Genomic DNA, 254,780 nt, shown 5'->3' on the forward strand with positions numbered 1-254,780 from the left:
TGGAAATTCCAGCTTGCCACTCACTCGTCTGGACCTTCATCTTGGACACCCAACATCAATATCTCAGGTACACTCCATGGGTAGCTACCACAATGTACCCCACATCCACAGACATTGGCATCTGACACATACCAGCCTCACTGCACCCTCATGCCATATCTTTGATCTACTTACATTTTGGTTCTGCACTTCAATGATACACTTTGGAGGACACTGACCAATATCATTGCAATATGGGCTGCAGGAATATTTTGGATGTGGGGATTGACACCCAACTCATGGATTGAACAGGCTGTATCTCAGGACTATTTGCTCACAGTCTTAGTGCTCACTCACTTTCTATCTACATCAATGGCCACAGCATCCATACTTTAACTTGCCTTTTTGTGTTCTGCCCCACCCCGAACTGAAAAGCTCAGAAAACTTCTCCCTGGCCTTGTCTTTTATTGCTGACATGAAGCCAGACAGCTTATCATGTCATCAGCAGTCATCAGTCAATGGGGTGAACATATTATTGTCCAGCAGTGTGATATATCAGTCCCAAGCAAGCACCACATACCAACAGCGTATGCAGCAAACACACTACACAAGCTCCAACCAAATGGCCATGTCTCCGAGACTGTGGTGAATATTTAAAAATCAAGTCAAGGAGGGCTGTCATCAGTCAGAGGTCCTCAATCAATTGCCAAGGGTGGTGACCGCAATCAGTCCAAGACACGTTCCATCTAATTTTTTTTCTAGCTCCGTGGGCCTCTGAGATTCATGCACAGCAGTGATCCATGCGCCAATGCCAAAAGCCATACACAGAGCATTGGAACTGGCTGTGTGTGTACAGCTCAGAAGGAGCTTTGGTCTGGCTCTTGAGCATGTCCAGTTGAGAAGCTCAGAGTTATTATAGTCAGAGCTGTATGTGAAAGTGAGAGCGGTAGCAGGTGAGCCTTGTTGGGAAGTGGCCATGGTAGCAGAGTTAGAGCGAGCGTGAGAGTGCAGAGAGAGGATGTTTGCATTTACCCTGGCAGTGCAGAGACCTTGTGCTGAAGGTCCTTGCTGAAGGCCTTCTTGCAGCATTGCTGGCCATTCCCCAGGATGGTTGGGACTGTACTGACTCAAGTGGCCACCTTGGATCAAGCTGGCAGAGTATCATGTACGGGAGTCCTCCACTGATCCTGGGGGAGAGGTACAGTCTTCTTGTGCACCACCCCACCCTCCAGAACCTTGCTGATTTGAGAGCAGAGCATGGGATTCAGCGCTTAGTACCACTGTGGCATCTGCAATACAACTCCCCATCCCTCACCACCCCCTCCACCTCCCCATCCCCCTCCCCCTATCACCACCACCTTTCAGTGTTGGGTTCCTCACCCATTGTGTTTGTATCCCCTTTGCTGCTCTCTGCTGATCCGTCTTCAAATCATGACGCTGGTCCTGCAATCATCCTGCGCCTTGCTGACAGCAGACTTCACTGTGTTCTGGGGTTCTGGGGCACAGTATTTGGGGACTGCTGCTTGTAGACTGCACCTAGTGATGCTATAGTGAGTACTGGACATTTGGTCAGTCAGGTTGGCCAGCAGCTTTGAAGTGGCACTTCTAAAGGCGACTGTAAGAATGAGTGAAGTGGGACGTGTTGATATTTTCTCTGAACAAATTATGGAATGAACAAAGGCATTGTTTTCAGTATCCACTCCAAACTGCATTCCTTAGTCATCAACACTATCACTGTGAATCCAATAGCCTGTTAGCAATCTTGGTGTCGTGTTGGACCCAAGCTGAGATTCCAACGATATATTTATACCATCAGTCAGAATGTCAATTTCCACCTCTGCAACATGGCCAAACCAGTTCTGTCTCAGCATGTCTGCTGCTGATACCCCCTTCATACTTTCATTACCACTAGACATTTTAATTAGTTCATGGGATGTGGGTGTCAGAGCCTCGGCCAGTGTTTATTACCCATTTCTAATTGCTTTTGAGAAGATAATGGCGAGATACTTTCTTGGACTAGTAAAGTCCATGGGGGATAGGTATAACCGTATTACTGTTAAGAAGTGAGTTCCAAGATTTTAACACAGAGACAGTGAACGAACAGCAAAACGGTTCCACGATAGGACAGTGAATGATTTTGAGTGGAATGTGTAGGTGCTGTCTCTACCCTTCAAAGTAGTAGATATTGTGGGTTCGGAAGCTGCTGTCGAAGATACCTTGGTAAGTTTCAGCAGTGCATTATTTAGTTGGCATACACTGGCACCAGTCTGCATTGATGATAAAAGCTATGAATGTTGAAAATGTTGGAAGAGGTGTTGAGAGCAAGCAGCAGCTTCCCAAGCAGATAATCTTGACAGTAATTCGATAGATTCAATGGTGCTCTAAAATGGTCAGTACATTGTTCAAAATCAAACAGTATAATTTGGAATGAGGCTTGATTGCAGCAATAATGCTCAGCAACATCCTGATAACATTCAAACTCCATCACAGCCTATTCAATTTATGAGAGGGATCACTAGCATTGAAACATGGTCACAGCTTCTTTAACATATGGGACAACATCTAGTCATCAAACAGCCTCCGAAACACTATGACATAAACAAAAGTAAACAAATCTTACTGCGTATTTTCAAAGTTTCTCTTAAGAGCTTCCTCTATTCCTTCCATTTCAGCTGGTATGGTACCCTTCCTTCACATCACTGTAGTGCCACCGTGCCAACTTTGCCAGGATGATCAACTTGGGAGAAAACAAGGGACGCATTGTGAAAGAAGACAGTGTAGATGAGGGGAAGGGGTGATGAAGCCGTAGGTAACAATGAAAATACAACAGCATTTGAAGAAATAAGTGCAATGGAATTAAATTTAGAAGTGAATCAAGAAATGCAAATGCTAGCAACTCACCCTGGAATTCCCTCCATAATGGCACCACGGGTCAACCTACAGCACACGCACTGCAGTGGTTCAAGAAGGCAGCTCACCATCTCCTTCTCAAGGGCAACTAGGAAGGGGCAACAAATACTAGCCAGCCAGTTATGCCCACATCCCACAAATGAATAAAAAAGATCCCCACTCACTGAGACCTCTTTCAATAGCTCCTTCCAAACTGGTGACCTACACATCCACAAGGCCTTAGGGCAGCAGATACATGGCAACACTATCAATTTCCACCTAGTACCCCTCCAATCTAGACACCATCCTCAATTGAACCTATATCACTTCAAAACATGTTATTGTCTTTTTAATAAATCTTATAACCAATATTAATAACGCAGTAATAATCACTGTGGTTACTTGTCTCATAAAAATGTCGTGGGACTTTGGAAAATTCTCTGAGACTTTGTGCTCCCTAACTTAAAGAGTTTCTTCCTTGAAATCTTCCAGACTGAGGAATGGTTTATAGCTCTTTGGAGCATTTGATTCAGTTCATTCCTTGTCAAGAGATTTCCACCAACCACTTTAAAGGCAAGTAAATGTTTGCTTTCAATGTGGTTTGACTGTTGAGTAACTTCATTTCAGGGTCATTGATTTCAATAGATCATTACTAGATTGACAAACAATGACAGAATGAATACTTTGAAATGTGATTCATCACAACCAAGTGCAAACAAACACTTGACTACAGAATTAAGTCAACATTTTCTGATTTCTCCTGTATGGAGTTAAATTGGTGACTGTTAGTGAAGCTGCACTGATCCAGTACAGTGAAGAATATTCTATCCCAATCCTAATTTGCATCTTGTCGATGGTGGACAAACCTGGGGGAGTCAGGAGGTGATTTACTCACTGCAGAACTCCTACTCTCTGACCTGCTCTTGTATTTCAATGGATGGTCTCACTCACCTATCATATCTGTGCATGCTGACTTACATCAGCTTCCACTCAAGCAAAGGCTTGATTTTCAAAATCCTTGTTTTCCAAACCTCTCCATGGTCTTACACCTCCCTATATCTGCAATCTCCTCCTGCCCTACCATCCTCCAAGATCTCTATGTTTCTATAATTTTAGCCTGTTGAACATCACAGATTTTAATTCCTCCAGGTTTGATGGGTGCATTTAAGTTGCCTAAAGGGTAAGCTGTGGAATTCTCTCCCTGTGCCACTCTACGTCCCTATGCTCCTCTTCCTCCTTACCTCACTTTTCTTCTTTAAGACAGTTCTATTATTCTAATGTTTTGACTAAGCATTTGGTCACCTGATTTAATATCTCCATATGGAGCTTAGTGTCGATTTCTTTGTGTCATATGTGTCGCAATGTTCCTGTGAAGCACCTAGGCACATTTTATCCTCTTAAAGGTGCGATGTAAATACAGGCACCCCAGTCAAAGTGGTATAGTGGTTCAGTGGTTAGCATTACAGCCTCACAGTACCAGTGACCTGGGTTCGATTCCCACCTCGGGAGACTGTCTGTGTGAGTTTGCACATTTGTCCTGTGTCTGTGTGAGTTTCCTCTGAGTGCTCTGGTTTCTCCCCACAGTCCAAAGATGTTCAGGTTAGGTGAATTGGCCATGCACAATTGCCCATCGTGTTAGGGGAATGGAGCTGGGATGGTCGGTGTGGACTTGTTGGGCCAAAGGGCCTGTTTCCACACTGTAAGGAATCTAAGTTATAGTTTGAAAAGTCTGTAAATGTTATTGTTGGGGATTTCAAGAGTAAATGGAAAAGGGATTTAAGTCAGAATGCAACAGATGAGGGAATAAGTGACTGAAGGCTGTGGTGAAGAAGGAGTATCCCGAGTCAACCAGAGTTAGCAGAATAGAGACTGTCTGCCAGCTGTAATGTTGAGGAAGATTGCAGAGCACACTGTGATAACACACAGAACAAAACCATTGGTGCATGCGCAGGACACTGTGGGTAATAATATCTGGACCAGAGTTCTAAAGGATTTGAAGTTTACCTTCATGAAACTGGTCATTAGAGTGTAGGAAGAATTGAATCTTTAGGTGACAAATGAACGAATGAGGTTACGTCGATTTACGTGTTATACAAACAGAGGAATGGGAAGAAAGTTCCTCTTCTGTTCACCAGATTTCTTACTTTACATTCTTATAGCACCAGCAAACCAAAAAGTATTTCCAATGAAAATATGCCAAGAAGGAACCTAAACCATACAAATTTATGAACACTTTGGGGATTATATGCTGTTATATGGAAATTTTACTCCAAAATAAAGAAATTAACCCACCATTAACATTTCTTGTGAATTGCGGAGGAAGAGAAAATAAATCATGAGCTGACATCACACATAGTTCTGTGCTTGCAAATTTCATATGTGCATCATATTGTTTCTGCTAGGCTATCTCATCCTAAACCTTATATACATAGTCGAAGTCATTCATCATTACAAACATTTCAAATAAATCTCCCTGACAAGCTTTTCAAGAGGAAAATATTGAGTTTAGAACATAGAACATAGGAAAGTACAACACAGAACAGGCCCTTTGGACTACAATGTTGTGCCGAGGTTTAATCCTAATGTAAAATATAGTAACTTAACCTACACAGCCCTCAACCCACTGCTATCCATGTGCATGTCCAGCAGTTGCTTAAATGTCCCCAATAACTCTGCTTCCACCACTACTACTGGCAACGCATTCCATGTATTCACAACTCTCTGTGTAAAGAACCCACCTCTGACGTCTCCTTTATACCTTCCTCCTAATATCTTCAAACTATGACTCCTCGTACCAGTCAATCTTGCCCTGAGGAAAAGTCTCTGACTATTGACTCTATCTATTCCACTCATTATTTTGTACACCTCGATCAGGTCTCCCCCGTTCCTCCCTGTCTCCAGAGAGAAAAGTCCAAGCTTATTCAACATTTCTTCATAAGGCAAGCCCTCCAGTCCAGGCAGCATCCTTGTAAACCTTCTTTGCACCATTTCCAAAGCCTCTGTGTCTTTCCAATAGTAGGGTGACCAGAGCTGGACACAATATTCCAAGTGTGGTCTCACCAGGGACTTGTAGAGCTGCAGCAAAACCTCGAGACTCTTAAACTCGATCCCCCTGTTAATGAAAGCCAAAACACCATATGCTTTCTTAACAACCCTATCCACTTGGGTGGCAACTTTGAGGGATCTATGTACTTGCACTCCTAGATCCCTTTGTTCCTCCACACTGCCAAGAATCCTGTCTTTAATCCTATATTCAGCATTCGAGTTCGACCTTCCAAAATGCATGGCTTCACATTTATCCAGGTTGAACTCCATCTGCCATTTCTCAGCCCAGCTCTGCATCCTGTCTATGTCGCGATGCAGCCTACAGTAGCCCTCTATACTATCGACGACACCTCTAACCTTGGTGTCATCTGCAAATTCACTAACCCACCCCTCAACCTCCTCATCCGAGTCATTTATAAGAACTACAAAGAGCAGAGGACCAAGAACAGAGCCCTGCGGGACCCCACTCATCACTGACCTCCAGGCAGAATACTTCCCATCTACAACTGCTCTCTGCCTTCTGTCAGCCAGCCAATTCTGAATCCAGATAGCCAAATCTCCCTGTATTCCATACTTCCTGACTTTATGAATGAGCCTACCATGGGGAACCTTATCAAATGCCTTGCTGAAGCCCAAATACACGACATCCACTGCTCAACCTTTGTCGACCTGTTTCGTCACCTTCTCAAAGAACTCAATAAGATTTGTGAGGCATGACCTGCCCCTCACAAAGCCATGCTGAGTGCCTTTAATCACACTATGTTTTGCCAAATAGTCATAAATCCTATCCCTCAGAATTCTTTACAAAACTTTGCTGACCACAGACATGAGACTGACTGGTCTGTAATTGCCAGGATTTCCCTATTGCCCTTCTTGAAAAGAGGAACAACATTTGCCTCCTTCCAATCCTCCGGTACGATTCCTGTGGAGAGGGAGGAGGCAAAGGTCCTCGCCAGTGGCTTAGCAATCTCCTTTCTCAGTTCCCGGAGCAGCCTCGGATAAATCTGATCTGGCCCTAGAGACTTGTCAATCTTAATGGTTTCCAAAATGTCTAGCACATCAACATCATCAATCTCAATCCGGTCAAGACTGTATCCCAGCTCCTCTAAGTTTTCATTTACAACAAGTTCCCTTTCATTGGTGAAAATTAAGCAAAACACTCACTTAGGGCTTCCCCTATCTGCTCAGATGCCATGCACAAGTTCCCTACGCTATTCCTGATTGGCCCAATTTTCTCCCTGATCATTCTCTTATTCCTCACCTATAGTAAATGTCTTTGGTTTGCGAAGACTATCGTGATAATTAAGGGTTTCTGTGCTTGGTGTCACTCCAGCATCCCATCTTGGGACAAATCCAGGACCCCTACATTATTCATAACAAGGCCTTAAGGCACAATGGGTCACATTCTCAACGGGAGCCAGAGCTTCAGGCTCAAGTCCCATACCAGGATGCGTCTTCATGATGTGGCCAAGAATATTGATTATCAAACTGCAAATGCTTCCAATGTGATAACTGGTGATAACTGCAGGAAAATCTCCGTAGTAGCTAGAACCATCTGGTAACTGAAGTGTTACACCCTCCTGAAGTTAAGAGGCTCCATGCATAGCTTCTTGTGTTACGCTGTACTCCAAGGTAAAAAATTGTCCTCACTTCAAGTGTCTTCCAAAAGAATATGTCGCCCACATTCAGAATTTGTGGAAATGCTGTGAAGGGGTTCTGAGATATTATGCTGAGCTACTGCACTTGCCTGAGAGTGTAAAAGCAACATCACAGGAAGGGTAGAGGATTTGGTCTTCTATCTGCACAAAGGCAGAGAGGAAGCTTTTCGCATGCCTTTGTTTAGGGCACTTATTCCATGATTGCCTACTCTGACTCCAGTTACTATTGCTTCACTAAAACCACCTTTCCCATTCATCTGCAATATACCATCACAGGGATATCTTTGTCCACAATCCTGCAATAAAAGTCACCAGCAAAAACCTTCCCAAGATGCATTTATCAAATACAACACTCAGTTCTACAAACAAAAATGAACTGATCACCTTTGTGCATTCTTTTATTGCATGTCTTGCAATAATCTTTGCCTGTCCTTCTGCTCCAATGCAGTGATGCCATGTAGTTAACTAATGGAAAGCTACTGAACTTCACAAAGATATAGCCTTGCAGCTCTCAGCCTATACATCCCATCTTCAGTCTGCATCCTCTCAACACGGGCAGCGGTAGTCTAGCCTGTGTAGTTGAGAGACAACAGTCAGGGAGTGGTGGATTAGTAGTGACGGGAACATAAATGCTTTCCATATGCTCCATAGTATCATTATGAGCTACCAGTGTGGGGGACCAGACCAGGCGTTCTCAAAATATTTTAAGAAGGTAGTTTACAACTTCTTTGTATTTTAAAGACAGATGTGAAGTGTGTGTTCTAGATGTGATGCAACTGGTCAAACTACTTGATATTAAGCAAAACACAAAATATTTAATCACTAAAGTTAAAATACAAACAAAAGAAATAGAAATTTAGAATAACTTTACTGGAAAACTTAAGGAAATAATAGATACAGTACCAATTACTAATTAGCTGTTCCAAAATAGTAATATCCCACAAACATGCCCCTTGGCAAAAAGATAAATTCAGACATGGATTCTGATATGCAATTCTACGATCCAGGATAAAACAACATCAAGAGAGATTTCAGAGAAAGTAGCAGTTAGGAATGATTTACTGATGATTCCAACCTGCTGAGACCCCAAACAGCTTCTGACTGCTACAGCTACAAAAAAACTAGAAAGCTTGGTTCGTGAGAACTGGCCACTCCCCTTCCATCGTTAAAAAAAACTCAAAGCCTCCTAATTTGTTTCCCTAGGCTGTCTCTAGTAGCCAGCCCAGCACCTCTGCCTTTACAACCTCTCTTCAAAAAAAGACCCAGGACAAAATAACCTTTTAAAGTAACAACACCATCACATGTAGATCTGGTAGTATCTGTGAAAAGCAAGCAGAGTTAATGGTTCATGTCCAGTGACCATTGCTCAGAACAGCAACTGCAGTTCTTTGGTCTTTGTCCTATAATGTCAGTAGCTATGTTGTGCTGTGTTTGTATAAAGTGTCTATCATAACTAAGTAGCTTCTGGCTTGTGCTGAGTATATAGGTTACTTCATGTTCAAAAGTATGGTTGAGTCTAGCCACTTTTCTGAGTTGACTAAACAATATTTAAATATGAATATGACTTATATTTTTACAAAGGGTGTTAGGAGGACCTCTTCCCTATATTCTGACCAAAACCCAATGACACATTTATAGTCAAACTAGAAGAACGCAGTAAGCCAGGCAGCATCAGAAAGTGGAGAAGTCAATGTTTTGGGTATAACCCTTCTTCAGGACTGGGGGTGGGGGGTTAAAGTGGGGGGTGTGATGAAGTGGGATAGTTGAACACAGGTAGAGGGTATGACCTGGTTGGTCAATGGGAGGAATAAATCCGGTTGATCAGAGGAATGGGAGGGAGGGTCAGGGGCTAGAATGGGAGTCAGGGCTCGGGAAGAGTGGTTACTTGAAATTGGAGAACTCAATGTTGAGTCCTCTGGGCTGTAGGCTGACCCAGGCAGAAGATGAGGAGTTGTTCCTCCAATTTGCAGCCTGAATCACTGTGGCATTGTGGGAGGCCAAGGATGGTCATGTCAGAGACAGAATGAGAAAGGGAATTAAAATGGGCAGTGACTAGGAGGTCAGGTTGCATTTTAGAACAAATCAGTTTGTTGGCAATGTTTGCTGCTGCTGTAAATTGAAATACTGTGCAATTTTCTAAACATAATTCCATTTGCAAACACTAGTCCTTATCAGAAACAGTTGGCAGCAGCAAATGGAAGAAACAAATCAATGGTTCCATCATAAAATGGAAGACAAATCTCCACTGGAATTTTCCACTGTGTTACATACAGGTTCTCTTCTTAATCAAGTTTTATTCACAGTAATTCCTTTTGAAATCTGCTTATGTGTTTGTTCTTGTAAGACTGCCAATGCCTCTAGTAACTGCATGAACCATAAGAATTAAGAAAATCTAAGGCAAGGCAGAGTGTGGATTGATTTTTTTAACTTCTCATCAACATAATCAAATCCGTCAAACTAAGACAAAGAAGCAAAAATAGAAAATACTCAGCAAGTCTGGCAGTTCCTGTGGAGAAAGAAACAGTTAACATTTTGTATCAATGACCTTCCATAAAATTAGAAAAATTTAGAGATTTAACAGGATATAACCATGTACAGAGATCAGGAGGAAAGCACAAGAGGGAATGTCTGTAATAGGGTCAGAAGCAGAGAAGATTATTTCCAGCATTTGCCATTTTTTTCCAGATTTCCAGCATGTGTGGATTTGTTTGCTTTTGAAGTACATCAAAAGTTTGTTTGTCAACAGGATGCTTCTGGGAACATCGAAGAGGTGTTTAAAAGATTCCAAAGGCTTCACGTTTGCATCGGAGTTAACATTATTGTGTTACATTTGCAGGATTTATTTTGGTTTTGTAGAGTTACCTCAAAATTTTCTGTTTCAACTGAAACTGACCTATTTATAAAAAGAACAGCAGAGCCATCTGTTCCTATGGATGACCTCTTTATATCCAGAATTATTGCAACACATATACAAATTCACAGTAATGGGACCGTGCATTGCATTTGCACCAGGCGAGAAATAAAATCTGTTTAAGTCCACATTCCAGCTTTAGTTCTGCATCCTTATAGTTTATGATGCTTCAATTGCATAACCAAGTCTTGCTATAGTTTTGAAGCCTTTCTGCCTCCACCACTCTTTTAGACAATGAGTTCCAAATCCTCACCACTATCTCAGTGAAACAAATCCACTTAAACTCCATTTAACCTCCCACATCCTACCTAACATCCATGCGTACTGGTTATGGACCTCTCAATGAAGGGAAATAGAGGCTTCCATCGACTCTGTCTGGACTCCATAATCTTATATATTTCAATTAATTCTCTTTTCACTCTCTGCTGTTCCAAAGAAAACAACTTCTTTATCTTTCCATATGGCTATAATTCTCCAACCCAGACAACATCCTTGTTAAACCTGTCTTCTCCCTCCCCCAACTTTTACTACAATCATGTCTTTCCATCTTTATTGCATACCCTCTTTACCTTCACTACTTGGTTCTTCCCTCTTGCACTCTCATCACCCAACCACTTCATCATTGTTGGAAAGAAGCAGAAACTAGTACAAGTGCTACAAGACCAAATCATACACTCAGGATCCTACAGCAAGTAATTTACTTCCTGACTCCCCAAAGTCTGTCCACTATTTACAAGGCACAAGTCAGGAATGTGATGGAATATTTCCCACTTGTCTTCAAAAGAAGCTCTTCAACAACAGTTAAGACGTTTGACACCATGCAGGGCAAAGCAGCTTACATAAGTGTCATCAAATCAACAAACATCAATTCTCTTCACACTGCAATCTGCAAGAGCAGCAGATACATGGGAACACCTCTACCTTCAGGTTTCCCTCCAAGCCACTCACCATCCTAACTTGGAAATATGTCACTGTTCTTTCAGTGTCGCTGAGTCAAAATCTTGGATCTCCATCCCTAATGGCATTGTGGGTGTACTCATGCCAAATGGTTCACACTGGTTTAAGAAGGCACCTCACCACCAGCTTCTCAAGGGGAACCATGGATGGGCAATAAATACTGGCTCAGCCAATGATGCCCTTTCCCCATGAATTAATATAAAAATGAAGACATTTTTATGAAACTGAACCAGGGCAAAGCTTACAAGTTTGAGATTTTCACATGAACACATCGTAGAGTGTCCAACTGAAGTCATATGGCATCCTAATCAGAAATAATCAAGTCCTGAGAAGTAAAATATGACATATCCGAACCACATGTCATTAACCACCCGTAAAGTGGGATGACAACTCGGATACTGAAGATACATCAGGCAACAAATTTGTGATAAATAATACATATCTATCCATGCTGTCAGATGGAACACTGCAGGGTGAAGCTATACAGCCAAGTTGTGATAATTATGTAAGAACAAGGTCTGATCAAGTCATGCACTTACCGAAACATTATATTGGGACAATGTATATATGTATACACCTTTGCACATGATTTTGGAAAATGCTTCCCATTCTTTAATGGGAAAAGGGATAATGCTGTGTTTCAGTATAGATTCCAGACCAAATAGACATTGTAACTTTAAAATAATTACATGGACTTGTGATGTGTTCTGATATAAAAGTACACATCTCACCTCAGTCTCTGTCAGTCTAGTTAATCAGCTATATATATGTAATACATAGTGACATCAGTAAACATAGAACCCAGACAACACTTGTGGGTCTGCGTTATTGTAGCAATGCAATTAGTTAGAGTTGTGAATGACCTTTAAAATAACTGACCCAACAAGAATGTGTGCTAAATGTTACATGGGCTAACATGCATTAAATGAAACAACACTCAGATTGGACCAGCAGCTACTAGGGCTGGGCTGCCAGTTCAATTACCCGCATCCTGGGTAAGTACCAGCATTATGTCACCTCTTAGACTCTGCTTACACATGGCCTCTTTGGATTGTGGGAGGAAACTGGAGCACCCGGAGGAAACCCACACAGACAAAGGGAGAATGTGCAAACTCCACACAGATAGGCAGGAATCGAACCCAGGACCCTCGCAGTGTGAGGCAGCAGTGCTAACCACTGAGCCACCGTGCCCACCCTTCCTATGCCCTATCCATGTCAACCTATGCCCTCCAGTCCCAGCATACTTTCCATATAAATCTGTCCTCCTCCACCCACTCACATGAGTCCTTTAAGCTTCACTGCTAATGTAGTTTCAACCTATAACCACCCACTCATTCTTTGCCGTCTCTGTCACTATCCACCAGAGATCCCCAGACTTACACTGAGCTGAAATAAAGTGAATTTCTATGGATGGAATTATCACCTGTTTGTTGAAAGCAATGGTAAGAAATGTGGGACTGCATGGCAGAGTAAAAGAGTGACAGAGTCCAATTCTTAATGTCAAAGGGTGGCACAGGGGCTCAGCGGTTAGCACTACTGCCTCACAGCAACAGGAACCCAGGTTTGATTCCAGCCTCGGGTGACTGTGTGGGTTTCCTCCCACAATCCAGAAATGTACAGGTCAGGTTAACTAGTCATACTAAATTACCCATAGTGTTTGGTTCATTAGTCAGAGGGAAATATGGGGTACGGGTCTGTGTTGGATCCTTATCAGAGGGACGGTATGAACTTGTTGGGCCAAAAAGCCTGTGCCATACTGTAGGGAATCTAATCTAATCAATGAAGCCTGTTCCCATTAAGTTGTAAAGTGTGCCTTCAGAATCTCAGTGTTGAGCAGTGGCTGCCTTCCTCCCATCTATTTGCATTTTGTAAAACCCCTTTATCTTATTTATCAGCCACTTCCCATTCTCCTCTCCTCCAAGGAGAAACACAACTGTGCAAAGTCCTGAGGTTTAAACAGAGCAGGTACCTGTTGGCTGGAGCTCACTGAATGCTTGTCCAGGCCATCATGCAATGTCCCTGCATGGCACCATCCTTCTCAACCTTTCATCCAGGCCAGTCGGCATCGCAAACCGTCAGCCCCAGTATTTCATCATGCCTGTTCTTGGATCAATGCACATACCACCTCAACCTTTTACCATTTTAGATCGGAGTTTAGGAACACATTTACATTCATACGCATCGAGCAGGTCACTTTTCAGGAATACACACTAAAACATCTCATGCATTTAGAGAGGATGTTAGATGGCTTTCAATTTGCTTTCTTAGCACTCACTCATTTCACTGCTTACTTGGAGGATGCCATCATCTATCTGCTTCACATTTCTTTTATGCACACACATTGTACCAACACTGTCTTCCAAGTTGCCAGCCTCTGTGGGCTCTCCCGAGTTCCATAACGTACGGAACATTTGGTGCTCAGTTACAAACTGCCACCTTAGTGTACAAAGCCTTTAGTGTTCAGTTACAGACTGCCATCCGTGGCCTGCATTGCTTTTTAGTGCAGAAGGAGGGGCAGGCAGCTTGTGACAAGGTGCACCACAGAATAGTCAAGGTGGTAGTGGTGGGGAGAGGGGGTAGGTCATCGAATCGCACCATGCTACATCAACATAAGGCCTGTTGCATGAGTCGGTTTAATGTGATAAACACATAACATGTGCATGAAGCAAATGACAATGTGTGAAAGTCAAAGGGGCGCAGTCCTTTGTGGCATGAAATGGGACTACAAGGAGTGCAGTCCAGTTAATCAAGGAGTTCATTTGATTCCACTACAAGAGGTTAATCAGGCAACTGATCCTACCAGAATCTGGGATCTGTATCCTTGCAGTCTGGAGATTGGACCTGATCACTCCTAAGTGATAATTGCAGCTAGTCTGGGGTTTACAGCAATGGGAAAGGGCCTTGCTTGGTCACGGCTGTGCTGCAGATGCATCTGAGGGGTGGCCTGGTCAATAATGATCAGGGGTCATGACCAGTATCCTGAAATTGCTGTCTGTTTCGGTCAAGTACTGTTGGCAAATGCTGCATGTTTGCCTTAATACCTGTAGCATGCCATTGATTTCTACCAAGCAAGTAGGGATAAAGTCACTTGGTTACCTGCCTCTACTGTTTAAAGGTGCACTCACTGTCTTTGGGTAGTTGTTCCTGCCACGTGCCAGAGAACATGTTAAAGTCATGGATGGATGCATACTTGCAGCTTTATGGTGAATATGAGTTTAGCTTTTGCTCAGAGTTATGGAATTGATATGAGACACATCTGACTGTGTATAAAGCAGTAAAGTAGGTCTTGTGGGTCATTCTCCTGGTTCCCTTGGGTGAAAGCTTCAGGTTTGTGAGTTGCTCCAGGACTTAATGGTTTTGGAAGCTGCTTTCATAACATGACCAGACAGGTTAATTATCAACCTGCAAATCTTTCAGATATGCAGGCAGTGAAAATCATCTGGTCAGCCATGATTGATTGATGTGAAGTGGTGCCCCTTGAGTTACAGCCTCTGCTGACAGGCTAGCACCTTATTCCAGGGGGAAAAAAACCTAGCCATGGAAACAGACATAACTACATGCATTGTCTGCTTCAGTCATCAGTAAACATGAAAAAACTTCTACATCTAAAGCAGAAAACTCCTCATCTAAAATCAAGGAAAGAAACCTGAGTGCATGAAATTACGTACTTTTAAGACAAAAGTTACACAGAACATAAAGTTCCACAATTATCCGACTGGATTTTAAAATTCTTCAAGAAACATCCGTCTTTTATTTTGTTTTTAGGACTTTCTGACCTGAAACATTATCAACAATGACTTAACGTTCACTAAGACTGTTCTGTGGGCCATTGTCTATGTGTTTGGAGTTTTGCTCATCTATTGAGGTACCCTACTAAACCCAATTTTTGATGTTCTTCATTGTAATCATGCCTTGTCTTATCAAGGACAATTTTTCTGAGTTATTCAGTGGCTCATTAAGTATTTAGAGTTTAGGTATTTAAATTATTTAATTTGAACCATTCACTTTGATAATTCAGTGTTGCCTATTGTCACATCAACTCAGCCTTTCTCAGTTATTAATTCAGATAAAACAAGTCCTTAGTCATAATCAGACACAACTATTTCTTTTCCTCTTGCTGCTCAAAAAAATCCTCAGAACAGCAGGTTTAATTGATCAGAATCGAATGTTGAGATAAGACGAGATTCCAAACGTTTTTTGACAAATTAGTTCAACAGTATGAGGGATTAATCTTTGCATCTAATCAGAATTTATTTTTGGAATCAATTTGCTGAAACTACTTCTGAAGATTGCATTATTTTAAAATGCTTGCTGTTTGAGTAATGTAATATTATAGAGTACAGGTAGAGATTTGATTTTGTTTTAATGTACTCAAGTTTCTTATTTCTGACTTTCTGGAATGCTTGGTCTTCTGGAATAGTTAGGCAAAAACAAGGACTGCAGATGCTGGAAACAAGATTGTGGTTTAGAGTGGTGCTGGAAAAGCACAGCAGGTCAGGCAGCATCCAAGGAGCAGGAAAATCAACGTTTCGGGCAAAAGTCCTTCATCAGGAATAGAGGCAGAGAGCTTGCAGTGTAGAGAGATAAATGAGAGGAGGGTGGAGGTGGGGAGAAAGTAGCATAGAGTACAATAGGTGAATGGGGTTGGGGATGGAGGTGATAGGTCAGGGAGGAGGATGGAGTGGATAGGTGGGAAGGAAGATAGGCAGTAGGACAAGTTATGGAGACTGTGCTGAGCTGGAAGTTTGGAACTAGAGTGAGGTGGGGGAAGGGGAAATGAGGAAACTGGTGAAGTCCACCTTGATGCCCTGGGGTTGAAGTGTTCTGAGGTGGAAGGTGAGGCGTTCTTCCTCCAGGCGTCTGGTGGTGAGGGACCGTCCTCGGCAGAGTGGGAGGGTGAGTTGAAACGTTGGGCCACAGGGCGGTGTGGTTGATTGGTGCGGGTGTCCCAGAGATGTTCCCTAAAGTGCTCTGCTAGGAGGCATCCAGTCTCCCCAATGTAGGGGAGACCGCATCGGGAGCAACGGTTACAATAAATGATATTGGTGGATGTGCAGGTAAAACTTTAATGGATGTGGAAGGCTCCTTTAGGGTCTTGGATGGAGGTGAGGGAGGAGGTGTGGGCGCAGGTTTTGCAAGTCCTGCGGTGGCAGGGGAAGGTGACAGGATGGGAGGGTGGGTTGTTGGGGGGCGTGGACCTGACCAGGTATTCATGGAAGAAATGGTCTTTGCGGAAGGCGGAACGGGGTGGGGAAGGAAATATATCCCTGGTGGTGGGGTCTGTTTGGAGGTGGCAGAAATATCGTCAGATGATTTGGTTTTTGCGAAGGTTGGTAGGATGGAAGGTGAGCACCAGGGGCGTTCTGTCCTTGTTATGGTTAGAGGGGTGGGATCTGAGGGTAGAGGTGCGGGACGTGGACAAGATGTGTTGAAGGGCATCTTTAACCACGTGGGAAGGGAAATTGCAGTCTCTAAAGAAGGAGGCCATCTGGTGTGTTCTGTGGTGGAACTGGTCCTCCTGGGAATGGATACGGCAGAGGTGGAGGAATTGGGAATATGGGATGGCATTTTTGCAGGAGGTAGGGTGGGAAGAGGTGTCATCCAGGTAGCTGTGGGAGTCAGTGGGTTTGTAAAAAATGTCGATGTCAAGCCAGTCATCATTAATGGAGATGGAGAGGTCCAGGAAGGGGAGGGAGGTGTCAGAGATGGTCCAGGAAAATTTAAGGTCAGGGTGGAATGTGTTGGTGAAGTTAATGAATTGCTCAACCTCCTCGCGGGAGCACGAGGTGGGGCCAATGCAGTCATCAATGTAACGGAGGAAGAGGTGGGGAGTGGTGCCAGTGTAACTACTGAAGATGGACTGTTCTACGTAGCCATTGTTAGTATAGCCCCAAATGTGCATCCACATAACTGTTTGAATAGAATAAGTCAGACAATCAAATAAAAACGAGAGGTAGAGTTTTTCCCAGCCCCTGAACAACTTGGGCAATCGTGAGAACAGTTGGGAAAATATGAGGAGAATGGAAAAATGTTACTTTTGAATGTTAAGAAAACATATGAGGTTGGGAAATATTAGAGTATGATAAGGACATGGAGTATTGTGGGAGGAGATATCACTGACAGTCACCAGCATCCCCATCCTATGGGGAAGGGGAGCAGTGCATTGCAATGGTTGACATAACTAAGCTGCAGGACTCAGGCTGAGAGGGTAAAGTGGGAGATAACTACTTTGAATGAGTGAGTTGTTTGGGAATGTGTGGAAGATCAATCCCAATATAATTGACAACGTATATAAGGAAGGGAAGAACAGGACTTGGATTGACAGGCTGAACCTGAGACTCACTCAGTGAAGACTGACCTGTGTTGCTTCTACCCTCATTTGAATCACAAACAGATGCATAGCATTATACAGCAAGGAAAAAGACCCATCAGTTCAACTAGTCCATACTGAACATGCTCCCAAACTAAACTAGTCCCATTTGCCTGAGATTGGCCCATATCCCTCCAAATCTTTCCAAATTATCCATTATCCAAATGCCTTTCCAATATTGTTAATGAACCTGAATTCACCACTTCCTCTGATCTTCATTCCACGCACAAACCAATCTCTGCATAAAAACTACTTGCCCCTCATGTCCTTTTCAAAAAGAAATATAAAAGGACAAAGCTCGAAAACAGGGAAAATTAAAAAAATGGCTGCCAGCACACCAGAGTGGATGGACAAAGTGTGTCTTTTTTGACTAACGGAGTGGTTCTATTTTATTTTATTCATTCATGGGATGTGGACATCACAGGCCAGTCCATGATTTATTGCCCATTCTGCATTGCCCAAGGGCAGTTAAGAATCAATCACATTGCTGTGGGTTTGGAGTCATATATAGGCCAGACGAGGTAAAGATAACAGATTTCCTTCCCTAAAGGATATTAGTGAACTAGCTGTGTTTTTCCAAAAAAATGGGCAATGGGATCATTAGACTCTTAATCCAAACTGTTTTTAAAACAGAATTCAAATTCTATCCTCTGTCATGGCAGGATTTGAACTCGGATCCCCAGGACATTACCTGGATCTCTGAATTAGTCATGTAGTGATGATATACTGACTGTCACCTTCCCAGCGAATGTGGAGCAGCCTCTGAAAGCAGAAGTTTCAGCAAAAAGTGGCCTCAAAATGCAGGCAACTTACAGCTATAACTATTCAACTTCGATGGTATGTCCTCCAGATAACAGAGGTGCGCTGAATGAGAATGTCCCTGGAGACCATGATAAAACCATGTTAACTGCTTGTGCCTTCCAGCTGCAGGATGTACAGCACTTGTACACAGGCAGTGGTTTGCGTGCCATATCATAAGGACAAATGCAGAGGCAATACAACATCATCTTGCACTGGGACCATTGAGGACCTTATAATGTCTTCTCAACATGAGTTTCCCATGTTTGCACAGGTCTGAGGTCTGTTGAAATACAATACAGAACACAGGGTGCAACATAATCCTTGCAATGCTGTGCTCCAGAAAACTGGAGGATACCATAATGATGGACCTTGAGGATCTGACAGAGTCACAGCATTATTCCAAATAGGAAACTAAGAACAATCATCAAAAAGAATATCACCTTTGCCACGCTACAGTAGGACTGATAAAGCAAACCATACTGGACCGCCTTGGCATCTGCCTTCACTGGAACAGAGTTAAGTGACTCATCGTCATTTATTGTTTATTACTGTATTGATGCTAGGCAGGCCAGTTAACCTGTTTAATCTCAGCTGCAAATGCAGCTTGCCAATTTGCTCTGTGTTCACTTTTCCTGGTGATTTACAGTGGTTAATGTTACAAATGGATGGAAACTTTCACAATATCTCCTGTTCAAATGACAAGGTTCCATGCTAGTATGGGTGTTATGGCTATCCCGCAGACAGACATGGTGCAGTGCGAAGGATGGCGACTCTCTATCTATAGCCTTAAAGGTGCAGCTAAAGTGACAATTAACTACAAGGTGATGATGTAAAGTGAACATATATTTACAAATATGATATTCTCTTTACAATGAAGTTTCACCATATCAGCCTAGAGAAATTTTCATCTCATTGTACTCATCCTTTAGAACTTGATGTGCCCTCATGATACATGTAAATAGAAATTCACACATTTTCCACTGGATTACTTTGCCCTGATTCAATCTAAGGGGAAATAAATCTCAGTATTCATCATTTAGGAATGAATATTTGACAGTAGAGAAATACCAAGTGTCATTCAGAAGTAGAATCAAAGAATTAGAAAATGATTAAGGCCCAAGCAGTGACTTTTATTGGCAGACTGAGAGAAAAATGCATGAGAAAGAATTCCTGGAGAACAATCTCAGGTATTGGAGGGTTTTTTTTGTGCAGTGAAGAACGAAGGCAGTTAAGGACAAAGTTAAGCAGATTAGACTGAGCAGTCCCAATAAAATCTGACAGTTCAGTCTTGTCTGCACTTTGGGAAGTCAGGCAATCTGCAATCAGTTTCCACAGCTACATTCGAATGGCTCCAGGTGCACAAGAAATGGCTGTTTTAGATAATAAAGCAAAACCAGTGCTTGACACTGAAAAGAAAGGAGCTGTTTGGCCAGTTGTATTTGTGTAAGTGATTGGCAACTTCTCTGTGAAACATCGGTCGATAGAGAAACATATTTGTAATCGAGCTTCCAAATCACTTGCTTGAAATTGTTGTTAATTCAATCTTTCAAAAGATCCAAGTACTTCAGAGAAATCTGTGTCATAATGACTAGCAGATGCACAAGAAATGTGTGGAATATTTTAAGAAACTGTGCATGATGTTCATTGACTAGGACAAGGTCAATAGATCAGGATTATTGAAACAGATGCTTTCTCAGAATATAAAGACAACCCTCTCTGGAAAGTTGGAAATAACATTTGGAAAAAGCTGGAGAATCAAGCTGACAACAAAATTGGATGCTTGTACAGAGCCGTAGTCATCACCATGTTCTTCTTCAGGTGACAATCTGGACATATTATTGCATTAAATTGGAAATACATCAGGTTCCACCACTCACTGCTTGGTTCCATCATAAGGTATCAAGTGGTAGTGCCAAGCAGCCAAATATGAGCTCTTTAAAGGCATCCAAAGCATCTGGTCTTAGGCTCTGCTTATAAGAGAATAAATGCAGAGGCCAGAATCTACCATAACCATTTCAGCACAGAAAGAGGACATGGAAGCCACTATGTCAGCTTTTTAATAAAATGATTCCAAAAGAATACCACTACCTTGTCTCTCTCAATAATAGCACAGGAATACATCTAATTGTCTCGAATGCTGAAATAATTCCTGTAGAGCAATTGAAAATGGTCAAGTGGAAACTGGACAGGAAGTTTAAAAAAAAGACTCAAAAAAGTTTCAAACTATACTAATACTTTCGATGATAACAGTGAAAATGTTAGCAGCTGAGTGCATTAGCTGGTAGGCAGTGATGCCCAGGAGTGTCAACCAGTCTAAGTATCAGCACAGACATCTGCTAAAGGGTAAACAATAATAGCAGAACCAAAGACAACACCACCTTATTGATTCCACATAGGTTGCTTGAATATGTGAAGTATGCATGTGAGTTTTTCTCTGTCATTTAATTCAATGTAAAGCAGGTCCATGACCAGACTGATTCAAGTTCCAAAGAAAATGATCTTTAAGAATGCAGATTAACTAATCCCTGCGTATTGCAAAAATGCCTTGTTGGTGCAGTTACTTCCCAAAGTTTGTATTGAATTCACACCTGAAGCATAAATTCAGGACCAACCTTGCTATTTTCACAGCTGCTTCTGTAACATTACATTGTGTTTAATCAGAGCTATTCTCTTTTCCCCCAGTGCTGAGTCATATTATCATGAACTCATTTGCCAATAGAAACTGATATTTAAAAAGTGGGCTTGGTATGGTCAATGCTAATCAGACCAGAAATCAAACAACTAAGTAACAGAAAATATTTGCAACTAAAAAATACTTTTCGCAGGTAGATAGGACAGTGAAGAAGGCATTTGGTATGCTTTCCTTTATTGGTCAGAGTATTGAGTACAGGAATTGGGAGGTCATGTTGCGGCTGTACAGGACATTGGTTAGGCCACTGTTGGAATATTGTGTGCAATTCTGGTCTCCTTCCTATCATAAAGATGTTGTGAAACATGAAAGGGTTCAGAAAAGATTTACAAGAATGTTGCCAGTATTGGAGGGTTTGAGCTACAGGGAGAGGCTGAACAGGCTGGGACTGTTTTTCCTGAAGTGTCGGAGGCTGAGGGGTGACCTTATAGAGGTTTACAAAATTATGAGGGGCATGGATAGGATAAATAGGCAAAGTCTTTTCCCTGGGGTGGGGGAGTTCAGGTTTAGGGTGAGACGGGAAAGATATAAAAGAGACCTAAGGGGCAACTTTTCACGCAGAGGGTGGTACGTGTATGGAATGAGCTGCCAGAGGATGTGGTGGAGGCTGGTACAATAGCAACATTTAAGAGGCATTTGGATGGGTATATGAATAGGAAGGGTTTAGAGGGATATGGGCCATGTGCTGGCAGGTGGGACTAGATTGGGTTGGAATATCTGGTCGGCATGGACGGGTTGGACCGAAGGGTCTGTTTCCATCCTGTACATCTCTATAAATCTCTGACTTCAGAGGATTCATTTCCTCATTTTGATATTTAAATGCTGCAGAGCGTAATCAAAGGACATCACTAAGGTAATTGTTGAAAGAATGAGAGAGGAGCTGAAGGGACTTGCTTTTACACAATGAGATGCTATAACCTCAAATGTGATGACAGAAAGGGTAGTATTTACAGATTCTATAGTAGCCTTCAAAGCAAAGCTGAATAAATAATGAATGTCCAGTAAATTACAGGCCTATAAGGAAATAGCAAGAGGATGGGACTAAGTGAAAAGCTTTTCAAAGAACTAACACGGACACCAAGAGTGGAGTGGCCTCTCTATGTTGTACAATACTATGATACAAATGAGCTAATTTCAGATTGTCAAATTGATCTTCTCCCGTATTCTCCCTCCAACTTGATCTCTCCCTCTGGTCGTCTAACCTCTTTTCACTGAGAATTGCTGATGTGACATCAGTTGTTTTAAATCTGCGGCACGGTGGCACAGTGGTTAGCACTGCTGCCTCACAGCGCCTGAGACCCAGGTTCAATTCCCGACTCAGGCGACAGACTGTGTGGAGTTTGCACGTTCTCCCCGTGTCTGCGTGGGTTTCCTCCGGGTGCTCCGGTTTCCTCCCACAGTCCAGATGTGCGGGTCAGGTGAATTGGCCGTGCTAAATTGCCCGTAGTGTTAGGTAAGGGGTAAATGTAGGGGTATGGGTGGGTTGCGCTTCGGCGGGTCAGTGTGGACTTGTTGGGCCGAAGGGCCTGTTTCCACACTGTAAGTAATCTAAAAAATCTCACTCTAACCCATTTCCATCTGTATTTGCTGCATTCTGCTCCATCAGGTCCAAGTACTGGTAAGACCAGTGCTGTTGTTCTCCACCAAGTTGGTCTTATAGACAATAACTATCCATTCTCTACAATGCCACCACCCATCACCAAGCTGTCCTTGTCAGCACTGACAATGACCACACATCCTCTGGAGATATTCTGACCATTGTCTTTAACCTCATGGTCTCCTAATCCTGAGCAGACAACTTCTCCCTCCTTCTGAAGATGCATGGAATACACTCTCTTGTTAAGCCTATTCTTTCAGCCTGTTCCTCCCTTCCTGAACAATTTCTTCCTTTGTTGATTTTATATTTTCTTCCATCTCAAATCTTTTATCACCAACATTTCCCAACTCCCTGATCTTAATACTCTCTGCTTTGCCATGGACAGCCAAGCCCTCTACACCTCCATTGACTGCCACAGCAATTTGAGAGTTTTTCGCATCTTCCTTGAACAAAGACACAATCAGGTTCCACCTCCTCAATAAACTTGACCTCATATTGAACAGTCTCCCTTTTTAATCCAGTCACTTCATTCAAATAAAATCTGTTGCTACACATAACCACATGGGTGTTAGCCATATCTGCCTTTATGTGGGATGTGTAGAACATTCTTTATTTCAGTCACACTGCAACCATCTCCCTTACTTGATGACTTTATTGGTGCCATCTCCTGCTTTTGATCTGAAAAGGAAAGCATTACTAACATGGTTATTAATTGCTACCCTTGTTGCACCTTCACATAATCCATCTCAAGCTTCCCTTCCCGAATTCAATTACACTGTCTCCTTTTCTGAGGACAGACTGTCTACTAATATTCACTATAAAACCACTGATTCTTTCAACTAACCTGACTACACTTTTTCACAGGCAGAAGGGGTACTGCAGATGCTGGAGATTAGAGTCAAGATTAGACTGGTGTTGGAAAAGCACAGCAGGTCAGGCAGCATTTTCCTGCTCCTCGGATGCTGCCTGACCGACTGTGCTTTTCCAGCACCACTCTCATCTTGACTGTACACTTTTTCACAGTCTGCTTCATCTAAATATTCCGTGTCACTTTCCCAGTTTCTGCACCTCCCTTTTGTTTAATTGCTTCTGCTAGGCCTTCCTTTTTACTTTGAAGAGGATATTGTCTCCCATTCTGGTTAATAGACCTTTGTTGATGTCCATCATGGTCAGACCCATATCTACCAATTTCGCTCACCTTTGCTCCCATTCCTTCCCCACCTTCTCAGAATCATAATAGGGTTCTTCTTCCTTTCACTTTCCAGGTCATCAGCCTTTGCATTCAACAGATCATCTAGCACTATTTCATTCATGTTCAGGCCAGCCCCACCATTAAAAATATCTCTTCCTCTACTTCCTTTCCAGCAATCTGAAAGCAACATTTCCTCTGTAACAACTTGGATCAGTTTTCTACTATCCCCTCCCCTTCTAATAGCATCTTTCTGTGCCAGCATGCAAAATGCAATACTTGCCCTTTTACCTCTTTTCTCCTCATCATTCTAGACCCTAAATACTTCATCCTAATGAAACATGATACATGTCTACCTGTTTTAGCCTAATATTCTACATTCATGCTTACTTTGTGGTCTGTCCTGCACTGGAGAGACCAAAGGTAGCTTGGGCCATTGTTTTGTGGAACACCGTCATTCGGTCTGCAAATGAAGCCTGAGCTTCCAGTGACTTGTTATTTGAAATTCCCACCTTGCTTTAAGGTTAGTCCTTGTCCTTCAGCAGTATTCCAATAAAACCCAACCTAAGTTTCAGGTGAAATGCTTTATTACTTTATTTAGGGACTCTACAGCCTTCTGGTCAGTTTCAGACTGTGAACTCTGACACTTTTACATTCCTTCAATTTGGAAATTGATGTTTTCCTTTCACTTTTTCCTTGTTTTGAAGAACAGCCGTTTATACCTGCTCCAATCACATTCTTCTGCCATTGTCACTCTTGTTTGATTCTGCACTCCCAACTCTTTTGACATTTTAGCTCTCCTGTCTTCCATCAAATCACAGACTCTCCCTTTTGCTCTCTTCCCAGATTTATGCCTTTTATTTGCCTAAACCTGTCATATTTCTGAAAGTTCTCATTTCTAATGAGAGGTAATCAACCTGAAATGTTATCTATTTCTTTCTTCAAAGATGCAGTGTGACTTTTGTTTTAGGAACATAGGAACCAGAGCAGGCAACTTAGCCTGTCAAACCCGCATTGCATTCAATCTGATCACAGCTAACCCTTTTCCCACACTGTCCCTGCATCCCTTTACACCAGTGGTATTTAAAAATCTGTCAATCTCTTTTAAACATACTGAATGGCTGAGCTTCCATTGCTCTCTAGAACAGATAAATCCAAAGGTTTACATCTTCTGATTAAAATGAATTCTCCTCAGCTCAGATCTGCTCATTTTGAAATTGCAACCCTAGTTCTAAATCTTATCTAATGCTTGTTTCGTTATATTGCAAGAGATAACATATGAATATTTGAAATTCTCTACTTTAATGAAATGGGATTTTAAACATAGAAGCAAAATCAAATATGCATGTCTTCTAGCAACTAACAGTCCACTTTTAGGAAGGATACCATTGGCAGCTGAATATGGTTTATTCTTGTCCAGTTGTGGTTTTGCTCATGACCTGGATTAAAAACACTCATAGAAATTTCTTCAGAGTTCAACTAAAATGAATATTCCAGAGCAGAATTATTAATGCTTATGTTCATTGGTTTTAGTTTTGCACTAATCTTTCCCTTCTTATTCTATCATTGCAAGGAAAGATGAATAAATGGGAGGTGGAGTGGTCAGATGCATGATGGTTGTGGAGCCCTGGTGGAGTGGTTGGGAAATGGCTTGGATGGAATAAATTATTAAATTAATAGTTCTAAAGCAAAATCTGATTTACAAGGACTGCAAAATCCCTGTACTTTCTATCATATGGCGTTCTTTTAAATCCAAAATAGGTTTGTCAGTATTCTGAAAGATGGTTAATTGATTACAACACCATCAGGTTCCAAGAAATACCCATGTGACCTGAGGAAGCATAGAATAAATACAAAAGTTAGTTGTAGTGGGGTTAGATCAACCTAAGCTTCCTGTTTGACAATTCAAAATACTCCAAAAACTTATGTGAGAGAAAGACGTGCAAGATTCCCTTTAAATGGAACAATTTTTTACTTGGAGGTGCTTGGAACCAGGTTTCTGAGAAGACAGCCAATACTATGTTACTGTGCATTATATGTTTGGAAAGGATAGAGAGCTGAAGACAGGAAACCGAAGGCATTGTGGGTTGGAAGTGACCCAGTGCTGCTACTTCAATGTCATTGGAGCCCACCAGAATATTTGCAGAGATCGATGAAGGGAGTCTTTGGGGATTCTGGTACTAGACACAGAAAGAAGTAGCTGGAGGAGGAGTCTCCACAAATATCCCCCTTTCTTAATGATGGAGGATCCAGCACATCAGTGCAACAGGCAAGGCTAAGTGCTGATCAGATGATAAATCTCAGCCTCCTGCTGAGGTTCCCAGCATCAAAAGTGACAATATTCAACTATTTAATTCCACTCCACAGGATATCAAGAAATGGTTGAAGACATCTGATATTGGAACAGCTATGGGCCTTGACAGCATTATGGAAGTAGTACTGAAGACAGATACTCCAAAATTAACGCATCCCTCGTCAAGCTGTTCCAATACAGTGACAACACTTGCATTGAGATAGAAAATTTCCTAGGTACACAAATAGCATGATAAATCCATCCCTGCCAATTACTGTTGCATCAGCCTACTCTTGACTGTGAGCAAAATGATGAAAGAGATCATTGACAGCGATATTAAGAACCAGGAGCAGGAGTAGGCAATTCAGCCCCCAATCTACTCTACATTCAGTACAGTCATGACTGAATTTATCTTGACCTGAACTCCACATTCCTGTCTGCTCTCCATAACCCTTTAATACATTACTAAATAAAAATCCGCCTATCTCCTCCTTAGATTTACTCAATGTCCCAGTATCCACTTCACTCTGGAGTAGTGAATTCCACAGATTCATTATTAAATGGCATTTGCTCAGATACAACCTGCTCACTAACATTTTGCATTCACCCAGGGTCAATCAGCACTTGGCCTCATTGCACTGAATTTCAGAGGTGAAGTGAGAGTGAGTGACATTGTTATCAAAATAGCACTGTGTTTGGTTTCAAGAAATGCCAACAAAACTGGAGTCAATGGAAATCAAGAGGAAAATACTCCACTGGTTGCAGTCTTTCTTAATACAAATGAAGATGGTTGTGATTGTTGGAGTGTAAAGACCACATACTAGCAATGCAACCTTTTTTTAAAAAAATGGGACCAAGGAAACTGTGGAAGAAAAAGGTTGCAGTTTTTAAAAATGGTATGAGTGCATGTGTCTTTGTGTATGTGTTATGTGTATGTGTCTGTGTATGTATCTGTGTGTCTTTCTGTATGTGTATTATATGTATGTATCTGTGTGTCTTTGTTTATGTGTGTTATGTGTATATGTCTGTGTATATATATCTTTGCGTATGCATGTTATGTGTATGTGACTATGTATCTGTGTGTCTTTGTGTATGTGTTATGTTGTTGTGGTTCTGTTCGCCGAGCTGGGAGTTTTTGTTGCAAACGTTTCGTCCCCTTTCTAGGTGACATCTTCAGTGCTTGGGAGCCTCCTGTGAGGCGCTTTTGTGCTGATTCCTCCGGCATTTATAGTGGTTTGAATCTGCCGCTTCCGGTTGTCAGTTGCTTTCCGCTGCAGTGGCCGGAATATAGGGTCTAGTTTGATGTGTCTGTTGATAGAATTTGTGGATGAGTGCCATGCCTCTAGGAATTCCCTGGCTGTTCTCTGTTTGGCTTGCCCTATAATAGTAGTGTTGTCCCAGTCGAATTCATGTTGTTTGTCAGCTGAGTGTATGGCTACTAGGGATAGCTGGTCGTGTCGTTTCGTGGCTAGTTGGTGTTCATGGATGCGGATCATTAGCTGTCTTCCTGTTTGTCCTATGTAGTGTTTTGTGCAGTCCTTGCATGGGATATTGTACACTACATTGGTTTTGCTCCTGCTGGGTATCGGGTCCTTTGTCCTGGTGAGTTGTTGTCTGAGAGTGGCTGTTGGTTTGTGTGCTGTTATGAGTCCTAGTGGTCGCAGCAGTCTGGCCGTCAGTTCAGAAATGCTCCTGATGTATGGTAGTGTGGCTAGTCCTTTGGGTTGTGGCATGTCCTCATTTCATTGTCTTCCCCAACGCATCTGTTGATGAAATTGCGCGGGTATCCGTTTTTGGTGAATACCTTGTATAGGTGTTCTTCTTCCTCTTTTTATAGTTCAGGTGTGCTGCAGTGTGTTGTGGCCCTTTTGAATAATGTCCTGATGCAACTTCGTTTGTGTGTGTTGGGGTGGTTGCTTTCATAGTTCAGGACTTGGTCTGTGTGTGTGGCTTTTCTGTATACCTTCCTGGTGAATTCTCCTTTCGGTGTTCTTTGTACCATCACTCCAGGAATGGGAGCTGGTTGTCCTTTTCTTCCTCTCTTGTGAATCGGATTCCTGTGAGTGTGGCGTTGATGATCCGGTGTGTGTTCTCTATTTCTGTGTTTTTAATGATTACAAAGGTGTCGTCCACGTATCTGACCCAGAGTTTGGGTTGTAATTGCATTAAAACTGTTTTTTCTAACCTTTGCATTACTGCTTCTGCTATGAGTCCGGATATCGGTGAGCCCATGGGTGTTCCGTTGATTTGTTCATATATCTGGTTGTTGAATGTGAAGTGTGTTGTGAGGCACAGGTCCAGTAATTTAAGTGTGCCGTCTTTGTTAATAGGTTCAGCGTCCTGTTGTCTGTTGTGTATGTCCAGCAGGTTGGATATTGTTTCTCTGGCTAGGGTTTTGTCAATAGAAGTGAACAGTGCCGTTACATCAAATGAGACCATGGTTTCTTCCTTGTCTATGTGTATATTTCTGATGGTGTCCAAGAATTCTTGTGTTGACTGTATAGAGTGTCTGGATCCGCTTATCAGGTGTTTCAGTTTCTGTTGTAGCTCTTTAGCCAGTTTGTGTGATGGTGTTCCTGGTAGTGATACTATGGGTCTGAGTGGGATGTCTGGTTTGTGCACTTTAGGTAGTCCATAGAATCTGGGGGTGTTGTTGCTTTCCGGTTTCATTCTTTGTAGGTCAGACCTGGTTATCTGTCCATTTTTTTGTGCATGTTTCTGTGTAAGTGTATTATGTGTGTGTGTGTCTGTGTCTTTGTGTATGTTATGTGAGTGTCTGTATGTCTTTGTGTGTTGTGTATTGTGTGTATGTGTCTGTGTATCTTTCTGTGTTATATCTATGTATCTGTGTGTCTTTGTGTGTATGTGTGTTGTGTGTGTGTCTGTGTCTTTGTGGATGTTATGTGAATGTCTGTATGTCTTAGTGTGAGTTGTGTATGTGTATGTTAATGTGTCTGTGTGTCTTTGTGTATGTGCTATGTGTATGTCTTTGTATGTTGTATGTACGTGTCTGTGTATGTGATTCTGTGTGTGTGAATAAGTATGTGTGTGTTCAGAAATTATAATTCCACTGCTTTTTCAGTTGGCCAGTTCTGTGTCAGCAAAACAGTAAGTTGTGACAAATCTCATTAAGCTTAAGGATAAAACAAGAACAAAAAACAGTACACCTCAGGAACAGGCACTTCACCCCACCATAAAACATAGAACAATACAGCGCAGAACAGGCCCTTTGGCCCTCGATGTTGCACCGATCTGTGAACTATCCCCTACTCTATCCCAAAATCATCCATGTGCTTATCTAAGGATGGGTTAAAACTCCCTAATGTGGCTGATTTAACTACATTGGCAGGCAGGGCATTCCACACCCTTACCACTCTCTGTGTAAAGAACCTGCCTCTGACATCTGTCTTAAATCTATCACCCCTCAATTTGTAGTTATGCCCTCTCGTACAAGCTGACGTCATTATCCTAGGAAAAAGTATTTCACTGCCTACCCTATCTAATCCTCTGATCATCTTGTATGTCTCTATCAAATCCCCCCTTAGCCTTCTTCTTTCCAATGAGAACAGATACAAGTCTCTCAGCCTTTCCTCATAAGACCTTCCCTCCAGACCAGGAAACATCCTGGTAAATCTCCTCTGCACCTTTTCCAATGCATCCACATCCTTCCTGTAATGGGGCGACCAGAACTGCACACAATATTCCAAGTGTGGCCGCACCAGCGTTTTGTATAGTTGCACCAAGAATTGCATCGATATATGATGCCTTTCTAAACTAAAACCATTTTACCTCTACATGGTCTTTATCCATCTATTCTCTATCTATTCATATATCTGGCAAGATGCCTCTTAAACATTGTTACTGTATCCACCTCCATCCCCTCTTTTAGCAGTGTATTCCAGGCATTTACCACCTTTGTATATCACAGAATCCCTACGGTGGGGAAACAGGTCTTTGGGCCCAAGTCCACATTGACTCTCCAAAGAGTAACCCACCCAGACCATTCCCCTCCTCTACATTTAATCCAGAATAATGCACCTAATCTATGCATCCCTGAACACTGTGGCCAATTTACCTAACCTGCACATCTTTGGATTGTGGAAGGAAATTGGAGCACCCGGAGGAAACTCTCACAGACACGGGGAGAATGTGCAATCGTTACACAGAGAGTCACCGAGGCTGGAATCGAACCTGGGTCTCTGGTGCTGTAAGGAAACAGTGCTAACCACTGAGCCACCGTACCATCCCAAAGTATATGCTTCAAGCGAGAACATGCAGCATTGAATTCATAGCTGCAAACCTGGAGACATCCCATCTTGATCCCCAGTTTTCTTCATACTTCATGCACTAGCCTTGTATTAAGCTTATAAGTTACATCCGAAGTCATCTTTTCTGCGCATATCTACTTATGTGATAGTATTATTTCATACCTGGCACTCCCACAAACATCACAAATTCTGTCCAGCTTTGAAATTCTTGCTGCTTATTAATTTGTCTTCTTGTTTGTTCATGGTTACTAAGACTTTCTGACCATACGGACTCTGCTCCTGCTAGTATTCCTGGTTTATCTCATATTTCTTAAGTTACATTCTCTATCTTGCTTTCTATGTCTTCCATGACTGCTACCACTTGACCTCCCCCTCCTATTAATAGGATTCCTTTGAGTGATTCATGATCTCTTTAGAGGAACAGGTTTACTCCCAGACCAATTCTTGAGCTTACATGGCATTTTCTTGTCTTCCATCTTTGCACTTCGTTTCCTATCTATGGCATCCTGCTGCTCATCCCATCCATACATACAGCTTTTATATTTTCCTGTGGTCTTCACTGCTTGACTTTTAATTGCCTAATTTCTCCATTGACCAGCCGCTTTTGTTAAAACAAATTGATTTTAGTACCACTTTTGGTTGCTGCTCTTTGGGGCCAATGGCTTTGTACAAACCATCAGAACTGACATGTTCATCATCACAAACTGTTAACTGCAGTGATTTGATCCACATTGCTGTGAAACATTTGGATAGGAGGGGTACCTGGCTCCTTCACAATCGGCACATTTGTAATCCATTTCAAATCACCTAGAAGAGTGGACATGTACAGTCTGATTCCCATTCTGCATAATAATTATTTTTTCACCTTTATCAATAACTTTCCCCTTACCTCTCGATTCTTTAAGTTCCCTTCTTTAATAATAAGCCAAACCTCCCTGCATGGGTTCTGGTAGCCTTACCTTGTATCTTAAGGCTCATCAAATCCTTTCTGGGCCTTTGGTCTTTTTTTTAAAAAAAGAGCCTTTCTACATGTATGCTGTGTATTGAAATGCTGCAGAAAAGTGGAACTAATTGCTGCTCCTTTCAAGCTGTGGGCTGATTACTTATTACCATTGGAACTTTAGGATTCCTTCCACAAACTACTCGAAACAGACTATATTCTCCATCTGCTACACATTCTTAGCACGCTAGTGCTAAATGCAATGCAGACTGCTAGTGCAGTTGTGCTGGTGCAGATTGGAATCTGCAGTGTGGCTGATCTGCCAAACTTTTATGAATTTTTTATTATTACATCGTTCCATTCACAGCTCCCATTGCTAGAAGAGCTTTCTATACTGCCCTGTTTTTAAGTGTTGCCTTCTTATTCAGATACACATCTCTAAATTCATCATTAGAGAATTCACATCCAACCCCCTCTCCTATCCCTCATTATCAGGTTGAATATTTATCAATTGTCTTGTTAAATGCTGTGACGTGTCTTTTTATGTTTCTTAAAAATCTCATCTATTATTATACTTTCTGATAGCTTAATGTATGCCCCATTCCATACCCTGCATCCTTTATTGAATATTTTAACCCTCAGAAGGATGGATGAGCAAACTGCCTGTGTAATTTTAGCATAATAGACAGATACTTTATATTTCTCACATTTAATCATAGAATCTTGATGTCAATAACAATTCTTTAATTTTTTTTAGTGGAGAGCTTGTTAGCAAGGTTTTGAGAGGATTTGTAGCTCAGGTTGAGGTTCTGGATGCAGGTTTGCTCGCTTAGCTGAAAGGTTCATTTGAAAATGAATCTTCTATCTCAGTGAGCAAACCTACATCCAGGGGAGCTTTTGTTCCATTAATGGAATACAACAGTGTCCTGACTGTGTAAATTATAAATTCACACATTTTCGAGTACGATAGTTATATCAGTTTCCATATTCAGTTTCAGCAGTGAAACGACGACTTGATAACAAGGATATTTCACTGGACACTACATATGTGCCAGTAAAATGATTGAGTCAAGCTATTTTACAAGGAATAAGTACTGTCTCCAAATGTTATTGTGCTTTATCCTCACCAAATCTGAACCTGTCAGAATTGAAATTCTTGAACTGGGTTCTGATCCTTATTACTCAGACAGTGAAGACAGCATTTTAGTCAATCGATTCCACATACTGTAGATAAGCATCTACCTTCTAATATAGCACAACCTAAAGACTACCATCTCACATTCACCACTGCGCTGAAACCTCTTGTGACATAAAAATGACTTCACTTTGATCTGAATTGCCATGTTCTTTTCCTTCTGAACCTCCTATTTGGTATTTAGTTTGAGTATTTGATTGTACTGTTTGGGACAGGTTATGGTATAAAGGTATTCTGAATCACTCCCAAAACATTGAATGACTACACTGAGTATTTCTGGGATTAATTTTCTTCTTGCTCAAAGGTATCTGTAGAGTTTCAGTCCTTAATTCTTTTAGGTACAGTTTTCCTTTCATATTACAAACTATACCTAAATGGTGTCTCCAAATTGTAAACATTGTGTCCTCCATTTTTTGTTCTATTAGCCACATTGTCCTATGAACATTGCTGGGAAGGAATGCTTTCCTCAGAACCTCTTTCAGTGCTTCTGACATTTGTTCTGGCAGTGTGTCTTTAATTGCAAATTTAGCTCCTGTCAGAACTAGAGGTCTATCCGTATTTGATATTTTGATACAATCTCGTATGTGAAATGCCAGCACAGATTGGGGAATTTCCAAATAAGACTTCTGCAGTCGAGTATAATCTACAAAATTCCATTATGTACACTTACATAATAGTTTCCTCAGTTTTACTAAATTTGTTAAAACCTAGTGATGCCTCTAAAGCAGTCAATAAATTATTGTTCAATTTTGTCCATGAACATTAATAATCTGCTCATCAATTTTTAATACGTCAGGATCCAATTCTGAGAAACAAACTTGCTGCTTATGCTGCGCCTGTACAGTAAGAGAGCCAATGCCATACTTTGAGACTTCTTTGGTAAAGATGTAACCCAAGTCCACAGTGTGATATCATTCTTCCACTGATTATACAATTATGCAACCTAAAACTTTCCATTTTGACTCAGTCATCGTCTGTTACCAATGTTACACACACTAGAACATAACTATTTTTAAACTGATTCCAAGTCAACATGTAGTGAGTTTTATTTGTTAACCACACCTATTAAGAACCATACATTATTGGTCCCTAGTTCCTTATTTTTAAGATACCTTCTAATCAACCTATTCAAGGATATTACTACACATCTCTGGAGCAGTTGGAATTTCAACTTAGGTCTTCTGGCTTAGGGATAGGGACACTACCACTGTCACAAGCACCTAATTGCCATTTTATATAACCAATTCAGACCCATTAACCTTTAATGTACAATGTTCATCACCAATTCCCTTATTCCCTTAGGCATCCCTTCAGACCACATTAAATGATAAAATCTACACCAGGTCTTGCGGCAAAAGGACACAGACTGTTTCCGTATCTGGGAAGTGAAAAATGGAATTAAACACTGTAATCATCAGGGATCTTGCCTACTTCTAGTCTTGTGGACGAAAAGTTATTGATGCAGCATCTAAAAGTGTTTGGTTAAGACACTACCCTTAGAAAATCCTATTGTAACATTCAGAGTGTGAAATGTTTGATCTTCAATTACCACAGTTATCTTTCTTTGTTCTTGATATTACTTCAGTCAATAGGAAGGTTTCTCCTTATTCCCAATGACTTCAATTTTGCAAAGACTTCTTGGTGCCACATTTGGGCAAATCCTGCCTTGATGTCAAGGAAAGTTACTCGCAAATCACCAATAGAGCTCAGCTCTTTTGTCCGTGTTTAGACCAAAGATATTGTTCTGCTTCATTGGGGTGCCACATTGGAAATCAACACCCACTATTCTGAGTTATCACAGACATTAAAGTCTTTAAAAATAATGTGCACAATCCACAAACGACCTGATTTTCACACCTAAGTTGATAGAAACACAGACCAAGTTTCTGTACTTAACAAAAATCATTATTTATTGCAGGTACTAGATTCTGGCTACAGATAAACAATTAAATTAAATAAGGCAACCCCTACAAATTATTACTCTAAATTACTTATAAACTACTTCTTTCCACTGACAGAAAACCATAAACGGGGAAAAAAAACACAAGAGTGCAGGGCAAGTGATGAACAAGTCCCTAGTCCTTATTCACAAGATCTGATGTAATGGAATGTGCAAGTAATGTTGTTCTGACATAGTGGAGCAGGGCAAAATAAGTGAGACCCCCTAACATGTAATAGAGAAGGCCTTTGACACAATGCTAGCAAGCTGCATTCAGTAATATGTAAATATATAAGACTTGAGGAGTGAGAGATTCATACCAGAGGATAAAAATAAGTTAGGGGTGCTAAAGGGTGATATTCTGGTAAAAAGAAAGCATCCTCAAAGAGTATGTGAGCATCCAATACCCAGAGATACATAGAAACATGTATCAAACCATAGCAGCATTATATCAAACTATGATGAATAGGTATTATAGCATATGGGTTGATTAAAAATAAGGACTGCAAATATAAAATTGATACAGAGAGCAACAACCAGAAAACATTAGCAGATGAGATGGGCCAATGTGCCAAGGAGTGGCAGAGGTTGTTTGATTCAGATAAATGTGAAGCATTGCAATTTGGTAACGCAACCCAGGGCAGGGCTTATACAGCTGATGGTAGACCAAAGGAGTGTTGCTGAATAGAGACCTGGGGGTGCAGGTGTATGTTCTGCAAAAGTGGAGTTGCGGTTAAACAGGGTGGTGAAGATGGCATTTGGCACGCTTGCCTTCATTGGTCAGAGCATTGAGTAAAGGAGTTGGGATGTCACTTTGCAGCTGTACAGGACATTAGTTTGTTCAATTCTGGTCTTCCTACAATGGGAAAGATCCTATTAAACTTGAAAGGATGCAGAAAAGATTCACAAGAATGCTGCTGGGATTACAGGATTTGAGGTACAGTGAGAATACTTCCCTTGAAGTCTCTAACTCCCCACCCCACCCCAATGCATGTTTAAGTAATAAATAAGGGGCATTCCACTTAAGACACACATGGAAAAGAATTCCTTCTCTCAGAGGTCCATGAGTTTTTGGAAGGAGCTATCACAGAGAGCAGCAGAGACTTACAGACTTTTCATCTACAAACAAGTCAACAGTTAGTGGTTAGCCAGGAAAGTGCAGTTCAGGTCACAATTAGATACGTCAGGACATTAATGAATGCTGCAGCAGGCTCAATGAGCTGAATAGCCAACTCCTGCTTCTATTTCTTAAGATAATTAAAACTTAACCCCAAAGTCAGACTTTCAAATAGATGCTTCTCATTAGCACAGCACTCATGGAGACTCATTTTTACCCTCTGCCCATTATGAAACCAGTCTCAGTTGTAGAACTATATATATCTGAAAACACTACAAAAAGTACTGAAAAATTGAAAAAAATACATAAGGAATATATACCTTAATAGTCATGGAAAAAAGTGAAATTCTTAAAAAGGTGGGTGCATCAAATAATGTGCAGCAACAAGGTGGTGAATTAATTTTACTGTCACACAGCAAACCTAGTGATAACACAGAGGAAGTCTCTGAATGATGACTTATTTTACAGTGATTTTATTATTTTAAAGCAGCTGGTAATATCCATTTCATGAAAATTGTCATGAAAAATCAAATTTTGCTGTCCACACAAAATCTCCAGGTAACATTATGACTGATTCAACACAAGTCGTTGCAGGGTATAAAAAATCTCCCAGTTTGAGCTTTTTTTTATTGTTGAGATACCCATCCATGATACACTTTTAACAAGGAACAACTTAGTTTTCAAATTCTAATATCAGAACAAATTAAATGAGGATGTACAGAATTTAACTTGTGTTTCTTTACTTACAGTAGTTCTGTATGAAGCATAAGCTGCCCTCATTTATTAATATTTACTCTTTTACATATTGAAAAAGATTGTAAAATCAATTTAGTTAACATTTGCTTCAATACATAGAGTACTTCACACTTAGTAACACTACTAAGATACAGTTTCCTTCTGTTACAATATATAATCCTTACAACCCATATTTCAACAGATAAAAAAATTATAGCCTGCTCCCACCAAGAATAAGCAGAACATTGTGAATAGTTTTCATATAGATTCTAAAAACAGGATTACTAGGAGGATTGGGCATATCAAACAAGAAAGGAATGAAGCTAAATGTGAACACACATTAGACATTAAAGCAGCAGTTCCCAGCTCATTATGTAACATTGCTTTTTTGATCAGAAAACAAGTAACATGCATCATAAATGCGTGTAACACAAAAAGCCATTATTTATTTATTTAGAGTGGATTTATTTATCCCTGTGCCAGCTTGAACAACAGTGAGCACAACAATTGGTAAGGGCTATCTTTTAGGCCTGTCAGTTTCATCAATAGCTGCCATCAGTTTCTGCCGTGCTTTTTTATTTATATGCGAGCCCAAACAAACATTCACTAGGTTAGTTAGCTGCTTGGTTGAATATTCCTGCACAAAGAAAACAGGTCAGATTTTAGATCAAAACAGTCAGTCAACTTTGCAAAACAAATTTGTGTAAATAGGAAATAAAGTACGCTTACATAAAAGTTGTCGGTCGATATTTAAAATTTTAACAGAAGCATAACGGTTTTATAGGCTGTGAAATTATTCATGTTTAACATCTAAAACTCTGCAGCTGCAAAAATATTTTTGCAGTTGTTCAAAAAAAACTTCAGCCTTTTTCCCTTCTTACCCTGTGTTCTTTAATCCATCTTTCCATGTCATTTTCAGTCAAATAATAGGCTTTAATGTAGGTTTCCACAAATTCTTTATCCGGAATTGGCCTGATGTCTGTCAGCTTCTCCAACTTCATTAAAAACTGTTGAAAGTCCAGCTGCATCAAAGCACGCCCCTCATTACTACATTTTTTTGCATTTGCGTAACTATAGTGGAAAGGGAAGGAAGAAAATGACAACTCTGTAAATGTAACTCTCAGAAATTATGAAAATGATGAATTGTTCAACTATGACTTGCAGCAAAGTCTAAATTTTGCTTTCACCTCAGCCTTCATTAGAAAGGATTATTTGAAAATATTCTCTAGTGCCAAGTTGATGTAATCTTCTATTCCAATATTAAAATTTAATTGGCACACCAAAAGAGAATTCTTCAAAACAAATTGCAACTGGGTGGACATGCACTGCAAAATATTAATGAATTGTTGGGTATTATTAGTCATACTCATTATTGGAATGCAAGTGCGAATTACCTTCAAGGAATTTTCTTGTTTTAAAATATTTTCCCTGGCAAGTGACAGTTTGATCTTAAGCAAAGAAAGTGATCATAGAGGACTTATTTCTCAGGAATAACTATTCTTGAATATTCAAAATTGCTTGTTTCCACAATGTTAAAAATCTCACAACACCAGGCTTTAGTTCAGCAGGTTGGACTATAATCTGGTGTTGCGTGATTTTTACTTTGCCCACCCCAGTCCAACACCGGCTCCTCCACATCATGTTTCCACAATGACAGACAGATATGGCAACATTCTTAGTTATGTATATAAATACATTGTGATTTAGTAACTCATGGTTGTAAATACATTAAATAGGAATAATCCATTTCTCTATGTGAACTGGTCAATGAGATAATGCAACATTTTCAATAAAATTGATGAATCTCTTCAGATTTAACTATACAATGTTACCAAATTGCTTCACATTGATATACAAAAATATTGGTGCAAAGGCTAAGATGACTGCGGGTGAAAGGAACAAAGTTGACAACTACGTTGAAGGCATTTGAGGTGGTATAGAAGCAGATAGAGGGATGGAATTTCACCCAATAAATGAAAGAATTTACCAAAGACTTCCCACGAGCCTGTTCTGTTCACTGGACATCACCACCTTGAACATCATATTGTAGCTACTGAGACCACAATGCTACCTAACCAATGAATGTTAGTTGTTTCTGTGATAATAATGAACATAATTCAATTCTCTCAAAGCAACTGCAAATTACTAATAGTTTTAATGAACTTCCTATGAATATGTTACATTTATAAACTCCTTGTGTAGCAGACTTTGATAGCTTCATATGAAGTAATCAAGAAGTAATTACATTACAAAAAGCATTTCAGAAATACTCATTAGTTATCTGGGATCTCCATGCTATATAAAATTCAAATCCATTTTTTTTCTGAAGTTTAAGGGCATATCTATTCTGTTATTTCATATTTTTTTTATCAATGAGTCAAACACTATTCAAACGATTTACTTAGAGGTCTCTCTCATCCAGTAAATTCAGTTTGAATTCAAACCAGTATCCTGAAGTTGACTAAACTGTGTTAAAGCATTGAATAACGTATAAATTTGAATTTGAATTGGGGTTTGTTAGTGAGATTTGAATTTGGCTTACTACCACAGATATATAGAGCAATATATTTACATATACTATCAGCCAACTCCACTGAATGTGTCATTCGGATTATCCAAGCTTACACTGATAGCAGGGTTCACCTACCATCAGCACTAGTTGGACATTCAAACAAAACAAATATTCTGATTCTTTTTATTGGTTGAGAAATAGCAGTATGTGTATAACAATTTCTATTTTGTGCTGGTTTTGATAGTATGGACTCAAAATCATCCTTTAAGATAATGAGCTGCAACTGATCCCAATATCCATTATTCTGATGAATGATTACTGATTACCGACTTGTAGTCCACAAAAAATACCTCTTGTAAGTACTATAAAGTTCAAGTAAACGTGCATTAACAAAATATGAAATAAATAGACTTAAACTCATTAGCTCTGAATTCCGCAAAGATTTCCGTCACCTTTGTCTAGACATTGTTGATTCTGGATTAGTGGTGCTGGAAGAGCACAGCAGTTCAGGCAGCATCCAAGGAGCAGTAAAATCGACGTTTCGGGCAAATGCCCTTCATCAGGAATAAAGGCAGAGAGCCTACAGGGTGGAGAGATAAGCTAGAGGAGGGTGGTGGTGGGAAGAAAGTAGCATAGAGTATAATAGGTGAGTGGGGGAGGGGATGAAGGTAATAGGTCAGGGAGGAGGGTGGAGTGGATAGGTGGAAAAGAAGATAGGCAGGTCGGACAAGTCATGGTGACAGTGCTGAGCTGGAAGGTTGGAACGAGGGTGAGGTGGGGGAAGGGGAAATGAGGAAACTGTTGAAGTCCACATTGATGCCCTGGCGTTGAAGTGTTCCGAGGCAGAAGATGAGGCGTTTTTCCTCCAGGCGTCTGGTGGTGAGGGAGCGGCGGTGACGGAGGCCCAGGACCTCCATGTCTTCAGCAGAGTGAGAGGGGGAGTTGAAATGTTGGGCCACAGGGCGGTGTGGTTGATTGGTGCGGGTATCCTGGAGATGTTCCCTAAAGCACTCTGCTAGGAGGCGTCCAGTCTCCCCAATGTAAGGAGACTGCATCGGGAGCAACGGATACAACGAATGATATTGGTGGATGTGCAGGTAAAACTTTGATGGATGTGGAAGGCTCCTTTAGGGCCTTGGATGGAGGTGAGGGAGAAGGTATGGGCGCAGGTTTTACAGTTCCTGTGGTGGCAGGGAAAGATGCCAGGATGGGAGAGTGGGTTGTAGGGGGGGCGTGGACCTGACCATGTACTCACAAAGGGAATGGTCTTTGCGGAAGACGGAAAGGGATGGGGAGGGAAATGTATCCCTAGTGGTGGGGTCTTTTTGGAGGCGACGGAAATGTCGGCGGATGATTTGGATTATGCGAAAGTTGGTAGAGTGGAAGGTGAGCACCAGGGGCGTTCTGTCCTTGTTACAGTTGGAGGGGTGGGGTCTGAAGGCGGAGATGCGGGATGTGAATGAGATGCGTTGAAGGGCACCTTTAACCATGTGGGAAGGGAAATTGCTGTCTCTAAAGGAGGCGGCCATCTGGTGTGTTCTGTGGTGGAACTGGTCCTCCGGGGATACGGTAGAGGCGGAGGATGGGAAGAGGTGTAATCCAGGTAGCTGTTGGAGTGGTGGGTTTATAAAAAACGTCAGTGTCAAATCAGTCATCATTAATGGAGATGGAGAGGTCCAGGAAGGGGAGGGAGGTGTCAGAGATCGTCCAGGGTGGAATGCGTTGGTGAGGTTGATGAATTGCTCAACCTCCTCGCAGGAGCACGAGGTGGCACCAATGCAGTCATCACTGTAGTGGAGGAAGAGGTGGGGAGTGCTGCTGGTGTAATTACGGAAGATCGACTGTTCTATGTAGCCAACAAAGTGGCAGGCATAGCTGGGGCCCATACGTGTGCCCATGGCTACCCCTTTGGTCTGGAGGAAATGGGAGGATTCGAAGGAGAAATTGTTAAGGGTGAGGACCAGTTTGGCCAAACGAATGAGTGTGTCAGTGGAAGGGTACTTGTGGGAACGTTTGGAGAGGAAGAAACGGAGGGCTTGGAGGCCCTGGTCATGGCGGGTGGAGGTTTTTACCTAGACATTGTTGATGTCAGTCATGCATGCCATTTTGCAACTTTGAATTTCAGAAATGTGTTTAATAAAGGACAACTTACCCTTCGACAATGGTTCTGTTCGCCAGCCGAATACAATGCTCCCAGAGCACATTAGAGACCTGCAGTGGTATACGCACTCGTTTGGAAACCTCAGATAGCTTCTTATTGAACTGTTCAAACTCCTGCAGTGACAGATAACAATCACAATCGTAAACATATCCTAGATTAAAATTATACACACCTTATTAACTTGTATATTATCGCACTTTCAGTGCAGTAAAATATCACAAAGCACTTGAATGTGGTCCAAAGGGAAGCTGGGGTGGGGGGAGCCGCAGTATGCAGGGGTGCAAAGCTATAAGCAGAGATATGAGGGAAAGCTTGGTGATTAAACAGATTTTAAGCAGGGTCTTTCAGAAGGACAGGAGAGTGGACAGGTGGAGAATTGCCCTCTTTGAGTGGTAATTGAATGTATGACGACCATTGGTGAGGCAAAGTGCACAAGAGTCAGGTTCAATGAAACAGACAGCTTGGAAAGTGGGTTGGAGGGAGGAGTGAAACAGCCACAGATAAGGACCACCTTGAAGGACACAGGTTTAAGAGTTTTAATTTATGGTGTCAAGAGATTAGGAAATAATGTAGTGATAAAGATTTCAGTTACAGGTAGATACAGCAACAGTTGGTGATCTTATCAATATAAAGGAAATGGATTTGCAAGCTCATTCTTGGGATTGAGAAGGAAATTACAATTATGATCAACCTAGTAACGAAATATAGAGTTGTGACAGGAGTTTTCAAATGTTCATCTGGTAGTAATACTGGCTGATTCAAGAATGGATAGAAATAGTGGAAAGTATCAAAATAGAAAGTATTGGGAATGTAGACTTTGGTGTCTGGTGTCATATGTGGAACAAATGTAAATTGAACCCATGTCAGTGGATTATTTCATGAAACAAGTGACAAGAATGAAATTGTGCAAGGTATTTCATAGAAAGAGCAAGAATGCAAAAGTTGGTAGAGATGCTACACGTGGAAGGTAAAAGCAGAACATTGTGCAAACAATGTAACTGAGTGAGACAACAGAGGATAGGTATTGGATGATTTGGTAATTCTCAACGTTTGCAGAAAGATCAAGGGTCAATAATGTGCCTTGCCTTACATTTAAAACAAATATTTGTAATCTTCGTTTGGACAGTTTTAGGACTTCTGGGTTTTGGGGATTTGATTAAGGTATTTCAAATAAGTAGTTTGGGAAGAAATAGTTACAGATCTGGGAAGAAGTACATGTAAAGAGACTACAAGTCGTAACACAGGTGTATCAGTTATCCTCTTGGCAAAACAGACAAAGCTATTTTCCTGAATTAAATATTTGCCTTTGAATGGAGGTTGTATCACTGAATATTTTCAATGTTGAGTTAGACAGATCTTTGATTAATGTAGAAGTGAACGATTATGGGAGCAGCCAAAGAAGTGGAGTTAAGTGAAGTTCTGAGGTACTTGGCGAGCAGGTTCACAAGGTCAAATTGTCTGCTCTTACTCCCATTTCTCAGGTTATGATTTCAAAGATCCAATTGGGTCCCCAATGTGGTCTCTTGACCTTTGAAGAATGTTCCTGCCCTCTGAAACTGGACCGATAGCATTAAACAGAAGTTCCACCATTTTCTAACATTGGAACTTCAAAACTAGACAGACCTGGTGTATACAGGTATCAGTCTAATTTCCAGACCAACTCCCACTGGAGCTACAGTGCCAGATTTCTGTACATTGTTTATTATAATTAATTTACAAAGATTAGTTTTGCAATAACTTATGCTGAAGGTTGCCTATTAGCCAATTGAAAAGTTCTGAATTTGTTACATTGGCGACCGTGAAATTTATCTGTAAGTTTAAACTTATGGATAACTTTCTGTCAGCCTGAATTCTGTAATAAAGTCTCCAGTCAGAGTTGAGTTACAGTTGGAGACTTTCATGAGCTCTAACTCATTCACCTGAATAGTTACTCAGCAAAGATCCGAGAGATTGAAACCTGCTCTATCTCCCAACTATAAAACTGGCAACTGTGTGGTCCTCACCACGACTGACTACTTACCCACCCTGACCTGCCCTAATCTAATACCCTTGACTTGACCTGACCTTCCCACTCCCACCAATACAATCCATCCCCTCATCCACTTACAAGCTCCAGACCCCTCAACACTTGGTTGTCAGTTTTATTACCATAAGGCACTCCCATCTCTCTGTAGCTTTTCAATGAAGCTTTGGAACATTTAAATGTTTCACTTACAGGAATAAGGTAGTTAGTGCTGCAAAAAGGAGGCATGGTTTGACTTCTCCCAATGCTCTTACACCATGAGGATTCAGTGGGATTGAAGTTAAACCTACACCATTAACAAATTGGGCCCAAAAACACACAGTGCTGACCCTGGGTGAGAAAGTAGCAGCAAACTGATAGTGATTATGGCAGTCAGAAGACTCAGGCTATAGTTGGTTTGATGCAATCACATCACTACATTACAGTAAAATATTCTACTTTGGAATGATTGCAAACCAGCATATGCAAAAAAAATTGCATTCAACTTAAAACACATATGAAAAGGTATTCTACAGGAATGCACGGGGGGGTGGGGTTACAGGATTAAAGAGATTAGTAAAAAATTAATTCTCAAATGAGTAGTTGGGAAAAGGAATAAATGTAAATGTTTTAAAAATTACATTATTTAATTAACAGCCTAAATAAATTGAAAAGATTATGGAAATGGAGATGAATAATGATGAAATGTAATGTTTCAATCCACAGTCAGTAGTAAATTAGACTACCTGGCTACCTTGCATAAAGGAAAGCAAGAGGATACTGAGCTAGTTAACCAATTTTTTTTAAAAAAAACCTCATGATGCTTGATTTAAAACTCATTTTCAGTGTTATTTATTTAACATACAGTTGAAATTAATTCACAAGGTATATCTAGCCATTAATTAATAAATACATTCTAGTATAAATTGCACAGATTTTATTATTTAAGATCAAAGCAAGCAAATACTATGTCTCTCATTAATAAGCAACTCAAAACTATTCAACTGTACTGCATTGACTGAAAAGGCAAAGCAGGAGTTCCAGAAACATTCCTGTAATACTGCATAGTAATTTAAATATCTGTCTGATTATATATTGTAATGCTTTGCCATTACGATAATTTTCATGTTTTCACTTACCTTAAGAAGAGTATCAATATATACGTTGTGCTGTGACATAATTTCTTTGATATCCCATTTAACATTAGCCATAAGATGCAGCATCTGTTCATAATCAATGGCTTTGGCAGCCACAATCCAGTAAATTGGTTTGCGCAGCTCACTTGCAGTTGACACAGTCTATTTGATGTCAGAGCAGAAGGGAAGAAAAATGGCCAAATATAACAAACCAACCAACAACTGGATGAGATCTTATTTCAGCAGAAATAGGCATTTTAAGATTAGCAAAATTCTTCTCTACATCACAACTGTAGTGCTCTTATTAAGTTCGAAAACTTGAATCCTGACCTGTGAATAAAACTGCTGCAAAAAAGGCTTCTTGGCTGAAGGCATCATGGCATCAAGATGCGGCTGCAAACATTCAAATTGATCAGCTAGAAATACCCTGAGAAAAGATATAAGGCCAGTTATTCATTAAGCAATTGTTGAAAGTTTTGAGACAAGTTGATAAAACTGTGGAGATAGAAACAGCACAGCCCGTCCAGCAGCATCAGAGGAGCAGGGGAGCAGCAGCATCTGCAGTCCAAGCCATCTCTGAACACTCTGAGAAGGTATCATGTCAGCTGTCATCTGGAACATTACAAGAAACTATGGAAGGGGCATTTCTATCTGAGAACTCTGAAGAGGTGTATCTATAAAATACAACTTCAAACTGTGAATTCACCGTCACATTTATTCTCAAAGCAAATCATTAATTCTACCCAATCCAAGAAAGGAACAGATTTCATAAGGATGGTCAGGAGATTTGATAAGAATGGATTAAAAGGGGCAAATAATCTGGTCGTGCTGGTTTGGTTACAGTCTTCCATCTTTACACTAAATCACTGATTTTAAATCCAAGTTTTGCAATAAATATCTTTAGATGACTGCTTTCATCAATTCTTAATCAGATATATCTGACAATGTTATACAATTTTTTTACATAGTTAAAGTCCAAGAGATTCATACCTCGTCAAAGATACTTCTGAATGGAACAGATAAGGACTGGGAAGAATCTGTTTGATGACTGAATGAAAATGGCTGGCTAATGTCTCAGCTAAATTATTTACACAGCCTTTATATTTCATCCATTAGACTACCAGCAAATTTTGTAAACTCCCAAAAAATGTTCATGTAGAATTAGAATTAACTGTCACATGTACTCCGGTACAGAAGTACAGGAAGACAGTGAAAAGCATACAAAGTCGCCATTCCCAGCACCAACCTAGGCACAAAGGTACCTAGGAATGCAATCGTAGGTACACAATCTTAGGGACAAAGTAGAAAAATAAAAAAACAAAGATAAAAGTTAAACATGACAGTCTTTTTTAATATTAAGCAGAAAACAAAACCAAGATAAAAATTCAAGTCTTTCTAAATGCTAAGCCATGCTGAGCTCGCACTCCCTACAAGGGCATGATCTCCTCTACTTTGGCCCATTCTCCAGGAAACCACCACCTGCCTGCTCTCACCATCACTGCAGATGCTGGGGGAATGGGGGGCTCTTCCCTAACCACCGCACTGGGCTCACTCTTCCAGCGTTGGGCTTGGTCTCCAACTGTCAAAGTTCTGATCTAGGGCCCCAGTTGCTGCCACATTCTGGACCTCTAGAAGTTGTGATGCTGTCGCTGACACCATGATCAAGTTTTCTCTCCAGAAAGTAAGTAGAAAAAAAACTAAAAAAAAGAAAAGCAAAAAGACAAAGAAAAGTAGATGGAGTGGATGAGCCTACTCCACTGTTGCCATCTAAATCTTAATCTCTGTAGGTACCTGCACAGAAAATGGATTTCAAACCATAAAAGGAGAAATTCAGTGATGATCAAAAACTAGATAAACTAATTAGATAGAAAGGATTAAGCAGGAAATTCCCAAAAGTAGGATTCGTTTAAGGTGGCACAGTGTGGGCAGCACAGTGGTTAGCACTGTCGCCTCACAGCGCAAGAGACCCGGGTTCAATTTCTGCCTCAGGTAACTGTCTGTGTGGAGTTTGCACATTCTCCCCGTGTCTGCATGGGTTTCCTCCAGGTGCTCCGGTTTCCTCCCACAATCCAAAAATGTTCAGGTTAGGCGAATTGGCCATGCTAAATTGTCCGTAGTGTTAGGTGAAGGGATAAATGTAGGGGAATGGGTCTGGGTTGCACTTCGGCGGGTCGGTGTGGACTTGTTGGGCCAAAGGGCCCGTTCCACACTAAGTAATCTAATGTAATCTAAAATGCTTAACCATTAGATGTTCATCACTGCTGTAATATCAAATCACCAGCTCAGATTTATATTTCATTTGATGGTTATTTACAAAATGTTAGAATACGTAATTGATATTTTTCATGACTCATTAAAAAATTAAACCAAAGGATGATTAGAAATAATCTTGAATGCACCTTTCTTAATACATGTATTTCTGCCACAAAGCCTTGCTGAATCAAAGTGTTTTTTTACCTGAACTATTTGTAAAAGAGGCACAGTGAAGTACATTAGCAATGAGCAAGAAAGGAATTAAATTATATGGTTCATGAGGGGAAAATAACAGGCAGACTAGATAATGGGCCAATTGACCTGTCTGTGGTAAGTGCTCTATGATTCCGTAAGAACCCCTTTTGATGGTAAATAGCTTCTATATTGTTGGACTTTCAAAGCCTCTCTTACAAAGAAAATAAAAATGGTGCTTTTAACCCTCCATCAAAATTTGCCCAGGAACTTACAAAGATTCTGTAGCAACGACCCTTTCTGCAAGACCATATAGTGTTTCAGCAGAATTTAAAACAACGAGATGGCTGAGGTGTGGGCTTGGAACCTTTTCTTTCCTCTCTTCTGTTGCTGTTAAGGGACCAGCGGTTTCAGGTGGTGCCTCCTACAAAAAGGTCAAATGGCATGCGATAAATACAACATATTCATCTACTAGTTTATCGCATGAAAAAATAACGGTCAGAGCTCTGGGCAAGTAAACAAATTGTCAATGACAAAAATCAGAGAAAGATTTAGGATGAGTATCAGCACAAGGGCAGGTGGACCAGGACAATACTGAGAACAACTTTTGCATGTTTTCGAAACAATGTTAACAAGATACAGTTCTTTTGAGATTTTGATAATCCTAGAACGCAAAATATAGTACGTCAGTAGTAGAACAAGAACAAGCTGTACTTTCTTGATGGTGCATTAGCAGGAAAAGCCAGAGACCTATCATTATCCACTTGATGCAATGAAGCATCATTATGGAAGATTTTGAAGGTGAGGGTGAGAATGATTTACATTAGACAACAGCCAACAGTAACCTAGCTATAGGGCAGGTTGTGAGAAAATTCTAGACTGACTGAAGTTTGATAGAGGTAGAGGATATGAGAATAACCTTGAATTCATTGTGAAATTAAGACAGTGAGTGTTATGCACTGTTGGTGTACCTCATTTATTAAGGTTTTTTTGATGCATTTTGCAAGTTTCCCACATTACCTAAAGGTATCCAGGGTAACTATTGTTCAAACAAGCATCCGAGAATTGTGTGGTCATGGACGACTGCACAATAATGCAAGATATCTTACAATTGTAGAAATGCTGACAATAGTAAAGTATGTGAACATATGCAAGAGAGGAATTACAAACAACAGTTCGAGTACTCTGTGTACATTTCAATGAGGTTACCTAAACTATTCACCCATTTCATATAATTTGTATAATTTAATTCCATTTGCTTTTTCGTTTACAGCAAGATATGCCATCGACCATTGAGCCTGCTCCACCCTTCAATGAGATCATGGCTGATCTGATAAACCTCAAAAGTAGTTTACTGCCTTTTCCCTGCGATATACAATTCCCTAATGAAAAATCTCTTTGCCTTGAATCTTATTAATAACACAGCCTCTGCAGCTCTGTGTAGTAAAGAATCCCACAGATTCACTTCATTTTGAGAGTAGAAATTTCCCCTCACCTCTGTCTTAAATGGATGACCACTTATTCTGAGATTATGCTTCATGATACTAGACTTACTTGCAAGGGGAAATAACCTCTCAGCATGGGCGGAGATTTCAGAGGATTGTGGGAGTGCTCGAGGTTACAGAGGTAGGGACAGGTGAGGCCAGAGAGGCATTCGCATCCTCGCAGAGAATTTTAGCTTGATGCACTGCTCACCTATAATATACACAAACGTGATGGGTCAGCAGAACTTGGGGAGAATTATGGCACAAAGAAATTCAGATTATGTAAAGGGTAAAGATAATAAAGAAATGGAGGAAAGTATCAGGTGAACCAAGGCAAAACCAGGCAAAACTACAGGGAGGATATATACAGACAATTTAACTGATGCATGAATGTGTTTTTGGATATTCATTTCACACTCAAATATGATAAAGTTAAAAATCACACAACACCAGGTTATAGTCCAACAGGTTTAATTGGAAGCACACTAGCTTTCGGAACGCTGCTCCTTCATCAGGTTATCGTCAGGTGAAGGAGCGTCACTCTGAAAGCCAGGGTGCTTCCAATTAAACCTGTTGGACTATGACCTGGTATTGTGCGATTTTTAACTTTGTACACCCCAGTCCAACACCGGCATCTCCAAATCATGTCAAATATGATAAGAATGTTATGAACAATCTTATTTAGTGTGTTAGTTGCCATAATAAAGGATGAAGTGGGTATCTGGGAAATGGAATTTGTGCCGTCAACCAAAAAGAATAGCTTCTGCCTTCCCAATGTATGTTGAAGGATCCCAATTTGGATGGCACACAATGGGCCTAAGAACAGGTGGGTATTTCAGTTGCTCAGTGGATCTATTGAGGATAATGTTGGCTAGGATTCTGAAGTTAACAGGGTGGCAGTTAATTTTTGGGCAGTCTCTGTTCTGTTACATTAGACAGCCCAGTGAAAATGCATTCAAAGTTTATTAGCACTCACTGTAGACATCTAAAAGAATGCTGTAAGGGAAAAACAATCACCACTGAAGTGACTGCCCACAGTCAAGCTAACAAGAAATTTTGGCAGGCCATTTAAATATGAAGTTATTATGGAGCATATTTCTGCAATGCCATTAATACACCTTAAGAATATTCAGAGGAGGCGCTATGAAGTTAATTTGCTTCTCATATTTACCAGTTTTTCTTCTTCCATGAGAATAATAGCTGATATTGTAATTATGCTCATCATTTAAAGGCCTCTTGCTGATCTCAGTTTAAAATAATATGGAGGGTAGTATTTCCTGTCTTCCTATATTTATTGTCGAGTTATGGGGCCATAACATTGACAAATTAATTCACTAAGGTGACCACAGTGAAGAATTTAAGATCAAAGAATTTGATTAAAAATAGAAAAATAATCAAATGTTATTATTTCCTATTGCATGCTTGCAATGCGCCACAAAAACGTGAAGATATTTTTGAAAGTCTCCATTCCAAAATAAGCAGATGTACATAATTTTCAATTATAAACTGTGCTGTAAAGCTGCATTGCCAAAAGTAGGAAATCTGAAACACTGAATGCAAGATGAAATAGTGCTAACTTGAACAGGAATTTGAATACATAAACCAGTTCCTGAAACCATGATCAAAAAAACAAATCTGATCCCACTGGAAAATACGTCTCCAGAAAAAAAGAGCAGCAAGAATATAGTAAGTGAAAACAGAGTTGATTAAGCACAATTCCAGAATAATGTGCTAATGTGCACAGCCTTCTTTTGTTAACACCTATGCTTAGAGCACATTTTTCTCTACTTATGGCTTATCAATAATACTGGGAATTAATAATGATGAATACTAAGTTAATGTGGACTGTACACCATGAATTATCGTGCATTTGGTGGTGGGCCAGCAAGAGAGTAAATATCTTCTTTTAAAAGAAAGAACAAAGTCAAATGTTATTATTTCCTATTAAGTGCTAGAGAAATCTTGCCAATGGTACGGACATATCTCCGAATCTCAGCATTTCAGCCAACCAGAAGAATGTGTTTGTATTTTTTAAATACAAGTCATGCTGTACAACTGTACAATCATAAAATGTCCAATTGTTTCATTTCTGTGGTTGTTCAAATAGTGACAGTGATTTAATGGTGAACAAATACCACCTGTCAGCTACATCTATAGTTAGTCTAAAGAAAAGGGAAAACACTTCAACAGTAGCCCTCTTCTTTGACAGCAATGTTCATTTACTGGTACAAAACTGTCAAACACAATTTCTGAACAATTTAAGAAGGGCATTCTCTAGGCATATCCAAGCATATTAAAAAGTGAATAGGAAATAAACTTGCAGGGCTACAGAATGGGAATGACATTGAATTGATTGCACTACAGTCAGTGGGTTGAAAGGTCTCCTTTGTACTATAACAACTATATTATTTTAAATAAAATTGTGCTAAATGGTGTATATACAGACATGGTACTTATAATGCACATACACATACACATAAATATAGGCACACACATATATATGGACTTTACAAGCGTTATTAAATGAAATTGGACACAATCACATAAGGGGCGGAATTCCGCCCAGGTGGGGGCCTCACCTACTGGCTGCAGATCCAACAAGAGCCCATATTGTCTCTCTTACAAGCAGCCCATCAAATCAAGTGCCTTTCAGTATTAACTTTGAGACTGTGTGGAATGAAGCCTTCATAGGTAATTCATTGGGTGCAATTGGACAGATAACGTTTTCTTGTGAATGACATTTAACCCAGACGTACAGCAGTTAGAGCCGAAGCAGAATTTGTCAAAGTTTGCAGGTCCCAAGTTGAAGGAAGGGAAAACATAAAATGCTGGAAATACTCCGCAGGTCTGGTAGTATCTGTGGTGGTTTTGGGAGGAGGGGGGAGGTTGGAGAAATATAGAAAGAGAGGTGGAGGGAGGGAGAGCCAGACAGACACACACACACAATCAGAATGTTTAGCTCTTTTGCCACAGGTTCTTCCAGAACTGCAAAATATGCCTCACAATTTCTGCTATTACTTCAAATTTCCATCATCTCCAGTATCTTGGTTTATCAGAAACGTAATGAACGGAAACAACATATTCTACTGCATGCCCAGGAAACGTATTAACCTGCTGTGAAAAAATTGCAGTGCTATTTTATTAACAATTTGAAATGGAAGCAATGTAGGGAGACAAAAGCAGGACCTTGTTTCATTAACTACCAACATTGCATACATTGAATGAGCAAATTACTGGAGATGCTGGAATCCGTACTGAAAACAAATGCTGCAGAACAAAGTGGACCAGGCAGCATCCATGGAGAGAAAGCAAGCTAATGTTTAGAGTCTACACGACTCTTTATCAAAGCCCTGCAAAGTTAACCTAAGCATTGTGCATGGAGGGGGCATTGAAATGTTATAGTAATTAGCAATTCCTACTAAAGCTTTCCTTGCCCCCCCATCCCCATATTATTCTCTACATAGTTAGAGATTTTTGCTACAAAGATGCCATATTTTCTGACTCAATGCCACAACTACCTCAAGGTGATCTGTTCGTGCATTCTATTTTTAAAGCAGCAGAATGAAGTAACTATGCAGATGCTCGAGATAATTCATGAAGATCAGCAGTTTTCGAAGATATCAAATCCATTATTTAGATGATCTGGTTTTTACTGGTGTATAGTAGGCCATCTGATCCAGATTCCAGGAATAGCATCAACAGAAGCTATAAATATCAAATAAGAAGGATTGGGCACCAACAGAAAGCAATTTTCTATAACCTAACGCTTTTTATGCACTGGCCTGGATATTCAATGCCCCAAAGCTGACATATTTTTCTTGACTAACGTGAACAATCAATGTCACTCTGAAATTAGAAACGTTGCACTTTTCATGTTTACAGGGCATCCCCAACAGCTATACAACAAGTGATTTACTTTTGTTGAATAATAACTGTTATTATGTCAGTTCATATAACTTTGATGGAAATTTCAACAGCAATGTCCAACATGGAGCAGCTAATCAGTCTGAATGATGCCATGACTGTTACCAAGCATATTATGTAAACTGCCTGCTCATCTTTGAATGTCACAGGATCTTTCACATCCATCCAACCAAGCAGACAGGTGGATTGTTGGTTAGTACCTGTTAAAGTTCCAAACTGGTGTGTTCAATTTCTGGTCAAATAAGCAACCTTACCACTAAACCAGGTTGACAACCAAATTTTTGGACGTAATGTTAAAAACACATAATATATTCATAATATTTCTCTCCCCATAATTTAAAATTAAGCATGGACCATTTTACAATAAACTAGTGAATGCCAATAGCTCAATGTCATACCAGTGACATTTATAGAACATAGAACAACATAGCACAGAACAGACCCTTCGGCCCTCGATGTTGCGCTGACCTGTGAACTATTCTCAGCTCGTCCCCCTACACTATCCCATCATCATCCATGTGTTCATCCAAGGATTGTTTAAATCTCCCTAATGTGGCTGAGCTAACTACATTAGCAGGCAGGGCATTCCACACCCTTACCACTCTCTGAGTAAAGAACCTGCCTCTGACATCTGTCTTAAATCTATCACCCCTCAATTTGTAGCTATGCCCCCTCATACAAGCTGACGTCATCATCCTAGGAAAAAGACTTTCATTGTCTATGGCAGTTAAAAGTTTTCTACATGGAGAATTTTATGTTGAAGATTTGTTTTAAATATTTTAAAATTCAAACTAAAGCAATAGATCTCAACTAAATACTTGATCTTTGACCAACGCTAATTTCAAGTATGCAAGTAAGGTGTTAAATGGTTTATCTGGCTGATATAAGTCTGCAGAACAAACATATTTAGTGCTGTTTAATACAGCAGAGCAGCAATCAGAGTCCCAATTATATAGCAAACAATAATTTGACTGTCTATTTGAGCTCAATTACATATGGCTCCAGTTATTTGCTGGTTAGTCAAATAACAGGTTCCTTGTTTTTAAATTCCTGCTGTGTCAACATGGGACCCTATTAAACAAACTGTTGCAAACATTAATTTGCTGAATGAGTTCAGCTCCTTTAATTAAATTATTTCTTCCATAATAAAGCACTTATGTAGATAAAAAGATCAAGCTTTATTTGTTCTCAATAGTTTTAAAAGCAGGATGTCTCTATATAAGAGAAATGCACAGATTGTGCTAAGTTGAGTGTCAGAGTTTTGAGCCCACTCTGACCTTACCTTCACTTAGCTCCTCCTCTGTTTGCAAAGAACCAAGTTTGATAGTTTCAGCAGAGAACTCTGCAGGAGACAAACTAATGCCTTCCTGCACTGCCCAAGCATGTCTCTTAATGAGGTGACCTTAGAGCTTGATCATCCCAACCTAGCAACTAAGTTTTACATGCTTGGGATGTGTAGATGCTAAATTCAAGCTTTTTTAGAATGCTAGGTAATTTAGATGAAAGTAAGTTTCTTAATTTTGATCGTGAATACTTGCATCTTGACAATTAGTGTAACATTCTGAGAACGAAACACATTTTCTCTCCCTTTATATATAAAATAGTTGACCGTTGCAAGATGATTCCAGGAAAAGCAGTTAATGTTTTCGATCCACAGCCTTTAAACAGCTGTATAAATACTGGCTTGAAGTGGATATAAATTATGAGATTAATCTAGACTAGATGATTGAGCATTTTGTGGCACACAATGATGCCTAAGTTTTTTGTCTGTGAAAATGGCATGCCAATGAATCCACCAGTGAAGGATGGATAATGCAGGAAACAGAATCCAAGATGAACAATTTTGAATAATGCGATGCAGTAATGGCACCAAGTGTGAAGGAGATGAATGAGAAAAGATTTCAAAAGCTTAAACTATTTTTTTTTAAAATAAGAGAATACACTCAAGAAATTGCACACTGTACATAGTCAGATCAATTCTGTAATCTGCCAAATATTGACCCAATTTAGGATATAGTTAGCTCATGGTTAACAAGGTAGCTTCAATATGCAGAAAGGAGGGAGAACATTGGAATACTGTAAAAGTGTAATGTGAAGAATTACAAAGACGTTGATTGGAACTGTGGGGTGGGAGTACAAGGGAGCTGCTGGAGATTCCTGCCAGGCTTAGTATGAAATGCTTAATGTGAAATCAAGAGACAAAGATAGTTCTTTTGCTCTCTGAATTGTTAACTCATGGAACATAGGAATTGCCTGATGAAAAAAAATTCAGATCAATCTTGTTGACCTTCTACTATTCTGATGGTCACATGTGATCTCCCACCCACTGTCATCTTACCACCACGATCATTATGGGGTTGAGACGGTGAGTATCCCAATTAACATAGCCATCTTTCTTTGTGCTATGTATGACCACATAGTGAAATTTTCTCACTGCTTCCCAAGGGTCCTTGAAGCCACATTCAGCCAAATGCTATCTTAAAATTAAAGGCTGTCACTATCAGTTCACGTCTGAAATGCAGCTATTTGTTCAGGTTTGGTTCAAGCCTGTAATATGGTCTGGAGTTCAGTGGCACTGGGAAACTCAAACTGAACATTAGTGCCGAATAACTCTTGCTCAACAAAACTGCCATTGGCATCTTCCATCATTTGCTAATGATTATAAGCGAACAGTTCGGACAATAATTGACCAGATTGCTCAATGCTTTTATTGGACAGGACGTACAGGGATTTTTCCAATGTGTTGAATGTTACTCTTCATCATATTGAGTATAGGAGTTGTGAGGTCATGTTGCAGCTGTATAGGACATTGGTTAGGCCACTATTGGAATACTGCATGCAAGTCTGGTCTCCCCCCTATAGGAAGGATGTTGTGAAACTTGAAAGGGTTCAGAAAAGATTCTGAAGGATGTTGCCAGGGTTGAAGGGTTTGAGCTACAGGGAGAAGCTGGATAGGCGGGGAATGTTTTCCGGAGGGTCGAAGGCTGAGATGTGACTATAGAGTTTATAAAATCATGAGGGGCATGGATAGAATAAATAGACAAGGTCTTTTCCCCAGGGTGGGGGATTCCAAAACCAGAGGGCATAGGTTTAAGGTGAGAGGGGCAAGGTTTAAAAGAGACTTTTTCATTCCGAGGGTGGTGCGTGTATGGAATGAGCTGCCAGAGGAAGTGGTGGAGGCTGGTACAATTACAACATTAAAAAGACATCTGGTTGGTATATGAAAAGGAAGGCTTTAGAGGGATATGGACCAAATGCTGGCAAATGGGACTAATTTATTTAGGATATTTGGTCAGCATGGGCGAGTTGGACCGAAGTATCTGTTTCTGTGCTGCATCTCTCTATGACTCTATATTTACTTTCATGGGGTTGCATAATCATCATTGATATTGCTTCCTACTTACATTTGCAGCAGTTAACAGAGGTAGAGTGCAGGATGAACTTCCAACTCTGATTACACTCAGTCTTAACTATCCCTTGGTTGCTCTATTCAGATATGTTTTGTGTTTTTCTATAGTGAAGACAAACAAAATACTTTTTATACCTCTGCCTTTTTTTTTATTTCAAATTGCCTCTAATCGATCAACATTTACTTCAGCTACATTCTAGTTTTTACATGTGAGAAAGCACTCATAACTTTTTTTAAACTACTTTACATCTATTCTATGCTGCTTTCTCATCATATTTTTGTTGTCATTTGCTGATTTCTAAAATTCTATTAATCCTTTGTCTTATTATCGTTTATAATATTAAATACCTGTTCTTAATGTAATGCTATTCATACTTCGACGTATCTTTCCTACTATGCTTTTGATTTTTAATGGAACAATAATCGTCAAACAGTTTTTCAATGTTTTCTGTTGTTTATTTACTGCCATTTCTTTTAACCGATTTACTCACTCAGCTGGTCCTGTTCTTCTCTCCATTACTACTTAATTGACTTTAAGGTTCTTGTTTGGAAGCTTGTCACACTATTCTCAAATTTAATATGGAGCTCAATTGTTTTTTGATCACTTTTGTCCCCAAGTATTTTTTCATATGTGATCACTAAGCAAACCTTCATCGATGTACAAAAATGTGTCAAAAATAAGTTGATCCCGACATATTGACAGCTCATATTTTACCAGGAAACTGCCACAAAAACAAACAAACAATCTACAAACTCATCTTGCAGATCACTTTTGCCAATTTGATTTGTCCATGCTAAAAGGTTAAAGTCTTCATCATTATGACACCATTCTGTATATATTAATTTTTTGTTACAATACTAACAGAATTACTGTGGCTATGGTTGTAAAAAAGTCAGGATAAAACAAATTTCCCTCAAAGTATCTGAGTCATGACACGGTTGGTTTAGTCATGAGGTTCCTCTCATTTTTGGAGCTGAAAATGCTCCATCTAATGGTAAATATATGGAATCTGCATGTGCTTCACAGAACTGCCTGACATACAAAGAACAAAAGAGTCACAATGCTGAACATTCAAGACTTTTGTGGACATTTAAGCTTTGGCTTTACTGTAATCGCAACAAACCAAATTTGTGTGATACAATGGAGGAAAAATAGTTTGAAAGTTATAAACATGTGTGATACTTAAGCAGTAATGATCTAGATATGAATAAAATTGAAATATTACAAAAAATGTTAACACAATGCCCCGAAATATCATGCCTCATTGTTAGATATCAAATACTCTCAACACTTAAACATTTATTAATATCCATAAAACTGAATCATTAAAATGAAATGATATTTCGAATCTCTTCACTACATCAAAATCTCATTTTGCACACTATCTACAATTTTAATTCAAATTATCTGGATTATTGAAACTTTCTTAATACAAAGTTGGACTTCAGGTTACGAGGAATAGATTGATGTTGGGAAAAAATGGTGTTCCAAAGAGTTATCTGAAGACAGCATAATAATGTTAGAGATGATGTTGCACATCATCCACTGCTATTTCCACAAGTTACATCGTTGCTTAAGATTGTTCTAATCTGAGGGTGACGGATCATATACAGACAGTCCCTGGGTTCTGAATGGCTTCTATTCTCAAGTCTGTTTGAAAGCTGGTTTGTACGCAGGTTGGAACACAATGCAGGACAATATAGCCATTCATAATTAGAGAAAAAGTTCATATGTTGGGACTTTAAAAATTATACTCCTATATCAGATCACGTTCATTAAGAATCAGCGTTCATAAAACAGATGTTTGTATAAAAGGACCCCTTGAAAATTTTCTCTCCCCTCGTTTAGCTACAGAACTTATAATGGTGGATTGGAGGAAAAGTTAATTTTGTTGTTCTGAATAAGTAGTGATGGATAAATTGATGAAGTTAAAAATCACACAACACCAGGTTATAGTCCAACAGGTTTAATTGGAAACACACTAGCTTTCGGAGTGACGCTCCTTCATCAGGTGATATCACCTGATGAAGGGACGTCGCTCCGAAAGCTAGTGTGCTTCCAATTAAACCTGTTGGACTATAACCTGGTGTTGTGTGATTTTTAACTTTGTACACCCCAGTCCAACACCGGCATCTCCAAATCATGGATAAATCGATGGTCTTCCTACAAATCAGGCAATCTATTGTAGTACTCTTTTAGTCAAATATAATATCTAGTAGACTGAACAACTGGAACATAAATTACTATACAAGAAGTTTAAGCCATTATATGTAATAAAACGTGAATGACAGCTATATTTGCACATGAACTAAATTCAGATGTTTAGACTTATTGACAACTGAATGAACATAACTTATACACCGTAAGACCATAAGCCATTCGATCTCTCGGATTTGCTCTGTCATTCACTAGGATCATGGCTAGTCCGAAACCCCTCATTTTTACTGTTCTGCTCTGTTCTCCACAACCCTTGATTGCCTACTGATCAAGAATCTATCTCAGCTGTTAACAATACATGAGGACACTGCCCTGGCAGCTCTCTGTAGGAAAAAAGAGTTCCAAAGACTCAACCTTCAGAGAAGAAATTCCTCCTCATTTTAGTTTTCAATTGGCATCCCTTAAATCTGAGACTGTGCCCTCCAGTCCTAGACTCTCCATGAGGGGAAACATCCTCTCAGCATTTACCCTTTCAATCCCCTTAAGAATCCTATATGTTTCAATGAGATCACCTCTCATTCTTCTAAATTCCAATGGTCAAAGTCCCAATCTGTTTAACTTTTGCTCAAAAAACAATCCTTCCATACCAGGGAACATCCTAGTGAATCTTCTATCTTAAAACTGGCTGCAAAGGAAAAGGACCAGAGGGTGCAGTGATCCAAGCCCAAATTTGAAAAAAAGTAAAGAAAATCTTCACAATGCTGAGGATTTGCAGAATACTTAAGCCACATACAAAACTGAGTGAAAACACAATTTACAACATTTTACCTTGTGTTATAAACTAAAATCTTAGTTTGTTTTTAGAATTACAGCTAATGGCAGAAGATCCATTTTTATCAAGTCAGTGCTCTTCAACAGACCATCCTAGTGTGTGGACACAGCATTAAACTCAAAACTAGGAAACAGGACTTATTTTAACAAACTGGGCTCTTTTATACTTATTGGTTGTCAGGATATTCAGAAATCATGGTTTTCCAGAACAATAAAAGATCAACAAGATATTTTTCCCTTTTTTTTGTTAATGTCCTTTAACACTCCCTCATTAACTATGTACGAATTAATCTGCTGTGCATTTCTAGAATTTCAGCATAGTACTTTTAAATCAAATGAGGTGAAACAAAGTAGTTATATAAACCAGAGAGCTATAACTGCCTGGCAGAATTATCCACTGACCTCTTGTTCCATTCCTGCTGTTTTCTATTTCACCTGCTCTTTTAAGCGGAACACTGAACTTCACAACACAAAAGCCAAATACTGCAAATGCTGGAAATATGAAGAATCTTGAGAATTGAACACCTGTAATTTAGATATAAGATTCTTGAAATATTTAACGGGTCAGGCAATTTCTGTGGAAAAACATTTAAGATTAATGGTTTTATACCGAAAGGTCCTGATTTTGAGTCACTGACTCCAGAAATAAACTTCATCTGTCCAAAGCTGCTGCCTGACTTAATCATTTACAGCATTTTCAGTTTTCACTACTGAAGTCCTCAAGTCTAATTTACCATTCGGCCAATTACAGCTATTCCCTTAAATCAGAATTCCATTCATCGTGTTTCTTTCAATTAATGCCCTTATTTAACAAACTATCAACTTCAGACTTGAAAATTTTATTAAACTGACCAGCTGCATTTTTGCTCATCCTTTCAGTATGTCTACGTTCCTCTGAAATGTCTTCTTCCTATTAGCAGAACTTCCTGTGTTGACCAACTCAGGCTGTGCTAAGGGTTTATTTGGCATAAAAGTCATTTCTGATTTGTATATTAAATAGATGGGTCTGAGAGTGTTTTCTTTCAAGGTGGTTGGAAAATCATTTGGAATAGTGACCTAAACGCATCATTTTCAAAAAGGCATGTGACGTCATACTGAACACAAGAACTATGAGCATAAGCAGGTATACAGTCAATTATTGATGGAATTCACTGTTTAAAACACTTTGCACCTCTTTCCCTCTCTCCTTCGTACGCTTATGTCTCATTATGCTCTTTAATTTTAACAGATTACACTCCTGTGAAGCAAATTGGGATGGCTTACTAAATTAAGGGTGTTATTTGAATTCATATTATTGTCAAAAGCAGTGGCTTGCAACCAGATTTCATATGATCAGCAAAAAATAGCCAAAGATATAACAGCATAATGCCAAATTTCTTTCTGAACAGCAATTTGTATATTCCAATTTTGGTGCCGCCGCTGGTGAAACTCATATGTATAGCTCGGAAACAAATCCTTTGGTTCAACTTGTCCAGGCCAACCAGATATCCTAAATTAATCTAGTCCCGTTTGCCAACATCATATCCCTCTAAACCCTTCCTATTAATATACCCATCCAGATGCCTTTCAAATGTTGTCATTATACCAGCCTCCACCACTTCCTCTGGCAGCTCATTCCATACATGCACCACTGTGTGAAAAAATTGATCCTTAGGTCCCTTTTAAATTTTTCCTATCTCACCCTAAACCTTTGCCCTCTACTTCTGGATTCCCCCACCCCACGGAAAAGAGCCAGTCTATTTACCCTATCCATGCCCCTCATGATTTTATTGAGCTCTCTGCTCCGACACTCCAGGGAAAACAGCCCCAGCCTAGTCAGCTGCTGGCTGGGATTGAGGATGATTTAGCAGTTTGCATTAGAAACTGACTTTCAATAAGGAGGCAGAGAATGGTAGGTGACGGAAAATATTCAGCCTGGAATCCGGTTACTAGTGGTTTGCCACAAGGATCTGTTTTGGGACCACTGCTGTTTGTCATTTTATAAAATAACTTAGACGCAGGCATAGATGGATGGGTAAGCAAGTTTGCAGATGACACTAAAGTCGGTGGAGTAGTGGACAGTTTGGAAGAACATTGCAGGTTGCAGGGGGACTTGGATAATTGCAGAATTAAGTTGAGAGGTGACAAATGGAGTTCAATGCAGCTAAATGTGAGGTGATTCACTTTGGGAAGAACAGAAAGACAGAATACTGGATCAATGGAAATATTCTTTGTAGTGTGGATGTGCAGAGGGATGTTGGGGTCCATATGCATAGATCCCTGAAAGTTGACACCTGGGTTGGTAGTGCTGTTAAGAAGGCATATGGTGTGTTAGGTTTCATTGGTGGAGGGATTGAGTTCCAGAGTTGTAATGTCATACTGCAATTATACAAACTGCCAATGTGGCCGCACTTGTAATATTGTGCACAGTTCTAGTTGCCCCATTACAGGAAAGATGTGGAAGCAGTGGAAAAGGTGCAGAGGAGATTTACCAGGATGTTGCCTGGTCTGGAGGGAAGGTCTTACGAGGAAAGGCTGAGACACTTGGGTCTGTTTTCATTGGAAAGAAGGCAGCTAAGAGGAGATTTGATAGAGACACACAAAATGATCAGAGGTTTAGATAGGGTAGACAATGAAAGTCTTTTTCCTAGGATGATGATGTCAGCTTGTATGAGGGGGCATCACAAATTGAGGGGTGATAGATTTAAGACAGATGTCAGAGGCAGCTTCTTTACTCAGAGTGGTAAGGGTGTGGAATGCTCTGCCTGCCAATGTAGTTAACTTAACCACATTAGAGAGATTTAAACAGTCCTTGGATAAGTACATGGATGATGATAGAATAGTGTAGGAGGATGGGCTTAGATTAGTTCACAGGTCGACACAACATCGGGGGCTAAAGGGCCTGTTCTGCGCTGCATTGTTCTATGTTCTACTTATAGCTCAAATCCTCCAACCCTGGCAACATCCTTGTAACTCTTTTCTGAACCCTTTCAAATTTCACAACATCCTACCTATAAGAGGCAGACCAAAACTGCACACAATATTCCACAAGTGGTCTAACCAATGTCCTGTACAGCCACAACATGACCTCCCAACTCCTATACCCAATGATCCAACCAATAAAGGAAAGCATACCAAATGCCTTCTTCACTATCCTATTTACATGTGACTCCACTTTCAAGGAACTATGAACCTGCACTCCAAGGTCTCTTTGTTCAGCAATATCGCTGAATACAGGAATACCATCCATGTGTAAGTCCTGCCCTGATTTGCCTTTCCAAAATGCAGCACCTATGTCCAAAATTATTTACTTTTTGTTTTAATGTAAAAAGAAATTTCCTCAGCCTTGTCATACAGACCCAGTGCAAATGTTTGTTTGCCATTGCAGTTTGTACACATCATGCATGTTCACAATGCTGGATGTGGACAGCAGCATTTGAAGATGTAGGGGTGGCAAATGAGACGTGTCAGCAGGACACCAGTCATAAGGTTTGGCATTATGTTTAAGTTCAGGTCAGGAGGAACCAGTGCTCATTAGTGTCTGTATCCATTCCACTGATCCGCAGGTAATTAGGCAAAAAACATTTCAGGAATGAGTTGGTGACAGGGTTATCACTGGAGGAGGTAGAATGCCAAGTTTCTTAAGGTAATGAAGTGGTATTTACAGTAATTCAAACATTTAAATCAACATAAGGTGATCCACTCCCAATGTGAGGTTTACATCATTTCAATATTTCATCTGCCTTCCACAATGCAGGTGGACTTTTGGATATTCCTCTGATTTGAAGAGGGGAGGGATGATTGAGCTTGATAATAACGTCAGATACGCAAAACCAAAAACCTGTGTGTTTTAAAAACAGTTGAATGGCCAAATGGAACAAAAGAATGAAGTAAACTCAGATTGCACCAGACTTAAGGTTTGACAAAATGGGAACAAATGAAAAGAGGAACAAGGGCACATAGAGAAGTGAAAATAATAAAGAATTGAGAAAAACAACTTAATTGAGAAAGGTGTAAACAAGACAGGCATTTTGAGACATTTTCTGAGGTGCTCAGGAAGGAGAAAGTTAAACTTAATTAACGAACTAAAACCTGTGAAAATTGTCTATTGATCACGAACGTTAAACATTCGGTTGAAGTTTATAAAGCCGAAGTAACATGGAAAGCCAGACATGAGCAAGTAGATTTTGAGGGCAAATATTAGTTGCAGACTGGCTGCGCAATGAAAAGCACCAGATATGACGAGGTCACAAAAATTAACTGATTGTAAGTGATGAAAGCAACAAATCAGATTTTAGAGGAGGTAGCCATAAAACCAGAGAATGTAACTTGGGTTTGCAATCATAGCATTCAGAAGAACCACACTGTGACATATAAATAGTTGAGGCAAGTGAGTATCTATGCTTGTTGGAAAGATAACATTTATTAGTTAATTCTTCACTTGGGGTTGAAGTAGTACATGGAAGAGGGAAGATTAGAAAGGATAGTTGAAGAGCATAACAGTGGAATGCTATAAAGGTATAAATGATTGTGTTTTTTAAAGAAGCACTTTAAAGTTCACACGTACAACATATTAGGTAAAACAGCAATGTTCTCTGCCATCACAACCATATTTGGGCAAGTAAGTGAAGCTTCCAAAAAAAATGAACATGTCAACAAGTAACTGCAGTGCTATCTTCACAAAAAATAAAAATACTAAGAGTAGTGAGCACAAGAGATAATTGCCACACGAGGATCAAACCAGAAGAAAAAAAAACTTGAATCACATTCAGGCAGCAAATGGAAATAATTTAAGTGAGATCGGTAGGGTACCTTTAAAGAAGGCAACAAAGGAATGGTTTCACAGTGAAGACTGATCGTAGAAAAGAAGATAGTCAACAAATTAATACCATCAGATATTGCGAGAAATGTATATGAAGAGGAGATCATAAATAGGCATTATGGTGCTGAAAGGAGAAATTTTGGAAATAATATACACATAATGCTACAACTATTGGAAGCTCCATTTAATGCAGATGAAGGGAAATTCAGTTCACAGCAGTAAGGTCTAACTGTATGATTTTGTCCATCCTAATGTTATCCTCCCTAAAGTTGGGTGTCATAGCAGGGTTATAACCATTCTGTCCCCAACCCTAATGACAGTGCCTGACAACTATGAAAAAATAGATGACAGATATGCTGCTCTTAGTCTGCAGTTAGAACAGCTCAATAAATGATTGTCATATCATAATATACCATCATTACCTCAATATGATAAAACAGCACAGAACAAAAAAAACAAGTTAACTACATTAGACATTTCTCCAGGAGCACAGAGGATTATAGTGGAAGAGCCTGTCATTTACACCATATGCTGCATCCGAAAGGCTAAGAGCATTGTGGAAGAGTTCTTCCCCCCCACCCTCTTCCCCCCCCCCCCACCCCCCACTCAAACTCTTCTCCCTCCTGCCATCTGGCACAAGATACCAGAGCATTTGGTCTCTCATGGCCAGACTGCGCAACAGTTCCCTCCCACAAGCCATCAGGCTCCTTAACACAGTATGCTCGGACACTTTGCCATCTGAAATTATTTGCACGACTTCAAATAGCTGCTGGAAAAATGTCTATTATTTATCATTCTTCTATTACTCTGTAACTTGCGTGTTTTGCACTCCTTATGCACTTTATGCTGTGTGTGATTGTCCATGTAGCACCCTTGGTCCTGGAGGAATGCTGTCGCGTTTTTACTGCATCAGGTGTATATGGTAGAAATGACAAATGAAAACCTACCCTACTCCAATAATTACCATAACTACATCTGTACTGGCTTTTATTTTTAGATTAGATTGCTTACAATGTGGAAACATTTTGGCCCAACAAGTCCACACCGACCCTCCAAAGAGTAACCCACCCAGACCCATTTCTGTTGTCTAACTCAGTCTTGAATCATTGTCTTCAAGGATTTATACAATTTTTACCTGAGAAGATTCAATGATTTCTGTCTAAACTGCTGTACTCTCTGTGGTAAAACAAATAAAACCACAAGGTAAATGGTGCAACTTCTAACTGTTGCCTGTTCTGAAAACTGGGAAAAGGTGAGGACTGCAGATCAGAGTTGAAAAGTGTAGCACTGGAAAAGCACAGCAGATCAGGTAGCATCCGAGGAGCAGGAGAGTCAATGTTTCAGACATAAGCCCTTCATTAGCCGTTCCTGATGAAGGGCTTATGTCCGAAATGTCGATTCTCCTGCTCCTTGGATGCTCTGAAAATTGCCCAATTCTGATCAGAGCAGCTCCATTGAATTTCAGAACAAGGTATGAAAAGCTGACAACACATCCCTCTGCTGTTAACCTCCCATACTCAAGCAACGGGGTAATGCTATCTGTGGGAGAAAAAAAAAACATTGATCCTACAGCATATAATGTCACAGTTATCAATTGCTGGGTTGTAACTTTGTTTTCTTAAATACCATTATTTGCCAGAGGTTTGGAAACAATTACTCAATGGAAAAATAATCAGGTCTGACATCACATCTAGCAAGTCTGGAACTGCCTTATAATCAGTGATTATTTATCAAACACTGAGGTCTTGGCTTTTGGTTCCCATAACAACCTACATCATTGAAGCTCAGAAATCCTCAATCACATTAAACCAAAGATTACAATGAACCTGCCTTTTCCAGCCAAAGCTAACATTACAATAGATAATTATTGTAGGAGTTCAGCCATTTGGCTTCAGGTTTTGGCTGTACTATGTTTTCCTGGTTTCAACTGTCACTAAGATTGGCAACAAGTTCTTATAGTGCACTTCATGCATCACAAATACTGTAAACAAATATGCACAAGCAGGTGGTCACCAAATCATTGGAAGGGCTTGATTCAATACAAGAAAATACTGCAGATACTGGGGACTTAACATAGAACATAATAGCTGAAATTCAAGGTTTTAATTCAAAAATAAGGGTTTTGTACAAATTCAATTATCTTCAGGCTTTTCTGCCCATATAAATCATGAAGTAGATGGAAATCATTTGTAAAAGCAAGCCTAAATAACATCTCTTTTAAAATAAAATAACACAATTTACACCAAATATTTCACGCAAAGGCAGAAATCGCTGGCAAAACTCAGCGGGTCTGGCACCACCTGTGGGAAGAAAGCAGAGTTAACGTTTTCGAGTCCAGTGACTCTTCATCAGACTAATAGCAGCAAGGAAAAACTAGTATTTATGCTGAAGAGAAGGTTGGACAAGGGAGAGCGGAGTGGATAGGTGGAGATGGAGCCCAAAGAATGATGAAAGGGATAGGCAAATGAGGGGATTGTAGATAGCAGACCAAGACAAAAGCGAAGCTGAGTTAGTGATAATGAGAGTTGAGGGTAGTAGAGAATGGGCAGTCTGTAGTGAAAGCAAACCACGTGATGTGATAATAGACCTAAAAGTGGGTGAAAATGGGTTGCCTGTGCTAAAAACAACCCATGTCATAGCATGACCGGATATGGCGCTGGGTTAAAAAAAAAGAATTGAATCAAGTTCTAAAGTTATTGAACTCAATGTTGAATCCTAGAGGCTGCAGGATCCCAGAGTGGAAAATCAAATACTGATCTTTGAGTCTGCAGTGAGGCTTGTTGGAACACTGCAGCAGGTCTGTGACACAAATATAGGGGGTGTGGGAACATGGTGGTGTGTTGAAGTGGAAGGCAACTGGAAGCAGGTTAATTTTCTGCTGACATAACGTAGGCGTTTTGCAAAGCAGTCATCCAATCTGTGTTTCACCTCCCCAGTTTAGAGGAGACCACACTATGAACAGATCGAGTGAAGTGCAGCTAAATCGCTATTTCACTTGGAAGGTGCGACTGAAGCCTTGGAAAGTGAGAAGGGAGAAAGTAAGCAGGCAGCTGTTACACCTGTTGCATTTGCATGGGAAGGTGTCATTGGTGGGGGTGTGTGGGAGGGGATGGTGGTGTTGGGAGTGGCCCAGGGTGTTCCAAATGAAATGGTCCCAATGGAATGCTGACAAAGGATGGAGGGGAATGTGTGTCTGATGGTGGCATTTTGTTGCAGGTGGAGGTGCTGGAAATGGTAACTTACAATCCTTTCGATGCAGAGACTGATGGGGTAATAAGTGAGGACCAGGGACCCCTTTCATTGTTGTGCGAGGGAAGGGAATGGGAGAGAGCAAAAAAGCAGGAGGTGGGCCAGACATGGCTAAAGGGTTTAGATCATAGTGGTGCTGGAAAAGCACAGCAGGTCAGACAGCATCCGAGGAGCAGGAAAATCGACGTTTCAGGCAAAAGCCCTTCATCAGGAAAAGAGGCAGGGAGCCTCCAGGGTGGAAAGATAAATGGAGGGAAGATAAGGGAGCAAAGAGTACAATGGGTGAATGGGGGTGGGGATGGAGGTGATAGATCAGAGGGGAGGGTGGGGCAGATAGGTGGGAAGGGAGATTGGCAGGTAGGACAGGCCATGAGGATGGTGCTGAGCTGGAAGGTTGGAACTGGGGTAAGGTGGGGGGTAGGAGAAATGAAGAAACTGGAGAAGGGTCCTATTGACCATGGTACTGGGCAATTCTTGGTTAAGAAATTGGTTGATATTCCTGAGGCCACCCTGCAGAAGGTGACATCATCAGATCAGATGCAATGGAGGCAAAGAAAATGGGAGAACTTGTTTGTTTCCCTAAATTAATATTGGGTGCAGGAGTGCAGCACTCGAATAATGCCAGCTAAGCCTCAGGTAGTTGTAAGCTTGCCAGAGTCAGAAGGTTGTGCTTTTCAGTGTCACAGAGCACGGAAGCAGGCCCTTCAGCCCAACACATCTATGCCGACCTGGTAACCTAAACTGAACTAGTCTCATTTGCCTGTGTTTCACTCATATCTCCCTAAACCTCTCCTATCCATGGATCCATCCAGATGCATTTTAAATGTTGTAATTATACCCACCTCTACCACTTCCTTGGAGAAAGTGAGGACTGCAGATGCTGGAGATCAGAGCTTAAAAATGTGTTGCTGGAAAAGTGCAGCAGGTCAGGCAGCATCAAAGGAGCAGGAGAATCGACATTTCGGGCATAAGCCCTTCTTCAGGATTCCGAAAAGTCGATTTTCCTGCTCCTTTGGTGCTGCCTGACCGGCTGCGCTTTTCCAGCAACACATTTTTAAACTCTACCACTTCCTTTGGCAGATCATTCCATCTATGCACCACCCTCTGAAAAAAATGGGCTCTCAGGTCCCTTTTAAATTTTTTTTCCTCTCACTTCAAACCTATGCCCTCTAGTTTTGGACTCCTCTACCCTGAGGAAAATATCTTGGCTAGTCACCTTATCTATATCCCTCAATTTTATCAGGTCACCCCTCAGCCTCCTACCCTCCAGGGGAAATAGTTTTGGCCTGTTAAGCCTCTGCTTATAACTCAAACCTTACGAGTCTCAGTAACATCCTTGGAATCTTTTCTGCACCCTTTCCAATTTAAGAACATCCTTCCGATAGTAGAGTGAGCAGAATTGTTTGCAGTACTCCAAATGTGGCCTTAGCCATGTCTTGTACAGCTGTAACATGACACCCTAATTCCTGTTGTCAGTACTGTGACTGGTGACAGCAAGCAGTGCTATTCCAGAGATTTGTGCACAATATGTACATTGACACCAGCACCTGACTAAAGGTGTGTTGCATTGTCCAAGTTCTAAGTCTTCAGGCATCTGATTTGTACTCATATGTGGGAAGAACAGGGTGGTTAAGGTGGTGTTTTGTATGCTTGCCTCCGTTGCACAAGCCATTGAGTATAGGAGTTGGGATGCCGCGATGAGGTTGTACAGGACATTAGTGAGGCCACTCTTGGAGTGTACAGTTTTGGTCATCTTGCAATAGTAAGGATGTTATTAAATTGGAGAGGGTTCAGAAAAGATATATAAGGATGTTACCAGGACTGGAGGGTTTCAGTTATAAGGAGAGGCTGCATAAGCTGGGATTTTTTTCATTGAAGTCGAGAGTGTGGTGCTGGAAAAGCATGGCAGGTCAGGCAGCATCCGCAGAGCAGGAGAATCAACGTTTTGGGCATTAGCCCTTCATCAGATTCCAGCTCCTCAGATGTTGCCTGACCTGGTGTGCTTTTCCAGCGCCACACTCTCAAATCTGATCTCCAGCAGCTGCAGTCCTCACTTTCTCCTTTTTTCACTGGAGTGTAGGAGGTTCAGAGGTGACCTTATAGTGCTTTATAAAATCATGAAGGGCATAGATAAGGTGAATAGCAAAGGTCTTTTCCTCGAGTAGGCGAGTTCAAAACTAGAGGACATTTTTTAAACAGGAGAAAGATTTAAATGGGACGTGGGGGCAACTTTTTCACACAGAGGATTGTTTGTATGTGGAATGAACTGCAGAGGAAATGGTAAATGCAATTATAACATATAAAAGACATGTGGATTGGTACATGAGTAGCAAAGGCTTAGAGGAATATAGACCAAACACAGGCAAGTGGGACTAGTTTAGTTTTCAGAAACTTGGTTGGCACAGATGAAGAGTCTGTTTCGGTCATGTATGACTCTATAACAGATCATCTGTTACTAATTGCCTGGGCATTGTGTGTACGCATGCTTGTGGATATTTGTGGTGTGCAAATTGACTATCATGTTTACTATATTACAACAGTGTCTACAGTTGAAAAGAATTTAATTGGCTGTAGAGTAATATATAAGGCGTCTTTTTTTTCCCCCCTTTTAAGCTGTTAGCATCTCGTTAATGTGCACAATTTGCTGTGTTTCCAACATTTCAACGGAACTCTTGCAGATAATTATTTGGTTGCATTTTGGGATGTTCTGAGGTCATAAATGAAACCCTTTCTTCTACTACTTTCATCACATCACATCACATCACATGTGACCTTCCCAATGATGGCAGGTACTGAGTGTATTCTGTTCAGCAGATAATAGAACATTTGCCAGAGGTGTGCGATTTTTATCTACTCAACAAACAAAAGCAGAAGGACACAATATTTGCTCAAATATTCCTTTTCTGTAACAGTTTTAAATGACAGGTTTAGCACTTCTGACTTATTGCAAATATGGCTCTTGTGCTACTTTTCTACTGAATTTTACTGAGTTTATTCTTGCTAAATTCTAGTTGTGAATAAACATTCTCACCTATCATTCTGTACAATTATAACTGAGGTGACAAAACCTTCCCCAAAGATAACTGACCTTCCAGCAAGGAGCTCTAAAATTCAAGTACAATTCCCTGTGAATGTTGGAGCTTTGTTTTTGCAGCTAATTCAACTAAAACAAGAATTCAGAGATTCACTTCCTTACCAGATCAATAAGGCTCTCTTGTATTCTATTCAATGTGGTTCGTAATCTGCTGCTAATGAGTCCCAGTCCTGTGGATTCATACTGAAAGAAAATAAAGCCTGAAATGTTGATTAAGTAAAATACTTCACTTGTGAACGAACTCACTTACACCATCCATAAAATCTAAGGGCTTTGCCCAAGTGAAAAATAATTCAAGTTTGCCAAACTCCACCTACTTGTTCAAAAATCTATATTGAAATAAGTCAAAATGTTACCAATGCATAAATGGTTCTTTTGTACTCTTCTACGATTTGATTTTAGAAAATATTAGTAATTGACATAAGAAATGAAAAATGCTTTCCATGATCAGGAAAATGGTAGTGTAATAAAATTAACCTGCTGAATGATAATCACTTTCTCACAAAAAAAATGTACATTCTTGATTTGTAATTTTTACATAAAATGTTATTGGGTGCCTTGAACCTCTCAAATATCTTTTCACTTTTAATAACTGAATGACTGATAATAACTTGCTGATTTGATTTAACCCAGATTGCTGCACACATCTTGATTCTTCACTTGCATCCTGCTTGCTCCTTCACTCCCTGACACTCCTACACCCAAGGCCTCTATTGTTCTCTTATTGACACTCTTGCTCACTGAGTCCACATTTTCTTTCTTGTCCTTGTCTTTGACACACTGCACCATCTTTCAACTGTCATCAAACTGGCAGCAACTCCATTTACCTCCCTGCATTCTTACCAAAACGAATCCAGAGCAGCACTTGCAATAACATCACCTCTGGTGTCCTCCAAGGATCTGTCCTCAGGCCTCCTGTTTCATAGCTACCTGCTTTACCTCAACATCATCAGAAAATAGAGCTTCAAGTTCCACAATACTTAACTCTATCTCACCACATCTCACTAAACGAAGTATTATCTCTAAATTGTCAGATTGCTTGTCTGACATCCAGTGAGGGTTCAACAGAAACTTTCTCCAGTTGAACGTATGGGAAGACTAAAGCCATGTATTATCTTCGATATCCATTTTAAACACCATTGCCTCGCCACCAACTCATCCTTCTCCTCGAGAAAAATCTAAAACCAACCTAGACAACACTAGGCAAAGTTGGTCGGGAAGGTAAGTGATTGTTATTTGAGTGCAGAAGGAACCAGAGACACTACATCCTCCCTCCTTCTCTAACCTTAAAAAAAAGGTAAGCGACTTAGTGTTCTTGCTTTGGAGACTAAGTGCAGAGTTATGGCAGTGCAGGCAGTGGAGTGTTCCTCCTGCAGGATGTTTGAGGTAGGGGTGACCACTGATGCTCCTGCCGACTTCACCTGCAGGAAGTACAGCCAGCTCCAGCTCCTCACAGACCGCGTTAGGGAACTGGAGCTGGAGTTAGATGAACTGAAGATTATTCGAGAGGCTGAGAGGGTGATAGATAGAAGCTACAGGGACATAGTTACGCCAGAGAACAGAGGTAGCTGGGTAACAGTTAGAGGTGGGATGGGGAGGAAGCAGGCAGTGCAGGGATCCCCTGTGGTCGTTCCCCTCAACAATAAGTATACCACTTAGGATACTTTTGGGGGGGGGGGGGGGGGGGGGGGGGGGGGAAACGGCCTAGCAGGGGTAAGCTGCAGTGACCCGATCTCTGGCACGAGGTCCGGCTCAGAGGCTCAGAAGGGAAAGGGGGAGAGAAGGAGAGCGCTAGTTATAGGAGACTCTATAGTTAGAGGGACAGACAAGCGGTTCTGTGGACATGAGCGAGACTCTCGGATGATTTGTTGCCTCCTGGCTGCCAGGGTCCGAGACGTCTTGGACCGTGCCTTCAGAATCCTTAAAGGGGGAGGGTGTGCAGCCAGAAGTCGTGGTGCACATTGGCACCAACGACATAGGTAGGAAGAGGGGTGGGGAGGTCATTCAGGAGCTCAGGGAGTTAGGCTGGAAGCTAAAAGCTAGGACGGACAGAGTCGTCATCTCTGGGTTGTTGCCGATGCCATGTGACAGTGAGGCAAGGAATAGGGAGAGAGTGCAGTTGAACACGTGGCTGCAAGGATGGTGTAGGAGGGAGGGTTTCAGATATTTGGACAATTGGACTGCATTCTGGGAAAGGTGGGACCTGTACAAGCAGGACGGGTTGCACCTGAACCAGAAGGGCACCAATATCCTGGGAGGTAGGTTTGCTAGCACTTTTCAGGGGGGGGTGCGCGGGGGGTGGTTTAAACTATTTTGGCAGGGGGATGAGCTCTGGACTTGTAGCCCAGTAAGTAGATTAGCTGTTTTTCAGGATGTCCAAGAATGTAGGGAGGCTGTGGAGAAGGTAGCACTGACAGGGAATACTTGTGGACACAGAGATGGTCTCAAGTGTGTATACTTCAACGCAACAAGTATCAGAAATAACGTGGGTGAACTTATGGCGTGGATTGGTACTTGGGACTATGATGTTGTGGCCATCACGGAAACGTGGATAGAAGAGGGACAGGAAAGGTTGTTGGAGGTTCCTGGTTACATATGTTTCAGTAAGATTAGAGGGGTGGTAAAAAAAGAGGGGGGGGGGGGGGGGCGTTGCAAATTAAAAATGGTATAATGGCTGCAAAAAGGCAGTTCGACGGGGATCTGCCTTTGGAGGTAGTATGGGCTGAAGTCAGAAATAGGGAAGGAGCAGTCATCTTGTTGGGTGTTTACTATAGGCATCCAATAGCAGCAAAGATGTGGAGAAACAGATTGGGAAACATATTTTGGAAAGGTGCAGAAGCCACAGGGTAGTAATCATGGGCAATTTCAACTTTCCAAATATTGACTGGGAGCTCTTTAGATCAAGTAGATTGGACGGGACGGTGTTTGTGCAGTGTGTCCAGGAAGTTTTTCTAACTCAGTATGTAGATTGTCCGACCAGAGGGGAGGCCATATTGGATTTGGTACTCAGTAACAAACTGGGACAAGTAATGGGCTTGTTAGTGGGTGAGCATTTTGGTGATGGTGACCACAATTCTGTGACTTTCACCTTGGTATGGAGAGAGATAGGTGCGTGCAACAGGGTAGGTTTTACAATTGGGGGAAGGGTAAATACGATGCTGCAAGACAGGATCTGAGGAGCATAAGTTGGGAGCATAGGCTGTCAGGGAAGGATGTCGTTGAAATGTGGAACTCTTTCAAGGAACAGATACGACCTGTCAGGCAGGAAAGAGATAGTCGTGTGAGGGAACCTTGGTTGATGAGGGAGGTTGAATGTCTTGTAAAGAGGAAGAAGGAGGCTTACATAAGGTTGAAGAAACAAGGTTCAGACAGAGTGTTGGAGGGATACAGGATAGCCAGGAGGGAGCTGAAGAAAGGGATTAGGAGAGCTAAGAGAGGGCATGAAAAATCTTTGGCGGGTAGGATCAAGGATAACCCCAAGGCCTTTTATACGTATGTGAGAAACATGCGAATGACGAGAACGAGGATAAGTCCGACCAAGCACAGTAGTGGGAGACTGTGTATTGAGTCGGAAGAGATAGGAGAGGTCTTGAATGAGTACTTTTCTTCGGTATTTACAAATGAGAGGGACCGTAATGTAGAAGACGAGAGTATGAAACGGACTGGTAAGCTAGAGGAGATACTTGTTAGGAAGGAAGATGTGTTGGGCATTTTGAAAAACTTGAGGATAGACAAGTCCCCCGGGCCTGACGGGATATATCCTAGGATTATATGGAAATCGAGAGAGGAAATTGCAGACCCGTTGGCAATGATTTTTTTGTCTTCACTGTCAACGGGGGTGGTACCAGGGGACTGGAGAGTAGCGAATGTTGTGCCCCTGTTCAAAAAAGGGAATAGGGATAACCCCGGGAATTACAGGCCAGTTAGTCTTACTTCGGTGGTAAGCAAAGTAATGAAAAGGGTACTGAGGGATAGGATTTATGAATATCTGGAAAGACACTGCTTGATTAGGGACAGCCAGCACGGATTTGTGAGGGGTAGGTCTTGCCTTATGAGTCTTATTGAATTCTTTGAGGAGGATGTGGATGAGGGTAGAGCAGTGGATGTAGTGTACATGGATTTTAGTAAGGCATTTGATAAGGTTCCCCATGGTAGGCTTATGCGGAAAGTCAGGAGGCATGGGATAGTGGGAAGTTTGGCCAATTGGATAGAGAACTGGCTAACTGATCAAAGTCAGAGAGTGGTGGTAGATGGTAAACATTCAGCCTGGAGCCCAGTTACAAGTGGAGTTCCGCAGGGATCAGTTCTGGGTCCTCTGCTGTTTGTAATTTTTATTAATGACTTGGAAGAGGGAGTCGAAGGGTGGGTCAGTAAATTTGCAGACGATACGAAGATTGGTGGAGTTGTGGATAGCGTTGTTGACTGCAAAGGGGCTTAGATATGATGCAGAGCTGGGCTGAGGAGTGGCAGATGGAGTTCAACACTGTCAAGTGTGAGGTTGTCCATTTTGGAAGGACAAATAAGAATGCGGAATACAGGGTTAACGGTAGGGTTCTTAGTAAGGTGGAGGAGCAGAGGGATCTTGGGGTGTATGTTCATAGCTCTTTGAAAGTTGCCACTCAGGTGGATAGAGCTTGTAAGAAGGCCTATGGTGTATTAGCGTTCATTAGCAGAGGGATTGAATTCAAGAATCGTGAGGTGATGTTGCAGCTTTACAGGACCTTGATAAGGCCACATTTGGAGTACTGTGTGCAGTTCTGGTCGCTTCACTTTAGGAAAGATGTGAAAGCTTTGGAGAGGGTGCAGAAGAGATTTACCAGGCTGTTGCCTGGAATGGAGAATAGGGCGTATGTGGATAAGTTGAGAGTGCTAGGCCTTTTCTCATTGGAACGGCGAAGGAGGAGGGGTGACTTGATAGAGGTTTATAAGATGATCAGGGGAATAGATAGAGTAGACAGTCAGAGACTTTTTCCCCGGGTACAACAGAGTGTTACAAGGGGACATAAATTTAAGGTGAAGGGTGGAAGGTATAGGGGGGATGTCAGGGATAGGTTCTTTACCCAGAGAGTGATGGGGGCATGGAATGCGCTGCCTGTGGGAGTGGCAGAGTCAGAATCATTGGTGACCTTTAAGCAGCAATTGGATAGGTACTTAAGCTAGGACAAATGTTCAGCACAACATCGTGTGCCGAAGGGCCTGTTCTGTGCTGTATTGTTCTATGTTCTAACACTAGCTTCATACTTGTCGGAGATGAGTTACCAACCAATTATACATTTTGTCCTTCAATCAGCCAATTTCTTACACCATAACATTACCTGATGCTGTCCTACCTAGACTCATCTAATACTTAACTCTTAATTTGTGCTTCTTTTTTCACCTTAAATCTATTTCAACATATCAAGCAGGCTGCTCATACACAAGCTTTTTAAAATTTGAGTCATAGACGTGTACAGCATGGAAACAGACCATTCAGTCCAACTCATCCATGCTGACCAGTATCCTAAACTAATCTGCCTCCCATTTGCCAGCACTTGGTCCATATCCCTCAAAACCCTCCCTATTCATATACCCATCCAGATGCCTTTTAAATGTTGTCATTGTCCCAGCCTCCACCATTTCCTTTGGCAGCTCATTCCTTTCCATGCATCACCGACTGCATAAAAAAGTTGCCCCTCAGGTCCCTTTTAAATCTTTCCCCTTTCAGCCTAAACCTATACCCTATAGCTTTGGAATCCCCTACCCCATGGAAAAGACCTACCCACATACCTATCCATGCCCCTCATGATTTTATAAACGTCCATAAGGTCACCCCTCAGCCTACGACGTTCCAGGGGAAAACAGCCTCAGCCTATTCAGCCTCTCCCTGTGGCTCAAACTCTCCAATTCTGGCAACATCCTTGTAAATCTTTTCTGAACCCTTTCAAGTTTTCCAACATCCTTCTTATAGAAGGGAGATCAGAATTGCACACAATATTCTGCCAGTCTGTTTTAACTTGTACCAAGTCTGTCTAGCCAACAGACCGAACCGTTGCTGACCTCAACTAGCTCCATTATGCAATGTTTAAATTTTAAAATTCACATCCCTGATTATATCTGCTTAAACAGGTTCTTCACCTTTGTAGTCTTGCCCAGCTATACAGTGCTCAGACTTTTCCATTCATCCAGATTCTGGCCTCTTGAACATCCCTAATTTTTAACTGCTCCATCACTTGAAGCCATATCATTAGTCGTTAAAGCCCTAAGCTCTGGAATTCCCTCCCAGAACTCTCCAAACTCGAGCGGTTTTTCCTTCTTTAAGACCCCTCTTAAAACTTCTCTCTTTAACCAATTATTGCTTACTTATTCCCTTATCTCCTTATGTAGCTCAGTGCAAGATTTGACTTTGTAATAAAAACTGCAAATGCCAGAAAAACAGAACAGGTTAGGCAGCATTTGTGGAGGAGAAACAGTGTTGATATTTCAAGTCGTGGGCTTTTCATTAGATTCATGATTGCAAATTGAAGAGTTAATACTCTCTCTCTCTCTCGATAGATACTGTCAGATCTGCTGAGTATTTCCCACAGTTTATACTTATACTTTCAGATTTCAAGCATCTAGAGTACTTTGCTTCTGCTTCGGAATGCCCCTATGAAATGCCTAGGGATCTGCTAATTACATGAATGACATCATACGAAAACACGTAGTCATTTGTTAAAATATCAGCATCTGTTGGAGAACTTAACCATTATAGACATCAGAACTTACCATGTCTTCCCGTCCAAAAAATGTATATACAGCATACAAGTAATAGTCAAATAGTTGTGACATACAGTGGATAACATCAAAAGCAATTGGCTTCAGGATATTCATCATTTGCATGTATTTTCCTAGAAATAAAATGAAAAGGAAATTATAAACAAAAATAATTGGGTATACAAAATTTAAGCCTTTTTTTCAGAATTGCTCCTTTTTTTTCAGTAACATTGATTTAATAGCAAAATAAGTTCAAAAGGAAGAAAGATTTCAGAGGATGGCTACCATGAATACTGAGGAAAAATGGACTTGCTTCCGTCCGAGCAGAGAACACCAAGTGAGATCCAATAAAGGTGTTTAAAATTACAAAAGATTTTAACAGAGTGAGAGAAGGAAGGAGAACCCACTGCATTAACTAAAAGGCCAAAATCCAGAAGGCACGGATTTAAGACAATTTGTAAGAGCAGAGATGACATGAAGGAAAAGGCTTCTGGTACACAAATGTTCATTTTTTTTCCCAGTCTTCTGTCACAGTAGACAGTGAATCCATACTGTGGTGGTCAACTTTGTTCAGCATCACTGAAGTGGCTCAGGTTTCAGGAATCTCAGTCTGGCTTGGCAGTCTCTGTCACATTTGCTTAGAAGTTCACAATGGATTGGGAAATTCCTCTGTTCTCTCAGGACCCACTTTATGATCAGGTAAGCCTTTTGTTTCTGCTCACCTCTTTGAATATCTGACCAAGCATTCAATCTTCAGGAGATTACCACTCTAAGAGACTATTTCCCAGCACTTACAGGTGTTCATGTCGCAAAGATTTGGATGTTCAAGAACTCATGACCCAGTGGTAAGTTCACTATGCAGAATGGAAAAAGGATGCAAGGAGACTTCATGGAAGTAATCAAAATTGTGTGTGTCCTGGGCAATGTAGATCGAGAGAAATTGCTCTTAGTTGTGAAAGAATCAAGGAGGAGAGAGCACGTATATGAAGCAATTGGCAAAATAAGCACAAGTGACATGAGAAGAAACTTTCAGGCAGTGAGTGGTTAAAGTTTGGTGTTCATGGCCTGAGTGTGGTGGAGGCAGGTTCATTTGAAGCATTCCAAGACTGTTATTCAGTAAGGAAGATGATCCTTAGTGAAGCAGTTAAGTAGAAATTAATAGCCCATTTAAGGATCTCAATCAGCTCATTGCGGCTAATAGAATTGTGGCGAGACCTGGTGCAGGCAATACAATCACAGAAAGTCAGACAAACTTCCCGATGGATTTAGAATTACTCTTCTTCAAATCTGCCATCAGACAAGAGTAAAGTCCACCCTGTCATTCAACCAAGAACTGCTACACATACACCTGAGGCAAAGGCAGAAGCCATTCAGCCTTTACTCCTGCTGAGTATATGTCATCCATGTATGTTCAGGGGACAGGCTTGGCAAACACTCAGTTACGTTGCTGTTGCCCCATGTATTCTTGCTTAGCTTGACATAACAACTGTATCTTGTGTGATGCAAGCATTGCTTTCAAGTGACAGATTGCTGGCAATTATGAAGATATGTGACACTATCAACAACCTCCACTGTCATCTTGTCATTGCAACATCCCGCACCATACTATCTGTCTCCCTGCTGCTGATAGTCAAACTCTCTACTGACGTAAGAGTATCTGTGCATTCACCACTGTATATGTTTTACAGCATGGTTGGTTAGTGTGGCAGCACCAGTGCAGGGGAACTCTGGTAAGGACTTGGTGCACCTTGGACTTGAATATTAGGCAAGCAAGGTTAGACAGTTTTCCATTAGTTCTGGTATGTAAAGAGGCATCCTTCGTCAATCAGCAAGGGCATATGGAAACAGCAAAGAAAAGATTATGCCAAACAGTACCAGTGCCATGACCCAGTTTAACCCTACTCAGGGTCTCCAAGTGTTCTGATGTTGCCTTGCTGTAGCTAACTTTAGCCATTATTTTGACATGGAAGAGCAGTGAGATTTGAAATTCAGTGCCTGATAGGGTGGTGAAACAAATTTCATCATAATTTCCAAAATTGGATATGTATTTGAAGATGTAGGGAAAGTACAAACAAATGATAGGAAGTACAGAGGCATGGACTATTTTCTAAATCAGGAGAAACATCAGAAGTCTGAAGTGCAAAGAGACTTGGGAGTTCTAATCCAGGACTCACTCAAGGTAAACATGCAGGTTGAGTCAGTAGTTAGGAAGGCAAATGTAATGATGGCATTTCTTTTGAGAGCACTTGAATATAAAAGCAGGGATGTACTTCTGAGGCTCTAGTCAGACCACATTTGGAGTATTATGCGCAGTTTTGAACCCCGTATTTTAGGAAGGATGTTCTATCCCTGGGCTGTGCTCAGAGAACGTTCACAAGAATGATCCCAGGAATGAAAAGTTTAACATATGAGGAACGTTTCAGGACTCTGGGTTTATATTTGATGTAGCTTAGAAGGATTTTGTTTTAGGAGGGAGGAGATCTAATGGAAACATACAGAACACTGAATGGTCTGGACAGAATAGATGTTTCCATTGGTCGGAGAGACGGGGACCCGAGGGCGTTGCCTTAGAGTAAGGGAAGACCTTTTCGATCTGAGATAAGGAGAGACTTCTTCTGCTGGAGAGTGATGAATCTATGGAATTCATTGCCACAGTAGGCTGTGGAGGCCAGGTCATTAGTATATTGAAGACTGAAATAGATAGGTTCTTGAGTATCAAGAGGATCAAGGGTTACGAGGAGAAAGTGGGAGAATGGGGTTGAGAAACTTATCAGTCATGATTGAATGACAGAGAAGACTCGATTGATTGAATGGCCTAATTTCTGATTCTATGTCTTATGAATGGCAATTACTGAGTTCATTAATGTGTCAACTGATTTCCTTCCAGTAAATACTAATACAAACACGTCACTGACCTACTGGAACAACAGTGCATTGTCTTATTTCAGCCAATGAGGTTCAGGGCATGTAGTTCAGATATTAACTCAGATGGCAGTATGCTCCTGATCTGCACAATTGCTCCGGCTCAAACCCTAACATAGGACAGGCATTTGCAGCACTGTCGCAGTAGCTTCTTTAAGACACGTAATAAGACATGTTTGGAAACATAAAGGGACACAAATAATCAATATTACTGCTCGAAAAACAAAGTTTAACCATTGCCCAGCCAGTGGCTTGTGTTCAATAATTACTAAATAGTGGACTAACTATCCATTCAATTTTTTTTTGTGAAACATTGCTGATGTAAATATGACGGTCTCATTTGCTGATAAATCATCAGACTTGTAAAAGTTATACATTTTGGAAAAAGTTTTGAAACTATTCAAGGTAATAAGGCACTAAAAAACACGTGCATTTTTAAAGTCAGAATCTGAACAATTCAATAAGTTTCTGTAATTGAAGTCTGCTTTTGCAGTAATTACACATTAAATAACAATAATGAGGAAATAGTAGTTAGTTAAAGCTCATTTCACAACCATTTCAGACAACAGAAAGCCCTGATGGTTATATCATTAATTCTGCCTATTTAAATCCCAATAAAGAAGCAATGTTCCTTCTGCTGTACAGGCAAAGAGAAGGGAGTGTGGACAATCTTCGCACAATTCTTATTGGCATAAGCAGTGTATAGTTTCACACTGAACCAAACCTCAAAAATATCCAACAGCAAAACAGAAATGTAGTGTGGGATCCTCAAAGTTGGATTAATATGAATAGAAATTAACATTTATAAAGTCAACAAGAATGATGTACACATTAGGAAAGAAAACATTCCTTAAGTACGGTTGAATGAGCAGAGAATTAAAATATAGAGCAATTATCCTGCTATAAAGAATTCAAATAACTTTGAGCAGGTCAAGACACTGGACTTCATTTCATTTAATAGAAAATTTACATTCAAACTTTCATAGGAATCGAGTTTGAAATTAAATTTTCATCAAAAGTAGGGAGCTTTGTTGCATGTGCAGTGTCTTGAATTCTTGAGCTGCTGCACAATTGATTCTCACCTGTGCAATTTCAATAACTATAAATTTGACCTGGGCTTTGTATCTGCCGTTTCTTCTTGATGCCATATCATAGAAGAGAATGGGATCGGTGCCAACACCTGTGAAGTTATAGTCTTGACATAATGTGTTGATTTGTGCAGGAGGAGCTGAACAGCCATCTTCAATGTTATGCTATTTTACAACTCTACCAAGTAGATTTGCACCAGCCGAGTTAAACTGCAGCAACAAGGGAGATTAAATGCAGAGTTTACTATTTTAGTTAACTATTAGGAGTAGGGATGGGAGATACATGAACTATGTAAATAATAAATGATCTTTTGTCCAAAACGAGGGAGAGGGTGTTTAACAAAGGATCAAACATTACTTGAGGATAGGAATCAGTTAGCTTAGATGGCTGTTTGTGCTGTAGGTGGAAGCCACTGGCAGGGGTTCAATTCCCTCATCAGTTGAGGTCACCATGAAGATCCACCTGTTGCTTGTTTCTGTAGGTACAGTGGGCTGTCACTTTAAGAGCCTAATCACATCTTGTAATGATAATGCCATCAACCATTTTGCGTAGGAAACAGCTTGATCTCACCTTGCTCCCTGTAAAGTGGAAATCTAAAGTGAAACTAATAAAGCTCCTGGTATTAAACACTTCAGCTTCCTGGTCACAGGAACATAAGAAAACAACTAGTGTTGAGGTTGGGATCCAGGAAGCATGGAAAAGGCATCTGTCAAATTGAAGATCAAGGATGAGAATTAAGCAAAATGTCGCAAGGCTAGATCAGCACCTAACAACAATCAGACCAAAGATTAAGACAGAATGGGAGAGGCTGGTCAAGGTGGGAATCCTTGAAACTGTTGATGAGTGTGATTGGGCCTTGCATATCGTATCAGTGAAGAAGAAAGATGGATCCATATGTTTCTGCAGTGATTTTAAGGTCACTTTAATCCAATGCAGTGTGCTGAGCATGTCCTTTGCCTTTAATCAATGATAAATTTGCTGGACTAACTGGAGGCTGGTTTTTCAGTTGAATTCACCTTAATCAAGCCTATCTCCAGATAAATGCTGATTCTGCGTCACAGAAATACTTAATGATCGTGACACAAAGATCTATTCAAATACAAGGGGCTTCCTTTCGGAATCATATCTACACCTGCATTATTCTAAATATGTCATGATGTGGATATGCCAGTGTCGGACTGGGGTAGACAAGGTCAGAAGTCAGATGGCAACAGGTTACAGTCCAACAGATTAATTTGAAATCACAAGTTTTTGGAGCATTGCCCCTGACGAAGGAGCAGTACTCTGAAACTCTGATTTCAAATAAACCTGTTGGACAACAACCTGGTGTTGTTTGACTTCTGACCTTGAATACGCCATGAATTAAATTTTAAGTGGATTGGAACAAGTCTAATGTTACGTAGATGTTATTTTAGTCATGAGAAGAATAAAAGCATCTCCAGAATTTACTTTGCAATGACTTGAAGATTGTAACCTAACAGTGAGGAAAGACAAATGTGATTTTTTTTAACCTTCCATCGAATATTAAGCCATGTCATATGTATTCCCTTAACATCAATAACACCTTCAAAAGTAAATGCAATAACTGAGGCACCAGTAGCTAAACATATAAACCATTTTGGGCTTGCTAAATTATCATTAAAGCTTTTACATAAGTTAGAGATTTTAATAAAGTCAGAAGTCCTAGCTCATTTGACACTAAGTTACTGCTAACTAGCATGTATCACAATATGGAGTGGGAGCAGGCATTTCTCACATATTATCCAATGGTAAAGAGAAGCCAATAACTTTTGTATCAAGATCTCGCCCTAGAATAAACCAATTTATTTACAACCTTGATGTCATAAATGACCCTGAGCTGCTCTTCTGACCTCTTCCTTGTGCCATCATTCACTCTGCCTGTTTTCACTGCTATCAACACTAGCTTTGCCCCAGTCTCAGCTCAGCTGTTGAAACTCTCCTTCATGCCTATGTTACATTGAAAATTGGTTATTCCAATGCATTCTTGGGTGATATCCCACATTCTACCCATTGCCAATGTCATAAAAACAGTTGCCTCTATCTTAATTTGAAGCAACTATCATTTCCTTCTCTGTCCCATGCTTACTAATGTACACTGGCTCCTGGTCAAACATAATCCTAATTTGATTTTTTTAAACCTAGTTTTCATATCCCTTCATTGCCTCGTCCCTCCATATCCTATAACCTCCACAGCCCCTTGACTTCTTGGTATACAAAGGAATCTCGATTGTCCAGCATTCGATCATCCGAATTTTGGATTATTTGGCAAGATCGCGATGCTTGGCTAAACTGTGTTATCCGGCATTCGATGATCTGAACAAAATACTCCCTGCCTGTGTTGTTTGGATAATCAAGGTTTCTCTGTATATGCACTTCTCTAATTTTAGGTTCCCAGTTATTCAATTTTAACCCACCAACGGTGACCTTCCTTCAGTTCCATAGCCCCAAACTCTGGAATACATTTGGGGATGATACAAAAATTGGTAGGGTGGCAAATAGTGAGGACTATAGCCTTACATTATAGGAGGATATAGAAGGCTAATTAGTGCCAAACAAAATTCAACCCAGATTAGTCTGAAGCATTCTCCTTGGGAAAGACGAACAAGGCCAGAAAATACATTTAAAAGGCATTTGGATGGGTATATGAATAGGAAGAGTTTGGAGGGATATGGGCCGGGTGCTGGCAGGTGGGACTAGATTGGGTTGGGATATCTGGTCAGCATGGATGGGTTGGACTGTAGGGTATGTTTCCATGCTGTGCATCTTATGACTCGATGGCATGATGAATCGAACTGGGAAGCACAAAGGATTAGAGCAACCATGCTGTGCATGTCCACTGGTACCTTAATGTAGAGGGACATGTAGATAAAGTGATTAAGAAGGTAATTGGCATACCTGCCTTTATTAATCAAGGCACAGAGTTAACAGCAGGAAGGTTTTGCTGGAACTGGTTAAAATTTCAATTAGGGCAATGACTAGAATATTGTGTGCAATTCTGGACTCTACATAATAGAACAAAGAAAATTTACAGCCCAGGCCCTTCAGCCCTCCAAGCCTGAGCCGATCCAAATGTACTGTTTACACCCGTCACTCAATTCCAAAGCATTTGTATCCCTCTGCTCCCCACCTACTCATGCATTTGTCCAGACACATCTTAAATGAATCTACCGGGTCTGCCTCTACCACCTCTGCTGGCAACTCGTTCCAAATGCCCACCACCCTCTGTGTGAAGTACTTGCCGTGTGTATCCCCCTTAAACTTTCCACCTCTCACCTTGAAAGCATGACCTCTCGTTATTGAATCCTACACCCTGGGGAAAAAACTTGTCTCTATCCACTCTGTCTATACCCTTCATGATTTTGTAAACCTCAATCAGGTCCACCCTCAATCTCCTTTTTTCTAATGAAAATAAACCTAACCTACTCAACCTCTCTTCATAGCTAGCACCTTCCACACCAGGCAACACCCTCGTAAACTTTCTCTGCACCCTCTCCAAAGCGTCCACATCCTTTTGGTAATGTGGCAACCAGAACTGTACACAGTATTCTAAATGTGGCCGACCCAATGTCTTGTACAATTTTAACATGATTTGCCAGCTATTATACTCAATACCCGTCCAATGAAGGCAAACATACTATATGCCTTCTTGACCACTCTATCCACCTGTGGAGCAATCTTCAGGATACAATGGACCTGCACTCCCAGATCTCTCTGCCCATCAACTTTTCCCAAGGCACTTCCATCCATTGTATAATTCGCTCTAGAATTAGACTTGCCTAAATGCATCACCTCACATTTGTCTGGATTGAAAACCACCTGCCACTTTTCCACCCAACTCTCCAGTCTATCTATATCCTCCTGTATTCTGTGACCGTCCCTCATGCTTTCTGCTACTCCACCAATCTTTGTGTCATCTGCAAACTTGCTGATCATACCAACAGTGCCCTCTTCTCAAATCATTTATGTAGTAACAAAGGAGATTGATGAGGGCAGAGCAGTAGATGTGATCTATATGGACTTCAGGAAGGCGTTCAACAAGGTTCCCCATGGGAGACTGATTAGATCTCATGGAATACAGGGTAAACTAGTCATTTCGATACAGAACTGGCTCAAAGGTAGAAGACAGAGGGTGATGATGGAGGGTTGTTTTTCAAACTGGAGGCCTGTGACCAGTGGAGTGCCACAAGGATCGGTGCTGCGCCCTCTACTTTTTGTCATTTACATAAATGATTTGGATGCGAGCATAAGAGGTACAGTTAGTAAGTTTGCAGATGACACCAAAATTGGAGGTGTAGTGGACAGCAAAGAGGGTTAGATTACAACACGATCAGGACCAGATGGGCCAATGGGCTGCGAAATGGCAGATGAAGTTTAATTCAGATAAATACGAGGTGCTGCATACTGGGAAAACAAATCTTAGCAGGACTTATACACTTAATGGTAATGTCCTAGGGAGTGTTGCTGAACAAAGAGACCTTGGAGTAAAAAGTGAGGTCTGCAGATGCTGGAGATCAGAGCTGAAAATGTGTTGCTGGTTAAAGCACAGCAGGTTAGGCAGCATCCAAGGAACAGGAAATTCGACGTTTCGGGCCAGAGCCTGATGAAGGGCTTTGGCCCGAAACGTCGAAAGAGACCTTGGAGTGCAGGTTCATAGCTCCTTGATACTGAAGGTGGCGTTTGATATGCTTTCCTTTATTGGTCAGAGTATTAAGTACAGGAGTTGGGAGGTCATGTTGCGGCTGTACAGGACATTGGTTAGGCCACTGTTGGAATATTGCATGCAATTCTGGTCTCCTTCCCAACGGAAAGATGTTGTGAAACTTGAAAGAGTTCAGAAAAGATTTACAAGGATGTTGCCAGGGTTAGAGGATCTGTGCTACAGGGAGAGGCTGAACAGGCTGGGGCTGTTTTCCCTGGAGCGTCGGAGGCTGAGGGGTGACCTTATAGAGGTTTACAAAATTATGAGGGGCATGTATAGGATAAATAGGCAAAGTCTTTTCCCTGGGGTCGTGGAGTCCAGAACTAGAGGGCATAGGTTTAGGGGTGAGAGGGGATATATAAGAGATATAAAAGATATAAAAGAGACCTAAGGGGCAACTCTTTCACACAGTGGGTGGTATGGAATGAGCTGCCAGAGGATGTGGTAGAGACTGGTACAATTGCAACATTTAAGAGGCATTTGGATGGGTATATGAATAGGAAGGGTTTGGAGGGATATGGGCTGGGCGCTGGCAGATGGGACTAGATTAGGTTGGGATATCTGGTCAGCATGGACGGTTTGGACTGAAGGGTCTGTTTCCATGCTGTACATCTCTATGACTCTATTACAAACAACAGTGGCCCCAACACTGACCCCTATGGAACACCACTGGTCACCTTTCTCCATTTCGAGAAACTCACTTCAACTACTACTGTTTCCTGTCGCTCAAACAGTTCTTTATCCACCTAGCTAGAACACCCTGCACACCATGTGACTACACTTTCTCCATTAGTCTACAATGGGGAACTTTATCAAATGCCTTATTAAAGGCCATGTATATGACATCAACAGCCCTTCCTTCATCTTCAAAGTTTGGGAGAAGATTTGTAGCTCGGGTACTCGTTGTTGTGGTTCTGTTCGCCGAGCTGGGAGTTTGTGTTGCAAAAGTTTCGTCCCCTTTCTAGGTGACATCCTCAGTGTTTGGGAGCCTCCTGTGAAGCGCTTCTGTGATATTTCCTCCGGCATTTATAGTGGTTTGTCTCTGACAGATTCAACAACCAGATATATGAACAAAACAACAGAACACCCATGGGCTCACTGATCTCTGGACTCATAGCAGAAGCAGTAATGCAAAGGTTAGAACAAACTGTCTTACCGCAAATACAACCCAAACTCTGGGTCTGATACGTGGACTACACTTTTGTAATCATTAAAAACACAGAAATAGAGAACACACACCGGATCATCGACACCACACTCACAGGAATCCGATTCACGAGAGAAGAAGAAAAGGACAACCAACTCCCATTCCTAGACGTGATGGTACAGAGAACACCAAATGGAGAATTCAGCACAAAGGTATACAGGAAAGCCACACACACAGACCAAGTCCTGAACTATGACAGCAACCACCCCAACACACACAAACGAAGTTGCATCAGGACACTATTCAAAAGGGCCACAACACACTGCAGTACACCAGAACTGCAAAAAGAGGAAGAAGAACACCTATACAAGGTATTCACCAAAAACGGATACCTGCGCAATATCATCAACAGATGCTTCAGGGAAAGACAATGGAACGAGGACATGCTGCAACCCAAAGGACTAGCCACACTACCATACATCAGGAGCATTTCCGAACTGACAGCCAGACTGCTGCGACCACTAGGAATCATAACAGCACACAAACCAACAGCCACTCTCAGACAACAACTCACCAAGACAAAGGACCCGATACACAGCATGAGCAAAACCAATGTAGTGTACAAAATCCCATGCAAGGACTGCACAAAACACTACATAGGACAAACAGGAAGACAGCTAATGATCTGCATCCACGAACACCAACCAGCCATGAAACGACACGACCAGCTATCCTTAGTAGCCACACACGCAGATGACAAACAACATGAATTTGACTGGGACAACACTACTATTATAGGGCAAGCCAAACAGAGAACAGCCAGGGAATTCCTAGAGGCACGGCACTCATCCACTGATTCTATCAACGAACACATCGACCTAGACCCAATATACCGGCCACTGCAGCAGACAGCAACTGACAACCAGAAGCGGCAGAGACAAGCCACTATAAATGCCAGAGGAAACATCACAGAAGCGCTTCACAGGAGGCTCCCAAGCACTGAGGATGTCACCAAGAAAGGGGACGAAACGTTTGCAACACAAACTCCCAGCTCGGCGAACAGAACCACAACTTCCTTCATCTATCAACTTGGTCACTTCCTCGAAGAACTCTATTAAGTTGATAAGGCACAATCTCTCCTGCACAAAACCATGTTGCCTATCACAGATAAGCTCATTCTTTTCTAAATATAAATAGATCCCAACTCTCAGTGCCCTCTCCAGCAACTTCCCCACCACCGATGTCAGGCTCACTGGTCTGTGATTACTCAGAATATTCCTACTACCCTTCTTGTACAGGGGACAACATGACCAACCTTCCACTCCTCCGGCACCTCACCTGCATTTAAGGATGCCATAAAGATATCTGTCAGGGCCCCAGATATTTCCACTCTCGCCTCCCTCAGCAATCTGGGATAGATTCCATCTGGTCCTGGGGATTTGCCCACCTGAATAACCTCTAGCCTACCCAACACATCTCCCCTACTTATGCCAACGTGATCCAGACTAATCAAACTTCTATCTCTAATCTTAAGATTCATCATGTTCCTCTCCTCAGTGAACACTGATGCTAAGTAATCATTCAGAATCTCACCCATTCTCTCAGGTTCGGCACACAGCCTTCCTTCATTATCTTTTAGTGGACCAATCCTTTCTCTAGTTACTTGCTTGCTTCTTATATAAGAATAAAATGCTTTGGGATTTTCCTTAATTCTGCTTGCTAAAACTATTTCATGACCCGTTTTAGCCCACTTGATTCCTTGTTTAAAACTTATCCTCCTCTTCCGATATTCCTCCAGGGCCCTTTCTGTTCTTAGATGCCTAGACCTTACGTACACTTCCCTTTTCTTCTTGGCTAGTCGTACAATTTCTCCTGTCATCCACGATTCGTGAATCTTGCCCTTCCTATCCTTTGCCTTCAACGGGACATGCCTATCCTGCACTACCATTAACCTATCATCTTTGAAAGCCTCCCACATCTCAAACGTGGACTTCCCTTCAAATAGCTGTGTCCAATCCACATTTACCAGCTCCTGCCTAATTTTGATACAATTAGCCTTGGCTCAGTTTAGTAGTCTTCCCTTAGGACCACTCTCTTCTTTATCTTCAAATATTCTAAAACTTCCAGAATTGTGGTCACTGTTACCAAAGAAATCCCCCCACCGCAACTTCTACCACTTGCCCTGGCTCGTTCCCTAGTACCAGGTCCAATAGGGCCCCTTCCCTCATCGGACTATTGACATAGGGGGGATGTGATTGCACTGAGGAGATGCAGAAGAGATTTAACAGGATGTTGCTTGGGCTGGAGTGTTTTAGCTATGGAGAAAGATTGTATAAACTAGGATCGCTTTTCATGGAGCAGAGGAGACTCAGGAAGAACCTGATTTGAGATGTTCAGAATTATGAGGGTAAAATTATTCAGAATTAAGTAGACAGGGTATAGCGAAATATACTTTACCCCCTGCTGGTCCAATCAATGACCTAGGAGCATAGATTTAAGCTAACAGGCAGGAGATTCAGAGGCAATGAGGGTCATTTTTTTATTGAGACAAGAGGAAGATAAGGTCTGATGACCAAAAAGCTTGGACAAAATTCAATGTTATAAGGAGTGACTGAAAAGAGCATGGGTAGATGTCAGGAATATCATAAAAGAAAAAGTCTCTTTACTCATCCAATCTGTGTTGGTCAAAAGCAAGGATTTATTATAATCTTATTTTCCAGCACTTGGCCTGTGCCTTGTGGACATGTGATGCCACGGCGCGTGGAAATCTGGAGCTCACTGTCTGAAAGGGTGGTAGTGGCAAGAGATATACTCGAGATATTTAAGTAGCATTTAGACGTATGCTTTGGCATCACATATCCATGTGACCTCCACCTATGCTCTTTTCAGACATTCCTTAAAACATAGTACTTTGTCAAAGATCTGGGTCATCTGACCTCATTTTCCTCTTGTAGTTAATAAAATATGTTATCTTACATCACTTCTGTGAAGTACCGTGGAACATCATGTCTAAGTGCCACATGAATCTAACCTGTTGCCTGATCTCTTCTGCCAATTTCCTCATGTGAATAAAATACATTTGTAAAGCACTCATCATAACCTAAAATGTTCCAATGTTGCCAATTAAGTAAGCATTTCAGAAAATGTAGTCGCTTTTGAAATATAGAGAATATGGCAACTAATTTTTGGAACAGCAAGTTTCCCAAACAGCAATGAGAAAATGACCACTTCATCTGTTTTTTTTTAAATGATGTTACTTCAGGTTTATTTTGGCCATACAACTAGGGGTAGTACCCTTGTTTTTGTGAAAATTAGCATCATGGAACTCCTTTTTTCAAAAAAAGTTCTTTCACAGGATATGAATGTTATTGGCTAAGCCAGAATTTGTTGCCCGATCCTAATTGCAATTGAGAAATTGGTAGCTAGCTGTCATCTTAACTGTTGGAGTCCACAGGGAAGTAGATACAGCAATTGTTAGGAAGGGAGTTCCAGGATTTTGACCAAACCACAGGAAAAAAAATGGCAATATAATTCCAAGTCAGAGTGGTATATGGTTTGGGCAAAACCTGCAGTGCAGGCACTCCCATGCAACTGCTACCCTCCACTTTCTGGGTGGTACATCTCACAGGTTTGGAAGATGCTGTGGAAGGGACATTGTTGAGTTGCTGCAGTGCATCTTCTACATACTGCCACTGTGTGCCAATAGTAAAGGGAGTGAAATTAAAATGTAGTGTATGAGGTGCCAATCAAGTGGGCTGCTTTGTCCTAGATGGTGTCAAACTCAGAGTATTGTTGGAATTGCACTTATCTAAGCAAGTGGACAGTATTTCATCATATTCCTGACAGGTGCCTTGCAGATATTAAACAAGCTTTGGGGAGTTAGGTGAGTTACTCAGTCCAAAAGTCCATGTTTTTGAGAGGGATGAATGGGATAAATAGACAAAGTCTTTTTCCTGGGGTGAGGGAATCCAGAACTAGAGGGCATAGGTTTCAGGTGAGAGGGGAAAGATATGAGAGAGATCTAAGGGCAACTTTTTCACGCAGAAGGTGGTACGTGTATGGAATGAGCTGCCAGAGGAAGTGGTGGAGGCTAGTACAATTGCAATTTAAGAGGCATTTGGATGGGTATATGAATAGGAAGGGTTTGGTGGGAAATGGGCCAGGTGCTGGCAGGTGGGACTAGATTGGGTTGGGATATCTGGTCAGCATGGGCGAGTTGGACCGAAGGGTCTGTTTCCGTGCTGTTCATCTCTATGACTTTGAACTGCTCTTTCAGCTATAGTATTTTGAGGCTGGTGCAATTAAGTTTTTGTTTAATGGTAACCATGCTCCTTTTTGAAAATTTATGGTTTAAGATCACATGCAATGTACAAAAACAAAAGAATTGAGTCAGCCTAGTACTTAGTTTTCTGAGCATTAACTGGATTCAGGTGTAGGGCAGTTAGCATTCTAAACACACAATTTGTACCCTTTGGCTATAGATTTGAAATGGTCAAATCAAACTATCTTTGGTGGAATCTATGTTTGCAAATTTTCTAAAGTATCAAGATCATGCTTACTCTGCCATAAATAACTTGCTACCACTCAGTCTTACTCTCCAATAGAAGATTGGTTATCTTGAAATAACAGAATGAATCTCATGCAGCATTAATCAATTGAGACAATTGCTCTGCACTGAACAAAAATCACCTTTAAAATAGCTGGTTGCGAGAAGCTTCATTGCTAATGATCTTTGGACCAGTTTTCCAGAAAGTATTTGGGGGAAAATGTACTAATTTGCTGAATGTGGTAAGCTTAGTACATTCTTACCAGTAAAATGTTGAGTGTGAGGGAATTAATACTGAAGATGCTAATGAGCTACATTTGACATTTCATCATTGATTCCAAATAAGTAATTTACTAGTTTCATTTAAGAATCATTAAATTACTCAATTATTGTGTTGGAAGTTTTAAAAATCTGAATGGGAGCAGGCAGAAAAGAGGAGACTCACTGAAAGAAACATGCTGCTGCATAGGCAGTTAGACAGTGAAAGACGGAACCAAGAAGCTTTAGCTTTAAATCGATTAAACTGGCCCCAAACATGAGTACCATAATATAATGGGCTAACTAATCTTTATATTATGACACAAAGACAACTTTTTACAAGTGGAATTAAGTGAAGTTGAGCATAACAACTGTTCTTTTGTTGCATGAAACAAAGTTCATGCCCAGACAACAGATGATGATCTTCTGTTATATCCTCATATTAATTATTTATACAAGTAGATTAAACTGCAGTGAAGTAATTTCCATCATTATGGTCAAGGCGCACTGATATGACCAACTTAATAAAGTATCAGCAGCAGAGATGAATTAACTACAAATTTTTAGACTGCTGTTGCCAATGATTATTTACTCACTTCTCGTATTTTTTACCCAAGTTAAGAGACTCAAAGTTCAAATTCCAAGTCAGAACTTGACTTTCTAACCTAAAACAGCACTTTGCATGGCATGCTATATTTTTCAGGCTGCAACTGAACTATGTTTAAGTCCCAATCTTTGAAACACAATGGATTTCCTGGTGATCCAGCCAATATTCTGTTCTCAATGAACAGAACAAACTAAATTATTGTTCACTATGCTCTACTCTCTAGGATGCCAAGCAGAACAGTCACTACACCAAGTAATCTCCTCAGAGGATAGGGAAAGCTGAGACAATACACTATAGGCTGCACACTACAGCAGTAATGAATCACAATCATGCCCAATACTATAGAATTTAGTTCTGAATTTGAGAACAAGTTGGTTAATTGGTGATGCTTATCTCTTCAAATAGGTTAGGAAATGTTGTGAAAGATTTAATTTACTTAGAGGGTTGTGAAAATTCAGAGTTCTCTCATTCACAGGAATGCAGAAGCTCAGACAATCAGTATATTCAACACCAAGATTGCTAGATTTGTAGGTACCAAGAGAATCAGAGGATTTGGGGATAGGGATGGAACACTGGAATTGATATAGAAGTCAAATCACGGACTAACCGAATAGCAGAGCAAGCTAAGGGGCTGTATGGGTCTCCTCAGTCCCTGAATTCATTAAAATGTCAAATATTATTATGTGAACCACAACAAAAAAAGTGAAACAATTTAAAATTTGCAATGTATTGATCATCCTGATATTCTTCTACGATAAGCTATCAATCATTGCTCAGTGGTTGCACTCTCATCTCAAACATCAGCTTATTGATTTAAGCCTCACTTCAGATGACCGTAAGACCACATAATGTAGGAGAAGCAAGCCATTCAGCCCACCAGTCTGCACCATCATTCAATGAGATTATGGCTAATCTCATAACCCTCAACTCCACTTTCCTGCCTTTTCCGCATAACCTCCAACTCCCTTACTGATTAAAAATCTGTCTTAGCCTTGAACATACTTAATGGCCAAGCCTGTACAGCCCTCTGCAGTAAATAATTCCACAGATTCACTATGCTTTGAGAGAAGATCTTCCTCATCTGTGTCTTAAATGGGCAACCCTTTATTCTGAGATTATGTTCACTTGTCCCAGAGTCTTCCACAAGGGAAACAACTTTTCCAGATCTACTCTGTCATGTTCTCTAAGAATCTTGTATATTCAAATAAGGTTGCCTCTCATTCTTCTAAATTTCAATGAGTTTAGGCCCAATGTATTCATTCTGTCATTATAAGACAGTCCCTCTATACCTGGGGTATCAGTCTAGTAGAACCTTCTCTGGCCTGGGTTCCAATGCCATTACATCTTTTCTTGGATAAGAGGCTCAAAGTTGTTCATAGCATTCAAACTGTGTACTAACTGGTACCTTGTGTAATTTTGGCTAAACTTCCCTACTGTTATACTCTGAATATCTCTGAAATAAAGGCCAACATTCCATTTGCCTTCCAATTGCCTGCTGAACTTGGATGCTAGCTTTTCATGCACGATGACTCCCAAAGTCCTCTGTCCTGTTGTTTTCTAAAGTACTTTGCCATTTAAATAATATTCAGCTCCACTATTCTTCCTGCCAAAGTGCAACCTCACACGTTCCCACATTATATTCCATCTGCAAAGTTTTTTTTGCCTATTAACTTAACCTGTTTGGTTCCCTCTATGTTCTCCTCACCTCTTGCCTTCCTACCTACTTTTGTAGCATTCATAAACTTGGCTGTTGTACATTAAATTTTGTCATCCAAGTTATTAACATATATCGTAAATAATTATGGCCCCAGCACCATCCGTGGCATTCCATTAGTTACAGGTTCACACCCCAGAGTCGGAAAAGTTACACTAGACTTGAAACATTTCTCTCAGGTATTGTTCCTCCAGCATTGTGCTTGTTTCAGATTTTCAATATCTGCAGTATTTTGCAGTTAAATATTTACATTCCTGATTATTAGTAGATCATTTTAATGTCTACATAGAATTCTGATGAGGCGACCATTAGATCAGAGGAGCTCACAGGATCATCAACATTTTCATCATCTGCATGTTGTTTAAAAAAGCATTTAACCATATCAGAATTCATTATAAATAAAATATAACCCTCCAAAGAAGTGCAAGAAATAAATACTGGAAGGTAATGCTAGAATACAAGGAATTAATACACTTTTCAAGTTCAGCTTCCAGTTTCACTAAGTTATTTTGCAGCTAATTAAATTAACAGCACCTACATGGTATTAATTGCTTGTCTTATCTAGAACAGCAAATCTTGAATATTAGAAATTGATAACTTTGAACCTGCAAGATGAAAACACCCACAGAGACTTCACAAAAGAAGAAAGGGCTGGACAAATTTGCAGACTGAATCAATATATTAAGAAGTTTAAAAAACAAATCAAAGATTTGACCCATCAGTTTGGTGTTGAGAAAACTTTCAGAAAGAAGAGAATGGGCTGGACAAGGATTCAGATGCCCCTGATAACTAAGGCTTTGCCATAAATGGTGAAATGGGCTAGGGGAGTATAGTAAGAAAGGCCCAAAAAAATTACATTCAGAGGACTGGAGAGCACAGGAAAGAATCCACAGCTAAGGCAAGTTGCCAAGGTAGGCTGGACTAGGCTGTACAGTGTACGTATGTGTACAAAGTGCTGTGGGGACAGGGCACCATTGTCTGTCAATTACATTAATTACCAATAAAATTAATTTCATCTCAAAGCTGTCATACTCACCAACAAGCCTTATTACATTCAGAGTAGTGTTTGTTAAAATGAGTGTATTGCCCTTGTTCAGATAGTAGTCCGACCTCTTCCTACCTTTCAGGGTTTCTTTTGAGATGCTAATTAAAAAGAGAAATCTAATTACCATAGGTCTAACGAGAAGTTTAATCGAAAATCTGATTGAATGTGCTGGTTGCAAAACCAGCTGTTAGATATGTGGCATTATCAGGCTAATAGCATACATCAGTACTTACATTGACAATTACCTCCCAAATAAGACTGAGAGTTAATACAAAAAGCTACAATAAGCTTTGATCAATAGATACATATTATAATGCCATTGCAAATGGTTATGTTAAAAAAGTCATTAGATTTTTGAAGGGTTCTGTATAAAGTTTTCTTGCATCACTTTAAACATACAAGTCTTTACAACTTAAGTTCCGAACAATATTTCGTGGTTAACATTAGAAGTGGAGACCAGAATCAAGTTGCTTCCAAATTATTGGTAAATTCTTTGCCTTGCAATTTTGCCAACATGTAGAGTTGATTTCCAGATGCAAAAGTGATTATCCTTGAAGGATCCTTTGAAAGGCTAGGGAGCATATTTGTTTCTAAACAAAACTGCACCATCCTAATCAGGCACTAAGACACAAGTTTTCATTCCTGAGGCAGGTATTGTAAATCAGGAAGTTTCGCAGCTCATCATAACAGAGCGATCTTCACTCAGGGTGGGGTGGGGGAGGGACAGAAAGGAAATCAGGGTCATCTTTCCCAGGCAAAAAATCAGAGGCGGCATTTCAGTGTTTTCTGGATGCCAAGGCAGGTTGTTTAAAAGGCTCAGCTTGGCCCTCCGGGATCTTGCCTTAGCTGTCTCATTCATTTTTAGATTTCCACCCCTCAACATGGAATAGAGTATTGAGTTTAGATTTCTCTTGTGTGACATGCCCTGTCCCATTTCTCTTCCGGACCCTGCACCTTCAGCACATCTCAATGTGGTTTCAACCAGAAAAGGAGGGGAGGAAATTCTAGGCTTTATCTACCATTTTTAAAGCTTCACAGATACTTCATGACTCAATAAATCTGGGCCCAACACTTAATTTTACCTGAAGCAAAATGGGCAGGTTTTGGTTGGGTGTGGGATTAAATCTCAGGGATCCCTTTTAGAATGGCAGGCGGTGACCAGTGGTGTGCCGCAGGGATCAGTGCTGGGACCGCAGCTTTTTACAATGTACATTAATGATATAGATGAAGGTATTAAAAGTAATATTCGCAAATTTGCTGATGACACAAAGCTGGGTGGCAGGGTGAAATGTGAGGAGGATGTTAGGAGAATACAGGGTGACCTGGACAGATGCATGGCAGATGCAGTTTAATGTGGATAAATGTGTGGTTATTCACTTTGGTGGCAAGAACAGGAAGGCAGATTACTACCTAAATGGAATCAAGTTAGGTAAAGGGGCAGTACAACGAGATCTAAGTGTTTTGTACATCAGTCAATGAAAACAAGCATGCAAGTACAGCAGGCAGTGAAGAAAGCTAACAGCATGCTGGCCTTCAGAACAAGAGGAATTGAGAATAGGAGCAAAGAGGTCCTTCTGCAGTTGTACAGGGCCCTGGTGAGACCGCACCTGGAATATTGTGCATAGCTTTGGTCTCCAAATTTGACGAAGGACATTCTGGCTATTGAGGGAGTGCAGCGTAGGTTCAGGAGGTCAATTCCCGGAATGGCGGGGCTATCTTACGCTGAAAGACTGGAGCGACTGGGCTTGTATACGTTTGAGTTTAGAAGGCTGAGAGGGGATCTGATTGAGACGTATAAGATATTAAAGGATTGGACTCTCTGGAGGCAGGAAACATGTTTCCACGGATGGGCGAGTCCAGAACCAGAGGACACAGTTTAAAAATGAGTAGGCCACTTAGAACAGAGTTGAGGAGAAACTTCTTCATCCAGAGTGGTGGGTGTATGGAATGCTCTGCCTCAGAAGGCTGTGGAGGCCAAGTCTCTGGATACTTTCAAGAAAAAGTTGGATAGAGCTCTTAAGGATAGTGGAATCAAGGGTCATGGGGATAAGGCAGGAACAGGATACTGATTGAGGATGATCAGCCATAATCATAATGAATAGTGGTGCTGGCTCGAAGGACAAAATGGCCTACTCCTGCACCTATTGTCTATTGACCAAATCCACCCAACTTCAGCTTTGAGAGAGGCTGGAAGCTGGACAGGCAACAAACTGGATTACAACGTTAAGTACAGTAGTGAGATGACAAATTTTAAGATTTTAAACCTAACAAAATCAAAAAGTGCTGGAACATTGGCAGAGAGAAAAACAGATTTAACATTTCTAGTCCTGTGACCCTTCATCACTGGACCGGAAACATTAACTGTTTTTTTTCTCCACAGATACTACCAGACCTGCTCAGTTTCTCTGGCATTTCTGTTTTGTTTGTTTCACAACTCCAGCTTCCATAATTCTTTATTTTGTTTTGGGATTTTATAACATCTTAATGCAGCAAGAAGTCCCAAGTTTTGGAATAGTAAAGTCTAGAGATAACAAAAGAATGAAGGAGGGTTTCAGTACCAGATAAGCTAAATCAGGACAAACTGTATTGTAAGGAACTATGTGTTTGCTTTCAGACTGTAAACTGAAATGGAAGCAGGGCTGCTATATGGCTAAAATACTCAAAGAGTTTTGCAACTTTGAAAAATCAAGTAGTGCACATTTTAGCTGTGGATCCTTCAAGAGTCATTGAATTAAGGACAGACCTGACTATAGCTCTCAGATTATTGCTGCTGCTGTGTGCTACACTTCTATAGATGCAGGGCAGCCAGGGATATCCAGAGCCTGCAAATCAAAAACATCCTCCATAAGAAAGTAAACTAACTGCAAAGGGAGCAGGAAATGGGTTTCGTGCACAAGATGAACTTGAAAAGGGCGTAGGAGAGAAACTTGAAGAGGGGAGCTCTGTGCAAGGAAAGGGAGAGGTTCTTAGGAATTTTAGTCTGATAGGTGAGGGGAAGGGAGGGAGGCAGCTAATCAGGTGGTCTTGAAATTTGTGACCAGATCAATGAGCAACTTGCACTTATTGTTTGAGGAGAGAGTGGACAGGAGTTTCAGAATACTGTTGGCAACTCGGCAAAGAAGCTGGGTATTGCCTTTGCATTCCAGGATGATCCTGAAATCATGAGCAGCTTTAGCAAATAGCAACAAGACCCCAATAACATTGCATATGGTCAAGTTAGATTTGGCAGTTGATTGTTTAAACCACCCGACTGTCATATTCATTCAAATCTGAGCTCCTTGATCTTTTGAAACTAGAAATTAGGGATATACTAGTGGAAAAGCAAGAGCGAAAGAGAATAACCCTTTTTATTGGGAACTGGACATAAAAGGTGTAGCTATCATAGATTATTGTATCTTTATCATAGATTATTAATTAACCCTGTTTCAATGTAGTGCTCATTCAAAAATATTCTGCCCCAGCTGATTTCTCAGTTAAATGCAGGCCTGCTTATTGGAGTTTGTAATTCAATTTCCAGTGGCAAAAAAATGACTTGTTTCAGGCCATTCCTGGTTGGTTTAAAATTCACCCCCAACCCTAACCCAGCAGAGGCCCCCAGCAGTTGACAAAGCAATCTCGTGATCCACATACAACATTGCATTATTGGAAAGTCAGTGACTGGTTCCACAAAGGTTTTATGGTGTAAATCACTGATGTTCAAATCCTTTTTGCAGACAAACCCCTTTTCATTGTCATGAATTCGAAAATTATTGTACCTCAATCATTATTAGCTGTCCCTCAATTCAAAGACTATATCTACTCAGGCTTGCAATTTTCTCCCATGAGTCTTTGTGTGACTGAGCAAGGCAATTCTTTACCCAGACACTTGGCACAGGACAGTGCTTTCTTCCTTTTCTTTCCTTCTTGGTCACCACTCTTCCGTATCATTACAGTGTTTGGTCTCGAGCATGATTCAGTTTGATCAACATTTTCACCACTGTAAATACTTGGTAACAAACTCCATACAACAGTAGCGTCAATACTGCTGCACTTCAGCGTGTTTGGAAGCACTCCCTTTTTCTTCCTGTGCAATGCTGGCCGTTTCAAAGTTGAGAGAACACAACTTGCAGGCAGCCATGCTATTCAGCCATTGAAACACACAGTCCAGTCCACTGCAGTTTATTTTGCAGGAAGTTTACCTGAATGCTTGTGGAACTGGTTTCATGATGGACACGAGCATTTGCTCGACTGCCCTCCCATCATATTCAGAGGATGTGGCAAAATACAGTGCAGGTACAAAGGGCAAATGGCCTCCTTCTGCACCATAACAATTCTGTTAATTTCAATATTGATCTTTTGTGAGACTGATACAAAGCTTGGTCTCACTGCAGTATAGCGAGTGTGCTGATAATTGGTCTTTACACTATGATTTCTACTGTTTTTCGAAAATCACCATTGCCAAACACACTAAGGCATAGGTTGCACAAGGCTGATCTGGTACATCTGATCTCTATGTCAATGGCTGTCTTTTAACAGAGAGAGATGCCCAGGTATGGCTGGTGCTCCACAAATTCCAGAGCTTTTCCTTTATAACATGTATGGGAGGTTGAACTTTAGCTTCTAAGGGTCCTTGACTATATAAACTTATGGAAATTCTGCATGCTAAGAGTGCTTTACTAATGCTTGGTACTTTTTTTTATAAACATTAGTCAGTGGGCTATGAATGCTCCTCAATACACTGTCTATTCTTGTCAAGAGCATAATTGAGAGGGCATGAGCTTGCGGAGTGAACATTAGAGATGCAGAGGGATATGAGAGACACGAGGGAAGCACAGAACCTTTCTAGTTGCTGTTCACTCATTTAATCTTGAAAATGGCACCTTGGGCTGTTGTCCATTTTTCCAATCTGTCAGCAGGCACTGTAATGAAAACCCGATGGAAGGTCTCTCCAAACGTCAGTTTGAAAGCCATTGATATAGTAAGCTGACTAAGAAACATATTGCTCAAATCTTAATTTTGATTTTATCCTTTACAATGAGGATCTGAAACCTGAATACAGGCTGAGGTAACCAGTTGTCAGGAACAATCACTTACCAGATGTTCTTTATAACTCTGGTGGCAATAAATGGCTTTCCAATGCAAAAAATATGACAAAATAGCTTCTAGCCTGCAAATTGACAATTCTGCTAAAAGCTGCATAAAATGGTTTTTAATTCTGCTATAGCTGCATAATTGACTAACTACAGTCTGCCTCAATGGAGATTAGCAGACAATGCTTCCCTTACAGCATAGAAATAACTAGACTGGATCAGACATTACTGGCCATCCTAACTGACTTTCAGAAGCAGGTGCAATGGCTCGGTTAGTGAGATAAGGGTGGCCTGAGTGCTGGAAAACAAAGTTGGTTCCCAGGATATATCACTGGACCAAAGTAACTGTCAAATAAAGCAATATCGTGTATTAATTGATAATTGTCTGAATGTACTATGGGATCATAGCCTGTACCTTTCTTTAAGAAATGTATAAAAATGTCTTTGTTTAAGTCATGTGCGCAGCTCCTCTGAGGAACACAGAGGTGTATAATCTCTGTGTTTCTGCATGCTCTGTGCCCGGCCATATGAAGAAACAAAGAGTGAAGTCTTAAAAGACCAGACCGATTGCAAGTCTTTATTGACTGATCGTGGAACCGAGATCCGCCAGGGGTCCAGTTCTTCAACAGAACACAAATGCCATCATTCCATTACGGTGTCTACTGCGATAATCTTTTCACGTTTTAGTCTGTGATGTCTTATGTGTAACTAAACCTGACTTAATCATATCCTCAACAATATGACCTGACAGTTTGGATGTACAGAACATGGTGGCAATTGTACGTGACCTTTTGTGTATTATAACATAAAGGAGGAGAATTGCAAGCCCTAAGTCTTCTTATCTGACTGACTCAAAAATCACAACACTGGATTATAGTCCAACAGGTTTATTGGGAAAGTGAAAGGTGAACCTGCATTTCAGATTTGTATTTGCAGGTACATCCTATTGTGTTCAAAAAGCACACAATCTGTAGACAGTCAGTCGATGTGGCATTTTGTAAATTCCTACTTTGGAAATAAAACCAGTCTGACTCCAGGTTGAGATACAATCAGACTTGAAACATGGCCTCACACCTAAAATGCATTGTCTGACTTGAGCTGTCCTATTTATTCTGACAAAACTTTAAGTTATCTTGGGGCTGGAACTTGAAAGAAATTCTGGGATTTACTTATTAATCAATCAAAACCTGCACCTCCATTCTATCTGATTAAAGACCGAGAAGCCAGCTAGGTTTGTTCAATACATTTGCATAAGTTGTATGACCCTTTGATCTTTCACTTATAAATTCTGCATCTAATGTGTTCTCTTGCACTAGCGGCCTGAGGAAGAAGCAGGGGCTCTGAAAGCTTGCAGTTTAAAATAATCCTGTTGGACTATAACCCGGTGTCACATGATTTTTGACTTTGCCCACCCCAGTCCAACAGCACCATATCATATCTGACTGATACATGCGTACATGCTGGCTTTTGCTTACCAAATCATTTTAATAGATTAATCTGGTTATTATGTTGCCAGTGCTAGACAAAACTATTAGATTACCTGATTTGTAACACCACCCATAAAAAAGTGGAAGTGCAGTGGTGTAAATAATACAAATATTCAACATAAAATGCTGGCAAACGATGCAAAAACATTCCATAGACTTTAATTAAGACCAATGTGTGAAATGCACAATACCTATGACCATCCAATTAAAATATTTTCAGCACATTACCTTTTCACAGGAATGTCACCAGTTTGCTCATCCACATAGTCTCTTTTAAGCTCTTCTGGAACATCACTGTCACTATCATAGTCTTGATAAACACTTTTCTCCAACTCATCAGATTCATACTGTTGTCAAAAACAATTCTCAGTTTAATTACTGTGAACTTGTAATTCAGCTAATGAAATATCAACTAGAATATGCTGGTTAAATTAATAATTATTTCATACACATGCTGTACTTGGAAATTTTGAGGTGCATGAGTTTTAACATTTTAGGACTGCCTTTTCAATTTAAGGTAAACCGAAGAGGGTCACATGACATTTCCTGAAGATTTCTTGGCAGCAGGATTGGGAGATTGTTCAGAGATTAAAGTTGGCCCAGATATCCCTGGGAAGAAGCTGTAATGGGCTTATACTTCGAGATGGTAGCAGCAGCTTGAGTGCTAAATGGATAGATTATGAAGACTGAAAAATATTACATACGTAGAATTGTAAGCAGTTCTGCTTTAAACTGTCGTCTATTCAAAAGACAATTGGGGTCTTAAGGATAGCTATTTGACATTTTTGTCTCAGTACAAGGCCTATCTGATTTACATTTCCATAGAGATGAACTTGGAGCAAGCAGAATCTAGTTCTTCCTGAAAATACTCAGTCAAGATTATTCTCCCAGAATCTGGTTGGCAAGAGCATCTGAAGCTACATGACATTGTGGCTAAATGACACAGTACTGTAGATTGAAGCTCATGCTTGGTTTGAATTTACCAGAATTCATGAGGAGTTAAAACAAGGCAGGATGATTTACCAGGTTTGTACAGGAAGACAAATCTAAAACAACACCTCACTGTGAATGCAGCTGTGATCAAAAGTTCAGAGGATGAAAAAGGAATAGAAGAGGGGTAAATTTGGAGCTATGAATCACCTTGGACTGATAAAGGTATTGTGTGAAATAGGCTTCCAATTGAACTTAAAAAAGTGGAATGTTCTATTATATGGTTTAAATTTGATGTTGCTTCCAGAGATATTTAACCTGTAATATTTTTGTGTATTGTTACAGTAACAGCCTTAGAAGGTAAAGTCTTGTCCAGTCATCCTTTAGGGGTTCAATTTTTTTTTAAATTATTGATCCTTACAGAGATTGTAATGAAATCAATGTTATCCATACAAGAGAAGGCAATGAAACTAACAAAAATTCAAACAATATTCCACAGGCTGTAACTTAAATGTACCATTCATCTGTGGGAATTATGTTCAACTCGAGATTGACTCATGAGATAAAAGCGCTCTCTACTAAATGGTGTAAGAATAGATTTGGTGATTCTGACCGTTGACCATCCCAGCACTGGGAACAAAACTGCTTGCATTTAATCACTAACCAAAAAAGTGAAAACAGTAATTATGTTTGAAGTAGAAAATAAACCTTTATAACAGTAAATGGACAGGGCCATACCCCATTAGCAGCAAGAACATCTTCTGATTCATCATCTTTGATGTCTGCCTGGTGTTCAAATGGATTTCCACCATTTTGATACTGGTCAAATAGAGATCCCGTTGTGACTGGCGTTGTTGTATATTGCTTGCTGGGTGACATAGAAGGGGAACGTGACTGCCGCATAAATTTAAACTCCTAGAAGCAACAGCTTTGCATTAAAATCATGAGAATGGAATAGAATTTAGGTCAATGACAGCAAAAGCATTGCACTTCAATCAAAGCAAATAAATAAGGACACAATTCCACAGCATATATGATCAATGAAACAAAACTAATAGTAATTTGTTGCATTGTCACTGTGATGACACTGCCACTTTAAAAAGGTTATTTTGTCTTGGTTTTATATTGAAGAGAGATTGAAAAGACAGAGGTACCAAGCAATCTACCAGAAGCACTGAGTAAACATGAGAAGACCTCGGGTTTTTTTGCAAAAGGTTGGAACAATGGAAACAACTTGAATGGGTGTGGCCAGCTCACACACACCAGGCTTTCTCATCTTCTTTTAGCTTCAGCAGTCAGAAGCTGTTTGGGGTCTCAGAAGAGTTGGAGCTTCAGTGAATGATTCCAAGCTACTGCTTCCTCTGAAATCTCTCCATTTTTTTTCCTCTTGGTTTGGAGAACTGCATTAAGAATCTGTGTCTTAATATACCTTTTTTGTGAACAGGCATGTTTATGGGATCTTTCAATATTGGAACAGGTAATTAGTGATAGATACTGTATCTATTATTCAGTTAAGTTTTCCAGTAGTTAAGTTATTCTAAATTCCTCATTCTTTGGTTTGCATTTTAAGTATAGTATTTAAATAAATTGTATTTTGTTTACTGCCAATAAGTGTGACCAGTCGAATTTGGAACAGGCTCTTCACATCTACCTTTAAAATAAGAAAAAAAGTTAGTGTCTAGGGTACCTTCTTAAAATGGGGAAAAGGCAAAAGTAATCAGTATAAGCTTTCTGGTAATCACATGTACATACCAACAGTTAGAATATTAACTTACAGCTAGAAGATGTGAATGGTACAAAATGATTGGATAATGTAATCATGTGTATTAGTTTAAATATGATTGGATAATATAGTTATGTGAACTAAACTAGTATGTACACTACATGAATCTGGTTGGACAGAGATATGAACAAGTGTGGAACCTTTTGATTGGAAATTATTTGTAAAATAATTCATTAGAAGCTTATCTTTAAAGAAAAGTACAAAAACTTTATTCTTGTAATACCATTTTTTTGGTATAAACATCTCCCATACACATCCAAATAAGTTTTAAACAAAGGAACCCAAACCTCATCTGATCGAAGAGGGAATAAAGTATTAAAATCACCATTTCAATCTGATAAAGACAGTATAATTATAATTGCTCTTTTAGAAAGACAGGCTTTTGGGCGGCATGGTGGCACAGTGGTTAGCACTGCTGCCTCACAGCGCCAGGGACCTGCGTTCAATTCCCGACTCAGGCGACTGACTGTGTGGAGTTTGCACGTTCTCCCCGTGTCTGCGTGGGTTTCCTCCGGGTGCTCCGGTTTCCTCCCACAGTCCAGAGATGTGCGGGTCAGGTGTATTGGCTATGCTAAATTGCCCATAGTGTTAGGTAAGGGGTAAATGTAGGGGTATGGGTGGGTTGCGCTTCGGCGGGTCGGTGTGGACTTGTTGGGCCGAAGGGCCTGTTTCCACACTGTAAGTAATCTAATCTAAGCTTTGAAATCATGAAGAAACAGCTAATAGAGGAGTGGATAAGAGTACAAGCAGAAAAACACATCCATGTGACAATAGGAGAGTTAACATCATAATAAGAGTGCCCCATAAAGTCTGTGTAAAGACACAAAGATTGTTTGCTAAGTCAATCAAGAATAAACATTGAAAGAATGATTGTAATGTATTTGAAAACTATAACTACATCTAAAAAATGGAAACAAAAAAGCATGAACTTTTCAATGGTGCAACAGTATTCAATTACTGAGAAAAGGTACACATCCTGATCACATTGCTCATAAAATGTCATTGACTTCAAATTAAATTACTGACTGCTTTCATACTTCAGGAGGAGGGAGTCTTCAGGGCAAGTGTAATTATTGATAAAGATGAAACAAATATTGAAGACAGTTAAAAAGAATAATGTGTTGAGACCAGGTGGGCTGCAGGCAAGGAGTATCTTTGAACTAAGATCTTAGTGGGCAGTAACAAAGGGCTTACAATACAAAGTGACTCATAAAACCTCAAAATCAACAAGGAAGCTTGGAGCCAATCATTTCAATTGTGATTTTCACATGCACAATGTGCTGAAATAACTAAACTGCTATGGAATAATTTTCTGCCTTTACACAGGAGACAGTTTCAGTACAATCCAAGATTGGGAAAAGCAGCACAGTGAAATAGAGTTTGCTGTATTATCAATGAGTGGGTACCCAAAGCAGATCACTGATGTCAGATGCTAATACAAGTGAAAACAGTCTTTATCTCAAAGGTTCAGGGGAAAGGTAAAAACAAACCAGAGAAGCTAACAAAATTTGAAAAGAGACTCGCTGCTAACATAAAGCAGAATCGAAAGGTTTTCTATAATCTTCCAAATAATAAAAAGTTTGTAAAAGAAACAATGGGGCACACTGAAGAAATGAAGTCAATCGACAAAGGGAGGAAAGAAGCTACCAACTGGAGCCTTTAACAAGGAAGATGATGTTGCCCAAGTTACAGTGAAGGAAGAAATGTTTGAAAGACTGCATGAGCGAAAAATTAAGATGGAGACACTATTAGATAGAATTGCAGTACCTAACAAGTTAATAAATCACCAAACTGGAAGTGATGCATCCAAGGATAATGAGGAAAGTGATATTGGAAACTAGAGACACCAGACATAATCTATCTTAGGTACAGGGATAGCACAGGAAAATTGCAAATGTTATACTTTTGCTCTAAAAAGGGCACCAGGATTCTTACGATCACAGCTGACAGCAATACTGGACATGTGAAATCCCAGAGTAAAACTTTTTTTTGCACTTGATTATTGTGGTGGTCAATCATTACATATATTCACACAAGACCACCAATATACTGTAAATAAAAGAACATAAATTTAATACATAATAGAAAAAATATATTTGGACAAAGTTGGAAAGATGTCACCATGAACACCAAAATCAAAGATTCAACTTTTTATCCAGCTAGATTCTTCACTGACACTTAACCCGAGTGAAGTGTCACTCCTTCCATCCCTCTAATTCCTTACTCAACGAGCAATTGCTAGTGTCACCTTTTGGCAACTTTTGGCACTTTACCAAATTATTCTCCAAGACACAGGCACAAGTTAATTGATTGTATTTTTCCGCAAGGACTACTTGGAGGCTGATAAATCAGCACATCTGATTATACGGGGTTTTTTTTATAAATTGTAAATGCTCAACTTCATAAAACTTCAGTTATTACCTCACCAGGTGGCTTACTGATTCATTTAGCTTAAATCATTTGATTTCTTAAAAAGGCTGTCTTGGCCCAGTGCTAAAAGAAATAAGTTTCTGACCCTTTAAAAAGCTATTTTCACAGAACTAAGAACTGAAACCCAAGTACACATTTATTTCTAGTTTAGAACCCAAGTTTCAAAATTAAAATCATGTATTATGTACTTTTATTACAGTATAAGCCTAACAACTGCTGAACAATTAGTTTAATGTCATTAGCTGGAAAACATTTGGACAGTATAATTGAGGACAAACAATTTACTTGGACAAAGGAAATCCTGCATGGATTTGTTAAAGGTAAATTTATTCAACTTGCTAGATTCAGTTTTTTTTTGATGAGGCATGGAAAGGCATGATGTGGGTAATGCAGTTGATATAGTGTACAAGGACTTCCAAAAAGGCATTTCAATAAACTGATAGATAACATGCTTGCCAGTTGAAGTACAGCCTGTGAAGTCAAAGGGAAATCACAGCATGGACACAAATTACCTGAGTTGCAGGAAGCAAGAAATTGTTTATGAATTCCAATTTTTTTAAAACGGAGGAAGGCACAAAGTGGGTTTGCCAAGGGTTGATGTCAGTTGCAGTGTACAGTGATACATAGTGACACACAGTGATCGAGACTTGTGACAGAGGGAAGGATTAAGACCAGATCCAAAGAATCAGTGGGGGGAAAAAAAAATCAAAACAGGATTTGAAGCAGAGTAGATAGGAGTCAGAGATCAGCAATTAAATGGCAATTAAAATGGCAGAAGCCGAAGGAAAAATTCCTTTGAGGATTAAAGTAGGCTTCCCAAACTCCATTTCTAATCAATCACTTACGTGCAATTGCAAAATACTGAAGTTTGATTTCACAGGACATAGTTCCCAGGTTTCATTTTCTAAAAACATTCGTAGCTCTTCAAGGCGTATTCTACAAAGAAAAAAGTTAATTATGGTAAATCCTCTATGTAGGAAATCATAAATTCACCTATTTGCACTAAAAACTAAGTCTCAACAACAGTCAACATCCATGGACAAAAAACGCGCATCGTGATTTTTAACATATTTTTAAACAATCTCTGCACTTGAATTTCATCATTTGCAGGAGTTCTTAGGAACAGAACCCTTGCAGATATGGAGGAATGACTGCAATCTTTTAATTATAAATTTTATTTTATACAAAGATAACGGTTTAGGTTGGTAAACACATTTGGGTTATAAATTTCTCTCTTCCTTCTTTCTACCGACCAATATTCAAGCTTCAAGCTGAAGCAGTTTTGAAAGTAAACTTCATAGCTGTTTCAACATCCTTTCACAATATCAGCGTGCTTCATCACTTTGAAATCCACCAGCAATGGCCATTTTAAAACAGCACTATTCACATATTTGTATTCACAGAATGAGAACAATTAGGAATGCAGCATAAAGTGCCTTTTTCTGTACCAAGTCCAAACAGAAATAAAGGCTCGGAAGTGTCTTCACATTTGCACTTAAAGATGTGTAACCAGGGTGCTAACACATGTTCAAGACGTTGTAGCTTTTTCAACACAAACATGTTACACTTCTAATAATGTGCATATTTTTTCATTCTTTTTGCATTTACCCACAGCCTTATGTGAATGAGTTCCCACACACAATACTGTTCACAACCAACTCCTCAATCCAAGAATCCCAAAATGTATTTGTTTCAGACCTTCTTCAATACTGATAGTTTAGTTTCTTGCTGCATCTGAAAACCTAAGAATATTTTTTTCTGAAGATGATGTGAAATTTTTTTGAGTCTTTATTAAAGCAAAAGTGACCCACTGTGCATTCTGTATTCTTGAATGGATTTTTATAACATAAATGCAAGTAATATTATGAATTGAAGACCTTTCCAAAATTGAAAATTCCTCAATATGCAATGTCTGATTTCCTGCTGGACCTTCTGGCAGTCATGATTTACACTGTTTTGGATACAGGGGCAATAACATTATGAGCAATCCATAATTTAAACACAGAATCACGATCATAAGGACAGGGCCACGAGAAAAATCCAGAAGATTTTTTATTTTAAATGAAGAGCCAGCATTTTTATTTGGTCAGTTTTGAGTAATTCTGTGTGTGGGAGAAACTGTGATTTTAGAACATCGAACAGTTCAACACAGTACAGGCCCTTGATATTGTGCTGACCTTTTATCCTATGCTAAGACCAAACTAACTGACATACCCTTCGTTTTACTATCATCCATGTGCCTATCCAAGAGTCACTTAAATGTCCCGAATGTATCTGACTCTATTACCACTACTGGCAGTACATTGCATGCACCTAACACACTCTGTGTAAAGAACCTACCTCTGACATCTCCCCTAAACCTTCCTCCAATCACTGTAAAATTATGTCCCCTTGTGATAGCCATTTCCACTCTGCGAAAAAAGTCTCTGACTATTCACTCTATCTAGGCCTCTCAATCTTGTACACCTCTAGCAGGTCACCTCATCCTTCTTTGCTGCAATGAGAAAAGTCCTGGCACCCTCAAACTTACTTCATATGATGTGTCCTCCAGCCAGGCAGCATCCTGGTAAATGTCCTCTCACCCTCCCTAAAGCTTCCACATCCTTCCTATAATGAAGCGACTAGAATTGAACACAATATTCCAACTGTGATCTAACCAGGGCTTTATACAGCTGTAGCATAACCTCATGGCTCTTCAACTCAATCCCCCCGCTCATGAAAGCCAACACACCATATGCCTTCTTAACAATCCTATCAACTTGTGTGGCAACTTTGAGGGATCCACAGACATGGACCCCAATATCCCTCTGTTCCTCCACACTGCCGAGAATCCAGCCTTTAACTCTGCAATCTGCATTCAAATTTGACTATTCAAAATGAATCACTTCACACTTTTCCACATTGAACTCCATCTGCGACCTCTCAGCCCAGTTCTGCATCCTGTCAATGTCCAGTTGCAACCTACAACAGCACTCCACACTATCCACAACTCTACCAACCTTTGCGTCTTCGGCAAACTCACCAACCCACCCTTCCACTTCCTCATCCAAGTCATTTATAAAAATCACAAACAGCAGGGATCCCAAAACAGATCCCTGTGGAACTCCACCAGTCACCGAAATCCTGGCTGAATATTTCCCATCGACAACCATCCTGTCTTCTCTGGGCCAGTCAATTCTGTATTCAATGCCTCCTTTTGATGGAGATGTACCTTATGCTAATTTAAAATTCTATCGTTTGAGTGGTTTTGTAGCTGCTATGGTGGCCTTAGCATAAGGAGTAGTCAGATGGTCATGCAGTCCATCCTGGAGGGAGCGTCTGAGAGGAGTTAATCTATGTTTTAAGTGTTACAAAAGAACTGTGGATCTGGAAATCCGAATCAAAAGCAGAAATTGCTGGAAAATCACAGCAGGTCTGGCATCTGTGGGGAGAAATCAAAGTTAATATTTTGGGTTCAGTGACCCTTCTTCAGAATGGAAGGATTTTCTGGAGAAGGGTCACTGAACCCAAAATATTAACTTTGATTTCTCTCCACAGATGCTGCTAACCCTGCTGAGCTCTTCCAGCAATTTGTTTTTTTGTCAGTATTTCATTTACTTCTAGGTGTCTTACATCAATAAGAAAATATTAGCTTGGAGGAGGTATAGCACAAATTCATTGAAGAACACCCAAGGCTAAAATATCAAATTAAGGACATATCACATAGATGAACCTTGATACTCCCTTGAATAGTTAAGGCATAATTGAGGTGTTTGAAATAATTAAACAAATTGATAGAATAGAAGTGAGTAACCATTGCTTCCAGGAGGGAATAACCGTATAAAACTAGGCCATTCAAGTTAACAAGTAGTACTTCACCAAAAGTTCATGGAAATCTAGCTTTCTGAAAAAAAAACTAAAGGCAGGACAAACTGAAAATTTCAAAACTTTTCTGAAGTGATATGGAACCAAAGAAAGGAACCAGGGTTAGGATTCGGAATTATGGCTCTTCAGTGCAGAGTGACATCTGAGCCAGAAGGTCCAGCTTGAAGTTCCACCTGCTCTGGATAGGTGTTCTAACACGTCTGAACAGATTGATTAACATTGTCTACAAGTCACCTATAATTGAACAGATTAGCAGAACAGGCATCAAGGATTGAATGGCAAACACTTTATTCTACATTCTTCATAGGTGACAGAACAGGGACATGGGAGGTAGTATGAAAACTTACAGCACGCACGGAGAAAAGATGTTGGTGTGAAGGTGAGAATGTATTTTAATTCAGGCAAGCGAGACACCTGTTCTTAGTAAGGAATCATTTCTTTGAGGTTGGTGCGGGTAGGGAGGGAACCCTCTTATTGACTTCAGTTTGCAACTCCACGCTTAATGCTTCCTCCAGTGAAGCTTTATTGCAAATGTATCAGTGATTTTTTTTTTCCCCCTGTCATTCAGTCAAAATTTGGGAGGTCCACCCTAACAACAATGCAGATGTATCTATTCCCAAGGAACTGCAGTAGTTCAAGCAGTTCACTTGCCAACATTGTAAAGAGCAATTAGAAATAAGAAGGCCGAGCCAGCAACACCCAGATTCTATTAAAGAGCAAAGTAAAAAGCATTCATGTAAATGTAAATAACTTTTACCTGTGATAGCTTTTAAAATAATTCACACTTTGTTTTCGAATAGACTCCTGCAACACCTCGGATTTACTGCCACAAAATTCTTCACCAACTTGCATTAGTCTGGTTTGCAAACAAATAACATTGAGATTTTAAATACGTTTAGTATGTACAAATACAATAAATCAAAAAAATAGCCAATATTTAGTAAGGTATTGTCCTAATACCTGCTAATAATGTCCAGTACAAAAATAAAATCGTCATACTTGAAACTGGATAAATCGGTTCCAAGCAAATATGTTTTTGCTTTTAATTGAACATCCTGGAGAACAAGAATATGACAGTCAATATCAGTACAAGAACTCATTAAATTCATGATTTGGATCATTAAATTCATTCAACATTAACTTCATAATTTAAGAAGTCAAAGTAGTAAAGCTAAATAGAATTTTATTGCTTGCAGAAATACTTGCAGATTTTTTGGGTTAAGTTAGTGGTCACACTCATGATAATATTAGACAGACATACCAGTTTACCATATCCCATAGTTAAATCAAAAATGAACTGCATCAAATGAGCATTACACACCGATTCAAATCCATGCAATTGGTTCAGGAATTTATTTTTAGCTTTCAGTAACAATCAAGATCAGTTTGCAGATCAAAAATCTGTCTCTCTCAGCTTGAAATATATTCAACTTTCAGCATTCACTGCGAGACAGGGGAGAGAATTCCTAATGTTAATGACTCTGAAATCTCTGCCTTATTTCTGGAACTATGTTCTTTACTTACAGATTCTCCTCAAGGAGAAATATCATTTTAGCACAAACCCTGTCAACTTCCCACAGAATTTTATATGTTTGAAGAAGGTCATCTCTCAATGTTATCAACCTCAATGAGCATTGGCCTAATCTCTCTTCCTCATTTTTCCAGAAATCAATTTTACAAATCTTCATTGAACTGCCTTGAAAGCAAGCAAACTGCTCTTTAAAGGATGAGACAAAAACTGTGTACAGAGTACTGTAAGGATGGTCTCACCCATGCTCTGTACAATTCTATCAAGGCTTCCATTTCAGTATTACCATTCCCTTGTATTAAAGTCAATATTGTTATTTGCCTTCCTGATAAGTTGCTACACTGGCATGTTAACTTGCTAGCCATGAATGACAATACCCAGATCCCCCTCTATTGCACTTTTCTGTGGACTTGCTCCATTTAAATAATACTCTGGTTTCCCATTCTTCTTACCCATGTGGACAACCTGATGATCTGCCACACATTATTCCATCTACCAACTTCTCAGCATTCACCTGAGCAATCTATATCCTTTATGGTTTCCAATCATGGTCTTCACAACTTATCGTCCAATCTATTGATGGATCGTCATCAAGTTAGTCTGCTCTTCCAAAATTATTGATGTAGAGTGGAAAGTAATAGCCCCAGCAATGATTTCAGTGATATCCCAATAGTCATAATTTGCTGATCTGAAAACGATCCATGCATTCAAACAATGCCGTCAGCCAATTTATTCATGCTCATATACTAACTCCGGCTCTTAAAATATTAAGTGGAGATACTCAATGCTCAAAGTTAGTTCCAAAAAAATAAAGTGATAAATGTTCACTCAGTTTCTCTCTCCACAAATGGTGTCAGAGCTGCTAAATTTCTCCAACAACATTTTTTTTTAAAATTTCAATATCTCTGGCACATTGCTTTTCTTTCTCTCATACACACTCACTCTCTCACAGGCATATACTGTCTCTCTCACACAAACACACACACACACACACACACACACACTTATGCTCTCACACCTCCCCTCTCAAGCACACACTTGATCAAGACCATGTGCGCGCACACACACACATGCACATCACTCCCCCCACACATACACCCACACAATTTTGCAATCTCATATTCAAGATCTATGTAAGAGTCAATTTATACAAATGGCTACGTAGCAAAAAGGTGTCTGAGATTTCAAGTTTGCAAGACTTTACGATGGAGTAAACAGGTATCTTATAACAAAGTCCTGCAGTTTTAAAACAGCAAAATTCCTAGAGATTTAAAATAGAAACCATCTGCTGGATTGAAAAATAAAAATCTTTCATCAAATGAGGCGCAAACCTGCCAGATCCGAGAAAGGCCATGCTCCAACTTCTTTTTCACATAACTTCGATTAAAGTTGGCATCATCTGTGGAAATCTCAGTACGGCCATCTGAATAAATAAAAAGCATTTTGTTTTTACTAAATTCAATTTTTTTTCATATGTTATTTATGTAGATTTTAATTTTGCATCCTTTTCAATGCATGTCACTGCTGTCATATGGTCTTTTATTCAACCAACCACAGATTGTCTCAGAACTGGGCGGTTTTTCTTATGTACAGCAGATGCCTGATTCTCACCATATTATGAAAATATCAATCATAACATCTTATTAAAGCAACTCAGTAACTAAATGGATAGGCAATAAATGTTATAAGATTAGAGAATTATAATTCACACGGGTTTCATATTTATCCAATGTCTATCAAGAGATTTTAAAGTCACATTGGCCCCAAAGGTAAGCAGAATAATAGGTTATTCCATACTTCAGGCTGAACTTGGTGTGAGATTAAGAAAGACGTTATACTGCCAGAAGAGAGCAATTGAAAGGGTATAATTTGAATATAATGCTATCTCAGGCAGCATCAAAGGAGCAGGAGAATCGACTTTTTGGGCCTGAGCCTTCTTCAGGAATGAGGAGAGTGTGCCAAGCAGGCTAAGATAAAAGGTTGGGAGGAGGGACTTGGGGGAGGGGCATTGGAAATGCGATAGGTGGAAGGAGGTTAAGGTGAGGGTGATAGGCCGGAGTGGGGTGGGGGCGGAGAGGTCAGGAAGAAGATTGCAGGCTAGGAAGGTGGTGCTGAGTTCGAGGGTTGGGACTGAGACAAGGTGGGGGGAGGGGAAATGAGGAAACTGGAGAAATCTGAGTTCATCCCTTGTGGTTGGAGGGATCCTAGGCGGAAGATGAGGCGCTCTTCCTCCAGCCATCGTGTTGCTGTGGTCTGGTGGTGGGGTCTGTTTGGAGGTGGCGGAAATGATGGCGGATGATACGCTGTATATGGAGGTTGATGAGGTGAGGATAGGTAAGGACCAGTGGGGTTCTGTCCTGGTTGCGATTGGAGGGGCAGGGCTCAAGGGCAGAGGAGCAGGAAGTGGAAATGCGGTGGAGAGCATCGTCGATCACGTCTGGAGGGCCTCCTTCTTCAAAGACCACAACTTCCCCCCAGACGTGATCGACGCTGCACCCGATGTGGCCTCCTCTATATTGGGGAGACAGGCTGCCTACTTGCAGAACGTTTCAGAGAACACCTCTGGGACACCCGGACCAACCAACCCAACCACCCCGTGGCTCAACACTTCAACTCCCCCTCCCACTCCACCAAGGACAAGCAGGTCCTTGGACTCCTCCATCGCCAGACCACAGCAACATGACAGCTGGAGGAAGAGCGCCTCATCTTCCGCCGAGGATCCCTCCAACCACAAGGGATGAACTCAGATTTCTCCAGTTTCCTCATTTCCCCTCCCCCCACCTTGTCTCAGTCCCAACCCTCGAACTCAGCACCACCTTCCTAATCTGCAATCTTCTTCCTGACCTCTCCAACCCCACACCCACTCTGGCCTATCACCCTCACCTTAACCTCCTTCCACCTATCCCACTTCCAACGCCCCTCCTCCCCGTAGGGGCGGCACGGTGGCACAGTGGTTAGCACTGCTGCCTCACAGCGCCTCAGACCCGGGTTCAATTCCCGACTCAGGCGACTGACTGTGTGGAGTTTGCACGTTCTCCCCGTGTCTGCGTGGGTTTCCTCCGGGTGCTCCGGTTTCCTCCCACAGTCCAAAGATGTGCGGGTCAGGTGAATTGGCCATGCTAAATTGCCCGTAGTGTTAGATAAGGGGTAAATGTAGGGGTATGGGTGGGTTACCCTTCAGCGGGTCGGTGTGGACTTGTTGGGCCGAAGGGCCTGTTTCCACACTAAGTAATCTAATCTATCTACCTTTTATTCCTCATTCCTGAAGAAGGGCTCATACCCGAAACGCGATTCTCCCGCTCCTTTGATGCTGCCTGACCTGCTGCGCTTTTCCAGCAACACATTTTCAACTCTGATCTCCAGCATCTGCAGTCCTCACTTTCTCCTATAATGCTACCTCAATTGACTGATGTATATTTACAGAAGTACGGGAAATAAAGTGGATTATTTGTGCTTCAGCTACCATCAGTGACCCTGGTGGAAATAGAAACAGTTTGTTGAGACAGATAAGAAAATACTAGAACACTGGCTCTTGCTCTACCACCATATGTTTGTGCATCTCTACCTTATGGAATGCAGTAGTTGAAACAAAAGGTCATTACCAAATTCTTGCTTCAGTAAATGGAACCTTTCCAACATTATATACATGGAGAAAGAAGGGCTTGTGCCCAAAATGTCGATTCTCCTGCTCCTTTGATGCTGCCTGATCTGCTGTGCTTTTCCAGCAACACATTTTTAAACATTATATACATGCCAAGAACAAATTTAAAAACCTTTTTGGTAAGTTTCCAATTCCTCCATTTCTAAGTAACGTCTTCACCCTCTGTCCTTCCTCCCTTTTCACCTCAATGCTTTCCGACTTTGTGAGCGCTTCTGTTATTATTCAATCTTTGCTCTATTGGAGACTTAGAAATCTTAAATGCCACATTTTCCTTTTGCAGACACTGACTGAGCTTCTGTGCACTTCTGGTATCTTGTTTTATTTCTGTATTTCAGCTTGCTTATTCACAAAACTCCACAGAAATACTGTCCCTGGACATAAGCTTCCTTGCCAACATCAGTAACACTGGATGTATTTATTGTTGTGAAATAATCCTGTAATTCAGAGGCGAGAGCGCTTCCAGCTGAGCTAAACTGATATGTCGTGATTCAGCACATGTAATTCAGGTTTCTTCCCATTTGTTTGAGAAAGATGAAGATCTGACTTGGCATGGAATACAGTGTGCTCGAAAGCACCTTGCGAATGAAAATATTGAATTGCATAACGGAACAATAGTTCTGAAGATGAATACAGTAAAGACTGGCCTTTGTCAATATAATTTTGCACAGCACTGTACTTGCAATTTAGGGCTACATCTCACATTTGTCTCATCACAATGAAAACTATTCTCTATAAATAAACAAAACAGCTTGTTTTTATATGATGACCTTGATTACCTCAGCATCCCCAAAAATAATTTCTCAAGTAGTTAACTGGCTGTGAAGTGCCATTAATTTTGCAATGTTGAAAACTGCAAACTAATGTGGATTAGAACTGCATCAAGTAGCAATAATATAAACAGGCAGATAACTGCCCAGAATTTCCAGTCGGCAGAGCCGTTTCTGTAGCATCAACTGGCAGGTACATGTCAAGATTATATAGAAGTCCTGGAGCTGAAACTGACCAGGAAATTAAAATTTCTGATTGGCAATTCCCCAGCATTTGGAAGCCACTGAGAAAGTCTCTCAAAGTCAAAAATTTCCAAGGGTTTGGACTCACTTAGGTTTAATAGCTACCCAAACAACATTAAAAGATTAAAAACTTACTTCAATTCCTAACTATCAAGCTAAACCTTCAACTCACCACTCACTGTCTCAATGCTGGAGAGCCTTGTATCTGACAACCCTTGACCTGACTGCCTCCCCAAATCCAAAACTTACAACTCCCAGCTCTACCCATAGAGTCATAGAGATATACAGCACAAGAACAAACCCTTCGGTCCAATTCCGTCCAGAGATCCTAACCTAATCTAGTCCCATTTGTCAGCACTTGGCTCATGTCCCTCTAAACCCTTCCTATTCATATATCCATCCAGATGCCTTTTAAATACTGTAATTGTACCAGACTCCACCACTTCTTCTGGCAGCTCATTCCATACACACACACACACCATCCTCTGCATGAAAATGTAACCCCTTAGAGCAGCACATTGGCTCAGTGGTTAGCACTGCTGCTTCACAGCACTACTGCTTCACAGCACTACAGACATGGGTTCAATTCCCGCCTCGGGCAACTGTCTATGTGAAGTTTGCACGTTGTCCTAATGTCTGCGTGGGTTTCCTTCAGGTGCTCCAGTTTCCGCCCACAGTCCAAAGATGTGCAGGTTAGGTGAACTGGCCATGCTAAATTGCCCATAGTATTAGGTGCATTAGTCATGTAGTGGAATGGGTCTGGGTGGGTTGCTCTTTGGAGGGTCAGTGTGGACTTGTTGGGCTGAAGGATCTGTTTCCACACGGTAGGGAATCTAAAAAAAAATTAGGTTCCTTTTATAATTTTGCCCTCTAGCTTTCGACTCCTCCACCTCGGGGAACAGACCTTGTCTATTTACCCTATCCATGCCTCTCACGGATATCATAAACCTCTGTAAGGTCACCCCTTGGCCTCCGACACTCTAGGGAAAACAGTCCCAGTCTATTCAACCTCTCCCTAGAGCTCAAACCCTCCAACCCTGGCAACATGCTTGTAAATCTTTTCTGAACCCTTTCAAGTTTCATAACATCTTTCCGATAGGACAGAGACCAGAATTGCACACAATACACCAAAAGTAGTCTAACCAATGTCCTGTACAGCCACAACATGATTTCCCAACTCCTATATTCAACGCTCTGACCAATTAAAGAGAGCATACTAAACGCCTTCTTCATTATCCTATCTACCTGGGTCTCTACTTTCAAGGAGCTATGAACTTGCACTCCAAAGTCCCTTTATTCAGCAACACTACCCAAGATGTTATCATTAAGTGTACAAGTCCTGACCTAATTTGCCTTTCCAAAATGCAGCACCTCACATATATCTAAATGACTCCATCTGCCACTCCTCGGCTCATTAGCCCATCTAATCAAGAACCTGTTGTAGTCTGATGTAACCTTCTTCACTGTCAACTACACTACCAATTTTGGTGTCAACTGTAAGTTTATCATACTTATGTTCTCATCCAAATTATTTACCTCCATGACAAAGAGCAGTGGACCCAGCACTGATCCTGGTGGCACACCACTGGTCACAGTCTGAAAAGCAACCCTCCAGCACCACCCTGATTTTTCCTTACCACTTTATGTAAATAATAGGACCACATTGGCCAATCTCTAGTCTTCCACCACCTCACCTGTGACTATCGATGATACAAATATCTCAGCAAGGGGCTCAGCAACCACTTCCTCAGCTTCACAGAGTTCTAGGGCACACCTGATCAGGTTCCAGGAATTTATCCACTCTGTGCGTTTTAAGCCATCCAGCATTTCCTTCTCTGTAATATGACATTTTTCAAGATGTGAACTTAAAGAAGGAATTAGAAGGGCTAAAATGGATCATGAAAAGTCGCTAGCAAATAGAATTAAGAAAAATAAGCAAGGTAGCCAGAGAAAGGGTTGGTCCAATCAAGGACCAAGGAAGGAATCAATGTGTGGAACCAGAAGAGGTTGGTGAGGTCCCAAGCAAATATTTTGTGTTGGTATTCACCAAAGTGAAAGAATTGGTAGAGAATAACCTCAGGGAAGGGCATGCAAACTTTCTAAGTCAAATTGCTATTAAAAAGGAAGGGGTGCTGTACACCTTAAAAAGTAATTAGGAAGATAAGTGCCCAGGTCCTGATGGGATCTATCCCATAATATTGAGGGACGCAAAAGAACAAACTGCTGGAGCTGGGCTCACAGACATCTTTGCATCCTCTTTGGCTGGAGGTGTGGTCCCAAAGGATTGGAGAATAGCCAATGTTGTCCCATTGTTTAAGAAAGGTAACAAGGATAATCCAAGAAATTACAGGTCCTTGAGTTTCATGTCAATAATTAATGCAAAGATTCTCAGGGACATGATCAATACACATTTAGAAGCAAATTGACTTATTTGCAATAAACAGCATGGTTTTGTGTGTGGGGGGGTGGAGGTGGGGGTAAGGCTCACTAACTTGATTGAGTATTTTGAGGAGATGTTTAAGATGATTGAGGAGGGAAAAGCAGTCGCTATTGGCTACAAAGACTTCAGTAAAACCTTTGACAAGGTTCCTCACAGCAGACTTGTACAAAATGTGTCATGTTCATGTAGGCCCAGTCTAGTCTGGAAAGTTAAAAGAAACCTGACCTGTGTCCTTTCTGGCCACCAACTTTCACCAACACTGACCTCACCTCATTGGTCCTGACAACACACAACTGGTCCAACGACGCCACATCCCATCCGATGTGATCATGCTCGACTATACAACAGCTATCCCAGACCCAACATCTCACCCCACATCACCCCATACTCTTCACCACCCTGACATGATCTATCCTGAGCCCTCACCAATTTAACAACATCCAACTCCCTCACCCATCTGCCACCCTGTCGCTCTTTCTTACATTACATACATACTTTTCCTCAGGAGCTGCAAAAGTGGTTTTGGGATCCATAAAAAAATTCCAAAAATACAATGTCATAAAAACAGACATGTCTCGGCAGCACTGCTCTTGCACTGAGCTGATTTTGCCCATTTTCTCTGAAAGCTGGCACAGGCTAACTTCAGAAATCTGGCAGGATAAATGACTGACAGATAACTAGGCAGTCTTAAAGAGATTGCATTTACTCAGACTCGCTCAAACAGTAATTTGAAAGTCTGCACCAATCTGTTTTAGCAATGACGATTGAGGTTGTAATATTAGATAATGGGAGAATTATCCCTGACCATCTTAAAATATCAAAACAGGATCTTTTAGATCTGAAAGACAACACTTCAATCTCAACAGCATTCCCTCCGAATTGAAGTGTCAGAATCTATTCACACTTGGCATTGAACTTAGGAAAGCTATCATTAAAATGTTAAGTAGTAAACACCAAATCAATGTCATTTTCAACCATTCATCATCTTGTATTGTTATAAAGGATTAAAGACCATAAAACAACAATCTTAAGTGTATGATTTTTAGAAAAATTAATCTTTATGTATGAAAATTAACAAGCATGCCATCACTTGTTTGTAGAGGCTACTTTAGGAATAAGCAAGTGGCATTGGAGGTCAATATTTGTAGGATGAAAGTTACCATTGCAATCTTTTATCATTTTGCCATATGGCTTTTACTAAACAATATAATTGTTCATTGAGGAAAGTTAAACAGATTTTGCATTTTTAATGTATTTATCACAAATGCTATACCTCAAGTCATACGCTGAAACATCTGTTTTCCAGATTGTGAAGCTGCTGACTAAAATAGATTAAGAAATTTTGTGCATCCTGACAACTACATACATACAATTCCGAGAACTTGGGTGAACATCACCTGCCTCTCTATTCACTGAGTGCTCCAGTTTCCTGCCAAACAAGGAAACGTAGCATTGAGAAAGACATTTCAATGTTTTCTTTGCTGTTTTTCTTGTACTTTTCCAAAACACAATTGGAAATTGCCTTGCTCAGTCAGTTTAACAACTTGAATTTTGGTAACAATATCGGAGTGTCAGGAAATCTCTGCTCATAAGATTTCATGGACTTTTGTGATATATCACTTCAAATGAAACATTACTCACAATGTTCTGTTGATGTAACAATTCAAAACTTAAAACAGCTGATCAAAGTGAGCTTGTTTGATGTGTTACATTATAAACCTATGTATTTGTTGCTTCATTTCCTACCAGCAGCTGGGGCAGACTCTTCACTGTCATGTTCATCATGCCACGACATGGTGCGATAGTAGCTTAGCATGACTTCCCACAGAGCTTTGCAGAGGTCAGACAGGCATGGGATGTAGCTGTCAGGAGTAATATGCTGATGGAAACAAGAATTGAGAAACATCTCACAGAATTAGTTGGGTATTACGAATGTATAAGATTTCAACATGGCATCATATTTAGCTGCCAGGCATATATTTAGTGACAACTGCTTCCCTCCCCACCTTTCTGCTCAAGGTCATTGTTTTTCTTAATATGCCAATCCGCCACAATAGAATATGGAGGTTTTTACTCCAGCACTTACAACTGGACTGAAACATAATTTCTCTAGAATTAAAGGCATCATACTTAATATTTCTAATCATGTCACTCCCAGATATTCAGTACTAAGTGACAATTATAAGCCTCACAACAAAGACCTGCCCATAGCCCCAGACAGGATCAAATGCAACCAGGACATCTGGTGCTTATGTGTTACAATATTGACAAGCTGCAAGACCACATAAACTCAACTGGATAGAGAAGGGTTTTTCATAACTTTCAGTCGAAGACTGAATGAGGTACAGGAAATCAAAATAGTAGTGACATGCTTGATTTGGAATTGAAGAAAGAAATAACTTGAGCGCAGAAAAGTTAAGGCAATATGAACAGATAAAGTGTGCTTCATAGGAATATTAGAAAAACAAAACAGACAGCAAACGAGAGACTAAGGTAGGTGACTTAAAGCAAAGATCTAAGCCTTTTGGATGCCTTAAAGGAAGAGAGTGAGATCAAGGGACAAAGTTTTAAAAAGTTAATCCTATCATTTAGGATCTGGATTCACCTATTCCAATGCAAAAGGGAATGCACTCAAGACCATAGTTGAAAGGAGCATAGATCTTGTAAGGCTGTAAGAAGTTACCAAGATAAAGGAAGCAGGGCCAATGAAAGAATGTCTGCAGAAGGATAGGGATTTTGAATATTGAGGTTTCAGTATACTAGGAGCAAGGTAATATAATCAAAGACCCAAATAATGGTTGAGTGGTATTGTGTGTGTGTGTGTGTGTGTGTGTGTGTGTGTGTGTGTTCAAACATAAGCCACATTATTCCATATGGGCTCAAGTTTATGGAAGATGGAAGTTCATCCAAGTGAACAGCGAAATGGTATGGTCAAGGCTGGAGATAACAAAAGCCTGCGTTGATTGATTGGGGAGGCTGAGGGGCCGGGGTGCTGAAGAGCAGTCAGCAGCAGCTAACTGATGCAATGGTGGACGCTCCAGCTGGAGCACCTCGGCTCGCCAGTTCCTTTTCCTTTTTTATTTCTACTTTCCCTCTTTGCTGCTTCTTAAACTATCCTACCTGGACAGAATGGGAAATGGAGCAGAGCGAGCATTTGTCGAATCCCGAAAGTGTGCCGCAGTCAGAGCCTGCAGAGAAAACAGAGCGAGTGGGGCCAATTCCTGGAAGTGTGTTGTGGCTGGAGATTGCAGAGAGAGCGTGGGCCAAGTCCCAAAAGCAAGCTGTGGCCGGATCCCTCAGAGAGAACAGAGCGAGCATGGGTCGAGTCCTACAAACGAGTTGCAGCCAGAGCCCACAGAGAAAGCAGAGTGAGCACAGGCCAGCCGGGTGGACTAGCTCTGGAAGCGAGTTCAGGACAGAGGCCAGCACACGAAGGCAGTGAGGTCTCATGTTCTGGAGCCCATTGGGCACAGACTCAAGGGAAAAGGACTATAACTTGAGTACTTTAAAAGATAATTTTTATTATCATTCTGGATTTGTTAAACTCTATTCTTACACTAATCTTTAATTCAGTAACAACACTTAAAGTATCTGTACCTAAGATGGCACCAAGAGACGACATTATACACCTTTCACTGCACTCAAGTGCATGTGACAATAAAGGCGATTCTATTCTATTCAATGTGATGAAGTGAGATACAGGTTGGAAGTTCAACTCAGCTTGGTAACAGATAGCAAACAGGGAAAAGAATGAAATCAGTGGCAAGTGAATATCTCACAAAGGCTCACTGGACTTGAGACATTAACTTGTTTTTTCTCTCCACAGGTGTTACCAGAACCCGCTGCATTTTTCAGGACTTGTCTCTTATAGAAGGCACACATTGCAGAGGGAGTGAAGACAATGTCTTCAGTCTTCCCTAGATTAACTGCAGGAAATTGTGACTTATCCAAGCCTGGAATTTGGATGAGCAGTCAACAATGCTGAGGCAGTGGAGGGGGTGAGATAGTCAGTAGAGAGATACCCCTGAGGATACTATCTACTGTCTAATATCTTGATAAGTGAAGGCATTATGTAGGGATCATAATTGAATGCTAACTTCTGAACTCTACCATGATGCTTCATCTGAATCTCACATTTTTTGGGAAAACAAATTAATCTTTACTGAGACAGTAAAGTGCATCAACAGTTTTTGCAGTGAAAACAAATTCTAACCTTTTTCCAATTTTGCCACATTATTACACACAATTTACTAGCATTCACCTTCACTTAATATTTCAAATTTAGTTATTTCAAACTGAAAGACAGGGTTGTGTTAGCCCTCTAGGAACTACCTAACATACCAGATTTAAGTCTCTGAGATGGAGGGGTCAGGCATTTTTATTCACTGTTGCAAGGTTGACATGAACAGCTTTCCATCAGCTCTCACACATGCACCTGAGTCTTGAACAATATAAACTGAAAACAATATCAACACCTGGAATCTTTGGGTGCCTACAAAAAGTGAACCACTTCTGCACAACCCTCCACCATTATTCTGTCTCTTGCCATTATGTCAGGAGACAGAGTGACAGAGGTGGTTTGCTTTTCAGACTAAAGGTCTGTGGCCCAGTGGTGTTCCACAGAGATCAGTTCTGGGTCTTCTTGTGTTTGTCATTTACCTAGGCCAAGTTTTCTCCTTCTCTAGTAGGTACACCCACATACTTAATCAGAAAATGTTCTTGTACACACTTTTTAAATTCCTACCCAACTTCCTCTTCTCAGAGCCTTGTTCTTTTCTCTTCCTATGTTGTTTGTTCCAAAGTGAGCAGGTATCTCCTGCTGGTCCTTCTCCCCTTTGAGAATATTCTGCACCTTCTCCAAGATATCCTTGATCCTGACACCAGGGAGAAAACACATCATTCTGGCGTCTTGCTGTCAGCCGCGTAAAGGTCTGTCTGTGGCTCTGACTAGAGACTACCCTATCACAATCGATCACTTGGAACCTGACGCATCCCTCCTTACATTAGAGCCAGTCTCAGTACCAGAATCCTGGTAGTCAGCGCTATATTCTCCTGGGAGTCCATCACCCCCTATATTTTCCAAAACAGCATACTCAATTGAGATGTGGACAGCCACAGGAGACTCCTGCACTGCCTGCCAACCTCTCCTACCTTTCCTCAAGGTAACCCATCTACCCGACTGTATCTATAGTTTTCTACTTCCTGAAAGTGCCATCCATCACACTCCGCAGCCCCTGTAAATTCCTTATTACCTCTAATTGCTGGCCCAATCGATCCATGTGATCAAAGATGATTCACAACCAAACACGCTTCCTGCACATGTAATCATTAAGAATATGGAAATTCTCCTTAATATCCCACATCCAACAGGAAGAGCACCTCACTCTACTAAAGGCCATCTTTGCACCTTAATTGATAAACCCAGAAAATAGTACATTCTTATTGCTCTGAAAGTGCTGCCTCAGGATAACTTAGTACCTACATTTTATATTTTTAGTTTAATAAAGAGACAGATCTCAATAAAACAATCAAAAAATTCGACTCAAGTCACTATTGTAGATTTACAAAAAAAGTTACACTGAAACAAAAAATCACTTGGTTGTTCCCGTGCTGTGATCTCCCCACACAGTTTTCCCCACCTCCAATATTATACCTGCTTTCTCTCTCTTCCTCCTTTTTTGAAGTGCCATTGTTTTGATCTCTTTTTGTTCAAAGTTCCAAAATAATGCTACAGCTTGTAAAACAGTAATTATTGCTCCAAGAATGAGGAAATGACAATAAGTTTAAAAAAAAGAGCAGCTTTATGGTCACCATTAATTCCCATGCTCCATCTTGGATCAGGCGAAGCTATGGATGTTTTTGTCCAGCCAGCATTTTCCTTCACTGTCAAGGCAGAGTTTGGGGAGGTCTCTTGTAGCGCAAAGGTAGTAACCCTATCCCTGGACCAAGAGGTCCAGGTTCATATCCCACCTGCTTCAGAGGTGTATAATAACAGCTCTGAACAGGTTGATTAGAAAAATAATTTTGAAAAAAAAAATTAATTGGATGACCTTTTTAAATTTATCAATCTCAGACCTAATTAGCACTTGTCCAACAATGAGAACAAACTTATCTCTATTCAATAGTGCTGAGATTCTAAGGGGCTCCACAACTTGGTTCTCATCAGGCAATCCACATGGAAAATAGCTTAGCAAATGCTTCCTTTTTAGAATAAGACTGAATATTCATGTTATTTGGATTAGTTGAGAATTACTTAAATCTCCAATAAAGATCCACATAAGTTGCATAATTAGAATAAATAAGTTCATTTTGTAAGAGAAATGAACTCTCATGATATGTAAATTCTGGCAAGACCAGTATTGTGATGAAGTAGCTTCTTTGTCTGCTCAGTCCATGAACTGAAGGCATACTCACAATGCTGCTGGAAAAAAATTCTGGGATTTCGACGGAGTCTTATTAGTGTATGACTTAGAAGTTGTGGTACTCCAGTAAGTCTTTGGCTTTGAAAGTGGTCAAGATATCCTTTCCAGATACTAACTGTGACAAACTGGCCATTTTGTGCCAAGTATTTAAAAGGCTTCATCCTTTGATTAGGTTATACAAGATGAAGTAATCCACAGTCTCAGGTTGTAATTTAAAATATCATTGGTGCAATTTAAACTTAGCATTGACAAAGACCAAAGTTCACTCTTGGCAAATAATCAAGCCTTGCCTTAGTGACAAGCGGATTCAAAATTGGCATAAGAACATTATTGTGATGCATTTCTAGTTATGTCAATGGAACTGATTTTCAGAACAATTGAAAAATACATGTAAACTCCACAAAAACCCAAGTTGGACAAACAAAACATGTGCTTAAAATGCTGAGAGCTTTTGCACCAGTCACACCAGTTTCAGGTGAATCGTGTTGAAAAATCGTGCTTAAGAAAATGATATCACTTGGTCATTGGTCTTCAATAATGGATTGAATTGACTGACTGAAGGTGAAATAACTTTCAGCTTCAGACATTGTCACATCAAGAAGAGACCACGTCTCCAGTTATCTCAAACTTCTACAATGTGCACAGTCCTCAAAATGTCATGTCTGATGCTGCATTTCAACACCCTCTGGGCAATGAGGGATGGGCAGGTAAGTGCTGACCTAGCTAGCGATGCTCACATGCCAACAATGTATATTAAAAAAAATACAGAGGTCCTCCCACGCTCTTCAACACCTGACTTGTTTTCTACTGAATCAACCCACGTGCTAAAAGGTTAAAGCCTTTTTTTTTCAAAAGAACATATTGCTTTGGAAACCAAACTGCATACTTGTCAACTAATTTTGGTCTTTGTAGAAATTCCAGTACCCTCAAAACATCCAGTAATCACTCAGCTGAGGTTTCAAGAAAACCTGAATAATGGACAATAATCCAAAACCTTACTGGAGAAAGGTATTCACAGAGAAGGGAAACAGTAACATTAAGTATGAGGGTTAACATTTAACATTGCTGGCATTCTTAAAAAATATCGACAGCACTCAAGTATCTCTCAATATCTCTTCTGAATTTGAAGCTACATTGGGAAAGGGAATAAGCTCCTTTTTTTTTGGGGCACACATCAACAATGTAAATTAATTTCTTTCAAGCCTGTCATGTACTGCTATTTTTCTTTTCCTTGAATTTTCCTTTTTCAGACCACCCATCCTGGCCTCTCAAACTAAGATCACCTGATTTGCATTTGGAACTATGCCTCTAAGGAAGCAGTAGATGCTGAATTCCAACTTCTCCCATAGCTAAAGTTTCCTTAACACAAAACATTATTCTATTCTGGGTTGTAAGCCACCTTGTGGAAAATGCTTTGAGTGATACCCTTTCAAAGTTTGGCAGTTTGTAGTCATGGCTGTAAATCAACTGAATTCAAGTGTTTATGTTATCAAATACAGAATCAGTTAATGTTTTTATTACAATATGTTGTAGATGAACAACTTCACCTCTATATTTAATTATTAAAATGTACACTTAGAATAATTTACAAATGCGATTTTTGCAGGGAAGCCAACTAAATTGTGCTCATCAATCCTACCTTAAACTAACTCATATTCTAGTGTTCTTTCACTCAACGCCAATTTCCAATACATTGAAGGATTCAAATCCACATAAGCAATGTGACAATTCAGCCAACTGAGTAACTTACACCACACAATAATTCTTCAAATTCCACTAATATATTTATGAAGAGGTTGGCTTAGCTGTTCTAATAAGAATATTAAAGTATTTTTTACAATATCTATTTCTAGATCATCCTAGATAATAGATAGCTAATGCATCACTGTGAAATGGAAAATATGTTACTCCATATTATACAGTTCAGAGTTGATACTGATGTCAATAACTTGTCCAACTTTGTTTTGAACATGCATGGAATACCCATTTTACAGTGTGAAAAATTCAATACAAATTAATCATTGAACCATACATGCAATTAGCATGTTAGTCAACTAGTGGAAAAGATGTGGTGACCATACCTAAGAAAACACATCTTTACAGTTTATTCTTTCCTCAGGTTAACCCGAGGAAAGAATATGTTAGTGATATACTTTTCTTCAATGTTATTGAGTGAAATGAAACAATAAATGTGAAGGAATAAATTGGGTGAGCATAATTGGTGCAATTTGTTCAGTAATATAAAAACGCAAATCAAAGGGCAAGTCCAAACATATTCCATTTTGCAACATAAACTTTCTGAGCCCCAAAAGCAAGCATCTCTTATGCTCCTAGTAAAGGGATTAAAGTTGAGTGACTAATGCTGCTGGTGACACTTTCGTCCCATGCACAGTAAAAATAACTCCTACACCAAATTTAATACTCCTCTCCTTTCTTCCAAGTCAAAAATGTTTCTCATCCTTCCATTTCAACGAGACTTTCTAACCACAATGTTTTCACGCCTAGTTTGTCCTTTCTTCATGAGCAACGCCGCAGGGTGTCAAATTCATATAATTTATTCAATAAAATTCAGTAAGTTTATTTAGACCTGAACTCAATGCCAAAACAGACAGACACTCTTGTTCATACAATCAAAATATCATAACTACAATTTATGCTAGTGAGACAAATTATTTGTAGTTAGATGTATAATAGAATTAAGCCCTGATAGGCCTTAATACAAATATGATATGATGCCAAAAAACATGCTGTGAACCTGAAACATGATGAAAAAGGATTTCAAATCAAACTTTTCAAACTGTTATTATTAACCTGGGTATGCATTGTTATTGGCAACTATTAGTAGCAGCATAATCAGACAGCACACAAAGTAACACACACACACTTTAATCACCTGCCATTTAAAACCAACTCCTTGCCAATACCAACTATCACCTACTTTACATTTCTTGGGAATGAATGAAAAATGAACACAACAGCCTAACTAAATGTCTCTGGCATTTTTAGCATTGGCACTGAATGTAGGCTTGAATGGGAAAGAGAACAATCGGTCCACATTTCAAACCTTCCTCAATTTATTTTCAAATGTACAATATTTTAATTGGCAATATTTTTATTGTAAGGTCAGTTCAATGAGTATATGAACTTAAGAAAAAACTGTGATTATTCTGAAGATGTGCTTATGCTGAAAAACCGACATGATCTAACTTAGCTGCTTAGCTACTCTTTGTAATAGCCTACAACCTGATAAATATGAATTTGAAACACTGCAAAACTTATAATTTTATAAGGCCCAAAAGAAGGTCATGCACTTCACCCCCTCAGCACCAGAAAATAATTATCCAGCCTAATCTTATTTAAACCATAGCATTGGACATTACAATACTTCAAGTCCATGTTTCAATAGTATTTAAAAGACCACATGAAGTAGATGCAGAAGTACGCCATTTGGCCCGTTGAGTCTGCTCTACCATTCTGAAGTCAAGACTGATCTCAAAGTCCTCATTCCGCTGTCCAGCCTTTACTCCATAACCCTAGATTCCCTCACTGAATACAAATTTGTCGAGCTCAACCATGAATATACCAAACAACTCGATCCTTCAGCATTCTACAGTAAAGAATTTCACAAATTGTCCACTGTCAGGGAAAAACCTAATCGCTCTCCTAACTGGGTGACCCCTTACTCTGAGATTATGCTCTCCAGTCCTCGATTCCCCACAAAATGTAATAACCTCTATGAAACTACCTGTCCAGCCCCTTAGAATCCTATATTTTTCAATAAAGTCTTCTCTCATGCTGTGAAATGCCAATGAGTTCAAGAACAACTTAATTTCTCCTCATAAGAAATTCCCTCCATACCTGACAAAGTCACGTCAACCTTCTCTGGAGCACCTCCAACGCAAGTATATTTTTCGCTTGAGAAGGGAAACAAAAGTGTATTGTATTCCACATGTGATTTGGCTAGTGCCACGTTTAGTTTTAATGAGACCTCCCTATTTTAGACTCCATTAAATCAAGGCCAACAGTGGATTTGCCTTCCCTATTACTCACTGAACCTGCAAATCCCTCACTTTCTGCAGTCTTTCTCCATTTAAATAATATTCAGTTCTTTTAATCTTGTTGCCAAATTGCATACCTCATAATTCCCACATTATATTCCATTTGCCAAGTTTCACTCACTCACTTAACCTGTCTAAAGGTCACTAAACACTCTGTTTCATCCTCATTACTTATCTTTCTATTTATTTTTGTGTCATCCACAGACTTAGCAATCTCATATTCATTTTCCTCATCCAAGTCATGCATATCAATTGCAAATTACTCTCTTCCCAACACTCATTCCTGTGACACTTTACCAGTTACTGGTCATCATTCTGGAACTGCCCTTTTCTGCCAATTCTGTCTTGTATCCATTCCCCAAACCTCTACCTAAGCTAATACACTAGTCTCAACACCACGAGTTCTTAGCTAATGACGTAGCACATGATTGAATGCCTTTTGGAAATCCAAGCATATTACATCCACTGGTTCTGCTTTAACAATTCTGATTGTTACTACCTCAAAAGAATAGGAATACATTTGTCAGCCTAAATTCCCCTTCGTTATGCCATGTTGACTCTGCTTGATAATATTCAATACTTCTAAATGCTCTATTGCATCTTAAACAATAGAACCTAAAGTCACATGAAAAACAAATGTTAAGCTCATTGGCTAATAGTGTTTTTTGTCTCTCTGCTTTTCTCCAAATTAAGGGTGTTATATAAGGTGTTTTCAAATCCTCTGGGACTTTTCCAAGAAAACAAAGGATTCTTGGAAGATTAGTGCATCTATCTCTGTATCTACTTGCTTTAACATCCTTGAATCCAACTCATCAAGTGCAGGAAATCTAACGATCGTTAGCCCCATTAGTTTCCCTCGTACTAACGATCACTGGGGAGGAAAAAAACTGTTTTAGCCATCTATAGCCCCTTAAATTATTCAGTATTTTTGCAACATTATTGAAGTTCGGTACTGTAAAGTACTAATCTAACTCACCTGTCAGTTCATGGTTCAGCCATATTATTTCTCAAGCCTCATTCTCTAAGGAGCCAATGTTCACTTTGGCCCCATTATTCCTTTTCATATAGTTAAAGCAAGTTTTACTGTCTGGTTTTATATTACTTGCTAGCTTCTCCCCTAAGGTTATTTTCTCCCTCTTTTTCTTAATCTTATGTTGTATTTCAAAACTATGCTAATATTCTGGTTTACTACTAATCCCTGAAATTTCACATGGTTTTCCTTTCGACCTGATACTATCTTTAACTTCCTTGGTTAACCATAGTTGTGCTATTCCCTTTATGGATGCCTCACTGGGATATATCTTTGTCGACAGGTAAGAACTATTTTCCTAGAAAGCCATTATCCCTCAACCATCATTGCTGCTAAACCCTTTCACAGTACACTTCAGCCAACTCTGCCTTCATTCCTTTGTCATTACCCTGAAATCAATGGAGCACAGTTAACTCTGACCCAGGTGTCTCACAATCAAACTGAAAGTTAAATTATATCTTATTATGATCAATGATCCTTAGAGGATCTTTTACTTTGAGATCATCTATTAATCTTGTCTCAATATGCATTATAAGATCCAAAACAGTGCGAATTCTGGATGGACCACAACATATTTCTCTCAGAAACAGTCCCGACAAAGCTCTATGAATTCTCCTCATGGTCACCTTTGGCAAATTGATTTTCCCAAGCTACACGATGATTAAAGTTAACGATTGTTAACATAGTGCCCTTTATACATGCCCTCATTATCTCAGGATTTATTTTGTCTGACAAAACAGCTATTAGGGGACCTGTAAACTACTTCAACAACTACGTTGTTCCTTTTGTTATTTCTAACCTCCAGCCATATGGATTCTACATCAGCCGATTTGGACTGAGAAAGCTCCTTCATCACTTTTCCCTTCTCGCCCATCTTTTTGGAAAGGCACTTTTTTAAACATTCATTTTTGAGATGTAAGCATTAGCTGGACAGGTATTTATTTGTCTGTAGTTGCTCTTGAGAAGATGGTGGTGAGCTGTTTTTGTGAACCACTGCAGTTCCATACAAGACCAGGAGACACATAAATCCACTAGGGTGGGAGGGAGCTCCAGGATTTGGACCCAGGAACATTGAAGTAGTGGCAATATATTTCCTAGTCAGACTGGAACCTGACTTGGAGAAGGTGGGTGAATTGCTGTTGACATGGTAAAATTAAGCAGGTTGCTTTGTCCTGGATGGTCTTGGGTGTTGGAGTTACACTCACCCTGGCAAGTGGGGAGTTTTCCAACTCACCTCTGGGTTGTGCTTTGTTGATTAAGAACAAGTTTTGGAGAGTCAGGAGGTGAGTTACTGCAGTATTATTGGCCTCTAACATGCTCTTTTAGCCACAATGTACATGGCGAGTCCAGTTTAATTTTTGATTAATTGTAGCCCCAGGATGTTGATGTAGCAGGGGGTAATTCAGTGATGGTAATGCCATAGAATGACAAAGGGCGATGGTCAGATACTGTTCTCTTTAATACGGTCATTGCCTGGCACTTGCCATTTGTCAGAGCAAACTTGTATACTGTCCAGGGCTTGCTGTATTTGGTCACGGGTGCTTCAGTAAGTCGCAAATGGTGCTGAACATTGTGCAACTATCAACGAACATGCCTACTTCTGATCTTATGATGGAGGAAAGGTCATTGATGAAGCAGCTAAAGATGATGGGACCTCAGTCACAATCCTGAGCAACTCCTGAATATTTAGCTCCCAGCTTTAAGATCATACCATCATCCTCAGGAAATGAGTAGAATTTCTAGTACTTCTGCCTCTAACATTCTGAGAGGCAGACAAGTCCAAACTCTCTCAACCTTCTAGGTGAAAAAAACTTCTTTTTCAATTGATACCACTTCATGGCTGACCTTGCTGCTAAAAGAAATTAGTTCTTTCCGCCTGGGCCTTTCAATTTTATGCAATCTCCCTTAGCCACGCTATTTCCAATGAAAACAAACCTAACCTATCCAATCTCTCCTGATAGTTGGATTCTCCATTCCTGGCAATATCCTTGTAAATCTTCTCTCTAGACTCTATAGTGCAATCACATCCTTCCTGTAATGGAGTTGAGGAAAATTAATATTACTTAATTCAACTTATCAACAACTTTCTTCCAAACTTGATTATATATATTCATTACAGCAATTTTATCATGGCAAGTTGTTCTGTGACGATATTAAAAGATGAAATTATCAAAAAGCTATTAAAAATACTGAAATTTGTATTGGTCTAAATATCATTGATTTGAAGATACAATAAATATTAATTTTGCTGTACTAAGACTTGAAGTCACCTTCAAAAGTAACATTAATAGCTAAATATAAACAGAGAATTTGCTCTCCAAGCAAAGTCACATTACATAACAATAAAATTCATACCGTGCAAAGATCTTTATATTGCAGCTTCTGAAACTTGGTGTCCGAGTTGCCTGCACACAATTCCACGTATCCAAGTACAACCTGGAAGACTGTGTTATGGATAGCCTGAGTGAAGTGCATGTGTAGCTGGTCCATTGCAGTCTGCAGAACATTTTTAAAAAATGATTTTAAAATGCATATTGTAATACCAATCAATAAATTGCTTAATCAGAATCCACAATTTAGGAAGTTTTTAAAACTCTTTTCATCTCATTGAGAAAACTCTTCCCTTCAAGTCCAAAAATAATGGACTGGGAGTTTTCACATGAATTCTAAAGTAGTAGTCGAATCAATATTCTTTTCAATTAATATTTTAAATAAAGTCACTCACAACCATCCCAATAAAAAAAAACTAACTAAAGGAATACATTTCTCAATTTATAGAACCATATATCCTGGGTTGCTCTCATATGCTTGCTATCAGAGTGCTGCAGCTGTATTCTGAACAAATAACTTGTCTATCTTATTACTTATAGCAAATCTGGGATGGGAAGTGTCATAGGCTCATTGGCTGGATGGTTCGTTTGCAATGGAGAATGATGCCAACAGTGAGGATTCAATTTTTTTTACTGGCTGAGGTTACCATGAAAAACTCTCCTTCTCAACCTCTGTCACTAGAGGCATGGTGACCCTCAGGTTAAACCACCAGCAGTCATCTCTCTCCCTAATGAAAGTGCAGCCCTATGGTCCCGTCAAATTATGGTGACTTTACTTTTAGTGCATTTGTCACTGTGGATTAGGATCCTTTGCATTTGTCATTATATAATGAGACTTTGGAGTGTTCAAAGTATGAATGAGTGTTATTGAAGCTTGTCACACTCAGCTCATCAAAACTACCGTGCAACCAAATGACAATGCTAAAATCTTTGAACATTTAACTTCATATTTTATCACAAATGGAAGATGAAGAAATGCTGGAGAAATGTCTTGTGGTGACCTGTAAAGGCATCACCATCAGTTTCTCAGTCCTGATGGAATTCATGTTAGGTTATTGGAGTACAAGGTGACTCTAATGACTGCAAAGCTTCAAAAAGAATTAATTCACTTGCATTCACCGAAGTTAAAAGCGAGCATAAAATCAGCCACTGTGCAAAATCAGACATAAATCAGTATTAATTGACAGTTTTGCAAATAAGGTAAAAAAGGAGATTGATGAGAGGAATGGTAATGGTCATTGCTCTCTGTTAGTGCTTAGGTTGCATTTTAGAAAAAGTGCAAGGTCTTGAGGTAGTCTACATATCTTGCCTGAGAGCAGAATATTTGATTTCCAGGAAGCGTCCCTCATGCTAGCATCCAGTCAAACTGCTTTTCTCCTTTCTTAAATAGCAATCTATGTTATCTATCATTTTAAATGGTAAATTGTAATTTACTGAGTGGGGAGGAGATTTGAGGAATTTACTTGCCTTTCACATTGCTGGCGTTACCATCTTCTTCTAACCTTTCTTTCCTGTCATCCTGCTGGGTGCAACTACTCTCACCTGGTTCCATTCAGATCTGTTAAACAGCCAGAGAAGCACTGCAACATATTCTTTTGCAGCGACACTACCTCCGGTATTGTACAATCAAAGTCAAACAGCACATAAACAGACCTTTCGGTCCAACCCATCCATGCCGACCAAGTTTCCCAAATGAAACAAGCTCTCTGCAGTTGACCTCTTCCCCTCAAAACTTTGCCTATTCATATAGCTATCCAAATGTCTATTAAATGTTCTAACTACCTGCATCTACATCTTTCCCTAGCAGTTCATTCCACATATGAACCACTGTGTGTGAAACGTTTGCTCCTCAGGTCCCTTTTAAATTTTTCTCCACTCACCTTAAAAATATGCCCATGATTTTCAAACACTCCCAACGTATGGAAAAGACCTTTGCTATTCACCTTATCTATGTCCCTCATGATTTTATAAACCTCTATAAGGTCACCCCTCAACCTCCGATGCACCGGTGAAAAAAGTCCCAGTCTCTCCTTAAAACTCAAACCCTCCAGTCCTGGCAACATCCTGATAAATCTTTTCTGAACCCTCTCCAATGCAATAATACCCTTCCTTTAGCAGGATGACCAGAACTGTATACAGTACTCCAAAAGTAGCCTTACCAACATCCTGTACATCCGCAATATGACATCCCAACTCCTATACTTAATGGTTTGAGCAATAGGCAAATATCTAAATGCCTTCTTAACCACTCAATCTACAAACAACTCTACTTTCAAGGAACTATGCACATGAATCCCCAGGTCTCTGCTCTACAACACTACCTTGGGCTTTACCATTAACTGTAGATGCCCTTGTTTGTTTTACCAAACTGCAATGCCTCACATTTATCCAAATTAAACTCCATCTGCCAATTCTCTGCCCACTGGCCCCATTGATCAAAAATCCTTTGTAAGCTTAAATAACCATCTTCACTATTGACTATACAAGTAAATTTCGGTATTGTCCACAAACTTGCTAACCATGCCTAAATTCTCATCCAAATCATTTATAAGAATGAAAACAAAAGTGAGCCCAGCACAGATCTTTGTGGAACACCACTAGTCATAGGCCTCCAGTCTGAAAAAACACCATTCACCACCACCCTATGTCTCCTACTGTCTAGCCAATTTTGGATCGAATTGGCAAGGTCACCATAAATTCCGTGTGATCTAACTTTACTAATTAGTTTACCATGCGGAAACTTATCCAAGGCTTTACTGAAGTTTATGTAGACAATGTCTACATGCTCTGCCCTCCATCTTTTTGGTCACATCCTCAAAAAACTCAATCAAAATGCGAGGCACGATTTCCCACACACAAAGCCATGTTGACTATCCCTGATTAGTCTTTGCCTCTCCAAAAGTACGTAAATCCTATCTCTCAGAATCCCCTCGAACAACTGCTCACCACTGATGTCTGACTCACCGGTTTATAGTTCCGAGGCTTCTCCTTACAGCCTTTCTTTAATAAAGGCATAACATTAGCCACCCTCCAGTCCTTCGGCACCTCACTCATGGCTCTAGATGATACAAATATTTCTGCAAGGGGCCCTGCAATTTCTTCCTTAATTTGCTCCAAAATCCTGAGATACACTTGATCAGATCCCATAGATTTATCCACTTTTACGTTTTTTAAGAGGCACCACCTCTCCCGTAACGTGGACTGTTTTCAAGACATCAATATTTATTTCCCACAGTTCCCTAGCCTGCATTTTCTTCTCCACAGTAAAAAGCGATTCAAACTATTCATTTAGTATCTTTCCCATCTCCCGTGTTCCATACATAGCCAACCATGTTGATCTTTAAGGTCCCTGTTTTCCTTGCTCTTAACATATTTGTAGAATCTCTTTGGATTAGCCTTAACCTTATCTGTGAAGGTTCATGTCCCCATTTTGACCCTCTGATTTCCCCTGTAAGAAAGCCCCTGCAGCCTTATACTCTTCAAGAGATTCACTTGATGCCAGTTAAATATACCTAATATATGACTCCACCTTATTCTCGACCAGAGCCTCAATATCTTTATTTATCCATTGTTCCCTCCTTACCAGCCTTATCCTTCATTCTACCAGGAACATACTATCTTTAAACTCTCATCATGTTATCTTTGAAAGCCTCCCACTTGCCTGTTTACCTGTGAACAGATTATTTCAATCAAATTTTGACAGTTCCTGTCTTATACTGTCAAAACCTGCCTTACTTCAATTATGAACTTTAATCTTTATACAAGACCTATCCTTTTCTATAACTACTTTAAAACTAACAGAATTATGATCACTGGTCCCAAAGTGCTCCACCACTAAGGCTTTGGTCAGTTGTTCTGCCTTATTCCCCAAGAAAAGGCCAGGTTTTGCTCCTTTTCCAGTAGGTACAGGTACATATTGATAAAGAAAATTTCCTGAAACACATGAACAAATTCCTCACCATCCCAGCCCTTAATACTATGGATGTCCCAGTTTATGTTTGGAAAGTTTAAAATTCCCTACAAATTACAACCCTACTATTCTTACATACATCGGAGATCTCTCTACATATTTACTCCTCAATTTTCCACTGACTATTGGGGAGCCTATAGCTCAATCTCATCAAGGTGATCATGCCCTTATTTTGGCTTTCCACCCGTATAGCTTGATTGGATGATCTCTCAGATGTAACCTAAACACTGCAGCAACATTTTCTTCAATTAAATCGTCACTCCTCCTCTTCTCTTGCCTCCTTTGGTCTCCTTCTTACAGCTTCTAAACTTCAAAACATTGAACTGCTAGTCATGTCCCTCCCTCAGCCATGTTTCTCTAATTGTTATGATATCCCAGTCCCATGTTCCCATTCATGCCCTGAATTCATCTGCCTTACTTGTAGGACTCGCTGCATTTAAATAAATGTAGTTTAATTCTTCACAGTTGCCTGATTTGCTCTGGCCTGCCTTTTGTAACTAACTTGCTCTTTTTAAATTCAGAACCAACCTCATGTCTATTTTCACTACTACTTAGGATGCACACCCAGACCCCCTCCACATGCTCCCCCACCATCAACACCCCTCTCCATCCCCACCCCTGTTATTCCAAAATCCCCCACTCCCTCCACACCCCTCTCCCCTTCCAGCGCTCAGCACCCCCACACCTCTCCATCTATAACTCCACCTCCCCTCCACACTCTCCCTCACCCCCCCTCTCCCCCTTCACACAACCCCCTACCCCAATCTCCACCCCCTCCCCCAACCCAATTCTGGCCTTCTATACTAAAACCGTCTTCACTTCCTATTCATGCATTCATTTAGGTAAATGTTGCTATTGTGTCTGCTTGAAATACAGGATATCAGTCACCTTTGTTTTTTGATATCTAGGCCCTTACTGACTTTCTCCATTGCGAGTACAGATGAAAAGTACACATTTAAAACATCAGATTAGTTTTATTATTCCACACACAAATTTGTCCTTTGGCCATACATTTTCCCCGTTTATTCTTTTGCCTGAAAACACACAGATAAAACACCTTTGGATTGTCCTTGATGCCACCCACCAGTGTTTTTTCATATGTCACCTCTTTGCTTTCCTAATTTATTTTTTAAGCGACTCCCTACAATTTCTATACCCAAGGGCAATTGCTATTTTGGTATCTACCATAAGCTTCCTTTGGTTTCTTATCCAATCCTGCCCATTCTTTGACATCCAGGACCCCCCGTACTGGTTGGTCCTATTCATCACCTATATTGGAACATGTTAGCCTTGCTCTCACGACAATCCTTTTGAACTACTCCAATACTCTAATATGGATTTTCCTGAAGTAGTTGCTTCCAATTCACTTTAGCCTGATCCTGCCTTCTCTTATTAAAATTGGCGATCCCTCAATTCAGAGCCTGTATTTTCGATTCTTTGCCTTTCTCCATATTTACTTGAAATATTACTGAATTATGGTTACTATCACAGAAATGCTCTGCCACTGACACATCTATCACTTGCCCAGCTTCACTCCTGACATTTGTATCCAACACCATCCATTCTCTTGTAGGACCTTTCTACAAGCTGATTTACAAAGCTGACCTGGACACATCTTAAGAATTCTGCCTTGTCTAAGATTTTCACACTTTAGCTATCTCAGTTGATATTTCTGACTATTATTTATCTGTTATTTTTATATTTCTAAGATTTGATGGTACGTCTGTCTTTTTATCTCTCCCCGACTGTTTAGAGGTGGATAGTACATCCTCTGCAAATTGACTGCCGCTTTTTGCTTTAAGTTCCACCCAAATGGCATCATTTGAGGAATGCAAGACATCTTCAATACTTAATGTTGCAATTGACTCCTCGTTCAATATTGCAATACAACTTCCGCTTTTACAGCGTCGTGCCTAAAGATTGTAGACCCCGGAATATTGAGATACCAGTCCATTTCCCTCCGTCAACCATGGCTCTATGATATCACATCCCAAATGCATGAATCATCACCCTCAACTAATCTTCCCTACTTACAAGACTCACTGCATTAAAATAAGTACCACCCAGCACTGCCCTGCTCCCATGTGCCTTAACGTGGCCACATTAACACTTACTTCTCAACTGCTTTGGTTCTTCTATACATGTCTGTGCATTACCCCCTACTGTAATTCCACACTGCACCTAATCCCCTGCCAAATTAATTTTATATCCACCACGTAAGGATGTGGTCCTATTCCGGTTCGGGTGCAACACATCGGACTTGTATAGGTCCCACCTTCCCCAGAAATGGACCCAGTGATCAAGGGATCTGAAGCCCTCCCTCCTGATTCAAACTCTTCAAACATGCAATTATTCTGTTCACCTATTCCTATATTCACCAGCATTTTGGTACCAGGAGTAATCCAGAGCTTACAACCTTTAAGTCCTGCATTTTAATCTGCTACCTTGCTCCCTAAAATCTTGGCTGCAGGATCTCATCACTCCTTCTACTCATGTCATTGACCCCACTGTGAACCACATCCTCTGATTGTTTGCGCTCACCCCCTCCCCAGAATGCCCTGCAGCCAGTGATACATCCTAAAGTCACATCTGCAGGGGCAGAAGGAATCTTGGCTGGTTGTCCCAGACTCCAACACATCATTTTCCAACGTAGAAAACTTGTTCTTGAGTGAAATGCTGTCTAAAGGCTTCCTGAGTACCTGTCTGCCACCATTCCTCTGACTGAGGAATGCACTCCCTCTCTGACTGTAATTCCTTAAACTTTTAATATCCACATCTAAAGATATGCTTTGCACATCATTATATTTGATGTGATTCAGTTCTGACCTTTAGAATTTGCTCCCTATGCTTCTTTACTTCTCAACAATTAGGGCTTCAGGTATCTGACATAATGTTTCTTTAAATGGCTTGTAACATTCTTTGGCTTGAAGTATTTTTTTTGTTCTGTGAGATGCTATACTACATTAAAGGAGGCATTTAAATACATGCTAAATTTGTTCACTGTTGAATACCCAACAAACTAGTATTCGTAGATAATCCTCACCTTTGAAAGTTGGGGGTGCAGAAAATTTTGAAGGTGCAAATTTGTTTAATTTTATGAGGGGGTTTGAGTATGTTCTATATGTCTAGAGTTGTGAAGCCTTTTGGTTGCATAACTAGTTTGCATATGATTACACACCTTTTTGGGAGAAAATGCAGATGGAACAACAGACCTTTACCTGGAACAATGACAGAATGCAGGCGGCCAACACAACAGATTCGGATAAAACACAAAATATCTAATCCACTCAACTCAGCAGTTTGCAGTCATTTGAGTTGACCACTAATTTCAATGTCTTTTTTTAAAAAAAAATGAACAAAAGGATTATCCAATTTCCAAAAACTGTATCATTTGCAACACCATGTTAAAATGTACAAAGCATCAGGAAGTTTCCAAACATTCAAGTCCACAAAATAAATAAATGCCATTAAGTGAATCAAATGATCAAGGATTTTTAAAAATATAAATACCATAAAATTGAAATGTATTTACCTGGGTTTTTCCCAGCAATCTGTAAGCAAGTTGGACCTTGGTATAATGACCGACTTCAAAGTGCTTGCAGGTTTTTGACAGTGCAACATCTAACTGTTCCTAGATTTTAAAAACAGTAATACTGAAGTTCAATGAAATAATAATCAGCCAAGTTGTAGATCAATGAGTATTTTTATTTTCAATTATGAAATTCAAAAAATATTTGGACAAAAATTTGAATTTAGCTTTCAACTGACTGAATAAAGTTTAAACTTGATTGAACTGAGCTTTCAGTTATATTGTCTAAAAGGATAGGAAAGACAAAATAAAATAGATGTGACAATGTTGCAAATATTTATCATCCACCAACAAGCATTTCTGCTGAATTCCAAATCATAATCAATGGACAATAGCATTTGAATTTCAGTTCAAGAATAGTTTCAAAGTTAATGTGATTCTTTGAAGCATTATTTTTAAATGCTCGTTTCAGAAAGTTAATAAAAACACCAATGAGCAAATGTACCAAGTATTCAGATGAAATCACAAGTCGGGACCATCTTATAGTCATATCTCAAATTGGTCAATGGTACACACTGGAACAACTAATTATTAAAGCAAATGTAATATAAAATGATAGCTTCTGCTAAAGTCTTATCAAACTCCTTCTACTGAGACATAGTGAAATCAGAGATTTAGTTTGCACTTTTGAAAATGATCATTCAGTAACCTTCACTGGTGAAGTAAACAAAATAATTAATTACTGCCAAATTTGAGTAATATCAGAATCAGCAATGCTTCATTTTGAAAGTGGAACAGGGGAATGTAAGCTATAAAACCATTTGCCAACATAGTATTGTGAGATACCAAATTCCAAAAGTGATAAAATTAAGCTTGGATGGTGTCTGGTTTACAAAAATATTTTAAACGTTTAAATGATCAACATGAATTTATGAATATTTACAACATTTGGAAAATAGCTTGTTTTCTACAGTCATTTCATAAACCTTAATTTAAAATATTTTATATAAAATCCCTACCTCTATTTGTTCCAATGTATCTTGTAATTTTGAATTCAGTTCACTAAAAAGAAATCAAAAATGTTAGCTCTTCTTCATGGCCTAATAAAATCACAAATGCCAAAGTCATCTCAATCTGATGATTAAATGGAATTACAAACACTATTAAGAAAGGTAATTAGCCATAGTCCATGGATTCCATAGGCATCTCTTCCAATAGCAAGATGCAATTGATTATGAAACTTGAGGGGCAGACCTCAGCATCAAATATAGAGAAGGGCAAGGAGATCACAGGCCAATATAGGAATTGAATCTATGTTTTTAAGCTATGGGAACAGAAATGGGGAATTTAGCCCACAAGTCCATGCCGGTACTATGCTCCAAATATGCCTTTTCCCACCTTATCTTATCTAAAGATATCACCCAAACCCCCAAAGCCCTTCTCATTCATAGGTTTGATTAGCTTCCCTAAAAAAATCAAAACTATCTGATTCAACCATTTCTTATGAATATTACTTGCATATTTTTACTCTTTGAAATTCTCAATTGGATTTCTTGACAGCTTATAAACATGGCCTCTGGATATGTTCTTTTCCCAGAAGAGGAACATTTACCTTGTATCCGCTCTCAAAACTGCTCAATTTAAAGGTCTTTCGGAGGTCACCCCTTAACATTCTTTTTCCCCTAAAAGAGGTCCCAGCCTTTAAATTATTCCATGATATGAATACATATTCATTTCCACCATCTGCCTTGTAAATCTTCTCTGGAATCTGTAAAGTGCTTTCATATCACTTTTATAGTATGGTGATCAGAACGGCAAACAGTACTCTTAGGTGTGGTCTAACGAAGGTTCGATACAGATTCAGTGTAACATCCTACTACTTAATTTCATTCCTCTAGAAATAAATCCTCAAGCTTGATTTGCGTTTAACAACATGCCAACCTGCAGTGCAACTTATGGATACTTTCACTCTGAACCCCTGTTGGTCCTTTACCCCACCTACACTTTCACCTTTCAAGTAATAGGAGACGTTTCTATTTTTTGTATCAGAATTTGTCAATGGTGGACAAATAATTGGGAAACTAAATCCATGTACTCCAGTAATGTGTTGCAATTCTTATAGATACGGACTATCCGCCTCAATTTGGTGTCACCTGCAAACTTAGAAATTGTGTTTTGAATACAAATTCCAAATTGATCATGTAAATTAAGCACAGCAGTGGTCTTAGCACTCATGTTTGTGCAGTACAATTTCCTCCTCTAATCATTCAAAAAACCACCCATTATTGCAATCCAATCCCTTCGGTCTTAAAGCCAGGGAATAACCTATTGTGGTATTTGCATCCTGATAACAAATTACCTGAGTTTATTCAGTAGTCTACTATCGGGAAACTTAACAAAGGACTTTTGAGAATCTACATAAATTATATCGACTATATGAATACATTGTTGCATCTTCCAAAAATGGAATAAGATCAAATAAGCTATTCCTTTTAGAAATTCATCCCGACTGTTCATTATATCTTCAATGAAGAAGTCATCTATTCTCTCCTTTTGTTAGGGTTCCTTATTTCCCGATCACAAACATTCAGTTGACGAATGTAAAATTTAACAGGCCTGTTCAGCATGCCTCCCAACATACTCCTTAATACAGAAATATTAGAAGTCAGTCTTCTGATTCTACACTGTTATCCAACAAACAATTACTGTTTGCAGTAACGTCTTTGCTATTTCTTCACTGCTTTCGTTGAACAGACATGGATGCAGTCCATTTGGATTGGAGATCTCATCCTCTCAAAGCTTGATTAGCGTTTTCAAGACATCATCTTTCTAAAAAAAGTTCTCATTATTTATGTCAGCATTCAATTATATATCTACCTGCGCTATTATCCCAGAAAATATTAAAGCATAAGAATTATTTCATAATTCTGCATTCTCAATTGTTACTCAAAGTTTATAGGATCTATCTCTTAATGGCCCTATTCCAATCAGAGCTTTTTCTTTTATAAAGCGATATGCCTATAAAATATTTTATGATGTTGTTTTAAGACCCTTGATAATATCCTCTTTTGGTTCCTCTTTTCTTTACTTCTCATTTAAAGTCTTTATATTGTCCCATTTGTTTTCCTAAATTCCATGCTCAGCTCTTAAAAATCAGCTTTTCCTTCACCAATATCTTGGTCTTTGCCATACTTATTTCCTTCTCTATTATCATCCTAAATCATATTATGAAGCCTGGATGTTCCCATGCTTTTACTTCCCTTGTATGCTCTGCTTCTTTGTCCATTACTGGATCCAATACCGCATCTTCCCTTGTTCAGTATTTTACATGTTAGATTAAAAAGGAGACCAAAGAGTAACACAATGTGGGAAACCTTTTACCTATAACTTCTGTTCAGGTAAAGTTCAGATAGTTGAAATTCTACTTGTTTGTCTGGTTTACATTTAGATTGTTTCCAATTCTTGCGGTTCCTTCCCCTAAATGGATCTTACCCAATGGCACTCCCTCATCCATGACACTGGAAGACTAATGTAAGCTCATCACAAACTTCTAAAATGTTTGGCCTGGATTTCAGACTGAGCAATGAAACGGTCATGCCTGTTGTTGATCTCAAAGAAAAAAATATTTTCACAACTATGTAGCATAAAACCAAGGAGCTCTCAAAGCAATGTGGTTGTCAAGATGGCCAAGTAACTCGTCACATGATTCTTATAGCTAACAAACATGAAGTAAAACACATTGTTTTTCATTTCTTCTCAAGTTTTACATTGAAATAAGTGATTGAGACATACACATGATTAAGATAGAACCTGTATCATCATAGTCAAACATTCAAACAGAAAGTTCACATTTTACAAGTAATTAAAAAAAATTCACAAATGCAATATTTTCAGGGAGTAATTATGAACTGGGAAGTTAAAAATCCAGTTAAACATCCTTCAACAAGGTGACACCTTTTTACAAAATAAGTTTTTAACAGCAAGACTGATACTTGACTATAATCTAGTGACAGTTCACCAGCAAGTGTTCAAGGATATCTCCATTTTAATGGTCATGTGGAGATGTTACTGTCAGTTTCAGAACGGTAATAAAGGCAAATATCATTATTATTGCAAAATCTGGGTGATTAGAAAATATGAAGGCAACAGAAGACTGTTGTAAATAAACCATTGAAATATATTGGCTTGCAAAACATTTTACATCTATTTGATCCATGAGACAAAACACATAGGTTAAGTCCCTTTAATACTTTCCAACAATATAATCAATCTTTCCTGTAGTTATGCTAATTGTTAGTCATTCTTCTTCAATTTACTAAATAATTTATTACAAAATGATTTTGACAAAACTGGTTGCTGTAATAAGTATTAAAAGGCATGATGTTTCAACAAGCCTGAAAGCGAGGCTGTAAAAATGAATTCCCTCACCTACAATCTTTTAAAAGTCATAATGTGATACTAATTCAGTGATTTTTAATTTACTTGCTCATGGCATACAGGCATTACGGTCATTCCTAATTGTCCTTGAGAAGCTTGTGGTGATCACTTGCTTGAGCCATTGCAGTCCCCATGGTATAAGTACACCCAACTATGTTGTTATGAAGAAAGTCCAGGACTTTGACCCAGCAACAGTAAAGGAACAGCAATATCCCTGTTAGGATAGTGTGCGGCATGAAGAGGAAGCTGTTCTCTTCCATCCACTGCTATTTGTACTTGGAGATGGGAAAGCCTGCAGGCTTGGCAGATGCTATCAAAGGTGCCTCATACAAATCTCTCTCAAAAGTTAAACTCCTATTAGAGTATTATGATTGATTAACATACGTTTCGAAGTTGAACAAATTCCCTCAGCATAAAGATTCAACATTACCAGCTTGTTTAGCACATTTTTCATGTCATTGATGGTCTTAAGATAGAATGTGATATGTGCAGACTGCCATAAAAAAAAACCTGAATGTCCTCTAGACGAAAATTACAATCAGTTATATTTTGGGATGCTTCTTAAATTAGCAACTTAATTTGTTTCAAACATTCAGGATCATTTCTACAAACTGGTGTCTTCGCTGTCTTCAGTGTTAAATAACAATCAAGTCCTGGCTCAATTCTGAGCAGGATATTCACAAAACAATGTGCTACAGATTATGATAAATCTTAAAAATACACAAACACAGACACATTTGGCAAAACCAATTTGATGTTTAGACAAATGAAAGTATCAGTCAACTATGATCTATAATCTGACTGCTGTTGAATTTCTGTTGCTTTGATTTATGTAACCCCTGACCCCATGTGATTTACTAATTAGTCTGACATATGTCATGCTACATTCAAAGATTTATACAAATGCGCCCCCAGGTCCCTCGATCCCTTTGCACTATCCTTCCATGGCTATTAGCAACAATATGTCAAATAAGAAAATTTGAATGCAAGAGAATAACAAACTCATAATTAGAGGAGAAAAAGCTAGTAATTTAAATTTTAAAAGGAAGCTTTTTTCCAAGTGGATTCAGAGATTTTCTTTGTTTTTCTTGACAAAGAGAAAACCTGGCTAACATATTAATAAGCTCACTTAATAAATGATAAAACATTTGCATAACGACAGTCTATGTTCCTCTTATCTTTGTTTTCTTTTGCATGGACCTGTGAGATACAGAGACCCTCTGAGCAGCTGCACAGCTTAGAGGGAACATTTGATGACAATTTGCAAGGATTAAGACGGTAAAACAATCCTGAGCATCCAGATGCCTGCTACTTCAACAAACCACTGTGCTCCCATGTCAACATTTTGACTCAGGCCTGCAACAGCGTTCCAGCAAGACTCAATGCAAGCTGGACGAATAATAACTCATCTTCTGCCTGGGTACAGTACAGTCATCAGAACTCAGCGTTGAGTTTAACAAGCTCAGAGCATGAACACATCCTTCCACGTCTACTACCAACCCTCACGTAGCTAGCTTCTCTTCTCCCCGGCTTACAATTCACTCGTCTGCCTGGCTATCTTTTCTTCTTCCTCTCTCTCTATGCTGTCTTCACTCATCCACTCACTCACTCCCCTCATCACCACCAGCACAAATACCACCTCTTCCTAAATACTTTTAGTTCGGTGGGAGGGGGGGGGGGGGTCACTGGACTCATTGTTACCTGTTTTCTCTCCACAGATGTTGCCAGACCTACTGAGTTTCACCAGTAATTTTAGATTACATTAGATTAGATTAGATTACTTACAGTATGGAAACAGGCCCTTCAGCCCAACAAGTCCACACCGACCCGCCGAAGCGCAACCCACCCATACCCCTAACCTAACACTACGGGCAATTTAGCATGGCCAATTCATCTAACCCGCACATCTTTGGTTCTGCCATCACATTGGTACTGAAACTCATGAACCATCATTACTTATTTGTGTGATAGGCAGAACATCTTTTTGGCCTGACAGCGGCATCCTGTAAGTGGCAGACACCACCCGTGTTACACTCGTACAGAAGGAGCTTGAAACAACTAGGTTAACCTGTTACTCAAACTTCAGGGTAAATGGGAGGTAAACATTTTAGGATTAAAAAAAAGTGACAACTTATGCTCATTCTTGAATTTACATAATGTACAGTGAGAAATGAACAAACCAGGATGGCAAAGTGACCAGACCAAAGATAGCTATTATCGCAAAGGAAGGTGAAGACATAGAAACAGAGTTGATAAAGTGTGATGCTGGAAAAAGCACAGCAGATCAGGCAGCTACTGAGGAGCAAGAGTTGACATTTTTGCACCGTGGAGAGGGAAGGGAGCTGAGAAATAAAAAGAGGGGTGTGGCGCTAGGGGAAAGGGGATGGGGCGAGGGGAAAGGTTATTGAGATGGTGACAGAAGCATACAAGGCTGGGAGGTTTAAGACACTGCATTTAATATGGCATTAGTTAGTGACAACTCACATATTAATACACAACTTCTGGTTTTATTTCAGATTTCCAGCACTTGCAGTTCTTAATTCTATTCAACAGTCTACCCCACCAATATAATAATATGAAATAATGTTATATAAATTTCACGAATGGCTTTCTTTGGGCATGGTTTTTATGGCATTTTGCATAACAGTTGTCACAGAGTAAAAGCCACAGTGTAAAAGTAATACATATATGTATTTAGAAACATTTTAAATACACAATAAATAGCCCCTTCAATAATCATGAGACTGGACTTATCAATAACCTTCCCAAAGATTCTCTAAAGTCAACAATAACCAGACAATCAACACCCAGATAATATTCAAGGCTGTTCAGGAGGTAAGAATTGTAATAATCACTACAGTGATCACATCATCACGAAAAAAATACTAAGAATTGCAAGCTACACCCATCCTACAAAATGAGTTAGTGACTTTTCATTTACCTGATTGGCTGACCTATTCTGGGGGTTACCTGCAATACAATCCTTTATCTTGACATTATTTACTTCGAGTCATCGAGTCATAGATTTGTACAGCATGGAAACAGACCCGTCGGTCCAGCCCGTCCATGCCGATCAGATATCCCAACTCAATCTAGTCCCACCTGCCAGCATCTGGCCCATATCCCTCCAAACCCTTCCTATTCATATACCCATCCAAATGCCTTTTACATATTGCAAACGTACCAGTCTCTATCACTTCTGCTGGCAGCGCATTCCATACACGTACCACCCTCTGCGTGAAAAAGTAGCCCCTTAGATGTCTTTTATATTTTCCCCTCTCACCCTAAACCTATGCCCTCTAATTCTGGACTCCCCCACCCCAAAGAAAAGACTTTGTCTAGTTATGCTATCCATGCCCCTCATAATTTTGTAAATCTCTCTAAGGTCACCCCTCAGTCTCCAACACTCCAGGGAAAACAGCCCCAACCTGATCAGCCTCTCCCTATAAGTCAAACCCTCCATCCCTGGCACCATCCTTGTAAATCTTTTCAGAACCCTTTCAAGTTTCACAACATCTTTCCAATAGGAAGGAGACCAGAATTGCATGGAATATTCCAACAGTGGCCTAACCAATGCTCTGTATAGCTGCAACATAACCTCCCAACTCCTGTACTCAATACTCTGACCAATAAAAGAAAGCATACCACCTTACTCACTATTCTATCCACCTGCGACTCCATTTTCAAGGAGCTATGAACCTGCACTCCAAGGTCTCTTTGTTCAGCAAGAGGTCCTGGGGATTTATCCACCTTTAGGTGTTTCAAGACATCCAACAATTCCTCCTCTGTAATATGGACATTTTTCAAAATGTCACCATCTATTACTCTACATTCTGTATCTTCCATGTCCTTTTTCACATTAGATACTAATACAAAATACTCATTTAGTTTCTCCCCCATTTTCTGTGGCTCCATACAAAGGCCGTCTTGCTGATCTTTGAGGGGCCCTATTCTCTCCCTCGTTACCCTTTTGTCCTTAATGTATTTGTAAAAACCTTTTGGATTCTCCTTAATTCTATTCGCCAAAACTATCTAATGTCTCCTTTTTGCCCTCCTGATTTCCCTCTTAAGTATACTCCTACTGCCTTTATACTCTTCTAAGGATTTACTCGATCTATCCTGTCCACACCTGACATATGCCCCCCTTTTTTTTTAAAAGCCAAACCTTCAATTTCTTTCGTCATCCAGCATTCCCTATACTAGCAGCCTTTCCTTTCACCCTGACAGGAATATACTTTCTCTGGATTTTTGTTATTTCTGAAGGTTTCCCATTTTCCAGCTGTCCCTTTGCCGGAGAACCTATCCCCAATCAGCTTTTGAAAGTTCTTGTCTAATAGCATCAAAGTTGGCCTTCCTCCAATTTAGAACTTCAACTTTTAGATCTGATCTATCTTTTACCATCACTATTTTAAATCTAATAGAATTATGGTCACTGGCCCCAAACTGCTCCCCACTGACACCTCAGTCACCTGCCCTGCCTTACTTCGCAAGAGTAGGTCAAGTTTTGCACCTTCTCAAGTAGGTACATCCACTTACTGAATCAGAAACCTTTCTTGTACACAAAGTCTGGTTGAAGATTTGTAGCTCGGGTGTCCGTTGTTGTGGTTCTGTTCGCCGAGCTGGAAGTTTTTGCTGCAAACATTTCGTTCCCTGGCTAGGGAACATCATCAGTACTATTGGAGCCTCCTGTGAAGCGCTGCTTTGATCTTTCTTCCGGTATTTATAGTGGTTTGTTCTTGCCGCTTCCGGGTGTCAGTTTCAGCTGTAGTAGTTTGTATGTGGGGTCCAGGTCGATGTGTCTGTTGATGGATGTTCTTGCCGTTTCCGGGTGTCAGTTTCAGCTGTAGTGGTTTGTATATGGGGTCCAGGTCTATGTGTCTGTTAATGGAGTTTGTGGATGAATGCCATGCCTCTAGGAATTCCCTGGCTGTTCTCTGTCTGGCTTGTCCTATGATGGTAGTGTTTCCCAGTCAAATTCATGTTCCTGGTTGTCTGAGTGTATGGCTACTAGGGATAGCTGGTCGTGTCGTTTTGTGGCTAGCTGATGTTCATGAATGCGGATTGTCAGCTGTCTTCCTGTTTGTCCTATATAGTTTTTTGTGCAGTCCTTGCATGGTATTTTGTAAACTACGTTGGTTTGGCTCGTGCTGGCTATTGGGTCCTTTGTTCTAGTGAGTTGTTGTCTGAGTGTGGAAGTTGGCTTGTGTGCTGTTATGAGTCCTAAGGGTCGCAGTAGTCTGGCTGTCAGTTCTGAGACGCTCCTGACGTATGGTAGTGTGGCTAGTCCTTTTGGTTGTGGCATGTCCTCGTTCCGTGGTCTATCTCTTAGGCATCTGGTGATAAAGTTGCGTGGGTATCCGTTTTTGGCGAATACCTTGTATAGGTGTTCCTCTTCCTCTTTTCGCAGTTCTGGTGTACACCATGAACATCAGCTAGCCACAAAACGACACGACCAGCTATCCCTAGTAGCCATACACTCAGACAACCAGGAACATGAATTTGACTGGGAAAACACTACCATCATAGGACAAGCCAGACAGAGAACAGCCAGGGAATTCCTAGAGGCATGGCATTCATCCACAAACTCCATTAACAGACACATAGACCTGGACCCCATATACAAACCACTACAGCTGAAACTGACACCCGGAAACGGCAAGAACATCCATCAACAGACACATCGACCTGGACCCCACATACAAACTACTACAGCTGAAACTGACACCCGGAAGCGGCAAGAACAAACCACTATAAATACCGGAAGAAACATCAAAGCAGCGCTTCACAGGAGGCTCCAATAGCACTGATGATGTTCCCTAGCCAGGGAACGAAACGTTTGCAGCAAAAACTTCCTTTCTTGTATATACTTAACAAATTCCTCTCCATCTAAACCCTTAGCATTATGGCAGTCCCAGTCTACGTTTGGAAGGTTAAAATTCCCTACCATAACCACCGTATTATTCTTACGGATAGCTCAGGTCTCCTTACAAATTTGTTTCTCAATTTCCCTCTGACTATTAGGGGGTCTATAATACAATAAGGTGATCATCCCTTTCTTATTTCTCAGTTCCACCCAAATAACCTCCTGGGATGTATTTTCGGGACTATCCTCCCTCAGTATAGCTGTAATGCTATCCCTTATCAAAAACGCCACTCTCCTTCCTCTCTCGCTTCCCTTTCTATACTTCCTGTAGCATTTGTATCTTGAAACATTAAGCTGCCAGTCCTGTCATGTTTCTGTAGTTGCTCTGATATCCCTGACCCATGTTCCTAACCATGCCCGGAGTTCATTTGCCTTCCCTGTTAGGTCCCTTGCATTGAAACAAATGCAGTTTAATTTACTTGTCCTATCTTGTTCCTGCCTCTGCCATGCATTCATGTGCTCTATCCTCCTATTCCTGCCCTCACTAGCTCGTAGCACTGGGAGTAATCCAGATATTACTACTCTCGAAGACCTCCTTTTTAAATTCCTGCGTAACGCTCTGTAATCTCCCTTTAGAATCTCAACTTTTTCCCTTCCTATGTTGTTGGTTCCAATGTGGACAACTGACCTCTTGCTGGCCCCTCTCCCCCTTGAGAACAGTCTGCATGCTCTCTGAGACATCCTTGATCTTGGCACTAGGGAAGCAACCACCATTCTGATTTTTTTTGCTGCTGGCCACAAAAAAGTCTGTCTGTATCTGGGACTTGACAGTCCCCTAACACAACTGATCTTTTGGAATCCGACATACCCCTCGTCACATTAGAGCCAGTCTCAATACCAGAAACTTGACTGTTCGTGTTACGTTCCCCTGTGAATCGATCACCCCCTACATTTTCCAAAACATCATACTTGTTTGAAATGCGAATAGCCACAAAAGACTCCTGCACTAACTGCCTACCTCTCAACTTTCCTGGAGTTATCCCATCTATGTGACTGTATTTGCGACTTATTCCCCTTCCTACAACTGCCATCTATCACATACCGTTGCCGCAGCAAATTCCTCATTGCCTCTAATTGTCTCTCCAACCGATCCATTCGATCTGTTAAGATTCGCAACCAACAGCATTTATTACTGATACAATCCACAGTAACCTGTAAACTTTCCTTAAACTCCCACATCTGACCAGAAGCACATATCCTTCCTGATGAAGGGCTTGCACCCGAAACGTCGAATTTCCTGATCCTTGGATGCTGCCTGACCTGCTGCGCTTTAACCAGCAACACATTTTCAGCTCAGAAGCACATATCACTCTACTAAAGGCCATATTTGCTCCTTCACAATCTTAAGGCACAGAAAATAACACTTTTATTCATCTATAAAACACTGCTCCAGGTTAAATTAATAGTTACGGCTTATTTTTTAAGTTTAATCCAGAGACATCTCTCAAAAAAAAATCAAGAACCCACTCTACTCACTACTGTAGACTTTCTGTAGGCCACACTTAAAACTATCCACTTATCTGTTTCTGTGCTGTGACTTTGCCCAAACAGTTCCTCCAAAATCAGTTGTGAATTTCACTGTTTGTTAATTTTCTCAGATGCACGCCGATATCCAGCGATACATGAATTCAAACAGCAAAGGCAGTAACTGTGTAGTTTCACTATGGTGTCAGTTTCTTTCTCTCTCTCTCCTGCACTGATCTCACCAAGTGCTTCCTTTGTCTGTACCTCGCCCTTTATAAAACTGCTGCTGTTCTGAATATTTTTCCCCCGAAGTTCAAAAACAATGCAACAGCATATGAAACAGTAATTGCTGCTCCTGGAATGCGAGGAAATCACCTCCAACACCAGCTCTTACAGCCAGAAAGTTTTCCCATCCTCCACCTTCCCTGGGAGGTTTGGGCATGTGATTCCCACAGTACTGAACCCAACTGTCTTTATACCAAAACAAATTTGAAATAGCCCACATATTTTAAGAGTCCGCGCTTCTCCATTCAACATCTACTGACGATAATTGACATCCCTAATCGTGGGGTGCAAACGAAAAGCCTCTGGCCTGTAAAAAAGCAAACCAAGCTATATTTGTGTTCTCTATAAGCAAAGAGCCCAAGAAGCATGGTATTCCAACCGGAATTCTACCAACACACACACTGACTTGCACCTGATTTACCATCCCAGAGATAAATAACAGGAAATGACATCACCATAGTAAGTGACATCAACAACACAAAGAAACCCAAACATATAAATAGAAAGCAGGAATCATCAGCAATGCATCGTCTAGAGGCTCACTGAAAATGTTGCCTGGTGTGTGACGAAAAGTCTGAAAATTACCTTCCAGCTCAGCGAGCAAACCTACATCCAGACCCTCAACCTGAGCTACAAATCTTCTCAAAAACATGCTAAAAGTTAGTCTATTCAATAGCGATTGTGGAGCAACAGACCACATATTTTTAAAGGAAAAAATAAATCACAATCTCCTTATGGATAGATGGAGAGAAGAGGGAGAGGGATTTGTTTTAAAATGCAATCTGTCCATAATATTTGCATAGAAATCTAGACTCATGTATCATAGCACCATCTATCAAACAAACCTCTGCCCATTTCAAATGCAGTCCATTACAGCCTGAGAGATTTATGGCACAAATGGAGGCAGTTCAGCACATCATACTGATGTCAGTAAGCACTTTTGTGGAAATCTCATTCCTCTGTTCTACATACGTTGCCTAACAAAACTCATTCTAATGAAATGCCTATCTCATTTTCATTTAAAATCACTGATTATCTCTGCTTCAACCATCTTTGTAGGCAGCAAGCTCCAGATGTTTGCAACTTACTACATGAAAATGTTCTACCACATATACATTGTGTATCCGTTGCCCAAAATCTTAAACATGTTCCTTAGTTTTTCTCCCACTGGCTAGTGGGAATAACTTTTCTTGGCTCATCTTTATCTAAACCTGTCATAACCTTAAAAATCACACACCACCAGATTATAGCCCAACAAGTTTATTTGGAAGCACTAGCTTTCAGAGCATTGCTCCTTCATCAGGTAGTGCTTTTAAATAAGCCTGTTGGACTATAACCTGGTGTTGTGAGATTTTTAAACTTTGTACACCTAAGGTCAACAGTGACATCTCCAAATCATGTCATAATCTTGTGCAACTTAACCAAATCTCCCCTCAAACTCCTTTGCTGCAAGGTGAACAACCTTGTCCAGCTGTAATTAAAATTCTCTAATCTCTGGAAACATTCCAGTAAATTCTCTTCCACCCTTTTAGAGACTTTTGTCCTGTTGGTGAGTAACAGTGGACAGAACACTCTCCTCAGGGAGAGAGGAGCTTTATAACAATACATGATAACACCCTACTTTTGCCTTCTGCATCTATTAACAAAACCCACACAATTCCTTATGGCTTTCTAATTACGAATCTTTATTTCTTGTCGCATTCAAAGGTTGATAAACATGCACCCCCAGGTTTCACCTTCCCCAACTCAGTACTCCAGAAACACTTTTCCCCAGGGTGAGTCCACTTTGAGCTTGAAGATTGTTGCAACTCCTCAATCAGAATTGACGTAATGGGCGAGAGACTGTGAAAACAAAAAGCGACAAAGGCCTGAAAGAGTAGGCATCTGTCGGAAGGAAAGCACTGCTGTCATACCTTGGTCAAAGCTCATTGGACGCTATTAATACCACAGAACTGGCAAGCCCAAAATTACAACTTATTACCTCAATTGCCGAATAACAATCCTAGTTTGGGATTCCTGCCCGCACACCCTGCCATTGTCTGTACTTCCTCTCACTTCTGCTAAAAAGCAATTACTTCATGCATTTCTTTATTAAATTCCATTCATTACCTTTCTGTCCATTCTGTTAACCTACTATAGAGTCATAGAGATGTACACATTGGAAACAGATCCATTTGTCCAACCCGTCCATGCCGACCAGATATCCCAACCCACTCTAGATCCACCTGCCAGCACCCGGCCCATATCCCTCCAAACCCTTCCTGTTCATATACCCATCCAAATGTCTTTTAGATGTTGCAATTATACCAGCCTCCACCACTTCCTCTGGCAGCTCATTCCATACATGTACCACCTTCTGCATGAAAATGTTGCTCCTTAGGTCTCTCTTATATCTTTCCCCTCTCATCCTAAACCTATGCTGTCTAGTTCTGGACTCACTGACCCCAGGGAAAAGACTTTGTCTATTTACCATAGCACCGACCCCCCCCCCCCCCCGAACAGCAACCCATCCAGACCCATTTCCCAACCCTACATTCACCCCTGACTAACACACCTAGTATGGCCAATTCACCTGACCTGCACATCATTTGGATTGTGGGAGGAAACCGGAACAAACCCACACAGACACAGGGAGAATGCGCAAACTCCACACAGACATGCAGGAGTCAAATCCAGGACCCTGGTGCTGTGAGGCAGCAGTGCTAACCACTGAGCTACCGTACTGTCCATAAATCCTTTTTTGGAAACAGACCCTTTGGCCCAACTAGTCCACACCAACCCTCCGAAGAATAACCCACCCAGACCCATTTCCCTCTGACTAATGCAACTAACACTAGGGGCAATTTAGCGTGCACACCTTTGGACTTTGGGAGGAAACCGAAGCACACAGGGAGAATATCTGTGTGGAGTTTGCACAGTCACCCGAGGCTGGAATTGAACCTGGGACCCTGGTGCTGTGAGGCAGCAGTGCTAACCACTGAGCCACCACGCCACCCTACTACTCTTCAGTCTGAAATGCAGCCATTTAACACAATTCACTAATTTAAAACCTTAAGCCAACTTTATCCATGTTGAATCTGATACTTCAGTTCCAAGAGTTACAATAATGTTAACCAGCTTTTTTGAGAGATAGTTTGCCACCTACTTAAAATTCATACATATATTCAATATGTTCTCTTCAACTTCTTTCTTGATTAATTAGGTAAATCAAGCACAACTTAACTTTTATGAATCCATGATGGCTCTTAACATGATTCATCAAATGTTTCTAAACGTCTGTCAATTTTCTCCTTGATTATTATTTCTCAAACCTTTCCTCATACCAATGTCGAACTAACTGATCTGTAGTTGATAGAAAAGTAAAAGCCTTTCACAATATTAACAAATTGCTGCGGTGAGGAGAAAACTAAATTGACCTAACTAAACCAAACAAAGGGAAACTGAGGCTCTGAAAAGCAGCCTGTCTAAGGCATTCTGTAGTTTAGTTAAAGATGCAAACAGTTTCGCCAACACTGAATTTTCTCAACTTTTAAAAAATGAACCAAGACTGAAGAGTATCATGTTTTTATTAATAAGTTGTTTAATTTAAAAGATTATTCATGGAATACAACTGAAAAAGATTAGAGAACAGGTATTGAATATTCAGTGATTCTATAGAGATTGTGCCAGAATGTATCACTTTTTCCCAGTTTTCTACATTTTCACTGTTCTTGATGCTGCTGCTGGGACTTGGTTTCCCCATTACAGTCCATTTGCCAAATCAAGCTGTAACCACAAACCTTGTCAGTGATTGTGACCGATTCATTGACAAATATCAGCATAGTCAGCAAGTACACAAAGCAAAGTGAAACAGAAGTCAAGAAATCTGTTTTTAGAGCAAACTCTGAAGCTGTTGCACCAGATACTAAAATTGTGTGAAGCCTGAATGACATATGAAAGCTTTTTCTACATAAACAAGAAAGCATAGTAACTGCTGTGATATGATTCAAATGACAAGATAAAAAGACCAAGAGTCAGTTTGGAGATCTTGGTTAACATTTAGTATGCCTTGCTCTTATCCAGAATTACTGTCAAAGATATGAATCATATATCCATCTGTCATATAGACAGAGCCCACGAACAGATACTTTTCAAAGTGTCTTGCTATTTTCTGCACCCTATGTTTAAGGCTTTCAGGACATGCTTTGACCATGTAAACTCCAGTATTGCTTTCCTTTGAATAGTTGATGCTACCATTTGAAAGTTAGGCCACGAGTTAACAAACGTATTTCATACAATTGTGCAGTTTAACTACATAAAGGTTTGAAAGCCACCCAACAGATTGTCTCAGGTGGTCAGGATGCAATTTCATGCATCAAAACATTTTCAGATTTACTTGTAGTTTACCACTTCATTCAGTAGAGTTCAAAGTCTAGTAAATAAAGATGAATGACAAATAGAAATCTCTTGTTTGATTTATGTATAGATCAGTGTTACCTTATGCAGCTGTAGTGTTTGAATGTGCTAGCTGCTTTCTGACATTCCAAACAGAGTTGTATTGCTCCAGGATAATCTTCTTCCTTAAACAAACAATCATAAAAGCATTCAGACCTCAACAAAACCATGAAACCAATTTTCACTTGTAAAAAAAATTCCCAAATTGTCAATAAAACTATGAGCGAATCTACATTAAAATGCTTAGTTTAACCTTGAATGATCAGTTAGTGACAAGGCATACATGTAAGGCCAGACTTCCGGGCAGAAATACAAAACATATGAATTATGTGACATTGAGGGCATAGAATAGAACAGAAGACACTGTCCTTTTAATATGATAACCCAAGCCCTGATGATTCAGGTGGATGAAGACCATCATCAGGCTCTATTCTAAGTGGAGATCTGAAGTGTTAGGTTTTGCATTTGCAATAAACCATGGGAATACAAAATAAACAGGAGGGTATTGAGAGGGGCATGGGGAGTAAAACGCCTTGGAGTGGATCTCCACAGGCTCCTGAAGATGGCAGGCCGAGTCAATGAGATGATAAAGGAACATGAGCAAACTTTTTGCACGTTGGGTGAGGTACTGAACAAAAATGCTAGGATATCATGCTGGAACTGTACAAAGAAGCAAGATCAGTATAGAATAGAATACCTATAGTGTGGAAACAGGTCCTTCGGCCCAACAAGTGTACAATGACCCTCAGAAGAGTATTCCACCCAGATCCACTCCCCCATCATCACTAACGAATGCACACACCCTGAACACTATGGGCAATTTAGCATAGCCAATTCAGCTAACCTGCACATCTCTGGATAATGTTGCCAGAGCTTGAAAATTGCAGGTCAGAGGAAGAATTGGATAGGCTAGAGCTGTTGTACTAAGAACAGAAGCAGCTGGGATACATAATTGTGGTGTATAAAATAACGTGGGGTCTTGGATAATGAAAACCTATTTCCCCCAGTGGAGAGATCAATTATCAGCTGGTACAGATTTAATGTGCCTGGTAAAAGGATTGGAGGGCTCAACAGAAAAAGATTTTTCATGCAGAGAGTGGTAGAATGGAATTCACTGTCCACTTTGACAGCTAAGGCAGAAACCTTTAGCTCATTTATAAGTAACTTGGATCTGCATCTCTATAACCTACAAGGCTGGGGCCCAGGTGCCAGAAAGTGGGATTAGAATGGGCAACTCATTTATTCAGCTGACACTGACATGATGCGCTGAATGGTCTCTTTCTGTGCTGTAATTATTCTATGGCTGTTGCTATGCTTCGGTCAACATCCTTCCTTAATTATGAATTAAGGTGACCAAATAGAGCTGAGCTGCCAACTGACTATGATCTAAGTGAACCATTAAACCATTTCTCAGAATACTGGTTAGTGCATTGAGTATAGGAGTTGGAGGTCATGTGGGGAACGTTTGAGGACCCTGGGTCTATACTTGATGGAATTTAGAAGGATGAGGGGGAAGCTAATTGAAACATACAGAATACTGAACGACCTAGACAGAGTAGATGTTGGGACGATGTTCCATTGGTAGGAAAGACCAGGACCCAAGGGAACAGCCTTACAGTAAAGGGAAGACCTTTCAGAACAGAGATAAGGAGAACCTTCTTCAGCCAGACAGTGGCGAATCTATGGAATTCATTGCCACAGAAGGCTGTGGTAGCCAGGTCATTGGACATAGTTAAGAATGAGATAGGTAGGTTCTTGAGTATGAAGAGGATCAAGGATTACAGGGAAAAAGCAGGAGAATGGGGTTGAGAAACTTATCAGCGATGATTGAATGACAGATCATACTCGATGGGCTGAATGGCCTAATTTCTGCTCCTATGTCTATGGTCATGTTGCAGCTGTACAGGACTTTGGTTAGGCACTTTTGGAATCCTGCATTGCAATTCTGGTCTCCCTGATAAAGGAAGGATGTTGTGAATCTTCAAAGGGTGCAGGAAAGATTTAAAAGGATATTGCCAGGATTGGAAGGTTTGAGTTATGATGAGAGGCTGAATAGGGTGGGGCCATTTTCCCTGGAGCATCAACGGTTGAGGGATGACCTTATAGAGGCTTATAAAGTCATGACGGCCACAGATAGGATGAATAGATAAGGTCTTTTCCCTGGGGTGGGGTAGTCCATAAGGGCACAGGTTTAAGCTAAGAGGGGAAAAATTTAAAAAGGGATCTAAGGGGCACAGAGGGTGGCGTGTGTATGGAAGGTGCTGTCAGAGGAAATAGTAGAGGCTGGCACAATTATGACATTTAAAAGGAATCTGGATGGGTGTATGAAAAGGAAAGATTTAGAGGGATATGGGCCAAGTGCTGGCAAATGTGACCAGATTAACTTCTGATATCTAGTTGGCATAGACGAGTTGGACAGATAGAGATGTATAGCATGGAAACAGACCTATGATTCTAAATTAATGACCTACTCCTGCTCCTTTTGAAATAATACTATCATAATCGGATTAAGTGTTCATTAATATCTGGTGACTTGCTGCAGAACTTTCTGATGTGCACAAATCAAAGCAGTCTACTCGATTGATTCTTCATTCACAAGATTAAGAATTCATGCATTCAATCATGAGCACACTGTGGATACAGTGGGTGCCATCTACAAGACATATTTCACTGACTGACTAAGGCTTCTTCAATAGCACACAAACCCATGATTTCTACCATCCACTTGAACAAGAGCAGTAGGTGAACAAGAGCAGCAGTAGTATCCTCCATTTTTAGGATTTCCACAATCTGAATTGGAAAAATTATTATTATTTCTTCATTGTCACTAGGTCAATATCTTGGAATATTGAATGTGCAAATACCTTTACCACCTGGACTACAGTGGTTTGTCAAGGTACATGAATTCCTAAGTGCAATGCTTCTTTTTTGTTATAAAAATTAATTCATGGAATGTGGACATCATTGTTAGGCCAACATTTATTGTCCATCCCTAATGACAGCTAAGAGTCAGCCACATTGCTGTGGGTTTGGAGTCACACGTAGGCCAGACCAGTTGAGGATTTCCTTCCCTACATCGTGTTGTTGAACCAAATAGGTTTTAATCACAATCAACAGTAGTTCCATGGCTGCCATTAGATGAGCATTTAATTCTAGATTTTTAAAAAATTAATTCAAACTTCAGCATCTAACAAGGAGGGATCTGAATCGATGTTCCTCAGAGCTTTAGCCAGGGATTACTCATTCAGTGACTTTACCATTACACCATCACCTTTCCACTTTGAAATGCATAAACACTTGATAACATTTGAGAGTATTGCGCTGGAAAAGCATAGCAGGTCAGGCGGCATCTGAGGAGGAGAATCAACGTTTCAGGCATAAGTTCTTCATCAGGAATGATGAAGGGCTCGAGAACACTTGATAACATTCCTAAGGACAATTAGGATGGGTAATAAATGCTACTCCAGCAGCAACACACACATCCCCTGAATGAACAAAGGAAATCTCAACAGCATGGTAGCAAACATCAATGTCTATTCCTGGTTTCCACAAACTCTTTCTTTTAACTCGTTATGGGTGTCATTTCGGCTCAAATATCCAGAAACACTCAACATTTCCATCAGTACACCATTGCATCATATTGCTTCTTAAATGATTACAAGATTTTCAAATCCATTTTGTGTTGAACAAACAACATGGCAGAATGCTTTCTTTAAATGAGCCCTTAATCTGTCTTTTATATACTTGAACCAGTATGCTTTAATTTCTGTAGATTTTCTGAAATAATCATTCTCTTCCTCAAGTCCCCTCCCCTCCATCATATAGTACAGAGATCCTGGATACAGGAGATAAAGAAGCAGAGATGGTACGAGGAAACCTGTTCTCATTATAGTTCCAATTTAGAATGCACTATCTGAAAAGATGGAGGAAGCAAGTTCAATACTAACATTCAAAAGTGAAACAGATAAATACTTGACAAAAAAATACTTTACAATATTATAAGTAGAGAACACAAAGGTAGGATTTACTAGACAGCTCCATCAAAGAGCTGGAACATGGGTCAAATGGCCTCCAGCTGTGTTATGATTCTATGAATCAAGTCTAAACCAAAAGAAAATTAATTCTGCCATCTGCACTTACTGGAAGAAAGCAAAGTACCAACTACTATCCATCGCAATATCTCAAATTTATATTAATTGGGCATGCAAAACATGGGCTAATCTGCAACTAGTAAAAATTTCAATGTGGAAACATTTTGTAAGAATTCTTAGCTAGGTAATTGCATGAACCTCTTTAAAATGAAACTGTTGCAGTTGTAATTGAGAAGTTCCAGTTGTCCTTTGGTTTAGACTACCTAGATTGGGAAAACACGCAGTTGTCTCTCTGGCAAAACTGAAGCCGCCCTGTTATAAAATTTTTAATTCCCTAAACAACTTTTCAACTACAGTTGACATAATTCTGAATCCACAGATCATAAACAAACCAAAATACAACTTAAATAAGTAGGTGTATGAATATTTAGTGACTTTAAAAAAATTAAACAGCCAAACAAAAATGACTGCTATAGTCATATGACTGGACTTGGCAGTATCCTTTACACAAGTTTCTCAGAAATCAAAGTCAGCCAGATGCTCAACACCTCCTGTAGCTCCTGCTTGAATGGGAATGCTAACTGTTGCTTTATATGCTGCTACAGGGAGCATTATCTCTTTAAAAAACCCAACCCTATTAAACAGAGTTACAAGTCAACCCATCCTATAAAATGCTTTATGACTTTCCACTTAACCACTAGGATGAGGCATAGACCATTCTTTACCTGCTACACAAACCTTCTCTTGACATGCATTGTTCTCATGAATAAGTTGGTTTCATTGATGTTAAAGGTTCATTTCACTGAATGGTAGATTGCTCTGTTGTGAAATGATATGGCGTATACATTTCTTTGATCAGTAACTTAAAACTTGTTACAACAAGTCAGTAGTTCTTTTCCACTGACCTTCAATCCAACTGATAAACTTAAACATTTTTAATCCTCTGGAGGCAAGAAAATATACTTGAGTTAAGAGAGGAATGAAGAATGCAAAGCAGTATTCAGAGAAGTACAAAGGACAAACTAAAAAGGAAAAGCAATTTGATGCCACAAGAGTGCAAGAAGACCAAATACAAATGAAAAGGAATCTGTGCCTCTCCCTCAGGTAAATGTGTGGGAATCAATGAACTTGTCAAACTATGCCAAACAATAAAATATGGCAGATATCAAGATCACCAGTATTCATTAGATTTATCAACAGAGAAATGCAATAACAGTAAAACACAGATGTAAAAGACACAATCCAAATTTTGATATCTTACATCATTTATTTTCCAAGCACAAAAAAAAGAGATCATAGGAAAATTGTTAGGGGAATCATTTTGCAAAAGATCTCCATGATTCTTCCAAAGCAGTCAGCCACCCTGCCTGGTCCAGGTACCAGCCTCGACCGAACTTGTCCAAATATACAGGAAATGTGCTCTAGTTAGGAACAGGATTTGGCCATTCAGTCCTTCAAGCCTGTTGCATTTGTTACTAGCCATTATCAGTAAATTTTGTACATAGTAATAAACTTAGCTTTGCTTTGTAATTTTGGCTAAGGCAACAAAATTGAAAACAGTTCAAACAGCTATGACGTGTGACAATCATGTCAGTAAGTCAAAATGTTGTTTATTGGATCACCATTCATGACATTGCAAACTTTAACATTTTACATTAGTTTAACAGGATGCAACTTTCCAAACATGATATCGATCCAAAAAAATTGTATAGAGAAACCTTCAGCAATTTACTTCACATTTAAAATTTATGACCTGAAAATACAGTGACCAGTGAATTTGCTTTTCTAGTCTTACGAAAAGTAAATCATGGTTGCCTACCTCCAACATTTCACTTAATCGTACGTCCGTCCTTTGCTGTAGAGAACAAAATAAAAACTGTCAGAAATATTTCACACAAAATAAAATAAAAAAAGTTTATGTACGTAAAAAATATATACCAGTGTTTTAATTGTGCGTAAAGACTTCAGTAGTCCAATCAACAGCTGTCTCTTTCTTTGATTCGCAAGCAACCCCAGGCTAGCTTGTGTAAAGCCTTCCTTGGCAATATTTAGCTGCCTGACAAAATAAAACATCAAGTCTGTTTTAAACAATTACTTATGGTAATGAAATGCAATCAAAATGTTATTTATCTTCATGATACAATGTTTATTTTCTTATTAAAAATACAACCTAAATTACATCTTCAACACGCCAAAATATACCATGATGCTTTACAGAGTTATAAGTCAAAGGAACCCTTGGCCAGAAGTAGAAGAACTCAGACCAAAAAAAACTGATCAAAAGTTTTAAGACCAAGTATGAAAAAAGAGATCAAAGGCAAAAGGGAGACAACTTTAGTGAGAAAATTCCATAGAAATCTCATAGGTTGAAAAAGCTACTCTTAGAGCAGAGGTAAAGATGCAGCAGAGGGGAGTGCATTCTTAAACCAAAAGAATTGAATGACAAATGCACAGCACACTCTAAACCAGGAAAGCCACTTCAAAAATCAGATGGTCAGCATCCATACAACAGAATTAACAGTTTCATTAAAACAGTAAATAATCAGCTTTTATTACAGATAAGTGAAATTTCTTGTTCTTTGTAATTCTGCAACTTCCTTTTGATTCGTGCAGTCAATAAACTATCTTCAATATCAAGGTATTTTCTCCAAATAAAACAGCACAGCATTAGGCTTTCAGACCAACTGATCAGTATTCTCAATGAGGTCCTCATGTCCTTAACACACTACATTTGTTTGCTCCCAGCGCATACTCTATCCTCTTCACCTCTTTGCTAAAATCAATTTATCTAATCTACCATAACTACACAGCAGGTTCCACCCTCTGGGTCAAGGTGATTCTCCTGAGTTCCCTTTTGGACTAATGAGTGACTCTTATGCTTATGGTATTTAGGTTTGAATCCCCATCCAATCATTTGTGTTTTAAGGTAAACATTAAATCTTATTGGTTTCTAGTTTCCAAAATGAAACCCACCCCGTTCTATCTTTCTTGATTTATTTTAATATCTCTGTACTATTATATTACTGTATGTTCTTATATCTTCACCAGTGCCACTGTATGCGTGTTTCAAACATAATGACCAGAAGTGTGCACAAAACCACAAGTGTAGCCACACCTAAATTCCATGCAAATCAGACATAACTTCTCTACTTCTTCAGTTCTAATCCTTAAGAAATTTTATTGCTTCTTTCTTATATTTTTGTGGCCTTGTTAATCTGATTTACAATAATAATGATCCACGTCTCCATATCTTGAAACATAAATGTGATTTGGATTTTAAGTTTCCAATATGTATGCTTTGTTCTTTCAATCAAAATTCCCTTTCTTACACTTGTAAGAAGTACTGAATATCAAACAACATTTGGACATGTAGTTTTAATATAATCGACTGTTTTATCCAAAATGCTTTTAGCCCATCTCAATATGATGATAAGCATCGAGTTATCAGATGATGACTTGTGTGTTGAGCAGCCATCTTAGGAAATACTTGTGGTATCTCATCAGCTCCCTAATTTTGACAACTTCAGATTTTTCTTTATCCATCCATATGCCAAGAATAAATTCTATGTTGTTGTGCAAAAATATTCTCATCTTTCTTGGTTCTGAAGTTTACTTTCCAATACACACACAAAAGTTACATACCTGCTGAATACTTACCCCACTGTAAATAGACTTTGAACGCAAAATTATTACAGTAAAAAGTAATTAGTGATCAGTGAATATTTGCACCATGTTCGTGCAAACTGAAAAATGCCAAGCAAGCATTAACTGAAAATCCAGTTGATTAATATTTTCCACAAGTTCTTTTACAGACTTAGCAGAACTTCAGCGCAAATCATACAAACATGGAAGAAAAACCCTGGGAACACTCAACAGTTTAGGCAGCTCCTGTGAAGGGAAAGAGTTCCAGCTTGAGATTGCTGATTCTTTTTCAAGAGAACCACCTTTATTATTCCTACTTGAAATGTTTTTTGTAGACTTTTGTTTTAGAAAAAAACAATTCAAATCAGAATTGCAAGTAGGGAGCAATTCTAACATAGAATGTTGCATTCCTGAAATACAAATTAGTTCTTTAAAAACAAATTAGCTTTCATATTTACCTCTGCGATGAAGGAATGACATGGATGACTCTTTGCCCTGAAATACCATTTGGTTTCACCACATATGCTTGGGAATTACATTTGCTACTTGTTACAAAGGCATAAATTATTAATTTATTTTGCAAATGGGTACGAACTCAAGAACCATAAGATTCACAACAAATTTACTAGATTGATATCTGGAAAAAGTTGGTTGCATATGAGGAAAGGTTGGAAAGACTGGCTTGTCTCTATTCGACTTTATAACAGTGAGGGGTGACTTGACTAAAGTATAGAAGATCCGAGAGCTTGGATGTGGAAAAGACGTTTTCTCCTGTGAGCATGCCCAGAATCAAGGGACAATGCTTAAAGATTAGAGGTCACCTTTGTAGGGCAGAAACCAGTGTGTATTTTTTTCTCGGAGGATCTGTAACTTTAGAAGTCACTGCTTACTAAGCCATTGAATATTGATTAGCTCCACTGATGGAATAGCTGGTTTATGATACTGAGTGAATACAACAATATGGGTTCAATCCCTGTAGCAGACATGAGCAAATCATAAAAGCCTCAACAGTGATCAAGTTAAAATCACCACGAGTCACCTCTCTTCCAGTCTACTGCGAGCAGCCTGTGGGACTATGGCCACTTTCACGGTGTAAGCCAAGAAGGAACAACTTTGAGGAACGACAGGGTACAAATCTTGAGTACAAGGTAACAGTTCAGCATGGTTTTGTCAAGGGGAGGTCATTTCTGATCAAATTCATTTAATTTTCCAGAGAAGTGACCTGCTGTTTGGACGAGGGCAGTGTGTTCAATGTCGTCAACTTGGACGTCAAAAAGGCTTTTGATAAGGTCCCGAATGGGAGACTGAAAAGTAAGAGCTCATGGGATCCAAGGAAATTTGGCACATTTGATCCATATTTGGCTGAGTGGTAGGAAGAAAAGGGAGATAGTTGCAGGCTGCTTTCTGATTGGCAGTCTATATCCAGTGTGGTGCCAGGGTCAGTGTTGGAGCCCATGCTACTTGTGGTTTTCAAGAATGATTCAGACTTGAAAGTTGGAGGGTTGATCAGTAATTTTGCAAATGATTCAAAAATTGGTGGGATGATAAATAATCAGGAGGATAGCCATTGATTACAGGAGGGTAGAAATGGGCTGACTGGTTGTAAAAGGAATTCAATCCACATGAAATGAACATTTGGGTAGGCCTAACAAGGCACGGGAATACATGACAAACTGCAAGACCTTGAAAAGTCTATCTGTACTCCAATCTTGAGTCAGACTAGTTTTATTTCCAAAGTAGGAATTTATAAAATGTCACATGGACTGACTGCCTACAGAATGTGTGCTTTTTGAACATAACAGATTGTATCTGCAAATCCAAGTCTGCAAATGCAAATTCACCCCATAGCCGTGTGTGCGCGCGCGTATGTGAGAGAGAGAGAGAAAATGAGAGCGCGAGAAAGAGAGCGCGAGTGTGCGTGAACATGACGAGTGTGGGGGTGTGTCTGTATGTCTGACAGAGAGCAAGAGAGAGGGTCTGCAGACCCTCTCTCATATGCACCCTCTCTCTCAGACACACACAAACACCCTCTCACAAGGATACAATCCATCACACTCGTGCACACACACATATAAGGGATGAATTTGCATTGCAGATTCATTCTATTTTGTTCAAAAAGCACACAATCTGCAGGCAGTCAGTCCGTCCATGTGACATGTTATAAATTCCTACTTTGGAAAGAGAACTTGTGTGACTCAAGTTTGGAATACAGATAGACTCTAACCTCACACCTTTAATGTATTGCCTGAGCTGAGATGTCACTTTTTTTTTTATAAAACTTTACATTATCTCGGGAATGTGACTTTAAAGTTCTGGGATTTACTTATTATTGAATTGAAACCTGCAACCCATTCTAAGTGATTAAAGACTTCACAGCAATCTAGGTTTGTCCAATACATCACAACAGTTGTATGACACTTTGATCTTTTGCTACAAATTCTGTGTCTTATGACCCTGCCCCACAAGCTACCTGACGAAGAATCAGCGCTCTGAAAGCTCTCTCATTCCAAATAAACCTGTTGGACTATAACCTGGTGTTGTATGATTTTTAACTTTGTCCACCCCAACCCAACACCGGCATGTCCACATCATGAACTGGCCAAGGCGTAGCTTCTAAGAGCAGGGAGACTATGATGGGACAGTGTCAAAATTGGTTAGGCCATAGGTAGAGTATTGTGTGCAGTTCTGAAATCAACATTAGAAGAGGAATGTGATTGCACTGGAGAAGGTACAGAAAAGATTTAACAGGATGTTGCTTTAGCTGGAAAGTTGCAAAATTACCAGTTTAATATCTGGACTAGAGTTAGAGTTAGGAGAAAGCGAGGACTGCAGATGCTGGTTGGGAAGAAGAATGCAGGTCAAGAAGGCGGTGTGGAGTGCGAGGGTTGGGACTGAAAAAAGGTTGAGGGTGGGGGGGGGGGGGGGGGGAGGGAAATGAGAAAGCTGGAGAAATCTGCATTCATCTCTTGTAGTTGGAGGGTTCCTAGGCGGAAGATGAGGCACTCTCCCTCCAGATGCGTGTTGCCATGGTGTGGCGATGGAGGAGGCCAAGGACCTGCATGTCCTTGGCGGAGTAGGACGGGAAGTTAAAGTGTTCAGCCATGGGGTGGTTGGGTTGGTTGGTGCGGGTGTCCCAGAGGTGTTCTCTGAAACGTTCCGCAAGTAGGCGACCTGTCTCCCCAATGTATAGGAGGCCACATTGGGTGCAGTGGACGCAGTAAATGATGTGTGTGGAGGTGCAGGTGAATTTGAGACGGATATGGAAGGATCCCTTGGGACCTTGGAGGGAAGTGAAGGGGGGGGGAAGGTGAGGGCGCAAGTTTTGCATTTCTTGCGATTGCAGAGGAAGGTGCCTGGAGTGGAGGTTGGGTTGGTGGGGAGTGTGGACCTGATGAGGGAGTCGCGGAGGGAATGGTCTTTCTGGAACAACGATAGGGGAGGGGAGGGAAATATATCTTTGGTGGTGGGGTCTGTTTGGAGGTGACGGATATGATACGATGTATCTGGAGGTTGTGGGGTGGTAGGTGAGGACCAGTGGGGTTCTAGAGAGTTTTAGGAACATCAACCATTCAGCCTCTCAAGATTGTTCTATCATTCAATGAGAAGATCATGATTGATTTGTGGTCTAACTCGATATATCTGCGTTTGGTTCATATCCCTTAACATCGTTGCTTACAAAACTTTGTCTCTGCTGTAAAATTAGCACCTAATCCAGTATATCTGCTATTTGCAGAAGACACTTCCAAACATCTACCACCCTTTGTGTGGAGAAATGCTTCCTCACATGGCTCCTGATCTTATTTCTGAACTCTGAACTCTAATTTCCCAGCCACTCTAATCCCAACCAGTGGAAATAGTTAGTCTTTATTATCCGGTCTTTTCCTAGCAAAATTTTAAAGTTTTCACTCAACTCACCCCTTAACCTTCTAAATTCTAGAGAAAACAGGCCTAATTTGTGTAATTCCTCCTTATAACTTAACCCTTGAAGTCCAGGTATCATTCTTGTAAAGCTACATTGTACTCCCTGCAAGGTTATTATATCCTTCCTAAGGTGTGGTGCTCAGACCTGCTCACAGTTTCTTCAAGAAGAGTCCAACCAGGGTTTTGTATAACTGCAGCATAATTTATGCATCCTAGAACTCCATCCCTCTAGATATAAAGGCCAGCATTCCTTGAGCTTCCTTGATTATTTTCTGCACCAGTTCATGGCATTTTCAAGATCTATACACCTGAGCTCCCCAAGTCTCTCTGGACATCCACTGTACTTAAATCATCTAAAAAGTATACTGATTTATCCTTTCTCGGTCCAAAATGGATAACTTCTCACTTGTTTACAATGAATGCCATCTGCTACAGTTTTGCCCATTCACTTAGTCTATCAACATCCTTTTGTAATTTAATGCTACCATCTACATTGTCTACAATGCCACCTAAAATTGTGTCATTAGAAAATTTGGATAGATGACTTTCTATGCCATCATCCAAGTCATTTATAAACAACACAGACCCTAATGCAGATTCTTGTGGTCACTACTCATCATATCCTGCCAAGTTGAGTCCCTATCCATTACCCCTACTTTCTGTCACCTGCCACACAACAACTTTCTCAGCCATCTCAATAATTTGGCGTCAGTTCTATGGGCTTCTACCTTCATTAACAAACTTTTTACCAATTACCTTCTGGAAGTTCATATAAACAACATCCATAGGTGTTTCCCAGCCCACTACCTCAGTCACCTCATCTAACAAATTCAATGAGGTTTGTCAAGCATGACCCACCTGACAGAAATCTACACTGGCTCTGCCAATTACTGAAATTTCTTTTAGCTATGAGGACAGATTGGAGTTGTTTTCGTGGAACAGAGGAAACTGAGAGGGGACATGATTGGGATGTATAAAGTTGAGAGGCATAGATAGAAAGAAACATTTCCCATTTATGGAGGGATTAACAACCAGTAGGCATAGATTAAAGATAAGAGGTTGAAGGTTTAGAGGTGGTGTCAGAAAAAAATCTTTCCATCCAGAGATTGGTGGGAAATTGAAACTTATTGTCTGTAAGGGTGGCATAAAAACCCTCATAATATTTAAGTAGTATTTAGATGTAAAGTTTACAGGGATGTTGCCAGGGCTAAAGGGTTTGAGCTGTAGGGGAAGGTTGAATAGCCTGAAAGCTGTTAGCCCTGGAGCATTGGAGGTTTATTAAATCATGAGGGGCCAACAACATGGTAAATAGATAAATTCCCTGGGGTGGGGGCGCCCAGAAGTAGAGGGCATAGGCTGAGGGTAAGAGGGGAAAAATTTAAAAGGGACTTAAGGGGCAACTTTTTCACACAGAGGGTGAGGCCGATAAAATCACAACATTTAAAAGGCATCTGGACGGGTATATGGATAGAAAGGATTTAGAGGGACATGAGCCAAGTGCTGGCAAATGTGACTAGATCAGTTTAGGGTATCTGGTCGGCATGGCCGAGTTGGAGAGAAGGGGCTGTTTCCATGCTGTGCATCCCAATGATTATGATTTTACGTGCACATGCAATACCAAGAAATACAAGGCTATGAGCCAAATGCTAGAAAATTGGATTAGAATACTTCTGTAGTTATTTTTGACCAGCACAGATGGGTTGGGCTGAATGATCATGTTTTCAGTGCTGTAGATCGCTTTTACTCTAAGACTAATTACATTGCAGGATGTAATCTATAGTCCAGCAACTAATGAGAAAGATTAGAACAGAGTTTTAGAGAAATTACAGACATGACAAAATTATAACAGTTATAATGGGGGATTTCAATTGCCTAAACATAGTCTTGAATATTGGCAGTGGAAGGAACATAGGGGCAAGTGCTCATCGGTTGCAGGAGGGAGTTTCCTAATGCAGTATGGATCAGTCCAACAAGAAAGAATGCACTGTTGTTGAAAATGAAGTGGGCCAAGTTGATCACGAGTCAGTGGGGGAGCATCTAGAAGACTGTGATCATTGTACTGTGAAGTTCAGGTTAACAGTGGAGAATGACTGAGTAACCAACTGTCACTAGAAAGGTTCAAAATAAATAAGGAAAAAGTGTTGTATAGACTGTTGGTACCTAAAGTTGACAAGGTGCCAATTCTGGATGAGATGCATCCAAGGATATCAAATGCAGTGTGTGTGTGCAAAGTGCCGGAGTACTGGCCATAATCTTGCAGTTCCAGAAGAATGTCATTATTCAAGAAAGGTTGAGCTAATTGCTGGACTATTTCTAACAAACAGTAGAACATCTCAGTGGCGGGAAGCTTCTGGAAACAATTTTACAGAAGAGAATTAGTAGTCTCATGGAAAAGATGGGTTGGTTAGGATGAACCAGCATGGATTTCAGAAGGAGAAATCATCCCTGACTAACAGTTTTTACTGAGAAGATAACAGAAAGGCTCAATGGGGTAGAGGTTATTGATGTGCACATGAACTTACCAGTATTTCATGCAGAGCCACTCTAACTTCAAAAGAAAGTTACAGACCATAGAAAAGGGACAGTAGCAACATGGATATAGAATAAGCTAAGTGATAGGAAACAGAAAGCCACATTCAATGGACATTTTTCAGGCTGCAGTGAGGTTAAGAGTCACGTTCCCCAGGTGATGATATTAGGACTCTTGCTTTTCATGATATATTAACGACCTGGATTATTGGCGTGCAGGGAACAATTTCAAAGTTTGCAGATGAAGAAAAACAAAAGAATTGTGATGGTGAGGAAGACATAAACAAGTTGGTGGAGCGTGTATAAATGGTAAATGAATTCAATGCAGAGAAATGTGAAGTGATGCATTCGGGTAGGAATAACATAGAAAAGCAAATAAAATAGATGATATAATTCCACAGGGGATGGAGGAGCAAAAAGAAACCTGCATGTTTGTATGCAGTTCAGTGAACGGGCAGGACAAGTTAACAAAGAATATAGTATCCTCAGGTTTGTTAACAGGGACATGGGGTTTAAGAGCAAGGAGAGAATGGTGAACTTATACAAGGCGTTTTTAGACCTCAGCTGGAGTACTGTACACAGTTCTGAACACATGGTAAGGAGGACGTGAACACTGGCCAGAGTGCAGGAGTGATTTATAAGAATGGCTCCAATGATGAGAAATGTCAGTTATGGAATAAATTGAACAGGTTGAGATTGATCTCTTTGAAGAGATGAAGGCTAAGAGGAGACTTGGTAGAGGTTTTCAAAATTATGAGCAGGTTGGGTGAAGTAGATAGGGAGAAACTGTTCCTGCTCACAAAAGGAACAAGAATGAGGGGACATAGATTTAAACTGATTTCCAAAAGAAGCGAATAGTCACAGTTGAGGTGCCGGAAGACTGGAGGTTGGCAAACGTGGTGCCACTGTTTAAGAAGGGCGGTAAGGACAAATCAGGGAAATATGAGGGGCATGGATAGGGTAAATAAGCAAAGTATTTTCCCTGGGGTCGGGGAGTCCAGAACTAGAGGGCATAGGTTTAGGGTGAAAGGAGAAAGATATAAAAGAGACCTAAGGGGCAACTTTTTCACACAGAGGGTGGTACATGTATGGAATGAGCTGCCAGAGGAATTGGTGGAGGTTGGTACAATTGCAACATTTAAGAGGCATTTGGATGGGTATGTGAATAGGAAGGGTTTGGAGGGATATGGGCCAGGTGTTGGCAGGTGGGACGAGATTAGGTTGGGATAACTGGTCAGCATGGACGGATTGGACCGAAAGGTCTGTTTCCATGCTGTACATCTCTATGACTCTAAGTAGTTAGGATTTGGAATGTCCTGACTGGATGCGCGATGGAAGCTAGTCCAGCATACGCACTCAAAAGGGCAGGGCTAATTGTTTGGATAGAAATAATACACATTGGTATGGCAGGAGATTGGCACGAGGTAATGATGCTTATTTAAACATTCATAAACCCCACAATGGACTAAATAGCCTCCTTCTGTGCCATAACACTTCAATGATACATCTATTGGGTTCCCTCTACCTGTTCTATTAGACATATTGTCAAATAGTTTGACAGAGGAACAATCCTATATTAACATGTTCTAATTATACCAAGCTTTTCTAACAGCGTTGTAAAGATTTACTTAACAATAAGTTCCCAATGATTGAAATCAGGCTCACTAACCCATTGTTCCCATCTTTCAATCTCTCTCCTTTCCTGAATGGTGATGTAATAGTTACTAATTTCCAATCCGCTGTGACAATTTGAAAATGTGGAAAATTGTTGCCAATGCCTTCACTGTCTCAGGCCTACCTTTAGAACTCCAGTTTTATGATTATACACAATGGGGATTTATCAAATTTTAATTCCATACATTTCTCCAATAATTGTTTCTTTGTTAACTGCTGATATTAATTATCTTCAGTTCCTCACTGTTCTTATCTCATCAGTTACCCTCCATTTGTGCGAAGTTGTGCAGTCTACTTGACATTGAACAAAAATTCTGGGCCTACTGTCATTTCTTCATTCTCCAGAATGCAATCTCTTGTTTCTGCTTCAAAAGCTCCAATGTTTACTTCAGCTACTCTTCGCAGATAATTGTAAAAATTCTTGCAATGTACTTTATTTTTCTATCTCTCTCACACAATTTATTTTTCTTATTAATAAACTTAATCATGGCCTTTCACCAGTTTATGAAGAATATCTCGATCCTCAAACTGATGGCTAATCCTTGTAACAATATAAACCTGGTCTTACCTTGCTAATTTTTTAATGGAATATATTTTCTTGAACATTTTGAATAGGCTCTTGAAATGTTTTCGATTTTTTATTTAAATGCCATACCTTTTATTCTATTTAGCCATGCAATCTGGTCCAGAACTATCACCCATGCGTATAGGCTTTTTCAAAGTTTAACATTCTTGTTTGGAACTTGAGTATGTCACTTTTAAACAAATGTTATCCAACTGTATTATCATCACTATTTCACAGTGAATTTTTGCTAACAGATTGCTAATTAATTCCATCTCACTGCATAATATGTTACTCAAAATAACATTTTCCCTAGCTGGTTCCATTGTATATTGCTCCTGGAAATGATCACAAATCCATTCTACAAACTCATCTGCCAGACCGCTCATGTCAGTTTGTCCAGTCTATGAAGACTTAAGACCCCAGAAATTACACTGCCTCCCATCAAGGCTTGCGACCCTGGCTATTCCTAGTCCCCATCCACAAAAATTGTACTTCCTGATATTGAAGCCAAGACCCTTGATCTACAAGGCCCTTATAGCTTCTATTTCTCCTTTGCCATCTGTCTTTTTAAAAGATCAATCTTGATTGCCATTTTAGATTGCATCAAATTAAGGAAAACCTTTCCAAATAAAATACAAAAGCACTTTATTTTCATACCTGAAATCACTCCAATTCTCTTGTAGACAATATGCCTGTCCTCATAACTTTCACAGGCAAAAGATTTGTTGACGTGATTATAAAAATCCTACAAAACAATTTGTAATTTCTATTTCTATTTCTGTGACAGACACTAAACTTTTCATAGTACAGCTGACAAGAGGATCACATATTGATAAAAGACAGAGGTGCACTACCATTCCATGATGTACTAGGGAAAATTAGCATGTTATATTACTTCAAAAGAGGGACACTTCAACAATTTAATGTAAATTCTGCAATAATAACCACTCTATACCAAAAAGAACTGAAGATCACACTTGGCTTTTACTGCTCTCACAAATTTTCCCATCAAGCTGACTTGCACAGCTTTGAGGGAGCTAGCCCCATGGAGCATTTGATCTTCTACTTGTAACCATTTAACTGCAACACCAGAAATACACCTACGAACAGATTATCACAGATGAAAAGCAGCAGGAATGGAAATAAACCTTCAAGATAATAGAGTCATAGAGATGTACAGCATGGAAACAGGCCCTTCGGTCCAACCCATCCATGCTGACCAGATATCCCAACCCAATCTCGTCCCACCTGCCAGAACCCGGCCCATATCCCTCCAAACCCTTCCTATTCATATACCCATCCAAATGCCTCTTCAATGTTGCAATTGTACCAGCCTGCCCAAGCCTGTTAAGCCTCTCCCTATAACTCAAATCTTCCAACCCTGGTAACATCCTTGTAAATCTTTTCTGAATCCTTTCAAGTTTCACAACATCTTTCCGATAGGAAGGAGACCAGAATTGCACACACTATTCCAACAGTGATCTAACCCATGTCCTGTACAGCCGCAACATGACCTCCCAACTCCTGTACTCAATACTCTGACCAATAAAGGAAAGCATACCAAACACCACCTTCACTATCCTATCTACCTGCGATTCCACTTTCAAAGAGCTACGAACCTACACTCCAGGGTCTTTTTGCTCAGCAACACTCCCTCGGACCTTACCATTAAGTGTATAAGTCCTGCTAAGATTTGCTTTCCCAAAATGCAGCACCTCGCATTTATCTGAATTAAACTCCATTTGCCACTTCTCAGCCCATTGGTCCATCTGTCAAGATCCTATTGTAATCTGAGGTAACCCTCTTCGCTGTCCACTACACCTCCAATTTGTTAGAACAGGTATTTTGCCGAGAGTCACTCATGTGAACTTTTCCCCTGTACCCTTCCGCTAGATAAATCTGTGCCCTGCAAGTTAGTAAAACTGCAAACGGATAGTTATGTGGGAAAATCAACAGAGCAGGTGGGACAGTGGTGAATAACAAGTTCTTCCCACATTTAAAAATTGAGAGAAAACACAATGAAAGGAGGAAATAAGGTGAACCAGAGTCAAATCCAGTAAGGAAGGAATAAGGGCAGCATGCTGGCTCAGTGGTTAGCACTGCTGCCTTACAGCGCTAGGGACCCAGGTTCGATTCCCACCTCAATTGACTGTCTATGTGGAGTTTGCACATTCTCCCAGTCTCTATGTGGGTTTTCTCTGGATCCACCAGTTTCCTCCCACAGTCCAAAGATGTGCAGGTCAAGTGAATTGGCCATGCTAAACTACCCATAGTGTTAGGTGCATTAGTCAGGGATAAATCCTAGGATAGGGAAATGGGTCTGGGTGGGTAACTCTCCAAAGGGTCGGTGTAGACTTGTTGGGCTGAAGGGCCTTTTCCCATACTGTAGGGATCAAATCAAAAAGGCGAAGGAAGGTTTGATTGAGAATAAAGAAAAAGGAAGTTTATTAAGAATATTAGATTTCACATATGTTTAACAACTAAAAATAAACAACACTAGAGGAGCAGAAATTTCCTCCAATTAAAAATTGGGAAGACTTAAGTCACTGTGCTTCTATATTGTTATGGATCGTAAGTTCAGTCCAAAGACTATGCAGCCACTTACATTCTGTCCACAAAAAAGACCCTGAGCTCCCTGTAGCTTGCCACTTTAACACACTACCATGTTCCCTGGGCAAGATCTCTGTCTCTGGGCTGCTGCAGTGCTCCAGCGAAGCTCAGCCTGAGGTGGATAAACAGCACACATTTTCCCCTTGGGGACACTGAAGAGCCTTCAGGACTCTATACGAACTTCATTATTTTAGGGCCTGGACACCCTCGCCCATGTCCTTACCCAGACGCACCAGGCCTTGTTGTCACATGGGCTGCTACCATAACCAACCCATTGTCAGCTAATGGTAGCCACCAGCATCAATTCATTCTGTCAGGGTGATCTTCACCCATTCCTTTGACTGCCCAATTGACAAAATCAGTGATGAAAAGAGCTGCTCCATTTCACCTGCACTTGCTATTCCTCCATTTACAGTCAGTTCCTGCATCACACTGACAGATAGAGTTGATATTGTTTTCCAAACTCCCTTGGCAGCTCCAAATATTGAAGCATATTCTAAATGGCCAATTTTAAAAACCTTTTCAATCCTTCCGTGGCCTCTTCAGTCCTAAGATCTTATTTGCTACAGCCCACAACCCTCTGACATGTCTGCGCTGATCCTGTCCTAGCCTCCTGAGTAGCCTTAATTTCAGCTGCTCCGGAATCTTTAACGTCCCACACCTCTCCACCCTGCTTTCCTCCTTTAAGCTACTTCTTTGAGTTATAGCATACAAAAGTAAGCAATATACCAGACTTTTACTGTTAAAATTGGTCAAGCCTCAACTGGAGAACTGCATTCACTCAATTCTGGGCATCACGCATAACTAAGACTGCTTGAACGGTACGTGAAATAAATTTACTGAAATTACTACCAAGGCTGAAGAACTTCAGGTTTGTGGAGGGACTGAAGTAGTTAGAGTTGTCTCCTTAGAGCCTGGGAAGTTTAAGAGAAGCTTTTGTAGAGAAATCCAAAATTGAAAATGGTTAAGTCCATTAGGAGAATTCTACTCCGTTCAGAAGGCTCAATAATTAGAGGATACAGATTTATGGCTAATGGTAAAAGAACCAGAGACAATGCAATTTTTTTTTAAAACAGTTAAATTTGTGGTCACCCTGCCTGAAAAGAAAGTGAAGGGCACAAATCCAACACATGAGAAAATTGGATAAGCATGTGAAAGAAAAACATTTACAGGGTTATGGAATTAACTGGATCTCTCTAGCCAACAATGCAACAATAAACCTAATGACCTCCATGCTGTGTTCACACTGTTTATGATCCTGCATAAATCAGGTTGTATACTTAAAGTTTAAAAGCCCATTTCTTGAGTTGTTCTTCATAATTAACAAATCTGAAAACTGATTATCATTGTGCTTTCCTTTTTATCATATCCAAAGGTCTCAGGTACCTTTCTCACTTCTCAGTGAGCAGAAGAGGTGGATATGGCATTCAAGGTGTGGGCAAAACACTACAAATTTTGTCAACAACTTTCCTTCAACTCCCTTTCTTGTTTGGTTGATTGTTACTGTGCTATTTTCAGCCATTTTATAGCTGAGGTCTGCTTAAACTATCAAACCTGTTTTCTCAATAACAGCAAAATACTGTAAATGCTGCAAATCTGAAATGTAAACAGAAAATGCTGTAGAGACATTGGAGAGAGAAAAAGAGTCAACATTTAGAATCTAATGACACTTCATCCTCAGCTGAGAGACTTCAGCCTTGGCTCAGCAATTTCTAATAGTGCAATTCATTTTGAGCCTTTTGTAATAAAATGCTTCTGCCAATGCACTATATGTTCTGACTCATGAAAGGTGCCCTTAGACAATACAATGTTGAATTTAATCTAGTAAACATAGAGTTGGTCAGTGCTCAGTTTGTGAATGCATCACAAATTTGTTGCAATTCAGAGAAAAGCCATTCAGCCCATTGCACCTGCACTAACTATCCAAAGGAACACTTTATTCTGTGTCATTCTCCTCCCTTCTTCCCATAACCCTTCACATTCTTCCTTTTCCATTAATCTAATTCCCTTTTAAATGTTTCAGTTAAACTTGCCATGACTACACTCTCAGCAATACGTTCCAGATATTAATCATTCACTGCACAAAAACAGATTTTTTACTCACGCCACTTATGCTTCTTTTACCAACTACCTTAAAATTGTGTCCTCATGGTCTCAATGTTTTCACGAATGGGAACATTTTCTCCCTTTCTCCTCAGACCAGACACCTCATGATTTTAAATACCTCTATCAAATATATGACAAATTCACGACAAGGCAAAACACAGTTACAAATATGCTTGATTGCTATGGAACCCTTAGTAAAGGCAGTTTTGGGAAAATTAAGTCACTTACCTTCTTGCATTTGTACATATGACAGCAGCCAGTTGAAGATTGGCCTGCAATGATGTAACTCTTTCAAGTTCCTGCAAGAAACACATTTTTAAAAAGACCAAGATTTAGCAGGTTTCTTGCCTTTTCTGTGAAAGCTCTGTTCTTAAAAAAAGTTATACATATGGGTATGCTAACACAAGTACAATAAATTCAGTAATAATATTCTCCTTGAATTTTGTATTCTAGAAATAAAGTCCTAACACCTCTTCAGTGTCTCTGCAGAAGTGTTACCTGTTTTATCTTTTGAAAGCACAACTTACAATAAGCCTCAATATTTAAAATGATTAAATATTTCACAATGTCAATTCAACTAAGCTCTGCTATAATATTTCTGCTAAATGACATAGTATTCATACAAATATACCCATATCAAGCATCCTAAGACAGCAATATTGAAGCACATATTTTGAAATGCTCTCCAGCATTTGGACTAATGTTTTCACTGTTAAAATAAGGTCTCATATGATTATAGTGCAAGGAATTGATTGGAACATGTGCAATAAAACATAACTGCCACATCTAGGGGTTTTACTGCAGTAGTGGAAATAGATGCATACTGTCCGATTTTGAAGTAGAACCTTCAGCTGTTCTTTTTTGCATCAAGACTATTTGAGAATATAATTCCTTTATGAACCTAACCTTAAAATTTACACTCATCACAATTAATGATAATAGCAGTATTTGATGGCCTGAAATGATCTCATTAATTTAATTCTCAAACCACTAATTGGTACACTTGTCAAGGTGTTGAAAGCCTATAAATGTAAACAAATTCTTTCACTGACAAAGTTTTTGAATTCCCTCTTGATTTTAACAGGTGAAAATAAACATTTCTTTTGACAAACCCTGGATTACAAGAGGACATAAGTGTCAACTGTTTAAAATCCATTAAAGCCTATTCTAGAAAACATGACCTCCAAGGTTGTTACAGAAACAAACATGTTTTCATAAGCAGTGATAAAATCTCAAAACGTGGAAGCCAAGTTTAAACCTATGCCGAACTAGAACGTATGGTAATCATGCAGCAAGGCCTTGAACAATCAATTTTCCATCAAAACCATTCAGGCCTGAAACATGGTTCCTGACCTGAAGAAGGGTTGCATCCAAAACGTTGACTTCTCCGCCTATTGATGCTGGCTGGCTGGCTTGCTGTGCTCTTCCAGGCCTGGAACTCCTGGCCAGGTGCTAATGGCATCATTGATTCAGAATTAATCGTTGTTTACAGCTCCAGTGAAGCTGCTTTGTTAGAAAACTGCTACCCAGATTTGGTGGCATCAACTCATTAAGAGACCAGAGGCACAGCATGACAAGGGCAGCACTTAACAGTTAAAGATTCAAAGTCATATTCTGCTGCTTCCAAATATAGAATGCTCATCTCACTGGATCTTCCTGCACATGTCCGATTCTTTGGCATTGGACACGGGTCATAGAATCTTAGAGAAGGATGCAAATATGGTGTTGGGGTGGGGGGTGGAGGTAAGAGGAGCAGAGAGACCTGGTGCCTTAGTTCCACCTGCTTCTGTACTTTCTTCAATGATGTTTCCAGAGAGCCACCTCTGGGAGGGAGCTGAGCTGCCCAGCATCTCCAGCTCCTGGTGCCTCATGGGGAGCATCATCAGACTGACCAGGCCCAGAGACACCACCACAGTGAGACAATCTAAACACCAAAACAAACCCTCAAAAGAGTGGGGAAGCCCAAATCAATGACTGCAAATCCCTAGCCTGCCCCAGCCTTGCTGGACAGGTATTACCAATCCTTTCAGATAAAAAATTCAAATAGAGTGGTAGGGACCTGTGGATAGAGGGCAGCAAATCCTTGAAAGTATGTGTCAGAAGAAAATAGCTAGTGTAGATTTGAGACCGTTTACTTAGATATTAAAGCATGCTTACTGAAGACTCCTGTGAAAAAATTAATGGAACTCTATTCAAATACAATAATAGAGTTTAAACATTTTTTCCCTTGAAAAAGTGTTCAAAAAAGTTGTGTTGGACCTTCCCAAACCTTGTTGCCTTTGCCTATCTCACTGCGTCATGTGTTTGAATTAAAAATGGTTACTGCGAAACGGTCAAAGTTAGACAGGACACATTTACCCAACTTTCACTTTACAGCAATTTCCATCTTGAATTAATTAGCTAATGATCTTTATAAACATCGGGAAATTTTAACAAGAAATTTTGGTGATTGACTTAAGTGACTCCAAATGTTTTTTTGACTGAAGAAATAAGACTCTTAGAACAAATTCAAATCACTGATTAAACATTACTCGAATGCAAATAACATAGTACACTACAGAAAACAACTTCCCATCATGAGTTAAAAAGGCAAGCTGCATTCATGCACCATATAGTACTCTTTACAGAATGTACTGGTTCATGTGAATAAAACCAAAGTTCTAGCCACCAACAGACTAACTTCTCACTGCTCCACTGGGTCCTAACAACCAACATCTATGGACAATAGCTCCCCTCAGTCTTCTATGAATCTCTGACCTGTACTGGGTGGCATGGTGGCATAATGGTTAGCATTACTGCCTCAAAGTACCACGCACCCACATTCAATTCCAGCCTTGGACTAAACCCGATGCGGAGTTTGCATGTTCTCCCAGCATCTGTACCGGTTTCTTCTAGGTTCTCTGGTTTCCTCCCATGGGCCAAAAATGGGCTGATTAGGTGGATTGGCCTTGCTGAATTCCCTCATAGTGTTCAGGGATGTGCAGGCTAGGTAGGTTAACTGCGGTAAATACGGGGTAAAGTGGGATGTTCTTCAGAGGGTCAATACAGACCCAATAGGCCAAATGGCCTTTATTTACACTGTAGAGATTCTATGTATTTCCAACATCCAATGACTCCTTCCCCCTGACTACCCCAGGACAAATTTTCCCATGTCTGAACTTTGATTGCAGTCATGAAGTTGGAAGTACTGTACAAGAATAGCAAACCTCAAGGAGAACAAGAATTTATACTGTTATGAGAAAAGGGTACTGAATGACAGAGAGAAGACTGAGTGATATTGAGAGGACTCAGCATCCCTTTCCCACTTAAAATAAATTTTTGTTCCCTTTGAAATGCTTGCAATTCTTTCCTGATGACTATTAGACAAAAAAAAGCTTCAAAATGCATGTCTCTTGTTAAATCAGTAGCTTAAAATAGAGAACATGAGTATTTTCCAAAGTTATTGAATCACCACAGGTTCCATCTCAAGCAGAGGATGAGCTCACATCACCATCCTGCCCAGTGGTGGTGAGACAGCAACCTTCTCCTCTGTTGCTCTAATTTTCCTACCTTTCTCTCCAGAACAGACTCACCTAGTCCAAGGTCTCAGTCAAGTCAGGCAGCAGCGAGGCCAACTACCTCTTCCATAGACTGGTGCTTTAATAAAATAAGCAAATTCCATTCAATAAAACATGTTCTGGGTTCCTGTCCTCATGGTACCCACATCACTTTGGCTTACTGCTGGGCAGAATTAGTAAAGTTTCTTCCTCTGCTTAACTACTTTGTTTGCCTTGAACTGAAGGAGAGGCTAAAACATTCCATCTTATTTTAGCTGCTACAAATGAAATGTTTTATATTTATTTATTTTCCACTGCAGAATAAATCTATTTACTCCAAGAAATTAAATCCTACAATCTGGTATTTTTATTAAGCTGAAGTGCAGTAAGGATTGACAAGAACAGAATTATCAGTGCAATAAATTTGAGCGCTTTAATTTAAACTATACGCTTTATTTACAGATTGGATACATTTTTGAAAAGATCGTTCAGGCAATGTGGTCTTCACTAGCTGAATTATTGATAATCCCAGGTTGTCATTAAAAAGGTGGAGCTGCCTTCTTAAATCTCTGCAGTCCATTTCATGCAGGTATTCACACTGTGTTGAGAGAGAGAAGTTCCAGGATTTTAACCCAGCAAAAAAGTGGAGGAATGGCAATATATTTCCAAGGTAGGATTACATGTGGCTTGGGAGAAAACTCCTAAGTGGTGCTGTTCCCACATAATTGCTCCCCTTGTTCATTCAAGTGGTGGTGATCACTGGTTTAGAAAGTGCTATCTCAGGAACTGTAAATTTTTGCAGTACCTCAAAGATGGCACACACTGATGTAAAGAATGTCACTCTCATCTCACCTCTGAAGTTCAACTCGTGTCCATATTTGGACAAAGGCTGGAATAATGTCAGAAACTAAGTGGCCCTGGCAGAACATAAACTGAGCATCAGTGAGCAAGTTATTGCAAAGCAGTTGCTGCTTGACTGCACTATTGATTATATCTTCCACTGCTTTACTGAAGATCAAGAGTAAACAGATGGGATACTAACTGCCTGGGTTGGATTTGCCCTGCTTTATGTGTACAGGACATATCTGAGCAACTTTCCATATTGTTGTGCACATCCCAGTGTTGGAACTGTACTAGAACAACTGTGAGATGAGTGCCAAATTTTGGAGCATATGTTTTCAAGAAATCCATGAAATATTGTCAGAACGCAGGCTTCGCAGATTCTAGTTTTTGCCATTTGTGATGTGGAGTGAAGTGTATTAACTGAAGATTGGCATACACAATGCTGAACCTCTGTAGGAAGCCAAGAAGAATCATCCACTCAGTACTTCTGGTTGAAAACTGATGCAAGTCTTCAATCTCATCTTGAACAATAATAGGCTGCCTCCCACACCATTATGCGTGGTGGCTCCTGTGGAACCTCCTCTTCCAGTGAAGTGCTTAAAGTCCATTACCATTGGCCAGACTGCACTTCTCAGATTCGAAAATCTCATGGTATAGGGGTAAACAGATCAACACAAGTAGAAAATTGGCTTGCTGGCAATAACCGGTATTTATGAATCAGTCTTTGTCGGAGTGGAAAGACGCGACAAATGGAGTGCCGCAGGGGTCTGCACTGGGGCCTCACCTTTTTACAATTTACATAAATGACTTGGCCCAGGAGAGCAAAGGCATACATATCAAATTTGCATATTACTCCAAGAATTGTTTGCTTTGAGAGGATGAATAACAAAGCAGAGTATTACTTAAATGAGTATTGATTGCAAAATTCTGAGATGCAGAGAGATTTAGATTTTCCAGTGCATGAGTTAGTGTGAAGATAGGACAGGGAAGGCGATAGGATGCTGTCCCATATTTTGAGAGCAATAACCTCCTGACGCTGCCTGGCTTGCGGCATTCTTCCAACATCCTGCTTGTTTACTTTAGATATTCAGGGGCTTGTAGAGGCAACATGTCAAAGTTAGTGTGCATTTTTGGTCTCCATTTTTAAAGAAAAGCTATCAATGCACTAGAGCTGAAAAATGTGTTGCTGGAAAAGCACAGCAGGTCAGGCAGCATTCAAGGAGCAGGAGAATCGACGTTTCGGGCATAAGCCCTTCTTCCTGAAGAAGGGCTTATGCCCGAAATGTCGATTCTCCTGCTCCGTGGATGCTGCCTGACCTGCTGCACTTTTCCAGCAACATTTTTCAGCTCTGATCGCCAGCGTCTGCAGTCCTCACTTTCTCCTATCAATGCATTGGAGGCTGTTCAGACAAGGTTCACCACATTGATACCTCGAATAAATGGGGTGTCTTATGAGGACAAGTTGGACAGATTGGACTTGACTCCACTTGAGCTTTGGAGATTCAGTGGTGACTTGACTGAACTGTATAATGCCCTGAGCAGTTTTCTTAAGGTTAACTTCAAAAGGATGCTCCCTTTTGGGGTCAGTCTAGGGGGACGTTGTTTTAAAAGTAGCTATCACCCTTTCAGGGCAGTGATTAGGAGAATTTTTTTTTCCATTGCTTGTAAAATCACTTAGCCCTGTACATGGTTTGCTGTATAGCACGCAAGTAGCCCCTTGTCTTGCAGTTTCATCAGCTTGACACCTCATTTCTTCTTAGTTAACCCGAACCTCTATAGACCTGTTCATGTATCATATTTTAGAGATAAATGTTAGACAGCTACTTGACTTCTCCGTGAAACAGCTCTCTCAATTTTGGATCCAGCCCCTCAGATATTAGCAAGGACTGGGTTTACTGTTGCCATTTCCGATACCTGGACCCATGCCAAGTTCCCTGTCTGGTTACTCCCTCTTTGGGGGCTTTTTTTGTCATGAGATACAATTGATTGGCTTACTAGGCCATTTCAGAGGGCAATTAACAGTCAACCGTACTGCTGAGAGTTTGGAGTCACATAAAGGTCAGAACTGTAAAGAACAACAGATTTCCTTCCTTAAAAGGATATTAGTGGGGAATAAGGGCTGGGTAATAAATCTGGTTTAGGTAACATCCTACGAACAAGCAAAGTCATGATTTTCTTGAATGTTGAAGCAGGCTAGAGGGGCCAAGTGGCCTACTGCTGCTCTCAAAACATATGTTCATGTGGGTGGAGTAGAACTACGTGTCATTAACACATAAGGAAAACCTAAAACTTGCATGCAAATAATGTCACCAAGAGCCTGCGCTTACCACACAGCTGAACAACCACCTGGGTTGCCAGTGAACATTGGCAAAATAACCACTTGTGGGGAAAATGACAAACAATAAGGACCTTTTTTGACAATCATTTGGGGAGTATCAGGGAATGAACAACCATAGTACCACATCTTACCCAAGAGTCAGTGTCTTCAGAAGAGGAACAAAGAATGGGCAGGAAGAAAAAAGATTTGAAAAAAAGCAAGAGTTAGAAAATAGATTTCCACCTGAAAATGTCCTGGTGACCTCTCTTAAGTATATCAGAAACAAAAACAGAAATTGCTGAAAAAGTTCAGCAGGTCTGGCAGTATCTGTGGAGAGAAATCAGAGTTAACATTTCAGGTCCAATGCCCCTTCTTCAGAACTGCAGGCCATCGTATAAGGGCATGACTCATATTCAGGTATGGTTCTGAGTTTTCACAACTCTCCCAAACAACCATTTCACACAAGTCAGCGTTATTATCCACCAAAGTTGTCTAAGAGAAAACTCACTTTCAATCAACACATGTGCAACTTTATCACAGTAGGATGAGAAGATAACATTCAAGAACTGGAACATTCAAAATCCAGCTGTTCTCTGGAGTTCACTATTGTGCTGAGATCACCAAGTTATTTATAAACCCAGTCTAATCTTTGATGAAAGGTTATTGTTTTGAAATGTTTATTTTGCTTTTCCAATTCACATTTGACCTGTTGAGGATTTTATTTTAAATTATTAAAAAAGTTAGGTTTTGCAATGATAAGATTATCATTAAATTTGTATTCCAGATTTCATTCATTTCTTGATCCATTCCCAAAATTTTCCAATAAGGCTCAATAACCAGCTGTTATATGTTGTTAAGTTCAGTCCAAAAATACTAGTCATCCTCTTTTTAAGAATGTGTAGCTTTATACTTCCAATGCCTCTGGTTGAGCAATAAACTACGTTTCCCCATATTCCATTTATTAAATTGGAATGCAAGTGATTTGATGCGATACTGTACCTGTAATAAATTTTCTATTTCAGCACATAATATATCTTCAGTTCTGAAATCCTCCATAAAATTGTGCCAGTTCCAGAGGAAATAGTCGCAATACTTTACTGTTCAAATTACATGAGTGGAACAAGTTTTTTTTTCACCTCAAACAAGATTGAGGTTAATTAAAAGTGATTATTTACCAGTTATCCGTGGTCCCTTACCTTCACGTATGCAGCTTGTTTTTCAAGGATTAAATCTGCTACTTTCTTTGATACCTTTGAATAAATACAACGCTCAGTTTAATAAGAGTTCTCATGCCTATAGAGACATCATCATGACTAATTAATGAATACAATTCCTACTGCATAACTTATTCACTTTTAATTTTGAAGAAAATATTTACTAATATGTAAATCTCCATGCTCCAATGCAATTTGAGTCCACTACACATAAATATCTAATTATTGGACCTAACTGTAACAGACTTGGAAGGTTTTGAAATAGAAAATACGGTCCAAAACCTACTTAATAGATTTTATTAGGGAAATTAAACTGAAAGCTACAACATTGTGAGACCTAATTTCTACTTATGCTGGTTGGAGATACAGCTTCAATTAGAAAGAAGTGTCAACACACCTGTTGGTTTATGCATGGAACTGTACTATTTACATTAAAATGAAGATAAAGGGAAGATCCAGGCAATAATTTTCTTTGCAGCTGTATCTTACTGATATTTCACTTCCAAATAAATTCATACCACTCCAGTTTTCACGCAAGCCATGTGTATAAATACTGGAGAAGTTCCAGGTACAAACTCTAACCCAAAACAGATCATACAGGACCAAAGTAGAAATTTCTGGAAAAAACTCAGCATATGTGGAGAAAAATCAGAGTTAACATTTCAGGTTAAGTGGCCCTTTCTCAGAATCCTCTGTCAGTGTTTGGAGGAAGGGTCACCTGACCCAAAACATTAACTCTGATTTCTCTTCACATATACTGCCAGACCTGCTGTTTTTCCAGCAATTTCTATTTTTGTCTTTTATTCATAGCATCCATTGTTCTTTCGGGTTTTATTTAGATCATGCAGGATGTTTATGAAATTAAGTATTCACCGCCTTGGAAATGCGGTTGGTTTATTCTAACATTTGAAAATGCATGACATGTTATAAGGATGCTTTCCAGACTTCACCTATGAATTAGGGTTATCCATTTGCTGAGCACCTGCTTTCTGTACACACACGTGATGCCGACTCCACTGACCTTTGAACTTGTTCTTGTCCTTTCATTCTAACCTGCATAGTGCCAACTCAGTTCAATACAAGATTCAGGAATATCGCGGAATGTTCCACAGAACAGTAATCCTCTTATCTGAAGAAATCTTACAAATAACTCCAGACCATAAGTTATAGCCTCGACTTTCTCTACAGCACTGGTGGAATGTGGTAGAACGATTACCGATGACCATGAAACCATTGTCAATTGCCAGAAAAACCCATCCAGTTCACTGATGTCCTACGGGGAACGAAAACTGCCTTTCTATCCTGGTCTGGCCTACGTGGGACTCTAGACCCACTGTATTGTGGTTAACTCTCAACTGCTCTCTGAAATGTCCTAGCAAGCCGTCCAGCCATATCAAATGCTACAAAATTTCAAAGAAATGAAACTGGACGGACCACCTGGCATCAAATTAGGACCGCAAAAAACAGAGGGAGGGCGCAAGAGAAGCTGTTGTGCCCAGCCGCAAACTGTTCAGCTACATGAGAACTAATCACTGATATCGATGGGCAAAAAACTCTTGTCATTGATAATTGGCCATAGTCCACAGACCAACCAAAGCTTCATTTGTACACAACCTTTTAGCTCTAGCTCATCCAGAAACTACACTTCAAATACATCCTGGTTAACAAGCAACTGTGTAAATAATGCTTGCAATGAGTATTAAGGCCCCTGTTTTCAAAACATGCAGCAATCTTCAGCTTTTAAACAGTTCTTTTCTCATTTCTGTCAAAAAAAAGACTTTTTTTAACAAAATTTACACCATCTTTTGAAAAAGACATCAAAACCTGTCTTTTCTCCTCAGACAGGCTGACCAACATGCTGTGTCTATCCAGCATTTTGATTGTTTTTCAACACACATCCATGTTGGTGAAATATTGTCTGAGTAGAAGTATTGCACAGAACACAGAACAAGTTTTAACAGTCTTCCACTGGTCAGTGAACAACTTTTGTTTATGTACCTAATTCTTAAATTGTGCAAGTAACATACTTTAAAATTTAGCTTACAACTGTGAAAACAAGGTGGTTACCAATAAACCATATAGCTTCATTGGAGAGAAAGAGACAGAGTTATCATTTTGAGTTTGGTACGACTCTTCTTTAGAAATGTAGACTTATATCTGACTCCAAATGTTAACTCTGTTTCTCTCTCCGCTGCCAGATTTGTTGAGTTTCGCTTACATTCTCAACATTTCTTCTGGATTTCCAGCAACCCCCAAATTTCACCTTTATACATGTAATTTCTATATCTGTCTACCAAAGTCTCAGCACTAAGTTCCTGTAAATAAAGAAATTCAAATCAGAAAATAATAAAAATTAGTCATGCCAACAAGGTATGCTAAACACTAGACTGATTCAATTGGGTTAAGTATAGCCAAGCAGGAATAGTTTTAAACAGCAACCACAGCGCTTCCAGACTTTCATTTTGATAGAACACAACACCAGAGAGAAGACACATCACAAATCAAGATGATGCTTAGTTCATGTGAATTACCTACCTATCCTAATAGATGGGAACAATACAGCACAGAACAGGCCCTTTGGCCCTCAATGTTGTGCTGACCTGTGAGCTAATCTAAGCCCATCTCCCTCCACTATCCCATCATCACCTATATGCTTCTCCAAGGATTGTTTAAATCTCCCGAATGTGGCTGAGTTAACTATATTGGCAGGCAGGGCATTCCACACCCTTACCACTCTCTGAGTAAAGAACCTGCCTCTGACATCTGTCTTAAATCTATCATCCCTCAATTTGTAGTTATGCCCCCTCATACAAGCTGACCTCGTCATCCTCTGAAAAAGACTTTCACTGTCTACCTTATCTAATCCTCTCATCATCTTGTATGTCTCTGTTAAATCCCCTTTTAGCTGCGTTCTTTCCAATGAGAATAAACCCAAGTCTCCTGGCCTTTCCCCATAAGACCATCCCTCCAGACCAGGCAACGTTCTGGTAAATCTCCTCTGCACCTGTTCCAATGCTTCCACATCCTTCCTACAGAGGGGCGACCAGACCTGCACACAAAATTCCAAGTGAGGCCGCACTAGCATTTTGATTTCTACTATTAATTAGTAACAAATAAAGTACTTACAGCAGCTTGCTGTTGTTTCAGTTTATCTCTATATTCTTCAAGGTCTTGTAGATTGAGAACAGAGGGAAGTTTCTGCAGACCAACAAGAAATTAACAAAATCAACTGCCCAAAGTAAATATATTAATTAACAACCACTGAAGTTTTGGTATAAAAAATTAAGTCAAAAGCTATCACTGACAAACGTTGGTCACAATAAACTTTCCGTGCTATAGGTCATCAAAAAGAATGGCTAATTTTAAGAAGATTCAGTATAATATTTACAGAATTATTTTCTTTGTTGCTATTCTGTTTGTAACATTGAACTACATCCTGGAAGACAAATAATACCTGAAATATTAAGAAACAGATAAAAACAGGGGGGCATGCATGCATGGGTTATTTGAAGTGGAATGAAGGTAAATAGCATGGTTAATAAGCTAAGTAGCATCCTGAGTTTTGTCAGCGAAGGGGTGCAGAGCAGGAAAAGGGAGATTACACTGATGCCACATGGAACACTGGTTCAGCTGGAGGTCTGGGTGCTGCACTTTTGAAGGGATGTACATACATCAAAGGGGATCATGGAGATTTGCAAGAGTGGTTCCAGGTATGACAAATGGTAATGTTAAAAAATTAAATTGTACTATCTCTCTGAACATTAATGCAATGTTATTGGGTTAAACTGTATTGTCTTTCTCCAGCTGAACATTCTGGAAGAGGGTGGGGACGACATTCGTGCAGAATGTGGATGATTCGCAATTCATTTGGCCAGCCATTTACTACTACTGCCCTGCTATTATCAAATTGAACACTCATTCAGCCCCTTCCATTCAGAAATGCTTTCATAGTTATGCCCTGAAGCTAGGACATATCACATCTACATTGTCTTGGGGAATCATTGAGTCAGGAAATCATTTGCAAAACAATTCCCCAGGATTAGGGCATTTACATTACCTCCGAGGAAGACCTCATCCTACCATTGTAACTGGGGTAACATGGGGAGCGGCCAGAGTACCTGGAAGCATTACCAACTGACCTGAATAAAGGGAATGTATTTCCTTTGTTTGGAGCTTCTTTGACTCCACTTTGCACGCCTGCGAGGAGGGTCAAAGGAGGGGTCACCTGACTTGTACTGGCTTTAATAAACTTTACCTGTTCGCAGAAGTTAGTGTGTGTGAATTGCATTTTGTGTGAGAAACCTCAGGAAAAGAACCTAACAAAACTTTATCATTATGATCAACTCGAAAAGTTGGGAACATGCTCCCCTGTAAAGGGGTTGGCTGACAGTGGGGGGCTACATTCTCTGTAATGTTTTCTACTGCTGTACAGATCTCTGAAGTTCATGTACAGCAGTGATTACCGGAACTGCGCGGGGGGTTGGAGGCAATATGTCCACACAGTGATCAGCAATTGATCAGCTGGGGGGAGGGGGAGCACAGGGGAATCCCCTCAGTCGCTTGCAACAAATATTTTGTATTTCTTTTTGGCGCACATATAATACAATTAAAAAGTAGCTTGCTTAAAAAGGGAAGGAGCCAATAAGCAAGACTTTCTTCAGTTAAAAGTAAATCTTAATACCACCTAACCCAGAGAGAAACAAAAATATTTGATGTCAAGCTCAAAAGGTGCTAAGTTTAAAATGAGTATCGACAGGGAGAAATAAGGCTACACTGTTTCAGAGTCCTTAGAATCTTTTAAGTGTTAACATTTTAAAGCTGAAAAAGTAAAACATTTTGTTGATGCTTTTTGTCACGTACTTATCAGTCAGACCGGGAAGAAATACCAAAGTAAAAGTCAAATAACACATTATTATATGAGAATACGGTCACTAGTTGGCAAATAGACTCTGATTGGTAGAAGCATTGCCATGGAGAATGCACCAGTTAATGATGACACATAGTGCACCTATTTCAACACAGCAACATACATGACACTCTCTGGTTTGTTTCACAAGGCAGTGCCACAATGAGAGTCAACCCATCTAAAATTGAAATAAAGCTTAGCATTCCATTGTCAGTCACCATCTAACTGGTGCATTCTCCATGGCAATACCAACTTCAACCAGGGTCCTCGTGAACCTGCCAGTATTCTCCTCTCACAACATATTAACATTGTTTTTCTTCTCACTGATATTTATTGCAAATTAAGAGTGCAAAATGAAAAGCTTCAGCAAAATGTCTTTTTTCAACAATACTCAAATTTATTTTTCCTTTTTTTAGATATGCTGCTTGGAATGTCCTTTTGGAATAAAGCTTGTATATAGTGCACACTCTAGATCTATCATCTTTCTGAACTGGTCAACTGGCTAGCAACCCTATGCATGAAACCATATACAACTGAATTAAACAGAAGATGCAAATATTTATCTTGAAGAATTTTGGGGAAAAATTGGAAGATTGGAACAATTTGTACATTTAAACAAGGTTTCAACAAGGAGTGAGGTCAACAGGTTAATGTTAATGTATACTTTAAGTCACTTTCTGTTTACAGAAAAATGAGACTTTGCAGAATATAGCCATCCAAAGCTTTCAAGATGACAAGATGTGGTTTATTGTTTTCAGTACTGGAAAAGGCTGACTTTGAAAAGACCATGTAAATCCAATGCTAACATTTGCCAAGTAATCTTCTTTGGACTTATAATTATGTTTTTCAGATCCAGAAACCAATATCAAAGACATTCCAGATGTTGCAAGTAAATATCCTGAAATCTCTCATCAATAGCAGTTATTGAAAACCTGATAAAGTTTCTAAACCTTTTCAGTTTTTCTGACTATCTTGTGAAACCAGTAAAGTTGGACAATGACCATGTTCTCAAGATTCAATGTAGGTTTGCGTAGAACTACACTTCTGATTACAGTCAGCAGCTGTCTACAATTTGATTTCATTGCCAGGAAAATCTAATGGATGAGAGAAGTCATCACTTGATATCTTTACTTTCCAGACTCTCAGACAACTGGGGTCGTTTCCTTCCCTTGCACTTATTTTAAAAATGCATCTTCGCTACAGAGATGTGCCTTTGTGTGTTGTGAAGATGTGCCTGCGTCTGAGATGATGAGGATATAGTTTAATACTAAATCAAAGTTTAGATTTTAACCAGCGTTTGCCACTTGCTTTAAGAATAAAGGTTGTTTATAATAAACAGATTCTGTTTACTAAAGAAGCCTAAACATCATTTTTATTCTGAATAATAGTAAAAGAAAGTTAGCCATTTTGGTTTCTGAATCAACACATTTTTATTCAAATGGCACAATCTGTGAAGCAATGGGATTTGCCCAATCCTACCACCATAGTCATAACACTGACTGGTTGTGGTGTCTTCCGATGGCATTATTTATTTCACATGGAACACAATTGGGTTTCCTCAACGTGAAAAATCACAACACCAGGTTATAGTCCAACTGGTTGGTTTGGAAGCACTAGCTTTCAGAGTGCTGCCCCTTCATCACGTGATTGACTACCACCTGATGAAGGAGCTGCGCTCCAAAAGCTTGTGCTTCCAAATAAACCTGTTGGACTATAACCTGGTGTTGGTGTACAAAGTTAAAAATCACCCAAGTACAACAGCAGCATCTTCAAATCATTTCTCAATGTGGTCACATTGAGATATTTAAGGCCCACTTTTCCTTCTTTAAAGTATTTTAGTTCATGAAAAGTCTCAGATATAACAATCAGATGATGGAAGTTAAAATTCCATAACCTGCACTCAAAGTAAGTGCACAGCCTGAAAGTGTAGTGGAGGTCAGTTCAATTGCTGTATTGAAATGCTTAGTTAGTTCCTTTTCAAATACCAATCTATGTGCAGGTTATGGAGAGAAGGCAGGATAATGACATTATTGAAAAGCTCATTTGGAGAATTGGTGTAGACACAATGGGTTGAATAGCCTCCCTCTGTACTGTCATAATTCTGAGATTCAGAAGCATTTAAAATATTCTCAACTCACTCATCACAGTCTTACCCAGACTAAGTAAAAGATGTACAGAAAATCAAATGAGATTTTGCATTGACAGCAACCAGTGTAACTATCAATCTAGTGCTCACAAAAACAATACATTGGTTAAAAAGCAACTTAAATTAGTACAACATTAATAGCACGGATGCACCGCATCAAAGATAACGGATTACAATCTAAAAGTGAATCTCAATTGCCATGTGCCCATCAATGCTTGGGGCTAATTTTTATCAATCTTCACTTCCATGAAGCGCAATAAGGCAGGGTATAAAATGAGTACTGTAGTCAGTCCCATAAATTTCCAGGTGTGGGGGCTTGGTTATAATTAGATTACTTACAGTGTGGAAACAGGCCCTTCGACCTAACAAGTCCACACCGACACTCCGAAGCGCAACCCACCCAGACCCATTCCCCTACACTTACCCATTCCCCTAACACTACGGGCAATTTAGCATGGCCAATTCACCTAACATGCACATTTTTGGTTTGTGGGAGGAAACCCACGCAGACACAGGGAGAATGACTGTGTGGAGTTTGCACAGTCACCTGAGGCGGGAATTGAACCCGGGTCTCTGGCACTGAGAGGCAGCAGTGCTAACCCACCTTGTGTCACATTCAGACAATTCAAAAGCTACAAGTGCATCTTCAGCATTTTTACAAAACAAAGAGGAAGAAAACATGTTACTGTTACCTCCAGCTCATAGTTCACAACATCAAATGAGTCATTGTTGAAATAAATTTCTTCAATGCTGTTAATTATTTCTTGCTCCGCTTGAGGGTCACTTGGAATTTCTCTTAATTCTCTTTGTTCTTCCTGAATGAAACAAAGTAAGAACACATTGTACAAGGCAATACATACAGTACCAAGAATTACTTGAATCGTCCATTGAAAACCAAGTTACTAAGATTAAATTCTGCTGCTTGTAAAGATGAAGATAATTGAATTTCTTTGTGCTAACTAAATTTGAATTTCACTGTAATAGTGGTTTAAAAATGTTCCCACAATAAAATTAGTAGGGATGGCTGCTATGCCTTGCTAATCAGCTTTCGTAGAATAAAATCAGTAGGTAAAAACAGCAGATAATTTTATAGTTGCAGATCAAACATTAACATATGAAAAGTGAATACAGCATCCATTCAACCATAACACAAGTATCATCATTACGCCAATTGTGATCCAAATAAATAGTTACGAATGCATTTCTTGTAGTTGCAAAGTCTTTGACCTAATTGAATTCAATGTTTTTTATGCACATCTCCTGTTCCACAATAAAGTATTAATTCTTAAAACTATTACTATTCAAGTGAAAAATGTAAATATTTGGCTAATGCGATAATAACAGTGATCAATTCATTTAGGGATACAATTGTTTCTCAAAAGGAAAGCAATGAGATAATGATTCAATGATTTTGTCAAGTAAAATGCAATCCTTTTTAAAATATTAGTATCATTCAAAGTAATTCAAAGTGAGACAAACTCTAAGGTTTCAAGCATTCCCTCCCTAGCATACGGTTGGCAACCATCCAAGCCATGGAAAATAAGATGGACAACATTAAAGCTTGATTAACCTGGCAAAGAGAAATGAGGGACTGCTGTATCAGAGATAAAGCTCACCCCTGCCACACCTGTGGTCTTCTCAATTCATTGAATGGACTGCTTACATTTTTGGGGAAGGCAAGGGGCAGTGGGGTCTGCCTCAATCAAAAATGCCCATTGCTCAGACATCATGACTCTGGTGAGTCATTGCTCCCCAGACCTGGAATATTTAACAGTGAAATGCAGTCCATACTACCTGTCACATGAGTTCATCTCCACTATCTTGACTGCAGTCAATAGCTCGCCCCATGCAAAAGTGAAGTGTGTTCGTGAATAAGCATACAACGTGACAAACACACACAGTCTTGAGACGAATTACAGCAAAGCCTTGTCCATCGTAGCCAGTGACTTAAGATTTATAGAGATGTACAGTACAGAAACAGATGCTTCGATCCAAATCGTACATGCCGACCAGATATCCCAATCCAATCTAGTCCCACCTGCCACCACCCAGCCCATATCCCTCCAAACCCTTCCTATTCATATACCCATCCAAATGCCTCTTAAATGTTGCAATTGTACCAGCCTCCATCACTTCGTCTGGCAGCTCATTCCATACACGTACCACCCTCTCTGCATGAAAAGGTTGCCCCGTAGGTCTCTTTTATATCTTTTCCCCCTCACCCTAAACCTATGCCCTCCAGTTCTGGACTCCCTGGCCCCAGGGAAAAGACTTTGTCTATTTATCCTATCCATGCCCCTCATAATTTTCTAAACTTCTATAAGGTCACCCTTCAGCCTCCGACGCTCCTGGGAAAACAGCCCCAGCCTGTTCAGCCTCTCTCTTTAGCTCAAATCCTCCAACCCTGGCAACATCCTTATAAATCTTCTCTGAACCCTTTCAAGTTTCTCAACATCTTTCCGATAGGAAGGAGACCAGAAGTGCACGCAATATTCCAATAGTGGCCTAACCAATGTCCTGCACTGCCGCAACATGACCTCCCAACTCCTGTACTCAATACTCTGACCAATAAAGGAAAGCATACCAAACGCCACCTTCAGTATCAAGGAGCTATGAACCTGCACTCCAAGGTCTCTCTGTTCAGCAACACTCTCTGGGACGTTACCATTAAGTGCATAAGTCCTGCTAAGATTTGCTTTCCCAAAATGCAGCACCTAGCATTTATCCGAATTATACTCCATCTGCCACTTCTCAGTCCATTGGCCCATCTGGTCCAGATCCTGTTGTAATCTGAGGTAACCCTCTTTGCTGTCCACTACACCTCCAATTTTGGTGTCATCTGCAAACTTACTAACTGTACCTCTTATGCTCGCATCCAAATCATTTATGTAAATGACAAAAAGTAGAAGGCCCTGCACCATTCCTTGTGGCACTCCACTGGTCACAGGCCTCCAGAATGAAAAACAACCCTCCACCACCAACTTCTGTCTTCTACTTTGAGCCAGTTCTGTATCCAAATGGCTAGTTCTCCCTGTATTCCATGAGATCTACCTTGCTAATCAGTCTCCCATGGGAACCTTGTTGGACGCCTGATTGAAGTCCATATAGATCACATCTACTGCTCCGCCCTCAATCTTCTTTATTACTTGTTCAAAAAACTAAATCACGTTCGAGACTTTTTTTCCCACGCACAAAACCATGTTGACTATCGCGAATCAGTCCTTGCCTTTCCAAATACATAGATCATAGCACATTACAGCGCAGTACAGGCCCTTCAGCCCTCGATGTTGCGTCACCCTGTCATACTAATCCGAAGCCCATCTAACCTATACTATTCCATGTTTGTCCAAATGCCCGTCCAATGACGACTTAAATGCACTTAAACTTGGCGAATTACTACCGTTGCACGCAAAGCATTCTATACCCTTACTACTCGGAGTAAAGAAACTACCTCTGACATCTGTCTTATACCTATCTCCCCTCACTTTAAAGTTGCGTTCCCTCGTGTTTGCCGTCCTAATACTTGGACAAAGACTCTCCCTGTCCACCCTATCTAACCCTCTGATTATCTTATATGTCTCTATTAAGTCACCTCTCAACCTTCTTCTCTTCAAGGAGAATAGCCTCAAGGGCCTCAGCCTTTTCTCGTAAGACATTCCTTCCATACCAGGCAATATCCAAGTAAATCTCCTCTGTACCCTTTCCAAAGCTTCCACATCCTTCTTATAATGCGGTGACCAGGACTGTATACAATACTCCAAGTGAGGCCGTACCAGAGCTTTCTACAGCTGCAGCATAACCTCCTGGTCCCGCAACTCAATCCCTCTATTAATAAAGGCCAAAACACTGTATGCCTTCTTAACAACCCTGTCAATCGAGTGGCATGTACATCCTGTCCCTCAGGATTCCCTCCAACAACTTGCCCACCACCAAGGTCAGGCTCACCGGTCTATAGTTCCCTGACTTGTCTTTACCTCCCTCCTTAAACAATGGCACCACATTTGCCAACCTCCAGTCTTCGGGCACCTCACCTGTGACTATCGATGATACAAACATCTCAGCAAGAGGCCCAGCAATTACTTCTCTAGCTACCCACAGAGTTCTCCGGTACACCTGTGCAGGTGACCAGATTCCTAAATTAATCTAGTCCCATTTGCCAGCACCTGGCCCATATCCCTCTAAACCTTTCCAATTTATATACCAATCCAGATGCCTTTTAGATGTTGTAATTGTACCAGCCTCCACCACTTCCTCTGGCAGCTCATTCCAAACACGCACCACCCACTGCATGAAAAAGGTGCCCCTTAGGTCCCTATTATATCTTTCCCCTCTTACCTTAAACCTATGTTCTCTACTTCTGGCCTCCTGCATCCCAGGGAAAAGACCTTGTCTATTCACCCTATCCACACCCCTCATGATTTTATAAATCTCTACAAGGTCATCCTTCAGCCCTGTACTACTGCAACATGACTTCCCAACTCTTGTACTCAATGCTCAAAAAAGCAAAGCATACTTCCTATTTCACTATCTTATCTACCTGTGACTCTACTTTCAAGGAACTATGAACCTGTACTCCAAAGATCACTTTGTTCAGCAACACTGCCTTGGACCTTACTATTAAGTGTCTAAGTCCTATTCTGATTTGCTTTTCTAAAATGCAGCACCTCACATTTATCCAAATTAAACTCCATCTGCCCATTGGCCCATCTGATCAATGCCCCATGTACTCGGAGGTAATCTTCTTCGCTGTCTACCACACCTTTAATTTTGATGTCATCCTCAAAACTTATCAACTATACTTCCTACATTCACACCAAAATTATTTATATAAATGACGAAAGTAGTGGACCAAGCACTGATCCTTGTGACACATCACTGGTCACAGGCCTCCAGTCTGAAAAACAATCCTCCACCACCACCCTCTGTCTTCTCCCTTCATGCCAGTTCTGTATCCAAAAGGCTAGATCTCTCTACATTATATGGGATGGAACCTTGTCAACCACCTCCCATGGGGAACCTTTCCAAATGCCTTACTGAAGTCCATATAGATCACATCCCCCACTCTGCCTCATGAATCCTCTTTGTTACTACTTCAAAAAATTCAAGTTCATGAGACACAACTTCCTATGCACAAAGCCATGCTGACTACCCCTAAGCAGTCCTTGACTTTCCAAATAAGTGTAAATCCTGTCCCTCAGGATTCCCTCCAACAACTTGCCCACCACCGATGTCAGGATCACCGGTCTATAGTTCCCTGGCTTTTGCTCACCACCTTCCTTAAATAGTGGCACCACGTTAGCCAACCTCCAATCTTCCAGCACCTCACCTGTGACAATCGATGATACAAATATCTCAACAAGAATCCCGGCAATCACTTCCTTAGCTTCCCAAAGATTTCAACCAGGCCAACCTCAAAAACGTGCTAGCAAAATACCACCAACACATCTCCCATCCAACTAGTGGTCTGAGCATCCGTGATCATTGCTACACAAACAAACATGCCTAATACTCTACCCCCAATCTGCATTTTGAAAAATCAGGCCACAATGCTGCGCTCCTCCTCCTGGCTTATAAGCAGAAACTGAGGCACGAGGACTCAGTACAGAAGGTAGTGCAGTATTGGTCTGAGAAAACAAAAAAGCTTCTATGGAACTGCATAATGTCAGAGGACTGGTCCATAATCAAGAACTCAGTGGCCAACCTAAATGAAAACGCCACAACCGTTCATTAAAAAGTGTGTAGATGACTGTGCACTGAAAAAGTTAATCCAAACATACCCCAACTGGAAACCACGGACGAACCGGGAGATCCACTTCCAACTGATATCCAGGTCTGAGGCATTCAAGTCGGACCTACACAGGGAATCCAGGTACAACCTTCAAAAGGCTAACAGGGACGCTACGAGGTAATACCAAACTAAGCTTGAAACCAGATTAACCACACACGCTGTTTGTGGCAAGGCTTACAAGATATAACGAGTTACAAAGTGAAGTCAAACAGAATCGCAGGCATAAGTACAACCTGCCTGATGAGCACGATGTATTCTACACTCAGTTTGAACAGAAGGGCAGTGAAATGATGCCACCTATCCCAACAGCCTCAGATGCACCTGTACTGTCTGTCACCACCAGTCATTAGACCAATCTGCTTGACAGCGAACTCACGGAAAGCAACTGGCCAGACAGAATCTCCAGCCGTGCACTCAGATTCTGTGTGGACCAGCTAGTGGGAGTGTTCACAAACATTGTTAACTTCTTAAGATCTGAAATCCCCACAGGCTTCAAAGAAACAAGCATCATCCTGGTGCCAAAGACAAATCATGCTGCATGCCTCAATGATTACCAACCAGGGCTCTGACATGCACAATCGCGAAATGCTTCAACAGGTTAGTCATGGCTCACATCAACTCCAGCCTACCAAACTGCCTTGATCCTCTGCAACTTGCCTATTTGCACAATAGGTCCACAGCTGATGCCATTTCCCTGGAATAACTTGATAGCAAGGATACCTATGTCAGGCTCCTACTTATTGACTACAGCTCTGCCTTCAACACCATAATTCTAAACAAACGTATCCTCAAACCCCAGGACCTAGGTCTCTGCTCCCACCGCAGCAACTGAATTCTTGATTTCCTGACCAACAGACCACATTCAGTAAGGACGTGACAACATCTACACCATGATAAACCTCAAAAATGGTGTCCCACAAGCACACCAACCCCATTTATAAGTTTGCTGACACCACCACCATTGTAGATTGCATCTTAAACAGCGACAAGATGGGGTACAAGAAGGAAATGGAGTGCTTAGCGAAATAGGATAAAGTCAACAATCTCTCCATCAATGTCAGCAAAATCATGGAGTTGGTTACTGACTTCAGGTAGCAGAGTGGAAGGCACAGTGCTGTCAGTATCAATGGTGCTGAGGTGCAGATGGTCGAGAGCATCAAGTTTCTGGGTGTTTCGATCATCAATCTGTCCTGGTCCACCCACGCTGACATTACAGTCAAGAAAGCACCACACATGTCTCCTTTCTCAGGAGGCTAAGGAAATTCAGCATGTCTAAAAAGACTCTTTCAAACTTTTATAGATGCACTACTAAAATCCTATCTGGATGCATCACAGCATGGGATGGCAACTGCTCTTCCCAAGACCCAAAAGAAACTACAGAGAGCTGTAAACACAGCCCAATCCATCATACAAGCCAGTCTCCCATACACGAGCTCCATCTAAACTTCCCACTGCGTTAGGAATGCAGACAACATAAGACACCTCCCACCCCCGTTACACACACTTCCATCGAACAGAAGATATATATGTTTGAATACACATTCAAACAGATTCAAGAGCAGCTTGTTCCTCACTGTTCTGAGACTTTTGGATGACCTCTTTAAAGGTGATCTCTCTCTGCATCTTCTTGGCAGCTATAAAATTGCATCCTGCACTCTATTCTGTTACCACGATACACTGTATAGTAAGATCTGCCTGACAGCTACATAAGACAACACTTTCACCAAACCTCAGTACATGTGACAGGAATAAATCAAATCAAATTTGGATAAAACAAGTTGAGAATAGAGCCTGTATTTATCCAACACCTATAGCTGATTACCTCTACAGATATCATTGTGAACTGCAAATCAAATTGGAAAGATAATGTTTCTTTTCCACAAACAGAAATCTTAAGAGGTAGGACAAGGAGATGACACAGCCTCTTCAGCCTGCTCTGCTACTGAAAATGAATTGGCTGATCATCAACTTCACTGCCACTTTCCCACATTAATAAACTTAATACATATTTCACTCTCAATTTAGATGACTAGACAGAACTTCTTGTCAATACAGATTGTATAGTGACAAAACGTCTGAAAACAAACCTTCAAGCTCAGCGAGCTAACTTACATACAGTTTGCCAACATGGAAGTATATCATTTATTCATGTTTTTCAGTTCCTGCCATTAGTCATTCACCATCCATGCTAAATTTCTTTTCCCATCTCCCGAAACACTTAGGTTAAATATTAACCTGTGGTGGCCAACTTATCAAATACCTTTTGGAAATTCAATTCAATTATATCGATTGGTCCTCCTTCAGTGTGGAAGTGTGTGTAACGGGGGTGGGAGGTGTCTTATGTTGTCTGTGAGCTGTGTGTTCATAAAATTCCTAAATTTTTTTTAACATTATTTCCCTTTGATAAAACCTTTAGACTCTGATCAAACTACAATTTTCAAAATGCAATGTTAAGACTTTCTCAACAACAGCTTTCAACACTCGCCTGATGAATGATGACAGATTACCTGGCAACAGTTCTGAGTTTTTATTTTCTCTCCCATCTTTTTCGAATGGCAGTGTTACATTTGTTTTTGTTTAATTCGCTGGCACTTTTCCAGTATCTAGGGAATTTTGGAAAATCATAACCAGCACGTCTATCATCGCTGAAGTACCACTTGTCGACCATAAGAATGAAGACCATCAGATCGGAGGAATTTGTCATAATTCAAACCGGTGAGCATTTCCAATACCCTTTCTCTGCTGATAACTTCTTCCTGGCCCCTTGGCTGACACCTGTTGCTATTATGGAATTTGCACCTGCTATTGTGAAGTTCGAGAGAAAACAATTGTTCAATGTCTCTACCATTTCATCATTCCTAATGATGACTTCGTCTGTCTCTGCTCTCAAGAAAATCAATGTTTCCTTTAACAACTCTCATTTTTATACACTTGTAAAAGCTCTTAAAATCTGTGTTTATATTCCTGGCAAATTGCTCTCTCATTCTAAAGTTTCCAATTTCAATCATTATTTTAAAAATATAGTTTTGTGCCGGTTTCTAAAACACTTCCCATCTTCAAGGTTACCTTTGCACTTTCCAACATTAAAAGATTCTTTTTCTAACATACTACATTTTACCTTCTTTAGTAAGCTCGAGATAGATCTTGCGAAGCATTGTATTTTTAGTAGAATGTATTTTTGCTGGCCACTTTGAATTGTTTCTTCCAGTGTTCTTGCAGCTTATTTGTCATACTTTTAATCCATTTACCCTATCAAGCCCATACTTCTATGTTATCAATTTTAACATTCTTGTTTGGGAATGGAATAACTCCTTCCAAACATAATGAAATTCATTTCCATTTTGAGCACTATTTCTAATACAAGTAATTCTGGGATAATGTGTTTCAGCAGCATGATTTGGCTATAACATCGCTGAAGAATTAGGGATCGGCATTTTGGAGAATGCTTACCTCTGTCAGCAATATCATGATGCCGGCAAGGATTAGTTTGCAGGCTGCGTTGTGCATGTGCTGATGTCCGTGCCATTCTGCGTATGCTCAACATCAGTGCTAGTCTTCATGCCATTCTATGCATGTGCCAATGTCAGCTGCCAACAGAGCAGCTTTCTGCGAGAGGTATTGAACAGAGAGTAGCTTTCTTACAATTTTTTTTAATGTAGCTGTGTTAAACATACTTTTGCTTCATTAATAAACAAGATTTCTGGCTGTGCTATACTTGGCATTAGACTATTGGGTGATCTTTGAGCAATCATGACTGATATTTTTTGCTGGTCTGCCCCAACCCCACTTTTCTCACAATCCCCATTATTTACATTAAGGTTTCGCTGGAACACAACTACATTCTCATAGGATAAACTACCTGTTGGTCTTCTCCTGTGGTATTATTAACCAGCCTACCTCACTGCCTATGCTCATGTCTAAAATACCATTTTTCTCAACTCCACAATTTACAGTTTCTAAAAAAGTCACATAACCATTTTACAAACTCATTTTGCAGAGCAATTTTGCCACTTTGATTAGCCCAGTCTCAGAAGATTAAATTCACCCACAATTACCACATGGCCTTTGCTTATTTATCACAATTTTTTGTCCAACAGGATTACTACCACAAGGGAGCCTACAAAGTACTCTTGTCAGCACCTTCCAACCCTTGTTCTTCCTAGTCACCCCACATAGCCAAGATCCTTTCTCATCACTGTCTTTACAACATCATTTGTTTCAGAAGTACTCTTCTAGCTTACCTGTCTCTTTTCCAATGTGGTACACTTGGGTAACTTGGACTACCAAGTAGCCCGGTCTCTATGATTGTGATTATATTTAAACCATGTGCTGCTTTTTTGTGCTACTACTTCATCTGCATGGATGTGTGCTTTTTTGTTCAGATATAGTCTTTAGCTTTATGTATTTATTCATTTGTTTTGGTCTTATTCACTGATGGTATTATCACCAGCTTCCCTGCATCTTTCTGAGCAACTCTGCTTGCCTTTGTCCAAATTGCTGAACTGCTCCATTCCCTCAACTTCTCGTTCTAAAACATCTAAACTTCCCTTCGAATAGACAGCCCTCAATGCTGCCACCCATTACTTCCGGTCACTAGCTCCAACATTGTGCTACAATTTGTAGCCACCGAACTAGCAGCTAAAATCTTTCAAGAACAATGAATGAGAAGTTACCAGATTCAATCTCCAATTCTTAACAGTCTTAGTATTGTAGAATTCACTGATGAACAACAAATATGTTGCTGCCTACACCACATTAGTCTTATGCATTATTTTCATAGGATTACCATTCAGACACAGAAAAATGTACTTCATAGGCCTTAACATCACACAAGGTTCTTCATACACTAAATATCATCCATCTGCAGTTCTGAATTTAGAGCAGTGCAGTGTCAAACTACTATATAAAAATGCTGGATCCTTAAACTTTACCAATCTCTTGGTCAAAATCACACTGTGACAAGAGATCATAAACAATGAGCCGTTTGATCTTTGGATGAATCAAAGTAAGTTTTGGACAAGTCACTGTCTCTTAGCTGCTTTCATGCTTTTTATAATGGCTGTTTTTGGCCGACATTGCTAAAGAATGAATATATTGAGGGGTATGAATAAGGGAGAAAGCGGTATAGAGACAGTCAAAGAATGGAAATGTATTCTCTTTCCAAATATCTGGGCCATTAAGCAACTCTGTATTTAAAAATATATGCATTGAATTGCAATTCTTTCAATTGTCTTATCGCTGTTATAAAATACTAATGCTTGCATGTAGATCTGAGTGTGTTTCATCTACTTCAATTTGGAACCAGAAAAAAGGACAAAGATATTGCAACAAGACTCGCTGAGATGCTTCTCAATTACCAAGAAAGCTGTACAACTTTTTTTTGGTTTTATTGTCAACAGAGCAGTCAAATATTTGAAGGAATACACGGTGGCTTAAAACACATGTTGAAAAAAAACATTTTCTTCTCCAAAATTCTCTATGGAAGGTGGTCAGAAGATGCCAAAAGTTGACATTGAATTGAAGGAAGGTTGGAAGTGGTTAGTCCAGTGTTCACTTCTATTCTGAGTAGACAACTTATCTTTCTAATTCCATAATGAGCCTGATTCGACTCCAACTTTGCAAAGTGCCTGTTGCCAAAGTCACCAGTACCTTTACTGTTTCTGTGGTGAACCCTTCTCTTAATTAAACCAAAAACTCAAAAAAAGCTCATCGCGCCTAGTAATCTGTTAAAATAAGAGTAATAGAAAACTCCCCAATTCCACTATTTTAAGAAAATAATATCAATTTATTCTTTAACTCTAAAAGTCGCAAAATGCAGCACCTCGCATCTATCAGAATTTAACTCCATCTGCCACTCCTCAGCCCATTGGCCCATCTGATCAAGATCCTGTTGTAAACTGAGGTAACCTTCTTCGCTGCCCACTACATCTCCAATTTTGATGTCATCTGCAAACTTACCAACGATACCTCTTATGCTCACATCCAAATCATTTATGTAAATGATGCAAGTTAGTGGACCGAGCACCGTTCCTTGTGGCACTCCACTGGTCACAGGCCTTCAGTCTGAAAAACAACCCTCCACCACCACCCTCTGTCTTCTGCCTGAGCCAGTTCTGTATCCACATGGCCAATTCTCCCTGTATTCCATGAGATCTAACCTTGCTAATCAGTCTCCCATGGGGAACCTTGTTGAACGCCTTACTGAAGTCCATATAGATCACATCTACCATTCTGCCCTCATCAATCCTCTTTGTTACTTCTTCAAAAAAACTTAATCAAGTTGTGAGACATGATTTCCTACGCATGAATCATGTTAACTATCCCTAATCAGTCCTTGCCTTTCCAAATGCATGTACGTCCAGTCCCTCAGGATTCCCTCCAACAACTTGCCCACCATCGACATCAGGCTCACTGGTCTATAGTTCCCTGGCTTGTCTTACCACCCTTCTTAAACAGTGGCACCATGTCAGCCAACCCCCAATGTTCCAGCACCTCACCTGTGACTATCGATGATACAAATATCTCAGCAAGGTGCCCAGCTATCACTTCTCTCATTTCCCACAGAGTTCTAGGGTACACCTGATCAGGTCCTGAGGATTTATCCACCTTTACCCATTTCAAGACATCCAGCACTTCCTCCTCTGTAATATGGACATTTTTCAAGATGACACCATCTATTTCTCTACATTCTATATATTCTATCCTTTTCCACAGTAAATACTGATGAAAAATATTCGGCTAGTATCTTCCCCCATTTTCTGCAGCTCCACACAAAGGCCGCCTTGCTGATATTTGGGGGGCCTTATTCTCTCCCTTGTTACCCTTTTGTCCTCAATGTATTTGTAAAAACCCTTGGATTCTCCTTAATTCTATTTGCCAAAGCTATCTCATGTCCCCTTTTTGCCCTCCTGATTTCCCTCTTAAGCCTACTCCTAATGCCTTTATACTCTTTCAAGGATTCACGCGATATATCTTGTCTAAATCTGACATATACTTCCTTCTTTTTCTTAACCAAACCCTCAATTTCTCCAGTCATCCCAGCATTCCCTATACCTACCAGCCTTTCCTTTCACCCTATCAGGAATATATTGTCTCTGGATTCTCGTTATCTCATTTCTGAAGGCTTCCCATTTTCCAGCCCTTTACCTGCAAACATCTGTCCCCAGTCAGCTTTTGAAAGTTTTTGCCTCATACCATCAAAATTGACCTTTCTCCAATTTAGAACTTTAAATTTTCGATCTGTTCTATCCTTTTCCATCACTATTTTAAATTGAATAGAATTATGGTCGTTGGCCCCAAAGTGCTCCCCCATTGACACATCAGTCACCTGCCCTGCCTTATTTCCCAAGAGTAGACCACGTTTTGCACCTTCTCTAGTAGGTACATCCACAAACTGAATCAGAAACTGTTCTTGTGCACACTTAAATTCCTCTCCATCTAAACCCTTAACACTATGGCAGGTCAAGGCTATGTTTGAAAAGTTAAAATCCCTACCATAACCACTCTATTATTCTTACATAATAGAAGTAAATTACTGCGGATGCTGGAATCTGAAACCAAAAGAGAAAATTGAAATAAATGTAGTTTAATTTATTAGTTCCACCTTGTTCTCTGTTTTGCCCCCGACTTTGACTCGCTTCTTTTCTCAACTGTATCCGTCTCTGATAGATCTCTTTCCTCACTATCTCTCTAGGTCCCACCTCTTCTCCCTCCCACCACACACACAAACCTTACTAGTTTAAATCCTTCCAAGCAGCTCGAGTAAATCTCCCCGCCTGTAGAGTAAGCCCTTACCAATTCAGGTGCAATCCATTCTTCTTGTACCGGTCACTTCTACCCCAGAAGAGATTCCAATGATCCAAAAATGTGAAATCTTCTTCTCTGTACCAGCTCTTCAGCCATGCGTTCATCTGCTCTGTCCTCCTATTCCTACCCTCACTAGCTCGTAGCACTGGGAGTAATCCAGATAATACTACCTTCTAGGACCTCCGTTCTAAATTCTCCCTTCAGAATCTCATCCTTTTCCTTCCTATGTTGTTAGATCCAATGTGTACAATGACCTCCTGCTGATCTCTCTCCCCTTTGAGGACATACTGCACCCTCTCCGATATATCCTTGGTCCAGGCACCAGGGAGACAACTCACCATTCTGATTTTTCGCTGCTGGCCGCACAAACATCTGTCTATGCCTCTGATTAGAGTCCCCTATCACAATCGATTGCTTGGAATCCCACGTACCCCTCATCACATTACAGCCAGTCTCATTAACTGAAATTTGGCTGTTCATGATAGATTCTCCGGGGAATGTATCGTCCCCTGCATTTTCCAAAACAGCACACTTGTTTGAAATGGGGATAGCCACAGAAGATTGCTGCACCACCTGCCTACCCCTTCCTCTTTTTCTGGAGTTAAGCTATCTACCTCACTGTATTTGTGGCTTTTCTCCCTTCTGAGAACTGCCACTCATCACATTCCCTAGCGCCTGCAAATTCCTTATTTCCTCTAACTGCTGCTCCAATCGATCCATGCAATATGATTGGATTTGCAATCAAAGACACTTCTTGCAGACACTATCATCAATGACATAGAAACTCTCCCTAAATTTCAACATCCAACAGGAAGAGAATTTTCAGTAGAGTACAACTCCACTGAGGGCCATCTTTGTTCCTTTACAATCTGCAGACCCAGAAATCAATACCATCTTTTTGCCCTAAAAAGCAGTGCTAGGTGTAGGGAATCCTAGATGACTACAGAAATTGAGGCTTTGGTTAAGAAAAAGAAGGAAGCATATGTAAGATGCACACAGGTAAGATCAAATGCATCCTTAAAGAGTATAAAGACAGTAGTATACTTAAGAGGAAACTCAGGAGGGCAAAAAGAGGGCATGTCATAGCTTTCGCAAACAGGGGTAAGGAAAATCCAAAGGGTTTTTATAAATACTCTGAGGACAAAAGGGTAACAAGTGAAAGAATAGGGTCCCTCAAAGATCAGCAAGGCAGCCTTTCAGTGGAACCGCAGGAGATGGGGGAGGCACTAATTAAGTATCTCGTATCAGTGTTTACTGTGGAGAAGGACATGAAAGATACAGAATGTGGAGAAATAGATGGTGACATCTTGAAAAATGTCCATATTAAAGAGAAGGTGGTACTGGATGTCTTGAAATGCATAAAAATGGATAAATCCCCAGGATCTGATCAGGTGTATCCTAGAGCTCTGTGGGAAGCTAGAGAAGTGATTACGGGACACCTTGCAGAGATATTTGCATCATCGATAGTCACAGGTGAGGTGCTGGAAGACTGGAGGTTGGCTAACATGGTGCCACTATTTTAGAAAGATGGTAAGGAAAAGCCAGGGAGCTATAGACCGGTGAGCCTGACATCTGGATTTACATGTAATTGGAAAGGCAAGGACCGATTCCGGATAGTCAACATGGCTTTGTGCATGGAAAATTATGTCTCATGAATTTGATTGAATTTTTTGAAGTAGTAAAAAAAGAGGATTGATGAGGGCAGAGCGGTGGAGGTTATCTATATAGACTTCAGTAAGGCATTCGGAAAGGTTTCTCATGGGAGCCTGGTTAACAAGGTTAGATCTCGGAGTATAGGGAGAACTAGACATTATAATACAGAACTGGCTCGAAAGGAGAAGACAGGGTGTTGTGGTGGTGGGTTGCTTTTCAGACTAGAGGCCTGTGACCAGTGGAGTGCCACAAGGATTGGTGCTCAGTCCACTACTTTTCAGCATTTATATAAATGAGTTGCATGCTATCATAGGAGGTTCAGTTAGTAAGTTTGCAGATAACACCAAAATTGGAGGTATAGTGGATAGCAAAGAAGCTTATCTCAGAGTACAACAGGATATTGATCAGATGAGCCACCAATTTGGATAAATGTGAGGTGCTGCATTTTGGGAAAGCAAATCAGAACAGGACTTATACACTTAATGGTATACAACAAAGAGACCTTGGAGTACAGGTTCATAGTTCCTTGAAAGTAAAGTCGCAGGTAGATAGGATAGTGAAGGCAGCGTTTAGTACGCTATTCTTTATTGGTCGGATCATTTGAGTATAGGAGTTGGGACGTCATGTTGCGGCTGTAAAAGATATTGGTTCGGCCACTTTTGGAATATCGTGCACAATTCTGGTCTCCTTCCAATCGGAGAAATGTTGCGAAACATGAAAGGGTTCAGAAGACATCTGCAAGGATGTTGCTAGAGTTGGAGGATTTGAGCTATCAGGAGAGGCTGAATAGGCTGGGGCCGTTTTTCCTGGAGCATCAGATGCTAAGGGGTGACCTTCTCGAGGTTCATAAAATCATGAGGGGCATGGATAGGATAAATAGCCAAGATATTTCCCCTGGGATGCAGGGGGGGTGCGGGGGAGGTCCAGAATTAGAGGGCATATGTTTAAGCTGAGAGGGGAAAGATATAAAAAGAGGCCTTAGGTGCAACTTTTTCATGCAGAGGGTGATGCATGTATGGAATGAACTGCCAGAGGAAATGGTGGAGACTGGTAAAATTACAGCATTTAAAAGGCATCTAGATGGGTATATGAATAGGAAGGAATGAGAGAGATATGGGCCATGTGGTGGCAAATGGGGCTAGATTAGGTTAGGATAACTAGTCAGCATGAACGCGTTGGATTGAAGGGTCTCCTTCCATACTGTACATGCCCATGACTCTGAGATTGCTAGCTAGTCAGCACAACTGTTTGTCAGCTCTCAGTTCTGAACAGCTTTTACTTTCTCTTCAAGGTACAGGACATACCTTCAACTTCATAACACTTCCCAATTCTAATGTTTGTGTGTTCACTTGGTCCACTTTCTTCCATGCCTTGCCATTTATTTCTCTTCATCCATTTGCTTCATCAGACCCATTTCCCCCATGTTTACTGAGCCATATTACTTTTTAGTCTGCCACAAATTTGATTTTTCATAATTAGCTTGATTTTCAAATCGCTCCCAAACCTACCTGCTCCCTCGGTGCAACTTTCTCCAGCCTCAAAGCTTCTGAAATATCACTGGCTGGCCTTTTTCACATGCCCACTTTTAAATACTCTACAACTGTTAGTCATATCTTCAACTGCCTCAATCCGTTATTCTGAGTTCCTTCTTTGCCGCTCTTCCTCTCTGCTCCTTTACAATGTTCCTTAAAATCTCATTAACCATGTTGCAGCCACCTGTCATAATATCCCCTCATGTGATTCCAAATTTTTCCATTGATAGTGCTCCTGTGAAGCACCTTGGATAGTTCACTTTATTTGGTGCAATATGATCCAAGTTATTGCTTTTGAATCTGGTTATGTCTGTGAATAGATACTCCAACTTAAAAAAAATCACTAAACTCTGTCAGCAATTACTGATTCCTACACCAAGCACCACAATTTATGACAATACTGTCAGTGATAATCCAGCATATTAGCAATCAACCAACCACATATCCACAGTAATTCCCACTTTTTCCCCAGTAATTCCCAGACTTTTTTCCTGATATCCAAAACCCAATTACTTCATCTCCCCTGAAACACAGCAAGTTTGTCCCCACACTTGCACAACTGAAGCAAGTGACTAGTAAATAGTGTCAAACACCTGTACTATTTAAGGTGTCAATCACAATCGCAAAACAACCTGAGTAATGAAAGCAGGGGGTGTTCTATTTTTATCGAAGTAAGGACAACATATCGTGTAAAAGATTTATTTGCATTTATTTATTAGTTCCATACCTGAAATTGAAAGGAGGCAATATTTTCACTTCAGTTTGACTTGAAACTGATGTCAAAATCTAATTAAGGAATTAAGAAAACCTGATACGCATGTATACTACAGAAAAGAACAACAAATTAGATTTTAAGAAAGACTGAACCTTGGAACCTATTTCTGGTTTTAAAAAAGGATTCATAAATATTGGGCGATATGGCAAATTGAAATTTTTAAGAACGAACACTGAGTTGCTTTATTTAAAACATAGATATTTAGTTTAGAACATTGTGGAATTTGTCATAGCTGTCAAAATGTGAGCTGAACTTTCAGTTCAGGTTGTTGGTTGCCAAGTGGATCTGAAGCCTTCACAGTGCACTAAAAGTTCTTAATGAAACAACGTATATTTTTCAGTTTTGTATTTACAGAGTATTTATAGAGCATTAAACAGGCAAGAAAAAGTCTGGAAAATAGTTTTGCAACTGGAATAACATTGAATAAACACAGCATAGGAAAAGTCTGCTTGTGTCCTTATCACATGCCCTCACTGTGAACTGTACTCAGGAAACAAATCAGACCAGAAACTCAACTGGATTCACTACATAAATACAGTGGCTACAAAAGCAGGTCAGAAGCTCGGAATACTGCAATGAGTAACTCACCTCCAGACTCCGCAAAGCTAATCCATCATCAGGATACAAGTCAGGAGTGTGATGGAATACTTTTCACTTGCCTGGATGGGTGCAGCCTCACAACACACAAGCAGCTTGACATCATCCAGTACAAAGCAGCCCACTTGATTGGCACCACATCTACCGCTGATGCTTAGCACACACTGCTGTTACTATTTGCAAGATGCACAGCAGATCCAAGATCCTTCCAAACCCACAATCACTTCCATCTAGAAGGATAAGAACAGCACCACCTGCACGTTCCTGTCTGAGCCACTTATCATGACTTGGAAATATACTGCCATTCCTTCACTGTCACTGGGTGAAAATCCTGGAATTTCTTCCCTAATTGCATTGTGGGTCAACCCACAACAGGTAGACTGCAGCGGTTCAAGAAGGCAGCTCACCATCACCTTCTCAAGGGCAACAAAGGATGGGCAATGAATGTTGGCCAGCCGGCAATGCCACGTTCCATAAATGAATTTTAAAAGTACAATACAAACAATACGGATGTTATGGAAATACTCAGCGTGCCAGACACCATCTGTAGAAAGAAACAGTAATTTGCCAGGACAGTTACCTTTCATCTGCTGAAAGTCAGTAAACTAAAACATCAACTGATTTTAAATGTTAAACATAGATAACGCCAAGTGATAAACAAGCACTCATCCAAATTTGAACGGATGAGAGACCTAGAGTTATAATTTTGACGTTCTAATACTATTTCTCAGAAAGCCAAGCTTGGTCAAAGCTTTTCATCTTTTGAACTCAACAGAGCAATTCACAAGAAAAACCCATGGAGAGGAAAACAACAATAACCATGCTGTACGAAAGGACAGTGTTGTTTGGTAGAAACATTACCATGAAGAACAAACCAGTTATTTTCCACAGGAACCTGATGAAAGAGGAGCGCTCCAAAAGCTAGTGCTTCCATATAAACCTGTTGGACTATAACCTGGTGTTGTGAGATTTTTAAATTTTGTACACCCAGTCCAACTCCGGCACCTCCAAATCCAGTTAATTTTGACTGACAGTTAACTGTCAAGCATTATTTAAACTTTAAAACATAGCATTTTAACTCTGGTCATGGCACTGTCCTATGATTTGAAACCAGTACAAAGTTTGTGTGCATGTTATTTATGACTGTAATAATATAGGGAACATGTTGATTCCAGTATAAGTGTGCCACACAGCAAGCCCTGGCTATTTGTTCACTTTTTTCTGAAAGATGCTCCTCTCAAACCAAAAAGTTCAGGTGAAAAAGCATGTGCAGGAACCTATGAAAGAATGTCATTTAGTGGCTATTTTTGCTAATTAAACTGCGCAGATCTGTGTATTTCTCTACAGATAATAACCTGAAAAGCAGCTAAGTCTCACATTGACATCTACATACAGGAATCAGAAGCACAGTACCCGTACAGCAATTTTTAAAAAACACTGTCCACAGAAAAGAAAGGACACCTCTTCAGAGTGAGAAGAAAATTTATTTTGAAATTATCTACAGATTTCTCCCAATCTAGCCTCTACTTAAACAGCGAATATGCTACACAGAAAATTGAAATAAATATTCTAAACACTGAGCTAAGTAAGCATCAACATACTACATGCCATTTGTGGGAATACAGTCAACCAACCTGTTCAGTGCTGTGCAGGTTAAAATCAACAGAATAGAATCTACTTGAAATGATTGAAGTCTTGAAGTTGCAAGCTAATCAGGTTTTGATTGTTGATATTACACTGCCATCTACAGAGTTGAAGCAACATTAGCACAATAAGGAGTGTACAATAGAACAACATTTCCCAGCTCTTGCAGTGAACCACACCATGAATTAAACAATCCCAGGCAAGAAAATGCCCAACAATGCCATAAGTTATTTGATAAACAACGCATGTACACTCATTGAGTGCCTGCACAGGCACTCAATGAGTACTCAGACAGATTTTGTATACGCCTCCAGCCTAAACTAACTGCAGCATTAATCAGTTAGCACAGCTGCCTCACAGCACCTGGGTCCCAGGTTCGATTCCAGCCTCAGACGACCATCTATGTAGAGTTTGTACCTTCTCCCAGTGTCTGCGTGGGTTTCCTCCGGGTGCTCCCGTTTCCTCCCACAATCCAAAGTTGTGCAGATCAGGTGGATTAGCCATGCTAAATTGCCTGTAGTGTTAGGTGCATTAGTCAGAGGGAAATGGGACTGGGTGGGTTACTCTTTGGAGGGTCGGTGTAGGCCAAAGGGCCTGTTTCCACACTGTAGTGAATCTAATCTAATCATCAACCAATTACATTGTCAGGACTTGACATCATGTTTAGCGTTGGATTGGCTTGCATAATTTGAGATAATGTTAGGCCCCAGAAGACAAATCTCCAATCGCTTTTGCATTGAGGAATGAAAGCAAATGGATTAAAGTATCACCGTTGATTAAAATGCATCGTAACCACATGAGGTTTGTAACCTCAAACCGATAGCCTTTCAACAAGCAGGAAGGGAAATGAAGGGTGGTGGTGCAGAGTGAACCACAGGAGAGGGCCAAATTCGTGATATCAAACGCCAGAAAAATTCAACAGCATGAGGAGAATAATATTTCACACTCAGCTGCAACAGCTTAATTAAATTTAATCTGTATCAGGCCACCTGATACAGGGGAGAAAACTGCATCCAACCAATTTGAACATTAAATACTGGGAGAAATCTCAAACATTATTCAAGGAACAGTACACACAGGAACAAGCCCTTTGACCCAGCGAGGTTGTGCTGCCTTTCTAAACTAAAATCTTTTGCCTTTACATGGTCCATTTCCCTCTACTCACTGCCTATTCATATATCTGTCAAGATATCTCTATCTTTGTGTTGTCTGCAAACTTATTAATTAGACCACCTATATTCTCCTCCAAATAATTTATATATAATAAGCTACAGGAATACAATTGGTCACAGTGATCTCCAGTCAGAAAAACATCTCTACCACTGCTCTCTGTCATTTATGACTAAGCCAGATTTGTATCCATCTTACCAGCTCACTGTGAATCCCATGTGGCTTCACTCTTGTGTCAGCCTGCCATGACGGGCTAGTCAAAGGCTTTGCTAATCCATGCAGACAACATCTACCAGCCTGACCTCATCAATCGTCTTTGTCACTTCTTCAAAAAACTCAATCAAGTTCGTGAGACATAACCTTCCCCACACAAAGCTATGCTGCCTCTCGCTAATAAATCCATGTTTTTCCAAATGTAAGTAAATCATCTCCTTAAGAATCTTCTCCATTAATTTCCCTGCCACTAACATAAGGCTCACTGGCCTAGAAACTCCTGCTTTCCTAAACATTACGTATGCCACTTTTTTTTCTTTTCAACTGAGCTCTCAATTTCTTTTGTCATCCTGAAACTTACCACCCTTATCCTTCAATTTCACAGGAACATGCTGGTCCCAAACTCTAATCAGTTAGCCTTCAAAAGATTCCCACATGCCAGGTGTACTTACCATCATTCAGCTGCCCCTAATCTACATTCCCCAGTTCCTACCTACCTTTTGGAGGTTAGCCTTCCCCCAGTTTAGCACTTTCACCCAAGAACTAGTCTTATCCTTATCCATGAGTCACTTAAACGTTACATAATTATGGTCCCTGTTCCCGAAATGCTCCCCCACTGAAACTTCAATCACCTGGCTGGGCTCAATCTCCAGTACCAGGACTGACATGGTACTTCCCTTCGTTGGATTACTCTCATATTGTTTCAAAAAACTGTCCTGAACACACCTAGTAAATTTCCCCTATTTAGGCCCCTGGAGCGATTACCAGTCAATGTTGGGGAAGTTAAAATCACCAACTACAGCACCCTGTAGTACAATCTCAAAGTAACCACACCCTTCCTATTCTGGAGTTCTACCCATATGGCTTTGCTGGATGAGCCCTTCAAGGTGTCCTCTCCCAGTATAAAATCACAGTATAAAAGTGACGCTCCTCCGAAAGCTAGTGTGCTTCCAATTAAACCTGTTGGACTATAACCTGGTATTGTGTGATCTTTAACTTTGTGTACCCCAGTCCAACACCGGCATCTCCAAATCATCTCTCCCAGTATAGCTGTGATATTTTCCATATCAGCAACTTAACTCCCCCACCTCTTATGCATCCTGCTCTATCTCACCTGAAACATCTAAATCCCAGAACATTAAATTGCCAGTCTTGCTACCCTCTCAAACAAGTTTCTCTAATAGCCACATCATCATTGTCATTTGTATTAATTCAGGCTCAAAGTTCATCTGACTTAACTATCCTACTCCTCAGATTAAAATAAAAACATTAGTCTTGCGATGTTCAGTAACCTCTGCCCGTCTATTCTTCCTCTTAATCTTACTGATCTTAGCCTCTGACTCCTCCTTGGCCTTTTAAATTGGTGACCTTCTGCTCTGGTTCCTGACCCTCTGCCACACTAGTTTAAACCCTCCCAAGTAGTGCTAGTAAACCTTGCTGCCACAATACTGATGCCCCTACAGTTTAGGTGCAACCTCGTCCTTCCTGTACAGTCCGACCTGAACAAAAGTGGTTTCCTGCTTACCCTCAAATATCGTCAATTACACTTCTAGTCTAATGATAGGCAAGTCTTGAGTAGATCAACAGTAACTACTTTTGAAAAGAGAGAGAGAGAAAATGAAGATCAGCAAAAGAAGATCACTTCATTTAGATTAAATTGTCAAATAATAACTGGTCCCTTATTAACTTTCTACAGGGAACAGGAGATGTTAAACTGACTCAATACTAAAGCCAGACTGAACATACTGAATTGAAGCATTTACCTCCTAATAAAAACACTCAGCAAAATAATTTAGCCAGAAGATTTATGTACAATTTGATAAAATTAATTTGTGACAATGTGAAATTTATTTTATTAATGAGCAAGGTTAAGTCATCTGTCTACAAAATTACAATTTAAGAAATCTTCAATATCATAAGTTACTTACAAATGTAATACATTATTCACATATGAACTAGTTTCTCACAACACCCTTAATACAGATTCGCACAGGAATTTCACAGATTACCACAATTTCAATTATAAATAGATGTTTGGAATATTGACATCATAGTTGCTCAATAACGTGGCAAATAAGAACGGGACATATTTAAAATAATTGAAATTTCTCCTATATACTGAAGACAGTGTGCTTTTAATTTGATCCCTCCCCCTTTCAGGTGACTATTCACCCTTGGATTCTCTCAGCATTTGTTTTTGCTTGAATAGAAAATTACATTCACTTCTTTGTCAATACACTGAACTTTGCACACTTCATCATCTCAAAGCACCGATATATATGCATTAAATTGCTCAGTGATAAAACACTTTCTATTACAAATCTCTTGGTCAATTTTTGAAGGAATGATTCTGAAAACTTCACAACATATTAGAAACCTAAATTAAATACTAAATGTTTTTTTTCTACTCCCTTATTCAATAACAAGTTGATCTTCTGCAAGCATAAAAGGAGAAGAGAATCTTTGGTGAAGGCGTTTAATATCATGAAAGGTTGAGATAAAGCAAATTAACCTATTTTTCCCAACATCCAAAGAGCCAAAAATCACAATGCACAGATTTAAGGCAGAAATGCTGATGAATAATTATAAGTTATTTCAAAAGGTTTGGATTTGGAACATAAATACCTGTTAGGCTATTAGATACACGTTAAATCAATTTTCAAAAAAATAAATGGATAAATATCTGAAGAAATTAAAATCTTATGAACATGGGAGATTAGCCAGGAAATGGATTAACTGAATTCTTTAAAAAAAATGCGTTGGTGCAAACTGAATGGGACAACGGCCAATTTACCTGCGATACTACTCATTATGCGACTTTATTAATTTGTGAGCACCTATACAAAAATACAATAAATTCTCTTTATTAGATTTACTGAGGCTATCAATCTGATATACAAATAATCCTTTTTTGTGGGTGGGGTGGGAAAAAGGAGGAGTGGTGGTGAAATTTTGCTACAATTTCTGTGAAGTGTTGAATCAGCTTAGAGAGTTTATTGTTCCAAAGTGTTAAAACTTCAGCTTGCAGGTGAAGAAATGGTAATTTTAAAAAGTTGTATGCACACTTATAAAACATAATTAGACATACTGAATAGATACAAAAAAAAGAAACTATTGGGTGACATGATAAACTTTGACATAATACCTTGCTGGGTATTCGAAAGTTTTCAACTGGGGATTTAACCTCTGTTACACTTTCCTGGGGGCTTTTCAGACCCTGTAATTAAAAGAAAAATAGTTTTACAATGGAAGAATTCCATGGCAATTATAAATAGATGATGATATAAACCCCTGGACATGCCAACATTTACTCTGCAGCTTCATATGAAACTATTAGGACCATTAAAGTCAAAATGTACCAGTTTCAAGGCTAAGTTTCAAGAGTATGTTAAGCCAGCAGCAAGGTGAAGAGTGTTAGTTGGAACATGGTTGGCACAGAGACACAGCAGAACTGCTGCCAACCAATCAGCACCTGCTTTACAAGCTGTATTCTTTCTCAGGTTGGGTTCTTGTGTTGGCTGTGATGAATTCACAATGAAGAGCTTCAATTTCACATCTCTTTTTGGCAATGTATCATTCTGCTCATTTAAACACTCTTTGTAATCCCAGAACTTAATTCTAATATAGAAATAATGCAATAATTCCAAGTTGTCAATTATGGCTAACTTCCTAAAACAGATATTACATTTGTATTTCAGAAATACAACATGAATCCTGGCCTTTTAATGTATTTGCGTTCAGGGTTTGAAATAATCAAGAATGTTGCCCAATTGTTTTGCCATTGCATTGTTTAAACTGGATTCAAAACAGAACTTTGTGGAAGTGTCCCAATATTTCATTCCTGAAATTTTGAAAGAAGAATTGTTCTAATATTAATTAGAAAAAAAGTACCATGCAACGAAGTAATGCAATAGGTTAGATTCTGGTTCTTCATCTCTGGGACCAAAGTTAAAATTCAACCCAAATTGACAGCCTGCAAGTCTCCTCTACTCATTTCAAACTCCATGGGTCTGGAGGCCTCCAAGAGACTGCCTTTTGATCTGCAGCAAAACAACTCAGCATGAGTAGGAACCTTCACAGAATGGTCAGTACATGGAATGGAAAACAACATTCTAATGTACAATTACTGATACTGGGAGTAAGGAATACAAATGGCAGATTTGTTTCTGGCTGTGTTAAACTTGGTCTGTGATGCTTGGTTCTCAAATTTTAAGACTTCCAATCACTAAACTAGACTCAGTTAGCGAGAATCTGCCCCTCTTGTTAAACTATGTTTTTATATTTAGTCATATGTCTGCTAAACATAATAATAAGACATTAGAGCAGAAGTAGGCGATTCAGTCCATCAAATCTGTTCTGCCATTCAATGAGATCATGGTTGATCTCAATCTTTAATTCGACTTTCCTGTTTTTCTTTAAAACCCTTGATTAGATTTTTAATTAATAAGTCATTGATCCAAAGGTGTGTAATAACATCTCTGAACAGACTGATTTGGGAAAAACCAAGATAAAAATCTGTTTATCTCAGTCTTGAATATATTTAATGACCCAATTTCAACAACTGCGTGGTTAGAAATTCCACACGTTCACTACTATGACAGAAGAACTTCCTCCTCATCTCTATGACCTCTTATTCTGAGACATGAACAATTAAATCAAACAAGGCTGTAATCTAATGGGAATAAAATCCCAATTTGTTCAGTGATCTCCTTCAAGGGAGGAATTGGTCACCCTTATTTCATTGATGTGTGATGTCTCCAATCCCACACTATATTGGTTACACTCTGAATTAAGCCAAACAAGCTGTGCAGTTGCAAAAAAAAGCTTCTAGTTGGTGATCTTCAACTACCTTTTCAGGGAAATAAACATTGCCTTGCCATTCCTGTCTGCATTCAGAGAACATTTTTTCTAATAACACACTGATGTACACAGTTCATGACAGTGTATCCATCAATTGTCAGTACAATGTACCAATTCTTTAAACACTTTAGTAAACAAATTTGTGTATAAATGATTTACATCACACACATTCTCAAACACTGGGCATATTTTTCACAAGGTAACATTGCATGAATAGTGTAAACAGAAAGTGAAAACTCTCAAAGGCACATTAAAAACCCTAAAAATAGAAAATGCAGAGTCATTTCAGGACAAGTTCATTTCAGGTTTCAAAAATATTTTACACAAATTCACAGTTCCTCACTGGGACAAAAGTACATCTTGTACAAGAAAAACACTTAGTTATAGCATCTGCAAAGTAATAGGACCTAAAATACATTTATCAACATCACTTTAAATGGCAGGATGTTTTTGAAACACTTCAATATATATGTATACACAAACTGTTGTTCAACATTTTGAGTTGCTTACTGAAGTTTCATTATGCAACTGAAAAGTTGTGCTCCAAAACATTTCCCCCTTTCCGACCACACTAATCTGCACTAGAACGAGGTCAACTGGTTTTACAAAAGTCAAAACCATCACGTGCACTTGGAAATGCATGGCTGTTCTTTCCCATTCACAGGATCAAAATCCTTGACTTCTCTCCCTAAGAACATTGTCAGTCAATCTACAGATGTGGACTGCAGCAGTTCAAGAACACAGCTCGCCAGCCAGCGATGCCCAGGTCCCATGAATGAATAATTCTTTTTGAAAGTTCACAAGCTTATATGGTGTCTGCAACGCAGGCTAAGCCGCCTGATGCAAGCTCTTGGACACAGATAAAGGCAGAGCCCTCCTGCCCCAAAACACATTTACAGGCCGACCCTTGCATGGTCAGGAAGGAGATCACATCCAGATTGTTTGGGGATTTTGGAGGAAACATAGGAATTCAGTACGGAGGAGGAGGTGCTTTTTGCTTGCTTTTGCTTTGGCTCATGGTGCAAAAAAAATCACTTTGTTCTCCCTGTGTCTGCGTGGGTTTCCTCCCACAGTCCAAAGATGTGTGGGTCAGGTGAATTGGCCATGCTAAATTGCCCGTAGTGTTAGGTAAGGGGTAAATGTAGGGGTATGGATGGGTTGCGCTTCGGCGGGTCAGTGTGGACTTGTTGGGCCGAAGGGCCTGTTTCCACACTGTAAGTAATCTAATCTAAAAAAAAAATCTAACCTACTTTTAGGCGGCACGGTGGCACAGTGGTTAGCACTGCTGCCTCACAGCGCCAGAGACCTGGGTTCAATTCCCGACTCAGGCGACTGACTGTGTGGAGTTTGCACGTTCTCCCCGTGTCTGCGTGGGTTTCCTCCGGGTGCTCCGGTTTCCTCCCACAGTCCAAAGATGGTCAGGTGAATTGGCCATGCTAAATTGCCCGTAGTGTGAGGTAAGGGGTATATGTAGGGGTATGGGTGGGTTGCGCTTCGGCGGGTCGGTGTGGACTTGTTGGGCCGAAGGGCCTGTTTCCACACTGTAAGTAACCTAATCTATCAAGCGAAGCCCCAGATCAGGGGCCCAACACAAAGAGTGATACGATAGATAAATTCATTGGTTGGTGATAGCTACTAATTTCACTATCGACCATAGGTTACTTTCAGATCAACAGAAAATAAGAAAAGTGTTCACATGTTATAAAATAAATGACCAGATTGAAATGCTTAAAGAGAATAGGTGGACAAAGTTAAAAATCACACAAATCATCGCTATCCGATGAAGGAGCAGCGCTCCGAAAGCTAGTACTTCCAAATAAATCTATTGGACTACAAACTGGTGTTGTGTGATTTTTAAAGGTATTGAGGTTCTAGTCGAGAATAAAAGAGAATCTTACTTTAGATATAGATGACTTGGTTCAATTGAATCTCAATCAATTGAAAGAGTGTAGGGGCATTCTTCAGAGAGAAATCAGGAAGGGAAAGAGGGGTTTCGCATTGGCTGATAAGGTTAATTCAAAGGGATTCTACAAAAACATTAAGAGCAAGAGGTTAACTAGAGAGAGGGTAGGGCCCCTTAAAGATCAAGGAGGTCGTGTGTATGTTGAACCCCAGGAGATGGGAGAGATACTAAATGTATATTTTGCGTCAGGTTTTACTGCGAGAAAGAAATGGAGTCTAGAGAATGCAGAGAAATAAACTTTGATCTTTTAAAAAGTTTGCATTACAGAACAGGAAGTTTGGGAGGTCTTAAGCGAATATAAAAGTGGATAAATCTCCACTATCAGGTCAAACGTAGCCCAGAACATTGTTGGAAGTAACAGGAAATTATGAGACCCCTTGCAGAAATATTTGCATCATCTATAACTATGGGCGAGGTGCCTGATGACTTGAAAGTAGCTAACGTTGTACCTTTAAGAAAGTTTCTAAGGAGAACTATAGACCAATGAATCTGACATCGGTCGCGGGTAAATTGTTGGAGGTGATTATTAAAAGATAGAATGTATGGACATTTGAGATGCAAAAAAATGATTAATGGTAGTGAGCATGATTCTGTGCAAGGAAAATTGTATCTCACAAACTTGAATGAGTTTTTTTGAGGAAGTTATTAAAAAGATTGATGATGGCAGAACAGTAGACATTGTTTATTTGGAATTTAGTAAAGCCCTGAACAAGGTTTCACATGGTAGACTAATTAGAAAAGTTAGATCACGTGGGATCCATGGTGAGCTTGCCAATTGGATACATAATTGGCTTAATGGCAGGAGACAGAGTAATGGTGGATGGTTGCTTTTCACTCAGGAGGCCTGTGGCCAGCAGTGTTCCATAGGGATCGGCTCGGGGTCCTCTTTTGTTTGCTGTTTATGTAAACAATTTGGATGAGAATACAGAAGGTATGGTTAGTAAGTTTGCAGAATACACCCAAATTGGTGGCATAATAGACAGTGAAAAAAGGGCTTCTAAGAAAACAAAGGGATCTTGATCAAATATGTCAATGGGCTGAAAAATGGTAGATGAAGTTCAATCTGGTTAAATGTGAGGTATTACATAAAACAAGGGTAGGGCTTATACAATTAACATCGAGCCTTGGGTAGTGTTGTAGAACAGAGGGTCCTCAGGGTGCAGGTACATAATTCTTTGACGTTTGCCTCACATATAGACAGGGTGGTTAAAAAATACGTTTGGCATGCTTGCCTTCATTGCTCAGTCCTTCGAGTGTAAAAGTTAGGAAATCATGTTGAGGTTGTACAGGGCATCGGTGAGGCCTCTTCTGGAATATTGTGCCTCGCTCAGGTCACCCAGTTGGATGAATAATATAATCAAGCTAGAAAGGGTTCCAAACAGATTTACCAGGATGTTGCCAAGTATGGAAGGTTTCAATTATGAAGGCAGACAGGATAGGCTGGGACTTTTTTCACTGGAGTGGAGGAGGTTGAGAGGAGACCTGAGAGAAATTTATAAAATAATGAGAGGTACAGATAGAGTTAATGATAGTTGTCTTTTCCCTAGAATGTGGGATTTCAAAACTAGGGGACACATGTTTAAGATGATCGGAGAGAGATTTTAAAAAAGAAAAAGAGATAACTTCTTTAGACAGAGGATGGTTCGCATGAGGAATGAACTTCCTGAGAAAATGGTGGGTGTGGGTACAATTACAACATTTAACATACATTTGGATTGACAGAGGAAAGGTTCAGAGGGATCTGGGCCAGGAGTAGACAGGTGGTTCTAGTTTAGTTTGGGATTATGTTCGATATAGACAGATTGCACCAAAGGGTCTGTTTCCATGCTGTATGATACTATCGAACGAAGTAAGTAATTAGAGATGATGTAGGAGCTGGTGGAGCCCAGTGGGATTCATTGCAACTAGCAAACATTGGATTCTTGAGGAACTCTGGCTCAAAGTCAATGAGCTGGAGGTTTAAATTTGAGCACTATGATTGTATCTGTTTCCCAGAGCCTGAGACACAAGTCTCAATCTGTATCAGTGTCCCAGAGCGGGGGAGAGGAATCAGCTTATATCTGTATCCCAGAGCAGGGAAGTGGGAACAGTTTCTTGAATATTGAGTTTCAGTAGGCTTTCACATCCCTCAGGTTAACTACATTAGGACAGTGGTCAGAGGCAGGAGGGTGTAACTATAAGTGCGGCAGATAGAGGGATCCATGAGGTAGCGCTGAGTGAGCCTCAGCCCTTGATTTGTCTAACAGGTTTTGAGATCTTGCCCCCTGCGTGGATGAGAATGGGGCTGTTGAAGCGATGAGAAAACCGTGGTATAGACAGCCTTACAAGGAGGAGAAGAAAAGAGAAGTATAGTTGGAAAGTCAGGGAAAAAGACACTTTCTGTGGCCAGAATTGAGATTACCAAAGGCTGCATCGCCTGCCAGATCCCAGCATTTAGGATGTCTCATATAGGCTGCTGAGAAACTGTGGGGGGAATATCCAGTTGTTTAGGACCACATAGGTACTAATGTACAAAGAGGGAAGAGTTTCTGCTGAGGGAGTATGGCTGCTAGGGGCAAAGTTAAAAAGCAGAATCCAAAAGGTAATTATCTCTGGATTACTACATCAGCCACAAGCAAATACACAGGATCAGCAAGCTTAAAAAGGTAAATGTGCGGCTCAAAGATTGGTGTGGGAGAAATGGGTTCAAATTTTTCAATTTGAGGGAAGGAGGGAACTATTCAAATGGGATGGGTTTGACTTAAATCACAATGGGACCAGAATCCTGCCAAGTCAAATAACTAGGGCATTGGATAGGGCTTTAAACTAAATAGTGGGGCTTTAAGTTCAGTTGCATGGAAAATCAGGGAAAAGGTTAAGGATTGGGTGAGGGTTCAGCAGAAGTTACTAAAGTTCCCAGAACAAGTAATAAGACGGAGTATAGAAAAGGGTCAAAAACCTAACCTCAGACACAGCAAATAAGGGGACAACAATGAGAGGGGCAGTCAATGCAGGACTGAGTGCACGCAATATATGGAACAAGGTAAACAAAGTATATCAAAAAGAACAGAATAGTGGAAGTAAATGTTAGCCTTTTAGAGGTAATGATGGAAACTTCAGAAATGGCAGGGGCACTAAACCAATAATTTGTGTTTTCACAGTGGAGGAAAATAATTTCTTTTGTAAAACTCCAGTTACAATAAAGGAACTTGGTGAAATTACTATAAGGAGGGAGGAGGTATTAAGTAAACTGAAGGCATGAAAGGCCAGTAAGTCCCCGGGTACCCGATGACCTGCATCCTCGGATATTAAAGGAGGTGGCAGCAGATATAGTGGATGTATTAGTTATGATTTTACAAAATTCCCCGAATTCAGGAAAGGTACTAGTTGATTGGAAACATGCTAATGTGACACCCTTACTCAAAAAAAAGAGACAAGCAAAATGTGGGAAACTATAGATCGGTTGTTTGACCTCTGCAGTAGTAAAGTTGCTGGAGTCAATCTTAGAAGAGGCAATGAACACTCAGAAAACAAAACTCAATTCACCGTCGTCAGCACAATTTCATGAAGGGCATGTCATGCTTGACAAACTTGCTGGAATTCTTTGAGGATGTAACCAGCAAAATGGATTAAGGGGATCTGGTGGATGTGGTATATCCAGACTTCTGGAAGGCATTTGACAAGGTGCCACATAAAAGACTGATCCAGAAGGTAAGATCCCAGGGGGTTATGTGTAGAGTATTGGCTGACGAATAGAAAGCAGAGGGTGGGAATAAATGGGTCCTTCTCTGGATGGAAAACTATAACTAGTGGGGTGCTCTGAGTTGTCAGATCTGTAACTAGTGGGGTGCTCTGAATTGTCAGATCTGTAACTAGTGGGGTGCTCCGAGTTCTCAGATTTCAACTATTTACAATCTGTACACATGATTTGCAAGCAGGGACAGAGTGTAAGACAGAATGTTCACAGATGCTACCTAAATAGATAGGAAAGCAGGCAGTGAAGAATTGTTTAAGAGTTTACAGTTGGATATTGATAAGCTATGGGAACAGGCCATAATTTGGGCAGATAGAGTTTAATGTGGATAAGTATAAGATTGTCCATTTTGGCCGGAAAAACAAAGGGTATGTTATTATTTAAATGGGAAGCAGATTTAAATGTCTGTCAGTGCAGAGATCTGAGCATATCTGTGCAGGAATCACAAAGTGGATATGTGGGTGCAGCATATAATAAGAAAGGCAAAGCAGAATTCTGACATTTATTGCAAAAGGATTGGATTATAAAAGTAATAAAGTGTTATTATGATTATCTAAGGCATTGATGAGATCATATCTGGAATATTATGTCTCATTCTGGTTTCCTTACTTGAGGAAGGATGTGGTGGCACTGGAAGCAGTTCAGAGGAGGTTTAGAAGGTTGATTCCAAGGATGAAAGGGCTGTCATACATGAAGCAGTTGAATGGCTTGAGCCTTGTACTTGCTGGAGTTCAGAATAATGACGGGGGATCTGATTGAGGGATATAGGATGCTAAAAGGAATTGTTAATGTGGATGTGGAACATATGTTTCCCTTTATAGGACAGGGTCAATAAGAGCACACAGATATAGAATGACAGGAGGTAGGTTTGAAACTAAGAGGAGGAGAAACCACTTCTAGGAGGGTTGTCAATCTATAGAACTCACTATGCCCTAGGCAGTAGTGGAGGTAGAATCGATCAACAGCTTCAAGAATAAATCAGAAACATTTCTGTTTCTAAGTGGAATAAAGGGCTATGGGGAGCGGGCAAGATAATGGAGTTGACACCAGGGTAAGATCAGCCATGATTATGAGAAATTGTAGAGCAGGCTGGAAAAGCTGAATTGCCTGCTCCTCGCTCCTACGTGAACGTGGTGGTCACACAGATTGAAATTGGCAAGTACAACATTGTGGGTATCATAAAGATATGACTCTAAAGGGTTGAGGGCTGAGAACTGAATGTCAAAACATACACATTCTATTAAAAAGATTGGCAAATGGACAAAAGGAGCAGTTGCCCTAGACCACAGATACAGGCTCAGCACCCTCCACAGATCACAGATACAGTTTATCTGGATTACTGTTTATCCATGAATCTATACAGGCAGATATCCTGCCAGGCCTTGCGGCACTAGTACAAGCTGTGCAGCCCACTGCCACAGGGACAGGTGGAACCCCCCTATTGCCCAATGGCATGGTCACAGGCAGATTCCCCCTGGTGCAAAGCTACATACGGAGCCATCCCCACTGCCACAGGGCACAGCTACAGGTGGAGGCCCCACACACTGCCGCTGGACACAGGTACAGGCAAACGCCACACCATGACACAAGTATAGGCAGACCTTCCCAATGTCCTGGGACATGGGTACAAGCAAACACCCAAGCCCACTGCCCCTGGACATGGGTACAGATAGAGCCCTCACCACACTGCCCAGGGACACGGATACAGGCTGAACCCCTGCCCCATTGCCCAGGGATACAGGTACAAGTGGAGCCCCCTCCCCTCCCCCGCACTGCCCAGAGACACGGGCACAGACGGAAACCCTGCCCTACTGCCCAGGGATCCGGGTACAGGCAGAGACCCCACCCCTCTGCCCAGGGACACGGGTACAGGTGGAGCCCCTGCACTGTCCAGGGACACTGGTACACGTACAGCCCACTTCCCAGGGACACGGGTACAGTTGGAGCCCTGCCAACTGCCCTGGGACACAGGTACAAGCAGAGCCTCACCACCCTCCCGACTGCCCTGGGACACGGGTACAAGCAGAGCACACCCACTGCACAGGGACATGGGTACAGACGGAGACCCCACCTGCACTGGCCTGGAACATGGGTACAAGCAGAGACCCCAACCCCACTGCTGTGGAACACGGGTACAGGCAGAGCACCAGCACTGTCCAGGAGATTCCAACCCCGCTGCCCTAGGACACGGGTACAGGCAGAGCATCGCCCCGCTGCCTTTGATCACGGGTTGCAGGCACACACACACACACAGACACACACACACCGCTGCCCTGGAACATGGATACATGCACCTTCCCCCGCTTCCCTGGGACACGGGTACAGGCAGAGCCCCCCATTGCCCTGGGACATGGGTACAGGCGGAGCCCCCCCTCCCCTGGGACACAGGTACAGGCAGAGCCCCCACACTGCCCTGGGACACGGGTACAGATGGAGCCCCCTCCCCCCCGCTGCTCTGGGTCACAGATACAGGCAGCCCCTCTTTGCACTGGGACAAGGATACAGGCGGAGCCCCCAACCCCCAACCCCCCCACCCCACCCCTGCTTCCCTGGGACACGGGTACAGACGGAGACCCGAACTCTACTGCCCTGGGACACAGTTACAGACAGAGCCCCCCCACTGCCCTGGGACATAGGTACAGGCAGAGACCCCAACCCCATTGCCCTGGGACACAGATACACGCGAAGCACCCGTCCTGTCCATACACATAGGTACAGGTGGACACTCCAACCCCACCGCCCTGGGACACAGTTACAGGTGGACACTCCAACCCCGTTGCCCTGGGACATGGGTACAGGTGGACACTCCAACCCCGCTGCCCTGGGACACAGAACAGAGCACCCCCACTGCCCTGTGACACAGGCACAGGCACCCCACCCCACCCCATTGCCCTGGGACACCGGTACAGGCGGCCCCCGCCCACACTGCCCTGGACACAGGTACAGGCAGAGCACCCTCACTGTCCAACCCTGCTGCTCTAGAACACAGGTACAGGCAGGTGGCCCTGCTGCCCTTGGGCATAGGTACAGTCAGAGCACCCCCGCTGCCCTGGAACACAGGTACAGGCACACGCCCCCACTGCCCTGGGACACGGGTACGGGTACAGGCACGCCCCCCACCCACCTCCGCTGCCCTGGGACACGGGTACAGGCGGTGCCCCCCCCACCCACCTCCGCTGCCCTGGGACACGGGTACAGGCGGTGCCCCCCCCCCATTGCCCTGGGACACGGGTACAGGCGGTGCCCCCCCCCGTTGCCCTGGGACACGGGTACAGGCGGTGCCCCCCCCCGTTGCCCTGGGACACGGGTACAGGCGGTGTCCCCCCCGTTGCCCTGGGACACGGGTACAGGCGGTGCCCCCCCCCCCGTTGCCCTGGGACACGGGTACAGGCGGTGCCCCCCCCGTTGCCCTGGGACACGGGTACAGGCGGTGCCCCCCCCCCGTTGCCCTGGGACACGGGTACAGGCGGTGCCCCCCCCCCGTTGCCCTGGGACACGGGTACAGGCGGTGCCCCCCCCCCCCGTTGCCCTGGGACACGGGTACAGGCGGTGCCACCCCACCCCCGTTGCCCTGGGACACGGGTACAGGCGGTGCCCCCCCCCCCCCCCCGTTGCCCTGGGACACGGGTACAGGCGGTGCCCCCCCCCCCGTTGCCCTGGGACACGGGTACAGGCGGTGTCCCCCCGTTGCTGCTTTTTCCTCAGGCCCTGTAATAACTCCTCACTGTAATATCGGGAGAGAAAATCAGGGACATTGCAGTGTTACCTGGCGGGACATCAATGATTTTATTTTCTGCATGTCTCTCTCTGTATCCCGGCTCCGGGCCCAACCTCAAAACCCGGACCCCGGCCTCGGCCTCTTCCGAGCGGCTGCTGCCATCTCCAGGTCATGTGATCTCTGTCTCGCACTGTACCCTGGGAGCTAGAGTCCGGAAACGGCCGCACGGTCTCAGTGTTGCCGCCAGCAGAACTACAATTCCCAGAATTCACAGGGTGTGTTCACCCTTACCCTGATGGCATTGGGTCTTGTATTCATTGGCGAAATATTCTGAATGTTTAACACTTTCTCAGTTTCGACTAACTGAAATTTAATGGTAGTCTCACATTGTTACTGTAGATAAGTTTCTTAGTGTTCCCGCCAGCAATGACAGAAACAGACGTTATAGAACCACATGAACCATAGCTCTAAATTTCTCACTGATGGGCTGTCAGCTCCTCAATGTTGGTTGGATTTCAGTCCCTTGCATCTAATCAATATCCAAATTTTGCACTGTGTGATTTGTGTTCACAAAAGACAGGTTGAGGAGAAATCAAGTTCAAAACCTGTCTTTAGGCTTACACTTTAAAGTCACATGATTTATTATCCATTAATATTAAATATTTAAAACCGTGATGTGTAATTATATATCCGATTGATCAGATCTTCTATCTACCATCAAATATTAATCTATCTTCTTAGTGTGTTCACATTATCCAAAAAGGGAAGGGCACAACAAAAGCGACTCTAAGTCTGTTAAGCTTAACATCCCGTCCTGGGAAAATATTAGAATATTGAAAAGGTACACTAGCGAGACATTTGGAAATACATATAACCAAACAGAATCAACATGGCTTTATGAAGAGAAATCACATCCAACAATTTTAGTAGAACTCTTTGAAGAGGTTTTGCGCCTATAAGTGTCATAGAGTCTCCCTTCAAATTATTCTCATCCATTTTTCCACCACTTGGAATTGATTTTGAATTAACTGCACAAAGGCAAGTATCCTGTCACTAAGTCACCCTTTATTTACATGGGCTCTGACCAGCCAACCCAGAATCAGTCCTTTAAATGAAAGAGCTTATTCAATCTCTGTTTTTTTTCTCTTCTTACTTTCTTTAATTTCATTTTCTCAATCAATTCAGCTTTAATTTTTTTTAAACGCCTCCAATTTATTTTATAGTGTTCTGCTGACAGGGACTGCGAATAAAAATATACATTATCATAGATTCTTTACCAGCCTATAAAAAGGACTTTTAAATGACTGTTTATATCCTACAGTTTCACAGACTTGCAAAGGACCTCTACTGTTGTTCATCCACAGAAGAATCCATACACTAAACAAACAGTTCTTTCTAGCCATATCAGAAATGAAAGACAGTAAGTACCAAAACTTTCATGTACTTAGAGGAGAAAGTGAGGTCTGCAGATGCTGGAGATCAGAGCTGAAAATGTGTTGCTGGAAAAGCGCAGCAGGTCAGCGCAGCAGGTCTGGCCCTGCCAGTAGCAGTGGTGAACTCTCCTTCTTTATGGTCATTTAAGTGGGCATTGGATAGGCATTTGGAAGTTATTGGGCTAGTGTAGGTTAGGTAGGATTCGGTTGGCGCAACATCGAGGGCCGAAGGGCCTGTACTGCGCTGTATCTTTCTATGTTCTATGTTCTATCCAAGGAACAGGAAATTCGATGTTTCGGGCATAAGCCCTTCATCAGGAATGCCCGAAACGTCAAATTTCCTGTTCCTTGGATGCTGTCTGACCTGCTGCGCTTTTCCAGCAACACATTTTCAGCTTTCATGTACTTACCCCCACACTCTGGGTTCCTCAACTGTTCCAGAAGTAGGATATGTGGAACAGTCCATCTTCCGCAGCTACACTGGCACTAGCCCCCACCTTTTCCTCTGCTGCATCAATGACTGTATCGGCATTGCCTTGTGCTCCCACGAGGAGGTTGAACAGTTCATCCACTTTACCAACACCTTCCACCCCGACCTCAAATTTACCTGGACGGTCTCAGACTCCTCCCTCCCCTTCCTAGAGCTTTCCATTTCTATCTCGGGCAACCGAATCAACACGGACATTTACTATAAACCAACCGACTCCCATAGCTACCTGGACTACACCTCCTCCCACCCTGCCCCCTATAAAAACACCATCCCATATTACCAATTCCTTCATCTCCGCTGCATCTGCTCCCAGGAGGACCAGTTCCAATACCGAACAACCCAGATGGCCTCCTTCTTCAAAGTCCGCAATTTCCCCCAGACGTGATTGACCATGCTCTCCACCGCATCTCCTCCACTTTCCGCTCCTCCGCCCTTGAGACCCGCCCCTCCAATCGCTACCAGGACAGAACCCCACTGGTCCTCACCTACCACCCCACCAACTTCCATATACATCGTATCATCCGTCGTCATTTCCGCCACCTCCAGGGATATATTTCCCTCCCCTCCCCTATCAGCGTTCCGTAAAGACCACTCCCTCCGTGACTCCCTCATCAGGTCCACAGACCCACCAACCCAACTTCCACTCCTAGCACCTTCCCCTGCAACCGCAAGAAATGCAAAATTTGCACCCACACCTCCCCCCTTACTTCCCTCCAAGGCCCCAAGGGATCCTTCCATACCCGCCACAACTACACCTGCACCTCCACACACATCATTTACTGCATCCGCTGCACCCAATGTGGCCTTCTCTATATTGGGGAGATAGGCCGCCTCCTTGCGGAACTTTTCAGAGAACACCTCTGGGACACCCGGACCGACCAACCCAACACCCCCCGTGACTCAACACTTCAACTCCCCCTCCCACTCCATCAAGGACATGCAGGTTTTTGGACTCTTCCATCGCCCGACCATAGCAACATGACGGCTGGAGGAAGAACGTCTCATATTCCGCCTAGGAACCCTCCAACCACAAGGGATGAACTCAGATTTCTCTAGTTTCCTCATTTCCCCTCTCCCCACCTTGTCTCAGTCCCAAACCTCGAACTCAGCACCACCTTCCTAACCTTCTTCCTGACATCTCCGCCCCCACCCCCACTCTGGCCTATCACCCTCACCTTAACCTCCTTCCACCTATCGCATTTCCAACACCTCTCCCCCAAGTCCCTCCTCCCTACCTTTTATGTTAGCCTTCTTGGCACACTCTCCTCATTCCTGAAGAAGGGCTCATGCCCAAAATGTCGATTCTCCTGCTCCCTGGATGCTGTCTGACCTGCTGCGCTTTTCCAGCAACACATTCTCAGCTCTGATCTCCAGCATCTGTAGTCTTCACTTTCTCCTACTTATATGAGATCAAATACCGGCAGGCAGGGGAGCACAGCAATGCAGATGCCCTATCAAGGCTGTCACTGCCAGCAAATAAAAATGTTCTTGACTGGAACCCGAAAGTTATGTGCTTTACCCAGGATGACAAGGTGCTAGTGTCAGCTGAGATTTGAGCTGAATGGTGGACATAGTTCTAACGGGGAGAACCAGTCATGGAAACCACCCAGAATTATGGCCTTACCTGTCCAGGAGGTGAAAGTTGTCTGTATTGGACAGATATCTAACATAGAGAATGAGAGTTTTTATTCCTCCCCCGTTCAGAGGAAAGGTGCCAGAACCAGTGCACCAATGGCACCCTGACATAATACATGAAGTCCACATGTTTGGTGTCCGAATGTAGACTTCCAGATTGAAGAGAAAATGAGATCTTGCAAATCCTGTACATTAGTAAGGAAGGCCCCACCACTATCACCCCCTCATCCATGGGAATTGCCTCAAATATTATGGCACTGCATTCACGTTAATTTTGTGGCACCAGTCAAGGGACGAATGTAACTAGAGTTTGTGGATGCCCACTCCAAATGGGCTGAAATGGCAGTTATGAAGTGGCAGAAGCAATAATAGACCAATTGGATAAAATATTTACCAGGTTTGAGAACCCTGAACAAATTGTAAGTGGCAAGGGTCCACAGTTTGTGGTGCAAGAATTGGAAGAATATCCAGAAAATTACAGTGTCAGTCATGTGAGATTGGTTCTCATCACCTGGTGACAAACAGCCAGGTGGAGAGATTTGTTCAAACCTTGGGGCAGGCCTTCGAGGCTTCATCAGGGAGGGTTCACTCGGACGGTGAATTAACAAGTTCCTCAGCATGTACAGGAACATGCCACGTGTGACACAACAGTGCTCGCCAGTGGCCCGAATGTTCAACTGCCAGCTGAGAACCACATTTGACTTACTGCAGCTGGAAGAGACCAGAGAGGTGGTAGAGCAAAATCATGAAGGACAGATAATCAGAAGGGCAGTATCCCATGGTTGACATGAGCCTGTTGCCACCTTCATGTTGCTTATCAGCATTTCTTTATTTTGCATTTTCTTTCATATGTTCATTATACTTCTGCTATTCCATTTGTGGATTTACCTCATGCCCCATTTGGTGACATGTTTCACAATCTAACTATCCTTTGGGCAAAGAAGCTTCTGCTGAATTCCCCCTTTTGGAGATTTGTTACACACAGACAGGAACCCATTCATTTGCAAGAGATTACAAATCCTAGAGGATACTTTGGAAATATTTTAATGTCAAGTAAGGTGACCACTGTTAGCTCATGTCATATGTTCTTTATTTTGCTTTATTAGGCAAATATAACTGAAATAGACTGAATTGGCCGAGCCTAGATGAAAATATAAAAGTATATTTTACAGGACGATATAAACTGTAGGGAAATAGATGGTGACATCTTGCAAAATATCCAGATTACAGAGGAGGAAGTGCTGGATGTCTTGAAACGGCTAAAGGTGGATAAGTCCCCAGGATCTGATCAGGTGTACCCGAGAACTCTGTGGGAAGCTAGAGAGGTGATTGCTGGGCCTCTTGCTGAGATATTTGTATCATTGATAGTCACAGGTGAAGTGCCGGAAGACTGGAGATTGGCATACGTGGTGCCACTGTTTAAGAAGGGTGGTAAAGACAAGCCAGGGAACTATACTCCAGTGAGTCTGACCTCGGTGGCAGGCAAGTTGTTTGAGGGAATCCTGAGAGACAGGATGTACATGTATTTGGAAAGGCAAGGACTGATTAGGGATAGTCAACATGGCTTTGTGCGTGGGAAATCATGTCTCACAAACTTGATTGAGTTTTTTGAAGAAGTAACAAAGAAGATTGATGAGGGCAGAGGAGTAGATGTGATCTATTTGGACTTAATATTGCGTTCGACAAGGATCCCCATTGGAAGACTGATTAGCAAGGTTAGATCTCATGGAATACAGGGAGAACTAACCATTTGGATACAGAACTGCCTCAAAGGTAGAAGACAGAGGGTGGTGGTGGAGGGTTGCTTTTCAGACTGAAGGCCTGCGATCAGTGGAGTGCCACAAGGATTGGTGCTGAGCCCTCTACTTTTTGTCATTTACATAAATGATTTGGATGCGAGCATAAGAGGTACAGTTAGTAAGTTTGCAGATGACACCAAAACTGGAAGTGTAGTGGACAGTGAAGAGGGTTACCTCAGATTACAACAGGATCTGGACCAGATGGGCCAATGGGCTGAGAAGTGGCAGATGGAGTTTAATTCAGATAAATGCGAGGTGCTGCATTTTGGGAAAGCAAATCTTAGAAGGATTTATACATTTAATGGTAAGGTCCTAGGGAGTGTTGCTGAACGAAGAGTCCTTGGAGTGCAGGTTCATAGCTCCTTGAAAGTGGAGTCACAGGTAGATAGAATAGTGAAGAAGACGTTTGGTATGCTTTCCTTTATTGGTCAGTGTATTGAGTACAGGAGTTGGGAGGTCATGTTGCGGCTGTACAGGACATTGGTTAGGCCACTGTTGGAATATTGCGTGCAATTCTGTTCTTCTTCCTATCGGAAAGCTGTTGTGAAACTTGAAAAGTTTCAGAAAAGATTTACAAGGATGTTGTCAGGGTTGGAGGATCTGAGCTACAGGGAGAGGCTGAACAGGCTGGGACTGTTTTCCCTGGAGCATCAGAGGCTGAGGGGTGACCTTATAGAGGTTTACAAAATTATGAGGGGCATGGATAGGATAAATAGACAAAGTCTTTTCCCTGCGGTCGGAGAGTCCAGAACTAGTGGGCATAGGTTTAGGGTGAGAGGGGAAAGAAATAAAAGAGTCCTAAGGGGCAACTTTTTTACGCAGAGGGTAGTACGTGTATGGAATGAGCTGCCAGAGGATGTGGTGGAGGCTGGTTCAATTGCAACATTTAAGAGGCATTTGGATGGGTATATGAATAGGAAGGGTTTGGAGGGATATGGGCTGGGCGGTGCTGGCAGGTGGGACTAGATTGGGTTGGGATATCTGGTCAGCATGAACGGGTTGGACCGAAGGGTCTATTTCCATGCTGTACATCTCTATGACTCTAAGAAGGTGAGCATACAGTACAATTGATATCCTTAGTCCTTTCTCAAGGGTGAATTTAGTTCACTCAAAACCCGTTTGCTTAGTTATTTTGAAGAAAGAAACAGAGAAAACAAGGGAAAGAAAGAGACAAAAATGCAAAATAAATAAAGAAATAAAGAAATTGCCTTAACATCATAGTCAGCCTACTAAGACCAGCATCAAGCAGACGTGCCACACTAAAGTCAGCGTGACTTCCCATTGGCTCCATTCTCCATTGGCTGGAATCAGTGCAGCACATTGCTGCAAGTGTTCCCTCAGAAGAAGAGTGTCATTGTCACAACCAACTTCAGCTTCTCTCAATGACCTTCTCTCCAACAGCACCTCAGAAGTGCAGATGTTCACTGATGACTCTACCATTTGCCATGCAGTCTGTGTTTAAATGCAGCAAAATTTGGACAGCATTCAGACTTAGGCTAATATTGCTCAGAAACATGAATAACAGCACACGTTTCATCTCTAACAGGATAGAGAGAGGGGAAGAGGGAGTGAGAAAAACACACACACACACACACACACAGAATTTGACCATCACCTGATGATATTCAGTGCAGAACCCTCACTACATGCTCCACCATTAACAACCTGGACAGTACAATTGGTCAAACGCTGAAATAGACTAGCAAAATAAATATTGTCGTGACAAGACCTGGCTGAGTGTAGCTTCAACAACATTCAAGAATCAATGCAAACAGTTTTTACAAGGGTAACTGATGCCATTGATCCCAAGTCGGAATTATGAAAGCCTGAATTTGAAGCAATTATGGACAGATCAACAATGCTAATCATCCAACCCATCAGGAAATTCATGGATCGGCAAAAAGGTATTTAAAAATTCTGTGAAGGTAGGGAGGTGGTGGCTTTATGTTACTGTTGCTAATCGGAGAATCTAGATACCAGACTAATGTTTTCAGGACATGCAAAATGGTGAAGTTTGAACTCAAAAATCTGGGATTAAAACAAAAGCTCACCTCACAATAACAGCTATTGATTATTGTAAAAACCTAGCTGGTTCACTAAAATCCTCGAGAGAACAAATTTACCATCCCAACATGGTCCGGCTTACATCTGACTCCAGACTCACAACACTGGTGATGGTCTCGGGATAGATAATGAATACTGGCCCAGCCAACAATGCTCAGATTCCAGAAATGAAGTTTTAAAGAGTGACGTAGATATGAGAAAAAAGCAAAAATCTGTCTGTTGAACTGCTATCATGATATGATGGAGAAAGGGAGGACTGCAGATGCGGGAGATCAGAGTCGAGAGTGTGATGCTGGAAAAGCACAGCAGGTCAGGCATCATCCGAGGAGCAGGAGAATCAACGTTTCGGGCATAAGGACGTTTCATCCTGATGAAAGGCTTTTGCCTGAAATGTCAATTCTCCTGCTCCTCGGATGCGACCTGACCTGTTGTGTTTTTCCAGCACCAGAGCCTTGATCATGAGATGATGGTTCGTTTCACAACTACGTGGTGCTCATAACATTTGTTGAAGTTTTAATTTCTCTACTAAGATCAAATTTACAGTAGACTCACCTTCAGGTTTCCTCCCAGATTTTCAGGTTTGTTTTCTTATTTACTTCTCGTGGTTGAATAAAATTTAAGCAATTGCTGGTAGTGGAGTGTATTTACATGTATTGCAAGCATGAATAATAAAAAATATTGTCAGTGAACTTCTCTTTGACACTCTAGTCTCCAATACTACTACTATTCCCTCTCTCTTTGGCTGTTCCCTCTTCTTAAATCAATTCAGCCAAAGTGATGCAAATGTGAATGAATTTGATGGACAATTAGTTGAGATATTAACCCTAAGATATGGCTGGACCACATAAAGGACTAACAGGTTTTACACTCATCTATAAAACCGTTAATTTATTCCAAATCACCCTGGATTACAAAGGAAACCTCTGGCTTCTTTTCTCTACTGTAAATTGTCTCCAAAATTTCTCTGTCTCCTTCACCTTCAGTTTACAACAACAAGAGCACAGAGCTTTTTTTTAAGTCACCAAGGATTGATGCTCAGTTACTCCTCTCCGACTGTGCCCTCACTTCCAACAGACCACACACCCGATATCCTGAGCCCTTCACCATCTCACCATGAATTTGTTTCTTTCTCCAGATTTTTTTCTGACGTTTTCTCAAGCTGTTCCTGAGACCAACTCCTGCTTTTTAAAACCTGTATCCCATACAGCACCTCAGAGGGAAGAAGTTGGATTCGTGTGGTCATTGTACCAGTTATTGGAGTCAGTCATACTGTCACTGGGCCAATCATTCTGATCAAGGTGCCAGCCTTCCATACTTTCCTAACAATTCCTATGTTAACCAATATTATTAATTCTGTTCTGGTCTAGTTATGCCTCACTCTTTTTCAAATCTGCTATCGTCAACCCTCTTCTGAAAAAAATCAGCCCTCCAGCTTTGAAAACTGTCACCCTTATCTTCATGTTTCACTGTAAGTCCAAAAACAAATTTATGCCTTGCAAATTTATGTCAATCTTTCCTGAAACTCCATGTTTAAATCCCTGAATTCAGGTTTCTATCCTTGCCACAGTAGTAAAACCGCTATTCTCAAAGTCATAAATCACATCCTGTGCGAATGTGAGAAAAACAGCCTGTCCTTCCTCAACCTTCCGTCTTTGACGCACAGTTAACCATGCCAATGCTTCTTCACTGTCATCCAGCTGGAACTGCAATTGTCTGTTTCTATTGCTAGCTAATTGAAACTAAAGAATTACCATTGCTCTCTTCCTATTCTGGCCCAGTATTGTCTGGTGTTTCCAAGGGTGTATTCTCGGACCCCTTCAATTTTCTATCTACATACAGACCCACCGATGTTATCCATAAACACAGACCTGGTTTCCACCATTTATGTTGGCAAAACCCAGGTTTACCTCACCACCACTTGTCTCAAACTACTACCGACTCTTAATCATCAAACTGATTATTTTATATTGAATGCAGGACGAACAGAAATTCGAATATGGAGGAGAATGGAACAATTAAATATCAGAAGGCCTTTGGCCTATATCAGATGGCAGCATTTTAAGCAAGCATATCATTACCCTGTAGAAAAGTGATGATGTGCCAACAAGCTTTTAACAGTCAGCCCTGAGCTGATTGTTGGACTTCTGCCCCTTACCTAATGATTGGCCGTTACCTGGTTCATCTCAACAGCACTGTAAGTGAACAATGGCTGCTACTGAGATATCAAGACAGTCCTGAAAATAAGACAACGTGGATAATCAGACAAAGTAAATCCAAGTGTTTTGGTCAGGAAGGAATCAGAAAGCTAAGGAAAAGGGGTGGCAGGGGTGTGTGTGTGTGTGGGGGGGGGAAATAGACAGGGATGTGATGCACAATGAGCAGCGATACCACGTTGACAGGGCTGTCCCAGCAGACGTGGGGCACTCCCCAAATGAGGTACTCTGCTTCATTTCCACCTTTTCGCCCAACGTTATGAAAGAGAGATAGGGCTGGCTTCTTTTGTTCCATTCTTCTCCATATTCGATACTTATAGCGCTGCATGCAGAATGTGGTCCTTAACTGACTAGTAATTCACTTTCTCAACACTGATTCCATCTCTCTTCCTGGCATATCTTACTGAACAAACCAGATTTTAACCCCAAATGAAACAATGAACTGCCAGTAATAGAGGTCTGAAGAATGATCACAGGACTTAGGAACACAGAAATTGCTGGAGAAACTTAGCAACAAAAGCATTTGTGGAGAGAAAACAGGGTTAATGACCAGTGACCCTTCATCAGAACTTCAGACTTCCTCTTGACAAATTATTTCCCTATCATTGTGTCATTAGCAAATCTAGTTTTCACATTCAAGTTATTGACAGATTGTAAATAGTTGAGATTTCAACACTGATCCCTATGCCATTTCATATGTTAATCTTGAAAAATTGATGAATTTTAAAATTATGCTACTAGTTAACTATTTGTCTACGCTAATCTATTATCTCCTACAGTATGAGCCCTTATATTGATGTGCCACTTTGTTAAATGCCTTCTGCAAATTTATGTACACCACATCCACTGCTTCCCCTTTATTTACATAGTTTGTTACTTCCTCAAAGAACTCTCATAAATTAGTCTAGAATGATTTCATTTTCACAAAACAATCCTGACTGTGCCTGATTGCATTTACATGTTGTAAGTGTCCTGCTATAACCTCCTTAATAATAGATTCCAGCATTTTCTCTTCAATATTAAGCTAACTAGGCTATACTTTCTGGCACAAACAAATCAGAAATTGCTGGGAAAACTCAACAAGTCTGGCAGCATCTGTGAAGAGAAATCAGAGTTAATGTTTTAGGTCCAGTGACCCTTCTTCAAAACTGTTCTGAGGAAGGGTCACTGGACCTGAAATGTTAACTCTGATTTCTCTCCAAAGATGCTGCCAGACCTGCTGAGTTTACCCAGCAAGTTCTGTCTTATTTTGTTTCTGATTTCCAGCACATGCAGTTCTTTTGGTTTTTTAAATGTAGTTTCTGGCACTCTGTTTCTTCCCTTCCTTGGATACAGGAGGGTGACTTTAAGGTTACACAATGGATGGAGCCAGTGCTCCAAGTAATTTTTAAACTCTCCCTCATAACTGCATGTGTTAGATGCCCACAGATATACTGAAGGTAACTATACCCAGTACAAGTTCACACCATTGTTAAAAAATGTTTCAGACAAAGTCTCTATCCTGAGACACACTGTGTTGCTCTTATCTATATTGGCAGATCCAACATTTAACGTTGTTGTTGATTTCTCAGTGCTGGAGGGTCTGCTATTACCTCACCAGGCTCACAATCCCACCTGCTACCTTCAAATGAACACTGAATACCCACACTGGTTAGTGATTGGTCAGCCATTCAGAAGTTGTATGTTGCCTCAGGGTTGATATAGTATCAGACATGGACCCAGAAATGGTCCCGTACAAAAACAAAAATCCTGACCTATTTCTTTCCATCAGCAACAAGCTCTTCTGCCATGCTACCAGGTCCCACTATTTAATTGCTGACTGTCTGTGCACTTTACACATGTGCTTTTGGAGTATCCCATAGTCTTAGAAACAGCTATGAGGAGGTTCACCATCCTATCACATGCTCACCAGGTTCATAACTGCCCCTCAATCGACTTTTAGCAAGTGAACTTAGTTGTGTCTGTGGTCCACAAGTGTCATTCTTAACAAAAACAAATATTGAAAGACATCAGAGTGCAGTACATACTAATTGACATAAAGTGAAGATATTTACTACATAATTACTTAGTACAAAAAAACCTGGTGACACCTGTATTTAAACCATTGACACCCATTTTGTGCAGTCTGTGCATGTAAGGATTTTAAACGTACCAGTCTAAATTGGTCCAATTACCACACATATCAACATGTTCTTAATTTGTCACACAATTTGAAGCTGCTAGTATACAGAGAAGAAAATTTGAATAAGAATTTAAATATCTGCTAGCAATGAGTGGTAGATTATCTTGAAATAATTCCCTAATTTTATTTTCAAAGTAGTCATGTCTTGCTGAAAGATCTGTTCTGTGAAAAATGTAGCATCTGGAGGTCACCATCCCTTTAAGTTTTAAACTTAAGTAACACAGGTCTAGAAATTGCCAATGCAAACTGTGCAGAAAGTTTGCTTTCTGAATGTGTTGGCCAAGACCAGACTAACCCTGGGCCTCGCGACCCGGTTAAATCAAACTGGTAAGCAATACCAACACACCAGGTAGTGGAGAGCTGTGGGCTGCTGCTGCCATTGAATGTCAGCCTTGAGAAAAAGATGATCAAAATGAGAAGAATAGCCAGGAGAAGAAGAAAGAGGGATGACCATCACTAGCAGGAAGGCTAGTGATGGGAGATAAGGAAATAGCTGAAGAATTTAATAAATACTTTGTGTCAGTCTTCACAGTGGAAGACAGGTGCAGTAACCCAACAATTAAGGAGAGTCAAGAGGAAGAGTTGAGTATGGTAACCATTACAAAAGAGAAAGTGCTAGAAAAGCTAAAAGCTCTAAAAATTGATAAATATCCTGGCCTGGATGGGCTACATCCTAGAGTTCTCAGGGAGGTAGCTGAAGAAATAGTGCAGGCATTGGTTGTAATCTTTCAAAAATCACGAGAGTCAGGGTAAGTCCCAGATGATTGGAAAATTCCTGTTGTAACCCTCTTGTTCAAGAAACGATCAAGACAAAAGATAGAAAATTATAGGCTGATTAGCCTAACCTCGGTTTGTAGATTAGATTCCCTAGAACGTGAAAACAGGCCCTTCAGCCCAACAATCCACACTGACCCTCCAAAGAGTAACCCACCCAGACCCATTTCCCTCTGACTAATGCACCTAACACTATGGGCAATTTAGCATGGCCAATTCACCTAACCTCCACATCTTTGGACTGTGGGAGAAAACCAGAGTACCCAGAGAAAACCCATGCAGACGCAGGGAGAATGTGCAAACTCCACACAGAGAGTTACCCGAGGCTGGAATCGAACCTGTGACCCAGGTGCTGTGAGGCAGCAGTGCTAACCACTGAGCCACTGTGCTACCCCTTCACTGTGCTGCCCCTAACTGGTTTTACCGGTTGTAGGTAAAATTCTAGAATCCATCGTTAAGGATGAGATTTCTAATTTCTTGGAAGTGCAGGATCAGATTAGAACAAATCAGCATGGAATTAGTTAGAGGAGGTTGTGCCTGACAAATCTGTTAGAATTCTTTGAAAAAATAACAAGTAAGTTAGACCAGGGAAACCCAGTGGATGTTTTCTACCTAGACTTCCAAAAGGCCTTTGATAAGATGCTTCACGAGAGGCTGCTGAGTAAGGTGAGGGCTCATGGTGTTTGAGGTGAGCTACTGGCATGGATTGAGGATTAGCCGTCTGACAGAAGGCAGAGAGTTGGGATAAAAGGTTCTTTATCAGAATGGCGGCCGGCGACAAGCAGTGTCCCGCAGGGTTCAGTGTTGAGGCTGCGGCTGTTCACTTTATACATTAATAATCGGGATGAAGGGACTGGAGATACTCTGGTGAAGTTCACTGATGATACGAAGTTAGGCCAACAGGCAGATAGTTCTAAGGAAGTGGGGAGGCTGCAGGAAGATTTAGACAGTTTGGGAGAGTGGTCCAAGAAATGGCTGATGAAATTCAATGTGAGCAAATGCAAGATCTTGCACTTTGGAAAAGAGAACACAGGCATGGACTATTTTCTAAACGGTGAGAAAATTCACAAAGCCAAAGTACAAAGGGATCTGGGAGTGCTAGTCCAGGATTGTCTAAAGGTTGACTTGCAGGTTGAGTCCGTGGTTAAGAAAGCAACAGTTTTTCAGGACGGTTGGAATGTAAAAGCAGTGATGTGCTACTGAGACTTTATAAAGCTCTAGTTAGGCCCCATTTAGAATTCTGTGTCCAGATTTGGGCCTCACTCCTCGGGAAGGACATACTGGCCCTGGAGCGTATCCAGCAGAGATTCACACAGATGATCCCTGGAATGGTAGCCCTAATATACGATGAATAGCTGAGGATCCTAGGATTGTATTCATTAGAGTTTAGAAAATTAAGAGGAGATGTAATAGAAACTTATAAGAAAATGCATGGCTTAGAAAGGGTAGACGCTGGGAATTTGTTTCTGTCAGGCAGGGAGACTTGGACCCGTGGGCACAGCCTTAGAATTAGAGGGGGTCAATTTAGAACGGAAATGAGGAGACATTTCTTCAGCCACAGAGTGGTGGGCCTATGGAATTCATTGACACAGAGCGCAGTGGAGGCTGGGATGCTAAATGTCTTCAAAGCAGAGATTGATAAATTCTTAATCTTGCAAGGAATTAAAGGATATGGGGAGAGTGCGGGTAAGTGGCATTGAAATGCCCACCAGCCATGATTGAATGGTGGAGTGGACTCGATGGGCCGAATGGCCTTACTTCCACTCCTATGTCTTATGGTCTTATGGACCAGTTAGGAGATGGTGATGGGGGATGTTGAGGTCGCGATTGGAACAGGGTTCAGAAGGTAATCAAGAGCAGCCAAGTGGTGACTGGTTGTGACCCACTGTTTCAATGTCGAATTGGGTGGAGGACTCCTGTACCATAGGCAATCAGTCATAATCCATGAGAGACCACTGGCATTCCTCTTCATTCAAGACAATTAGTTATATACCTTGCTGGGCTCCACCCCACATCAAGCATGAGGCACAACAAAGACATGGCCCTCCATGATCAACCACAGCTCGGACAGGAATTGAAGCCATGCTGTTGATGATGTTGTTCCATGGTGCATTCTATCCAACTAAGCTTAATTGATGTCCACATTCCTGTACCTTTAAGCTCCACTTGTTTTCATTTGCTCATAGGAGTGGAATTGCGGGTCAGGCTAATATCAATTGCTCATTGCTAGTTGCTCTGGGAAAAGTGGTAGAGAGCTTTTTCTTGAACTGCTGCACTCCTTGAGGTACAGAGACACCCACAGAGCTGTTACAAAAGGGGTTCTAGTCCCAGCAACAGTGAAGAAATAGTACTAACTACCCAAGCAAGCTGATGTGTGATTTGGAAGGTAACTCACAAGCGAGGAACATCAATACCCACGTCAGCTGCCCTCACCTCTCAAGGTGGTAGAATTGGCAGATTTGGAAGGTGGCATGAAAGGATCCTTACTGATTTGTTGCAGGGTACATTGTATATGCATAGCTGCCCCTGTGAATAAATGGCAAGGGAATACATATTGAAGGTGGTGAATGGAGTCCCAATCAAGCAGTCATGGTGGATATCAACTTCTTGAGTGTTGCTGGAAATGCTCCATTTTGCCAGAGCAGCGAGGAGAGAAGGAGTGGTGAAGTGAGGGCTGCCAGGAAGGGTGAGTTTTCCCGCACTAAAAGGGACTTACCTCGCGGGTCGGGCCTCCATTTTGCCAGAGTGGCGAGGAGAGAAGGAGTGGTGAAACGAGGGCTTCCGGGAAGGCCTCTTTGGGAATTTAGAATCGTGGGAACGGCGGTGAGGGCAGTTGAATGTTCCTCCTGCAGAATGTGGGAGGTAAGGATCACCACTAGTGATCCTGCTGACTACATCTGCAGGAAGTGTACCCAACTCCAGCTCCTCAAAAAACTACGTTAGGGAGCTGGAGCTAGAGCTGGATGAACTTCGGATCATTCGGGAGGCAGAGGGGTGATTGAGAGGAGTAACAGGGAGGTAGTCACTCCTCAGGTACAAGAAAAAAGCAGATGGGTTACAGTCAGGGGACGGAAAAGGAACTGGCAGGCAGTGCAGGAGTCCCCTGTGGCCATTCCCCTCAACAATAAGTATACAGTTTTGGATACTGTTGGGGGGGACGACTTACCAGGGGAAAGCAGTGGGGCACAGGGCTCTGGCACAGAGTCTGTCCCTGCTGCTTCGAAGGGATGGGGCAAGAGGAGCAGAGCAATAGTCATTGGGGACTCCATAGTTAGGGGGACAGATAGGAAGTTCTGTGGAGACAAGAGAAACTCACGGTTGGTGTGTAGCCTCCCAGGTGCCACCTATCGTGATGTCTCTGATCGTGTTTTTGGGATCCTTAAGGGGGCGGGGAGCAACCCCAAGGTCGTGGTCCACATAGGCACCAACAACATAGGTAGGAAGAGAGATGGGGATTTAAGGCAGAAATTCAGGGAGTTAGGATGGAAGCTTAGAGCTAGGACGAACAGAGTTGTTGTTTCTGGTTTGTTGCCCATGCCACGTACTAGTGAGGTGAGGAATAGGGGGAGAGAGAGGAGTTGAACACGTGACTACAGGGATATTGCATGAGGGAGGGTTTTGGATTCTTGGATAATTGGGGCTCTTTCTGGGGTAGGTGGGACCTCTACAAGCAGGATGATCTTCATCTGAACCAGTGGGGTACCAATATCCTGGGAGGGAAATTCACTAAGGCTATTGGGATGGGTTTAAGCTAATCCAGCATGGGGATGGGAACCAAAATTGTAGTTCGCGTATAGAAAAGGTTGAGAGTCGGAAAGTCCAAAATCAAGTTTCAGGGAAGCAAGATGGCACCGGTAAGCAAGAAGTTGGTTTGAAGTGTGTCCAGTTCAACGCCAGGAGCATTCGAAATAAGGTGGATGAACTTGCAGCATGGGTTGGTATCTGGGACTTCGATGTTGTGGCCATTTTGGAGACATGGATAGAGCAGGGACAAGAATGGTTTTTGCAGATTCCAGGATTTAGATGTTTCAGTAAGAACAGAGAAGATGGTAAAAGAGGGGGAGGTGTGGCATTGTTGGTCAAGGACAGTATTACAGTTGCAGAAACGATGTTTGGGGACTTGTCAACTGAGGTAGTATGGGCTGAAGTTAGAAACAGGAAAGGAGAGGTCACCCTGTTGGGAGTTTTCTAAAGGCCTCTGAATAGATCCAGAGATGTAGAGGAAAGGATAGCAAAGATGATTCTCCAAAGGAGTGAAAGAGACAGCGTAGTTGTCATGGGGGACTTCAACTTTCCAAATATTGACTGTGAATGCAATAGTATGAGTACTATAGATGGGTCAGTTTTTGTCCAGTGTGTGCAGGACACCAAGGGGTGAAGCCACATTAGATTTGGTACTGTGTAAAGAGCCCAGCCAGGTGTTAGACTTGGAAGTAGGTGAGCGCTTTGGTAATAGCGTTCACAATTCTATTATGTTTACTTTCGTGATAGGAAGGGATAGGTGTATACCACTGGGCAAGAGTAACAGCTGGGGGAAAGGAAACTACGATTCGATTAGGCAAGATTTAGGAAGCATAGGATGGAGAAGGAAACTGCAGGGGATGGGCACATTAGAAATGGGGAGCTTATTCAAGGAAAAGCTCCTATGTACCTGTCAGGCAGGGAGGAAGCTGTAGAGTGCGGGAGCCGTGGATTATGAAGGAAGTGGAATCTCTGGTCAAGCGGAAAAAGAAGGCTTATGTTAGGATGAGGTGTGAAGGCTCAGTTAGGGTGTTTGAGGATTACAAGGTAGCCAGGAAAGACCTAAAGAGAGAGCTCAGAAGAGCCAGGAGGAGACATGAGAAGTTGTTGGTGGATAGATCAAAGTAAACCTTAAGGCTTTCTATAGGTATTTAAGGAATAAAAGAATGACGAGAGTAAGATTAAGGCCAATCAAAGATAGTAGTGGGAAGTTTTGTGTGGAGTCAGAGGAGATAGGGGAAGCACTACATGAATATTTTTTTGACAGTATTCACTCTAGAAAACGACAATGTTTTCGAGGAGAATACTGAGATACAGGCTACTAAACTAGGTGGGATTGAGGTTCACAAGGAAGAGGTATTAGAAATCTTGCAGAATGTGAAAATAGATAAGTCCCCTGGGCCAGATGGGATTTATCCTAGGGTCCTCTGGGAAGCCAGGGAGGAGAGAGCCGAACCTTTAACATTGATCTTTAAATCGGCATTGTCTAAAGGAATAGTGCCAGAAGACTGGAGGATGGCAAATGTGGTTCCCCTGTTCAAGAAGGGGAGTAGAGACAACCCAGGTAATTATAGACCTGTGAGCCTTACTTCAGTTGTTGGTAAAGTGTTGGAAAAGGTTATAAGAGATAGGATTTATAATAATCTCGGAAAGAATAATTTGATTAGTGATAGTCAGCACAATTTTGTGAAGGGTAGGTCGTGCCTCACAAACCTTATTGAGTTCTTTGAGAAGGTGACCAAACAGGTAGATGAGAGTAAACCGGTTGATGTGGTGTATATGGATTTTAGCAAGGCATCCGATACGGTTCCCCACAGGAGGCTATTGTACAAAATGCGGAGGAATGGGATTGTGGGAGATATAGCAGTTTGGATCAGTAATTGGCTTGCTGAAAGAAGACAGAGGGTGGTGGTTGATGGGAAATGTTCATCCTGGAGTCCAGTTACCAGTGGTGTACTGCAAGGGTCGGTGTTGGGTCCATTGCTGTTCATCATTTATATAAATGACCTGGATGAGGGCGTAGAAGGATGGGTTAGTAAATTCATAGACGACACTAAGGTCAGTGGAGTTGTGGATAGTGACGAAGGATGTTGTAGGTTACAGACAGACATAGATAAGCTGCAGAGCTGGGCTGAGAGGTGGCAAATGGAGTTTAATGCAGACAAGTGTGAGGTGATTCACTTTGGTCAGAGTAACCAGAATGCAAAGTACTGGGCTAATGGTACGATTCTTGGTAGAGTAGATGAGCAGAGAGATCTCGGTGTCCAGGTACACAGATCCTTGGAAGTTGCCACCCAGGTTGACAGGGTTGTTAAGAAGGCATACAGTGTTTTAGCTTTCATTAATAGAGGGATCGAGTTCCGGAACCATGAGGTTATGCTGCAGTTGTACAAAACTCTGGTGCGGCCGCACTTGGAGTATTGTGTACAGTTCTGGTCACCGCATTATAAGAAGGATGTGGAAGCTTTGGAAAGGGTGCAGAGGAGATTTACTAGGATGTTGTCTGGTATGGAGTGCAGGTCTTACGAGGAAAGGCTGAGGGTCTTGAGGCTGTTTTCGTTGGAGAGAAGAAGGTTGAGGGGTGATTTAATAGAGACATATAAGATAATCAGAGGGTTAGATAGGGTGGACAGGGACAGCCTTTTTCCAAGTATGGTGACGGCGAGCACGAGGGGACATATCTTTAAATTGAGGGGTGATAGATATACGACACATGTCAGAGGTAGTTTCTTTACTCAGAGAGTAGTAAGGGTATGGAATGCTTTGCCTACAACAGTAGTAGATTCCCCAACTTTAAGTGCATTTAAGTCATCATTGGATAAACATGGACGTACATGGAATAGTGTAGGTTAGATGGGCTTCAGATTGATATGACTGGTCAACGCAACATCGAGGGCCAAAGGGCCTGTACTGCACTGTAATGTTCTATGTTTTATGCACTTATTCAGGTGGGTGAAATGTGCTTTGGAGATGGTGGACAGGTTCTGGAGAATCAGAAGGGAGTTACTTGCTGCAGAATTTCTAGCCTCTGACCAGTGGAGGATTCAAATGAAGTATTAAACAACGGTGGTCTCAGCTTAGACATCTAAAACCTCAGGGCTTATAAACTGTGGAGGTTTTATGCTTTTTCCCTAGCTGTACTAGATAACTCCTCTATTTGAAACATTTTACTCATGCGTGTTTTTTCACTTAGAAATCCATGATGGGTCTTCCTGATCTACCAACATTTTTAAATGCAACTAATAATTGTATACAAAATAATTATTTCTCGAGGTTTCCATATCACTGAAGTTAAAATAACTGGTCTATTAGATTAGTCCTAAACATAGTTACTAGGTATGCACAAAAGGACGTATGTTGTTCAGAGTCATCAGATAACATAGAACTAGAGTCTGAGTGTGTCAGGCTCCAGATAAGGTGATCTCTATAGTCATCGTTGATAAATATTAGTGTTCAATAAAGCCTATCGCTGTTTACTCACATATATGGTTCTCATATTATTATAACTTGGTCATGTGCGTGCATCTAACATGAACATGTGAAAAACATAAGGTACAAATAGTTCCACATTCTAAACAGGAATTATTTTTGCAATATTTTGTCTTACAATAACTAACCCAGCAATTTCACTTCAAATGGTAGGTTTACATCTGTCATAAGATGATGCCATAGTTCACAGAATTATTTTTAAAATTTAATTTTCTATACAAAATGTATTAATATATCCAGTTTCTACTGCAAGAGCCTTTTCTTCCAAGTAACTTATGCTTTTGAAGTTTATTTTATATTTTACAGCATATTATACTTGCAAAATTCTAATTTCTTGATACAACAACTGAATGGTTCACAAACAAAAGGTTCATTGCAGTGAATGTTGTCCCAAATCTTGTGGGAATAACAGTGAAGCTCTTAGTCCTCACCATCATTACTTTTGTCACGAGGCTATATCCCTCTACTTTAAAAATATTTTTAAAAACTTTTAACTGCTTAGAACTGCATCAAATTTGACTGAGAAAGATCCACTATTTCTCTTAGAAATGTACTCTACAGCCATCGTTTCAAGTGAGTTATGAGAGGTTCTGAGGTTCTGAAATTATTGAGAGGAAGCTGCCATTTACCTAATATCCTGTTGTCAAAAATAAAGACCCAGCTCCCACGAAGCAATTCCAGAGAAGAAACATCAGGGACCTTATAAGTTAAAAATTGAACACAACATTCAATATCGTTGGCTCTATCCAAGAAACCGGCTGACCAACTTTAACCTTAAATTAACACTTCACTTCTCAAAGTCAACCAAATAATCCTAAACTGTATATTGAGTACTGCTGAAGAAAGATGTGCTTGTCAAAGCAATATGTCTTTTAGCAGCAAATCAATTTCTGTACTATCCAATGACTGAGCTGCAAGTTCTTTTGTCTTCTTTGTAGCAGTTGCCATCCCCTTTAAGTCAATGTGAGTGTATACGTGCAGGTCCAAGTGGCAGAACGCAGGCCTCAGTGTCACATTTTTTATTATTTATCTCAGATTTCACTTGTAATAAGCTAGTTGTGCCTTTAACTCAAGAAAACCTCACTGATTAACAGTTAAAAATAAACTTATGTACATTATAACCGGAGAGGTAGAGCCTCATACTAAAAATAACTTAAACTTTTCATCTCAACAAATAGGAAGACTGTAAGGAGGAGAATCTGTTTGCACTTTATGCTCTGGTTCAAACACCTCTCTGAAACTGAAACAACTTCTGGCATTTATTAAATTCAGATATTGGGAAGTTGCTGTGAGCGATCATCCATTCCTTCACATTTACATAAAGGGCAAAGGATAGGCAAAAGTGAACATTGGGCAGCTGGAGTGATAGTAGTGGGGAACAAGGAAATGGCTGAGAGACTGAATAATTACTTTGCATCAGTCTTTACAGTGGAGGACAGGTGTAATGTCCCAAAAATTCAAGACAGTTTGGGGTCAGAGCTGAGTATGGTGGCCATCACCAAGGAGAAGTGAGTAAGGCAAAAGACAGAAAATTACGAACCTCAGTCATGGGTAAGATCCTGGAATCCAGTATGAGGGATGAGATTTCTGAATGCTAAAATAGGGCAAAGTCAGCATAGTTTCATCAAGGGATGTACTTCTGAGGCTCTATAAGGCTCTGGCCAGACCCCATTTGGAGTACTGTACACAGTTTTGGGCTCCATATCTCAGGAAGGATATACTGGTGCTGGAGCATGTCCAGTGGAGGTCCATGAGAATTGTTGCAGGAATGAAAAGCTTAACATATGAGGAATGTTTGCGAACTCTGGGTCTATACTTGATGGAGTTTAGAAGAATGAAGGGGGATCTAGTTGAAACTTACAGAATACTGAAAACAGGGTCCGCTCAGAGGAGATGTTGGGAAGATACTTCAATTGGTATGAGAGACTCGGAGGTACAGCTCAACTTCTTCAGCCAGAGAGTGGTGAACTTAGAGAATTCATTGCCACAGAAGTGTAAGGTATAGGGTTAAAGTTGTGCAGAATAAGGGAACAGGTGTTGCTTCTGCAAAAGCTTACATTATAAAATTAGGCTGCGCATGCAAATACTAAACAGTGAGAAGCGAAAACAGGTAGAATTATCTATGACTAATAACGCAGAGCAACCATGTAGCAGAATGTACCAGGCATGGGAAAACAGAAGAAGCAAAAACAGATAGAATTATCAATGACTAATAGGGCAGAGCGACCGTGTAGCGGGATGTACCAGTAATAGGAGAATAGTGTGCCAGTCGCAGGAGGGATGTGGCCAACGGATGGAATTTAGTTTGGCAGGATGATTGCACGAAGACAGTAAATGCCAGGATAGTCACATATAAGGAATGAGATAAATAAGAGTAAGGGACGACAGGGTTAGAGTAATGGGAGAAGTAAACAGAGGCAGAGAGAAGCTAGACAAAGGTGGAGTGAAGCTAGAGCTTGTGATAGGCTACGCGCTACAGCAAAAGTAACCAGTGGAGTGAAAGGGGAAGACCGAGAGACGCAGCTGAACAGCATAAATCAGAATGTAACCCTCAGATCAGGGTGCTTACCTGTTAGGCACCCATTCTTGCAAGTACGTATCAATAAAATTCGCTGCTTCAGAATTTGACTCGGACTGAAATTTATTAATATGTGAGTTTTGTTTCTCACAGAAGGCTGTGGAAGCCAGGTCATTAAGTATGTTTAAAACTGAAATAGATAGGTTCTTGAGAATAAAGAAGATTAAGGGTTATGGGGAGAAAGTGGGAGAATGAGGTTGAGGAACATATCAGTCATGATTGAATGGTGGCATAGACTCAATAGGCTGAATGGCCTAATTTCTGTTCCTATGTCTTACAGTCTTACTCTCAATTGTCAGCAATCAAACAGAAATGAGCATATCAAAGAAATCTTCTCTCTTACATTGTAACATCACCATTAAAACTTCCCTAAAAGGATACACCTCATTAATAAGACATATGATTCTTCACAGCATTATGAATCAGAACATTTTTCTAATATTCTGTGAAAAATTCCAGGTATTTTAGCAAAATATTCAAAATGTTTGTTGACAGTATTTCAGCTTCAATGTGTATGTCTGAATTTTTTTCTCAATTTCTGTAAAATTGAATGCACAGTTTATCTCCTGCTTCTTATCTCAGAGCTAACTTCAATGAGATTGGCTGTCAATCCCGCTCAGTGTTCTGTTGATGTTGAAAACCTACTGGACACAAGTTAACTTGATGTCAGATTCAAACTAATGTGGAGGAAGCGGAAATACATACCAGAGAAATTGCTAGATTTTGTGTGCAGTGTTTTTCAGGAAGAAGAGTTAACTATTTCTTTGCTGCTTACTGAAAATTAATGACCCATACTTTTCGAGCTGTTCTTTGTCCCCAGCAGACACTACTTCTAGCTATGTTGGAAACCCTCAGTATGATTCCATTTTAATTTCTCCATTCTTTTCTTTAGTAAGTACCCAGTATTGATTCAGTAGATAGTTCTGACATTAGCCACTGAGATGAAGAATGGACTGTAGGTACAAGCTCAAACTTCACCATTCTACATCATTGTAAAAGGGTTCCATTTGTGGTGTAATTGGGACTCGAGATCAGCTGATGTGGTTTGAATTCCAAGTACATGAACAAATAATATTTGTTCTTTATCACACAATTCTCTTCTGCTTTCATTTCTTCTTCTTACAGCTCCATCTACTGGTGCTATCCTATATGGCTCTGTCAATGAAACAATATACCTGTGTATAAATTGCAGACACAAAATGCTGCAATGCTGCACTATTCCCACAGGGAGATCAACACTGCAGGGTATTTATTATGACAGCAAGAAAAATTGACAATCGAACAAAATGACTATATTACTCTTAAATTTAGAATCACCTTTAATGCTAAAATATTGTCTCTAAACTTATTTATATGATCCAAAATAGATTGATTCATTCATTAAGCAACTTCCTGGCAAACCCATTCAAAGGATTTTACATTTGCAGTGATCTTGTGACACCAGTAATGTAACATTAATCTAACCACTGGATTAACTTATGATAAGCTTAAAGCACACTACTGCAAAACATGCAATGTCATGTCCATCATCTCTCAACTCTATCTGCTTGATCCAAGTTTGCGAGGACTGGTGCTTGGCTAGTCTGTGACAACTCTGCCAATTTGGTATTAGACCCCAATGTTACCAAGCGGGATGTTGCCGGGTTGACAGGGCTGGGTTTGTCATTCTTATTTCCAGTGAGCTGCTGTATCTAGTTTCATCCCTTTTGATATCATTCCTTCAGTATTATGGGTCAAAACCCTGGAACACCTTCACAAATAACATTGTAGGTGTAACTGCACTTAAATAAACTGTAATGGTTCATGAAGTCAACACACCACCACCTTCTCAAGGACAACTGGAGATAAGCAATGAATATTTCCCCAGCCAGAGATGTCCATATCCCATGAATGAATACTTCTATTTAAAATGATACAAAGTCAGCTGTTACCATCTGTTCTAGACAACCTGCTCCACAATACAGAGGAACCTCGATTATCCGAATCTCGGATTATCCGAACAAGATCGCAAGGTCCCGATGTTTGGCTAAACTGTGTTATCCAGCATTCAATTATCCCAACATTCAATTATCTGAACAAAATACTTCCCGCCCGTGTTGCTTGGATAATCGAGGTTCCACTGTATATAAAAAATACAAATCCGTTTTTCAGGAAACTGCACTTTTTTAGTTCCCAAACATTAATATTCAAATCAAAGGTATATGCAAATAATGTAAATTGCTTGGCTTCTTTCAAATTTTTACACTATTCACAAGAACAAATAAAGACTGGAGAATCATTCAGCCCACAAATATTCATCCAGAAAAGGATGAAATTACAGTTCTCTGCTCATTACCATTTAACTGCAAGGTCTTTGTCTCCACTAAGCTTCTTGGAAACAGTTTAGTGATTGTTTCTGTGAAAATATTCAACCTGACATTTGTCATATATTGATATTTTAGAATTTTGAAGAAGTCCCCCTTATCCTTCTGCTGCAGTTTACCTTCAATGATACTCCACAATCATTGTTTTCAGTTCTCTTGAATACCTGCATAGCATACCCTTTTTTGTCCTCCTTCAATTTGCAAGAGTATACTGTTCCCTCGTAGCTCACTCTTTTGAAACTGAGGAAGGCTTTCAAGCTTTTTAAAAGATTACAATAGGTTTAATATTGCTCTGAATTCTTGGTGGTCAAATGGGACTCAGTACTAAAAATGTTGATCTGGATTTTCTAATGATCAGACAGATTGTCACTATTCCAGCATAGATGGAAGTTGTTCCCATTGTAGCAGACTTCAAAGCAGCCAACCTGATTCCCCTCATCCACTACCAATTGGCTTCTGATCCATGGCACTCTGCCCCTACCTACCTGGCACCCTATCCTCCCAGCACTCTAATGTCACACTTGCCTTATGTATTTACTGACTGTGACAGCAGCTACCAAAGTGGCTGTGAAAGATGGGGTGGGGGGGAAGATATGGTTTGCAATCCTTCGAAAGTTCTGCACTTAAAATAAGTTGCAGAATGAAGGTATAGCTCTGCATTTCTGAAAGAGCCCGATTGGAACTTCCTCTCAGGGACACAGAGCTCCCTTCCTTCATAAAATTAAGGGCTGGAGTGGCAATCTGTGTGAAACTGCCACTCCTTGGAATCTGCAGCTAATTGTTTGACCACAGCAAAAAGACACAGCTTGACTACTAATATACAGCTTCATTACTAATATCCTCAGACTTGGAACAGCTTCCTCCCAATTTCCAGAATTAACTCCTTCCAAAGTGTCATTTTCTGTTGGAAACAGCAGGTTGTAGAGTCATCACCATATTGATTTAACGGTATAGTTTTAACAATTCTACTCACAATGTTGATTGCTGTTCCAGTCACTTGGAAAGTCAATTATATAGTCCATGAACATCTCAGAATCTTTACAATGTCACATTTAAGTATCTCTGTACCATTCATGAAATATTCAACATTGCCTGTTTTTTTCTTCAGTATGCAGTATATTACACTTCAATACACCTGCACTAAATCTCATCAACGGTTCGTTTAAGTGACAGATCTTACTGAACTCCCTCCATCTGTGCACTTTTCTGCTTTGCTTTTCTCCTTTAAAGCCACTCCTTAAAATCTAACGTTTTACAATTTACATCTGACTTAATTGCTAGCTTTGTGCTATATTCTGTTTTCTAATGCTACTGTGAAAGGGCCTTGGGTCATTTTATTGTCTAAAAGTCACAGCACAAACAACTTGCTATTGTTGTTTTCTAGGTCTCAGTTTGACTTCTGTGGCTTTTATTTCTTTCCTCTCCATTCATCTCATTTTTACTTCCTTTGCATTGAGTTTCTGTTTCTAAGTTGTCATTTAAGTAAAGAACAGTCATATACCTACTGCAAAGCTCTTGGACATTTTATTCAGTGCTCAACTCTGCTTCCCACCCAATCATGAAATCAACCCTTCTCTAAAGAAATGTTCCCTATTTCCTCAGTCAGAAATATATTTGCTCATTTAATCTATTCTTGGGCCAATGTATCCAATCTGTTACTTTGTTGGTCAATGGAAGTTCAATCTGTTTCATTTCTAATAAAATGATCACAACCACCACTAGGGATATTTGATTTTTTTCATCATGTATTTTCAGATAAGAACAGATTTTCAAAAGGGCAATGATGATATAGTATAAGTACTATTCACATACAAATTACATGCTA

At 40.6% G+C, this 254,780-nt stretch overlaps 1 protein-coding gene across 1 annotated transcript; it reads right to left on the reverse strand.

Moving 5' to 3' along the window:
* Positions 1 to 36,294: 36,294 nt before the first annotated feature.
* On the reverse strand, positions 36,295 to 228,373 carry vps50 (VPS50 EARP/GARPII complex subunit). Its single transcript, XM_060824779.1, has 28 exons — positions 228,243 to 228,373; positions 217,066 to 217,137; positions 193,435 to 193,557; positions 188,817 to 188,888; positions 185,673 to 185,726; positions 178,009 to 178,079; positions 162,672 to 162,789; positions 162,553 to 162,588; positions 156,685 to 156,767; positions 141,119 to 141,161; positions 140,103 to 140,201; positions 132,626 to 132,766; positions 120,507 to 120,639; positions 112,981 to 113,072; positions 111,082 to 111,176; positions 110,879 to 110,977; positions 107,103 to 107,193; positions 102,783 to 102,959; positions 101,343 to 101,461; positions 94,550 to 94,656; positions 76,523 to 76,644; positions 69,881 to 69,961; positions 47,104 to 47,252; positions 44,714 to 44,810; positions 44,387 to 44,545; positions 41,237 to 41,358; positions 37,454 to 37,643; positions 36,295 to 37,209 (listed from the first exon to the last, which is right to left on the reverse strand). Exons 1-28 carry the CDS (start codon positions 228,273 to 228,275, stop codon positions 37,090 to 37,092), a joined length of 2,898 nt encoding a protein of 965 aa, XP_060680762.1. The 5' UTR covers positions 228,276 to 228,373; the 3' UTR covers positions 36,295 to 37,089.
* Positions 228,374 to 254,780: the final 26,407 nt, after the last annotated feature.

This window comes from Hemiscyllium ocellatum, chromosome 5, assembly GCF_020745735.1.
Source record: "Hemiscyllium ocellatum isolate sHemOce1 chromosome 5, sHemOce1.pat.X.cur, whole genome shotgun sequence".
In the NCBI taxonomy this organism is placed as follows: domain Eukaryota; kingdom Metazoa; phylum Chordata; class Chondrichthyes; order Orectolobiformes; family Hemiscylliidae; genus Hemiscyllium; species Hemiscyllium ocellatum.

What these genes read in the sequence shown, in the direction of transcription:
- vps50 (XM_060824779.1), bottom strand. Translation starts at nt 228,275, where the DNA reads ATGCAGAAAATAAAATCATTGATGTCCCGCCAG. An exon ending in AGAGTCTGCCCCAGCTGCTG is followed by an intron (nt 113,073 to 120,506) that starts GTAGGAAATGAA and finishes TTATTTATTCAG; the next exon opens with ATGGCCGTACTGAGATTTCC. An exon ending in TTTTTGGACGGGAAGACATG is followed by an intron (nt 69,962 to 76,522) that starts GTAAGTTCTGAT and finishes ATTTTCTTTCAG; the next exon opens with TATGAATCCACAGGACTGGG.